The sequence below is a fragment of the Neolamprologus brichardi genome, chromosome 14 (genome assembly GCF_056152115.1).
Source record: "Neolamprologus brichardi isolate AB-2024 chromosome 14, ASM5615211v1, whole genome shotgun sequence".
In the NCBI taxonomy this organism is placed as follows: domain Eukaryota; kingdom Metazoa; phylum Chordata; class Actinopteri; order Cichliformes; family Cichlidae; genus Neolamprologus; species Neolamprologus brichardi.
The window spans coordinates 15,013,712-15,302,069 of NC_142117.1; the positions used below are offsets into that span (position 1 = coordinate 15,013,712).

The 288,358-nt window shown below is 40.9% G+C and overlaps 9 protein-coding genes, 1 long non-coding RNA gene and 1 other non-coding gene across 17 annotated transcripts; 5 read left to right on the forward strand and 6 right to left on the reverse strand.

Moving 5' to 3' along the window:
* Positions 1–1,710: 1,710 nt before the first annotated feature.
* On the reverse strand, positions 1,711–10,737 carry pdcd10a (programmed cell death 10a). 2 transcript variants are annotated; one of them, XM_035911655.2, is made up of 10 exons: positions 10,271–10,737; positions 9,971–10,183; positions 9,760–9,827; positions 7,955–8,148; positions 5,132–5,185; positions 4,818–4,935; positions 4,093–4,219; positions 3,250–3,328; positions 3,058–3,140; positions 1,711–2,626 (listed from the first exon to the last, which is right to left on the reverse strand). In XM_035911655.2, the coding sequence occupies exons 4-10, from the start codon at positions 8,042–8,044 to the stop codon at positions 2,479–2,481; spliced, it is 699 nt and encodes a 232-aa protein (XP_035767548.1). In that variant the 5' UTR covers positions 8,045–8,148; positions 9,760–9,827; positions 9,971–10,183; positions 10,271–10,737; the 3' UTR covers positions 1,711–2,478. The 2 variants fall into 2 exon arrangements, with proteins under 2 accessions (XP_035767548.1, XP_006799926.1); XM_006799863.3 differs by having other exon boundaries at positions 9,971–10,737.
* On the forward strand, positions 9,790–28,852 carry serpini1 (serpin peptidase inhibitor, clade I (neuroserpin), member 1). Of its 3 annotated transcripts, XM_035911653.2 has the most exons (11): positions 9,790–9,871; positions 10,000–10,156; positions 10,729–10,924; positions 21,753–22,041; positions 23,548–23,778; positions 24,157–24,351; positions 26,436–26,640; positions 26,792–26,889; positions 27,575–27,661; positions 27,752–27,841; positions 27,972–28,852. In XM_035911653.2, the coding sequence occupies exons 4-11, from the start codon at positions 21,774–21,776 to the stop codon at positions 28,046–28,048; spliced, it is 1,251 nt and encodes a 416-aa protein (XP_035767546.1). In that variant the 5' UTR covers positions 9,790–9,871; positions 10,000–10,156; positions 10,729–10,924; positions 21,753–21,773; the 3' UTR covers positions 28,049–28,852. The 3 variants fall into 3 exon arrangements, with proteins under 3 accessions (XP_035767546.1, XP_006799927.1, XP_035767547.1); XM_006799864.3 differs by having other exon boundaries at positions 9,842–10,166; XM_035911654.2 differs by lacking the exons at positions 9,790–9,871; positions 10,000–10,156 and adding an exon at positions 10,389–10,461.
* LOC118454843 (U6 spliceosomal RNA) lies at positions 22,671–22,776 on the forward strand. The gene has a single exon (XR_004843912.1). It is a non-coding gene; the product is annotated as a U6 spliceosomal RNA (small nuclear RNA).
* Positions 28,853–31,256: 2,404 nt separating the features above from the next.
* LOC102775749 (uncharacterized) lies at positions 31,257–37,667 on the forward strand. The gene is made up of 7 exons (XM_035911662.1): positions 31,257–31,267; positions 32,137–32,266; positions 35,075–35,168; positions 35,403–35,533; positions 35,709–35,851; positions 36,400–36,597; positions 37,488–37,667. The coding sequence occupies exons 1-7, from the start codon at positions 31,257–31,259 to the stop codon at positions 37,603–37,605; spliced, it is 825 nt and encodes a 274-aa protein (XP_035767555.1). The 3' UTR covers positions 37,606–37,667.
* Positions 37,668–41,244: 3,577 nt separating this feature from the next.
* On the reverse strand, positions 41,245–59,614 carry golim4a (golgi integral membrane protein 4a). The gene is made up of 16 exons (XM_006799862.3): positions 58,949–59,614; positions 50,881–50,955; positions 50,599–50,648; positions 50,400–50,453; positions 50,068–50,218; positions 48,726–48,808; positions 48,517–48,600; positions 46,898–47,035; positions 46,508–46,774; positions 45,930–46,216; positions 45,682–45,752; positions 45,472–45,551; positions 44,904–45,113; positions 44,367–44,435; positions 44,095–44,172; positions 41,245–42,370 (listed from the first exon to the last, which is right to left on the reverse strand). Exons 1-16 carry the CDS (start codon positions 59,133–59,135, stop codon positions 42,224–42,226), a joined length of 2,031 nt encoding a protein of 676 aa, XP_006799925.2. The 5' UTR covers positions 59,136–59,614; the 3' UTR covers positions 41,245–42,223.
* Positions 59,615–60,995: 1,381 nt separating this feature from the next.
* LOC102799899 (lysosomal amino acid transporter 1 homolog) lies at positions 60,996–69,167 on the reverse strand. 2 transcript variants are annotated; one of them, XM_035911599.2, is made up of 8 exons: positions 69,008–69,167; positions 68,313–68,685; positions 68,075–68,200; positions 67,832–67,919; positions 66,888–66,997; positions 66,692–66,793; positions 65,263–65,448; positions 60,996–62,807 (listed from the first exon to the last, which is right to left on the reverse strand). In XM_035911599.2, exons 2-8 carry the CDS (start codon positions 68,391–68,393, stop codon positions 62,691–62,693), a joined length of 810 nt encoding a protein of 269 aa, XP_035767492.1. In that variant the 5' UTR covers positions 68,394–68,685; positions 69,008–69,167; the 3' UTR covers positions 60,996–62,690. The 2 variants fall into 2 exon arrangements, with proteins under 2 accessions (XP_035767492.1, XP_006799924.1); XM_006799861.3 differs by having other exon boundaries at positions 68,075–68,204.
* A 1,362-nt stretch (positions 69,168–70,529) lies between these two features.
* Positions 70,530–171,190, forward strand: veph1 (ventricular zone expressed PH domain-containing 1). Of its 2 annotated transcripts, XM_087850876.1 has the most exons (15): positions 70,530–70,627; positions 82,578–83,125; positions 83,293–83,511; positions 86,620–86,794; positions 108,920–109,083; positions 111,846–112,055; positions 119,584–119,804; positions 122,305–122,517; positions 126,702–127,075; positions 132,597–132,736; positions 132,995–133,129; positions 143,050–143,167; positions 165,364–165,500; positions 168,137–168,190; positions 168,506–171,190. In XM_087850876.1, the coding sequence occupies exons 2-15, from the start codon at positions 82,988–82,990 to the stop codon at positions 168,686–168,688; spliced, it is 2,481 nt and encodes an 826-aa protein (XP_087707002.1). In that variant the 5' UTR covers positions 70,530–70,627; positions 82,578–82,987; the 3' UTR covers positions 168,689–171,190. The 2 variants fall into 2 exon arrangements, with proteins under 2 accessions (XP_087707002.1, XP_087707003.1); XM_087850877.1 differs by lacking the exon at positions 122,305–122,517.
* On the reverse strand, positions 91,390–100,684 carry ptx3a (pentraxin 3, long a). Its single transcript, XM_006799860.3, has 4 exons — positions 100,344–100,684; positions 96,955–97,114; positions 96,152–96,588; positions 91,390–92,697 (listed from the first exon to the last, which is right to left on the reverse strand). Exons 1-4 carry the CDS (start codon positions 100,477–100,479, stop codon positions 92,045–92,047), a joined length of 1,386 nt encoding a protein of 461 aa, XP_006799923.1. The 5' UTR covers positions 100,480–100,684; the 3' UTR covers positions 91,390–92,044.
* Positions 157,960–161,045, forward strand: LOC148098841 (uncharacterized). The gene is made up of 6 exons (XR_015719976.1): positions 157,960–158,036; positions 159,190–159,263; positions 159,471–159,589; positions 159,682–159,809; positions 159,896–159,990; positions 160,695–161,045. It is a non-coding gene; the product is annotated as an uncharacterized LOC148098841 (long non-coding RNA).
* Positions 171,191–175,714: 4,524 nt separating the features above from the next.
* On the reverse strand, positions 175,715–184,541 carry ccnl1a (cyclin L1a). Of its 2 annotated transcripts, none has more exons than XM_006799858.3 (10): positions 184,213–184,541; positions 183,909–183,983; positions 183,372–183,481; positions 181,377–181,497; positions 181,126–181,190; positions 178,800–178,899; positions 178,577–178,681; positions 176,947–177,197; positions 176,731–176,829; positions 175,715–176,600 (listed from the first exon to the last, which is right to left on the reverse strand). In XM_006799858.3, the coding sequence occupies exons 1-10, from the start codon at positions 184,450–184,452 to the stop codon at positions 176,126–176,128; spliced, it is 1,641 nt and encodes a 546-aa protein (XP_006799921.1). In that variant the 5' UTR covers positions 184,453–184,541; the 3' UTR covers positions 175,715–176,125. The 2 variants fall into 2 exon arrangements, with proteins under 2 accessions (XP_006799921.1, XP_006799922.1); XM_006799859.3 differs by lacking the exon at positions 184,213–184,541 and adding an exon at positions 182,774–182,949 and having other exon boundaries at positions 183,909–183,930.
* Positions 184,542–191,852: 7,311 nt separating this feature from the next.
* lekr1 (Leucine-, glutamate- and lysine-rich protein 1) lies at positions 191,853–278,258 on the reverse strand. The gene is made up of 12 exons (XM_006799856.2): positions 278,180–278,258; positions 275,417–275,499; positions 254,569–255,053; positions 240,004–240,081; positions 237,170–237,333; positions 228,821–228,902; positions 218,598–218,675; positions 215,594–215,797; positions 209,070–209,145; positions 204,933–205,097; positions 201,201–201,404; positions 191,853–193,102 (listed from the first exon to the last, which is right to left on the reverse strand). The coding sequence occupies exons 1-12, from the start codon at positions 278,181–278,183 to the stop codon at positions 192,659–192,661; spliced, it is 2,067 nt and encodes a 688-aa protein (XP_006799919.2). The 5' UTR covers positions 278,184–278,258; the 3' UTR covers positions 191,853–192,658.
* Between the last annotated feature and the right edge of the window lie 10,100 nt (positions 278,259–288,358).

Genomic DNA, 288,358 nt, shown 5'->3' on the forward strand with positions numbered 1-288,358 from the left:
TTTCTTCACATCTTGTTTGTGAGCGTGATAACTTCTAATCAACCACATCCTGACTTGTTTTGTGGCACGCCGCTGGCTTCAGTCTGCATGCGACTGCACAGACGCAACTCTATAAAGAAAAATGAACACAGAAAGCTTGATGTGCCGTCCAAATTGCTGCTGCTTGAAAGGTAAGAGGCATTTCTTATGAATGCATCCACCTCTGGGAAAGACTCCTTTTGCAATCTTTTAGCAAACACACTTATCAGGGTTGCCTCTCCTCTTCCTGGATGGTCACTTTTGCTCCAGTTAGTCCTCTCAAAACTGTCACTGTAGTACTTCTGAGTTTTTAAAAGAACATGCAGTTAACTTGTCCGTCAACAAAGCATCTCAGCTCCTAACTGTGTAATGGCAGACCTGGCCTCCCAGTATACACACACCTCAAGTCAAGCATGTTTTCTTTTCAATCACAAAGTTCAAACAGTGAAACCAAACACAACTTTACACTTAATAACAAATTCAAACTTACCATTCAATTTCACCTCTCATTCTGTCATGGGTGTCTGTAGTATGTTGTCCCAAAAGTCCAGCTCTGAGGTGTTGGAAACACCACTTTCAAATGTGTGACATTTCAAACAAATCCTCACCTTTTGGCTATTCCGTCTTAGCAATGGCTGCCTCTCGTCTACAGGAGACTCGGCCGATTTGTGGCTGAAGTTTGTGTCCAGAGGTTATTCTAAGCTGGCAACGTGTATGAAGCAATCAATGCCAACAGCCCTGACTGCAGGCACACACACCCACAGAGAGTTAACGAACTGCCCCCCAGTAGCCCAGACAGTGGCAGAGGCCACACACACACACAACAAATCTTTTATTATGCTTCACTCTTAAAGACTCGGGCTAAGTTTCCTGGCAACCGAGTAGTCAAAAAGAGTTGTGAGAGTTTGTGAGTCCAGGCCTATTGTCAGTATGCGTGCGCGTGTATCCTTTCTATTCTCAGATTCACACAAAGATTGCACGGTGACTGATAATAAAAGAAAAATACTGATGTGAACCTGAACAAAGATAAAATACACACAAAACAGCTTTACAGCATCATTCAAATGCCTGTGAGAAGGCATCCTGCAGGTCAATTGTTGCTATGCACACACAGACGCATATATATATATATATATATATATACACACACAGAGAGAACAAAGTATCTCAGGGATTTGTTAAACTCAAACAAATCGATAGCTCGTATGGTGGAAAGCATCAAACAGTAAATCCAACAAAGATGTAATCACTGCCCTTCCTTCCTGCTGCTTCAGTGACCATGGCCAATCTCCGTGTGTGACTTAATGGTCTTCAATAACTCGAATTAGCTGATTATGGCGGCCGTCAACAGTGACAGGATCGGAAAATTAGGTCTCAGCAATTTCAATAATAAAGCTTTAAAAATTAACACTATCACAATTGGATTACAGTGGTGCATGTAGGAGCCAGCAGAGAGCCCAAAATAGCCCTCCACAAATCCACCATGGAAAATCCACTATTATACAGGGAGAAGAATGAAGTTGCTGGAATGGGAAGTAGAAAGAAAAAAAAATTGGTATGGCTCTTAGTTCTGGGAGGAAAGAGGCGCAGTCGAAGAAAAGAGAACGCAAGGGCAACTGAGCGAAAATGAAGCACTCTCATACAACAATACAAATCTGAAGAGAGACCCACTTTTGGAAAAATCTTTCTCACATGTCAGAACTCTTTAATTTGCAGGAGGAAGAAGAAAAGTGGTTTAACTCGTCATGACTTCTTTAAGAGTTCTCAAGGAAGTTCAGGTCCCTTCATTTTATTTTCACTGGCCTTGAAAACGGCATGAAAACTACAGAGTAGGAGTTGAACAGAAGGTGACAAAGAGACAATACGTTCATAATCAGAGACATCTGTGTAAACATGTGAAGGTTAAGTCGTCACTCATTTGAAATGAATTGAAATCTGCAGCTTTGGAGTAGTAACGCTCTAGCTGGAAACATTAAAATACAAGACAGCGAGAGAAGTCCAGTTAAGTATACATGTATATACACATGGCACATATAGATAATACCTATGGGGAACAACAAAACATTTAAAGGTGGCATCTTGGTCTTTGGCAAATCAATCAAATTACAAATAACTACAAACCGTATTGGCTGGATATTAGTAATTGCCAAAATGATAACTTTTAAGGACTTATATGCAATTGCCAAACTTTTAAGGACAAGGGAAACACTGACATAATCTGAACAGAGTGGAAAATGCAGAGGGGAGCGTAGAAAATATTGACTTAAGAATCTGATAAAAGAACAACATTAAAGAGAGTAAAAAAAAATCCCCAGCAATTACTGTCAGCCTGACTTGCTTTGAAACTCGAAACTACCTGATCTCCCCTCAGAGCCACAGAATTATAAATTATACAGCCCCCCCAAAAAATAAAAAAATAAAACACCTTTACAAATTAAAAAGCCTTGTTTCGCCTGTTCTCTAATGAAAACGCTTCTCCTGTGTCTGCGCGCGTCTGTTCTTCGCATCTTCTCGGGCCGCCGCCGCTGGGCCGCCAGTCTTGAAGGCCCGCATTATCATGTTGATTTGGTGGGTGAGCTGGTTGGCGCTGACAAACACATTTACTGCTCTGGAAACAACCGGAACAGAAAGACAAGGACACACGTGTCACTCACACGGGGAGAAAAAAAACCCAGAAAAGCGTGGCAACAATATTAGGATTGATCCGGGGAACACTTTGATCTGGCTGGAATAGAGAATGTCAGGCTTCAGAGAACACAAGCCAGGATGGATCCACAGGAAGTGGGTCAAGGGAATTATTCAGCATTGGTGGATTTGATGGTAGCGGGCCTGTGATCAAACAACCACCATTTACATGGGTGACAGTGGGTGTGCGCGTGAGCGTCTATGCAAACAGGCAAGGCGTGCAGGCGTGGGTGGGTGTGTATGACTAGTGAATGCGTTGGTGGCTATGTGTGCGGACACGAATGAGAAAAGGTTGAAGATGTGATGGAGAAAAAAAGAAAAGGGGTAAAAAATACACTAGAAACAGTGTCTTACTTTCCATCTTTGAAGTAGGTTTTGAGAGTGTCACTGAAGCTCTTGGAGTATTTCACAAACTCTTTCTTCTGCTGTTCCACCACCTAACCAATAAATACAGACAGCCTTTCAGCTCCACTTATTTCACAGCAACTGTGTTTGTGCGCACAGGCACTTTTTTTTTTTCTTAAACTTACTAATGTATCCACTTACCCGTCTGTTCTGATGTTGGTATTTCCTTAAGACAGTATTAACAGTGTTTAGCAGCTCCTTGATGGCACTGGCAACATCTCTGCGGATGACACGCACAAGTGAGTGCATGTTAGAAAGAAAAAAAAAATATAGAGAAATCTTCAAATCTGTCTGTTTTTATCAGGCACTGATACCCTGAAACTACAGTCCTTTGATCCAGCTCGTTGTCTCCCCTTTCTTCCCCCTGTTCTCACAAACACGCTCTCACCTTCAACTCTCTTTCTCTGTCTCTCTCTCCCTCTCCCCTCGCATGCACTTGAAATCTGCCGTTTCATAACTTTAATTTCTTAGCATTCCCTTTGAATTGATTTTATTTCTAAGCCCTCCGCTGGGTAAGTAACTTAAGCACTGACTCACTAAGAGTATTGAATTCCATCAAAATAATGGCAAAGTGGGCCAAGAAGATGAAACATCTCTCACTTTCTCTCTATAGCGTGCGTGCAGCGCGGCGGACAGGGACGTTAATAGTTTCGCCATCACTGCTGTGCACACTGCTCAACCTTTGAAAGGAATCTTACGGCTTAGAAACAAAGACATGCTCCGGTTGGCCAGTTGGAATCAAAGAAATGAGAGCTATGTAATGCCAGGCAGCGTCTTAGTGCATATAATGAAATATTAATTGGAGAACAGTTACTAAAAGCCAACTCTTTCACTTTTAATCAACCATCGAGATGTTGTAAGTCAAAAGGGCTTGCTTTCTGCTACTTTAATCACTTAATCTGATCGAAATTTTGCACGTAGTAGTGAACCTGATTTACGTCACACTGCAAAACACGTGCACATTCACACACACAGCTGTCTTACTTGATGGTATGTAGCAAGCCCATTCGGTCATTGATCTCATCAGGCAGGGTGCTTAGGATGTGTTTCAGAGCTCGGGCCCTCTCGTTCAGCTCCTGGAACTCTGGCTCTTTCCTGTCAATCATCAACTCTGAAAAACACAGAGAGGAAGAGAACAAAAGACAGAGCTCAAACTCCTCGCAGCAATGGGCACGTCAGCACGCGGGCAGAACTCATGAAATTAATATTGGTGACGTGTTAAAAACCTATGTCTACAGTGCAAGTGTGAAAAATGAACATAGCATCAGGAGTATGTGTACATGTGTGTGCACTCTCTCACACACACACACACACACACACACACACACGTTAGGGACAGTAACGTGTTGAGTTTGTTAAGTGAAAAGCCGGATTAAGGTAGAACTTGGGATGTGCCATGCAGGAGGTACATTTAAAATTCATCCACTGTGTGTGTGTGTGAATTCATTACTACCATCAATCACTGTACACTCGGCACAAGGAATTCAATTACAGACAGAAACAAGGGAACAACTGAAAGCAGACAGAGGGGTTGATTTGTGTGGAAACAGCTCCCCCCAGTGGATATCTGTGCTGCAGCAGCACTGGGCCGTCACAGAAACCAAAGAAAAACCAAGTTGGTATTCCCACAGCTTTCATCTTTAAGTGCACATTCTGGTCTACAGCAGAGTACCAAAAAAAAAAAAACAAATAAAAGAAACCAAACCTACCCTGCATATCATCTCCAGCCATGCGAAGCAGAGCCTCGTTATAGTTAATTTTTAACTTCTTCTTTTCCAATATTTTGACAACAACGTCCTGGGTAAGGCCCGGGGTCTCCTTCTCTGCCTTGAGACACACAAACATGCAGCTGCTGAGGACTCACAGTCACCCTTGGTGTTTTGCGAAAATAAAACTATAATCAAAGTTATAAATCACTAAGCTGCTGTAAAGAGGATTTACAAAGTGAAGGGTACAGGCAGAGTCGATACAAGAAGGATGGCAGTTGAAATGCAAGCAAACAAACTTTAAGAGAAAACTTTACCTTTATAAAAGCTGTTCTCAAGGTCTGCGCTGCTGATAAATTGATCTTCTCCAACTGCAAGTTGTAATACACAAACACACAAGAATAAGCCAGAGGTAAAAACTAACACTCACACAGCTTAGCTCTTACCATGGCCTCTCGACCTGTGCTGAAATGTAATTCTGTAAAAAGTACATGAAAGCTAAGGATCCCACCATGTTAAAAGAGGACACAATGATGCTGAGATGTGAAAATCCGTGTGGACTGAATTGGATTCTATTGTTAACCTCGAAAGAATCGAAGTGCATTCAGTTCCTCTGAGCTGATATTTTGGCATCAGGCAGGTCTTTGCTTCTTCAGCTCCAGATCGCTGCTTGTTGGTTTGCGCACCGTGAAATCGATCGTTTTTCAATAAGATAATTTCATACTGTAAACAATAACACCTTGAAAGCACAGCAGAAAAACAATGAGAGCAATCAGGTGTGACAAAAGCTGAAATTAGCAAATTGCAGAAACCAATTTAAGCCAGGGGATAACTGCCGAATAGGTTTGTGTTAACCAGTAATTTGCTTTTTAAAAAAACAAAAAAAACAAAAAAACAAAATGGGTTTTAAATTTTTGTTATGTTTACATGTACATTTTTTAAATTCCTCTTTATTTACCACAAATTCCCCCCCTTAATACTCAGAAATCCACAAGCAAATGCTAAATAACAAAAGACATAAATGAAAGACATGATAATGGGCAAATAAAAAACAGCAGCGCACCAGTATATCAGTGAAACATGGCTATTAGCTGATATTGGGGCTTTTGACTGCTTTTTTTGCAGTTCAACGACTGAAAAATAATGTAAAGAGCTGAAAGATTTTTTTAATATGTTTCATTATTTTTTAGATGCAAACAAAAGCAACCTTTTTGGGCTTAAGGTCAAGGTCAAGTTTATTTATATCGCACATTTCAAACAGCCGATGCTGCACAAAGTGCTTAACCATATAAAAATGGCATTAAAAAGCAACAATGTAATACAATAAAAACAATATAAAACAAAAATAGGACAATAAAAGAATTAAAACAATAACTAAAACTATTTAAAATAAGACAAAAATGCTTGGGTCATAGTGTGTTAAAAGCCAGGGCATAGAAATGTGTCTTTAGTAATGATTTAAATTGCTCAAGTGTTTGTGCAGATCTAATATTTAGGGGGAGACTATTCCAAAGTCTGGGACCTGCCACAGAGAAGGCTCTATCACCACGAGATTTGAGATAAGTCCGTGGGATGGACAGCATTAATTTTGAGCTAGCTTAAAGGTGCAGGTAAATACAGGTGTTACTGATCTCATTAGTTAAGGCTCTTGCCTTAAACAAAACAGAACCTTCATTAAACTACCTTAAACGCTTACCAGCCACTTTATTAGATACTCTCATTAAACTGCTCGATAATGCAAGTGTCTAATCAGCCAATCACATAACAGCAACTCATTGCATTGAGACATGAAGACTTGGCCAAGATGACCTGCTGAAGTTCAAACTGAGCATCAGAATGAGGAAAGAAAGGTAATTTAAGAGACTTTGACTATAGCCTGACAATTGTTCCCAGATAAGCCGGTCTAAGTATTTCAGAAACTGCTGAACTGCTCCCACCCAAAAAAAGAAAGAAATAAGACATATCCAGTGAGTGGCAGTTTCTGGGCAAAAACTGCCTTGTTTGTGTCAGAGGACACTGACCAGATTGCTTTGAGCTAAAGGGAACTCAACAATAACTCATAACCACTTATTAAAAGGTATGCAGAAGAGCAAAACAACAAACCTTGAAGCAGATGTGCTACACAGCAGAAGACCACACTGGGTACTACTCCTGTCAGCTAAGAACAGGAAACTGAGGCTCCAGTTCACACAAAACTGGTCAACATCAGATTGGGGGAAAAATGTTGCCTGCTTTGATGAGTCTCAATTTTTGCCACCACATTTGGATGGTAGGGTCAGAACAACATGAAAGCATGGATCCACCCTCCCCTGTATCAACAGTTCAGGCTGGTGGATATTAGCACCCTTAGTACCAACTAACATTGTTTAAACACCACAGCCTACCTGAGTATTGTTGTTGCCCAGGTCCATCTCTTTTTAACCACAGTGTACCCATCTTCTGATGGCTACTTCCACCAGGATAGCACACCATGTTACTTGAACATGACCATAAGTTCTCTGTACTTGAATGGCCTCCACAAGAAATAGAAATTAATCAAATAGAACATCTTCGGGAGGTGCTGGAATGGGAGATTCCCCTTATGGATGTTTCCATGATCTTGTTGAATCTATGTCTTCAGAACTGCCTTAATTCTTTGTGTCAAAGTGTATCTGATGAATTATCTGGTGAGTGAATGTCAAGACAAAATGGCTGTTGGGAAACGGATAAATTCCCCATTTTAAAAACTGTTTTCAACTCCTTTTCTGGGTCTTTAATGATAACAAAAGAAAAAAAAGACTATGGAAAAGTGTAACCTGTAATGGTGCAGGTGTGATACACAGAGATGCTTCACATGGATTAAAAAAAAAAACTTCAGAGATACTGACAGTCACTCAGATTTACCATCAGATGAACAACATGAGTAGTAGCTAGTAGTAGCAGTCTGCTCACTTCTCATTACCGCTCGTTCTCCACCACTTGTTCTTGTTAACACTACCGTTTCCGTATTTCTATTCGGCTACACCATCAACTCTGCAACTTCACACAAAAGCCTTTCCACAGTTAAATACAACCCCTGCTTGAACTATTTACCAAAAGTCTCATTCCAATTTTCTTCTAAGGTCACAAACTCTCTCTTTTTTTTTTCTTTTATTCTTTACCTCCTTAAAGACAGGAAACATCACGGTGTAGAGAGCCATCGGAGCCAGCGAGGCAGCAGCTGCATCATTCTTCATGTCTCCCATGGTCATCCTTGACCAATCGATGGACCCCTGTGCGTGCACTCGTCCACTGATGCCGGTTTCACTGCATTCAATCAGTCATGAAGACTGACAGAATGGGAGCAGACAAGGATCTAAAGAAGAAAAGAGCACGATGGGAGAACAAGCAGGGAAAGATGGATGGTAGTTGACAAAAACAACTGTGTAAGGGATTAAAAGAAAAAAACTAGATAAATAAATAAAATGATCCATGTTTACAACCAGGCTAAATTTATCCTGTTTAAACATGTCTCTATTGTAGTGAGGAGGTAGAGAACTGGTTCCTGGAGCACTCTAATTCTATTAATTTTTGTGCAATTAAACAAGATCAAACCCCATGTTTACTTCTTCCAAGAAAGTCTTTCAGTCACAGATATGATCATTCTATAACAGCCATACCGCTTAAAAGACTGTGCTTTACAGCTCCACTGGGTGCAATGCCGACAAAACAGGCACGAGTCACACCTGTGCCAGAAAACCACGCTCTTCTGAAAATGACTGCTGCAATAAAGCAAGGCGGTGTGATAAATATACAACCTTGGTATTGGTTTTTAGCTTGTTTTTCCCCCCAGACCAGGTTAGTCATAAATAAAAACAAGAGGAAGATCCAGCACATCCTCTTTTGCAGGCCTGTATTCTGTCTCTTTTACTGTCGGGTACACAGGAACACACACCTTGCACATCCAGGACCAGTTTTTGCTCACCTACATTTTTAAGTACGTAACAGCTTCAATGGCTCTATGTGACAATCTTCATTCGTACAACAAATCCCTAATTAAAAAGGGCAGGTTCACTCCTTTTCATACGAGCTCACTATTCACGCAGGTGAATGAAACAAGAGCGAGACAAGTCGTCACCCTGTGACTTTCTGCCATAACTGAGAGTGCTCTTAGGTTTATCAGATGCTTGGTTCTGCCCTTTGGCACTCGCTCTTGCATAGAGAGTAAAACTGTAAACAGGTCAAGTGTGACATTATTATATCTGATAAGGATTTTAAAAGGAGGTTTAATCAGTGTTTACAACAGCCATGGTTACAGGAAGGATTGCACTGGTTTCTAGTTATAAGGGATATGTCATATACAATTATATGTGCCAAAAAAGGTAACACTGCAGACTCTGTTACTTCCCTGAACCATAAATTACTAAGGTGTGGCCAATCTTAGTGCAGGCCAAGACAGAGAGGTAATGGTAGCATTTGGCACATATATATCAAATGCAAACCAATCATTCAGTGTCTTCCAGGACAAAAGGTTATTACAGCCCCTTCTGAGTCATTTGCATAGACTAATGCAGCTCTTCCTGGAAATAAAAAGGGGGGAGAATAACAAAAAAGTGATCAGAGCAGCATGAATATCTGGGGCAGTTTAAAGCCACCGGGGTGGCTTTTTTTTTTTTTTAGAGTTCTCTGTGAAATGACCCTTGGATCAAAGAGAGGCATATTGCTCTGAAAAGGTTACGGTCATAACTCACTATTGACATTTATAAGTCAAAGTATTATAATTTTTTTTGTTTGTTTGTTTTGAACTCCCTTATTTTGCCCTTTTCTGAAAGGGTACCGACCTCGCTGTAGTAGTCACTATATTTGAGGTTGCCCTGCTTCTCAGCTCCATCACAGATCTTTTACCAGTTTATGTGGTGGTTAGCAGGCACGCCAAACTACATTAAAAACAAATCCAAAGAGCTCAAAGTTTCGGTACCAGCCTTACCTGATAAAAGACGGTTGCCAGTGATGAGAGAAGCGGCGGACCGTTGACCGGAAAACAGCAAATCACGTCTATAGGTAACGAAGTAACGTTAGAACAGCAGCTTCGAGAGCAGGTGATTCAATCTGTTCTGTTAGCACTCCAGTTGCCTCCTTATGAAGTGCGACTAAATAAAGCTGAATGGAGGCGGGGACGTGTTGTTGAGTTATCTTACCGTCTTGTTTTGGGTTGTGTCTCGTTCAGGAAGTTTTATTGTCTAATAAAAGTGCAGACGAGAGCCAGGTTGGGCGGTGTTGGGAGCTGCCCGTTGGCGTCGCTCCAGGCTGTTTGTAGTTCTTTCTATGGACGTCCTCAATGTTTCGTTATTGCCGGGGACACCGAAATAGACTTCAATTCCCAGGTATGTACAGGTAATGGCTTTTTAACCCTTAAGTCGAGTATGAGACGAATATTATCTGCGGTATGAGCGCACACATTTTAACCATGTTTAAGAAAGCACATAAGAAGAAAATACCTTGATATGTATGTGTATATACGTCTACAGTTAACATTTGTGTCTACGCGTCTACAATCAACATGATACGAATGATAAGGTAGCTAGCTATCAGAAGAACGAAATTAACGGTTTTCACGACGGTCAAGAGAATTCGCTGCCAAAAAGCTAAAATATCGTCAGTTGCGCAGAAATGCCAGGCTTAATTAAAGGTACGTTAATACTGACAGGATGCGGCTGTTAACAATTATTAGCATTGTACATTACTGTAGAACGTTGTTTGCTAGGGAAACTGTGCTAACCGCTAACCTCCAGGACCATAATTAAGCTGGAGGTTAGCTTTTACAAACAAAGAAGCAAAACAGAGAGAGAGATGTGATACATCTTTGCTATTTCATAAAATAAGCAAGAGGCTGTCGTGAGAATGGTCAAAAAATATGTTTGGAATGAGAGTAACTTAAAGCTTTACGGATTCACAGACATACAAGGAAGCTGGAGACAGTTACTATTTCACCTCACGCCTGAACTCTTTGGCCAACGCTCATTGGACCAATCGGCGTGGAGTGGGCGGGGTCTGCGGCAAACGAAGAAACAGTGAGCTGCGGAGGAGAGCAGCAAAGAGAGAGACCGCACTTATTCATCCTTCCATCCCAACCAACCGTACGCCCTTTATCGGTAAGAGCCGTTTCTGGCAATAATAAATATATATACATATCTATGGTTCAGGCACAACGCCGGCGCTGATTTATGTGAACCATATTGAGATAAGAAAACCGTAAGTGCTCAGCTTTTGCACGATAACAGAAGAATGTGATATTTCTGAGTTTTTCCACTGGAATTTCTGTTTATTAAGCTGTCAGGAATGAGTAGGTGTAATGGGGCATTTTATGGACTAGTGTAAAAGGATTATGATTGCTGTAATCAACATGTGTGGGCTTTTAATAGGGGGGGCGGGTGGAGACGCACATTGGAGCCAAACGTGTTTTTTCCCAAGCCCACACTGATTAAAGCCGTTACCCGTGTGTCCACTACCCAGGGCTATTTAATTTTCATCGGTGGTGCATGGTTAAATTGTTGTAGTTCTTGCATGTTTTTTGTTGTTGTTTGTTTTTTTGTTTTTGAACTGAAATCAGCTTCAGTCGATGTGTTGGGGTTCTTGTCCTTGAAATATAGGCAAAGGCGCATTGAGTGAATGTGTGTGAAATAACGAGGCAGATTGTAGTAGCTTGGTCCTGCCTTATCCCTACCCCACAGTAACACACATACACACCACTTGTTATTCCTTTAATGCAGATCTCTGTATATGTATGTGTGTGTACATAATGGCTTTGATCGCCATCGATAAGTCAAATTTATACCTACTGTCTGTTTTATTTATATGTTAAATAGCAGTGGACAAAAGAAAGACAGAAAAATCTGGTCAAACATTGCAGTAAAAGATGGAATTATTGCAGTATGATTAGATTGCACTAAAACATTTATGATTATTATTATTTTGGTTATTTTTCTCATGATATCACGTATTCTTGTGGCATTTATGTGAGTCTAGCAAAGCAAAAGTCCGCAATAAATATTTCAGCGTTCCTCTCTCTCATGTCTCATTCTCTCAATCCACCTCTCACATCTGCTTATCTCTGCCACTAAAACAGTGACTTTTCTAAATCCTCATTTAGGGAAACAGGAAAACAGAGTATCCTTTTAGGTCATAATCTCAATGTATTAATCCCATATGGATTTGAATCACTGGTTAATCCCCGCTGATAGCCTGCTGTTTGCCCCCCTGTGCCTGCCTACGGTTTCAGCGCTTGCATACATGTGTGTGTGCGTGTGTGTTCTCTCTTTTCCCACAGAGCACTGCATTAATTGCATTTCAATAATTAAATGTCTTTCAAATCGTCCTAGCGAAACAAAATGAGAGAGGAGGGAAAAGTAAGTGCCTGGGTTTGAACGGCACAGCACGGCGAGCTGTGATTGCTTGTGTGTGCGAATGCTAACAAGAACCTTACAAATCTATACGTGTGCAGGACTGCTGACGTGCATCTGTCAGCTACACGTGTGGCTGCGAGAATAAGGAGCAGTAAGGAAGATACTCTGTTTCCTCAAGCTGGGCTCAAGCTTGCTATGTGCTGCCGTGTGAACCATAAGAAGAAGTTTAACATCTGTGTTCTGCAGTACATGTCTTCGCCCCACAGTTACTGAGCACACTGTGCATGCAGTGCACTTGTGCGGCCTTTCTTCTGCCTTTTTTGTTCTGCGTAAAATAAACTCGCACACCGAAGCACGCTACCTGCATATACGCTTTCAAGCCGCAGGTTTGTCCCGAGTGTGCTCAGCGGCAGCAAATACACAGGATATTTAGCTTATATTTGGACAGATCTGAGGATGAGGGAGCAGAAATATTACAAGAGAAAGAGGTCAGGTGAGGGGAAGACGTCAAAACAACGGAAATAGCTCATCTTAGATTTAGGTAGCAAAGCTGCCAAAAGCTGGCATCCCAAATTAAATGCATCCATGTTGGAAAGCATTGAAAACAGAGGATATTAACACCTAAAGCTACCTAAAATATTGAGGTATGCTTTTAAAAATTTGAAAACGATTTAAAAATATTTATCTGCAAGTGTGAGGATTGCATACAATTAAAGGGTTTTTTAAAAATAATTTTATTTTGTTTCATTTAACAAGTGTAATACGTACCTGTGTTTATACACTTGTACCCTGGAACTGATCTGTTGATTGATTTGTGATGCCAAGTGTAGAGGAGAGAGGATGAGTGCAAGTAGAAGAGCTATCTGAGGAGGAAAATAAAATGGTGACAGTCATTTGATAACCCAATCTATATGCAAAACACATACTACTCACAAAGTAGACTGCTGCTTTTGCACCACTAGCTGTTCAGCAGGTAGTGTAGACACAGGACGCATGACCTCACCTGGGTTGAATGCAGCCGTCATGAATGCACCTGTGCATTTCCTGCTATCCTGTGTCTCCTCTGAAAAAACAAAAAACAAGATTTTTGCATTGGCCAGCTTCTTCTTCTTTTTTTTTTTTTTTTTTTACATCTGTAGTCAGAAGACTTTAACTCAAAATCAGTTTAATTTATTCCCTAAATGTTTACACCTGCAAGCTAACAGTTTCGAAACCTTCATTATCACTCTGCCTCTCGGCAGCCTCGTCACAGCTTTTTATTGAGGATCACCTGCCTTGTCTCTTTTTTCTTATCTTTGTTGCCACTCCAGATATATGGGCACTGCTAGGTCTGTAAGTATTTGGACAACGACACATTTTTTTGTAGTTTTGCCTTGTTTTGTAAATCAAGCCATCAATATGGGATTAAAGTGCAGACTTTCAAAGCAGTTTTTTTTTTAAGTTGCATTAAATGTGTTGAAATTCTGACTTTTTTTCCCAGAGATTACAAGATGATAATAAGACAAACTAACATAATTGTAAAAATCCCTTGCAGTCATCAAATGCTTCAGTTTCCCTTGAGATGCCAGGCCTGTACCGCCTTCAGTAACTAAAAGCTATGCACTGTTGTGCCTGACCTGACCATGGAAGAATATCCAGTTTCACTGCCTTAAAAAAAACCCTGGACTGCTTTTGCTTTGGATCATTATCAATTTATATTGTGGAGCGCTGTCCAATCAGTTTTGCAGCATTTAGCTGAATCTGAGCAGAGAGTATAGCGTCACCTCATCAATAAACAATAGCTGCCCAGCTCCACTGGAAGCCATATAGACCCATATCATAACATCGCGTTGTTTGACAGATAATATGCATTTCTTTCCTTCTCCATACCTTTCTCTTCTCATCATTCTGGTACAAGTTCATCTCGGTTTCATCTGTCCAAAGAATAATCTCCAGAGCTGTGTAGGCTCTTTCAGATATTTTCTGGAAAAGTCCAGTCTGGCCCTCTTGTTCTTCAGTTTAACCAGAGGTTTGCAGGTTGTTGTAAACTCTGTATTTACATTCTTGAAGAAGTCTCTTGATTGTAGACTTTGACAGTGACAGTCCGACCTCTTCAAGAATGTTCTTGACTTGGTTAGATGTTGTGAAGATGCTTAACCTAACCATAGAAATAAATCTGTCATCATAGTTGTCTTCTGTGGTCTTTCAGGCCTTTTAATGCTGCTGAGCTGCTCAGTGCATTCATTGTTTATAATATTTAATATTCCACTGAAAAGCTACCAAATGCTATCGAATCAACTCTAGATTTCTCATTTTCTTAATTTGTAATAAAATAATGAGGGAGCAGGCCTCACCTAACCATGAAACTGCTTGTCAGGAAATTGTCCAATTTACTTTGGACTCCCTGAAAACCGGCGACGGTGGATGAGAACGGCTGTAATCCATAAACAGCTAATACAGTATTTTTCACTAACATCCTGAATGTTTTCTTTAAAATGCACTGTAGCGATGCACAGTCCCAAAGCTGCACAAAAATCGTGTCGTTGTCCAAACACTTACGAACGTGACTGTATGTGTACGCTTCCCCCACTGGACTAGTTGATAGTGACCTTTCCTGTGCTGTAGACCATTTGAAAAAGCCCCCAGTCTTTTCACTTTTACCGCTGACCCCAAATAAAGGCCGATCCAATTACAACTCAAACCTTCTAAATGTGCTCCCACAGCACCAGAGTGGTGTGTGTGTGTGTGTGTGTGTGTGTGTGTCCTGATATGGACGAAGAAAAAGAGACACTGTTTAGTGTGCCAGGGCAGAGTGTGGGGAGCAGTCAACCATCTTGCCATGCCATGCAGGGGGCCGTGAGATATGACTGGCTCCGACTGCTAAGCTACCTCCATGCAGCTCCTCAGTACACCTTCTGCCACAAACATATTTGTCTTTCTGTTTTTATTTGTGTCTTCTCCTCTTTTGCTAATTTTCTACCAAAAAACGGTCCTTGTACCCCTCTGTGAGTGTGTGTGTGTCTGTCTGTGTATGTGCTTCTCCCTCTGGATGTCTCTGTTAGCAGGGATTAATAAAGAGTTGTTAACCTCTGTTTGCCCTCTGTGGAGTGTGCAGTGAGCATCTTGGGACTCCAGGCAGCTTCAATAGCACAGTGTGTCATTACTAACAAGGCACTGGATAAGCTAATGTTCTGACATTAGCCATGCACAGGCTACATTCAATCACATGGCAAACAAAAGTACCACGGGAATGGTTGTGAACTGCAGGGCCAGAATTAGAGTGGTGCTTAACCAAACTTAAGCATAAGTAGGTGCAATCAGCTTTGTTTAACAGTTACTAAATAACAGTGACTAATAAGGTGTTGCTACAGCACCGACTGCTGTGTCATCATTGTGGCTTGCACTCTCAATCATACATAACCCATCCTTCACTAATAATAATGCTATAAAAGCAGCAGACAGATTTGGGTAATCAGTCCTGAGCCTGTGGAAACAGAGTTTTCCTCTCCTCTGTATCCATGTGTAATACAGCACAAATCTTCTGTTCACTTCTTAGTTACAGAAAGAATAACAATCTGTAACACATTTCACGCTCGATTACAATTTCATGTGATTGAGAAAACTTAATTCATTAAAATGGCCCCTTTCCAAATTAAAAGCTATAAACAAGTTAATCCCAAAGTTGTTGGAGAGAAGATGATTTTTTTTTTTTCACTCCCTTTCAAAAGCTAAATGAAAGAATTGCACAGAATAGAACCGAGCTGCTATTTGGATTTTAGTGTTCCTGTTAATTTGAGCTAAATCCTAACTAATTTAAAATATTGTGCACGTTAGCTGGTATTTTTGTGATTTGGTTCGTGTCACTGTCTTTTACTTTACCCCATTTTAGCATCATGTTGCCACTAATGTATAAAATCAACCACCTGGTGATAAAAGAAGTCTGAGTCATATTAAATTGTAGCAGCTTTTTGTGTTATCATTCCTTTGAATATTAAATCCCATCATATAAAATTTTTGCGGTTTTGTTTCATCCATTGCACATTATTCTTTTGTGAGTGCTTTAACATTTTCTGCTGCATTCATTTTAAGTAAATCGAGGTGAGCATGTACTTTCGCAAGGAAGATGATTGTGGTTTGAAAGGTTGGGTCCCTGAAAGGGCTTCTTTAGATAACATCTTTGCAGCCATTTAGCTGCTTGGTTAGATGGGAGCAGGGGGCGTGAGCAGACCAGACAGTTTGATTGATGAATTGGATGAAATTTATTGTGCACTGTAATGGAAGTCTCTTCCCTCACCACAGGAGTTTAGTGCTCTTTGACTGCAATGGGCTCCACCAGCAGTGGGCTTTATTGCAGCCCTCCCTATGTAAATATTTCCTTGTCCTTGGGATTCTTCACATGAGCGGTTGAGCAACAGGTACTCATTAAGCTGGCAAAAGAGACGCTCACAGAGACACGAGCGGTTTAAGGTTGATAATGCCCGTTCTATGGAAGTGTAATTGTTTTTAATGCGGGCATGCATGCTTCTTTTGGCATCTGGCTTAATTCAAATCCATGTAAACTGCAGCTTCTATGGCACCTCTAGGGAAAAGTTTAAATTCATGAATGATAATCAGACGCCATTATCGCCATACTGCAAAGGCCTTTATAAGTTAAACATATTCATGGTGAAATGGTAAATGGCCTGTATTTGTATAGCGCTTTTACTAGTCCCTAAGGACCCCAAAGCACTTTACACAACCAGTCATCCACCCATTCACACACACATTCACACACTGGTGATGGCAAGCTACATTGTAACCACAGCTGCCCTGGGGCGCACTGACAGAGGCGAGGCTGCCGGATACTGGCGCCACCGGGCCCTCTGACCACCACCAGTAGGCAACGGGTGAAGTGTTTCGCCCAAGGACACAACGACCAAGACTGTCCAAGCCGGGGCTCGAACCGGCAACCTTCCGATTACAAGGCAAACTCCCAACTCTTGAGCCACAATGGCCTCCAAATCACACCAGATCGCCCCTGCCGGTTTAAACAGATCATCCGTTGTAGAAATTGAAGGTTTTTCTGGGCCGCAGATGATCATAGACATCATTCTCTGCAGTTTTTTTCCCCCCCCAGAGGAATAGGCCTTGATGAAACGGGTTGTTAGCATTTTCACAGAACTTGTCAAAGATTCAGCAGCTTGGAAGTGTACTTGGAGCCAAAGTAAAGTAGAGTGCTGAGATTTGAAGCGTGCTTAAGCAGGAGGCACAGTTGGAGGACTTTGCTGCAGCTCCTTGTTTCCAGGGAAAAGTGGAAAAAAACAAGTTTTCCTTGTTTTTGCAAAATAACCAGCTGCAGTCAGTGCGTGTGTGTGTGTGTGCGCGTGTGTGTGTGTGTTTATACCAAACAGTTTTACGTGACAGAACTGTAACTGGTGCGCAGAGTTCTTGCAAAGAGACGAGATTAGTGAAGACCGAAATTGCTGAACAGATTCATAAAATGTATATCTGCCTAAACAGAAAGAGAAAGAGAGGGTAGAGGGAAAAAAATCTGAGGACCTGTCTCCTGGCAAAATGAAAAATGTCCATCACTTGTAGTTGCCGTAGAAACCTTGTCTTGGAATTGCATGTGGAAACGTGTGTGTGGATTTGAACAGTGAATGAGGATGTTCACGTTTAATAAATTCCTCCGGTCTCCGAAGCGTGCCACCTCAAGGTGTTGGGTTTAAATGGCAGTAAGGATTAACCTACGTGCTGTGATTTTGGGTGACGTCATGCTTTAATTGTGGAAATGTCAACTGCCGATCTGTTTTGTCTGAGAATTCGGATTACACTGAAAGATTAAAGGCTGCCTTTAAAGGCCACCGAGTTTAATTGCACAGAATTCATTCAGTTATCAGGATTAAAGTCTTGCAACTTAAACCATAAAGGATTTTCTGACATATTAGGTTCTTTCACGAGAGGACATTATGTGTAGCTGGGTGTTGTCTTTCCTGGATTATCTGGGTGGCATGCTGGGAGACCCACTTGAGAAGATCAGCGCCGAAGTTGGTCTCATAGTCGTCAGTGGTTAAAATGGAAGAGTGTGGGATCCTCAGCCGAAAAAGGTCAGAATGGTGTCGATGTTACAAGTAAAAAGCCAGCCACCCATGGTGTTATTATCCACTCACACATGCACACTTGTATGCAGACACACACACAATGAGGTGCGCGCACAATTGCACTCTACGCCGCTTTCTCCGACTTTACTGCATGGCTGGATCTTTCCTTACAGAAAACAAGGCTGACTGTCTGAGGAAAGTTCAGCTCCCACAGCTCAGAAGGTCAGGAACATTATCTCCATTTACATCTGTGCCAGCCGCCCCCTCCTTTCCCTCGGCCCCTTACACTTTCTCTGGACTTCTCTGCTCTCTGTAGTGTCAGACTTACAGCATGATATGTGAGAACAGGTGTGCATGTAACGAATGGTGTAATTAACAAAATACATACATCAGCGTCGAGCCTTCAAGGAGCACATTTAATCTTTTTTTTTTTTTTTTTTTTTTTTTTTAAAGTCTATTTGAAGTTGATGTTCAAGGCCGTACCCACAGTTTATATACAGCTAGCTTAATGCATTTATTTCTTTTCACATTTTGGTGTTTTCACTCTGCATTTGTTGACCACAATGAATGAAAACATTAAAGGATAATGGTAGAGTCACTGTCACCAAATCCAATGAAAGCACACAAACCAACAGCCTGTCAGTGTGCATGTCGGCCTGGAGCACATTCGTTTTAACTGAAAACGTAAAACAAAAAGCAAAAAGTCACATTTTTCAAACCCGCTGGGCAAAGGTTGCTTAAATAGGAGTAAATTGTGAATCGGCTGGGAACTAATATGTGTTTCTTGCTCTAGGGTGACAGTGTGTGTGGCATTGAGACAAAATAAGTAAACAACAGTGTCCGTGTTGACTTTAGTGAAGCAGCATGTTACTGGATATGATTGTGTGGCTCGTTGATGGGTTTTTAATAGGTTTGGGAGCGTTGGGACACTATAATGAGCTGTATTAGGCTTTGGTTACACAGGCAATCAGCAGTGTCTTTTTAGGGTCAGCTAATGGTTAATTCATTGACTCTCAACTGGCAACTGTGAGATTTTAAATATGATCAAGACAATCAGTCATCATTGTATGCTAAAACTGCAAACACTTAACCAATTAATATTGTGTCTGAATGCCTAAATGCATTGAGTTGCTGCCATGTGATTGGCTGAACAGGTGTACCCAATAAAGTCTCCCCTGAGCGTATTACTTGGTTACATGGAGAGCAAAGTGTAAGTGACAAGGGATTCTGGAGGTGACTGCGTGTGAAGGAAAATTGGAAAGTCAAATAAATTTCCATTTGCTCAGACTGATGGATGCAAATCCACCAGGCTTCATGGTCCCTGCAATGCCAGAGTACAAGACAAGCTCTCGACTGTCACCTGAGAAGTGTCACCTGAGAAGGAAGTGACATGTGGTGGTGGGCAGGAATGAGAATGAGAGCAACAGTACGGTGTAAAATATAAGCAGGCATGTTCAACTGTACTGGTTTAATCTGGGGTGTTACTTGAAGGTTAAGGCTAGTGATTTTTGTTCATTTATTTCCATTATTTAAGTCTTTCAGTACTCTCTGATTTTCCTTTTCTGTGAAACTCACTCTCTTCTCTGCCTCTTTCTTCTTTTGATGGTTTAAATCTTTTAAAAGAACGCTTGTTTTATCTTTATTTTTCTAAACCAAAGAAAAGTTACTTTTTTTTCCTTTTTCCCCCTCTGTGAGCTGTTTTTACCTGAGCTTTACTGAGCTGTGAGTAAAAAAAAAAAAAAAAATAGTATTACAGGAACATGTTGATCCACTGTGATCAGGTAGCTGTTGGATCACAGTGGAGGACTGTGGGTACATGAAGCATGCAGCAGATACAGTAAAGTGCATATAACAGTGTAGCAGGGCTGGACCGGTTCATTTCAGGAAGGTAGATTGTTTGCCACATGCCAGCGCAGAGCAGAGGAAAGAACAGGACGCAGCAGAGTGGGGCACTAATTTTCTGGCTGCTGCCCATTGTTTATGCTGTTGACACTCAGGTACATTGTCACCACCAACACCTGCCATCTCACACGTGCAGCCAGCAGATTCCAGCCGGGCTGCTAATTGAACCCTTTATACAACCTATAATAGTAACAGCACAACAGAGAGACAAACAGCAAAACAAATGCTCTCTATCTCACGCGCCCTGCACTTGATAACTTCCTCCATGTTTATGGAAATGATCACTCGATTTTTTTTTCTGTTTGGCCAGCAAAAAACAATGTTGCTTGGCAACAAGAGCACCACAGTTTGTGTGTGTGCGTGTGCGTGTACTCCCCATCAATCTGGGGATGTAAAGAGAGAGGAAAAGAGTGGTGAGGACAGGATTAAATATGGATAAGAGCAAGAGGGGAAAAGAGGGCCAGAACTGTGTTGGCATGGCAAGATAAGGGGAAGGATGGAGGATGGGGGGGAAGGTAAAGGCCTTTTTCCAAGTCACTTACTCTCCACAAACGGAAAGAAAATCGCCCGTTCACATCAGAGACCTTCAAAACGCACAGAGCAAAGCATGTTTTAAAGGAAAGAAGCTGATTTTACTCAAGATGATAAGAATGGCCATGAAATATTTAGAGGTTCATTTAGCAAATGTGCTCTGAATAGCAGTACTCACTGTAGTCAGCTTCACACATGTACTGTATGTGTCATGGCCTCTTTCTTTCTTTTTCATACATTTTAACAGTATTTTTCCATTTCTCGGATGACTTCTGCTACCATGTAACGCTGAACATCATGATACTGTACTACTGTACATCTTAGGATAATGATACATTACCTTTGCAAGAGTCCTACTGCCTCTTATAGCACTTTTGGTTGATTTAATTTAAAAGCAGATATAAACTTCCTGTAGCACCTCAGCTCTGACTGTTACACTGAATGTTACAGTAACATAATAGTATAAAACATTTTTCTAGAGTAAGGAAGTGTTTTTGTAGATTACAGTGCATGCGATGTCTAGCTGACAGTACTTTACTGTAATTTAAGGAGGAGGGAATTTGGTACAGTGAGTATTTGTATACATGTTGTTGTTTTTTTTATTCCCCTGTAAAATTAAAATTGGCAGACTGGTTGATTGACAGATGTTTTCTAACTCTCTCTCATCCTATTCATTATCCTACATCCCTACTGTGTCTTTCATCTCTGTCTGTCTCTTCCAAAATCCTCTTGTCCTTCATCTCCCCCGCTCAATAATCTTTTCTGCTTTATCTCATTATCTCTCCTGCGTGTTGTTGTCTCTACCTTTGCCTCTCTGTCCCATCTAAACTCTACTTTTGACTCAATCTCTTATTCCTAATAATTTTCTCTCATCTATATGTCTGCGTCCTCCTTTTTTCCAACCTTCCATATACATTTGGCTCTCTCCATCTATATTTCAAACATATTGTTCAACTTAATTTCCTCTCTTCTTCTTTTTCCTTCTTCCTCGCTCCTCTTATCCCACCGTTCTCTCAATCTTCATAATAAATTTCTCATCTTTCTTTTTCTTTCAATCCACTGCATACCCGCCCTCTTTCACTCAGCTCTCTGTGGTCTGTGCTGCGATGTTGATCCTGGACGTTTTGTCCCCGCTCCTCCTCCTCTCCATCCTGTTGCCGGGCTACGGTTGCCGTGCGGCGGACATTCCAGAGGACACTACATCAGAGTTCTCGGTCAGACTGTACCAAAGGCTGCAGGCTGCAGGGGGTCAAGACAACATAATTTTCTCCCCGCTGAGCGTGGCCGTGGCCCTGGGCATGGTGGAGCTGGGAGCCAGGGGGGCTTCACTAGAGGAGATACGACAGGCTGTCGGATTCAGCCATCTGCTGCCAGGTGAAACGTGTTTATAAGCAGCAGTTCACACACGTCAAGGTCAGGAGTAAGTGAGTGGAGATGAGTCTTTGACACAACAAATGCAAATGTATTTCTTTACACAAGATGAGTAGGATTCAGGGGCTCTCCTTCTCTTATACACCTTTATACATAAACGATTGAAACAGTTATATATTGTATTGTATATCTATTGCTATGGTACAAAAATAATATATTATAGAATAGAATATTATTTATAAGCTGAGGTTGTTTTTTTACTCTATGTTACCACTCAAAGCTCTTACTACAAGCCTCAGTCAACCATTCATGCGTGCTTTGAACCTAACATTCATTTACACTCTGATGGATGGATCGGAGGCAACTCTGGGTTTAGTGTCTTCCCGTCCATCCATCCATTTTCTTCCGCTTATCCAATTCAGGGTCACGGGGAAGGCTGGAGCCTGTCCCACCTGTCATAGGGCGAGAGGCGGGGTACACCCTGGACAGGTCGCTAATCTATCGCGTTACTGGAGAAGGCATGGATCAAACCACTGACCTTCCAAATAGTAGACGACCCGCTCCACCGCCTGAGTCATAGCCTCCCCTGGGTGGGGGATGTGGAGAGGTTCACTGGAAAGATTGGATCAATAGTGTTACTTCGGTAGCACATATACTAAAATTGGAACGATACAGAGAAGATTAGCATGGCCCCTGCGCAAGGATGACACGCAAATTCGTGAAGCGTTCCTCATTTTTTTCCTCGTCGACATCGGCACAATGACTCACGCAGCAGATTCATGTAACGCTCGAGACCCAGGAAACACCTCAGCGTGTGTCATTTTTATTTTCTGACCCACCACTGACAGTGACTCACATGAGAGTATATTTAAACACATTGATGACGTGCGCATGTTCCCTGTGTCAAGTTCAAAAGTTTGGAGTAACATCAGGAGAGAGTAAGAGAGTAATGAATTCACACAACACAGCATCTACATCCCAGGAAAGATCAGCAAACAACTGAGTCAGCTGACTTTTGTATCTTTGTAAATGACAATGAAGAATCCATATGACCAACCAAAAAAAAAAAAGATTGGATCAATAATTTAAGGAGAAAATTTGTCAAAATAAGATAAAATAATTTGGGGGTTTTATTCGTTATAGTACATAATAGAATTAAAAGAGTCAGAGGACCTGGACACAAGAGATGAAGTGATATTGATAGGCTATGATCTGTAGACCTTCAGACATCGCATTTAAAATAAATAAGGTTTTGTAGTGTAACTCACAGGAACCGTTGTTGGTAAAAAAAGATTTTAAAAATGCCTCCATTTTCTCTGTGATGAAGCGTATTTAAGATGGACTGGTGCAAAGAGGAAAACTGCCCTCTGTGGGTCGGACAAATTTTGAAAATCTTGGAATTTTAGAATATGTATTTTTCAAATGATCTTGTATAACAGCACATGTGATGCTCAAAGCTTTTAAATAATGTCTAAAGTAAGAACGTGTGTCTGTCCTTTTGTTCTCCAGGTGTCGAGTTCTCCTTGCTCCAGAACCTGACCGCGGCCCTGTTGGATGATGACAGCCACTATGTGATCCGATTTGCCAACAGCCTGTTTTTGCAGGAAGGTGTCACCTTTAACCCAGAGTTTCTGCATTTGATGAAGAAGTACTTCCGAGCTGACGTGGAAACGGTTGACTTCAGCGAATCGTCTGCCGTGGCTGAGCAGGTTAACAAATGGGTGGAGAATCACACTGACAGTAAGTTACAGAGAGAGGGAAAAAGTGGGGATGCTGTTAAAGCGACTGAATGAATGCATACTGATAGATATACAGCTATCCTCTGTTAAAATCTGCCTGATGTTTAGGAGTCTGGAGTAATGGATTTAAACATAGAGCAATGGTAGTAGCCTCCATGCACGTTGCTAACCAAGAGCATGGTGTATGCGTGCACCTTCTTCTTCAGACAACAACAATCCAATTATGAGCTGCTGACATGGAGCATTGTCAAAGCAGTTGCAACACCTTGGTTTTTGTGTAATTGCATCCACATGCTAAAAACCACCTCAGTAGGGGGCTATCTTGGCGCTAATGGAAACCAAGGTGTTTTAAACAAACCGTACAAATCGCTCCCTCCAGGTAAAATCCGGGCTCTGCTCTCAGCCGATGACTTCAGCAGCGTGACCCGTCTGACCCTGGTGAACGCAGTTTATTTCAGAGGCTCCTGGAAAAACCAGTTCAGGCCGGAGAACACCAGGACCTTTTCCTTCAGCAGAGATGACGGCTCTGAAGTCCAGACACTCATGATGTACCAGCAGGGAGACTTCTACTATGGTAGGAAAGAACAGTGTGTGTGTGTTTGCAGTTTTAGATTTGTACTCGTGACATTTTCTCTGCAGGCCTTGATTTTCAGCTCGTATTTCCTGAGGTTATTTAAAATGTTAATCTTTGTTGTAAAATATTCATATGTCATGTCGAGTGTTATTCCCTGAAATAGGCTCCGGTTTTCAGCTCGGTTAAAATTCTGTTCACTCGCACAGACACCGCCGGTACGTCTTTTCATCTTAGTGGAGGTTTTGAAAGCTTTTCGTGTCAGAAATATCAGCACTTAATTGTCACAGTCTGTGCTAAGCTGTGTGCTACTATATTAGTTTTGAAGGTACAAATAAAGGGAGGCTTTTGCTTTGTTTTCTTTCTTTCTTGCCTTCAAGTGTGTTGATTTCTTTTCTTTTTTTTTGTTGTTCAGCATATGTCCTTTTTTCTTTTCTGTTAGCCTCTGGAGAATGTTTATCTGTGTCTAGTTCTAATACCATTAAAGTAACCCAAACTTTTCTATTCTTTTTCTTTCTTTCTTTTTTTTTTTTTTTTTTGCTTAAATGTAATGATCTGCAGAAATCTGATTAGACTTTTTGACTTCTGTTATTAAGTCTTTGTCATTACGTTGCAACATGCACACTGTTTTGCACAATGCAACATGTTTTTTTGTTTGTTTGTTTTATTTTGTTTTCTAAATTGCAGCAATGCAGTAGTAATTTTTTTGTAACCAAGTTGTGATGTTACAGTCTAATTATTATGTAACTAAATCGACGTAGGTGCCATTGGTTTATTTTCTGGATCTGTGCTGTCTTTAAGTTCCAGAGCTTAGATGTACTATACACGGTAAATTTCTGTGTTTTGCTGTGAGATGCAATACTGCACAGAACCCTGCAGTTTGTCTGCTGTGCTGTTACATGTGACTGACTCTCGTCTGTTTCTTCCGCATCTTTCTTAGTCTGCCGTACTGCCGAAAACAGTCGCATCACAGTCTTACGGCTCTGCTGCAAACGCTGGTGCATTTCAGTTATTTTGGTCCCGTCTGTGTACGACTGCAGCGAGGATGCTCGCGCACACCTACATTCACACATGCTCACATACGCAGGATCAAGGAAATTTGTGCATGTGTGAATGGGTGTGGATATGGCGTATTTGAGAGCTGCAAAACAAGGACAGGTCCTTAGGGAAAGGTTGCTTTCTGCAGCACAATCCACAGAGTGTGATTGTGCATTATGAAGCGAAATCATATTGGTTAAGTAAAATGTTTCGGGAGGCCACATTATCTGCTGCGTGGCTGCTTCCCTAACAGCAAGAATGCTCACTTAATGAGGGGTGAGGAGTCTTTTTGTTGTAATTTTCCCCTCTAAAGCAGTTTCAAAAGAAGACTTGTGTGCAAAGAATGGGATCAAATTCTTCATAGACTTTATCTTATACTCCAAAATCTAAGCAGCATGTTCAGATTGAACTCTTTACCCCTTAAAAGCCTACTAGGAATTACCCCTGAAGCCAGTTTCTGTCATATTTCAGGCTTATAAAACAAAATGACTGGGTGTGCATTAGAAGTTAGTGAGGGTGGTCTCTGCTATGCAGCTACACATCTTTATTGATATATACTGAGGTGTTTTTGTTTCATTATCGTTTTTTACCGCTATACTTTACAGGCTTACTTGGTTTAATTTCTACCTGCAGAAAGTCATGATCACATTTGTGCGGAGGGGGGGCATTTAACTGAAAGACATAGTCAAACACACTCACTTTCACTGCATAACTGAATTTTTCTTGGGCTTTCAACAGGGTGCTGTTAGTACTAGGCGACTACATACAGTATACAATGGATGTAATCCGTTTTCACACAAAGTGTAAGAAAAGCCTTTGAAGTTAAGCGTCAGTGGTTTTTAATTAAAGCATTGGGGGAAATGACCACACGCACTCTGTAATCAATACGGCCAATCAATGCGCCTCAGCGTGCTTCCATTTGTAAATGTTCTTCCTCAGTGAACTTCACAAACACATTACAGGGGGCCACCAGCACATACAATATGAGCGTGCAAGCTTTCGCATATATCCATCAATACCCACAGATTTATATGTTTCCTCCCTGTCAGGCGAATTCAGTGACGGCTCACAGGAGGCCGGCGGTGTGTACCAGGTGTTGGAAATGCCCTACGAGGGAGAGGACATGTCCATGATGATCGTTCTTCCTCGGCAGGAAGTACCTCTGGCCTCCCTGGAGCCCATCATTAAAGCGCCGCTGCTGGAGGAGTGGGCTAACAATGTCAAACGACAGAAGGTGGAAGTCTACCTACCGAGGTGAGACTTTTATAGATGTGCAAGTCCACTCACCACCTCTCACTTATGTGTCGCTAGCTTCATCTGTCACCTTTGCGCCTTTAGACCATTTACATTATAGTCCCCTTTTTGAATCCCAAACTCAACTCTAAGTCAAACCTCACCTGTTCAGGTTTAAGGTGGAGCAGAAGATCGATCTGAAGGACACTCTGCAGGAACTGGGAATAAAGAACATCTTTACCAACAATGCTGATCTCTCTGCCATGACAGGTGAGGCATAAAAATGAAGCGCATAAACTCCTAAAACGCTTCAGTATGTAACATTTAATACTTGTTCTTCTCTGGAGCAGTGAAATAGCCTTCAGTACTTTCCAAGGTAACCAAGGTAACTGGCACTGAGTGGGCAGGTCAGAGCTGTCACGTCATCTGTTAAAAATAGATGCACAGAGTGAGACAGGTAGATCCACAGAGGCAAAGAAATAGGGACATAAATATGTCAGGGTAAATAATGTGGACACATAAGTAATATTCAGCTAAATTGATAACTACTTATCATTTGAAACAACTTTATAATGTCAGTTTCCCTCAGGATTATCAATCTAGCTCAAGACCGCTTGTTCTTATCAGGTGGATTTGGTGATGTATAGTGAAACAGAGTAGGCAGTACTGAATTCGGGCACATCTTGCACTTGCTAACACTTCCTCAGCCAAATATCTACTCAGAGGACACGCTCTGTTCAGACAGGCTGGTAGATAACTGGGGACAGTGTTAAAAAGCAATCATTGGCTAAAGAATAGTTTCTGACCAATGCTTGTGACTTGATGTGACCCATATGTTTGGCTTGCAATCCTGATTCAGTCAGTAACAGGATATATTCTAGACCTCAGCATAGATATGCATACATCTTATAAAGAAAAGGCGATGTGCTGTGTTTTTTCTGTGTACATTGTCCAGATGTTGAGGATCTGTACATTGGGAAAGCGGTGCAGAAGGCCTACCTGGAGGTGACAGAGGAGGGGGCAGAGGGAGCTGTTGGTTCAGGTATATTTTTGTGTTTTACTCCACACATTACTAAATACATGGCATTTTGTAGTGTATAAATGTTGATGATTTTTTTTCCCCGTCTCTTAGGAATGATTGCCCTGACCAGGACTCTGGTCCTGTACCCACAGGTCATGGCTGATCACCCATTCTTCTTCATTATCAGAAACAGGAGAACAGGTGCGTGAATCTCTGTGTGTGAAAATACGAGTAATCAGTGGTTTGTGTGTCTATGCATCACCTTCAAAATACATATTTTAAGTAAGCTGGTACATATAAGGGATACGTTTTTGTTTTTGTCTTCCTCCAGGGTCCATCCTCTTCATGGGCAGAGTCATGACTCCTGAGATCATCGATCCCAACGACCATGACTTTGACTCCATGTAACTGTGACATGAGGTCACACAGTCTCAGCCAATCAGATCCTGACGTCATAAATGCTACCTATCTTGTGTCACCATCTTCAGCTGTGTTTTATACTCTTTATGAAAAAAACAATAGATCTATAAGCTGAATATTATATGATATATTATATATTGAAACATGACATTTGACACGTTACGTGGCTGTGTTTTGATACTGGGAGCTTTAAATTCCTGGATAGAGACGTGCAGAAAGAGGAAGCTGTAAATATTCTCTAGTAAAGTAGGGTTTGTATGTATGTGAGCTGGAAGTACACCTGGGATGTAATTAGTGCACAACCCTTTTAAGTTCAGCAGCTTAATACTCACTCACACTCATGCCCACAAAATGCACAAAACCCTTCCTCTTTGGAAATATTTACTTTAACTTACATCCCTGTACATTTGACATTGTGTTCTATATACATATATATGCTCAATATTTATTGCAGAATAAACATGTGCAAACACTTTGTCCTTATATGATAAATCTTAGTAATATATCTGTTCCAGACAGTATTGAGACATTTTTACACTGTAGGCACATGGCTACACTGCTAATGAACTAATATGCCTTATCACATCAGAGTGGTTGATTAAGACCCAGCTGGGCGTCTTAAAGCTTGCTAAAGCGGTTGCTTTAGAGAGTGACTGGAGCATGCAGGTGCGCTGAACAAGATCTGCTGCACTGCTTTGGATGTACATACAGGGAGAAACAGTAACACCAGCTGTATTGAGTATTTTATTCAATAAAAACATGAATGTGTTCCCATTAAAATGTACCACTTTCTTTGTGTGTAGAGGTTGTTTGTTGTCTTGGTTTTTTTTTTAAAGGTAGGTACCACTTTATAATACATCATGCAACTAAGGGTGTAATTTCCCTTTAATTAAATGGAATTTCAGTGCATTTTATTTTTAAAATGAAATGTAAATATATTAACATGCTTTTTTTAAAGGTTTAAATAATAATACTGTAAGTAAATTTAAGGAGTCATTTTAAGGACTGCATCAATAATTTTAAGTACTGTCTATTTTCTTGGTAATTTTGTGGAAAAACAAACAGTTTCCCCTTGTTACCTTGGAGTGGCTTAAACTTACATTTTTAAATTTTTACTTTTTTATATATTCTTATTTGATATTTATTAAATTGATGTGCATAATTGATTTCTCTATTATTGAATTGTCCATTTTTACTCAAGGTGTAATAAAATTACTTAGAGAATAATATGTGTCTCCTCTCCTGTAATAATAGTTAAGCCACTCCATGATACAGCCCACACCCCAAAATGTGCAATGTACATATGTATTTTAATTTCCACTAAATTACCAGGAAATTATGCAGTGCTTAAATCTACTTACAGTATAATTGCTTATTTGTTTCCAGCAAAAACATGATTTCTTAGCCCCTTATTCAAATGTCCCTGACTTTAAGTACTTGCATGTAAATATAACTACATTATATTAAAAATGTTGAAATCTGATTTAGGTACTGTGGAATTACGACTTTCATCGTGGGCCGTGTTATAAAGTGTTACCAAAAGTTAAACGCACTTTTAATTCAAGGACACGACAGCTTATGCGGACTGTAAACAACAGGCCTTTCCCTAATTCTAAAGCTGCATAACCACTAATGCGCCAAACCAGCTCCAGCTGTGTCTTTTAAGAAACGAGTGAGTGAATGATAAACACGCAATGCTTTAGTTATTGAAGCCTTTGGAGTTTAGCCAGACATTTTCCAGCAAAGGCATCTTGGAATTATTTCAAGCCTGCATAACCTACCTCCTGAACACACATGCACACAGATCATGTAGCTGGTGAAGGGAGTGAGACCTGTGCTCTGGTCATGCTGCTGGTCATGATCACTATCAGGTACTCAGGAAACTGTCGGTATTTTAATATATCTTAAATAGAATAAAAGAATCCTGATTAAAAAATATTTTCCTTTTGTTTATATGTAATGTGTTTATATGTAACATTTATGTGCATATCTTTTGTTACGTTTGCCACACAAAATGAAGTTGGCTTAAAAAAATACAACTAAAGTTATTAAGAAGGATCATCATATAATGAGTTATATACTGTCCATCGGAAGCACTAAATCAGCTAACAATAAGCCAAAACTCTATGCAAAGTTACAATGACTCATTTCCACACTGCTGAGCAGTTCCTAGTGTTTTCACTTAACTGTGAGAAGTGAGATTCACTATTAAATGTTAAACTCAATAAGCTAAACTATGGAGAAACAATTGTCCACGGGTTTAAGAAGGTGTTCTTAATCTAAACGTCTTAATTAAACGTCTTAAACGAGCTGCGATGATATCTGCTCCATATACCTTTACTGTGTGCTCCTCTCTTACCTCTTCTGCCCCATAGTGTACAGAAACTACAAGAAAATACAAAGACTTTTCTCTAGCTACTGTCTATATGGACAGTTGCTGGTTAAATACTTGCAGAGATGCAAAGTAATTTGTTTTTAAGAATTTCGTTTTATTGTTTGGTCTGGCTTTATAGATTTATTCCACTAATGTGTGCCAGCAGCAGGAGGGATAATAATCACGTTTGTGGCTACAATTGAACTCGCAAAATGTAATGCATGGTCAGCCTTCCAAAAGGTTTACAATACCGAGTGAACATTAACAATAATTTACACACATATGTAAACTGCCTTAGAGTTGACGCACTTTGTAAATAGTTATATGTCGAGGTATTTCTTGGGCAGGCATTTGCTTGAGAAAACGAGAGGAGGAGGCTGTGTGGCAAAAAAGACGAAAGAAAGAACTAGAGGTCACTAGGTCACATTTTCTGACAAAAACTTGCGTTTCAGCAGGCTCATTTGTGATTTTGTCACTTTTGAAAAGCCTTCGTTATACTAGCTGTCACAATCCATTTGAACTTTGAATAACAGCTTCACGAGCGCGTGGTGCGGCCCTCACGCGCACTCTGCTCTAATTTCTACCTGTCCTGAGTGATAAGCCTGAGCAGCGCCCTTGGCAGCTCCGGCTCTGGGCCCACACTGCTGTCAGTCTCTCTCTGCAGAGCCACAGCCGGCCAGCAGGACGGTCAACTCTCGCTGGGTGAATCCTAACAAACACGGCGGGCTCCATGGGTAACAGCCACGGGGCTGCAGGGCTACAGCGAGCCGTCCGCAATGTGCTAAAGAAGGCCGGGAAAATTCATCACAAGGCTCTTGGGACATGTCAGAAAGGTAAGGCGAATCAGCTGTGTCTGCATGACAGACACCAGCTTCACTCTGTGACGCCCGTCAGTGTAGCTTTTTCATCCAGTGCACCTTGTGTGATGTGAAATAATTTGCCCATTAATTAAGGTTTTCTACCTAAATAGAGAGAAACCTTCATTAATGCCATTGCTAACACTTGAAGGCTTTAGCCCTCAGTGACATAGCCAAATGGCTACAATGAAATGTGGAAGCTTGTTTCTACTGAAAAAATACAATATAATAACAGTAAAATTTAAAAAGTCGTCGAAATTTAGACTGAAGTCAGTAACTCGAAAATTTGAGATAATATCCTTAACAGTCGTCTTACCTCTGCCTGAAATTTCATTTAGTTCATCACAGTAATGGTCTCTATTACTACCCTCGGTTTATTTGCTCTCTATATTTTTTATTGAACCTCGAATATGTAAGAAAAGAAAACGAAGCCAATTTAGCTTAAAACGTAGGTATAACATTTAAAAATCGTTTAATTTATATATATTTAATTAAATATAAATAAATAAATATAGTATCATCTACGCAGTTCTTTTGTATGATAACTATTTAGCACACCGCCACAGGCCATGCAGTATCAATTATAGAGGGTCCAGCTACCCCCTGCCGACACAGATTATTATAACCTAATAGCACCTGCTCAGGTGTCCTCTGGAGCTATGGCAACGGGTCCTAATCTGCATTGTCGGGCCCAGTTCAGTGTAACCCTAACCACTCGGCCGGTGGTCAGGGTTTTAGCACACACCAGGGATTACATTACCAAAGAACAGCTCCACTTCAAACAGGGATGGAAGATGGGATAATTATTGTCTCTCTTTTTATTTTTTTTCTCCCCCTTTTCTCAGCTCTTCAGGTGTGAACACACTCACTGGCAGTTTCCCCAAATCCCACTCATCCCATGGCTCTGAATTCAGGGTTACAGGCACACCTCTGTCTGTGGACCAAAGTCCTGACTCTGGACTCGTATCTACACCCGTAAGTGACACGCACACACTGGATAAACCTGTGATTACCCTTCCCTCACAAATTCTCCTTTGCCTCCTCCTTCCTTCATCTTAAACAGCCTTCCATTTCATCCCGTCTCCCTCTCTCTTTTAGCCGTCTCTGAGCTGAATAATATTCTCAGTCTGTTCTCTGCACTCGCTGTTTTACCCTCGAGCCACTGGCCTCTCGCCTAGACTGCTGTGCAGAGTGTTTTCTCACTCACTCTCTTACTCTCGCTGATATGTGATTTAAGAAAGATGGGGGGAAAAATCACTCCTCACCTAATCCTTCTTATGTTCCATGCAGAGTTCTCCCACTTGGGCTGAAAAAAACCCGAAACCCCTCTGTATGTCATGTTTTAAACAACTTCAAAGTGTTTTGCTTAAAATCCTGCAGCAAAATAGCATCTCTAAATAATTATTTGCAAAAGAAAAAGGCCTTCTGGTTTGAGCTGCGTGCATGACTAATGCTCCTGTTTTAGTAGAGACAGGGATGCTTTTTTTTAAAATTATTAATGTATTTAGATGTTGTCAGATATTGTGATATAAAGACTGTATAAGGGAATGAATCATACGCACTTCCCATTTAGATTACGTCCATTATTGTCTCCCACACTGTTCAGAAACCTTTAAGAAAACATTTACACTGGAGAGTCTGGAAAAGGAGGAGCAACAGTTAGCTGGATTTGGGTCATTCCTGTGTCTAGATTACCAGGCGGAGGGAGTGGAGAGTTACACAGTAAGAGTGAACAGGATGAGTATAAAAGGGATGATAAGGTCAAGGCTGCTGCATCCCAAAAACAGTCAACATAGGATCATAACTTTTCATTTCATATGATAAATATTTGCATAAATATCCCAAGATGACTTTTAAATAGTCTTCATTTGAGGAAAAAATGCATAAATGGAAAATATTTTAATGTTTATCATTAGAAGATGAAAGTAGATTCACAGACTCACTAATGAAACTATGAGCAACAGCTGCTATTTGATTTTATACAGTTGATGTGATACACAGCCCTGTAGACGGGGGGTAGAGCTAAACTGGGGAAAGAATGCATGCACTGATACGTAAAGAGAGGAAAGAGAAGGATGATGTCAGCAAGACAATGTGTCATTACAGGATAATAAAACTGTAGCGGCTCTTGTCAACCTTCACAGGTAGCAGTATTGGTTAATAGTCTTATAAATGAGCCATTGATTTTAGCTTCATGCTCTCTGTATGCTCGGGGAATAAAGTTTATGTTGGACTAATGGGCAACCATGGTAGATTAAACTTAATTGTGTCTCCTGTTCTTCTAAACGATTCCCATGTATCGCTCTCTTTTTGCCCATTGACATGACAGTTATTTGACTGTCCTGATCTTGAAGCTGAAATTAATTTGACTATTAATGAGGGGAATGTGATTAAACTTGGGGGAAGAATATGGCTCATAACTGGTGTCATTTGCACAACACACCTCACTGAAAGGTGTCTGCAGATTTGTGACTGCATATGTGTCACAGATGATATCATAGCTTTGAAACTTGGCAGAATGGTGCATTCACGAATGGCACTTATTTACGTATTTAATCAAGGAAGGAAATCTACACTCACTGGCCACTTCATGCATTACACCAGGGGTGGGGGAACTCCAGGCCTCAAGGGCCGGTGTCCTGCAGGTTTTAGATGTGTCCTTGATCCAACACAGCTGATTCAAATGGCTAAATTACCTCCTCAACATGTCTTGAAGTTCTCCAGAGGCCTGGTAATGAACTAATCATTTGATTCAGGTGTGATGATCCAGGGTGAGATCTAAAACCTGCAGGACACCAGCCCTTGAGGCCTGGAGTTCCCCACACCTGCGTTACACCCTGCTCGTACTAGGTTGGACTTTTCCCTTCGTGGCGCAGATTCAACAAGGTGCTGGAAACACTCCTCGGAGAATTTGGTACATATTGACCAAATTCTCTGAGAGTTTCTGCAGATTTGTCAGCCGCGTACCCATGATGAGAATCTCCCATTCTATCATAACTCAGTGGTGCTCTATTGGAGTGAGATGTGGAGATTATGGAGGCCATGTGAGTACAGTGAGCAGCCATCAGAAGATTGGTTCACAATGGTTACAAAGGCATGGTCAACAACAAGGGTCAGGTAGGTTGTGATGTTTAAATGATGCTCAGTTTAAGGGGCCTAAAGTGTGCTAATAAAGTATTTCCTACATTACACCGCCAGCAACAGGAGCCTGAATTGTTGATACAATGCATGATGGTTTCATGCTTCTACATCATTCACACCAAATTGTGGTTCTATGATCTTGACGTTGAAGCAGAAATTAAGACCTGTCAGGCAACATTTTGACAATCTGCTGCTGTCCAGTTTTGGTGAACCCATGTCAACATCAGTATCTGTCTCAGTTTCCATATTTTGGCTTTAAAAAGTGGTTATTTGAGTTACTGTTGCCTTTCTATCCGCTCAAAGCAGCCTGGTTATTCTCTTCTTAATTCTGAAATCAGCAAGGCAAAGAAATGGTGCTCACTGGATATGTTTTTAATTATCAGTTTATTCTCTGTAAACTAGAGATGGTTGTGTTGAAAATCCCAGAGCAGCCCATTTGGTACCAACAACTATGCCACTTTTAAAGTCAAATAAATCACATTTCTTTGTAATTCTGATGCTCTGTTTGAACTTAGATGCAAACTTAGATATTTGCATTAACAAGCAGATGAACAGGTGTACCTAATGAAGTGGTCAGATAGTAACACATTTCTTGTGTATCTCGTCTGTCACCCTGTTCCCCTCTTCATCTTTTCTCATCAGCTTCCATCAAGTCGGTTCCAGTTTGCATTGTGGCATGGCCTGGAGCAGTGTGATGTCACAGGTGACCAGCTGACGTGCCCCAGGGTTAGAGAAGGTGTGTGGCTGATGTGAGAAAACCACCTCAGTAACCTAACCAGAGCAATAGAAAATAAATTGTAGTTTTCTAGCTCATGAAGCGTTTTAGAAAACCTCTAAAGAAGCTGTGTCGCTGCCATTTTTGTGCTGCTTTCATTACTTGCGAGTCTCTTAATTTAGCTTCTTCACCAGATGAATAATAATGTGAAGATTGTTAAAGACTTTTAAAAACATTTTTACATTGTAATCAAAGGGCCATCAGAAGATGAGTTACATCTAAAAGAGAGGGATGGCATCTGTTTGGAGAGAGGGAGGAGCAGGAGAAGAGAGGAAGAAGGACAGAGATGGGAGGAGAGGCTTCAAGAGAACTGGGAAAACTGTCTGGTAAGCTAGCACGCAGGATATGTGTGGGTGTGTGATGTTAAAGATGCCATATATAGCACAGAAGAGCAAAGTCACAGCTGCGGAAAGGAAAGAAGGGAAGGTGCAAACTGAGAAGAAGAGGAGGAGAGGGCAACAAAGATTGCTTCTGACACCTCTACCACCTGTCTCTTCTCAGGAGTTAAATTTGTCCTATCAGGACTTGGGTGATCCCTTCCAGCAAGAAAATTTCCTCCGGATCCTCCGCCGGTTGATCCGAGTGGAGAAACTTCAACTGATTGACAACTCCCTCACCAGCCTGAGTTCTGTACGTCTGCCAAGGTATGAAATGACACCCAAGCTGCAGCACAACGCCCTCATCTGGAACAGCTCCCTGGAGAAACTATGAATATTACATACTGTGAAATTCCAAATGGTGATATATATATATAGATAGATAGATAGATAGATAGAGTCCAAAACTGAAATTAATCTGACTGACATTACTACAGCATTCATTATAGCTTTATTAAATCCATTTAGCTGTTAAAAATGAAGAGAAATGTCCTGTCAAACAATATTATATTCTATAATTAATCATCATTGTTTTTATAACGTTGGCCACGTGGGTTTAGTGTTGAAGTCAGCTTCTGAAACTCACATTGCACTTTTTTAAATTATGTTATTTAAAGATAGTAGCTCAGTGCTTTTGAACAAATAAGTGAAGGTTATGTAATATTTCTTCTGTTCAGCCTGTGATGGGACTGTTTGCGTGCTAATTAGTGTTTTCTTACCTTCTTTCTTTTGTTTCTTTCTGAGTATGCTTGTCTGTGCTGTACTGTTTGGCACAAAACAAAAAGCTAAGCAGTATTTGTGTTTGGCATGGGCAGGTGCAGAGTGTTAAACCTGCACCGTAACCACCTGGTGTGTCTGCGTCAGCTGCCAAAGCTCCCCGCAGTGGAGCACCTTTGTCTGTCTGAGAACGCCATTGGTTCCCTGGGGGGACTGGGAGCTCTGGGGAACAGCCCACTCCGTTCCCTGAACCTGACCCGCAACCCAGTGACCTTCACTCAGGACTACCGTGCACGGTAAGCAGACTATACCAGAGGCTGAACTCAGTTCTACTTAGTATTAATTAAACCACTACTGGTTACAAATAGAATGTGAATATGTGAAATAGGCAGAGTAAAAACACCAACATTTATCACGTTTTGATCATTTTGTCCCATTTCAGCCCCCGCCTATCCAAACATCCACTCACTTCCACGAACAAATCACTCCCTGTTGTAGTCCCTTTAACTGAGTGCATTGCTGCCAGTTCCTCTATAATCGCAAACATTTATGTTGTCCCAGTGGCTGTGTTGGACATCACAGCTCTCGTATTAAGCCCAGCAGGAAAAAGCTCAGACTGAAGCTCCAGATTTCCCACAACTTCCTCAATTCATCTTGTTTACCTTAATACAGTAGAGTCTCTCAAAGTCTTTATGAACTCCCCATCAGAGAATGACTTTTTGGGGGTGGGGGGTCCAATTTTGTGGGAAATCACAATCTTGGTCTTGACTGGTCCATCCCTGGATAAAAGATTCAGATGTCTGTTCCCGCTCTTCATCTGTCACATTCTTGTATTTCTTTGCGCGTTGAGTTTCGTAATGAAGTTCAAAATGCGGTCCCTAACACTGTAATGCCAAGTTTATTGTTTAAAAAAACAAAACAAAAAAACTGCAGTTTCAAAATAAAAACAGTTGTATTGTGATTTTGCAAAAAAACATTAAGTTGGTCTCTAATGGGGAGTGTTTGGTGACTGAAGTGGGACAAACTGTGTGATGTGTACTTTTTTATGTGTACATCCTAATTTCCCATCGACCTGGAGACAACCAAAGGGCCGGATATTTCCTGTAGGCCATACAATGCCCAGGTCTGCTCTAGAGGATAATGTCTGTGTAATTTATACTCATTTTCTGTCTCTCTTCATTTTCAGTGTTTTCTCCTGTTTGCCAAATCTCGAGGTCCTGGATGGAATCCCCAAGCTGCCAGAAGACTTGCTGCCCCCCAGTTTACTGCTCCCAGAAACCAGCAGGACGTGTAATATTTTGTGACATTCCTCCGTGGTAGCCTGCACTTTGAAAATGTCAGCTTTCAGAGATCTCCTCTGAGGGAAAGTGGCCAGGTAACATTTAAATGAAGGACTTAATATTTACACAAACTGTCATTCTTACTGCCGTTAAGTCACGGGTTGAGGCATTAAGAATAATAATCATAAGGTAATGCTTTTAGTACCAAGTAACAACTACCAATATATTACTGATATTTTTAAAGTGGGATTTATATACAATTTACAGCTAGTTTGATAATAAATAGAAAATACCATCAAGACTTTCAAGTGTTTATTTTTTATATTAATTTGTACAGATATACAGATGGGGTGATTCTAACAAACTCTGGATTTGAAGGGAAGGAAAGCAAGCTAATCAGACTGCTACATGACTCATTGCTCGGCATCTCTCAGTGCTTTGCTGAGCCAACACATTTACACTCCTGTTTCTGCTGCAGCATGCAGCCGAGGATTTTATTTATTATTATTATTATTATTATTATTATTGTTATTATTATTATCATCCTACTGTCTTAACTATGGAAAAAAGCAATTCCGGGGAACTAAAATTTAATTTCTTTTTAAACTGTAGCTGCGACTTTAGATTACACATGTTTGCATGACATGTGTATTATATGAGAGGAGAAACAGGACATCCGCTTTAGAGGCTTATCAAACATTTAGAGTCCAGACTCCCTCGGATAATGGCTTCTTGTGTCCTCAGGCTGACTGGGTAATGACCCAACAAACACACACCCACGTACAACTTGCACACACAAAAAAGTAGATAAAAAGAAATCGGTGGCTTTAAAAGCACTCACACTGACAGGATTTAATACCGGCTAAAAGTATGTGTGCTCTTGACATTGTAAAGCGGTTTGGATAAAAGGGTGAAGTCAATGACACGTGCACTGTTCTAGATAAACGGTGCTGCAGGGGTTACAGCTTAGATATTGATTTATTCATACATCATGGGAGCCTGTTCTCTTGTAATAATGGATTCACTTTCATTCTGCACCTGCAACATAAACACATTTTGCCATGTGATACTACAGAACATGACTATGAATACCGCCGCACACGCATCCCGAGAAGCCACCTATGCACATAATGGGAAGCAGCTGCATTCTCTTTGCTCACAGTAATACAGAGAAACAGAAGCTGATATCTCTCTAACAAGCGTACAGCCAGGCACAAGCTACCAGTTACATGCTTCATTGGGGTTTGTTTAAGTGTGGAAGATTGTTTGTGCAATTGTGTGTTATGTGCGCTGAACTAAGTCTCCAGCTGATGAATGAGAGATCGTTACTGGTGTAAGGAGACAGTGTGATCTGCTCGATGCATCTGTATATGTACTGCAAGCTGGATACGGGTTAAGAGGAAAAGTTATGGTATTATCGATAATCTCTGCAGACAGTTTTCGATGCCAGGACTTCTTTTGCAGTAAAGCAGAAGATGGAATTGTTTTGTTGTTGTTTTTTTCTCTGAGGGTAGAAAAAGAACACATATTGCTTCGAGCTTTAGCTTTATGTAAGTTTTGAACTGGTGTTAAATGGAAGATTTGGTCATTTGTGGCAACTGTGTGGGCATTTGTCTCAAGATAGACTTTTTGGCTGTAGGCAATCAACATGTAAGAATTATTTATGCCTGGTGATTCACCCGTGAAATGACTGAATATAAGGGAATGGTGGAGGAGTTATCATCTCTGCCATTGGTTGTTATAAAAATATATGTGTGGACATCTTCCTGTGGCCTGTTATTAGCGCAATGATGAGACACCTGTTACCGTTGTACTCCTCCAGCATCCCGCAGTCCCTCTGTGGAGCGGATGGGGTGATAACAGGAAAAGGGAGGGAGAGCACAGCAAGAGGCAGAGGAACAAGTACTGTGATGGAGATGGGAACAGAGAGCGTAAATAGAGACTGAGGGGAGGAGGGTTGATCTGATTGAGACTGTGTGCTAGGGACAAATGTTGTTCATTAGAGATAATTGCCTTTCTCCGTCGACCCCCTCTCGTTTGATTTTCATTTCGTCCTGATTTGCCGGTTCATTTCCCATGTGAGTGAGCTCACATACACACGACCTTCTTACCTCTCAGCTCAGAGTGGTAGATAAGGAGCAGGGCTAGAACATTTGGGAACATTTGGGAACATTCGTGCCGTGTGATACAGATGTGAACCAGAGCCTGACTGGCACAGTTTGGACAGTGTTGCAGTTTATTTTGCTCTGTGCACCACCGTAATAGATTTTTATTTAAGATCGAGCAATCAAGATGTGAATGAAGTACAGACACTCAGCTTTAATTCAAGGCCTTTAAGAAAAGTATTGCATTACCTATTTAAGAATTACACCCATTTTATACACAACCCACAATTTCTAGGGATAATGGTTATACAGACTGTAGTGGGAGACCACACCACAACCAAAATGTTTGTGCCATTTGGGGTGGTTCAAATGTCAAGATACTGAACCCCGAGTTATATTGGAAAAAAAAAATGCTTGTATGTGTATGTGAATGGGGTCACTAACAAACTCATCGCCTTTGAAATGGTGGGGACCAGGTCTGTGACCACTCGCAGTCAGCTGCCATCTTCAGAGTGATTTTGGTGCAAGTCAGCTGACATAGTTGCTGCAGAACTGCGATTTAACTGCAAAATAGCATAGGCACTCGGTGACTGTGCTTTTATGTTGGAACACAACAATACAACCACTTGGCAACAAGTTGACTCAAACCCCCTGATGTGTAACAGACGACTTGCCCTCAGTCACGTAGTAATTCAGAGTAAACTCAACATGTTGGCAATCTGTGTGTTTATAAATTAGACAACAGTTATTTCTGGCTGAGTGACTGCATTCAGTCCAAGTCGGACTGATTGTTTAGAGAAAGGCTGCCTACCACCAGTTGACCCGTGCAATTTCCTTGCAAGTGAAAGTGGTCGCTACTACTTCCAATCGGTCTCCAACAGCAAAGTAATTAATGCAACCAGATTTTTTCCAACTTCCAAGAAGGTTGACATCTTTTTTTCACTCAAGTGTGACTAAGCTGTTAGATCAGGGGTGTCGAACTCCAGGCCTCGAGGGCCGGTGTCCTGCAGGTTTTAGACATCACCCTGGGTCAACACACCTGAATCAAATGATTAGTTCATTACAAGGGATTTGGAGAACTTCAAGACAGGAGGTAATTTAGCCATTTAAATCAGCTGTGTTGTATCAAGGACACATCTAAAACCTGCAGGACACCGGCCCTCGAGGCCTGGAGTTTGACAGCTGTGTTAGATAATTGATGAAAGGTGCAAATCCTAAGTGACCTACTGATGGGAAAACCGGGTAGGTGAGAGTAGCCAAAGCTAACCCAAAAGTTAACAAATGGATAAAATAATAATAATTTAGATCATTTATGTAGTTTCTATATTTTAATTTTGTTTAAAATAAAACAAATTTTTACCAGAATATTCAGAAAGACTCTTAAGATGAAGTCTTAGATGATTGTAACAAGCTGATTGACCCCCACACCTCCACCACCTTCCTCACACTCACTCAGAGTATTAAAATTGCTCAACCACCACTGACGACTTATTCTTAGCAACCTTAAAGCGTATTTTCAAAGAGGCGAATATACAGAATCAGACTACACAAATCACAATTATGTGAAATCTTCTTTATTCCACACAGGCAGCAATTCAGTACAATGAAACCCGCACTTTTCTGTATCAAATATAACTGGTGTACAAATGTACAAATATTCAGCATTTATTTTACTATACATTGCCCAGCAGACTAGAGAAGCTGCAGTAAATTAAGAGTAAATTCCCATCAGCAGTGGACATGAAATAGTTCTCCATTAAAGGCCATGCTGAATGAAGCTTAAGGATCACCAACTGGTGTGCTCTTCTCACTCCCACCTCATCAAAAATGATTTTCCAAATGTAAAATGACCTAAAAAGACTTAGGAGAACGGAAAGGCACATGTCACAGTGAGCAGCTTCACCAGAAGTGGCTTACCGATTGGCATCTGTAATAATATCCAGGATTTTTTTTATGCACCTATGTATCAGCTTTACAAAACTGGTAAGGATCACGATAACACAGACTTTTAAAAATCAAAATTTTGCACTTTTTATGATTGTCAGAGTTCGTCCTATTAAAAAATAAATAACAGAAAATGACATTTGAGTTCTACCGAGATTACAACTGTCTGCATGAAACACATATATATGTATGAAGGCCTGATCATGACATCAGAATAAACATGCATCCTTTACACACACACGCTCAAACAAAGCACTTTGATAAACAAAATACATTCTCTGCCTGCTCTTAAAAACAAGAACAACCAGGCAGTCAGGCAGACGAGAAAGTAGACGGAAAATTAAATGAATAAAAATTATATAAAAACTATACAGTATAGATCTCATTTACACCCACCAAATTTTGTCCATTTCCACAGTGTCAGCTGATCCTTTCAAATCTCAGAAGTGTTTGAAATATTGTCCCCCATCTTCTGAGCATAATATCCCAGTTTTATCTCAGCGGATGGCTGGTGCTATTCCTTTGGGATTCAAGGGAAAGAATGCCCTGATTGGTACTATAGGCAAGCTTTAAAAGAAAACAAAAAGGCACTTCTACATTTCTGCCCTTCGATCGTTTCCCTTGTCTGCATCCTCCTCCCCCTCCTCTTCTTCCTCCTCGTAATTCACTTCCTCGTTATTCTTGGCATCATTTCTGTGATCCCCGTCCATTCTTGGCCCTTCCTGGTTTTTACCTTTATCCTGGAAGCGAATTACAAGCACACAACCTGATTTAATGACCAGGAGTCGTGTAAACACCGTAAACACGATCATTTCAGACATTTACAGTTAGTGTTTGCCTCCTGTGCAGCGATGCATGAATGAAGCTTAGATCCACTGAGCTCCTGTTGCAGAGGAGGTAAGTGGCAGTATAAACTATAAGTCTATCAATGTGATTTTTTTAATGAAGTCTTTTTTTGAATATATTAAACATTAAAGATGATAAATGATAATCGCACTAATCGGTCTCCAAGGTCAGAAGTTAGTGTTAGTTACAGACCAGCTGACAGTGAGGAGTCAGATGTCTTTCTCAAGGATATTTCAGCTCTGTGGACGGCTGGTTTTCAAAAGGTTTCAATGTTTTGCAGACTTTATAAAGACTGAATAAATATCTCAAACCAATTCAAATACCACATAACAGGAGTATTAAGGCTTATAGACTTTGTCATATATTGACACTTCTGTGTGCAGGCGAACACACGACACTCCGACTGACTCGACATCCTATCTTTCTCATTTACCGTGAGTCACATGGGCCAGGGTTTACATTACAGAGACGGCACAGGGCTGCTCTGACACACTCGAGCTACACACCAGTGAATCCCTGCACAGGTGAATATATTTCTGGATGTGAACCCAGAACATTTCGCTGTGTGCACCTGGACCGTTTTCCTCTAGGAAAGGTTTCAGGGTGTGATGTTACTCGTGAGGTGGAACGGAACCTGATGTGATGATGCTGGGAATAAAAATGAATTCCACATTTGTGCAGCTTAAATGGGAAACGGGAGGCCTAGGAAGTAAAGCGGATTGTGAGGTTGGTGGTTTCAGCTGCAGGGAAGACTCTGCATGAGCAGAGAGTAAACTTCAAGTGATGCGAAGAAAAATCTTTAACTCCTTGACCAGTGGAAACACCTTAGAGTATTTTTTAGTTTTAAAATAACCATCCTGTAATAGTAAAGCTATTGAAATTGTTATTTAACAGACAGTGTGTCGTAATTCTTTGATCTAAGGACGATACTTTTCTGTCTTAACCAAGCAGCAGCTTTAACGGGAGTGCAGTTCTTCTAATGACCACTAGATCCTGATTTCAAAAAAAGTAAGCACTGACATCAACAAATCCCTGATTTTCTTTTTTAAAAAGGAGACTGTATTTTTAGATCCATCACATTAAGGTGTAGGTTTAATGTCCAGGCAATAGCTGAAATTAAAGATAATCTACATAGTCGCAGTACCAAAATGGCTAGCGAGTGACTTGCTTCCAGAAGGGACTTTGTTTGAAAGCAGGAAACCCATTACGTTTTTCTTATTTCTCTTATTTGTGCCTCCTTGTCTCCTTGGCCCTCCTGGAAATCATGCCTAGATGAGGAGGGCAGAGGAGAAAGGAGCTGTAATCCAGGAAACACAGGTCTTTTAACCTTTATGGCAAACAGCAGGGGATGACTCTTTAAACGTTTGTCCTTTTAAAATCACACGTTTCAGTTATTTAAAACGATTAAACCATGTGCATGCCTACATGTCACATGTAGTAACATTACTCCATGTTTATAAAAAAAAAAAAAGCAAGGTAGCTCATGTACTTGGCCTGTTACTTTGACTTCTTTCCCCTTGTGACTTTTCCTCACTGCCTCCAATATTTGATGGGAGAGGAATCAAGGAAATCTAGGAATTGAGAAAAGGAGGATTGACTGCTTTCCCACAGAACATACCTGGTCTCTGTTCTCTTCGTTATATTGATCCTCTCCCTCCTCATCTCTCTTCTGTCCACCAGCTATGTCCTCCTGGGCCTTCAGGACAAGAAAAGCCACATTTACGAATTGCAACAATAAAACTTTAGTCACGACACTGAGATGCAAATGTATTGCAGCATTATATTATACTAAACCATACATATTTATTTAGTTTTGATAGTCTTACATTCAAGTGTTTTGCACCACTCTACTATCAGTACGAAAGGCATGTGTGTGAGCATGCATGTTACCTCATCTTCCGCTTCCTCCTGGTACTGGTCATCCAGTGTGTCCTCTTGCTGGTCTGGATTTCCAGCTATCTGAATGCACACAAATCACAGAACAAGTTAAAACAGGATATAAAGTTTACTTTTCATCATAGATCCTGCAGTTTCTCTCTCTCACTTAATATATATTTATATTAAGGTGCACCTCGCCATGCAGTCTGGCTCTATAAACATTTTTGAAACAATGGGTCTCTCTGAAGAGCTCACTGAATGATTAAGATCAGCACAAAGCTCAGCACTTTATACTGTATAGTGCATCTCGAGTTCTCAAACTTCCATGGCTTGCTTCACTATGCCATTCTGAGCTCTGTATGTGTGTGTGTGTGCATGAATTTAGTCTGAAGCTGCCAACAAGCTCCTCCTCTTCCATTGTTGGCATTTTCAAAACCTCTAATCATCTTCCTGTTCAGCCCGTAATGTTGCTGTAATGTCACTACCTGCGTGTGCAGATGCTGAATAGAGATTGTGAGTATCTCACTACTGTCGCCTCCCCTGACTCACCACCAGTTCCTCCTCCACAGTCGGTTGTTTGGGGTCTTGATGCATTTGAATGTGCTGGGCCGGCACTGCAGGCTCCTCTTCCTCTTCAGCCGCATTTTCATCTGCTTCGGCAGCGCGGTGCGGCAGCCGGGCGTCCTCGGCCTCGTCAAACTCATCCTCTCCCTGGTTGTTGGGGTCGTCCTCAGGGTTCAAGTCACCGTCTATGTCGCCCTATAGCAAAATAACAACTTTAGAATAAGAGCTGTGGATATGATAAAATGAGTATGTTTTTGTTGGAAATAAAACTGTCAACCTGTCAGTTTCCTGTAATGTTTTATTAATTCTCTGGCTAGTATTCAGAAGATTTATCAGCTCAGTAGGTTGACAGACAAGTGCGGATAGAGAGGGAACAGATGAATATGGAAGTGGGCTGGGGTGATTAAAGAATCGATGTTCTGATGGATGGCTGAATGAGTGTAAGGCGTATGATAGACCGGTGTGAATGTTAAGCAAGCGAATGAGCTGGGAGGACAGAGAGAGCCCGAGGATGTTTTAACAGATGGAGCGAGCAAGACAGATAGACATCCACCTGCTGATGTGGCGGCACTCTGTGATCCGTCTCTCGATTCTCCTCCGCCTCCTGCTCGTGCAACATATGAACGTCTCTCTCTGTTAACACACACACGCAACACACAAACTAAATCCACTAACATCAACCGGCAGCTTCTGTGAGCTCTAATGATTGAAGGGAATATTTGTGAAGTGAGAAATACGGAAGATGTTTTCCTGCAAACCTCACCTTCATCAACCTCAGCGTGACCGTCGTCTTCTCGAATATCATTGTCCACATTCTCGTATTCAGTCCTCTTCCTAATAACCGAGGCGAGTACAGTGCAAGTAAGTACAGGCACGTGTTCTTCTGTAAAGCTATTTTATTAATTCATTTGGAAAAATGTAATAAGTAAATATGCCGCGGTTCAAAGTTTACTACTTGCTGCGACTGCTCTGTTTCTTTAAAACTGAGCTCACTCAGATCTTAAACCTGACCTCTCGTGTTCTTCTCTCAGGATCTGCTCCCGTCTGTCGGCCTCCCTGTGCTGCTGCCGCTCGCGTTCCTGCTCCACCTTCAGCCTCTGCTCCCTGTCCTTCAGCACCCTCTCTCTCTCGGCCTGGAGGGCCTCCTGCCGCCTCTGGATCTGCCTGCCCTCCTCTGCCCTCTGAGCCTGCAGCCGCTGCTGCTCCTGCTGCTGCTCGTAGGCTGACTTTAGATGCTGAACCTGGGGGGGCACCTTGTGCTGCAGCTGGTCCTCCGGATGCAGATTCACAGGAGGATCCTGAGAGAGTTATAAATACAAGAGAGGAAATATCATGTAGAGCATGAAAAAAGTGAATTAGAGCTCATCAAACGCACCGAATTGATGCCAAGTTTAGATATAAATATAAAGCTTTGGTACAATCTTTGTGGGGGGGTTTCTCCATGTTTCCTCAATAAAGCAAAGCTTAAAAAAACACTGCATAAGCAAAGTCACTCTGAACTAACTAATACCAGCAGGAAACAGACGTCCACTTCAAGATCTGTTTAAACCCTGTTTGGATAAGATCTTTTAGTCTAAACCACTGCTGACCATCTGTGGCTGGCGTTTCCGTCGGTCCAATGCGTTCTCATCCTCTTCTTCATGTTCTGGCTCCTGCTCTTCCTCCTGCTGCTCATCCTGTAGCTGGTCTGGGTCCTCCTCCAGCTTCTGAGGCTGTCCAGCTTGGGCCATCTCCTCCTCTGCCAGCTCCCTCCTCCTCTCTGCCTCTCCCTCTCTGTCCTCGTCTTTCTCAGACAGGGCGTGCTGGGTTACAGTGGAGTGGGACTGGACCTCAGAGTGGGCGTGCGCTCCATTGGCCTGGTGAGCCAACCGAATAGAGAGCCATGAGAGAAATCTTGAGATCTTTTGATATTTACAGTAAACTTTTTGTCTTTCTCAATAAAACAGTATTATTACTTATCCCAAAGAATCCCAGATTACCCTTGAATCAGTGTTCCAGTGAGCCTGCTGATCTTCATGTGCGTAGGACTTGGGTTCTGTGTTGGCTTGTGCATGTTGTGCCATGCTGGGCGCCTTTTGCAGGGTCTCCTTGAGCTGTTTGTATTCATTCACCTGTGCCTAAAGTGAACAAGAGAAGAGAAAGGCAAAGATTAAGAACACATTTTTACCATTTTACCATTACAAAATTAAGTAAACCTGTTTAACTACTCGCTAACAAAAATATCTAAACAGCCAATCACATGGAAGCAACTCAACAGTCTGAAAAAGAGAAAATATTCAGTGACAGTTCTCTTGGCAAACCACGAGGTGACTGGAAGGCAACAGTAACTCAAACAACTACTCATTACAACCAAGGTATGCAGAAGAGCATCTCTGAATGTGTTCTACAGCTGCAGAAGACCACGCCAGGTTTCACTCCTGTCAGCTAAAAATAGGAAACTGAGGCTACAGCTCACACATGCTCACCAAAACTTGACAATAGAAAACTGGAAAAACACCGTCTGGTCTCACAGGTCTTAATTAACGCTGCAACATCTACACATTTGGGATATAGTGGAACGGGATCTGCAGCAACTGCGTGATGCTGTCATGTCAATATGGACCAAAGTCTCTGAGGAGTGTTTCCAGCACCTTGTTGAATTAATGACACAAAGCATTAAGGTGGTGCAACCCTGTACTAGCAAAGTGTAATGATGTGGCTAGTGAGTGTGTATATATTTATGCAACACAGAAGCCTAAACCTCTACATCCATGATAAATCATTTAGAGCTGTGGCCTCCATCTATGCGCCGTCTTGATTCTTTTAAGAAGCAGCTGAAAACTCATTTATTCAGACTGGTTTTTAACCAGTTTTGGGCTTTATGATGCTATGTTTTTATTTTCTGTATTTTTTATGCTTGTCTTTATTGTAAAGCAGTTTTTGATCTATGAAAGGTGCTATATAAATAAAAATAAATTAAAAAAATATATAGCAAAAACAACCTCCTGTACAGCCATTAATTAGCTTCCATCTTTTATTTTTAAAAAGTGTAAAGAAATAAATGAAGCTTTCCCTGCGGCGATACAGACATTTTCTTTCAAACTGTCCGTTCAGTTTTGGCCCTCATACCGTTAAATCCTTTTATACGCGCATACTTTCAGAACAGGCCAGAGGGTTAAATTCTAAAAATTCTTGCTAAATTCCTCCCTCGTCCCTTTGTCTCGCTCCACTCCCTCCATTATAGCTTTCTGGCTGATTGGCTGCAGTGTGCTTTAGATGCACTGCGCTGACAGCCCTGACTAAATCAAACCCCCTGGAGTGAAGGAAAGAGCGTGTATGCATGTGTTTGTGTTTGTGTGTCCAAGCAAATGCACTGATGGAAAGCAGGCCAGGCTTTAAACCAAATTAGTAAATGCAGAGAGAAAGAGAGAGAGAGGTGGGGGAATTGAGAGAAATGAAAGTGAGTATCTATCAGCAGAGCTCAGTGTATTCAGTAAACTGTTCAGGCAGTTCAGAGGTCACTCTTAAGGAGAAAGACAACACACAACCCCCCCTGCCTACGGCATCAATCAGCTGCTGTACTCAGTGACTGCAGTAAACCAGGAGGCTGAACCCTTACCTGAGCTGCAGCCAGCGCACTCTTGTGGTCTTCCAGCGTCAGTGCGAGGTGATCGTGGGCTGCCTTCAGGTCCTGATGGTGGATCTGAACAAGCAAATCCGACAAAAGTGAGCCAAGGAGCCATTCACATTTATGACAATAAAGAAAAAATATATCTGTGCAGACAAACAGGATGAAGAAAAGTAAGAAATGTCCAGAGTCTTTCTCACCTGGGCATCCTGTAGCTGCATGTGAATGTCGTGATGGGCTTTCCTTAGTTGTTTATTTTCCTCTCTTAGGTTAACAACACTCACTGCCACCGCAACAAATCAGAAATAAAGAGAAGGAAAAAAAAACATGTCAAACAACTTTTCCTGCAATAACTTTCCAATTATTACAACCAGTCATATTAACTCTTACTTTTCTGTCCTTATACTCTATATTACCAACGTTTGAATATTTTATAAAAGTACAGCAAATTAAATCCATGTTTGTTTTCACACCATTCAACTGTAAACTGTAAAATATGACAAAACCATTTTGCAGTCCAGAAATGTGAAAATAAAAGCAATTTTACATGCAGTATGTTATTAAGTCAGGAGATGGAGACAGAGTAAAAGTGGAAAAAAATCACTTATACTCAAAATATGACACGCTGACGGCCCTGGATACTAGACAAAACTGCCGGAGAGTGCGAGTTTGGAATCATGCTGACGGATCAATGGTGGGACAAAGCTGTCCTCAGTCATAAACTACACCCAGGTTCTCATACAGTGTATGTACAAATGTATTAATGGACCAATGTGACAGATGTCATGGCAGATGTTTTATTCCTGCTGTAACCTGCACAGGTTTTAGACTGCTCCTTCAGGAACACGTGTAAGGTTCAGGGACCTGGATGAATGTGGGCTTTTTTATTGCTATTATTTGTGGTTCCACTTGTTCCCCTGAAGATCATTTCTCTGCAATACAAATTTTTCTCTTTTGCATCTCTGTTATAGTCGTATCCTAGGCCCCCCATCCTCATCTCTGTAGCTCAGAGATGTGATGTCATTTGTCGAGCTAGAAAAGATCAATTTTACAGTAAAAGGCAGCTATATAAATTAACGAGAATTAAAATCCAATGAAAAGTGAAGAAGGCTGAAAAACGGTCACATCCAGGAGAAATCACTCTTGTTCACCAGCACATTAAAGGGTTTGAGTTCAGGAGTACAGTGTGACTACATGGGTCACCATAAAAAGCATGACAATATGTGAACAGCAGGTCATTGCATTTGACCATATAACTGATGTTAGCACTATGGTGATAAGAAGGGCCAAACCATGCCCTGCTAATGTGGAAATCTAATTCATAAAAGTTCTTTCTTTATCATTCTGTGCAGTTATGATGTCATACAGACTCTGATGTTAATGACTTTGCTAAATACTGAAAAAAGTTTGTCCACCCCGCTGTGGCATTAGCTCATCAGTTCATCATCCGGATGAGCTAATAATAAAAGCTAACTTTCTTACACTCATATTCACATTGTTTCATTCAGTGTTTGTTTGCAGAAACCTGGCACAAGTCATTACCTTTGAGCTGGGAGACTTCTATCTCTTTGGCCTCCTGAAGTTTATCGTAGCGCTCCTTGTGTTCATCCAGCAGCCGGCTGTGATCCTTGCCCTGGACTTGGTGCTGCTCGTGCAGATCATAATACTGCCTCTTCAGGTCCTCGTGCTGATTCTGAAGGAAAGCTCTTGTTACAAACATAACATCAAAAACTACAAAAAAGGGACAAAGGCCAGGAAGAATTTGTCTGTTTGGATAAGAGGAAGAAAGGTTAAATATGAGGATGTCAGTGTTAAAAGGAAGAAGAAAACCAGAGGATAAGTGAGTGCATCTATGTGTGTTTTGGGCTTCTGACCTTTAACATCTGATGTTGGACTTGTAAGGAGTTGTATTTGCCGTTTGATTCTTGCTGTTAGAGGATTAAAAAAAGAGAGAGATAATTGTTTGCACACAAGCTCTGCACAGATATCTCACAAGCAGACAAAATAAAGAAGCCAATAAGTGATGCATTTACTAACAAATAAAATAGCAACACTGTAGTGTACAAAAGATACCTTCTCCTTGTTCAATGATTGCTGCGCTTCGAGCTTATAAACCAGATAATCTGAAAAAGACAAAAACAGCAGAAAAGAAGCTAATTGAAACCAAATTTACACTTGAGATTACAATTTAAATAGATGCACTATTTTGCAGAAACTTTTTCTTAAATTTAAACTCAATAATTATGTTGTCTTAAAAACTGACTCTACTGCAGTCTAATATTTACTTTAGCACAAACTCCTCAATACGGACAAATTCCTTAAGTCAAGACTGAGTGTGCATGCTACTTTTCTCACCTTCTTTGGCCTTTTTGTGCTCCAACCTCTCCTTCTGAAGACTCTTCTCCAACCTGGAGCGATGCTCATACACCACTACAGGACACACGGAGGGGATGAATTAAGGGAAGGATTAGTGAGTGCTTTGACATTTATCTGGACCAGCAAACCAAACACAAAGCTCCAATACAAACACTTGGACTGTAAAAACAACCTCAACATTAGTGAAGTGAAGATCCTTTTGGCAATTTTCTTAGCAAACTAGCTTGACGTAGATAGCTACAGTCTACATCAAGCAATATTCAAAGCATGGGGAAGTAGGTCAGTGCAGGAGCGAAGTATTCTGGGTAAAATTTGACTACATACACACCATCATTCTATTGCTGCTAAGTATACAGATATACTGAGCATACATTTGCAAAGAGGTTTACATACATTCATGCGCACGAATGTCTGATAATTTTGGTCTTTCAGTGATTTCTTTGAACTCTTCTTTTCCCAGCACATATCTTTAACTACTTATGGACAAATATATACACACATCCCCACTAATGTCACTTAGCAAGTAGAACCGTAACCAGATATACTTGGTAGCCATCAACAAGCTCCTGGATTAATTCTGGCTGGATATTTGACCACTCATTTTAGGGCTTTTAAGTGTAGTCGACAAATAACAATGAGGTTGGGGCTTTGGGAAGGCCATTGTAGAAGCTTCATCCCCTACAAAAACAGTTTTGATGCATGTTTGGGATGATTGTCCTGTTGGAACACAATATTCCCTCCAACTTTAAACTTCCTAGCTGTTGATCTGAGGTGAAGTTGAAGAATTTAGATGTTGTCAAACTTCCTCATTATCCCATCCACTTTCTGCAAAATACCATTACCACAGGCAGCAAAGCAGCCCCACAGCATAATGCTACCACCACCATGCTTGAAAGCTGATACAGCATTCCTAGGTCTTTGTCTTGTCTCATCATAAAACTTTTCTCAGCAGCTACTTCTTCTTTATTTCTTCCCATACTCTCAGTCTATGGCGATTTGGCAATTTCTAGTTCATGGCAGGCTTGAGCCTTGCTGGTTCCTGGGTTGTTTCTACAATACAATTTTAGATCTTCAGTGAGTTCTTTGGACGTTCCTATTGTTCTGAATATTGGTCAAACCAATAAGGTGTCAAACAAATCTGTTCTATGCTGCAGAGAAAAATTACCAGTAGTCAATTATGATCACTACTGAGGAGTCAGCGCTTGACCATGGCAAATATACTGTAGAACTGTCAGCACTTTGAGTATATGTATATATTTAAGACAGTATGTATAATTTTGACATTGTGTGGATTAGAAAAAATCCTAAATGAAGTCACACTTGTTTTTGTTTTTTGTTCAAGGAAATTATTAAAAGTCCCAAATTACCATGCTATTCATGTCCTTGATAAGTGTATGTCAACTCCTGACCTCAGCTGTATTTGTTAAAAGAATATGAAAAGAATAGTCCTGCTCTAGCAGATCATTACATGAAGAAACCTTTTAATACAAGCGCTCATGCTCACACACACACACACACACACAAACTACACCCTTTTTGGCTCCTACCTCAAAGCACACTGTGCGCTGTTGATCTTACGTGCTGCACAATAATATTTAATATTTACTGTTACATTCCCATAGATCATCGCGATGATGTTGTTTATTATATTGCTCTTTTTTCCCCCGCTTGTTTTCACTCTTTTTTTTTCTCAACAGGTGATCCAGGTGATTGATATATGTATTTTTTGTCTGCTTATTTTGTTAGTTTTTGGGTTTTTTGCCCTTTATCACCGTTCCTCTTCCCCGCTGTTTTTCTTTCCCTCTTTCTCTTTCTCCCCTTTTTTTTCCCCAGTCAAGTCTGTCCCATATTTAGCAGGTTAAAATAAAAGGCGAATCAAATAGACCAATACGGTAAGGCTGGGTTGGTCGATTTGGTAAAGTAACTCCGTTGGGCATCTTTCTTTGCCTTTAGACAATAATTCTGATGGCAAAAGAGCCAAACGGGACAGGCAAAAAAAAAAAACCATTTGTTCTGGTCTTCAGGCAGCATGTGATTTAACTGTTAAAACAAGAACTCTGAACATTAAATCTTCACTTATTCCTTTCCACTGGGGGCTGGGCAGTGAAACTGATGATGTGGCTATTCTTCCCTCTGAGTGCCACCTCAACAGATTCCAAGATAACTGTTCGCTACATCTATATTTAGTTTTAATATCATGAGGGCAGCAAAAGGAAAGGAGGATAGGGGTAAAAGAAGAAGGGACAGGAAATTAACAAGAGAGTGAAACGAAGCTCAAAAGAAACTGGAAAGCTGATCCTAACAGACCAGTGCTAGTGTAAATAAAGCTACCTAACTATCAAGAGGACAAAAAACCTGCTTCTATCATATGAAAAGCCAATGTAATGACAACAAAAGACAATTCAGCTCACCACTTTTTCACTCTCAATGTTGCTTTAAAGTGGTTAAATCCACTTTTTTCATTATGCGTTGTGAGAACATTTTTTATGGCACTGGTGTATAAAAAGAAAATACCTTTTATGATTCTGTACGGTGTGCTCATTTGATTCCATTTAGATAAACAGTTCGTGCTGCACCACTTGCTGTTTTTTTTTTCATGCAGAAGTTAAAGTTATCCCATCTGTTTCCCAACAGACTCTCTGGTCTTTCCTCATCGGATTTTAGAATACAATACGTTTAAGTTGTGACTCGCATGTTATAATGCTGCCGGGATCAGTTCTGAATAAGTAGCATATAACGCTTAATGGCAGTAAAGCAGAAGTGAACAAACTTTCCCGAAGTTTCTTTCATCAACGCCTGATCAGGTGGTTGTCTAAAACCTCACCAGATTGGATTTTATTTGGCTCCTCTGAGGCGTTGAACCTCCTCAGCAGTGCCAAAGATGAGGCTATGTTTTTCTTAGATGAGCTCAGCTAGGCTACACTCTCACTGTGGGCCAACTGGGCTGGGCTAGAGCGCCAAACAACTGGAGTCTAAAGCTTAATTTATAGCACTGTACTGATTCCCTGTAGAGCCCAGGCCATAATGGGTGATGTTGTGGTTTGCATTTATACTTGGTTTCCCATCACGAGAGAAACTAAATTGTTTGTGGTCAACTCAGAGCTAATAGATCTCAAACAACTGCTAACTGTACTGAAACACGGTACAGAGAAAAGATTTCAAAACAGACTCACTACACGTACTGTCAGGGGCATGAAAAGTGCCTTATATCTACTGGCAGAATATTATGTACTGTAATAGAAGAGTGATCGAGCAATGTGCAGATAAATTTACATTTAAAGAAGCAATGAGTATCATATAGGCCTGAACCTTAGCCACCTAAAAACAAATAGTGCTGTAGGTCCAGAATATAAACAAACAAAAAACTATTTCAGCTGTCAAAAGTCAAAGACCAAATGTCATAAAAGCATACAAGGAAAGCAAAGACAGCACAATGGAGAGTTTTCATTGCTTTTTAAAACTTGGATCCACCACAAGGAACTTCTTTGTATAATATGACTTCTGTCTTCTCTGCCACGGGGGGAAGCTAAAGAATAAGCAACAGCACGAATAAAAACCAGAGCAGGCCACATAACTGGCTGTTCCACATTTTTTAATATTCTAAGTGGTTGTAGCTCACAGTTACAACATGTAGAGGTGAGTCTGCAAAACTCTGCTTAGCATCTACAGACTTCACTGCTATCGTGGGCCCTTCACTTAGCATGTACATATATACATGCAACAGGCTTACAGCAAAGAGAGAGCAGCTACAGGAGGAGGGCCAATAACGCAAACATACAAAGAGCTGCTGGTGTGTGCTACAAGTGTGAAATGGCCACAGACTGTTGACTCTTTTGTTGTTAGCTGTCTCCATGCTACATTAGCTCTGCTGTTGGCAGTGTTGGTGGCACGTGGCGCAGTAAACGGAGAACAACTCAGAACTGAATTCACCGACCTCACAGTTCAGGCCACTGTCACGGATACAGCTTTTTGACTAACGATCAATCCGATATTTGATCCAAACATCAGATCGGGGCATCTCTTTGAGAGTGAACATCTCCCCTCAGACCAATGAAACACAGTGTGGTTTGAGCGCAGATAAGAACAAGGGAGCCTTCTATGGTGGTGACAATTATTGACCTACTGGTTTAGATGTGGCGAGGATAAGATCAGTTAGATTTGGCTCAGGGTGTTGAAAAGGAAATGTGGACCAGGAATTTTTTTTTCTGTGGGTTTTTGTTGGTTCACATTCCTACTTCCATTGTGTATACACACATACGCACCAGACATACAAACACAACAGACCAATTAGGTTTAGGAGTTAAGTTCAATACAGATGCATGTCCCAAGAATCCAAACAGTGTTGATTGAATATTTTATGTGTGCTGGAACTAACTGTCTGCTACTGAGTTTTGCACACTTCAAGACTAATGTCTTTGACAGGTAACCTATTTTACAAGTCACCCTTTGTTACAATCAGGTCAGGCCTTACAGGGGCAGGAACTCAGAAAGACTGTGAGACACATGACCTGATCCAGGAAGTGATATTAGGTCAAAGAAACATGGCATGTTTGCGTATTTACTCCCCACAAGATTTTTTTTTCATCACAAGATAACAAGTTTGTTTTTTGAGTCTACAGTTAACATTGAAAGGATGTAAAATATGTTGATAGCTACAGTTCACATTAATGTTCTTGAGCTACTTGTAAACAGAGTAAATAGTGTACACAGTATATACAGGCCCTCAATCAGCTGCAAATTTACAACATCAAAAGCCAAAGAGCTAAATATTGCATTAGCCTGCCTGAAGTCCAGACATGTCACCAATTGTCACTATCAAGGCCTCAAACTGTAGATGTTAAACAAGGATGTTGAAACATTTTGGTTTCAAAACTGCAGCTTCTCAGCTCCCAAAAGCTCACCGTGTGTCGTTAAAAGACGACGTGTTGCGACAAACACGCAATTTCTCGAAACGTGTCAGTGCCATCGAAGCTCGCACTCATCAAAATGAGCATCAAAACAAACATTAAATTTAAAATCTTAAATATTTCATGAGCTCCCATTTGCACTGCTCTAAATTAAATACAGGATGTAAGTGATTAGTAAATAACTGCTCTCTGTTTCTACTGACACTTTTACACGCCATCCCAACTTTTTTGGAAATAGGGCTGGGTGTTAAATCACAGTGACACATTTGTCAGCGTGCACGCATAACCACAAAGTGCCAGTTAAAGACTTAAAGTGCTTTAAATGACTGATGACTGCCAGCCTGTGGCTGCAGTGGATAACAGGGAATCAATGTGCCTGGCTCACAACCCTCACATTGCCCCCACCCCTCAAGCTATAACCAACCTCTAAATATAGGGCCAGAAAAACAGCAATCTGTAGTCAGCTGTGGCTGTCAAGTGGCTTTGTGATTGGCTGAACGATGCACTGTTTCACAATGATAGTTTTGGGTGTGGCGCACAAGCAGGAGAGAGCTGAGCTACAGGAAGTTGAAATCTACATAATGTATGCTGGTACACTGCAGGACCCTGTTATGGATGACCTCACTGGATGTGATGTAATCTGATGCCTGAATTTTTTTTTTTCTTTTAAGCTTTTGCATTCTCAACAATGAACTTTTAGCCTAGGCCTTGTAAATATACCTTGTTAAAAAACTTTTACTGGATTCCTCATACAGCGCCCCATACTGTCATGACACTACAGAAGAATTATCAAGGTCTATACCTCCAAACAGTCTCCTGTTGCACTCACAAATTGATTTGCCAGGCTTTATTGGCACAAATCCAGCAATTATTTGGAAACACCTTAGGCATAAAAAATAGCAGTAAAAGCTTCAATGTGTGGTCCTGAAAATCAGTAGATATGGACTATATCTGCTTTCCAGTAAATAGAGACACACAAATCCGTTCACATTAAAAGACCTTCATTGCATCTTAATCTACTAGCAGCAGAAGGGTTTTATTAAAAGGCCCAACTTCAGGAACTTCACTCGACTTTCACAACATTTTAACAATCTTGTTCGGCAGTACCCTGAGTGCTTCCTCCATATAAGCGTGCGTGAACATGCTGCTGTGCTGACAGGATGTGAGGTTTCGGGCCTTGCCATTATGCCATGAGTTTAAAATTAGCCGATGGGCAAAGAGCCCGGTCCTACATGGCTTTTCAGAACAAGGTTTGTTTGCGCCCACATCAGGAAGCAAAGAAGTGTGTCAGGCTTTCAGCTCAGACTCAGGACCTGACAATGTAATCCAGCCTTTAATCCAACAATAAACAAGTAAGCCATTTTTCCCTATTACCCACCGGTTTGCCATACCGTGAAGCTGCCCTAAATCTTTCACCGGTCAGTTCTATAAGTCTGCATGCATTTGAATATGGTCCAGGGGGTGTTTTGGCTTCAAGGTAAAGATAACTGCTTTGTGTTAAGTTTTGATGCTTTCGCTGACATAAGAAGATCCCTTTACCGGTAGTCATTCTTCAGTTCAGGTCTGTGGAAATACATCCACCCCCCTGTAATACTGGTATAACCAGAAAGAGAGTGGCGATATACTGTGACCCTCTAGATATAATAGGGATACTGTATCTGGTATCAAGATAGGGGAACTCCCAGTCCTCCATAAGTTTTTGGGCACTTTTGTTAATATGGGTGCTCTTTACTCAAATGCACCAGAAACATTTTGATGATGAAATGATCAGAAATGACAAGAAAATGTATGGATTTCTGTCAAGTAAGCTAACAAACTGTGCTGATGAGCGCATTGTCTTAAAGACCACGTTTATTTCATTTCATTTGTTTATTTATTTCACACTTGGTACAAAAAAAAAATCAAACAAACCAACCACACTTTCTATCAAAAACACTACAACCATGTGTGAAAAGGAGCAGGAAGAAGAAAATATTCTTATTAAACCCTGCCCCCATATATATATATTATAGCAGGAACTATAAATGTGCATCTCGTTACAGTGTTTAGAAGTTCTGGCAATCTGTGGGAAATTACTCCTTATTGTTCATGAACGTACAAGTTTAAGGCAAAATCTAATCTGATGTGATCCTCTGGAATAACTGGGGCACAATTGGGAATTTTCTCCAACGTAATGCTTTTTAGTTTCAGTGATTACCTGAAAGTCTTTACAGAGTCAAGGATGCCAGCATGGCAACAACATCCTGCATGTACCATGGTGGCTAAACATTAAAGAAAAAAAAACAAAAACAAAGACAAAATGAGCTCTAAGACTTCTAGGAATACAACTAAGATACAGTGACTGCAACCAGGCACTTGTGTTGTAATAGCCTCAGTTGACCACAGCTGCAGGAAGTGACAGGGCTAATTTCACTTTGACTGCACCTCTGGAAAAACAAATGAACTCTTGTTAAAAGGCAAATATGCTTTTAAAACATTTTTTAAAAGGCAAATATGCTCATCTCATGACAAGGTCAGGAGCCATCACCAGTTTATTGGCAGCTTGCAGCTTTACTGAAGTATATTTTCTCTAATCCAGCTAGGTCAGATGTGGCAGGAAAGTTAGGATGTTTCTGGGAAATCTGCCTCTTTTCAGTTTACAACTGTGGTTTCCATGGGGTCTCAGCTAATGAGTGCTGTTATTACTGATTAATATAGTGATTAGTTTGTCTATAGGATGCTTAAAAGATACTAAAAATGCTTTTATCATTAACTACATCTCAGATTGATCAAATTGCTCAGTTTTGCTATGTGCCAAAGATCCAAATATTTAATTGACTATTAACATTACCAGTAACGCACACAGTCTTTACAATAAAGCCAGGAATGTTGAAGACGGAACTTTTGTTTAATTTAAAACCTTAAAAACGTCTATACAAACATTTTGGAACCAAGTCTGGATTTTAAGGTGCTAAATGAACGCCGAACTTATGTTTGTTAAGTAAAGTCTCATATCAAGTCCTCCAATTTGTTTTAAAAGATGTAAGGGTGTTTCAGCATGCGCGACAATAATGACAATGCAGTTTTATCCACGGAGTCTGGCGTGACGCGTAACTCAGCTGTGGACAAACATTCGATCACCTCTCCGCCCCTGTGTTTACCTTGGAGCTGTGCCGACAGCGACTCTTGGTGTTGCTGATACTTCAGTGCCATCGCCTCCGTCCTCTTGAGCTGTTTGTGCATCTCGTACGACATCATGCCCCCGTACATCACCCCGCAGACCACGGTGACCAGAAGGAGACATTGGAAGATCCTCCGCTGCCTCCGGGAGCACACCCCGTTTCCCATGTTGGACCCGCACCCCTCCCCGCCTTCTATGCGCGAAAGCCCCGTCTCTGCCGCTGGAAAGTTCCGACTCAACTTTTTTCCCCCTCCCGGTGAGAACTGAGGAAACCTCCCCCTCCCCTCACACCCCGAGCATTTCCACGCAGAAAACACAAGCTACGTGCTAATACTCGCTTTCGGGCACATTATTATCTTTTTTAGCAGAGCTGCATCCAAATCTCGACCCTCTCCCCCCTCTGCAACTTCAAAGTAGCCGCTCAGATTTTCGCCTGACTTACAGCCAAACTCTGACTCTGCCTTCTTTTTAGCTCTAAAAGCAACGAAATAAATAAGACGGGCGAGTCCTGCGTGGGTCTCTCTCCCTCTCTTGCAGAGTTTCCGACGTGACTCGGGCAAGCTTACAGAGAAGTTAAAAGTTGGGTCCACGACGAGGCCTTCATAGCACCTTTAACTTCAGTTACGTGTCAGCCGAGCGGCTCCCTGCCATCCAACTGCAGCGCTATAGGAAGTCCCTCCTCCGAAATAATGGTAAAGTCCCCTTCTCCCGCCCCGTAACTGCTGCTTTTATTATATTGGTCGCCAGAGAACTCACTCAAAAAAGCAACGAGGACTGTGAAGGAGGAAAGATAGGACTCCCCCCCCCCCCCCAAAAAAAAAATGTAGCGTTTTATGAGGCTCAAAGTTAACTGTGAGTCTATAAAACCGAGAACATCACCAAATGCTGTTTCTTTCCTGGAGTTGCTCTGCCAGACCTTCACTCAGTTGCTGTTCGTTTCTGGGTCTCTCTGCCTTCCGTTTTGTATTTAATAATTGAGAAGCCTGCTCTGTTGGGTTGGGATCAGGTGATTGGCTTGGCCATTGAAAAATATCCAATTTCGCTGCCTTGAGAAACTCTTGGATGCTTTGCGTCAGTATTATTTGCACCGTGGAGTGCTGTATGCAGTGGCCCTGAGAGGCCCAACTTACAAAAACACCAACATATATGGGAATACTGCAAAAACACAGAACACAACGGAAGTTCAATAACATACAACGGAAGTGTTTCTGATATAACAGCTGAGGCAAGATGGAAGAGTAATGTGTTTTAATTGAGCCATACTGTACATGTTTGGTATTAGACGGTTACTGTTGGCTTGTCGCTTCCAGGGGTCTGTTATGACCTAATGCTGCATGTCCTTCTGTTTGTGTTATGTGTGCTTTTGCGGCATTTTTTCAGAAGTCGCGTATTGAGTTTGAGCGCTCATGGTTACTGTAGCTGTCTGATCGATTCTGTGGCATTTTGCATGAGTATAGCCCTGTACACTTCACAATTCAGCCTGCTACTTTACGTCACCCTTAGACACAAGTGCCCAGCTTCCAATGGCAGCTATACAAAGCTATGCCATAAAACTGCCTCCACTATGAGCCAGTTTTTTCCTCCATACGTGCCTCTTTCCATAATTCTGGTATAAATTTATGTTGTTTTTCTGTCCAAATATATATATATATTTTGTATTTTTCTCCCAGAACTGCTGCTTCAGGCTATTTTGGATGCTTGTTCAAATACTTCTGAGTCAGTAAAAATGGAGGACTGTGCATAAAATTGGCTGTAATTCATAAACTCAGTTAATGCAACATTTTGATAAAACCCCTTGAAGTAGAGCTGAAAGCCTGCATTTCAATCGCATCTTGAGTTTTGGATTTAAAATCCACTGTGGAGGTGCACAGTTTCATTCAGCATACAGACATGATTGAGAGGACATTGTAAACTTGTACATTTCTGTGACTCAAAGACAGAACCTTCCAACGTGAAATGTGAGACCAAATTCTTGATTTCTTTCAATCAAAACAGTACATAGTATATTTTATAAAGATACAATGGAGTTATTTAAACTTGGCACAATACACATTTATTAAAAGCAAACACAATGGAAGATTAAAAAAGGAAATAAAATAAACCCATCTCAACAACTTATATACATGTATAAGCAATAGGTCCTAATAATATATTCAATACAAAAACAATCAGAGAAACAGGAACATTTTGAAATTACAATAATTCACTAGAAGTACTGAATTATTAGTGAAGAAGTTATTATTGCATATTTGCAAATGAATTTTCTCGGGCTAGTACTGGGACTAATGACTAATGGTTTGTTTGTTTTTTAACACAAAAAGACGCCCACATTTGCCTGAGGTAGAGAAATCTGCAGAACTGAAGTTAAACAGATGATCAGGTTAAAAGTGACTGTGCCACATACATACTGTATGAGAAAACCATCTGTCAGAAGAAAGAATATAATTCACTAATAACTAATTTACTATGAATTAACTAATATTATTAACACTTATTATTATTTTTAGCATTAGTCTAAATCAATACTTACAAAAAATATAATCATAACATGAAACTACTCATCTATTAGTACACCATTTTTTTCCCTTTCTCTCCTCTGTTGTTATCTATTCAATTAGCATTAGTTCTGCAAACAACTGTAAAGAAGCTAATAAGGACACGCTACCAAATAATGCAAATAAATTTGGCTTGACAAGAGCATACTCTCTCCCACAAACCTGATGACAGTTTAGACACGTGGGCTAATTTTATAATGCTCCTATTTTTAGATAACGTCATTGAACGCGTCTTCTTTCTTTTTTAATAAACGTTATAAGATTTTAAAAAAGACGATGCCAGCACACGGAAACTTAAGAGAGGACATCTGCAGGGAGGTCATAATCGGGGACTTGGAAGAACAAACAGTTCAACTGCTGTTTTTAAGAAATACAGTTTCTTAAGTTATTTTCTACTTTAACAATCTGATTCACATTAGCTTAAAAACAGTGATGTGTTTATGCAATGCATTTATATTAAGACTATTAACAGTTTTAAAGGGTACACACTGTTTCTCCTGGAGGACAACAAAGAGGACGCAAAGCAAAGAAATCCACTAGTCCTTAAACATTAAAAATCCTTTTCACATTATATAACACTATCGGATTCACATTAAAACATCAGAGTTGGTTCTTTTTATCCCAGCGTTGTCTCGTATGGCTGTAAAGGGTTAGCTACAGGGCCACAAAGTGAGATAAGACCAATGTAATTCCACACTTCTGTGCTTACTAGGGGAGTATTTGGAAAATTTGCTTTCGTGGGCTTTTGGTGGTGATACCAACTATCTTAAAAAATATGTTAATACATCAGGTTCCGCAGATATTGGCAAAGGTTTCATTTTAGAAATGACTAATTGGTTTTAAGAGCCCTATTTTAAACATGGAAGCTCACTGATTGCTTTTAAATATAGTTTTTCCATCCATAAACAAAATCAAGAGGTCCAAGTGCAAAAATGACTCAAGTCATGCAGGCAAGCCAGACTAAAGAGAAACTATGGAAGAGCTTCTAAACTGGTAGTTAATCCCCAGTGTTAAGGAAACTGTTACCTCCTCTTTCCTTCTTTATTAACACACTAAACAGGAGATTGTCCTCTTGTGTGCAAAGAAAATGAGACTCATGTTCAGCAACCCCTGAGAGCTCCAAACAAAGACTGATAGTCCGATCGCTGCTGGTGTTTGATCTCTGTCCTACAACACTGTCAGCTCCTCTTCCTCGCTCAGAAGAGGTTCCACCTCTGGGATATGGCGTAGCGCACTGCTTTTGGCAGAAATGTTCTTCCTGTACATGATGAACTGAGCAGTTACCTGATTCGGTCAAGGGTTGTACGGACACTGTAAGTTCAGACATTTTACAACTGCAATATCAAAAAGGTTGGGACGCTGTGTAAAATTGAAATAAAATCAGAAAGCGATGATTTGCAAATCTAATAAACCTATATTTTATTCACAACACAACATGGAAAACATAGCAAATGTTGAAACTGAGAAAATTTACCATGTTAAGTAAATTTGAGGTCATTTCGAAGCAATGACTTAGCAGCTTTCTATTCCTAACCTTAACACATTTATAGATTCACGTCAGCCCACTGTCATGCCTCCACACCTGTAGGTTCATTCCAACCTGCTCTCACGCATCCGAACGCGTAACATAGTAACGATTTGTCACAGTCGTTGGTATGTTACACACTGGGATGAAAACCTGTTGAATAGCAACGTGATTGGGTATAAAAAGAACATCTAAGAGACTTGTGTTTCTCAGAAATGAAAATACTGGCAGCAGGCAGTGCTACCTCTCAGCCTCTAAGCAGATGCACCTACGGTATGAATGTTAAAATCCTACATCGCCTTGTTCTCAAGTTATCGCACTTACATGATTTTCCTACCCCTGACCTTGACCTTAAGGCTGAAGTCACTGAAAACCTACCAACCTACTAAAATCTGTCTATAAATTATGAGAGAATTTTAGAATAATGTTACTCAGTGTAAAATAGTGAAGACTTGGAATATCTTATCGTCTAAGTATCATCATCAAAAGATGAAAACAGCACTGCATTAAAAACATGATTCTGTGATGGAAATCACTGCATGGGCTCGGGAACACTTGCAGAAATCACTGTCTGACCACAGTTCACCATGATATTCATGAATAAAGATTGTAGCTCTGTCATGCAAAGAAGAAGACTTTATGAGCCAAGGCTCATTTAAAAGGGACTAAAGCAAAGTGGAAAACAGTTCTGTGGTCAGAAGATTTCAAATGTGTTTGGGAAAACATGGAGTAGAGGGACCAACTTCTTTTTCAGGGAAGTCCTAGCAGATTTCAGCAAATGCTAAACCACATGCTGCTGCCATCACAACAGCAGTTTCACAGTAGAAGAGCCCAGGTGCTGAAGTGGGACGGTAAACAGTGGTAAACATGGACATTAAAATCTAAATTGAGCTTATTTTTTTCTGTAAATAATAAACCATGTTAAACATCTGACATGTTCTACTGTCAAATTTGCAAATCACTGCATTTATTTTATTTACATTTCAGACAGCTGTTTTCTAATTGGGGTTGTACTAGGCATGCAACGATACCAATTTTTTCAAACCGATACGATACCGATACTTGGATCTGAGTACTTGCCGATACAGAGTACAAAAACCGATACTTCTACCACACACACACACACAAATGCAATGAATTGGAAGACAGGTTTTATTTTATTCTCTGCCAATAATAAATAATATCTTAATAAAAATGACCACAAAAAAATTTCAAGTGAAAAATAAGCACTTCTGTTAAATTATTGCAGAGTCTCCACATTGTAATTTAACAAAATATCACTGAACTATTGGCACTGTCTCGAGCTTTCGGAATAATAAATAAACACTTCTGTTTGGAATAAAATAAATACAAATTAGGTTTGAGAATAAAATAAACTTTTAAATTAATGCAGAGTGTCCATATTATAAACAAACGAACAAAATAACGAAATATTAAGTATTTATATAAACGTATTTGGCATTGACGAACGAACTCCTCATCTGCCCGTGGATCATCAGTCCACTGTGCCGTTAAACCAAGGACTGACATCGCACACACTGCTTGTCTTTACCTCTTTAGAAAGTTTTGGCACCATTATCTCCCTGATGTGTGGGCGGCTGGGAATTTCATATCGCAGCTAGAGTATGCTGAGAAGAATCCTATGTTTTCCACGACTGGCATTGGCTGGTCATCCAGAGCGATAAAATGAGTCAGAGCCTCTGTTATTTTAACTGCCTGTGGATTTTCTCTTGACATTTTTCATCGCTTTTCCAAAACCTGAGTTAAAGTTGGCTGTTCCGGTCCACACTGCTGACATTTTGTTTAGCCTAGCTACAGCAGCCTCGAGTTTCTCTCTCTTTTTTTTTTTTTATCTGGAGCTGCCAGTCTGACTCGTCTAACCCTGTGCCTGTTTAGCGCGGGATGTCCCCCTAGTGGCCAATCTAAAAAACTACAACAAAAATGACACGCCACCCTCTGATTAATGAAATAAGTTAGTATTGGTTCATGGTATCGGTTAACTTTTACGAGTATGAGTACACACACATTTTACAGTATCGGTATCGGTGCATCCCTAGGTTGTACACAAGTTGGGACAAAATCAGCATGCTGAATGCTTTAAATTTACTGCACATGCAAAAACATTACAAGCAATATTACCCTATTATGATTTATCGGGTCAGATTTTGCATTAAGTTTGTATAGTTGGGCTTATTATTATTATTTGAAGGATACAAAACAGTCGAGTATGAGGACTCCCAGGCTGCCGATGAGCCAGGCCAGATGTTTGACGATGAAATTCTGTTTGGAGCCCTTCAATGCCGGAAGGACAACTATGACGCTCAGCCCATACGTCCCATTACCCATCATGGCCAGGGCAAACAGCAGGTAGGAGGTGCCCTCTGTAGACTGTCGCTGGAACTAGAATAGTTAACAGATAATTAACAGACAAACAAGAAGCACCACAGCAGTCTTACACTGGGCTTATAGCGACTCTTATTGTTAGCAGGGATGGCCAGAAACATTTGTCTGACTGGTCTCCCACAGCTACAGCCGGATAAAAATGGCAACTTTCCCTGTAAAGATGTCTTATGTGAAGGTTTAAACTTTGCCTCAATGTCTGCTGGGATACCTCAACACAAAAGAAAAAAAAAGGAATTTAAACAACTAAACAACAAGTGTAATTTAGTGCTAATTTGGTGGAATTGGATTTTTCCTGGCCTCTTTATAGCACCACCTGTGACAACAACTCCTGGTTTCATGAAGCCCCCCCACACACAAAAACCCAGAGTCACTGTCAATGAAAAAAAAAGAGTTAAGTACATGTTGTTTCACTTACATTAATCTCAATTCAGTGGACCTGCACTCCAAACAAACAGAGAACCTCAACAAGATTAAAGGATAAGACTAGATTTATTGAGTTGCTTTATTGGTATCAACAAATCCCCAAAAGAGATAACAGCCAATGGCGAATTCATCCTACTAACAAACAGCAGGAAGCATGTGTGCTTCACATAAACAGGCTGGCTTTGTTCATCGCATCTATCACTGAAAGGATGAGGAAAGGCAGTATCCATCCGATATTAAGAAACCAAAGACACATTTCAACCTTGAAAGATAAAATGGAGTTTTACGCTCTGCTGTCGCTCAAGTGCTTGGCAGCAGAGTATGAATATCCTGCTGATTATTCCCCCACAATGTCAGGCAACAAGTGAGTGTATGTGAGAAAAACTCTGCAGGAAATCCTAAACAGCAACAGTTTTAATTGTTTTGTAGACTTGGAATGACATTTTGGACGTGCTCTAACATGTTTACATTTCCACAGGGGCAAAAGCGACCCAAATGATTTACAACATCATGGGAGTCCATGCTTTGTGCCCAGAAGTCTCTCTGGCACTGGCACGCTACTGAGACGATCCCCTCTGGTGATTAATCGCTGCAATCGAGCCAATGTGTTTCTTCAGCACAACAGTGCCATTGTCTTCAACGCCTGGCTTTCATTTTGACACACATGCAGTATTCACAAATATCCATACTTCACCATCTTCTCCATCCCCATTTATGACCAACTCATACATAGTAATTTGAGCTTTCCACAAACCTCCAATCCAAACACACAAACCATGTTTCTGAGAATTAAAAAAAAAAAAAAAAGGTTACTTACATTTTTATGGATTTGTGGAAAACGGGAGCAGAGGTAGAAAACAGATGCCAAATATCCACATACATAACCAGTGATTTCCACTGACTTGGAGCTGGCTGGACTCTGGGTAAGATAACAGTGAAATAAAGAGAAAAAAATTCATGCTGCACCTACGGAAGAGTGGGTAATCTCAAATGGAAAGGTGTTTGCGTCCTACCTGAGTGTTTAAATGTGAACCATTGTCTATAATGAGCTTGGGTAAAGCCAGGAGTGCTAATGTCCCAGCGCCACACCACATGAAGCACACCCACTTCAGCGCGGGATTTTCTAAACGACAAACACACACAAACTCAGTAACAGAAGTATCCTGCAACAGCAAAAACAGTACGTGTAGGTTCAGTCCTGCTTAGGCAACAACATAATTAAGATTACTACCAAATGAAGTTTGCAGAGCAGTGCAAATCAGATAAGGGCAGCACGACAGATGTTTACTCTGACTACACAAACATTATGTAGGAGTAGGTAACAGATGATAACTGGATATAAATAACGTGAATAATTATTGTATAATATTAAACCCTACTCTACAGCCCTGCAAGGTTTTAGCACAACTCATTCAAAACTTTTGGAGCTATAAATAAGACACACAGAAACATTACCAAAAACACAACCTCCTTGATGGAGGTAATTAGACATTGCCGGTACTGGGATTCACCCCATTTTGCCTTTAGCACTGCCTGAATTCTTACACATTCTTAGACACTATAGGATCACACAGTTGCTGAAGATTTGTCTGCTGCACGACCACAATGCGATTCTCCAGTTTCACCTATTGTCCAGTTTTATTGAGCCTATGTAAACTGTAGCCTCGGTTTCCTGTTCTTAGCTCTGTACTCAGTACTCGATGTGGTCTTCTGCTGCTGCAACAATCTCTTTTATCCATTCATCTGCTGCTCACTGGATATTTTCTGTTTTTTGGACCATTCTCTATAAACCCCTGAGATGGTTGTGATGGAAAATGCTACATAACAAGTGCACAAAAGTCTTGCGTTACCCATCACTTCTTTATGTTATAAGACTTTTGCACAGTGCTGTATTTAAACCAGGCATCATGCTTTGCCATCGGTTTAACCTAAGAGCAGAGACGATGTCAGGACTCACTTCTGCTGGAGCTGTTTTTGATCTTATAGTAGAGAAACTGGGAGATGAGAATCAGGTCAGTGAAGATGTAAAACACCACTGTGACAACCTGAGAGTGGGACAAATCAAGAGAGAAAATGTCAAATAAAATGAAAAAAAGAAAAGCAGTATCAGGATAATGACTATCACTTCAAAATCTTGATAGAGATTCACACTGCAGAGCCAGCAGACCTCAACCAGCCAGGCTAAGTTGTCTGTGTTCACCTGAATGGGCAGCTGGCTAGTGAGATAGCATCCAGCGAAGCTGGTCAGGTCTCCACTGAGGAGGAAGACGAGAAACCCAAAAGACATGGCCTCCTCCACTTTTCCATTCCGATAGGCCTCATAGACCTGCCTGGAAAGACCCAGCAAGTCAGATTAAAGACAAATATAAGACGTTAACATTTCTGACTGGCTGAGCTGGTTGCACGATAAGCCGACAATAATCAAAGTAATTACTCACGGTATCGTGGACAACAAAAAACAGAACATGGATATGAGTCCTATCACAACGCTGCAGTACTCCCAGATGTTGTCCACACATTCCTCAAGCAGGTAAAGGATCCATGGTGTCCCGTTGACACACAGCGGTCTGCCCTGAGATGGAGCAGTCCAGTTGTTGATGGCCACATCTGCACTCTTGCCTGGAAAACGCCCGCTGGCCATGAGGAGAGACGGATTTCCTCTACCTCCTCCTCCTTTTCCTCCAACTTCAACTTTCTAAGTAGCCTGGGTGTGTTTTTGTTTTGTCAGCAAAGCTAAAGCCTGGAGAAAGCAGATTTATGTGGCACCACTACCTGCCTGTACAAACAGACTTCTTATGTCATTTCTCGAGTCTGAAAGACAAAAAAATAAAACAGACAGTGAGCAAAACGAACAAAGAAAACTGTGGGAGGTACAGAGGAAAGAACATAAAGTGTTAGGTCCAGCCCAAATCAGCAATTACGTCTACATTTTAAAAAATAGGTCAGTAAGCGATAAGTTTGCTCATGGTGCACGCTCAGTCTGGCCTACCCACGCTCACAGTTGTCCAGAGAGCCACTTGTGGTGTTTATGTGTACGGAATCATGCTTCAGGCTAATTTAAATGGATTTGGAAGAGATGCTAACAAACAAACAAACATACAAAAGAACATAATTAAGTTCAGTGACCGCTCACCTGAGTAAAACGGACTCGTAAAAGACTCCAGGCTGTTTGCTAGTTTGTACAAACTTCACCAGCATCCTCACACGTTCAAGCCCTTTGAAAAAGATTACGGATAGCTTCTCCGTCCACCATCAGCGGTCTCCTGTGTGAAGCGGGCTAGGATAAGATGCAACATCCGGTGCGAATTCAAAGTAAAATCCTCTTTGAGGACAATTTAATACTGCTTGAGAAATTTACAATAAAATGCCACGCTATTTATTAATTTAAAAATAATATCTCTTTTTTTGTAAACTGGGATATCTAATTTGTACATATTTATGTAGAAAACATTTTTTCAAAGTTGTACCTAGGTACGTATTTACGAAAACAACATACGTTATAGCAAAAGTCATGTGTGTTTTTCTTTAAATGCCACAGTAGAATGTATTTTCGTGTATAATATACAAATACATATTTTTGACGTTAATAGTTCCCATTCATTTCTCATGTACTTCATTCACGTATCGCTCCATGAAGTAGACAAAATCATGTGCTTTTATTTTGAAGGCACCGCAAAATGAAGTCTCACGCCGGACGCGATGCCTGGGAAAATACCACCATCTACTGACCAGAGCAATGAATGAATGAAATGACGTCAATAAAGTGAAAAACTATACCGCCTTTGCTACAAGCCTTTTCTTCCTTATTACATTTTTATATTATCAAAAACGAATGTAAACACCAGCATATACAATACAACCATCATCACACAACTAATAATAACCCACCTGTAATAACACCAATAATATGCTGTAATATGTTTCAGTTGAAGTACAATTTGGCACTTAATTTCTAATCCGATATGGGCATTTCAGATTAGTTTTTATTGCTTGAAAGTGTTGAATTGTAGTTTAGTTTCTGTTTGTTTCGTTTCAGTCTCAATTTTAGTATTTACTTTTATTGCATGAATCAGAATCAGAATGAGAATCAGTACAGGTGTTACAAGATTTTATTTATTTATTTTTTTAGCCAAACTAACTGATGTGTCCTCTATATTTTTTATAGTTAGATTTCCAAGTTCACTAAATAATTTTATTAGTTTTATTTGTTTTTCAAAAGTCTAGTTTTTATCTTTATTTTAGTTAACTGAAAAGATTTGTTCACATTTAGTTTTAGTGTTTAGTTTTAGTTAACTATAATAACCTTGGCCATGCCTGACGCTTGAAAACCATATGATTTCTTTGTTTTGTTTTGTTTCGTTTTCGCATTATTTTATTTTATTTTTTTTTAAATGAACCATTGGATTAACTAATCGTGTCACAAAAAGCGAGTCCTGTTTAAAGATCGCTTTAACCACTGAAGCTGAGTTTGAAATAATCTCCATATTTTTCCGAGGGCTTCTGAACGCAGCGTCCTCACCTGTCCCTCCCTCCATACACCTGTTGCTCCGCGCAATCCGATCGCCGCAAGATGGCGCGCTTTCCCATGGTGACCGAGGAGGACGACAGTGAGGGTTGCTCTGAGAAAGGACCTGGATCTGCGCAGGGCTTTTTTATTTGTGTTGCTATGTGAGGCTTTGGAGCGCGGTTTGAAGATACTGAGCGAGGATCCACATTCAGCGTCCGCGTGCTGTCGACGTGCTGCGTGGAGCAGGTAAGCTGTCCGAGTCCGTGGGTGTTTGGAAACGAAGCGGGCTGCTGTGAGGGGGGTTTCTTGTTGCATGCTCTCTGTCATAAGAGACGGGAATATGTCACCCACATTCCTTGATGTCGGGAAAGTTGACTGCACGAGTTGAAAGCAGTGGATGCACCACACACTTTCTGGTCGCCCACTAAGCCGACTTTTTTCCTATCTTTACTGAGGATACCCCAGAATCCATGAAGCCACAGATAAAGATAGCCTACTACTAAACCCGGGGGAGCGCGCAAGTGGATATGAGAGGTGTTTTCCTGGGCTGTCGCGCGTAAACACTCAGTAATTCCGGGCTAAATGCGTGGGGGGAGGTAGTGTATCCTAGAAGGACGCGTGGCATCTCATCTTCTGAACATTTTGAACATTTTTTTGATGTCACAGAGTAGTCATCTGTGCCTCTCTGTTTCTCAGGGTTACATGCAAAGGAATGTGCTCCCGGAGCTTGAAAGGCAAGTTCAGTGGCATTACTCACATTTAGTCTGTGCATTTCTTCCCCTAATCCCCCGCTCAAATCCAGATCTATACTGTTGCTTCACTTGTATTTGTGTGTGAATACAGACGGTATGTGTTTGTGTGTGTGTGTGTATGTGTGTGGTGGGGGGGACTCTTCAAGGTCACAGACTTCAGACAGATGTTGATGTCCCAGGAAGGAAGGAGATTATCGTTCACTGTATGAACTTGAACTAACCTCTTAGTATTTTTGTGCATAATATTTCTAAAATAAAATAACGTGCATATAATAACAAAGAAATACATGTTTGTATTTGTGTGATTTAGCATTTATTTATGACATTTATTGCTTATTATTTAGAATTTAAGGTTCACTGTTTTATTTTAAGTTGATGATGGCAGACCTGAGTTTATTTGGAGTTATATTGCTCAACAGCTTTGCATTACCTTGGATATTTTTAGGAAACTAATTACAGAGTGCAGATTACGGGACAAAATTATTAGTCCTTGCTATGAAAAAGCTTTTTATTAGAAATTTTCCCAATTGTTTTTTACTAGAGCGAGTAATTTTAACATAGCATTTCTGAACATGATCAATTTATTTAGAAATAATCAATTGTTTCAATTTGTGCAAAATAACAAATATGTCATTAAAAAAAAATCTTACCCCACCTGAAAACCTGACCTTTTCATTGAGCTACAGCACAAACCACTGCTGTACAATGATGTGTTAGAATTCAGAGTTAGCATGCTATTTGCACAAAGTATAAAAACTTTAGCGAGGGTTTGAGCTGTCACTGAGAAAGCATCATGCCAAAAACACAACACATCAATTTAGACTTGCGAGAAAAAGTTGTTGATGCTCACAAAGCAGGAGATGGCTATACAACATCACAGTTTCCAAAAGTATCATCAAAAAATTCAAAGAGAGCCACATAGTATTCAACAAGCCTGTCAGAAATAGGAAGCCAAAGATTTCCAAGACTTTGGAAAGAAAACTTGTGAGAGATGTGTCTAAAGGCCACAGAACCACTGCCAGGGCATTAGTGAATGACTTTTTCAGGAATTGTAGTCTCAAAGAAGAAAATCACTAGAACAGACCAAGAAAAATTCCACTTCTGCCGAAGACGCACCGTACAGTTACACGGAAGTATGTCAAAGACGACCTGGAGAAAGATTATGCTTACTGGAGACACATCCTTTGGTCAGATGAGACGAAACCACAGCTGTTTGGAGAAAGAAGGGACAGCCCTACAATCCAGAGATCACCATCCCCACGGTGAAGCACGGCGATGGGAGGAAAATGCTGTGAAGAAGCTCCAGTGTATCTGAAACTGGGAATCTCATTAAGGTGGAAGGAATCATGAAGAAAGTAGGACTTGTGACAACCTCCAGCAGTCAGTAGCAAAACTGGATCTGAGTCATCCCCTTGTCTTCAGAAACAACAACGAGCCAAAACATACGTCGCTCCTGCTGACCAAAGTTAACATAGCTCACTGGCCTGCACAAAGCCCTCAAGATCCATGCCAGAAGACCATCAAATCTGGAGGAGCTGGAGAAATTTGCCAAAGAAGAATAAGCTGGGATTGCTGATTTTGTTTCTATGTGCAAAGTGAAATAATGTAAGTAAATAAAATAAGACTAGGTTGTTTGGAAAAGCTGATTTAAAAAAAATTCCTTGCTCCTCATCTGTAAATCATACTGTAGGTGATTATATATGACAGTAAAAGCCAACTTTCATTGCTCATTTCTGCTATTCATTCTGCTCACTCGGGAAACAGGAAGCCTGGATAACATGCAGGATGCAGGTTATGAGAACACTTCCAAGTTTAGATACACATTAAACAATCGCTTTCTAATAAGAATCACGTCCTGATGATGATGTGTCAGGCCCGTACGCTGAATCCGGAGCACGCTTCCGCTCAGCTCCGAGCACGAGACCGAGTTCGGGCTGTGGAAGGCAGCGGGGAGTAATGAATAATGAATGGTCTTGAAAGTGTGCATGAGTGTTAGTTGGCTGAGTGTGGCGGTAATGCACTATTTCAACCAGCACTGCTCCCCCTCTGCTGTGGAAATTCTCTCAGCAGTTATGAGTCTCGCAGCACAGCGGAGCCAAATCAGAGAAAAAAGAGAAGCCCGCAACCCAAACGTGCACTCTTTAGGGTGGATTCAGTGCTATTTGACACAGTTATGCCTGCAGAGAACATTTCGGGCTCACACACACACACACACACACACACACACGACTACAAACACACAAAATGGAAGGAGGAATGAGCTCAACTCAGATTAGTCTATAGAGGCTCTTTGTTCTCTTTGATGTGTTCATTTTTTTCAACCTGTCTAGAAATTAAATTATTTTCACTTTCAGAATGTAGCACAGTGAGTCCTAAAATAAGTTTCTAGGCTGAAAATGAGAGTTTAAGTGATTACTCAAAAGCAGAAAACAAACTTTTAATCACAGATTATGTGTTTTTGGCATACTGTAGCAACAGCATGATGAGTATTAATAATATCCATTTATTTAATTTTTAGAGGAGCCATTGTTTTTTATAATTGTCAGCACAATCAATAAGTAGTGTAGTGGCCCATTTCGTCGAAATGTTAGAATCAATAAAAGGTAGTTGTTACTATCAGTTGAGCTTTATTGTTTGAACTGTGTTATCTCAACTGCTCACTATGAGGCTACAGAGAAACGAGTTTGTGAGGTCACGAACATAAACAAGATACACAAACAACAATATCTGAAATGATTATACACTCAAAAAAAGGTCTTGTACTTTTTAGACATGACACAATGTTTATTTTTTTGAAGTAAAATGCAAAGGAAATGTATAAAAATCAAAGTTTTATTTGTTCAAATAATTAATCAGTAAGGAAAATATGCTCAGCATAAACTGAATGTACGGCAAAAAAGTACATTTAATTTGACCAGATTCCATCATATTGAATATTTACATTGCACTTATGTAACAAAATTAAATGGGAATTTACATGTAATCATTTTGGGTGTAAATATTTTTTTTCCAGTGCATTATTGATATCAGTGACACACAGGATTGTTAGGTACAGGTTGTTTGTAGTTGGTTGTGCCACTTTTACCTTCAGAGCTATCTTAATTGGCCTAAAGAAGGTGGTGGAAACATTGGTCTTAGCTTTTGGTTCATATTGACATGATGATGACAGAAATCAAGACTCATTAAACCAGGCAGCACTTTTTCAGTCTGTAGTCTCAGTTTCCTGTTCTTAGTTGACAGCAGTGGCACCGGGTGTGGTCTTCTGCTGTGTGTTCAGAGATGCTCTTCTGCACACCTTTGTTGTAACAAGTGGTTAATGGAATTACTGTCGCCTTCCTATCAGGCATTTTCATCCAGAAAACTCCTGCTCTCTGGGTGTTTCCTCTTTTTGAGACTATCTTAACGAGAAAGATGGTTGTGTGGGAAATTCCCATCAGATCAGCAGTTTCTGAAATACTCAGTGGCATGGTATGATGGTCATTTCTGCTGACATTATGATCAAGTGCTGATTAGATATATATTCCCTCCTCATTGCCACGGCCCCAGGACACAATCTACAATGACTCTGAAACCGTTGAGCTCACAGATCATCCTTCAGCCGCTGGGATTTCACTCACTCGTACGTGGCACATAGATTAGTAGTTGTAGTGTGATGTCTGCGTGGTTCACAGACATTGAAGGGCACGTGGAGAGTGTCACATTCATCCTCTGGTGACAAAATGTAGTTAATGTGGGTGTGGATTCAGACAATGGCATCCTCATAGATGTGTAAAGTATAACACCGCCTTTAAAGTAGATTGGAGCCAATGTGGGTAAATTGTGAAGGGCACATAAAGCAGAAATGATTTTATCTTTATCTGCTCTCCTTGCTTTAGTTGGTGTGACATCCATCAGTGTCACATTAAGTGTTCCTGTGGTCTGCTTTGTCTTATCACACCCATAGTGACCGCTCTCTTTCTGTTTTTCTTTATCTTTCCTTTCATCAGGGTTTCAGTGTAGCAGTTTTCTCCTGCTCATATCATACTGTAATTCCCAATCGTTGCTCCACAGCTGCGTAACTGCAGGACATAAATTATGGAGAACTTTCCCCTTTGTCCCACACAAGCACAAACGCACACACACACACACACACACACACAGATTCACATATAATACAATACCTCTACAGTAGGCTCCTCGGGGGTCTATCTTTCAAGTCTTAACTCAGTTCTCCGCGGCAGTGTGGACCTACTTCCACAGATGTCTTCGGGGAGCCTTCATCGTACTTATTCATTCAATCCAAGGCATCAGTTACATAACTGATTGGCCCAGTTATAGAATAGCTACTTAACTAACCAGACTTTAATCAAGTAATCAATATGGAAGGTGCAGTCTTTTACGGATACGGCAGAAGGATCTTTGAGGACAAAAAAAAGCCGTATTTTCACCATTTAAAGTATAAAAAGTAAAAATGTAAATAAAACCGAGAATATAAAATGACTCCTTTTAACTGCTGGAGACTTGAGATGTTCAGATTTGCTGAATAGATATTTGTTTGCTTTAATTGTATAAATTAAAGTCACCGTAGTCACTCGTTGGTTGAGCGGTAACTGGTCCAGCCAGACAGGAGTAGATTGCAGTAGATCACCAAAAGTGGCCACAGCCAGCACGGATTAAAGACTGCCCCCCCTCCAAACACCTCATGCAAAAGGTTGTATGAGTGTGGGCCACACACACATTCTTAGAACTAGATTTACATTTTCCACCACAACTTTTTGAGGGATAACATTTTTCTATGGCAGTTGTTCCACACTAACACAATTCACCCATTGACATAGTAGTTTTATTGTAAGCCAAAACAATAATAATTTTAGCAACCATGGCCAATTTTTTTAAATATAAATTTGTATCTATTTCTGTACATTTTGGTTATGCGAGTCCTCATTCTGTACCTTTGCACTGGAACTCATATCTGCATAAACAAATGATGACCGTGCACCTCCCGAGAAATGCATCTGTGTCGGGTCGACCCGGACCGCGACGACCTGAATGGCGTGGAAGGTTGTGGTGTAGGGTTCAAAGGAGTTTCCTGCTTGCTTCTTTATGTTGTAAATTAGGAGGTAGATTTTCCTTAGAAGTCTAAATCAAGCTTAAATTCAATCAATAAAATACATTTCATTTGAATACATTTCATAGAAAAATAGTCAGTCTACACCTCTGTGGCTGTGGGCTCTGGGTTTTGCTGTATAAATAAAAATGTGTTCATTCAATGTTCATTAGGAAAACTGTGGGAGGAAAAAAGCAAAAACACTTCATGGCATCTTAAACTTTTTTTGACTGAGTTGGCCAAATTCCTCAGGATACGCTCTGATCAACAACCACCGTAAGCAGCAAACATTGACTTGTGCTTTGCAAATGAAGTAAACATGAACACGTACAACTCAATGTCGTTATTGAGATAGTTAAACTTTGTTTGACGAACCAAATCTTTCTTTCTTCTTCAACACGCAGCTTCTGAATTCACGCTCAGCCTGATATGAATGCAGGGAATGCACAACGCAGGCTCTTTCTTCTATAGTCTCTTCTGTCTCCCCACAGCTCCTTTCTCAAGTTTTTGTGTGAGTGTGTGCGATGTCTTGCAGGCCGAGCAGGTGCACATTACACAGAAAGACAGGGCTGACTGAGCAGAGCGAGAGAGGAGGGAAAAGAGGGAGGGCTGGTCTGTCTTCATAGGCCATACAAAAGAGGCAGTGTTTTCTCTCCCCCTCGCAGTGTGCTGAATCAAGACAGTAGTGCCAGTGGTGGAGGCAAGGAAGAAGGAGAGGCCCATTGTCCTCACATAACCCCCTAACATTCGTATTGCCCTCCCCAAGCACGTACACTCTGTTACCCCTCACCCAGCGGCACCCAGCTTGCTTTCAACATGTGGGTACCTGCTAGAGCGCTATTTCTTTGAATTTCCCTGGAATCATTTATCTTATCAGAACGGGTTTGGGGAAGACTGACAACACACCAACAACAAGACACTTACAGACACAACTCACTGTGTGTTGTTAACTGTGGAACTACAATTTGTGTTCTTCATATGTGCAGATGCATCTATTCCTGCACTGTAAACTTTTAGGGTGACGGTTAAATGTGAGGTTAATAAATTTAAGGTAATGTAATGTCCTGTGAAAGAAATATGACTGCATGCATGTGTGTGTGTGTGTGTGTGTGTGTGTGTGTGTGTGTGTGTGTGTGTGCGTGCTCAAAGGCTGCATTCCTAAGCTTGTTGAGCCGTAGCTTGGTGATTAATAGTAACTAGCTGATTATTAAAGAACTGAAATTCCTGAGGCCCATTTTTTTCTCTGCTTGTACACACACACACTCACACTCACATGCACACTGCTACTCAGTTACTCAGGCGGGCTGTGACATAGTAAGAGTAGGAAAGGATACATTACATAACACAGCATTTCACTAGTAAGGAGAGACAGAAGCATACGTATGCTGTATGTAAAGGTTGTTGGGCACACAGGTGGAATAAAGCTGGGCTAATGGAAACATAATCCATCTCCAGCTTTCTCTCAGTCTGGGACTCAGTCTGGTGGCTCCTCCATTTCTCATTCTTTCCTCCCCTTGGTGTTCTTTGGTCGTTTCCATCTCTTTCCCATGCCTCTTTTCTTTTTCAGTCTTAGCTATGATTGGGGAAAGTAAGCTGACTCTATTTTAAAGTTGGACTTATCCACCATTCATTTGTAAAAACTTGAGTCTAAGATTTTGGCTACTGCCATGTTTGGTTTTCTGAAACCAGATTAGGGATACCAGAAATTTAGCAGTCGGTACCAACACCAGTAGTATTACATGATTCTTGACTCCCAGTTTGATACCTAAATGATCATCCCATATACTGACACATCCATGGGGTGGCAGATTATTTATTTAAAATGTTAACTTTACATTTTGTTGACCACAAAGTGCCGAGTAGGATGCCAACGTTACAGTGTCATTATGTTGGCACAGTTTTAGCTATTGCTAACATTTTAGCCCATGGAACAAAGTTGATTTCACACCGGTAGTGCCAGCTGTCTCAAACTAAATGGTAAAGTGCATTTCAGAATACCATAAGAAGGATAACATTGTGAATGTTGTTACTGTGAACAGAAACTTGAATTCTGGGTGCTGGTCTTATAGCCAACTTATTATATTTGTAGTATTTCTCTCTCTTAGTCTAAATAAAACACAATAACATAATTTTTATATAGTTTGTGAGTCAGTTATCATCCTTGCCTACTGTCGTGTTTCCACAATTATGATGCCAAATGGCACTGTAGAAATCATTTCTGGTAACATCCGTAAACCAGATGTAAAGATTGAAGATTTGACTGAGGAACCTGCATGCCCAAACCGTTGTGAGCGCTAGCTACGCATTAAAGTTTGTTTGATGAAACATCTTTCTCCACTTTGGACATTAGTTACAAAATAACTGCGATGTTGTATTAAATACAACATCAAGTTAGCAATGTAAACAAAAAAAACAGTTAAGAAATTGTTAACTGAGTTCATAATTTAAGTGATAAGTCATTTAATTTTCTCTCTAAAACTGTGTTTTGTTTTTTTTATTCGCAAACTGAATAATCATCCCCTACTGGCCATTAAAAGGAATGCAGGAATGCTGTTCAGATGCACAGCTTACATTCACCTATTATATACAGTTTGTGCTAGATACACATGATATTGCGGTATAATTCAGTTTCTACAGCTCTGAATGCTCATCATGTCTTTAAAACACAAAAAGGGGACATTTTAGTCCAAATGAAGCTACAATTTATTTATCAGGACTGGTGTATTACACCATAACCCACTGAGCAAAAACTTACCGAAAAGACCTCTAAGCAATGTTGACATTTGGTATGTCTTTGAACTGTAGGAGGAAACCTGAGTACTCACACAAGCCCAAGGAAAACATGCAAATCCACACAGAAAGCCTACAACCAACCAACCGGGGGGTTTATACTCAAAACCTTCTTTCTCAGATGCCCTAATTTGTAGCCACATGTATACAAATAGCACAAGCACATTTGTTAAATATTAGTCTTTCCAATACGCTGCAAAGAGGACTCTTCAGCTTTCACTTTTTGAACAAATTTATATGTGAAGTGGCATATTTTTAAAGGCTTTCACTAGCTGACCAGATTTAGCCCAGAAAATGTCATCCATTGATGTCTGGTGCTTGGTGGGATTAGTCTTGAATGGCTGTACACACTCCCAGGAAAGTGTGTATGTCATACAGTACATCCTTATCAAAAAGTTAAGAAATACACAGTGTACAGGAGTATATGCTCACAGTGTAAATAACAACACACTCATACTGTATTTTTGGGAACTCCTTGCACAGAAAGAGCTTGTGATTATTCACCTTCACAGCTGTGTGTTGGCCTGTCTTTGTGCGACAGATAAACCTCTTTGCTCTGTGTTTATGGCTGTTTTGTTGTTTCGGTCCCAAAGCCACAGCTCGGACCAGTAAGAATTCCCGATGTGGTATCCTGGCAATGGTTGGGTTTCCATGGCCGTCGCTGGCTTGGCAGGACAGATAACGGCCTCCCAAGTGGTCAGCTTTGTGCGTTCCTTTTGGTCTGGCTTGGGCTCGCTCCAGTGTGGCTTTCAGTGAAACGGTGCGAGGATGAGACGATGTCTGATTGTAGAGGGAAGCTGGTGCAGGAAGCAGAAAATGACACAGATACATATGTTTAGCTGCTCGTCCTCTCAAAGGAGGCAGAGTTCTGCTGTGAGCAAAGTCATCGTGATCACAGGCAGCAGACACGCCGGGTGGCTGCTTCAGAAAGAAGGCGTGCGCGAATACTTCAAACCGCCCAGAAAGCAGCGACGACGGCGAGAACAGCAGCGCGTTTACGTGTTTACGTTTCTGTATAGAAAATAAGGAGCGCTAAGCCAGTGATATGTCACACTTTTAGAAGCAGTCTCAGTGGGTGTGTGTATGTGTGCGTGTGCATATGTAATCCTTTGCCCTTCCGGCGTCACTCCGGTGTGAATGATTTAATGTTTAATTGAAGCTGACAAGAGTAACAGTAATGCAAGTAAATGGTTAACATGCTACTTTTCAGTTACCACAACTTTGAACTCCATTCATAACACCAGGACACTGTGTATTCTGTTCGACTCTTTACCTTTATTTACTTTACCAATCATTATAATACATTATTTGTGCTATAGTGTAGAGTATAACAGTTAGAGTTGCACCAGATATGCAACATATTATTATCATGTTCATGCCGCTAAAAAGAGGGCAGAGATACAGACTGCCAAAGCTCTCCTCTGCAGCACACGTCCTGACTTTACTCGTCCTTTTAAACTGGATTTTGCTGGGGGTCAGCGGTGCTGGTGCTGTGTTGCTGCAGGACGATAAGCATGCTGTAGATCACCCACTTTTTACACAAAAAAATGTTTTGTGTACACCGATCATAAACGTCTTGTTTTTTTACTCCAAATACTCCATCCAGATTTGTGAGGTGGTCGCTCCTTGTGCAGGATTGTCAAGAAAGACAGAGAGAATGTGATGGCAGACACGCTCTCTTGGTCTTTTGGAAGACGTTGGTGTTATGGCTATTATTACATTTCTTGCAGTTTAGTAAGTTGTTTCTTTTTTAAATTCTTTGTGTACCGGTGTGACGCCTCTAGCTTTGACGATCTTTGAGTGTACCTGCGGGTCAACATCTGGCCATTTTAAAAGCCCTGGTTCCATCCTCGACCGGTAAACCTCTGTGAAAATGCGTGTTTCTTGTTTAGAGACCTTTGCAGCTCTTTGCAAACGATTAACCCACATGTTGTTTATGTCAGTGAAGCAGAGGGCGTGAACTGCATTTATCTTTTGCACAGTTTTCCTTTGCCTTGCTTATTTTAGGGTGTTAGGCTTACCGCGTGCCTTTCATTCAGTTTTGTTTTCACTTATGTAAATACAATAGATAAAGATTAAAACTTTTATTTGCCATTTGTACATATGAGCTAGGTCTGAGTACATAGCGCTTAGAGTCAAATAAATACACACACACACACACATATATATATATATATATATATATATATATATATATATATATATATATATATATATATATATATATATATATATATATATGTGTATATATATATATATGTGTATATATATATATATATACATATATATATATATATATGTATATGTATATTGTGCATCCAAATGTGTATTAAACTAAATACATTGACTTTGTGTGTATTTTAGTTATTCCTTATTTCGGTTTTAGTCACACTGTGACGGGAAAAAAGTGGAAGTGTTTGTGTGTGTGATCAGCACTGTTCTTTCAGATAAAGCTGGTTCCATTTGTTGGTCTGGCCTTGGTTCACCCTGGAGTAATTTGCTCTCAGGTATTGGTATGCATTAATAAATAACAGGCTTTAACTGAGAACTTGTGGTTAGACTCTGATTTGGGCAGCGGGCCACGGACTCCCTTTTAACTTGCTATGCTCCCTGCTATCATTTTCTAAATATGTGCGATATGATTAAATGCTGTCTGGCTAAGATTTAGATATAAGATTATTTATTTACTATAACTTAGCGATGCCAACACACAGGTCTCTGGAGTGGAGCACATGCTTTTACCTTCAGTCCCACATTCACATGCTGCCCCAGCAACTTTTCTCCAAATGAGAGGCATGTTGTAGAGTAGAAGTGCACTATATAAGAACCAGTCCATTAACCAGAGACAGGCAGAGTGGTGAATCTCAGTCTGTATTTTCTACATCTCACACAGGTGAGCTTTCACACTCAGTTACATCTCTAGCACAGTGGCCATTATGAGGTTCAAAGCTCTGTCACAGCTGTATGGACATTTTTACTGCACCGTTGTGTTGTTATGGGACTTGGGGCCATAAATACACAAGCTAGTTAAAGCACTACCCCCACTGCCCCCAACTGAACCCTCTACACTGGGAATCCTGCGCTTTAACTGTAATAAAATGGTTAGGAACAGGATTCAACTGGTTGGACTATTAGGTCCTTTTAAAAGAAAACACAATTAACCTGCAGCTAACTAATGCACATCTTATTTGTTTAATCGGTACAACAAACAGAATGTGAAATTCATGCTGAACCTTTGTGTTTCCAGGATTTAGACTAAGCTAAAATAAGCAGTATTTTTAACAGATAAGAGTTGTATCAATCTTCATGTCTATGTCTTGCAATGAATGTTGTTTCTTATGCACCACTACTCCTTTAATTGAGATGTTTTGGAGAGCAAAAATCACATGCAAAATTAAATATCTGATGCTCGACAGTATCTCTGACTTGCTGCGAATTAATTTTCCCAGCTTTTCAAATGATCTCTTCCTGGAAGACGATTTTGTGTGCAAAATGACGATCCCAGCATTTCCTTCTCTTTAGTTAATTTAATCCTTCACTCTCTCTTTTTTTGTCCTCTCTCCTTCAGGACTCAGCTGCAGAAGGATTGCCCTGTCTCCATGGTAACAGGCCTCAGGCAGACCCAGAAAAATGTTGGGCCAAACCCGTCAAACTTACCTGATTCTGGACTGCGCCGGAGAGGATTTTAACAAATATTATAAAACTATCAAGTCCTAATATGATGCATTCGATATTTCTTTCTGTATAAAGTGCCTGAAAATCTTCATATATTTCAGCTTTATTACATTTTAGAAAGACTTGCTTTCTCCCATCCCTGGCAGAAGAGTCTTCTATTTAAATATCTTTCTAAAACCAGGAGGTGAAGGAAAAGTTGCTATGGTATTCAAGACATTATGTCAGCAACTTTCTCAGTTAAGTGATCTTAAACTGTGCGGAGGCCGTCCCAGGCTCGTCTGAAGGTCCTAAACCAGGACAAGGATGCACCAGTTGTTTAGCCAAGTGCTCGGCCAGAGGGATCTGTCCAGAGCAGGTGATCTGTTCTCTCTGGAGGACGCAGACATTGAAGACTGTCTGTCTCAAGCTCTGGACCAGATTAAGGCAATCTCCTGCTCACCGGTAAGTTGATGTGTTTAGATCAGTGCAACCAACACACACAGTTGGTATTTATTCAAAAATTACAAAGCAGGTGCCATTAATTATTTATGCCCTTATGCATAATTCATTGCTTTTGTCCTTACTTTATCATTGTATTCCTAATTTTGCATCCTGTTGCTGGCTGACAGGACTATTTGACCAATGACAATGACCAGGCAGTGGTGGAGATTTGCATAACACGCATCACCACGGCCATAAGGGAGACGGGCTCCATCGAGCGACACAGCACGGCTCTGGTGGGACTGTGGGAGTCCTGTCTGGAGCATAATCTCACCCCGCAAGGTGAAAACACAGAGGACACTCCGCATGCTAAGATAGCCTCTGACATCACCAGCTGTATCCTGCAGGTATACACACACGCGCACGCTCGCATGCACACATCATTGTTTGTTTTACCTGAAGCACATAAAGGACACACATACTGACAAACCTTTCAGGATATTATGTGTGGTTAGGGTATTTAGCTCCAAGATACTTTTAGTGCTCATGGGATGAAACTTAAAATTTACAGTACGGTGCAAAAGACCCAAGCCATCCCTCTTTTTTAAAGATTTCTTTCTGAGGGGCCAGACTTTGTTGTCAGTATGTGCAGAGGAGGTCAGGAGAGAGACACAACAGTGAGCGTCTACAACCATCAGCAAAACACCGTGGAGGCTCTGTCATGGTTTGCAGCTGCATTTCAGTCAGTGGTGTCAGAGATCTTGTCAAAATTGACGAACGCAGAAAAGTGCCGTCAGATTTTGATTCACCATTTAATACCATAAGGAAAACATCCTTAGAAGAGCTTTAAATCTCCTTTAAGAAATCTGGAGAACTTTTCCTGAAGACTACTTAAAAAAATGACAAGAAAGCTGCCTAAGAGAGTTCAGGCTGTGTTGAATAATAAGGTGGTCGCTGCAAATATTCACTCATCATTAAAATTGCTCAAACTCTGTTTTTGGCTTGTATACTGGATTTCCATATATATTTGTACGAGTTTTAATAATTCATTGCACATATTTTCCATTTTCCTAACAAAACGTAAAAAAATGAGGAGTGGGCTCAGACTTTTGCAAAGTACTCAAACATTCCCTTTCATCTCAGCCACACACCTATAGCTTGTACAGTTGCAACTTGCAACCACATTAAGTACTTTGAACCGCCTGCTTTTATGAGTGTCTACAGGATACTCAAACACAAATACACAGACTTGCAGAATGGAAAAAGGCCATTGGGAGCACTTGGCTATAAAATCTTTTACTGATGCATTAATATTCGCTACATTAGACTTCATCAATAGCTGTTGTATTAAGGGTTTGGTAATAGTTTTCTTCTCTAAGAAGTAAAACTGTCAAGCTCATCAGAAAACGGGCATAATCAAATTTGAGTAGAAAAATGCAAAAAAAACAGAAAAAAGCACTTCTTTCGTCTTCCTCTTTGTCATGTGACCTTTGACAGGTTATAGTTTTGGGGCTGGTTGCATGTTTTTTTTTTTAATGCACGTGAGCAATGCTATGCTAAAGCTCTTTAAAGCATTGGTGGTAAACACGAGGGTGTAAAGGCTTTGCGGGGAAAGCGAGTGAAGGAAGGCAACGTTGGTGCACGAGGGGAAAAAACCCTCACAAAACGGTACAAGCAGAAGAGTTAAAATAAAAATTAATAATACATGATCTCCAGAGGGGAAGTTTCCCTTTAAGAGCAAATATACTTTATGTAATCACTGCTGGGGGAGAGGCATGAAAATGTACATTTAAAACTCACCTATTTTCCCCATTTTCAGACCTCCAGTGCTGAAAGGTATAAAAGCAGAGCGACTCCCCTCCACCTTCTTTCTCTCCCTCCCACTTTTTTCTTGGGAAAGGGAATGTGGTTAATACCACCATAATGAGACTGACTCCTCAGGAAAGACACACACACACACACACACACACACACACACACACACACACACACACAAAAGTGAGGTTAAAAGTTCTGACAGCTCTGACGGCACCTTCTGGCTCTGATGTCCGAGCTCCTGCACTTATCTGGACAGCCATTCCTTTTCTCTTTTTCTTTATCTCTAAAAATCTGTTTCTCTTCATGTCATTTTCCCACATCTCTTTCCTTCCTCTCTTCCCCTCCATCCACCTTTATCTCTGACCCCTTCCGTTCTCTCTTTCCCTCCCTGTCATTTTGAATTATAGACACTTGTCTTATTTTCCCACAGAAACCCCCTCAGAGAAAAGGAGAGACGATTCACGTCATATGAGCTCTTTGACGTGCGTTGTCATTGAAGTGTAGTACAAGATGACAGGAAAGATTAATAAATCAATACATTAATTCATGTGTCAAAAGAAGAACACTGCTGGCACCTCATGCCTGCTGCCTGTAGCTGTCAAACATGACAGCCTTCACACTCAGTGTTCAGATCGTCCCTCTTTAGACAGACTAAAAACAGTTTGTACTCTAAAATGTCTCAGCTCCAGTGCCAACACTGCATTTCATGGTGATTCTTCTATATTTTGGTGCCTGATAATAAATGAATTTAAGGTGTTTACATAGTTTATATTAGTGGGTAAAATAGTTTTTGCAGTGCCTGCACTGCCACCATGTGGAAAACCAGAGGCATGACAGAGAGAGACTACACTCCCCAAATCATTGATTGAGCAGTTTTTGATGATAGACATAAAATATAAATCCTAAAAATAGATATATATAGTAAAGACTTAGAGGCCTTAGGTGTGTGAATAGAAACAAATGTGAAACAGATGTTTTAGATGTGGGTTCACAAGTGTTAAATAAATATATGTGAGCCGCAGTGAACATGAAGTTCGTATCAAACTGTCCTCTGGAGGGTGCTGGCGCATTTTGAATCCTGATCCCGCGGTCCGTGAGCGTTCAGAGCACAAACTTGTGCATATGTCTTTCAATACAATGCAGTCTCTCCCCCTGTTCTTCATTCTTATAGCCCGTTTTAATCTCTGTGGCACTTATCACATGGGTTGAGGAAAGTACTGCTGGCGCTCTTCGTTTCAAGTTACTAAATATATTTGATGCGTGGCTTGCTGTTAATGAGGATCTTTAGGCTGTACTGTCTGTTCTAATGAGCGTTAACACCATGCACATGTTGTTCAGAAAGATCAGAAACAGCAAAGGACAGGCATCTGATCTTGTTACTCTCCTTTATAGATAATGAGAAGTAAAGGTCAGGACTGTAAAATTAAGCCTGCTTTGCTGCCCTTTCCTTTTAAGAAGTGAGCTTAATTCAAGTCAGACTGATTTCTCTGTGAATGCGCTCGCTCTGTGTCCCCTTGTTCAGAGTTACAGTGATTACCAATCATGCTCACTTTACAAAAACAAAAGCATTTTATCTGTGGACTTGTGCTGCTTTGACCAGTCGCTGGCATGTCTCTTAAAATGTTAGAAAACCAATATTTACTATGAGAATGTCGTCTTTAACAGAGTGTCTCCTCTCCTATAACATGTCTCTGCAGAACTACAGTTGTCCTTCGGTCATGGTGCTGGCTGTCCCGGTGGCCGTGCGGTTCCTGCAGAGGGGCAACAGGGAGCTGAGCAGGAACATGTCCAGTTACCTCTCTCTGGCCGCTATAGCCAAGGCCGATCTGCTGGCTGAACACACAGAGGCCATAACAATCAGCGTGCTGGGAGGTAGGATACACGTACAAATGCTCGCACACAAGAAAGGAAACTGGTTACCTTAATTTTGTAGAGAAACTACAACGAGTACGTGTGTGGGTGGTTTGAGACTGTAAGAGCTATGGAGAAGAACTGAAATTTTAATGGATTTTCTAACAGGGGTATTACAGGACTTAATGTCTTTTAATGTAGTTGTTCTTGACTTGTAGGAACAACACGTTTGTACCACGAGGGATCCTTGTAGATCTGAAACAATAGGATCAGCTGTTTTTACTGGAGTGGAAAATGGAATTATTATTGTAATCTGCAGTTGTAGCTGACCAATGTGGTCATACGATGCACGTCACATACGTCATTGTTTCCCTCGTGGAGCTTTGATGTATAAGAATTAGTTTGGAGGAAGGAGAACTGCTACCTTTTTTTGTTTGCACAGTGTTTCTTGCCGTAGCCCCTGTGGATGCTACAGAAAGTCTTTGTAAATGCTTCTACTTTCTCTCTTTTTTGATCAAGACATCTAATGCAGGGTGGTTGTTTTTGCCTATTAACTGGTTTCATGTAATTCTTTTTAAATATCTCTCCTGAAGGCCCGATAATACCTACGTGCTCTGGAAGCAGAACTAATGTGAGGGAAGGGAGGACTGGGGAGGAGTATAAGGTGACATTGTCCTCAGGCACTGATCTCATTACTGTTTTCTTCAACTTCCCTACTTAACAGCTCAGGTCAGAGAGGGTAACTGAGCTGACCTCCAGTCGGTGGTTACAGAAGGCTATGCCCACTATGTTTTTTTGAAGCCCTTTTAACCCCTTTTTAACATACATGTTGCTCATTAGTGAGGTCCCTAAAGGTCCAGGGTCCATAGTCAGCCCTGCTTAATGGAGATCTGTTTACCCTGAGGCACACATGCTCTCTCTCACACACACACACACACACACATGATCATAGGATAATACAGGGAGGGCCTGAGTATATGTATTTGGATGTGCTGTTATGTTTTTTTTATGTGAATCAGTCAGTGCCTCTGGGAACATGTTGAACCTATAACCTCACGTGCAAACACACACACACACTAATCACCTCATACTGTACCACAGTGGGATGCCCACCACAGTGGTGCTCGATGCTCCCACTTTTCTGCCAGCAGCTCAGCACATGAAACAGATTATTTCCTCACTGTCTGGTTTTCCAGGTGAGTTTTTACCAGATTTAGGCTTTAATTATAGATGCAAGACAATTAGCACCCATAGTCCATAAATGTGTAACTGGTTTCTTAACAAAAAGAGAAAAAAGGGATGTCTTTTTATTTTCATTTGGATACATGAAATACGAGGGGGAAGAAAAGAGAAGCTGCCAAAAAGACTTAAGGTTGAAGTAACTCCTGCTAAATGTTGACTAAATAAACAACTTTTCCCTACAAAATGCTTTCATCACATCCAATCACCTAAAGCACAAAGGAATGGAATAAAAGCAACAACTTGCAAATACAGACATGCACTGTTACGCAGTTGAAAATAGTGAAAAATACAGGGATTCATGCTACAAACAATATGCTCAATGTGCTATTACACTTAACTGTGGTTTACTCACATTTGGATTTTTCTACATATCATCCCAGGATTCTGGCTGTTTGAGTCGTCGGCCCTCGCAGAGTATTACATCACAGTCAGACTTATGAATCTGATAAATTAGGGAAGGTAATAATAATACCTCAGTGTCACTGTAATGCTTTTTCACTTCAACATTTGCACTCTGTAGTCTCCGCATGTATCGAGTTCCTGATTGCCGGCCCCTCCAGAGATGCATGTATGTAACGGCTGTTTTAAAAATATAACGCTAACATTTCTTTCCACTAGATACACGACACCCTCAAAGTCATCACCTTTTACTACACTACTGGACATGAAAGTGCACACGAATACCTAGCCTTCTTTGTGGGCTCACAAAGAAGCAGAGAAAAGGGAAATAAAAGAGACAGAAAACACGAGAGTTTGAAAGTTCTGTACACTTAAGTAGTCCGGTGGCTGTAATCCAGCTCAACGGGGATCGACCGACTGATATTGAATCTGGAATGAGAAACCAGATGAAAGTGAGCAAGTCCTGCTCGAAGGCTTTTTTAAAAATTTGTAGCAAGTTCACATTTATCTTTCATTCTGCACTTTTTAATGTAACCATGGCAGTTTCCAAGTTTGAGCACCTTCTAAATGTGCTGTACTGTAACCATTTAAACCTCATGTTGACGTCTTTAACAAGCCACAAGCCTGCGAACCTTTGTTCTGAAACCTGGACGCCAACATGCGTGTGCAGTTGAGCATGGCTGTGCATGCATGTGCGTCTGTTGCCACATGCGATATTTTCTTCTTCTCCTTCGTCTTGTCCTTGGTGGTGCATGTTGAGTTTCTGTCTTATAGTGAGTTCCATGCTTAATAAGCATGTGTGTGTGATTCCTAGTTACAGGAAACCAACAGCAGGATACCGGGTGAAGGTTTTATAGCTACAGCAGTCTCACACGCACTCACTGTTTGGCCCCACAGGGGTTTAGAGCCAAGGGTTCTTTCAATCTCTGAGTAAAACCTTAAGTTAGCAGAGAGGCTTGGAATCTGTCGTCTATCTATCAAAGCTGCGTGTCCGTTTTGGCTCTACCTTGGACTGTAAGGTTAATACATGACAGGGCGAGAAAAGTGAGTGAAGACTCGGTGAAATGTATGTGAGTGAATGTGGAAGGTGATTCTGTAACAGGTCACAGTTACACAGAGGTTGTAGCTGCGGGAAGAAACTGTGGGTCCAAGCAGGATGTGCAGCAGTAAACTGTAAGCATATGTGAGCTGCAGAAAGTCTGCAGACAATTTCCCCACAGTCACAGACATCACTGAATCAATTTTAATCAGCAAGAGATTATATACAGTATAATTTGCAAAAGTGTGGTTGTGACATCGAGTGCTGTGCAAAAGTTTCGGGCCGCCCCTTATTTCTTTATGTTTTGCTTCCAAGGAGGCAATTTGTCTTGTTATATTTTTAAGTGGTCTTGAGCGATACTTCTCCGGGCTTCGTGAAGTCTTTTAAAATTGTAATTGTCTGTTTTTTCCTTGTACCTCACACTTTTCAGAGGAATATTTTTCAAGCCGCTTCACACTGACCTAAAAAGCATAAAAAGACACCTAACTCAAGGGATGAACCAGTGTGTGTACCTTACACTATAAAATGCCTTGATGCAACTTTTGTTGTGATTTTGCACCAGATAAATTTAAAAAAACGGCATTGAGTTTCATTCAAACAACATAGCAAAGAACCAAATTTAAACAGTATCCTCAATAAATTTGTTACAAAAACATTTAATTTGTTCCCATTTCTTTAGCTGAATATGTGAACAATGTCAACAGTGAGCAGACATAAAGAGATTCCCAAACAGCTGTTAACTTTGGCACATCTCAGCACGTTGTGCAGTGTGTGCATAAAAAGTTTGAGGAAGCTGAAGAAGTGGAACACTAAAGGGGAAGTGGCAGATCTAAGAAAAACTATCTATAGCAGATGAACAGTATCTGAAATCCATGTACTTACAAAAATAGAAATAAATCCAACAAAGTCCCGACACAGACCCTCAGAGATGGATCTGCCCTTCAGCTGATTGTCTACTGTTCGCTGAAGCCTCATCAGACATCATCTCAGTGGAAGGACGGCTGTCAAGAAGTAGTTCTTACGGAAGGGAAACAGGAAGGAAATGCTGAAATATGCCACATTACTCAAGAACTGGACTGAAAATCACTCAAAGGTTCTGTTGACGATGAATCCAGATTTAAAATTTCTGATTCAAATCATTGTCAGTATGTAAAGAGGAGTTCAGGAGAGAAATACAACAGTGAGTGTCTACAGCCATCTGTAAAACACGGTGGAGGGTTTGTCATACGTACGGAGTGGTGTTGGAAATCTTGTCAAAATTGAATATTTTAAATTTTGAAAAAAATACATAAACACTCCTCATTTAGGACAGCGGATACTTTTTTATTCATACCTCACTTATTTAATCTAGTCCTGTTATGAAAAATATATTTATGTACAAAATACATTCAGTTTTACATTTTCACAATAATAAAAACAATTTACAGTATAATACAAGACAAGTTAGTTCATAAAAGACTGTGTAAACATTATCCTTTTATCACACCTCACATGGCAAATTCAACAGTTTTACTCTTCTTACTTTATGCAGGATCAAAAGAAAACTTTACCTTCTACTTAAATGACAACTATGCACTGACAAAAAAAACAAACAAAAGCAAAACAGGAGTTACATAACTCGTATGAATGTAAACACTGAGTACAAATTTAGAAATATATTGTTTGGAAATTCTTTCAAAGCTTTCAAAGAAAAGTTTATGGCAATAAAAAAAATAGTAAGCTAGTTAAAAAAAAGCACATTTGTAGTTAACAGTCAGTCATGCTTAAAACAAGTACAGCAGTTTTCAGTCACAGGTAACAGTATGATCCCTGTGCTTTTGATTGTAATGGGGTTGGATTACATGGCTAATTGTACCCACAAAACTTAAAAGGTATAAAAGCAAATGTCTTTTCTGTTACATTAATAGTTAAAATGCTAAAAAAAAAAAAAAAAAGGAGAACATTTTGCTCTGTTTGGGTTTCTTTTTTTTTCTTTTTTTCTTTTTTTTTCTTTTGCATGTTTTGATGAACTGCACTCGCCATCTCAACAGAAAGATGAAAAATGCTTTGGTACTCTAAAAAACACATGTTGTGCAATACAAGATAATCACTTGTAATAGTCAGAGACCCCTCTTTTACTTGTGCTGCGTGGCTGTCTGGTGATTACTCTGTTTACTGGCTCAGAACCCGTTTACTTTCACAATAGACTCTTTGTCTTTCTTGCACTCTAATTGAGTCTTTGGTAAAAACTGCTTGCAGCACGTTCTCGGCGAAACTACACGTTTTCTAAGACGACTGTGCATCAGAGTGTTTTTTTTGTGTGTGATTACTGTCTCAGTCCAAAAGGCTTGGTGAAAAAAGTAAACTTAAGTCTCTCACAGCATTGATTTTGTCTTATTTGAACATGCCCAAAGTTCAAAACTGCAGTATTAGCAGTTACAGTAATAAAAAGTGAGATGAGGAGGAAAATTGTGGTCTCTGCTACAATGAAACAATGAAAACGCTTAATTATAGGAAGAAAGATGATAAAAGCAGCTGTAAGTCTTTTCACTTTGAGCATTTAACTCTTACAATGTTGTGGAAATGATGATTATAGTGAAGAGTATGCACTATTAGATGAACTGAGCGCCTCCGTGCGGCACCATCTCCGTTACACCCCACGCCACTATGTTCCCGCTCTGCTCACAGCCATGGCCTTCCCGCAAAGACAGCTGGGAGATCTTGTCCTCTGACAGCACTTGGTCCCACATGTTCACCCCCGTCATCTTCCCCGCAAATGCCAGCTTAGAGTCGAATCCCACCTCAAACCCTGCCACGCTGCTCCCGCTGCTTAAGGACGGAGGACAGCAGCCGTTCCTTTCCTGACCCAGCTGGAGGGAGCCGCCGTCGGGTAAGACGTGTCCTTCGGCCACTCCGGGAGTGGACGCTACCTTCACGCCATCCGCCCATAGGGAGGCCAGGCCCTGCTCTGAGGACCAAGCCCCACACAAGTGGGTCCACCGCCCTGGGTTCACCACTCCCCGTGCCTCCACCAGGTGAGCTTCTCCTCCGATGGTGAAGAGGGCAGCGTTCCGCTTGAGCAGCAGCTGGATCTCATATGGATTGCGGCGGTTTCCATAGGTGAACAGCACGGTTTTGTTGGAGATGCTGGTTGGTTTGAACCACATGCAGACAGTGAAGGAGGACAGGGAGACGGGGACATCTGGTATGATAGAGGTGTAGATTCGACTGGAACGCATTGGGAAGAGGAGGGCCATCTCACAACCTAGCCAACAGGAAGATAAGATGATCAGGGCTACTAAAAAAAAATGGGTCATGACCTGACAATTGCAAGTTATGCCATATATGGTACTCAAGCACTCATCCAGCAATAATAAATCCTCCTGTTTACACAGAAATAGTATAATTTTAAATTTTGTAAGAAAGGATGCCTGTAATTTTTGGTAAAATCTACAAATTACAATAAATTCTAGATATTTTACCCCCGGCTGCATGAAAATAGTGGTTCAGTTTAGAGAATTTAATATGATCATTACAAAGTTTTCTTTTTCATTTAACTGTGACGGCCCAAAATGATCTGATATCCTCGTGTTGGTGTTGTTCCCAGATCATCATGAAAATGTTGTTCCAGGTTCAACATTGCAAGTGATCAATCACATTATTGTGACGTTATTCTTTTGCGCACCAACCCATTCGTGCATTTATGAAATTCCAATGTTGCAGGGACAATATCAATTCTGCTTAGCGTTTATTAAAGGGTTAGGGTCAGGGTTAGGGTCCGTTGATCGGCGGACAAAGGCGGTTTCTCGCAGCTTAAGTACAGTTTTTTGTTTTACGCCGGTGTTTTCCCGAAGTCGCAAAAGTATGACATCACAACATTCTGATTGGTCACTTGCAATGTTGATCCTGGAACAACCTTTAGTATGATGATCTGGGAACAACACTAACACGAGGATATCAGATCGTGCCAAAATTGGACGTCAATTTGTTGTTACTCATGAAAAAAAGATTTTGTTGGGCATAACCTATGATGACAGTGAAAAGACAATGGTAGCTCAGCAAGCGGCATTACATTTTTATTGTTTGTCTGTCTTTTGGCAGGATTACATGCAGAATTTGAAGCCAAATTTGACTGAACTTGGCAGAGAAGCGAGGAAACCACTATAATTTGGTGCCGATCTGGATCGGTTTAAATTCCCAGAGGCCGTTGCGAGGGTGCGTTCCACAAAATTACCCAACAAATCAAATCAAATCAAATCAAATCAATTTATTTATATAGCACTTTTCACAGGATAAAAGCCACAAAGTGCTTCACAGCAGGTTGAAAACAGGTTGAAAGTGTTTGCAGGAGAACATGTTTGAAGGAGCAGAAACGGAGCAAAAGAGGGGAAAGAACATGAAATGAAGCACAACAAACAGATGACCCTCAGGGCTCTGTCCATGTGTGATTTGGTATGATGGGGAAAAAGGAGAATAATGGGCCTGAAATTTACCCTTGCAGAGTTCCACTTTACATCATAAGACCTGATCTCCTACACAGACTAACGGAGTCCTACAGAGATAAATATAAAATAAAAATAAATTGAAATCTAAAGCTAGATTAATTAAGTAAGTCAGATTACTATCTTGAGGTTACTGGGTCCCTGTGGTTTTACTGGGGCTGCCTCTACTGTTGTTGTACCACGGTATATGAAGTGTTCATGAAGTGAAGGCTGAAATAGGTGGCAGCGTGAGCGTGATTGAATGTGACACAGTCAGAGTTCAGTTACTGGTCAGGTGATGAGATCATGAATCACTGGCAGTTTTTTCCTGTCCCGCCACCTCACGCACAGACACACAGCTCTCTGGGTCATCTGGTTCGTGCTTTTTTTATGCTTTGTGTCATCGCCTTTTCCCCTCATTCCTCTCTGTTTTTACTCATTCAAACACACACTCTCTCAAAGTCACTCTCTCACTGTTTGACACTGTAATGTCAAACCAACTTTTGTTGGTTACTTTTTTGGCATGTGAAATAGAGAAAACCTGTGTGTGGCATATGTGTAGACCACCTTTGACTGAAGCCTTTTAGGCAATTTGGTCTGCGTTACATAATGGAGTGTAACTGCACATTGTCACCATTGCCAGCTTTGAATTATTGGAGTTGGTGTGAGGTGGGGGTGGGGGTGTAGCAGGGTGGTTAGATCCCGTCTAGCATCCGAGTGTTTTTTAGAAATAGCCATTTATAGTTATTTAGCTTATATGAAATCATAAAATTAACCGTTTATGATTTCCTGATTTTCATCGCTTTGAAACTAAGTCATCACTGTTTATGTGCAATAATGATTTAACTGGCTTACAGACTTAGCGTCTCTGTATCTCCTGTCCAACTTGTAGAAAATTAAGATTGGGTTTTCTAATTTGGTCCTGATAAATCCAGATAATTTTATTCGATTTTATTCTATTGTATATAGTATTTTATTTTATTGCATTCCAGTGTTTTCTAATTTCTGCTACATAACTTTGCACTTTTGCTGTAACAAAACAAATTTCCCACCTGTGGGACTAATAAAGGTCATCTTATCTTATCTTATAAGTCTCCTAGTTGGGGAATAAGTAACTAAATACACACTGTTTAAAAATACTCCCAACAATCAGCTGTGAGCAACAAAGAAAACATCCTGGTAAAGTTTTGTCTAACAATCTGGTAAGTCCCATTAACTAACCCTAACTCCTAATATACAAGTCAGTGTTTGCTCTGCCTGCTGCTTAAGCATATAAACTCCTAGTTGTGTTTATGGATCATTTCCTGTTGTTTGCATAATGTTTCCGGTATATCCTGTGTGCATAAAACAATCCTGTTTAAGCTCACAGTTATTCCATAAAGGAAGAGCTCACAGGTGTTTGATCAGGATGAGCTTGATACTCTGCAGCTCTGATTGTGTGCAAGAGAAAATGTGTTCTGAACTGTGCACATTTTGCACATTACACAACGTAACATCTCTCATTTTCCATTCTAAGTTTTGAGTTTTTAACTCAAGATTTTTCTCTCTCTCTCCTGTTCTCTCTGTTGTTCTTACCCCAGCCCTCAGCCACTCAGAATATAATAGGGAAAAAATCCATTCTGTGTTTGTGTGCGCTCATGATGGTTTCCATCTGGTTCTACTTTCCCAGGGTTCTTTTGGTGTGGTTTTTGCGGCAACTGGCTAATGATTACACCTCCCTCTGTTCACTGTTTAGGCCAGATTTATAATTTTGTGTACAAGTGCATGCATAAGATGAAGAGTATAATTTAGCCCTTTTGTGGCTTTCATTTGATATATTCTAGGAAATAAAGTTGTTGTACTGATATCAGTGATACTCTGCTGCAAGTTTCCTGAGGTAAATTTGCTGAGCCTAATCTTATATTTATTAGTCAGTGCTAATTTCAGGGAAGCCAGTTAACTCTGCTAACAATTTACAATAAGGGTTCATTACCCATGAGGAGTTTTGTCCGAAGCTTTTCTTTGTTATCATCTTTTCATGTTTTTACTTGAGTGTAATCGTACTTGTAAATTTCTACAAATACTTGTAAGTATCTCCCGGTGCAAACAGCTTTAGCTGAATCTCTTATTTCCAGAATGAATTAATACAGAAAAAAATTAAGCAGGGTGTTGTTTCAGAGCTATGAACACAAATGGAAATAACAGGAAATCACAGTTTAAGACAGATAGGGATGGTTGATATTAAGGTCAGTGTTATACCTGCAGGCAAGAATCTTTGCCTCGATGATCTCAGGGCTTCCTCCATCTCCACCTTCACTTCTTGCAGTGCAGCCAGCACCATTTCTAAAGTGGCCTCTGTTGTTGTGACTTCTTGCTCATGGTGCCCCTGCTCTCCACCCCTCAGAGGATGAAATCCTGCCTTGGTATTCATCCCTCCTGGGCTGCTAAAGCAGCTGGTCTCCAGCTTGGAAAGTCTGGATGCTTGTGTTTGTGCTGCAGAGAGAAGCTCATGTAGCATTGTCTCCAGCTGGTTGGAATTCCCAATGGAATTCCCTGCAGCAGCCGCGGGAGAATCCCGATGTCTGAGTTTGAGGAGCTCCAGAGTCTCTCTGAGACGGCTGTCCAGCTGCATTTCCATCCTTCTTCCTGCATTCTCCACCGCCGCCCCACAGGACCCACCATACTGAGCTACAAACCTGACAATATAGAACCAAGAATCAAAATGAGTGATTTGAACCCTTTCAGCTGAAGAGGTTTAAACATGTGCAGACCAGGAATTTGCTATAGTTGCTGAGAAATCTGCTAAATTAATTTGAACCTGATCAGTTCAGGGTTTTGTTCTGAAGCAGAGCTACATTAATGAGGCGATGGGCATTTCATCACTTTGCTTTTTTTAAGCAAAGTGATGAAAAGATTCAATCTGATTACATTTTTAGTCCTGTCTAGGTTGCTGCGACCTTGAATTGTCTTTGGCTTAATCACAAACAATCATTTCTCTTCTGCTCATCTTCAACCATGGTGACCTGATGCTGATTGCATGACTTCTCAGTCTTACAACCGACCTTAACATTTCACTGCGCAGTGACCCCATCTCCACCTTGATGATATCATCGGCATACTGAAGCAGCATGTTCTCCCTCATTTGACTGTTCTCCAACATGGAGAACATCTTGTCCCATTTGGTCAGTTCTGAAGAACTGCAGGGGGCTGAAGTTGGTGTGGCTGCAAAGAGGGAAGGTAAAAAGAAGAAAAAGAGAAACGTTTAAACATCCAACAGACGATAAACTCATTCAGGTTTCTACAGCTTCTAGAGCCTCCACAGAGATCCAGATGGACTTTTCCTGCAAAAAGAATCTAAGATTTACTCTTCAGGAACTCTACTGAAATCATATCAAGATTTATTAACTTTGTCATTGAACAGGTCCAGAGAAATTGCACGTCTTATTTTTAAATTGTGCATTTATACTTAATGTATATGTAAGGCCACTAAGACAGGGAAAAAAATTAAGAATACAGAATTCAGTTACTCCATTATCAGTTATGTATCAATATAGGAAAAGTGCTGAATATATGAAAAAAGATCACTAACGTATCAGACCTTTATTTAGAAAAAGTGTCTGTTTAGCTGAAAAAAATTGAGCTTTTACTTTCTGCAGTTATTTGCCAGATGGAGTTGCAGATGTAGCTTGAAAGTGTGCATGCAGGATATGTTTAAATTCATGTCCAATTTTCTTCCAGCTTTAACAGAAACTTTAAGGTCAACTTCAATCTTAAGAAGGAAATGGATTTAATTCTGCTTGAATAGCTGACTGCCACAAAAGCATTAGTGGGCATAGGTGGAGGAAGATGGTAAAAGCGCAGAAGAGGATGTTAAGTTGTTGGGAGAAAGAGGGTGAGAATGAAATCTGACAAATAGCTCACAAAGCAGGAGCTTTTCCTGTGAGCTTATTGGGTTTTCTGCTGTGAATGAGGAGAAAGCTGGGCGGTGTGGGGGGTTGAAAAGGAAGGTCAAGACCTGCTGACAACATTGGGAGAGATAGCATGAGTATTCCGAAACATATGGAAAAGGGGGATAAAACAATCCAGGAGTAAGAATATGTAGGTCACTGTATCAGACACGCTGTTCTGGTTAACTGTCGAGCCTTTTTGACCTCTGTTTATACCTGCAGACATATTCCAGAGGGGTAATATTACAGAGCTACACAGTTTGTTTTGGCTTCCTGTTCTCAGTGCTCAAAGTCAATTAGACATAAGGGTCATGCACTTTGGACCCTGGGGCTTCTCAATCTAAGGGAGCTGAGCTTGGTTTTTGAGTGATTTTAGTACAAGAGAGTGTAAGTGGGTGAAAATAATAACTTTTAGATGCATAGAGCCTAGTTTTTAAAGATGTCAGTGGTTACCTCGATGATCTACTCTAAATGTATATTTAAAATTGTTTAAAGGTACGATGTGCAAAATCTCACCACTAGATGCCAGTAGATTGCAGATTGCATTTAGCTGAATTCAGTTTTCTTACCCCTCCCGATTCAAGTGCAAAATCCTAGCTACGGTAGCCAGTGTAGGACAAACAACTCTAGCCGCTGTTCATCCATAGAGTGAAGGCTGTGCGTTTGCTGTTTACCTCAGCTGTCAATACGCTGGGTGTCCATGTCTATTTGCTCTGTTAAAGGCTGTTAAAGTTTGTGAAAGGATTTCAATATGCGTCAGTAAGTAATTAAAGCTCACTTCTGTTTGATAACAGTGAGGTGTGTTGTTAAGGATATCCTGAACTTTTCTGTTGGTAAGCACTGCTGTTTTTGCCAGTGCTAGCCACTGTTAGCTGCTATTAGTCTCTGATAGCTGCTGTTAGCTTGCGTTAGTGAAAGTTTCTTTGAAGTGATTCAAACATTGTTGGACACTGGATACTTAGCGAATAAACTCTCATACGATGTGAGAATGTAATCGAGATGATTATCAATGGAAAATATGATTTATTTCTTTTCAGAACACTCAAGCTTCAAATTAGCTAGCATAATATTAGCTTAAAACTAGCCTCTTTTTTTAGAAGGCTCATTGTCAGCTCTGTGGGTCACATGTCTAATCTGCTGACAATAAGTAACTTGACAATATTGAAAATAAATAAGAATTTTTATGTATGTTTTCATTTGTTAAAGCTCTAACTTGAGCTTGTGTGAACTTGAGTAAATTGAGTAAGTTTTTAAAATGAAATAATCTTCAAATTACTGCACATTTAAGCAGTATTCAACAGGAAATGAGCACTGAAAAGCTTCTATATTGAGTGACAGTACTCAGTAGTAGGCTCCTTTTACAACTAGTCAGTGTCTGTGTGTTTGAACAAAGCATAACTCAACAAATTGGTCCACTCGTCTGCTACATGTTATTTTTCTAGCCTGTCATTCATTTTGAAATTTACCGTGTCATGACCCCTGTCATGTGGCCTCATTAATTCAAATTCCTCTCAGAGATTCAGAGATTTGAGCAGGTCAGAAGCAGTGATCTGTGTCTCCTTCCAGCTTTTTGACCTCTCACAGACCTGCACACAAACTCACGTGATTTTCTCCTTCTTGCACCCTCTCTGGGGGGCCGAAACAACCCCCCCCCACCTCTACTGCTGTAAACTGTGTTTGTTTGTTTTACTATTCTCAGACATTTGTTTCGCCCAGTATAATATTTACCTCTTTAATCATATCCCAGACTATTTTCTGCCTGTTAACCGCTAGTGCCGCAATTACTCCTCCTGCCAGGTTTTAAACAGCTAACAAATGCAAAATTCGAGCTGCGGAGGGCCAGTTGGACACTTAAAAAACACAAACACTCACCCGCACTTTCTCCCTTTCATTCATCGCTCTTTTCATCCCACACATACAGGTCTAAACGAGCGTGCGCGCACACACGCTTGAATGCCATCCAAGACAGCTGAGAGAGGAATTTCCTAATGATATACCAAAGTGTTTCTGCTGTTGGTGACTGCTGATTGTGGCTGTAAACTCTTACAGAAACTCTGTCTCTGCCAGCTGCCTGTACACTATACAAACCACATACATGTTAATCTCTAATCTCTGCTCTGCTCTTCTTTTCTTTTCCTTCTTTATTTATTTAAAGACACCAACTTGTGGAGGATTTTCAGTTTTTTCTCAAGCTGTGAAAGATTTGCTTTTTTAACCTCTTCTTCATCATAACTTCTTTCACCCTCCTCCTCGATTATCTCATCGATCTGATTCTACAGTTTCTTCCTATTTTTTTTGTTGCTGATGCACAATACATCAAAAGACAAAAGTGTTGTGGAAACTAGTGTCCCAGTCTTACTTTCCACACAATCCATACATGAATCTAAAAAAAGAAACTCAATTTCATGCTTTTGACAATTAATGCGGTCGATACATCCGAGAGTCTTGATTTGATAAAGGTGCAGGCCGAGCACTCACACATGCACACACATTTCCACACTTACGTGCTGGCGTCTCTTCCTCTGCGATTTCATTGTAGTAGGAGGGACCGTAGTTGAGCTCGATAGCATCCTCGTAGTCAGAAGGCAGACACGAACACATCGACAGCAGGCTCGCTGCCCGAAGGAGCCTCAGAAACATGCTGCTGCTGCTTCCTCCTGAATGTGTGTGAGAGAGAAAATGTCTGTTTTCCTGTGAAAGTCAATAAATGTGTGTGCTGTTTTTCTATCTGCTTTTTCCTCTAAGTGTGTGTGTGTTGTATGGGCCAATTAGAGTCAGATAAGCTGCGTGTGTCTGCTTTCTCTGCCTGTCCTGCTGCTTTCTGTTTGTCTCACGTTCTTCATGAGCTGCATGGTCCTTTGCTCTTTTTTAAGCCCCACAGTCCCATACTGTATGTTGCCCCTCCTCCCTCCCTGACTCTCCACCTCTTCTCTCGTTCTGTCTTGTAAATGCTGAGCAATCCTTTGGCAGGAAGCCCACTGGTATGGCGATAGAGAGAAAGGTGCTGCTCGGGCTCACATGTACTCATTTCTATTTTTATGAGAAGGAGAACTTAGGGACATAAACTCTGACCTGCTGACCTTAACCCGTATTTAATCGTGGACGAGTCTCACAGTTGATCAGGCAGGTTTTAAACGACTGAAACTTTTCAGTTGAATGTGAGTGTTTTATTTGGTGAGTGTCTAATCGGCATTAAAAAAAAGCCAATTCAGTCTACTCCTTCATACTAACCTAAGTCTAAACCCAAGCTTTTAACTGTTTTGAATCTAATTGCTATTGTAAGTTTAAATTTAAAGCCCTGTGGCCCTTAATCAGGGTCATAATGCAGAAATAAACAATCAAACACATGGGGAAAATCCACCGAGCGAGTGAAGAAACGTCTGAAAGTTTCTCTAAATCTCCATACTTGTGAAAACATTTGGCTTTCGTAAGTATAAAAGGGAGTCTGAAAGCACTGCAGTGAGACGATGAGTAATCCGTCGTTGGAGGTTGTGTGTGTGTCATAATCAGATATAACGGGAGCTTCTGTGACTAAGGGAGAGGGAAGGAGAGGGGTTGAGGAGGAAGCAGGGAACACAGAGCTTTCTGATATTTGCCCCATGCAGGGATGCTGTGAGTGGGTGTGAGTGGGTGAAGTTTAAATGGAACCCAGACAGGAGAAGTTTCTAAATGGGTTTATTGTTCTCCAGCTTCTATCCATTTATTTATTTATTTGTGAGCCTCGCTGCTTCTGTGCGCCTGTACTTGTGTTTATATACTGTCTGTGCATCCGTGTGATAGAAGAAGATACTCATGCTGGTGCGTGCGTGCGTGTGTGTTTGTGCTTGCTTGTGTATTTTAAGAGGATGGAAACAATGACTTCCTCACGGGATTTTAGGATAATCTCACTCTCATCCTGGTCCCCTCCCTCCGACTTTCTGTCTGCCCATTCCTCTCTTCCATTGTGTTAGTTTGCTTTCCCTAAATTGCCCACTGAAACGCACACTTGGCCACTTGTTATCAGGGTGGAACAGCCTCTTCGTGCACTGAAACGCAGAGAGAGGTGCGTGGGAAAGGATTAGTGAAAGCTGGCTCTCTTCATTAGTTCTGCATTAGTACTCGATGGCTGAAACTGTTGAGTCCATTATCATGTTTTTTAAGCTTTTTCTAGAACACTTTGGACGTCGTCTTTCCCACATACTTGTCCATGATTTGCTAATTCACGCCACAGAAGGTGATCATGCAGTCCACTCAAGTTCCACTCTTCTTTTTCATTTATGCTGAAGTGTGCTCAGCTCGAGTACAGTGTGATATCACTGTTTGTTGTACCTGTGAAACACTGTTTCCCAACATTGTGTTCAATTGCTTTTTTAAATAAAGACGGTGTGAACACACTTAAAGGGTGTCTGTGTATTTGCTATAATTTTAAGTGAAAACTTGGAGTATAGAGCATGAGAGGACAGCGTGGGTCGCTTCTAACTCAAAACATGGAAAAGAGCAGAGAAAAGCTGGTTAAAGTGTGGATTCTTATTGAAATCTGCAACTTACTCCAGCACTTCCAGGGTGGACACTGAGGCATTCCCAAGCCAGCTGAGAGATAGGAATCACCCCAGCATGTCTTGGGTCTGCCCCGGGGAATGCCTGAAACGCCTCACCTAGGAGGCGCCCAGAAGTCATCTACTCTGAGCCCTTTGCTAATGACTCAGCTTCTTTATGCTCTCTCTACAGGAGAGCCCAGCCACCCTACAGAGGAAACTCATTTCAGCTGCTGGTATCCTTGATCTCATTCTTTCGGTCACTAACCACAGCTCGTGTGGAGAGGAACATAGGAAGCATGGCCTGAGGCTCGGAGGTGCTGATTCTCCTTCCTGCTGCTTCACACTCAGTTACCAAGTCATCCAGTGCTAGCTAGAGGTCATTTCATGATGAAGCTTAGAACCACATCATCCACAAAAAGACAGAGCGGTTATCCCAAGAGTGACTGAACAGGAAGTCTTGCATCCTCATAGGACACTCGGTGATGTGGTCACATAGCACATCCAGACTGGTCAGGCAAACTCCCACACGCCCTCAAGAGGATAAAGAGCTGGTCCTCTCTTCCACCAGGACAAAGACCGCAAAAGTGATCAGTATCACATCTCCTGAGGACGCCCTTTTAACATGCCTGCTGTAGTTTGACACTAAATGACTCCAACTTAAACAAATGCATCATTAAACTAAGTAAAATTTAGAACAAATTAATGTTTCAGAATGCTTCTATACTCAGAAAAGAAGCATTCATATAGGCTCTATTGTGTTTCGGGGGTGTTTGTATTGTAAATGTTTCCATGTTTTGCCTCACAGCTGCCACGTCAGCTGGGAATTCAGCCAGCTGGAAACACATCTTACAGGCTTGTCTTACAGTCGAGCAAAGAAATGACTTCACGGTGTGCTCGTGCATGAGTTGTATCCTTGCAGTGACAAATGACTTACTTATAGTTTATGTATGACTTAGTTACACAGCTTTTACACCAAGGGAATATTTAATATCAGCCACACAGATGTGTTCAACGTGTTTCCCGCTGCACTTCATTAAGCGCTGACTCAGCAGAAAGAAACATTGCAGTTTGGGTCTTAACAGCCTGAAAGCTTCACCGAGGAGATCCTCGATACCACAGAAAGAGTTCAAAGCGAGAATCGATCTATCAGCTGTGCTAGTATCTATCAGCATTTATGATTTAGATATAAAAACAATTGTATCCACTGAACATTTTTATTCATTGTGCACACGTGATGAAAATCCTTCGCAGTCTTTTCTTTACTTTCGGGTAACTGAATCCCTTCCAGACATCTGTGCAGTCATGTGTCATATGAGCTTGAATATTTTAAACTGTGTTTTTTTCCTTCCCTGCTGGGGGGTAATGGGGGTGGGTGGTATTGGCTCATCCAACAAAAACATACGCATTCTCAAATGTATGGGCTTTCTGGGAGAAGTTCATCTGATTTCTCTTGCATTTTGATTTGACAGATTCTCACCTCCCATCACCCACCTCAGAGTGTTCGATTAGCATGAAATATGACAGGCTGGACATGCGTACATGGAATGTGCTTTGGAAGCTGCAGAAAACACGTTAAAGTCGTAAAGCTCTCCAAAAACATCCCTCTGGATATCGTTTGCGTTGGTCTCTGCAGTTTTCTCCCGTGCAGTAACCTCCCTGTTGTAAAAGTTCTGGGGGTTTTCTTCTTCTTCCTTTTTTTCTTTGTCAGATTATGTGCATTGTTTAATGTGTGGAGAATGTACTCATCCACAATACTTAAGATAAATCAGCAGGTCAGCTGACACTGAAAACCTCCTTCTAGCTTTTTAAATGTAACACAGAACTTCTGGCGCATCTTCAGTTCATTTAAACCCACATTTTCATGTGAATGCTTCTTGATCTTCTTGAGGTTTTGGTCTTGAAGTGTCAGGGAATTGTTTTTTTAGTCAAATTGTTTTCTTCAGCATAATTCACATCTGAGTTTGCGTGTTTGTAAACTTATAACATTTTCATGATGATTTTGCTCATTTTCACATAGAGAAAAATCCAAAAGAACCAAAAAACATCTCTGCAAAAACACGTGAGAATGTTTACTTTCCTCACCGGCTAGATGTATCCGGGGCCAGAAAGTAAACAGTGGAGGAACGTTTCTACTAAGAAATCCATAGTTGTGAGAAAACCCATTCTCTTATAAGCCTCTGCTACAACTACCCAAGCTGTTTCAGTTTGCATGGTCTGCCGTGTCCCCGAAAATAAGACCAGACTGAGACCGTTTCCTCTAAAGGGTTTCTGTGCTGTTGTTTTGCTCTATATCCAAGTTTCTTTACACCTCTCCAGACCACCGCTTAATTTTCAGTTTTCATTTAGATATTTTTCTGTATATGAACCTGTGCACCGGACATCCCTCTCTCTTGAAGCAGTGAGCATGACACATTATTAACCTTATTGATGCCAATTTAGAAACTTTGTAACTAAATTTAGCACTTTTTCATACCCCTGTTAAATGCTTTTTCCTCTAAAAATGCACCTAGCAGTTTATTGTGGTGTCACAGACAGTAAGCAGTTGCTCTTATGAACGTGAGTTTGATGGAGCCCTGTCCATCCATTTGGACTTTCCAACCAATGTCTTAGGTACCCAGTACTGATGGCTGTCTTACTTCTTGATGGCACAGATTCACCAAGGTGCTGGAAACATTCCTTTTTGGACTTTATTGATATGACAGCATCACACAGTTGCTGCAGATTCATTGGCTGCACATCCATGATGAAAATCCCCGTTCCCCGATCCAAACGTGCTCTATTGAATTTTCTGTTGCCCTGATCACTGTGGAGGCCATTTGAGTACAGTGAACTCATTGTCATGTTCAAGAAACCAGTCTGAGATGTTCTGAGCTTTGTGACATGGTGTGTTATCCTACTGGAATCAGCCATCAGAAGATGTGGTCAGAAAAGGATAGACATGGTAAGCAACAATACAACAAGACCCTTTGGTGGTGTTTAAGCGCTGCAAAGGGTTGTCGTGATGTTTACGCCAGCTTTACCATCTTAGTGTCAAAGCAGAAACGGACACTCATCAAACCAGGCAACGTTTTTCAAGTCTGTCACATGTAGCTGTAATGCTCAGTGTTGTGTCCTCTCTGACTGCAGAGAAACCAGAGACATCCAGACTACAACTGAAGCTTTAAAAAAAAAGACAGGTATTTGGAGTGCCCTTGTTTTAGTAGTACTTAAAAACTGCCTGTATTATATTTTAGTTAAGCCCAAGAAAGAATATGCATAAAAACAATAGCTGCTTTATTATTGTTTTTTACTTTCTTTTTAATCAAAGTTGAATGTCTCTGTAAATTTGGACACAAAAATCTTTGAGGGACAGGTTTTGTAATTCTGATGTGACATTTAGAAAACATGACACTTCACAGTGAAAATGTCAGAGAAAACTGTTACCTTTGTTTGCTAAAGACAAAAAACAAAGGTCAGTGCATGAGCGCTTGTCACAGTGTCAGGTCAGCTGTTGTTTGGAATGAAGGTATGAAGGTCAGATATTGTATGCAAACATGCAAGCACTCAAACACACACACACACACACACACACACACACACACACACACACACACACACACACACACACACATAAATCGAAGTTAAAGTGGAAGTTGACCTGCTAAGCATACTAGAAAATCTATTAAGATTTTTTTAAGAGAGATATTTATAGTTTAGTTATCAATGTCTTAGTCAAAAAAGCTAAAACATGTGACTTCGAATCAAATCTACTTGAGGACATAACACACTTTATATAACTTGTCTCATTCACACTATCACCTTTTTCTACACCTAAGTGCTTTCTAGCTAACATTCATACTCCGATGTGAAGTGTGACTTGGGGTTCAGCTTCTTGCCCGAGGATTCTTTGGCATGGAGACTGGAGCAGCCAGCGATTAAACCACCAACCTTCCAGTTATTGAATGACCTGCTCTACCTCCTGAGCTACAGCCACCCTATAGAAGCAAACAGCCAACATATACAAGAAACCCCTGCAACATGCTTAAGCAGGGCTTCAGAGACTACAGGGAAACATTAGCTTCTGATGCTAAGCGTGTACTCGCATTCACCGGAGAAAAATACTTATTTATTGGAAACAATTACTGACAAAGCTCATTTTTCTTCTGATGTCGTTCAAACAGATCTGTTGTCAGGAGTCAAACGTTTGCTTGTCCAAATATTTCATAAAAATCCAACAATTTACAGTAACACTCATTTTATTTTTCAAATGACTTTTTATAAATGCAAGTGTGTCTGACAGTATATGGGGCTCAAATACGTAAGCTGTGTAAATTCTCTGTTTCTGGGCAGACTCTTGTCTCCTCCGGCCTTTTAACATTCCTGTAAAAGACCCGTAAAAGCTGCAGCCTCAGCTTTATGGTTATTACCAGCTCTCTCTCTCTTTCTGTGCACTAACTGTGTCAGTCTCTTTTTATGGTGATTTGTGTTTAAAGTACAGGGCCTGTGCGTGATAGTCTACATTAGTGTACATTAGTGGACATTGTAGGCAACATTTAAAGCAAGAGAAGTGAGCATAAATAGAGCCAATGACCGTCTTATAAATATTATCTTCCATTTGCACAGAACAGTCAGACCTCTCTGTTGGTCTGTTCCAACGTCAAACCTGCTGAACATTTTTGAGTGGACAGCCTGTGGTTACAGTGATTTATAGGTTAATACTGGTTTTAGTGTAATGTGTAATTTTCCTGTGGCTCTGCCTCGGCTGTTCTAAGCCCCTCCCATCATTCACAAACACCTCTGCCAGGTAAGAGGAATCAGCTTAAGCCACTGCTCCTTAACATCTTACCTCCAACCGCAAATCTCACCTGATTTGATCTGATACCACCTGTGATTGGCCAAAGCCTCCTGATGGGGCCCAGAGGAGATGCAGGAGTCTTGATTTGCTTACCTGAGCTTTAATGAACTTAAGTTGCTGGTAGATTAATTTTGTCGTGTTTGGGCAGTGCCACTGTTTGTTCGGTGTGTGTGCTAAGGCTAGCTAAGCTCAGGAGTGTTAAAGTACTTCTTAAAGCCCTCCTCCAGTAGTTATTCCTCCAATCTGACCATTTCATTTGGTCCATCTGCTCTGCAAATACTATAAATCAGCATAAAAGCAGTTTATACAATTTATATAGTTTGCAACAGTTAAACACAACGTGACCAGGCTTTTGGCTTTATGTAATGCTCAAGAACCGTAGTACAGAACCCTGAGATGTCCCATAATGTTTACCATTTGTAAACAAGAGTCTTTGTTCACTGATGTGAATCATTTAAAGATGTTTTATATGTTAGTCAAAGGCTGTTGGGTAATACTGTGGGTTTTCTTGGGCTCTTTGCTGATCAGCAAATGCCTTTTTGCCAGTCATGCGTCAGTACTGGCTGTCTCAGCATCACTGCATGAGTACTGACAACGAATGAAAGTTTCATTCCCAAACAGAGATGTTGTCTCATGACTGGTAATCTGATGTGTGTCTTCTGAGGATAGCATTAGAGCTACGCCAAAGGCAACTTAAAAACAAAGGTTTTAAACAATATGCTTTTTCTTTTTTTTGATCAATCTCAACATCTTTGCTTCTCCAAACACAGAAATAAGCACATAAAACAGGCTCGGACACAACATGTCAGACCTAAATCTCTGCAGACAGGATGACAAAATGCAAAAATGACCTTTTTCACCTCCTGTAATAAATGTGCCAATGCGACACTGACCAGACCGAGCTAACAGCCTCCTCTAACTCTGTAATGACCTTGTTTGGGTCATCCTGCTGCAAACAGCAAGGAGCGAGAAACAGACAAAAGAAACTTTGTCACAGTGTTATTTTCCTAAGTAAACAAAAGAATGCTTTTTGCTTCTCTCTCACCTTCTTTCTCTTCCTGAAAAGTTTTCTTAACATTTTGATTAATAGGAAAAGCAAAGGAGCAGCTGACCCCTTAATGCAGGGGTGTCAAACCCAAATACACAGTGGGCCAAAATTCAAAACTGGAACAAAGTCGCGGGCTAACGCTAATATTTATTGAAATATATTTATTCCTCCAGATATAAGAATGAATCTTTTCTTATGGACTCAAACACGTTTTGCTGAAAAACTGAATATGGAACAAGCAAAGCTTAATACTAAACAATATATATATATTAGCTGTATAATACCAATAGGCCAGCTGTAATAGTAATTTGGTATGGGCCCGCGGGCAGGAGTTTGACACCTATGCCTTAAGGCTTAGCTGCTCAATATATGTGTGTAATTTGATGGTGTTTAACTGGTCTGAACATTTTGGGTACTGGTACCCAACCACAGAAGATCCTTCCATCCATTTTCTTCCACCTATCCTTTTCAGGTTTGTGGGATTAGTGAAGATAAAACACAAATTCAGCACGCTTTAAATGCATGGAAATGTTAAAAAAAGAGTTCAGGTGCTCAGTGCAGTTTTTTTAAAGTGACCTTTTGTTTCACACAATGACCACTTTGTGTGGAATCTGTTTGTAAAAGGCTTTGAAGTTGTCTCTGGGGCTCAATAAAACATCTGTGTTTCTCTTTCCCCACCAGGTAACCACATGCTGTTGAGAGTTCTGCCCTCAGTCTACCCCAAACAACCAGACACCATTCACCACCACCTAGGCAACCTCAGCGCCATGATGCCACAGCTGGAATCCACCGAGCAACAACACCTGATCAGGCTTATTCAAATGGTTGCTGAGCAACATCCACTTGTGAGTTTTTGTGCTGACAAATTAACAATTTACTGTGTTTGAAACCAACTATTCAAACTATCCACTTTCATTTGGATTATTTGGATTATTTTTTCTGTTAAGTTATGGCTGCTCATACCACTATTACTTCACCGGCAATTTATATTAAAATTTCAGTCATTGTGTCACCGCTTTGCAGCCAACACGGTGAAAATTACAATAATAATATATATAAAATGTTGTGACAGACTTCTAAAATGTTTCTATTTTCTTGTTTTTACGACAGGTGGCATTATAAATTTGTTCAGCCCTCTACATCATTTAAATGCCTCCCACCACATAGTTCAGACCATGTAGAAACCTCAGTTGTGTGCTTGGTGAGGCTTATTTAAGTGCCTGTGTTTTGGGTTTCTTGAAGCTTTGCCGGTCACTACCTTCAGTGACCTTGATCTGACTGTTTCAGGAATCCATAGTCAAGTGACACCTAAACATAGTATATACATGCTATATCTAGTATTAATTAGAGATGGCACGATAACACTTTTTTATGTCCGATACCGATATCATAAATTTGGATATCTGTCGATACCGATATAAATCCGATATAGTGTGTTTTTTAATCAATAAAACTGTTTTTTAATATCTTGCTGCATTTTGTATAAGTTCATACTCAAGTTTAAATAAACAACAACACTAAAGCTATTCTGTTATACCTGTATGCAAAAAATACACTGCACCCAAAATATTTCATAGTTCAGCAATACTGATCAATCTAATAAACTTAAACCTACTCAATCCTTCCTATTCTGGTATTTTAAAGAGTACTTAGCAGAAATATTAAGCAACCTAACTAATAGGGTTGCAAACTCCCAGCAAAAAAAAAAAGGGAACCACCCCCCACCCCCCCCACCTTATGATGCTTAATCAACGTAATCAACTTTAATTTGATGCAGTGTGGAAAAAAAATGCACAGAATTAAATTATTTTTCAAGAATAATTAAATAGATTCAACATCTTTGCAGACTTGCAGACTGCACAGATGGTATCTTCCCAAAGGAAAAAGTACTATAGCTTACTAGGGTATATTAGACTTAACAGTTACTATATACAGTAATGGACTTCTATATATTTTACATCAGATTAAAACTTTGGTTTAAGATTCAGATAATTATTTATTAAAAGCTAGACATTTTAAATGAGAATAAGAAAGAAAAGTATGTCTTTGTGCCCCCTTTTCCCTGTTCATGCCCTATCGGCCCCCCTGGCTAAACTTTGCTAGATCCGCCCCTGCACAGTTACCAGCTGTCAGCTACGTAGAAAAGGATCCTGGTGTAGAAAGTAATATTAAATAAATTCTAACAACAGCTTATCAAGGTTAAACATGCTGCTGTTATTCAGCTGCTGGTTTCCTCTTTCTGGTGCAAAGTGGGCCAAAAACAAAGATGAGAGATGGACTCGCGACAGAAAAGCCGATCAGCTGATCATTAAGCAGTTTCACGATTGAAGTAGCAGCAGGAGAGAGAGAGAAGAGGCAGTCGCTCCATATATCGGTTGTTAAGCTTAACGCAGGAATGCTTTACAAACATTCAGAGACGAATTTACACACTTGCTTTACTTCTCTCTGGGATCACTTCCTCAGAGATTAAATGCTGGCACAGCCGCTCTATCACGTGACCACACTGCTCCGATGTGCTACAGTTATGAGCCGAGTTGCAGCGTGTTGCAAGTTTTGTGAGGTGCTTTTTTGATATTTAATGGATCGGATTACATTTTTTATTTTTCTCCGATATCCGATCCAGTAATTTAGGTCAGTATCGGACCAATACCGATACGTAATATCGGATCGGTCCATCTCTAGTATTAATAAAAACTAAAATGAGGTAAATGCATTGCAGTCAGAACTGATGGCCCATGTGAAAGTAATCCAGTATCCAGAAACAAAAACACTCGTGAAGAAGTTTCGAAATCCAGCATGTCTGTGATTATGTCGTTTCTGTCTGTGACTCAAATGTATTCAAATGAATGCATGTGGAAAATGCATTGGAGAAAAAAAAGAGAAAACACTGGGAGAATTGGGACTTTGCATGTGGTGTGCAGGAATTCCCTTAGTCCTGGATATTTTGGACCAGAGCTGCTGATGTTCAACGTGAAGGCGGGGGTGGGCGGGGAAGTACCACATACCAAGCAGAGCACATGGTGGTAAAACGCAGCCTCAGTTGAGAAACAAAAGCAGCCATCTGGAGTTATTCTAATGTGAACCCCCCACATAGGCACACAGGAAAATATTGTAGCTGTGTTCGTCACAGCAGTTACCAAATGTTTGGCATCTTGAGATTCACTTTACGCAAGTGATGCGGCATTAAAATGGCACTCATGTGGAACTTTTGAACTGCATAACCTATTTTTTCATTTGTCAGACAGAATCGTTAACGGACATATATGGCTTGATAATCTTTCACAACAACTAAAAGAGCTGGCAATGGTGGATATTGTTAGACCATTCTAGTCTAGTGCAGTCTACTGTGACCCTTACAGATTATGAGCAGGAGCTTTTTATTCACTCATTTTTTCCAGACATCCCTACAGCCAAGCTTTTGTTTATTATTAGTCACGAGTATCTTCATCTCACTCCGAGGTCACTCCTCTCACCTATGGCCTTCACTGGAAAGATCAGGGCTCCTTTTGGTAGTTGTTATTTGTCATGAATATTGCTGTTTTTATTTTTATTTTATTCCCCCCTCTCTAATTCTCTGCTTCTTTCTTTTTTTCCCTCATCCATGCAGATGTTGAGCCCTCAGGTTCCAACGTTGGTCGGTTACCTAGGGAACCAGTCTCTCACCGAGGCTCTTTTAGGAGCACTTGTCGATGTGTCTCAAGCAAGTCCTTCCTCGCTGGTCAGCTTTCTGCCACCGCTCAGGATCTTGGGACAGCAGTGCCCTGCTTTCCTGGCTCATGTGGCCAAAACCCACGGTGCTGTGGGCATTATCAGTGAGGTAAAAAAAAAAAAACCCACACACACACTCAAAAAAGAGCCTTACCTCATTTCAAATTTTGGTGATCTCACCTTCAAGTTCAACTTCTGGTACACCTCTGGGCCGCTCCAGTTGCAGCTATTTTTAGATTGCTTCCCAGAGATGATCTTTTGACCACTGGAGGTCAAAGTAGATGATTTGTGCATGATCTGCAGCTCTCTGGAAGCTCAGGAGTATGCTCCCTTTTTTTCATAAGCAGCAGCACACTGAAAATGTGGCAGCTTTTTGGCCACTCTAGCATAACACACTAAACCTGCCCTCCACACCAGAGTTACCATTTTTTGACTATCTTCTACAAAATGAAATTCAAGTTGAAGAGGCTTAACTGTAAAGGCTTTTACACACCGGATATGATTAGGCCATCACTTTGCATCATTGTGTAAACACTTTAACTGCATGACATAAATTCATATTTACTGTTCATTCAAGCATATTACCTCAATTAACCCAACTGAGGATATAAAGAGGAGCAAGTCTGAAGGAAATAATAGAAACAAGTAGAGGTCATTGAAACACACACTTACTGTAAACAGGCAGGAGTGATTATTTTAATGGGTAGGAAATGATGGGCACTCATATGACTTGTTCTCTCATGCTCTGCCAATTATAAAACACACACAGACCGGATAGGCCGGGCAGATCCGGAGGTTTGGACCGCTGTCTGACACCTGCATACATCAGTGTTCGGTGGAACTGTCTTTCCCAACACGTGCCGAAACCTCTTAGGGCTTAGAAAGGTCAGAGTCTGTTATTCTGGCAGGTGAAGATCTAATTTGAAGTAACAATGAAGGAGCAATGTTCTAAGCCTTACCTTATTATTGCAAACATAACACAATTTTAGGGAACATTAACCTCAGAAAACAGTTGGTCCTTTGTGTGCTGAAAAGGGAAAATCGGCTATACTGGAAAATGTATTTTGAAATCTTAGCTCAGTATGCGTGAAATTTTGTTTTTAAAATTGCCTACCTCACCATATCCTACTGTTCACCAAAATTATCAGCAGATTTGGTGACAAAAGACAGACCTTGCAAAGTCTAACGCCCACCATGAACAAGTCTGAGTTATTGTATCAATGTGAATCAAGCTGTCAATTTGGTTAAAAGGAGGACGACCACCTCAGTTTTTCAGTTCAAAGGTAGCTGTCCCTGACTCCCAGAGGCATATAAACCATGAGGGACCAGTAAAATTCAGAGCCTTAACTCAGGGCTAGCCTCATCAACCGAAGGGGCCGACCACAAGGGAGTTTAAGTACCTTGGCAACCTCAGCAACAGCAATGAGCAAGTCATCTCCTTTTCCCAAGACCCCTTTTCGTCTGATGAGGCATGTCAGAGGGGATCGGCAGATCCTCTGAGTATTTCTTCTATTGTCTCACTATATCCTTAATAAGCTACACCCCCCTCCTGACTTGCTAGTTCACCATAAGCCTTGCATCCTCTGGGACAAACGTGCACCACACCAGGTTGGGAATACAAGTATACCCACCCTAACTGGATGCCTCGCATCACGAGTGAACCCAGGTGAGGCTGACTAACAAGCTTGTTCTCCTTCCCCACCACAGAGGTGATATTTCATGTCTATAGAGCCTGTTCTCTGCCTCTGACTGCCACCAAATCCACATAGTACCTCCCTGTGAACTAGCCGCTCCTGCTCCCGGTAGCCTCACTGGAGGGCTGGGCCCATGTGGCTCATTTAACCCATAACCTGGTCACAAAGCGCTTTGCAGTGAGCCCCTCCCACAGGCCCACCTCCAAGGTGAAGCCCGAGCGACCCTGTCCTGGAGTAAACAACGCTTCACTTTCTCTGGCCCCTCAACCAAAGCCAGTTTGCCTTGAAAGACCCTACCAGGGGAAAATTGTCCCTGACAACACAGATCTCAGGAGCACTCAAAAATCCAAACCCCTCCGCCACCATGAGTTGGCAATTAATGGACTGGCTGACTCAATGAATCACATGACACCAAGAGCGTGACACCCCTCTGTTTAAAACCAAAAACAGACACACGTTATTTGTGTCTGTATTGACTTTTGCACAGATTTAAAAGCATTCATGGCTTTGAATACTGCTAATACAGCATGACAGCTCCTGTTACATCCAATAAGTTCACTTTTTGTAGAGATTAAGAATATCAAAATTTGTTTTGAAAGAGATACAATTTGTTCCATGTGCATCCTTTAACCTATGGGTCACACATATGGCTGCCATCAGATGTTACTCAACAAATAGCCTTTTAAAAGAGCAAAATGCAATGATATATAGACTGATGGACAACAATAAAAGATTGTCTTGACGATAAAGTCTGTCTTTGATAAAGCAATATTAAGCCCCAATTTCACTGTTTTATTTGTCCAATGACTATTTAATGGGTTTAAATGAATGAGTTCAGTTCTTAAACCTGCTGCTGTACACAAGTTCAATACTAATAAACAAAAGTTCATAAAATGAATTAATACAGAAGAAGAAAAAAAAAGATTCTTGCTAATGATCAGCACGCTCTCACAGAGCCCCTAATATGGCTTTATAAGTTGTGTTGTCTTATGTTGTGTTCTTTCAGGTTTTAAAATGATGACAGAAAATACTATTATTATTATTATTATTATTATCATGTCATCGTCATCTAAAAGCGTTCAGTGTAGACCTTGTAGGTTTACAGCTCTATTGCTAGTCTTGTTCTAACCCTGTTAAGTATTTATGCAGCACTGTGTAATCATACATGTGATAAAGACCCACGTTATAGTCAGTCTGTGATGTCTGTGTGTGTGTTTGGGGGGTTTAGACTGACAGCAAGACAGGTGAGAACTCCCACTTTCTTTTTCTCTTTTCCTCTGGGTGCATTTTGGGCAGTTTAACAACAATTTAGGGGAAATTAGCAAAAAAACCCAAAAAACATTATGACTGTCTCTACATGAAGTGTTCCTCCTCCACCCATACTCATATACAAACACACACACAGAAACAGAAACGGACGTACACAGAAATCTCAAAGCTGGAACCCATAATAGGCTTTCTATTACTCCAGGGCAAAGTTTCCCTCTGAAAGTTCCCTTCCTCCTCAATCTTCTTGTCAAAAAACCTGCCAGCGCAGTTTTAACACACTCACAAATACTCATACGCGTTCAGATACACAGATTGTTGGACCTCGGTGTCCTGCCTTTCTTCACATTGGAACCATTTGGAAAATAACCAGTGTTTTCTGGGAAATGCCCCTGCTGAGGCCTCTTGATGATGGCAGTGGAGAGACCCTCCTGTGGGTTCGTGTTTGTGCCCTGCAAGCACGCACACGCACATACACACAACCTTTCACACTGGGATGCATTTGTTCTTGATTGCACAAGTCTTTCTCTGGCTTCCCTCAGCCACCTGAAGGGAGTTAGTCTATATTGTGTTTCTGGACTTATTGCGTGTTGGATCAGAATATGTCACTGGTGAAAGAAACCCTTGCACACTGTGGACTGCTTTTTATTCAAGCAGCCCTGCAGGAAAATCTGAAAAAAGAAACTGATGGAATTGCAAACAGTCTTGCTATACATTGCTATACAGAAATAAAACTAATCAAACTAGTCCCACTCAGTGTGTTATGGAAACACTGTTGAAACAGCCAGATGACTGCTTTGTGACTACTGCCATTAGTTTTCTCAAATGTGTCTTACTGTTGACTAATTAACTGTTGGAGTGGGAGAGGCAGATTTATTTTTCTTAAACTTTTCTCTCTAACCTACTGCTGAGCTCATACTTTTCACTCTACAGGCATCATTTAATCTTTTTCTGAATCGTCTCTTTTTCAAAGCAAGCTGACTTACACTCTTTAATCTGTAGGCATCAGAGGCAGAGAAGTGTCATCTACTCCATTATAATTTCATCAAAGATTACTGGAGTAAAACAGCAACTACCTATTCTTCTATCTCGCTCCCACAAGTGCATTTTTTAACACTAGGAACACAAAAAGCTGTGCGTCAGCTTCATGCGGCACTCACAGTTTTTAAACCACTCTGATAAGAGTCATTTTCCTTCAGTTACAAGGAACGTCATCATCATGCTAACTTTAACTGCTGCTTAGCTGGATGCAGGTGTGACCAATTGAGGAGCAACAACAATTAATTTGGACCATCATGGGCCACCATCCACTTGTGTTTAAAGTTTTGGAGGGGGTTTCCTGCAAGAAAATCTTTGTTGTTGTAATCTGTTTGCATAAAACATGGTAGCAGAAAGCATCAGGCCAAATCTGGCATTAGCAACAATCCCACTGCAGTTTCTCCAGAAACTGCTTGTGTGCATTTGATTGATGAGGACTTCATTCAACTCTCAAGTTGTTCTGCATTTAGTGCTAATCCTATGCATTTAAAATACCCAGTTTGTTATTATTTGGAAAGAAATTTAGACAGTATAGTTGCGACTGCTGTATAGGATCACAAGATGGGGCTTGGTGATGAACAAAGGCTGTTTTCACACCTTTCGTGTTTAGTCCGTTTAAACTGAACTCTGGTACTTTTTTACCCTTCGATTCACGAGACCTTTTGGAAGAGATGGCCTTGTTTATTGTGTGAACGTGATCTGAACCAACAACCAGCTACTGTACATGCTGCAAATTTGAGCTAAACACCTTCCCTTAGCCAAGTATGCTTTGTTTTCTGGGGTGCAGCAGCGTACCATAGTGCATACCAAACGGTCAGTACAGGTTAGCGACTAGCCGTAACAGTAATGTAAATTCTCCATGTTATGCAGAACAGAACAACCTTCTTCCTGTATTTACATTTGGCCTATAAGCTATAAGCTATTGTAGTGACGTATTTTGGTTCACTTTGAGATTTTCTGTGGGGAAAAAACCCAAACCATTGAGAAAAAGCTACAAATTTACAAACTCATCGACTGATTCAAACTAGAGTAAATGAACTATAATGTGCGTAGTATTAGCAACATCCTGTCTCAAAGCAATGCTGAGAAACCAGCGTGTGCAGTTCTCACTTCTCCCTGTGCCTGGTTCTACTAGAGATATCTTGGTGTTAACATGGAGTTCTTTCTTCCCACTATCACCAAGTGCTTGCTTGTAGGGCTTCATCTGATGGCTAGAGAATTTCTCTCTGAGACAGCTGATGTTATAGATTGGTGCTATATATATATATATATATATATATATATATATATATATAAAAATTCAATTCAACAGAACAATAAAATATATATATATTTGTTTGATTAACTTAGCTTTAAACTTGTAAACTTAGCTTTACATCAGGGAGGCCACAAAGTCAAACTCACCCAGCAGCTGATCACAGTCCCTGCTCATATCAGATGGTGACTGTGGAGCCCGCTGGCAAATCTCGGATAATGTGCATCATTGCAGTTTCTTTAGCCTGCAACAGTTGTAGCTGCTTCTCCAAGCCACTTTGCAATCCACTCACACCCTACCCCGCTCCACCTTTGCATGCTGCGTCTGACTCTGTGAATTAACAAACTTCTTCTAAATAAATTGATCTCCACACTAACTTAAACTCTTTGAGATGATTATGATTAAGATTATCAGTTGATTTTAGGCAGTGTTACACAAATTCTATATACCTGAAAGATAAATATAATCGTATTCATTTGCTGTTGTTTTTATTTAATAACTGAAGAGACTGTAGAGTGACTGTGTGCCAGACTGCAGCTCCAATTGAAGCTAATGCAAAGAAGCAAGGGAAGAAAGGAAAAGAAAATAACTGGGTGGTAAGCGGCGAGAGGATTTGGCTTGTCACTGTACTGATGCAATGTTTTCTTTCTTTGCTTTTTCTCTTTTGGTTTGAATCCCTCAGTATTTAATGTTTTGTACACACCAGCGCAGGTGCTATTGCCAGAGGAGCTTGGCTCAAATTATTGTCAGTGACTGAAACAGAATGGGCCACAGTTTGTTTCCCAGGGAGGCATTTGGAAATTTATTTGTTCAGACACGAGGCTGAAAAACCATAAATCTCTAGATCTGTGTCAGTCTTCTGCAGATTGGCAGTTTGGAAGAAGATCTGCTCCCCCCTGCCATCATTTTCTGGAAAACATGGAAGCTCATAATTAAAAACAGCTAGTAGTTCTTTTTTAAGACCTTCCTGTTATTGTCCTTTTTGGCAGAGCTTTACAAAAGGGTTTAGCTTTTAAAGCCGTAATGTGTTCAGGATACGAAATCAAGGCCAAGTGTTGTCTCCAAATAATTAAACGTAATTTGACGATTGAAGAGATCTTCATATGTCCAGCAGATTTTTAAATTTTATGCTATTATTCTCAGTTCCAAAATGAAAATGATGCGAGCCTCTGCGTATGCTGCAATATTTGGAAGAATTTTAGTAAGTCCTTAAAAAGTAAAATCATCTAGACAGTAAAAGCCTGAACTTTAGTTCAGAAGTAGCCAAAGCCTGAGCTCCAGCCACGCTCCGGAGTCCTTTTTGTGCAGAGCCGTGGAAACTCCTAAATACCTGCTTGGCATGTTGCTAGGTTTAATTTTTTTTTAAAAGTCAAGTTCTTCCTTTTGTGGTAGTTTTGGGATCCACATAATAGAAACGAAGTATCCTACAGAGAGTGCTTTTGCGGCATGCCTGAACGATGCTGTAACTGCGTTGTTCTCTCCTCGTTACAAGGTGTTCTAGAGGGCTGGAAACAGAGGTTGGCTCTGCCCGCCATCAATCAATCACTTCTTAGAGAATTCTGAGAATTCGAGAAGGAAGGAGAGTGTTTTCAGTTTTTAGTTCTGCAATGTGAGTTTTATAAGACGCAAGTGTTTAAAAAAAGGTTTTTGACCACAGATGGGGATTTTTTGGCTTTAGTTCTGCCCTAAAACGCCACAAGAGAGCTCTCACTCACCTTTGATCATCTTCTGTCACGCCGATTTCTGAGCTCTGTTTAAAATGCGGCTGCTCCTGTTAAATAAAGCTGATTACATTAAAGTATACGTTACACAATTTTGTATACAGAAATATATATACAAGAGAGGCATGGGGCGTCTATTGAGGGGCTATTGCACAGGTCATATTCCTGGTTAAGTATTACTCTCTCAACAGTCACAAGACTGTATATGTGCTGGATTTCATTTGTACAGAAACATGCTGGGAATGATGAAATGTGGTTATTATGGCAGTTTAGTTGGAAAGCTATTACATTTGGGAAAAGAACAAGTTTGTATTTTAAAAGGTTTGCTGGGAGCCAGCCTGCATGTGTTTGTATTTATTATTGTTTGCTATGATTTAGTAACAAAAGAAGTTACACCAAACCCTCCCAAACAGACGGGAAGAAGAAAACTCATGTGTGTTGAATTACCATAGCTAAAATTCACGCTTTCTTCACCAAAACACATGTAACTCAACAATATTCCCAAACTGCTGCAAAACACAACACTGGCCCCATTTTAAATGAGAAATAAACCATTAAGCAGTAAAAAATCTTCCTGAAAGTCCACGGTTATTTTTCTGTTTAATTTTATACCAAGACCAGTGTCGGCCAGGGCTGATATTATGTGTGATCTCCTTTCTCCAGACTCACGCTCACAGCTCGCTGGTCTACCTGGTGTCCCTTCTGGGCAGCATGGAGCACAGCTTTCACCACACCCTTCTGCTGGAGATCAGAGCGCTGACCGACCGTTACCCATCTTTACTGGGCGGCTGCGGTAAAGACATCTACAGGATGAGCAACTCTTTCACTGCAATAGCCAGGCTTCTGGGAAGACGACTGGAGGAGAAATCAACGTCACACTGCAGGTTAGGAAACACCTGTTAACATGGGCTGCATGAAATCTCTTAGAGGTGGTCACCTAAAATCTTAAATAGTGTCTCTACAGCCTCTCTGGATTGCAGCAGCTAGTATGGAGAGTAGCTAGAGACAACTAGAGATTGATATTCAAGTGTTGCTGATTATATTCTTGTTATGTTTTGCATTCACTCAGGAGTCACTTTAATACAATTCGAGTTTGTGCAGACTAAGCAACTACAATGCTCTGTTTCTTCCTTTTATTTAACCCTTTAAGACCTACCATAGAACCAAGTCTGCCAGAGCTTATATTATATTTTTACATGTTGTAGTGCCATTTTTGGGAGCATTTCAAGTTGCTATACATCAATACAACCATTATAGCCCAAATTGTACTAATATGTATGCATTAAGTGCATAGCAATTACATAAATTGCAATAAACTACAGAAATTTTAAAATCGTTTTTGTTTTTTTAACATATATTTCTAGTTAGAGAAATTTAAGAGGCTTATCCCTTAAAACTGTAAATACAAAAAAGTTGCACAAAATAGTTTCCCACCACAGGAAATTTATTTTGAGTGTCTTCATAGTTTGGTTTTTTTTTTGAAATACACCAATTTTTTATACACTGCAGGAAAAACGAAAATAAATATTATAATGCAAATTTACAAAAAAAACAGCATATGCATCAAAATAAACTATTTCCAGCAGTGCAATATGAGTCCTAAGCATCCCAGAAACGACACAGAAAGTCATAAAGTCAAACATGACTTTTAAAAACACCAGTATAGGCTCATAAGGCCCTGATGGTAAAAAACTACATTTCCGCGATAGTTCGCGCTGATGGACGTAGGAAGTGTTACAAACAGCTGATCGGATCGGCAAAGCGTGTTTCTGGAATATTATGTTTTTGTAAAGCGCTTTTTATGCAGTTTTTGCAAAGCTTTATGTGGAAGGAAACTGTGACTTAGGACAAGCTGATGGCATAAGATGTAAGTACAACTCCTCCGGTTTCGTATGCAAAAAAAATTATTGCGCTAGCTTATGTGGTTGCAGTGCTACCGGGATTTAAAAATAGTTGCGCAAAACTGAGCGTGCCCGCTCCGACCGGCTTTAACGGGTTAAAAAGGGATTTGTGCACTCACTGGCCAGTTTATTAGGTTCACCTGGTCAACTGCCTGTTAATATAAAAAAAAATCTAATCAGCCACCCACATGGCAGCAGCTCAGTGCATTTTGGCATGTGGATATGGTCAATACGGCCTGCTGAAGTTCAAACCGAGCATCAGAATGAGGAAGAATTTATATGACCTTGAATGTGGCATCGAATTTTGGTGCCAGATGGTTTGGTCTGAGGATTTCAGAAACTGCTGATCTGATGGGACTTTCCCACACAATCATATCCAGGGTTTACAAAGAACGGTCTGAAAATACATATTCTGCTATTTTGTTGATAGCAGAGGACCCCCAAGGTGGTCGAGAATGACTGAGCTAAGATCCTGTGGGACTTCCAGATACAGGCGGACAAACTAGTGATGGTCAAGTAGAGAAAGGCGACCGTAGTGATGGATGTAGCTATACCAAGTGATAACAACGTTAGGAAGAAGGACCATGAGAAGCTCAAGAAATACCAAGAGCTGCGAGAACAACTCGAGAAGATGTGGAGGGTAAAGGCAGAAGTGGTCTCGGGACAGTGACCCCCAAACTGGGCGAGTGGCTCCAGCAGATCACAGGAACAACATCTGACATCTCTGTCCAGAAGAGCGCAGTTCTAGGAACAGCTAAGATACTGCACAGAGCCCTCAAGCTCCCAGGCCTTTGATAGAGCACCCGAGCTTGAAGGATGAAGGCCGCCCCACAGGGCGAGTGGGGGATTTTTTTTGTGTCAGAGACTGAGTCATAAAGAGAATACACATACTGACTCGACACATTGAGCTGTGTTACTTTGATCAGGACACTAAAATCAAATCTGGGTCTGTTACAGCGCACTGTCATTTAAGGTCATTAAAATATTTTTCTTTTTGGTTTTGCCTTCAAAACAATCTGCGTGCACAAGAAGTGAACACGCCATACCGTGCATACGCTGGCCAAGAGTCATCTGGCTGCGCTGTGGAAATGACACACACACAGCTCTCTTCTAAATAAGAACATTGTGTGCAGAGTTTGGGGCTTCGAAAAGACTTTGCTTGGGGTCTTTTGGAAGAGAGATAGAAGGGAAAAAGGATTGGAGGGAGGCAAAGGCAGTTTATTAGTGAAAGAGCAGGGGGGAGTGGAAAGGAAGCCCTCTTTCAAACAAGTAGAAGTTTTGAAGGATATTTGAATAAAAACACAAGTAAGGAACGAAAAACAGAAAAGAGCGAAAGAGGGTTTGACACAGTTTGAACCAATCAATGTGAGAAAGCACCAAATTAAGCCAAAGTTTGCCAGAGGGGGAGAAACTTGTGACACTGTCAGCTTCAGGTCACACGTATAGCAACTATAATGCGAACTCTGGCTCTGTGTGCATTCAGGGTGGATGAGGCATTCCAATCAGATGGAGGAGGAGGAGGAGGAGCACCAGAGCAGCAGCTGCAGGTGAAGATCCAGGCCTTTGAGGAGAAACTGGGAGACACAGTGGAAGACGAGGAGGAGGAGGCAGCAGGGGAGGACTCTCCTGCCCCGCAGCGACGCTACAGCCTAAGCCAAACAGTCAGGGAGGAGAGGCGTGAGATGAGATTCAACAGGTCAGTTAGTAAGAACATGCTTCTGCTCAGTGTCCTCTGAAATCTGACTGGATAGAAAAAACATATTTTTATGAAGAATCTGGTGGATTTGAAGAGATGCCAAGAAGACATTTCTATATGTGTGTTTGTTGAAGAATGTAAACACTGCCACACTTGGAAAATTTTGTTTATTTTATGAAATCGAAATGACACAAATTTACATATAAAACAGTGACCAGGTTACATCACTGCCTCAAAAGTTAAAGACTGTGTTGGAGGTGGGTCGCAAAGTGGCTTGCAGCAGCAACTGCATCTGTAGCAGGCTAAAGCAATTACAGGGCTTCCTTTATGAGATATACCAATGAGATGGTATCAGCTGAGCCAGCAGACACTGAGGGCTGGCATAGAAAGAAATTAAATATTAGCCATGTTTTCGCAAAAACATGCATATGTCTTTAATTGTTCTGTATATTGTCCTCTAAAATTTAGAAGTTTTATGTTTTGGGGGGTTTATGTTGCTGTTGTTTATGTTGTTAGTGGGATAAAACTGTCCTCTACCAGAGGCCTGGGAGCTTGAGGGTCCTGCGCAGTATCTTAGCTGTTCCCAGGACTGCGCTCTTCTGGACAGAGATCTCCGATGTTATTCCCGGGATCTGCTGGAGCCACTCACCTAGCTTGGGAGTCACCGCACCTAGTGCTCCGATTACCACGGGGACCACCGTTACCTTCACCCTCCACATCCTCTCGAGCTCTTCTCTGAGCCCTTGGTATTTCTGCAGCTTCTCGTGTTCCTTCTTCCTGATATTGCTGTCATTCGGAACCGCTACATCAATCACTACGGCCGTCTTCTTCTGTTTGTGTACCACCACTATGTCCAGTTGGTTAGCCACCACCATTTTGTCCGTCTGTATCTGGAAGTCCCACAGGATCTTAGCTCGGTCATTCTCCACCACCCTTGGGGGCATCTCCCATTTTGACCTCGGGACTTCCAGCTTATACTCGGCACAGATGTTCCTGTACACTATGCCGGCCACTTGGTTATGGCGTTCCATGTATGCCTTGCCTGCTAGCATCTTGCACCCTGCTGTTATGTGCTGGATTGTCTCTGGGGCATCTTTACACAGCTTGCACCTGGGGTCTTGCCTGGTGTGATAGACCCCAGCCTCTATGGATCTTGTACTCAGAGCTTGTTCTTGTGCTGCCATGATTAGTGCCTCTGTGCTATCTTTCAGTCCAGCTTTGTCCAGCCACTGGTAGGATTTCTGGATATCAGCCACCTCCTCTATCTGCCGGTGGTACATACTGTGCAGGGGCCTGTCCTTCCATGATGGTTCCTCATCTCCCTCCTCTTTCTTGGGTTTCTGCTGCCTGAGGTATTCACTGAGCACACTGTCAGTTGGGGCCATCTGGTAAGGAGCTTTCTTGTCTTTATGTCAGTGGCTTCTATCTCCTCCTTTGGCCAGCCTATTACCCCAGCAGGGTACCTGATCACGGGCAGGGCGTACGTGTTCATGGCCCGGATCTTGTTCTTACCGTTCAACTGACTCCTCAGGACTTGCCTGACCCTCTGCAGGTACTTGGTGGTTGCAGCTTTCCTAGCGGCCTCTTCATGGTTCCCATTCGCCTGCGGGATCCCCAGGTACTTGTAACTGTACTCTATGTCTGCAATGTTGCCTTCTGGTAGTTCAATCCCCTCAGTTCTGACTACCTTCCCTCTCTTTGTTACCATCCGACTACACTTCTCCAGCCCGAACGACATTCCAATGTCATTGCTGTATAGCCTGGTAGTGTGGATCAGTGAATCGATGTCTCGTTCACTCTTGGCATACAGCTTGATGTCATCCATGTACAGGAGGTGGCTGACAACTGCTCCGTTCCGTAGTCGGTATCCGTAGCCAGTCTTGTTAATGATCTCACTGAGGGGGTTCAGGCCTATGCAGAAGAGCAGTGGGGACAGAGCATCTCCTTGGTAGATCCCGCACTTGATGGTGACTTGTGCTATGGGCTTGGAGTTGGCCTCTAGTGTTGTACGCCACATCCCCATTGAGTTCCTGATGAAGGCTCTTAGGGTCCCATTGATCTTGTACAATTTTAGGCATTCCAGTATCCAGCTGTGGGGCATTGAGTCATAGGCCTTCTTGTAATCAATCCAGGCAGTGCACAGGTTTGTCAGTCTGGTCTTGCAGTCTCGGCTGACTGTTCTGTCTACCAGTAGCTGGTGTTTTGCGCCTCTGGTATTCTTGCCAATTCCTTTCTGTGTCCCGCTCATGTATTGACCCATGTGCCTGTTCATCTTAGCCGATATGATGCCTGACAGGAGCTTCCAAGTAGTACTGAGGCAGGTTATTGGTCGGTAGTTGGAGGGGACTGGTCCCTTCTTGGGGTCCTTGGGGATCAGGACCGTCCGACCTTCGGTTAGCCATTCCGGGTGTCCCTCGTTAGCTGGTTCATTTGTGCTGCCAGACGCTCGTGGAGTGCAGTCAGCTTCTTTAGCCAGTAGGCGTGAACCATGTCGGGCCCTGGTGCTGTCCAACTCTTCATACTGGAGACCCTTTCTTGGATTTCTGCCACTGTGATGGTTACTGGACCCTGTTCAGGGAGGTCGCTATGGTCTGCCCTCAGATCCACTAGCCACTGAGCATTGCGTCCTTCTCCCATATGCTCTTCCAGTATTGCTCCGTCTCCAGCCTTGGTGGTGCTGTTCTCTTATTATTGTTCCCTTGCCACTGAGAGTACACCTTTGCTGGTTCTGTGGAGAACAGCTGGTTTATTCTCCTGCCTTCTATCTCTCTGGTGTACCTCCTCAAGCTGCTGGCCAAGGCTGTGAGTCTTTGCTTGGCAGTTTCCAAGGCCTCAGGTATGGACAGCTTGCTGTATTTCTTATGCACCTTCTTTGTCGCACCTTTCTGCAACTCCGTTAGTTGGCTAACCTCCCTCCGTGCTACTTTGATCTTGCCCTCTAGCCTCCTTCTCCATGGAGGGTACTGCCCCTTGTGGCTGTTCAACTTGTAGCCAAGTTGCTGCCGTATTGTAGATCAGCTTGTTAGTGTCGGTAATCGTGGTTGTAGGTATTGTCCGTAATGCTGCATTAACATCCTCTAGCAGACCTTCTGAGGGTACTTCACGTAATCTTGGTAACCGGCTGCGGGGGATCCAGGTGTCAAGCTTGGCCATGATCCTATATTTCAGGTCAGTTCCTCTCGCACTCAACGATCCTTCTCCTGTCTCACTTGGGGCTATGTACCCAATATCGGGTGGGGGTGATGATATCTCCCCCCTGACCTGGCGTCCTGACTCCTCCTTGCCGTAGCATTTACGGAGTCCTGACTCCTCCTTGCCATAGCATTTATGTTGTACCTCGTCAATCTCTAGCTGTGAAAGCAGTCCCTTCTTTCGAATGTTGGAACACTGAGCTACTAGTTGTTTCGCCGTCATTGTGGATGTTGGGTATCGAAGAATCCATAGGTCCCTCATCCTATTCATGTAGCCCCTTCCGCCGGGGTTACTTGCGTAGTAGCATTCCAACAACGCCCTGTTTTTGTCTCTTGCCCACCGATGCCTTCTTGTTCCAGTAGCCCACTTCTCGTCAGGGTGCCCTGGTTCCTCAACACCTGACGCGGACCTTGTTGATCCGGGCGACGTCCGAGCCGGCATGCCTTCATATTTATCTGTCTCGCTCATGTCTGCGGTAGGCTCGCTTAGCATAGGGGGTCTAGCCTTAGGACCCTTACTGGATACAGACGCCCCAGGCAGGAATCGAACTTGCGATCCTCTGCTCCAAAGGCGTGTAGACTACGCAGCTGGATATACATGTAACAATTGATTGTTTGTATCTTCCTTTAAATGCCAATTTTTATTTGCAATGCTCCTTTCAAAACACTGCAAATTGTCATGTTTATGAACAAGTAGATTGGGTGAAATATATATATATATATATATATATATATATATATATATATATATATATATATATATATATATATATATATATGGCACAAAAGATCCCTTTCATTATCATCTGATGTAAAATGCTCTCTTGGTGAGATGTCCCACTACTCTGGAAGTTGTAATTTCTTTGTGGCTTAAGGATATGACATCATTTCTCAAAGTAGAAAAAAGTAGAACAGTCAACAAATATTGATGAAGAGGTACCAGAAACATTTTTATCGCTTTAACTGTTAATTTCTTCATGCTCTCTCTCCTAGGTCAAAGAGCCTGGCTCTCCACGCCGTGCGTTCTCGGTCCATCAACTCAGACGAAGGGGAGGACGGTGAAGGGGTGGAGCTCAGCACAGATAGCGCCTTTTCCAACACTTTGCCTAATCAGCATTCCGAAAACCATGAAGTCTCACCTGCTGAGAGGAAATTGACAGATGGCTCTCTGGTCGGCGTCACTCCGCTAGACAGAGCGGCTAAAGAGGTGGAGAAAAATCAAAACAGAGAGAAGGATGGACAGAAAGGAGAGCGGGCAGAGCCTGACAGACTTTTCATCCATTTAAGAGACAATATGGAGATGATCAGAGAGTTCTGTAAAGTAATGGTGCAGCAGATCCCCATCCCAGAGCAGTGTGTGATAGAAGGTAATGCATGCTGGTAGAAGCTGGTCTTCAGTATTAATCCACAAGTATTTAAGCAGAAGTTGATCAATAAACACAGGTTCCATAGAGACTGTCAAAGGCAGGGTTTATTTAACCTGCTGAACCTGAATGAGATTACAATCAGACTTGGTGATTAATGGGTATTAATGGGATGTGGTATGAATATACCTCATCTTCTCCTGTCTTTCATTCCCACTGTGTGTCTCTAACACACTGACACAGATGCAACGCTCAGCTGAGGGTTGATTTTTGCATCCAAAGCTCCAAATTGAGAGGGATTTGTTTCTCCAGGAACACTAATTTGATTTTAGTTGTGCGCTCACTGATTACTGATTTTAATTCTATCCAGACTGTAATTTACCCACACCCTCACCCCTACCACGCCCCTGAATGCTGTTTTCTTTGGTCTTCCCAAAATTTCTATGCTGTCTGAACAAATACTGTAGACTGATTATTTGTGTGCTAAAGGCTTTCCAGTCACTGAGAATCAACAGCCCGTGAGGTGATGAGGTTCATGTGATTTTCCTGTGGAATTTTCGACTGCCTCGTATAATTTAGCAGTGGCTAAAACTCCAGATGATATCAATCTAGTTAGTGAGGTGCCTAATGTCTAATCGTGCCTAATATCTCCTATTAATCATTTATAAATGGGACTTGTTAGGGGTTATTTGACATTAAGAGTGAGAGGGGAAACAGCACACACACACACACACACTACACAGTGAAAAAATTGCGAGTGTTTCAGCTGAGCTGCTGATCTGGGCTTGCGGTATTTGGACCCCACAAAGGAATAACAGAAACAAGGAAAACTTTTGGATGTCATCCAATCTTTGCAGTTCAGGTTCAAAATCACATCAACGTAATAGGATCAAAATATCATTATTTTTAATGGGAACTGAAAATGGTTGTTAGCATTAAATCGGGCCTTGAAGAAAGGCTGATGATTCAATTATAAAAACAAACCAGCAGTGTGTATCTGTGTGTATCTGTGTGTGTGTGTATCTGTGTGTGTGTGTGTGTGTGTGTGTGTGTGTGTGTGTGTGTGTGTGTGTGTCACTACTTTCAGATTTCCTTGCATTAAGGTTGCAGTAACAGTTGTTCAGCTAAAGATTTTGGATCTAATACAGACTTGTCTGCGCACCCATGTCCAAATCGGAGCAGCGTGACAGTGTGACAGTTCAGATAGGAAGCTGCCGTAATTGGAAAAAAAAGAAACATGCACATCTCCAAGCACCTACATCAAGACGGAGGGCATGCGCTGAAGAAACACAGCCAGAAAGCAATCAGTAATCAATTTGTCTTGTAATCAGTTTACAAAAGGGTTTATTCCAGCCCTCTCGGGCTTGCTTATTCTGATTGGGATGTTTATTTGAGGCATTTTTATTCTGTTTGGGGTGTACAGGTAGCCAATGGCAATCTGGCAGCTAAGGCACAGTGAACTAGGGTTATAAATACAGAGGGAGTTGATTAGGGCAATATGTTTAAGTGAGCAGAGAGGCACTGAGGGTCAGGTGACTGGCGGTGGGAAACGGGACAGGCCGGAGCGGCTGAGTGTGAAATGACAGAAGAGGCAGTGTGTGGAAAAACAGGCAACCAGAAAGAATCACACAGGCAAAATCTGCAAAGCTAAGTAGAAACAGATGAATGCATATGTAGGATGTTTGCAAGAAGCACACGTATGCATGGGAGCAGTTTTGGTGAGCGTGAATGACGAGCAGTTTTGTGCTTGGAGTTCAGGCAGAATCGAAACACCAGTTCAACCAGTTCAAATAAGCAAGAAACAAGAAACCGCTTAAACTAATCTAATCCATTTTCTGAAACTTTCCAATCCATTTTCACAATTCCACACTCCTTCTTCTCATATTTAGGGATTTGGCGCTTTATTTTCATTCAGTTCAGATCGTTTCTGCTTATTTTCAGTTTTCCAATTCGATTCGGTTCACTTGGATTAAGCCTTCACTGCCATCTTTTAGCGGCTCTTGTCATCACCTTTTGCATATCCAAACGTTTTTTAACTCGACCCAGCCCCTCCTACGATGATAAATCCTAATGTGACGTAAGTAATAAAAACGCATCATGTGGACTTGTTTTACAAAATGAGCACATTTAGAAAGAAACACATTTAGCTGGACAACGAGAGCTCCCAGAGCCTACACAGCACATTCAACAATACATGTTATCATATGCATATTACTGCAGTTTAAGTAAACAATTAGACATGATGTTCCAGTGTGTACTCCTTTCTCTGAGCCATCCACAAACACAAGCTTGTAGTGAGGCATTATTCTTTTCACCATATTCATGATGAAAAACACACAGAAAACCAGACGCGTACACGATACAGCACAGGAGGTGATGATATTTTGATTGACACGTGAGGATGTTATTGCTCCGCCTTTGGCCTTAATGTCATTTTATCTGAGAGGCAGCCAAGAGTCAAACGGCACCCACACATTACACGCACATGAAAACAGGAAACAAGACAGAAAATAACAAACTCCTCCTTTGGCCTCTGGTTAATTGATTGATTAAATCTGAAGGTGAATGTAAATATAACCAGCAGTTGTGTACTTTGAGTTTGATGGCTTAGTATTTGGTCCTGCTGGCAATGAGAATCCACCAAAGGCTCGCAGCCTATGATGTCACGGGTGGTCTCAGCTGGATGATGTCATCATGCTCCTGGCTGACCTTCCCATGAGCTGCTGACCCTTCATCTCACAGGATGAGGATTACACAGAAGAGTGCGCTTGAGCGCTCAGTCCAAACATATATACACGCCTGCACGTGCACATGGACACAGTAAAAACACGTTGCGTCCACATGCTTTTTTGTCGATGCCGCACTCACAGGGTGCCTCTTTGCTGCTCGGAGTTTCATCGTGAGCTGCTCTTGGTTTGTAGATGATGCCTTTTGGGTGGGATTCTGTTGTTATCGTCAGTCTTACTCGTTCTCTTTCTTTTGTTTGAAAGCTGGGTACATTAGTATAATGCAGGACTTTCTAAACTGGAGCTCATATACGGCGCTGTGCAAAAGTATTATTATTTTTTACTAATTTTTAATCAGTCCTTTAGGCTTTGTGTCTAAAAAACAAGTGTTTCTGGCTTGTGTATCACACCAGATTTTGTACCTGATCAGACAAGCAACCAATTTTAAATTGAATCGTTAGGCTCTTTGTCACTGAAGTTATGAAAAAGCACAAAATATTATCTTTGCACCAACAATATGATTCAAAAAGAGCTATTAGCCAAAAACTTGGCAGATCTGAGCGCAGTATAAAGTGTGTCCTTAAAATAATTTGGGGAAACTGAATAAGTGGAGTACAAAGAACAAGTGGCACAAGAGGATGAACAGTATCTGAAAGAAAATCTGGCCTTTCAGTTGATCTATCTACAGTTTGCTAAAGCCTCATCAAAAATGTAAGACGTGTCTCAGTGGAAGCAAGAAGCTCGCTCTGCAGGCCTACTTGTTGTTCCTAGAGTATTTAAAAGTAGAATGGGAGGGAGAGCCTTCAGTTTTCAGGCCCCTCTTCTGTGGAACCAGCTTCCAGTTTGGATTCGGGAGACAGACACTATCTCTACTTTTAAGATTAGGCTTAAAACTTTCCTTTTTGCTAAAGCATATAGTTAGGGCTGGACCAGGTGACCCTGAATCCTCCCTTAGTTATGCTGCAATAGATGTAGGCTGCCGGGGGATTCCCATGATGCATTGAGTTTTTCCTTTCCAGTCACCTTTCTCACTCACTATGTATTAATAGACTTCTCTGCATTGAATCATATCTGTTATTAACCTCTGTCTCTCTTCCACAGCATGTCTTTTATCCTGTCTTCCTTCTCTCACCCCAACCGGTCGCAGCAGATGGCCGCCCCTCCCTGAGCCTGGTTCTGCCGGAGGTTTCTTCCTGTTAAAAGGGAGTTTTTCCTTCCCACTGTCGCCAAAGTGCTTGCTCATAGGGGGTCATATGATTGTTGGGCTTTTCTCTGTATCTATGAAGCGCCTTGAGGCGACATTTGTTGTGATTTGGCGCTATATAAATAAAATTGAATTGAATTGAATTGAATTGAATTGAATTGAAACGGGGGGGAAAGGCTGAGGTATGCCAACTCACACAAGAACTGGACTGAAAATCAGTGACAACAGGTCTGATAGAATGATGAATCCAGATGGGAAATTTCTGGTTTGTCACTGTGCAGAGAAAAGGTCAGGAGAGAGATACAACAGTGAGTGTCTACAGTCATCTGTAAAACGTGATGGAGGCTCTGTCATGCAGTGGTGTTGGGGATCTTGTCAAAACTGGTGGAATTATGAATGTAAATCAGATTTTGAGCCACCATGCAATATCATCTGGAATGTATCTTATTGCCAGTGAAGTGAAAGCATACCTAGATAGAGCAAACACACAATGTCATGGATTGGCCTCCCCAGAGTCTGGACCCCAACACTATTGAAGCAGTTTGGGACCATCTTGACAGAGAACAGAAAAGCTAGCATCCAAGGAAGAGCTTTGAATATCTTAAACTATTCCTAAAAAGAAATGATAAGAAAGCTAATGTAAGAGAGTTCAGGCTGTGTTGAAGAATAAAGCTGTCCATAGCAAATATTGACTTTTAAACTCATTGGAATTGTACAAACTCCATTTCCATCTTCCATCCAGCCATCTTCTTCCACTAATCTGAAGCTGGACGAGTGATATAATCTCTCCAGCATGTCCTGGGTTTGCTCGGGGGCCTCCTCCCGGTGGGACATGCCCGGAACACCTCACCCAGGAGGCATCCTTTTCAGATGCCCGAACCACTTCAACTGGCTCCTTTCAATGTGGAGTAGCAGCGGAACTTCTCACCCTATCTCTAAGGTAGAAGCTAGCCACCCTTCAGAGTTAGCTCTTCACCACGAGGGACCGGTACAGCATCTGCATCACTGCAGCCGCAGCACCTGCAGGAGGTGCCGTAGGGGTCACCAGCATTGTGTGCTGGGTGGCAGCCAGGAGTGGAGGCCCTGGCAGACCGATCCCAATACCAAGACTGTCAATTTTCCATCTTCCTAGCAAAAATAAAGAAATGAGTGGTGACTCTGGACTTTTGCACAGTACTTTAGTTTAGTTAGTGTTGTCAGTAATCACACAGAGAAGCCAAGTAAGAGATCTCGCAGTACATATCAGTAGTAGTGTCACAAGTGTTGGTGCAGACACCAATACTAGTTTGTTTGTTTTTTTTAATTCTGGGCAAGGGCCCAGTTAAAATAAATAAAGTCAGTTACTTTTTCAATTTGACATGTTTTACTGCAACATTTCACAAGCTTGTCATAAAACTAAAATAACTGCCAAAAACCTCTCATTTGGATCCGTTTTGTCACGGAGCACATTATTACTGGTATCGTCAGTTTGTTGAGCAAAGTTGGCCGGAGGCAGCGAAGAAAATACACAAGACCACGTGCAAATGCAGAGAATCGTTTTGAATGATTTGGTAAATATTAATATTTTATCATTTTTGCTCTTTTCGTGATGCAGATTCCAGTCGAGGTTGTGCGGCCAAGCTTTCGTTCTCCTGTCTTTTGAAGGGTCACTACTGTCTGTACGCCAAATCCTGCTTCAACCTGACCAGCCGACAGCCGCATCTATGGATTCACATCATGTTGTTACATTTACAGGTGCACCCAAATGTCCCGCTGTAAAAGCACACAAATGTGTTAGTAAGTGTAAGACGTGCATCTGATGTCATTGGTCTTTGGTTGCCTGAAGGTCTGAAATATGTTGTTTCTTAAACATTTTGTATTGGAGAATAATTGAAAACCTTCACTGACTAGAATAGTTTTACGCTCTTGTGCAGTCTTTTGTGTCTTTATCTGAACCATATCTCAGTTTTTAAATTAGTTTTTGTTCTCCTGCTCTTGTATTTTGTCTCTTAGAGTAAGTCCAGCGTACCTCTCAGCACCAGGGACGAGTGTTTCCAAAAACTGGGTTCTCTTTGGGAAAAGACGCAGCTTAAAGGAGCTCACAGCTTTTCTATGGCCATGACACAGCAGACTACCCCACACAAGAAGGTACTGGACCACCGCAGTGTGAGTGTGTGTGTGCAATCATGCAGCTTCCTCATAAAAGCTATCTGTTTCCACCAGAGAAGATGAAGTCATCGCTTGTGTAAAAGAAAGAAATAAAGATAGGGAAGCGTCAGCACCCACTTTGTTTAGATATGGAAGGCACTGAATGGACGTTTTTGTATACAGGACCTCCGTTCGCCCTGTCTTCTCATCTTTATCATGTCTGTTTGTGTGTTTGCAGATTTGAAACACTGAGAAAAAGCAATTGAACGAGAGGGGTGGGTGTGCGGGAATGGTGTGGGGGGTGAATATGTGCGTCTGGGTTGGTGACAACGTGGAAATGGGTGGTGTTCTTCGTGCTGTCGCTTCTTATGTGTGACAAGCTAAGTGCTCATTAGGAAATAATTAGGCTCACAAAGAAAATACAGCTGTTATTTGTCTTTCTCTAAACGTGTGTTGTGGTTGCAACCAGCTGTGGTTCCCATATGGAGCCCTTACAGAAAAAACACGAGTACACTTACAGTGCTGAGAAAAAGTGTTTGGCTTCTTCTTGTGTTCTTAGTTTGTTTGCATATTTTGCACACTTACATGTCAAATTTTAACATTAGACAAAGATAAGCTGAGTAAAAAGAAAGTGCAGGTTTTAAATGATGATTTTATTTATTTAATCAAACCTGGCTGCCCTCTAAACATTAATAACTTGGTGTGCCACTCGCAGCAGCAAAAGCTGCACTCAAGTGTTTGTGATAACTGGCAATGCATCTTTTGCATCACTGTGGAGGAATTTTAACCCGCTCTTCTTTGCAGAATTGTTTTAATTCAGCCACACTGGAGGGTTTTCCAACATAAACAGCCTGTTTAAGGTCGTGCCAAAGCCTCTCAATCTGATTTAAGTCCGGACTTTGAGTAGGCCACTCCAAAACCTTCATTTTGTTTGTTTTAACCATTCAGAGGTGGACATGCTGGTGTGTTTTGGATCATTGTCCTGGTGCATAACCCCTGTGTGATTGAGCTTCAGGTCATGAACTGACGGTCGGTCATTCTCCTTCTGGATTTTCTGGTAGAGAGCAGAATTCATGGTTCCATCAGTTACAGGAAGTCAGCGCCAGATCATCACACTGCCAGCACCACATTTGACGGAAATGCTGTGTTAGTTTTATGGTAGCTGTAATGGGACTCAAACCTTCTACTAAGTTCAGTTTCTGTCTTATGAGTCCACAGAATCCTTTTCCAAAAGTCTTGGGAATCATCACATGTGAGACGAACTTTTGTTTTCTCTTTTGTCAACAGGTTTTTCTCCTTGAACTCTCCCTTTTTTGCCCAGTTGCTTTCTTGTTGTTCAATCATGGAAACTTAATTGGGAGTGTGTGTGGACACATTTATGTCGACACATGTTAAAACAGCTGCGCTTAGCACTTATACACTCATACCTGCGTCACATACATACCCATAGGGTAAACAACCTCACTCTCTCACTGTCTGATTTGATTATCCACGAGCGAATTACTTTTCCTGATGATCTCAATTGTCCCAAATTAGATCACATTAAACTCTTGTTTGTTTTAGCTGGAGGCCTATAAAAACACAGACCCTGAAGCTACACATGCAGTGATCTTTTACATTTATGGGCCATATAGCGATGCTGATAACACTGTGCTTCAGCTGACACGCTCGTTGTTGTGTTTGGTCAGAGAAATCGCTTGTACGTGCCAACAACAACAATGACTTTACAACTTACGATGATCATTCACTTTCAGTATTTCATGTTAGTAAAACTGTAAGCTCTCATCCCCACTCAATTACTGCTGTTTTATCAGGTTCCTGTCAGACTCTTTTAAAAGCGTATTTTCTTGTGTGCCACATTTATTACTGTCACTGAGTCCTAGTTCCTTGCTTCAGTTTCTGGTTTTGTTCATGATCATTCTGCTTGATGTTTATTTTGTATAACCTGTAGTCTTCCCCGCTTGTGCTCCTGTGTATCACCTTAGTACAGCGGCCCCCAACCCCCGGGCCGGTCCATGAGTCGTTTGGTACTGGGCCGCGAGAGTTGAGGCTCGGGTGCGAAATTTATCGTTTTCAGGATTTTTACGTTAACTCGGTTTCCCTGGGTCTTTTCCCGTGTTGTAGTTGTGTGTCTTATTTTGAAAGAAATATTTATGGGTTACCATAACAACCAGAGAGCATTAAGGGGCAGAGAGGAGGATGTTACTCTCAATGTTGTTGGCGCATTTCAGGAGGACGCTGCTAATAAAGTTACACAATTACACAGTGAATTTGCGTTTATCATTATATTTACAAAATACCACATTTTTTGTCTTGGTCGTGTCATTTTATTTTGTTGTATTTATCCGAACACCTTAAAGGCCGGTCCATGAAAATATTGTCTGACATTAAACGGGTCCATGGCGCAAAAAAGGTTGGGGACCGCTGTCTTAGTATGTTCAGTTTTTTCCTGTTTTACTTTTGTAGTGTTTTGTACCTTCTGCTGGTCACGGTATCCCTGATCTGTTCCCTGTTCCACTGTACCTTCATTACCTTTTGTATTTATTGTTCCCTCATGTGTTCCCTAGTGCTACCCACTGTAGTTTGCTTTTCCTCATGGCGCCTGGACTGTGTTTTTCTTTGATTGTTCCAGCATTAAACCTTCGCCGTAGGTTAATTTCCGCTAACGTCCACCATACTCCACACAGCGTATCCTGACATGGACCCTGAATCTTTGTGCTTTGCTCTTTGTTTCGACACACTGAGTCTTTCCTTTTCATTCGCTTTTTGAAAAAGCAATAGAAAAAATTAGATGGTTAAGTTTTTAGAAAAGGTCATGGATCACAGCATTCACCCTCTGAAAACCAGCTTACCCAGTGACTGTGACTCCTGGGCTTCAGAACGATTTACATGTGGCAATGACAATTATAATCACCACTGCCTAAAGTTGGTGCATTACTGCGTATCTTGGTAGTAGTTAGTTGAGGCTCAGGAGGCAGATCAGATTGCCTGCCAATTAGAAGGTTGGTGTCTCAGTCCTCAACTCCTCCAGTCTGCATGTTGAAGCCTTCTTGGCGAGGATACTAAACACCAAGAACAGCTACAACACCGTGGATGTTGATTAAACAGCCGTATTTGTTGGCCTGGGAATTTAGAAAAGGGTCTGCAAAGTTTCAGCACAACATTCCAACAATGCATAAGTGCAAATGTCTGTGAAAGAAATTATACTGTGTAAATGGACTGTTAATTGTTACGGTTAAGATCACTGCCTTCACATTAAAATGTACTTAGTGCAAAGCATTGACGGGGAGTGGTAAATACTGCACCGGTAGACTTAAACAAGTTTGCTCACCACTACTAAATTACCTTAGCAGAATGTAAAAACATGCTGATGCTGACAGCTTCGATTTTGGTGATCCGTAAACACAAAACAAGCAAAATTAGTATTGAGGTGAAAGAAAAAAACAAAGGTGTAATTTAAGAGGAGTAAGGAGGAGAAAGAGAGCCACTACTCTTTTCTCCATCCACATTCATCACACTGCCTCTTTGCTTTCTTTCCGCCTCAATGAGATCTACAGCTTCTCTCCTGTCACTGTCAGCCAAACAGCATCGCACATGATTTGACAGCAAGGAGAAGAGCCGCGGGACAAGGAAAGCTGTTATATGTGTGAGACAGAAAAGGTTACCAGTTACATCCGTACTGACAGGAAGATTTAAAGGGAGACCGTAGGGCTTTACAAGGCTTCGGTGATTTAAGAGGGGCTTGTGTTTAGCTTCTGACATTTTGGGTTAGTAGTTTTATGACACAGAGAAAAGCTGGTGGAAGCAAAGATGGGGGGATGGAGGGAGGTAAGGGCAAGAGGGGGGAAAAAAACCTTAAACAAGTTAATAACACTTGTTTTACAAGTTACAAATACATAAAGTTGGAAAATAGTAAAAGGTTAAAAGAATAAAGATGTAAAAGGATAAAAGTGAAGGAAATGAGAAGCAGAAAGGGTGGGGAGGAGCAAAGGTGGTCAGATGGGATGCAGATGAAGAGAAAAGGAAACTGAGAGGAACTGAAGGGGCGGTTAGCAAGGAGTAAACTTTGCTGAGGAGAAAACTTAAGGAGTGGGGATTATCTTACATAGTGAGAAGAAGACATGGCACAAGATACGAAAGGAGACAGAGCAAAGTCTGTGGAAGGAGGTGCTTGAAAAGTATTGTTTCACTCAGTTTGCCCAGCGCGTGAGAGTTTGTTGATACAACTGTGGTGAAGATAACGTTTGACGGAGGGAGAGGAGGGAGGAAGGCGGGGTACTCGAAGATAAAGATGGGGCTGAGGCTGTGATTAGATAAAGATGCTCGGGGACGAAACAAGGGTAGAGGAGACAGCTGACCTCTGCGTGTGCCCGTGTGAAAGGAGTTTTATAGTCAGGACCCCGGCCTGCCAGACAGAGCCGCAGATGAAAGTCCGCAGGGACAGAAATAAAGCACGTCCCTGTTTATTGCTTCAGCCTCTCCTCCACTCCCCCTTCCCAACACTCCCCCTTCTTATCCACTCACCTTTCTCCAGACGTACACTCCCCCTCCCTCCTCCTCCTTCCTGCTTCAGTCTCATTCAGTTTTCTCCACGGAAATTTCAACTATATTCCTACAACCTCATCAACCACATTTTTCCTTCCATTTCTGGAGTTAATAACAGTTTGGCTTCTTAAAAAATCTTTTATCATTCCCCAGTTTATTAGAATATCTGGATTTATGTTAAAAAAATGAATAAGATAAGATTTTAAATGGCAAAAACAATCTCAAAGACACGTTTTGCAGATTTGGTACATTGAGCATTGTTGCAGTTGCCGTCAGCCATGTGCACTGGCAATCTCGCATCTTGATGAAAATATAATTGTAAACTTAAACAAAATGATGAAAGGAGAGAGAGGAATGATAGAGAGAGGTGCACAAAGGGGGTTTATTGAAATCTCTGCGAGGACAGACAGATTACATTCAGACTCACATAATCCAGCCTTTGTTTCTTCATCTCTTTATTGAATCCACCTTTCGGGGCTTGATGAATCAAACATGGCCATGTTTGTCCACATCAAGCTGTTGCCCGGCTGCAAATTCATCTCTCCAACCTCAGCAGCATCAAAGCTCACATTTGAAAACACATACTGGATGTTTGTTCCGTGCATTACGGCCTTTCAGTTGCGATAATTTGATTAGACACACATACGCTGGAGTTTAAGGCATTCTTGTAATGGGCTCTGGAAGCAAATACATCTGATCTTACTCATTTTTCTTTGTTGGTCATTCATTTCTTCTTGTATTTTGCAGCAGATGTCGGGTTTGCATTCACTGTTAGACACTGTTGCTCAACCTCTGACTCACAGCCGGTCCTTTTATCTTCTCTCTGCTTCTGTCTCCACTCGCTGCTTTTCAGAGGTTTGCTGTGTCATCGGTAAACGATGTTAAAGCTATTTCAGTAATTGGCTCCTTGAATGTCCGTAGAAAAGCTGTTTCTGCTTTTTCTTTTTCACTTGTAAAGCCAACAAAGACGAGATTCAGGTGAGTCTAAACTACGACACGATTCACGAGTCGTTCTGGTTTCTCATCCATCCACAGAACAACACCGTCAGATCAGGTCAGGTTCATAATTTGCTGGACAAAGGCGGTTTGTGTATTTTTGTCTTTGTACATCACCAATTTGTGATTGAAGTGCAGACTTCCAACTTCAATTCAAGGAATTGGGGGTTTTTTTGCATTTAAAGTTCAGGATATTTGATATGATTCAAAGTGTTTAATATATTTTAACTATAATTTTAAATATGAGGCCCAAAGAGAGATGTCAGTGCAAGTGAGGCAGGCCATCGTTAGGCCAAAAACAACAAAATAAACCTGTCAGTGTGAGAGAGAGAAAACAAAAAAATTCGGACTGACTAAATCTAAAAACAATAAATTCACTGAGCAGCTCAGCAACACCAAAAAATGCCTCAAGTACCACAAAACACGGCCGAAGTGGCTGACAGGATTATTCCCATGGAAACACAGCTTCACAACATCAAACCAAGTGAAGAACACTCTCGGGGAGGTAAGAGTGTCAAGGTCTATAATTAAGAGATGCCTTCATGAATGTGAAAACAGTGGATTTACAACAAGCTGCAAACCACTGATTACACTCAAGAACAAGAAGGACAAATTAGACAGAAAACATTAAAAAAAAAAGCCCGCACAGATCTGAAAGACATAGAAAAGACAAACAAAACCAAGACAAATGGTGAATGATGGGAAGAGAAAACAGGCATGTATGGCTGCCAGTAGAAGCAGGTCACTAGTGTTTATTGATGATGTGACTGCTGATAGAGCAAGATTTGATTTGTAATTGTAATGCATGAACATATATTTTTAATATATAATCAAATGCTACCACAGCCTGATAAGAACTCCTTTTAAAACGGGTGGAGTGGTTCTTTAACTATATTAGCATTTAATAATAATGGATTGGATTTATATAGCGCTTTTCAAGGCACCCAAAGCACTTTACAATGCCACTATTCATTCACTCTCGCATTCACACACTCGTGGAGGCAAGCTACAGTTGTAGCCACAGCTGCCCTGGGGCAGACTGACAGAAGCGAGGCTGCCATATCGCACCATGGGCCCCTCTGGCCATCACCAGTAGGTGGTAGGGTAAACAGAGAGGACAGAGAGCCCGGGGATCGAACCGGCGACCTTCCGGTTACAGATGTGCTTCCCAACCCCCCTGAGCCATGGTCGCCCCATTGGTAGATAACCCCACCTTTGACGCTATTTAAAGACGGCTGTAAAAAGTCGTGACACCCACTGTGGGTTTACATTGGAGCCAGTTTGAAGCCCAGAGGTGCAGCTTACTGACATTTCCTGGAAATACTGCCCGGAGCTGCAGATGGCCAACATTAGATACTTTAGCTAAATCCTGCTAACATATTATAATCAGTTAAAACAATAAACGCTCTCCTATATTTCCAGATAGCAACATATTAGCAACGTATTAGCGTAATTATGAAACACAGTGGAACTACGTGTGGGGGAAAAATGTGCACTGTATTTTCTAACATATTTGGTACCTCTGCAGTGTAGTGGAGTACAAGTATAAAACAGTATATTGCGAAAACAGTCGGGTAACGTATTTGTCATACCATTCGACTCTCATCTCCTCGTCTTCTCTTTTATCCTTTCACTAACTTTCTTGTCTTTCGCTCCTGCTTTTCTTTTGCAAATCTTTTTCTGCATTTGTTCATTTTGAAGCTTACTTCTCCTGAAGACCACTCGGTCCACTGCACGTTATGAGTATATTAATGTTGGCGTAAACCCACAGATGTTCGGTCTCTCCCAAACCACATATGGTCTGGGTTTATCTGTATCTGCAGGCAAATCCCCTTCATTTTTAGTCATTTAAATAGTAATAACATAAAGAATCAGATGTGACATCTTTCCTTTTTAACATCAAGGGGGATAAATTAAAACACACTAGTAGCTCAGCACAGTGTAGCTACGTTCAGCTTTTTCTTATAGTCATTTAAATCCATCTGCATTTGTTCGCCTGCTTGCTGAAGTCAGAGGTTTTACTGATGATCAGTGTACAAGAGCTGTTTTTAGAGAAATCCTGAAGCCGTGTGTATGCGGTAGGTTTGTTTCTGTGTTTGAACTGTGCAATCATGATAAAAGAGATCTGGGAAACCACATAACAGCACTGTAGAAACATGGTTTTAGTTAAAGATAATGTAAATTTATGGTAAATGTACAGTATATGTAAAAAAACAAAACAAAACTGATGGTAGTGATCGATCATTTTCATGTTTTTCTCCAAGGAAGAAAAAACGAAATATGTCAAGTGTCACTGAAATGTGTTTGTGTGAATTCAAAGTGAAGTATAACTCTTACCATGTGCAGGAGGTCTGGTGGGATTTCTGGTGGGGGTCTAGTCTTCCATTGTTTGCTCTTCTGACACAGATGCAAAGTTGATATTTTCAGGATTTTTGTTAAGTAGCTACTTCTTAGAGTTAAGAATCCCTTATGCATGTGTGATTTTGTATTTGCTGATGCCCTGAGCTGTTTAACAACCACAGGAATGTTAGTATAATCTAAATAAAACATAGATATATATAAAAATCCCCCGCTCGCCCCTGCGGGTGGTTCATCCTTCAAGCTCGGGTGCTTTCCCAGAGGCCCGGGAGCTTGAGGGTCCTGCGCAGTGTCTTAGCTGTTCCTAGGACTGCGCTCTTCTAGACAGAGATCTCAAATGTTGTTCCTGGGAGTGGGAACCACTCTTCCCAGCCTGGGGGTGACTGCACCGAGTGCTCCGGTTACCACTGGGACCACTGTTGCCTTCACCTTCCACATCTTCTCGAGTTCTTCTCTGAGCCCCTGGTATTTCTCGAGCTTCTCATGTTCCTTCTTTCTGATGTTGCTGTCATTTGGTAATTCTATAAACTCTTTGAAAGGTCTTTTAGTGCATTTTGTGCAAGGGTCTGTGTGTTGCATGTAAACCACAAAGTGACGAGTATAATAAAAACAGCAATCCGCAGCTACGCCAGCAGCTCAGGAAAAGCTCCGGAAAAGTGCAGCAATCAGTGCAAGAATTCTTCCATGAACTTGATCATGATGATTGTTTTAACCCACTTAAACACATCTTTAAATGAAATGTTTTTTATTCTTTTTTATTAAAAAGAATATATTTAGCATTTATGACAGATAGTTAGATAAGTAGATACTTTATTGCACATTTTAGTTTACACTGTTATGTATGATTTAATCTCTTTGTTTTTTGAGTTACCTCAGTTACAGCTGCTCCGGTCCCTTGATTGATGAGCCAAGAGGTGAAAAGGGGGCAGAGCAAGCCTATGGAGAACTGCAAATTGGCTTATTCCATAACTCTGGATCATGGGGGGGGAAATGGAGTTCGTTATGTTAGTTTCAGTTAGGTTTTGTGTGTTTTTGTGGGCTGATCAGCCCTATTTAAGTTTCCCCTTTGTCTCATTTAGGGAGGTCAGTTTGTTTGAGTTACCAGTATTGTTTGTCGTTAACCTTGAGTAGAGTTCTGTTACTTTGACCTCTTTTATGGGCCCAAGATTTTGATTTTTTGTATAATTTAACCACCTTTGTTTTTGGGTTAAATAAAAAAACTTTTTTTCGGGACTTTAACCTGTGCCTGACTTTCTTTCACTCGCTCAATCACAAGGGGTTTTATAATACGAGAGAGTATAAACATGTATATATACAACAGTGAGAAAAACAAAGAAGTGAAAATTGATTAATTAAATGCATGAATAAATACTATGTAGACTATAAATCTAAGAATGATGTCGTAACTTTCACCTTCCTGTTTTGGCTAAGTCATCTTATGGTCCTCGGCTGGTCCTCATCCTTTGCCTGCTTTCTTCTTTTTCTTTTTCACCTGAGTTCATTTAGCCCGAGCCTAATTTTTGTATGTGTTTTTTTCCTTTTTCATGCAGATTCCAAAGCTTCCAATGATCCATCTTGGACACCACTCAGTTTTTTCTAATGTTAAATTCTTCTGCTTTAGCACAGATGCCTGATCTCTCCGTGATAGCTGTCCCGCTGATGTACTCATTCCTTATCTTATCCATCCTGGTCACTCCCAGTATGAACATCTGCACCTACAGCTCTGACTCCTGTCTTTTTGGTATTGCCACCACCTCAAACAATGCATCATAGCATGCCATCTTGTAAATCTACCCTTTCTCACTTGCTGCTATCTCTATATTACAAATCATCCCTCACGCTCCTTTCCACCCACTCCACCCTGCCCACATCCTGTTCTTAATCTCTCTTGTGCACTGTCTGCTGCTTTGGATGGAGGCAGTCACTATTGATCACAGCAGATATAAAGTTTAAATAGGACAGTTTAGTATTTGAGATGCTCAGTTGTTCCATGTATTTGTTTCCTTTCCGTTTGCCTTCAGGACCTGGACAACCTTCAGATCCAGCTAGAAGAGGTGCGCTTCTTCGACTTGTTTGGATACAGTGAGGAGGAAGGAGGCTGGCTCTGCTTCATGTGTAACAACCCTGAGAAAGCTACAGGTACACACACGCACACATATATGCACGCTAAGACGGGCACTGAGAATAGAAGGAATGAAGAAATGAGCTCTTATTATCTGAAAATTGAAGCCCTCCACCTTTATAAACACTTCACTGTACATTTCCGCTCTTGCATATCGTCAAACATCGAAATTACACACTTTGCCTCACACACTTTGTCCTCCTGCGGTTTCCCCTGAATGGCTCCCATCCTTTTCTGTCTTCAGAGGAATGAACAACAACTAAAGTGGGATTTTAAAAGATTGCTTTCTCATTTCATGTCATCTCACCAGCTCTCTTGGGCACAGTTTTCTCTCTCTGGGGAGCTCCATGGGAGGTTTTCCCTCAGAATGCCTTCGAGGCACATGACCTTTCCCCGGAAAAGTGAAGGAAAGTGGAGCAGGGAGCAGCTCTTACAAAACAGCTGCCACCCTGATTTAAACATTTTTAAAGTCACTATAAGCAGTCAGTCACTTCCACCATGACTCAGATGTGATTGCTTTACTTTGGACTGGTGACCTTTCAGTGAGTGCTTTGTGCTGATGAAGTAAGACTTGGAATAAAGATCAAATCTTAAATCACCTTTGGTTTGAAAATTGCAGAGCTTAAAAATGTATAAACCATTCATAGTTTGCTACATTTCTGCATCAATACTACCAGATAGTCCCAAAATCAAATAAAGAGAAGCCAGTTTAAAGCTAAACTCATTCTACGATCAGGATTTAATGAAAGAGATTCGGGACCATTGCTAACCTCTCCTGGAGTGCTCAAGCAGAGATCCCTCCAGGAGCGAGGCATGTAATCTAGTCACGTAATAATAGTCGTGTAATAAAGTTTAACTGTAAGATGCTCCATGTGTGCGCAAGTGAGTGAGAGTAACATCGGTGGTATGTAGCCTCATCCGTCTGTGAGAGCGTGGCGATAGATGTAGCTGCAGCGCACAGAATGTGCTTAAGTGAACTGTATTCACTTCATCTTAATGGAATGAAGTCCAAGTTGGCCCAGATATGAAAGCAAGTGACGAGCTATGAACCAGGCTAAACGGGAAGGAGCCATGAATCAGAAAGAGCATGAAACGTGTTTAAAGCTAAACATTTTGTAGATGTTTAAATATCATTTATTAAAAATACTGAGGAACTTTTACAGTAAAAGTCCTAGTGAGAGATCACTAGGACTTTTACTGTTGTATTGTAGCGTTAAATAAATAATTAGAGAATCAGCAGAAAGCCATATTCAAGTTTTGTGAGGTTTTCTTTTGCTTTATCTAATGAGAAAATTCTTATAAAAGGCAGGTAGAACTAAAGATGCTGCCTCTGTCTGTGTGTATGGCAAAATCTCAAATAGATGGACTACAGGTCTAGATTGGCTAACCCTAATGTTCAGGCCAGCTGTGGATACTTGGAATAACCCACAGATCACAGTCCACTTGGATTTGGCTCTTTATAATAATCAGAAATCAGATGAGATTAATGAGAAGTCTGTTTAAACAAATGATCTTCATACATTTAAGTGGTATTGACATTTATATGGCTCATTTCAAGACTCCTTGATATAAACAATACAGAAGCCAATTGAACTCCATTCTTTGAGCTCCGCTGCTAACCGGTGCATTCACTGACCTGGCTGAACGACTGCAAGGAATGGATGGTTACCTTTTTAGACTCGTGCCAGTTTCTCTTCATTACAGGAGGATTTAGAAGGGGAACGGTGATACCCTGTGTCCCCGTGGGGCTCTGTGTGTGTCTGTGTGTGCCTACAGTACTGTGCAAAGGTCCAGAGCCACTCCCAACGTCTTTGTATTTTGCCAGAGTTTGTTCTCATTTTTCAAGTGCTCTTGAGCAGCTGATCTCCATGTGTTTCAAACTTTTTCTTAGGACATTGGCTGCTTTTTCACTTTTATTCCGTCCAGTCGTTGTAGCATTTGCAGAGAAAGTTTTTTTTTAACCACTTAACACTGCCCTATGAATCATCATAAAAAAACTCACAGGATAAAGCAGTGTTGTCTACACATAACAGATAACTTAGCAACAACCCATTTTCAAATTGTATCTTTAGGCACTTTATTACTAGCGGCCTGTCACAAGAACATATAACACATGTCCTCATTTATTAAGTTGAATCTACAAAAAATGCCAACGATAACAAATGACCAAGCGCAAACACTTTGCTGCTGTACTGAAGAAGAGTTTTTCTGACAACTTTTTACTTTTACTTCCTACATTTTTAAACAAATATCTGGACTTTCTAAGTAAAGACAGTCTGTACTTTGCCAACTGTGCACAATTTAGCAGACATAAAATAGTGTTTTATGTCTGTAAAAATAGTATTTTCAGGGTGTTCAGGGTGTCCTTACAAAAACTAAGGAAACCAGAGAAGTGGAAGACAGAACAAGAGGTAGAAGGCCTAAAAAATTATCTATAGCAGATAGTAGCAGAAGTATCTTAAGTGTCCATAAGATATTAAGATACTGTTAAATGTCTTTATGTCCTTAAGAAATAGGGGGGAAAAATCCAACAAAGACCACCAGAATTGGTCTCAGTGGCAGGGTGGCTGTGAGGGAAAAATGCTGAAGTACAGCATATTAGACAAGAACTGGACTGAAAATCAGTAGCAGCAAGTCTGATGAATCCAGATTTTAAATTCTTGGTTCAAATCCTCATCGATATCTTATCAAAACTGATAGAATTATGAATGCAGAAAAGTACCATCAGATTTTGATCCACCATATGATACCAGCTGGAAAACATCTGATATCTAACAGCTTCATTTTCTAGCACAACAGTGATCCCAAATGCACTGCCAATGCAGTAAAAGCATATCTTTATATGATTGTAGGGTCTTTATGTTCCAATATAAAGGACCTTGAGGTGACTGTTGGCACTGAATTGAATTGAGTTGAAAACACACAATGGCACTTATCAGTCATGGATCGGCCTCCCAGAGCCTGGACCTCAGCATTACTGTAGCATGCACATTATTCTCATGTCGACAGAAACATAAATGCAGCCAACATCCAGAGAAGAGCTTTGAATGTCCTTCAAGGAGCCTGGAGAAATATTCCCGAAGACTGCTTAAAGAAATATTCAGACTGTGTTGAAGAGTAAAGGTGGTCATACATACTTTCAGTCCTGTTTGAATTGTATGGACTCTGTTTTTTGTCTTTCAGTCTGTATTTTGATGAATGTTTCCACATGATTCAATAAATCGCTGCACCTGTTTCACATTTCCCTGACAAAATATAAAGAAGTGAGGGGTGTCTCAAGACTTTTGGGCTACACCATACTGTGTATATATACATGTTTCTTCTATGCATGGCTGTCTTGATCTGACTTGGACAGATGTTATAGTTTCTGTTTTCTAACAGTCCTTTTAGAAAGAGGATATTACGTTGAATACAAGTACATTTTTTAAATAAAATGACTGACACCAAGCCCTGCGGCAGATTGGCGACCTGTCCAGGGGGAACCCTGCCTCTCGCCCAGCTGGGATAGGCTCCAGCACCCCTGAGATCCTGAAAAGGATAAGCGGAAGAGGATGGATGGATGGACGGGTGGATGATAGACACCACCTTTACAGATTTTTTGCACCTTGCATTTATTTCAGATAATTTAGCCTTTTGTCAAAGCAGTATCACATCTACCTGATGAGTACAAATCTGCCCAAATGACTCTTTTGTATTTAAACAGTTCAGTTAACCCAGCACATTATTATGGCACCTGGCTCTGATTAAAACACACAACAGATAAAAATCAGAAACTGTACAATACATCTGTACCAAAGTCAGGCTCAGACAGTCAGGTATCTGAACACCTGAAATCAGTAAGCCTGATACAAGATATCTTACTGTTACAACAAACATGGATACACAAGTAAACCTTAACTAATGACAGTTTTTTGAGGAAGCCATCAAACAGACCCCCAGTCATCTTAAAAATCCTATAATTGAAACTGAAACCAAACTCTGTGACAACATGTAAAATGCCAAAACTGAGAAATCTGGGGTTTTAAATATGATACAATACAATACAACATTATTTGTATAACACATTTAAAAAAACAGCGGTACACCAAAGTGCTTTACAATAACAACAAAATTAAGACATGATTAAATAAAAGACTATTAACAAAGTACCACATACGTCATCAGGTTGAGGGCACTAATTATACAGGAATAAAAGGGAATATAAGAACAAAGTTACTAAGAACAGATATAGCTAAAAGATCAAGTAAATAGATAAAAAAAAATTGAGCCACATATAAAATAGGGACACTAACTAGATGGAAAAGCTATGTTAAATAACTGAGTTTTTAAACGGGATTGTAAAGATAGTGTGTTGCGCGGATAATGAAGGGAAGGTTGTTCCACAGGTTAGGTGCAACCAGGGAAAAAGCACGGTCAGCCCTAGATTTAAGTCTAGATCTAGGCTGAGCCAGGAGTAATTGGGCTGAAAACCTGAGGGCTCGCCCGGGGACATATAGACTAAGGAGATCGACAAGATAACGAGGGGCTAAATTATTCATAATTTTAAAGGTGAGCAACAATATTTTAAATTCGATATGATATTTTATGGGTAACCAATGCAAATCAGGAAGAATGGGGGTGCTAGAGGCATGCTTTCAAGTGCCAGACAGGAAGCGAGCCGCAGCATTTTGGACAAGCTGGAGTCTATGAAGGAGAGCGGAGTGAAGACCAAAGTAGAGAGAATTACAGTAATCCAATCTAGAAGTCACAAAAGCATGAATGAGCTTTTCAAGATCTTTATGAGGGACATAGTGCTTAGTCTTAGCAATAAGGCGCAGTTGGTAAAATCTAGATTTGATTACTGAGGACACTTGTTTGTTAAATTTAAAACAACCGAGTCAGAGAGAGAAGTGGCCAAGGAACCAAGGGTATCAGCTAATAGGCCCCAGGGGATATGGTTGCCAAACACCACAATTTCCATTTTCTTTTCATTCAGGATAAGGGAGTTGCCCAAAAGCCATTCTCTGACTTCTCTCATGCACTCGAGGAAGCAGTGCAACGACGGAGCAATGTCGTCATGATCTAACTGAAAATATATTTTTATATCGTCGGCATAGATGTGACGAGAAATGTTATATTTTTCAAAGATTAAGCCTAGGGGGAGCATGTATAATGAGAATAGCATTAAAAACAAAACAAAACTAGATCCTCATTTTGAGTTTGATGCCAGCAACACATTTAAATAAACTTTAGACAGGAGTGTGCCCTGGGTTTGGAAGTGAGTTCTGCTAGTCTTGCTTTGGTGTAGGACATCAGCTCAACAGTTTAGGACATTCTTTGCCTTATATTTCTTTTTCAGTTTAATACCACAAATCTTTTAATCCAGAGCACTGTTGTTGGAATATGTAAATATAGAATTTTTAGTAATGAAGTAATTAAGAAATTATTGTATTCTGTTGTTTATATTTAATGCAGTGTTACCATTTTTTTTTTCAATATGGGTTGTAATATGTAGTTACTGAAATAGTTTTTTTGAAAAGCAAAAGTGTTGCCTAATTCAGGTCATTTTAGCAGAAAATGACCTGAATTGCTTCATTCAGTATGCAACAAATGCAAGATTTATTGCACTTCTGTACTGGAAATGATTGCATTTATGCAGCCAGACTGGATTTACAGGAAATGTGTTTTGCGGCTTTAGTCATGGTAGTACAGTTCATGGCACGTGAACATGTTTTCACCTAAAGGAACGTGGTCATAAAACAAGACTGCAATAACGTATTCAAGGCCAAGAAGTAAACTCTGAACCATCCGCTGGGAACTTGGTTGTCCAACTGAAAGCTGTTCAGTTTTTTAGCTGAAGTTACAGTAAATGACAGAAATACACTCAGCTCATCTCCCTGAAACAACTGGAATATTTTACTTTTAGATGGCTTTTGTTTTTTCACATGTCCGTTCACATATTTACATGTATGCATGCTGTTCATATAGCAAGCGGCACCCAGCCAAGATTTGACTTTATAATGCTTTTTATGGTTGTGCTACAATGATTAAAAAAATAAATAAATTTAAAAAACTTGCTGACTTGGCGAGAGCAGACACGCACACACGCACACACACACACAAAACTTGTTTCATTTTTTAAAGCTAGAAAGGAAAAGAGCTTTTCACTTCAACTTATTATGGAGTGCAGCCAGTGTTTGGTACAACTCCATAATACTTTATGATATACTGTTGAGTTCAACTACTGGAATGTCTTTGAAGTGTGCGTTAATGACCAGTTCAGTGTGTGTGTGTGTGTTTGTATGTGTGGACATGCCTGAATACAGCACATACCAAGTGTGTCCTCTTATCCTGCGCTCCCTGGGCTGTTCAGTATTTTCACTTGGACAACATGCTGTTGCACTCACTTAACTGGCAAGCAGCAGAAGAGAAAGGGGAATAAAAATATATGGTGATTACATCAGTTTTCTCTCCACGTGTGGATTTGAGCACATTTGGTAATCTCGGGAAGACTAATTGACTTCTTTCAAAAATATGGAAAGCCCCATCTAAGTGTCCTCCTCCCACATTCAATCAGTGAAGACAGAAATTTTCATCTCATTTTCTGGAAAAGAGAGACGTTCATCACACGGTGAAATTTTGAGTGTCATTGCTATAAATGGAGTTTTGAGGCTTAGTGAAAGTTTGTCAAATCAAGGCAGCATTTCTCAAGGGTGCAACTGGAGGTTCTGGTGACATCATAGGGCAAGATTAGGGAAGCATGTTAGCTAATACATATGTGGCTGTCATGGCCTTTGTACATGTTGTGGCATCATTTATGCAGCTCTACTGCAACACTTTCCAGCTTATATTTCTTCTCTTATTTAAAACTTTACTACATAAGGATATATTTTTGGAATTTAATCTCGCTCTTTTTTAAATGTGGTCCCTAAGGTTTCCAGTAAAGGTTGAGTCAGTCACCGAGGTTTTTTCTGGAAGCAGTTTTGAAACCATCAATCGGATTTGGCAACAGAATCAATGACAATGGCACATCAGAACAAAATGAAGTACAATCTATGTGTAACGGGACACTTGGCATTAGGTTTGGTGAAGCCTTATTTGGAAACGGTGCTAGTGGTGCATGTATATACTACATTATGTTATATGCAGTCCTGTGAATAACTAAGTACACACTTACTGCTTCCACAGGAATTAAAATGGTAAAATTCGACCATACAGTGATCAGAAAAATTGCAAAAACCCAAAGAGCTACATCTCAGACTCTACAGGCCTCAGTTCACTGTTAAATATTAAAGTTCATGACAGTATCATTAGGAGGCTGGGAGACTTCTGGACCAGAGTTCTTTAGACAGATAAGATCAAAGTGGAGATGTTTGACAGTTACACACAGCAACATGTTTGGAAAAACCAAACACATCATGTCAGCACAAAAACCTCACAATAACTGTCATACACTGTGGTGGAGAGGTGATGATGTTCTGTAGCCACAGAACCCGGGCACCTTGCAGTCATTGAATCGACCACAAACTCATCTGTGTACCAAAGTATTCTAAACTCAAATGTGAGGCCATCTGTCTGACAGATAAAGCTTTGATGCGTCATGCAATGGTGCAGTGATTCCAAGGACGTCAGCAAATCTACAACAGAATGACTGAGAAAGAAAAGAATCAAGTCAATGTGCAGACGTCAACCCGACTGGGACAATCCGGTCGTTAAGTGATGACGTGACGAATCCTACTTCCGGGCCTAAAGTAGTCTGCGTTTAATATGGCTTTTGTATTGTTAACATGTTTAATGTTATGTATTTTCTTCTATTTAATCTCAAAAATCTCCTAAAACAGTCAGTGAACACTGTTGACCTCCCTCGGCTTTTATTACCGCTAATCATTTATTTAAGCTCAGTTTTTAAAACCTTAGGATGTAACTACAGCCCAGCCCATGCAGCAGTATATGAATGACTAACCTCGTATTGTGGATGGATTATCTCAGTTGTTCTCCTGGCTGAAGTTTGGTCCTTTTACAGCATCCTGCCATGCGATTACATTTGTTCCTGACCACCGAGAACACTCACGTTAACTTTTATCAAGTGGAAAAAAAATTAGCTTGTTTATATTATGCTAACATAGCTGTGTCGCTAGCGGTCACGTAGCACATCATTATATACCAGCAAGCCAAACTTCAGTAACCCTACAAACGTCACTGCTGTTTAGTTTTCTGTCTTCATTTATGTTGGAAGTGATAACAGAGCTGTACAATTTAATTAGTTTCCAAAACCCCACAGTCAGGACATGCTATATTGTATTTAGATAGAAGCTAGCGAGCTAACTTCCTGCTAACTTGGTGTTCGCTCGCTCTGTGGTATAGTATCGCTTCCTGTTCCTGCTCAAACACAGTGGTGTTTCTGAGTAGCTTATTTGCTTAGCTTAATTTGCTTAGTTAACAACTTTTAAATACATTCTTTTTTCACAGTATAATCTTCACGTGCTTCATCCGAAGCACACTTTCTGTGTACTCACTACCTAATTTATAGCCAAAGTATTCACTCACTGTCTCTGTACTGTTTCGCTAGCTTAGCTCGTAGCCGACCCGTTAGCACCATGGCTACTTCACCTGTCCCTTCTGCACTTTCTTGCTCATTGTGTCAGATGTTTAGTTACTCCTCGGCCTCCTTTAGCAGTAATGATATCTGTAACAAATGTAGCATATTTGCAGCTCTGGAGGCCAGGATTACTGAACTGGAGACTCGGCTTTGCACCCTGCTATCACCCTTAGCTAGCCAGGCCCCTGTAGCTGGTGCAGCCGAAGATAGCGTAGGCCCCGCTAGCTGTTCCCCGGCAGGTCCCAAGCAGCTGGGGAAAGACGGCTGGGTAACGGTGAGGAGGAAGCGTAGTCCTAAACAGAAGCCCCAGGTACACCACCAACCCGTTCATGTGTCTAACCATTTTTCCCCACTCGGTGACACACCCGCTGGGGGTCAAACTCTGGTAATTGGTGATTCTGTTCTCAGACATGTGAAGCTAGAGACACCGGCAACCATAGTCAATTGTCTTCCAGGGGCCAGAGCAGGCGACATTGAAGGAAATTTAAAACTGCTGGCTAAGGGTAAACGTAAATTCAATAAAATCATAATTCACGTCGGCAGTAATGACACCCGGTTACGCCAATCGGAGGTCACTAAAATCAATATTGAATCGGTGTGCAACTTTGCCAAAACAATGTCGGACTCTGTAGTTTTCTCTGGTCCCCTCCCCAATCAGACCAGGAGTGACATGTTTAGCCACATGTTCTCCTTAAATTGCTGGCTGTCTGAGTGGTGTCCCAGAAACGATGTGGGCTTCATAGATAATTGGCAAACCTTCTGGAGGAAACCTGGTCTTGTTAGGAGAGATGGCATCCATCCCACTTTGGATGGAGCAGCTCTCATTTCTAGAAATATCGACAAATTTATTAAACCCCTCATAACATGACTATCCAGAGTTGGGACCAGGAAGCAGAGTTGCAGTCTTACACGCCTCTCTGCAGCTTCTCTCCTCCTGCTACCCCTCCAAAAACCCATCTCCATAGAGACTGTCTCTGCTTCCAAAAAGACAAAAAACAAACTAAAAACCAGCAACAAACAACTTAAACATTTACAAAGAAAGAACAATACAGTATCCACATCTGAACCAAAGAGTAAAACAGTGAAATGTGGATTATTAAATATTAGGTCTCTCTCCTCCAAGTCTCTGTTAGTACATGACTTAATAATTGATCAACAAATTGATTTACTCTGCCTTACAGAAACCTGGTTGCAGCAGGATGATTATGTTAGTTTAAATGAATCAACACCCCCGAGTCATTCTAACTACCAGAAATCTCGAAGCACAGGTCGAGGGGGCGGTGTGGCAGCAATTTTTCACACCAGTCTATTAATTAATGAAAGACCAAGACAGACTGTTAATTCATTTGAAAGCCTGATGCTTAGCATTGTCCACCCCAGCTGTGAAACTCAGAAACCAGTCTTACTTGTTATCATCTATCGTCCACCTGGGCCTTACACAGAGTTTCTGTCTGATTTCTCAGACTTTATATCTAATTTAGTTCTGAGCTCAGATAAAATAATTATTGTGGGTGATTTTAACATCCATGTTGATGCTAAAAATGACAGCCTCAACATTGCATTTAATCTGTTGTTAGACTCAATTGGTTTCTCTCAAAATGTAACAGAACCCACCCACCACTTTAATCACACTCTAGATCTTGTTTTAACATATGGCATAGAAACTGAACATTTAACAGTGTTTCCTGAAAACCCTCTCCTGTCTGATCATTTCTTGATAACATTTACATTTACAATAATTGATTACGCAGCAGTGGAGAGTGGACTTTATCAAAGTAGATGTCTTTCTGAAAGCGCTGTAACTAAGTTTAAGAATATAATCCAGCCACTGTTATCATCGTCAATGCCCTGTACCAACACAGAGCAGAGCAGCTATCTGAACGCTACCCCAACAGAGGTCGATTATCTTGTTAATAATTTCACCTCCTCACTACGTACGACTCTGGATACTGTAGCTCCAGTGAAAACTAAGGTCTCTAATCAGAAGTACCTGACCCCGTGGTATAATTCTCAAACACGTACCCTAAAGCAGATGACTCGTAATCTGGAGAGGAAATGGCGTGTCACAAATTTAGAGGATCATCATTTAGCCTGGAGAAATAGTTTGTTGCTTTATAAGAAAGCCCTCCGCAAAGCCAGAACAGCTTACTACTCATCACTGATTGAAGAAAATAAGAACAACCCCAGGTTTCTCTTCAGCACTGTAGCCAGGCTGACAAAAAGTCAGAGCTCTTTTGAGCCAACCATCCCTTTAACGTTAACTAGTGATGACTTCATGAACTTCTTCACAAATAAAATTTTTATCATTAGAGAAAAAATTACCAATAATCATCCCACAGATGTAATATTATCTACAGCTACTCTTAGTACCATTGATGTTAAGTTAGACTCTTTTTCTCCAACTAATCTTTCTGAGTTAACTTCAATAATTACTTCCTCCAAACCATCAACGTGTCTTTTAGACCCCATTCCTACAAAACTGCTCAAAGAAGTCCTGCCATTGATTAATTCTTCGATCTTATATATGATCAACCTATCTCTAATAATCGGCTATGTACCACAGGCCTTCAAGGTGGCTGCAGTTAAACCTTTACTCAAAAAGCCATCTCTAGACCCAGCAGTCTTAGCTAATTATAGGCCAATCTCCAACCTTCCTTTCATATCAAAAATCCTTGAAAGAGTAGTTGTCAAACAGTTAACAGATCATCTGCAGAGGAATGGTTTATTTGAAGAGTTTCAGTCAGGTTTCAGAGTTCATCACAGCACAGAAACAGCTTTAGTGAAGGTTACAAATGATCTTCTTATGGCCTCTGACAGTGGACTCATCTCTGTGCTTGTCCTTCTTGACCTTAGTGCAGCATTCGATACTGTTGACCATAATATCCTATTAGAGCGATTAGAACATGCTGTAGGTATTACAGGTATTGCACTGCAGTGGTTTGTATCATATCTATCTAATAGACTCCAATTTGTGCATGTAAATGGAGAGTCCTCTTCACACACTGAGGTTAATTATGGAGTTCCACAGGGTTCAGTGCTAGGACCAATTCTGTTTACATTATACATGCTTCCCCTAGGCAGCATCATTAGAAGACATAGCATACATTTTCACTGCTATGCAGATGACACCCAGCTCTATCTGTCCATGAAGCCAGATAACACACACCAATTAGTTAAACTGCAGGAATGTCTTAAAGACATAAAGACTTGGATGGCCACTAACTTTCTGCTTCTTAACTCAGATAAAACTGAGGTCATTGTACTCGGCGCTGAAAAGCTTAGAAATATGGTATCTAACCAGATTCTTACTTTGGATGGCATTACCTTGGCCTCCAGTAACACTGTGAGGAACCTTGGAGTCATTTTTGACCAGGATATGTCCTTCAACGCACATATTAAACAAATATGTAAGACTGTGTTCTTCCATTTGCGCAACATCTCTAAAATTAGAAATATCCTGTCTCAGAGTGACGCTGAAAATCTAGTTCATGCATTTATTACTTCCAGGCTGGACTACTGCAATTCATTATTATCAGGATGTCCAAAAAACTCACTGAAAAGCCTTCAGTTAATCCAAAATGCTGCAGCAAGAGTACTGACAGGGACTAGAAAGAGAGAGCATATTTCTCCTGTTTTGGCTTCCCTTCATTGGCTTCCTGTTAAATCCAGAATTGAATTCAAAATCCTGCTCCTCACATACAAGGTCTTAAATAATCAGGCCCCATCTTATCTTAATGACCTTGTAGTACCATATCACCCTATTAGAGCACTTCGCTCCCGCTCTGCAGGCCTACTTGTTGTTCCTAGAGTATTTAAAAGTAGAATGGGAGGGAGAGCCTTCAGTTTTCAGGCCCCTCTTCTGTGGAACCAGCTTCCAGTTTGGATTCGGGAGACAGACACTATCTCTACTTTTAAGATTAGGCTTAAAACTTTCCTTTTTGCTAAAGCATATAGTTAGGGCTGGACCAGGTGACCCTGAATCCTCCCTTAGTTAGGCTGCAATAGATGTAGGCTGCCGGGGGATTCCCATGATGCATTGAGTTTTTCCTTTCCAGTCACCTTTCTCACTCACTATGTGTTAACAGACTTCTCTGTATTGAATCGTATCTGTTATTAATCTCTGTCTCTTTTCCACAGCAATTCTTTTATCCTGTCTTCCTTCTCTCACCCCAACCGGTCGCAGCAGATGGCCGCCCCTCCCTGAGCCTGGTTCTGCCGGAGGTTTCTTCCTGTTAAAAGGGAGTTTTTCCTTCCCACTGTCGCCAAAGTGCTTGCTCATAGGGGGTCATATGATTGTTGGGCTTTTCTCTGTATCTATGAAGCGCCTTGAGGCGACATTTGTTGTGATTTGGCGCTATATAAATAAAATTGAATTGAATTGAATTGAATTGAATTGAACTTCTAACTCCGTTAAATGTCATAAATTCCGTTTTCATGGATGCCTGGATGTTAAACTCAATTGTTACACCTGGTAGAGCAGAACGCTGATCATTTTATTAAAGATGAAAGACTTTAGACAGTTTTTCAACTCTCAGTAATGCCATAGTGATCGTTTGATATATGGACCTGCAGCGGCGTTTAGGCCCACACTGCAAATTTCTTGTAGCTTAACAAGATTTATTGTCTTAAATTTAGCCAGATTATCTTGTCCATCTTGTTTTGAACATTACAAACTAGTTTCCAGTCTCATGTGTTAGATGATTAGACTTGTTTTAAGTATATATTCCTTTTTTTTCTTATTTAGTCTGTAAATCTAAAAATGAACCATTTCACCTTTATTTCAAGCAAAAATAGCTTTTAGATAGAGTGTAAAACAAAAAATTATCTTAAAATAAGAAACATTCACCTTTTTCCTTGAAATAAGAAAGTCAATCATTGGAAGGTATATTTAGACCTGAGACGTGTCACAGATGTATTTGTTACCATGTAAAATAAGCCACTTTACTCTAACGGCATAATGTATAGCATCTTCAATCACCAAAAACTCCATATTAGCAACCTCTGATACAGGACCTAGTCCTTTCTCATTTACAAATATTGGATGCTCAGTTCCTGCTTCACTTTGACAACACTCCAGCAGCTGACTGTGGTTTACAAGAGACTTGCACACATTCTTAAAGTTTAATTTGGCTGACCATTGTTTTTTTTAAAAAACTGCGTTTAGACTCTATTTCATACACGTATGACAAATTACAGGTCCCAGGGCAATAATCTGAGAGGGAAGATGCAGCATGTAATCTTCTATCATTTTTTTAGTTTGGACACAGTTTGTGAAGACACAACTGGGGCAAAAAGTATTTTAACAATTTCAATTAAATCCAAAATAAATTTGATAAAAGAATGGCAAAATCTTGATCAATATAAGCATTTGTCCAGGGGATTGTTTTAATCTGTTGTCACTTGAAGCTAAAGTAGCATTAAATTTTTTTTTATGAATTATAGAACATTTTTTGAGACATTTTATTAAATTCGATGAATTTATATTCCAAAATCTCTTTTTCCCAAAGTCTGTTTTTGTTTCATAATGGGGTTTTTCATAATGGTGTATTTATTTGAGGTCATTTAACAACTGAATTTCTTATTCAGGCAATCAGGGTGGGACCTGAACGCTCATTGGCTGCTGCTTAAACAGGTGCTTAAAATTAAAGTGTCTCAAAATGTTTCTATTATTACAAAAAAGAATCGTAGTGAAATAAATATTTAATAAAATATTATAAAAATACACAATGTAAAATAAAAATTAAATGACACGTTTTAACACTTTGGTGTTCCATAGTCTAGTTCATATTAAAAAGTTAAATAATGTATTAGCACTAGATTAGGTTCCTGTATTCCTCGGTACAACCATCCCACATATCACACAAAAGTCTGGACTACTGCTATGAATTGTATTAATATGGCTCAAAAGAGACTTTACTGTTAAGGCAACAAAAACAAAACAAATCCCACACCTCCAACACGCCATCTTGTTTGGGGAAAAGACCTGAAAGAAGTTCTTGGCGGGCAGAGTAGTAGAGGTCAATACCAAGTTTGAAGGGGTGGTTTATACCAAGTCTGCATTTAACTTGTGTAGTAATGTAATTGTAAAGACGACTACAACAGTCATAGTAATTGATGGGTTATTTGTTAAAATTAGTTTTTCGAATGCAGGTTCATTATGCATGTTATGTTCACGTTTTACAAGCTTTACACAGACGAAAATGTGTAACACTACCTCCCCCCTGGCTGCCCTCAAGTGGCTCTGTCCATTATCTCACTGTTTGAATCGGAGGACACGAGGGAGCAGGTTCGGACTGGATTCTGTTGAGGTAATTAACTTTTGCTTACAAACATTTCGGGTTCTTTTAGCTTTGACTAACTGTAGTAACATCAGTCGTGGTCAAATATTAAGTTTTACCGAGTCAGTATTATCAGTTCACTACCAATGGGTAGTTAGCCAAAACTGCCAGCCAGCTAGCTAGCTTAGTTCATTCAGTATGCTGAATTGTTAGCATGCAGTGATAGTTTAAAATTATTAATGGTGCTAGTTAGGTAAATTTAGCTTCGTGTTCAATATACTTAACATAGCTATATGACAAAAGAACTACAGTTGATATCCGCCTTTGCAAAAGTCCGTTTTGTGTTTCCCACCCACGGAAAATAAAAAGCTGCGGTGTTTTTTTTTTCCTTCTTAAGCCGCGTGCTCTCTGTCTGCACTGTGCTTGGTGTGTTTGTGTGTGCAACTTGGGAGGACCGATACTGGTTTGAGACAAATCTCGCAATCGGGCTCATAACTTTACCATGCTGTTTTTTGTTATGGAAAAAGACAGGGGTGTTGGACAGATCTATATTTAACTTAAATGAGGATTTACTTAAGTCATCAAGAGTTAACTGTTTTATGACCAAAATTACATTTAACCAACATGAGTTTATTCAAATTTTATTATTTTACTATTTTTTGCAAGTCCAGTTTGGGTAATGAAATTAAAGATAACACAAGGGAATAAAAATAATGCACATTTATGAAAGACATCTTTACCTATAGATTTACTTTAAGCCTCATTTCTGACAGATTATGATTAATCATATAAACTTGTAAGTTGGAGAAGATGTGAACTTGCTTCCAATTATTTATGTTGTAAACTATTAATATCAATCAGGTCACTTTAACCTTGCTGAACCGAGGTAACATTTTTTCTTATGGATGAAGTGGCCTAATCTGAGCTGTGGTCATTTGTTGAATGATTTGACAAGCAGTTGGGCACTATTAGTTTTAGTTTGAAAACTAGTTTGGAATAGCCTTGTCATAAATTTTAAGTGAGCAATTTTATAAGACTTAACCATTGAATTAACACAGGCTCTACTTGGTCTGTCTTTTGCACCTTATCCATGTGTCTGATTGCATAGACTTTGGATCCATGGCAGGTGGTGTCTTGACTCAGTTTTTCTTTTTGACCCAAACATATGTTTTTCTTTCCTCAGGGAAAAGTTCTGACAAAAGCTACACCAGTAAATCATGGAGGGTTTGGATGATTGCAGCCTTTCGGTTCTAAATGGTAGGCCAAGCATATGCATATTTATGCAAATTAATGTCTAAATGAATTTTGTGTTGCACACACTGACAGTGATCGTACATAGAATCAGTTTTATGTTGTCAGATCAATAAAATATTTAAATTACATTTAATTGTATTTGACAAAATGACAATTTGGAATTGTTGTACAACTTTTACATTTCTGAAAGTTACTGACTTTTATTTACAGCTGCAGACATAGATGAGGTCTTGCTCCACACCCTCAGTAGGGACGATTTAAGGGACCTGCTTCCAGGGCCTGAAAATTTTATGAGGAGGAAACAGTTGTGGGCTCAAGTTCACAAAGAGGCAAGTTTTGCCGCTTTTGATTTAAAAACACTTAGCACGACACATTTTGTTTAGGACTCCTGTAATATAACTATTTTCGTTTTCTTATTTAGGATGAGACTAAAGAAAAGGCGTCTCATGGACATCTCACCATGTGACCAGGGAGAAGATTATGATGCAGATTCAAGTGGTGGATCAAACATGCTTTTGCCACCAAGGAGCAGTTCTGGTGACAACAGTTGTAAGTGAAAGATTACAATTATGGCAATAATATTGAATATTGAACTGAAATTTGATTTAGTTCTTTCTTTCCTGTTCTGTTCATAGCCCTGTTCAGGACACTACCAACTTTCTTCCCATCACAAGTTGCACCACCCAAGAAGATGGGACATGCCAGTGAAGCACTGATTGATGTCCTTCAGGTCTGTGTTTCTTCATATTTGTTATCAAATAATGCCCATAAAGCCTTCACTTTAACAGTTTATTTGGCATATGGCCTTTTTATCCATGCCAAGTCCTCCAACAATGTAGTTTATATTTGGAAAAGGTGTGCAGAAATCTGAAATGGCACAAACACTGAGATAAAAAAATTTCAATAAAAATAATAAAGAAAAACATAAAGAAATTAAAAACAAAATGGACATAATTACATATTTAACTATCACAGGTGCAGTATCTTTGTCATTTCCTAAAGTGTGTAAAGACATAATCCTAACGGTGATGAGGCAGAATTTATTACATTTTTCAATGGCATGAATAAATAAATAAATAAATATATATATATATATATATATATATATATATATATATATATATATATATATATATATTTATATATATATATATATATTTATTTATATATTTATTTATATTATTTATTATTTTTATTTTTTTCTATACAGTATTTGTCAATCTAAAGAAAAATAACATTAATATGGTCTGTAGCGCATCTGATCTATGGTTGTCATCATTCATGTATCACCCGAAGGGTGCACCCCAAAGGGATCAATAAAGTTAAGTCTAAGTCTAATACATACTTGTGGTTAAGTATTTGAACTACCCTGATAGCTTTGGAGTTTCTCCGTACATTGTACAATTTTTGTCTTTGTTTTTCTTTTGCCAACAGAAGATCCAGCGTCAGCCCCGTTCTGCTCTTTGAAGGGTCCCGTTGTCTTATTGCAGTTGGAACCACTCTCATCACCACATTTGACCACAGATGACCTTGGAGAAGGTTTGCTGTATCTTATGGCATACTACTACACCCTGCATCTCACCTATCCTAAATGTGTGGCAACGCTTCTGTCTGTCATTTAGACTGAAGTGTTAAAGGACAAAATCCATGAGCAAGACACCACAGGCTCATACAAAAAAGTCATGGCAGGCTGTAGGAATGTTTATTGAAACGTAGAGCTGTTTGAGCAAGATGTAACTTAGGTCTGTGTTGGAAGGTTTTGCCTGATAGCTTTGAAGTTGCAATTTACACTTGAATTCTTTTTTTTATTCTTATTAATGTAATACAAAGTACTTTTTTCTTTAAACACATCTGTTCTGCAAATTGTGTTTAAAATTGCAAATGTTCTTTTTTATTACATTTTATATGTTGAGTAGCTAACTGGTTTAGCACTTCTAAAAGGAACACAAAATAACAATGTTACACTTACAATGAGTCTTTAAATTTTTGTGTACTATGATTCACTGAAATATTTGTTACTGTTTGGAGAGTTTGTTTCCAATAAAGGTCATGTACACAGTATACTTTGCCTGCTTTAATTTGGCTTTATCTTTCTTATTTTGAGAATTCTTATCAAGTGTAATTATCTTACTGCACTGGCAGATTATTTCACTGAATTTAAGAAGATTTAGACTACAATCTATTATTTTTTAACTTATTTTAAGATCTTTAAAATGATTTAATGTACTAGTTTTTAGATTATTTGCCTTGATTTGTTCCTTAGAATAAGTGTTTTATGCCTATTTTCAGATTTAATTTCTTCAACATTTTGCTTAGAACAAGTGGTTAAATCTTATTTTAGGTTTCAATTGCCATGATTGGTTGCTTGGAATAAGTGTGTAAGGCTTATTTTAAGATTTAACTATCTAATTGTTCCCTAGAATAAGTGGTTAAAGCTTATTTTAAGTTTCAATGTTCTGATTTGTTGCCTGGAATAAGTGTAAAATACTTATTTTTAGCTTTATTTAAATCTGGATATTGTTCTTATTTCAAGAAATCTTAATAAGAAAAAAACACTTACCCCACTGGCAGATAATTTCACTTGTTTTAAGCAAAACTTCACCAAAAATAAGTGTATTTATCTAGTATTAAGGAGGTGGGTTTTTGCAGTGCAGACACGGCTAGTGACGTCAGACTTAACGACCGGATAATAGCTGAATCGAACTTCTGCAGTGAGTCTGTGCATTAACCTATCTATAACTGCCACCAAGGTGCCATCACTGCTAGCATTCATGCTTGCATTTTACATGTTAATGATCACGACTGACATGACCATGACCGATAGAAACAAATAAAAATGTTGGGCTCAGCTTTGTTGATGACTTTTAAACAATAAATAAATAAAAAAATCCACTTCTTTGTGCATCTTTTCCAGGAATTTTCTTACATCCCTTAGACGTAAGAAAATCATGGGACATGGCCTGGAGACATGACCTTAGAAATAGTCCTCATTTTGTCTAAATGATTCAAAAAATGTGGCGAAAATGTAGCTGGAAATGCAAGGGAGGAATCGATGGTACTGAAAAGAGCAATTGCAATGTCCACATGACATGTAGATACCTTTGTAGGCAGGTGCACGTCAGATTATGGTGCAGGTCACATTGTAGGGGATTTGGGGTATAATCTAGATTTAACACCAAAATATAAAGCTCCAGTAAGAGAGCTGCGCATAAACCAATGCACCCAGACTTCAATAAACTGAAGCGACGCTGTAAAGAGAAGCTGGCCAAAATTGCTCCACAACAATGCGAGAGACCGATAAGCTCTTACAGAAAACGATTACTCAAGTCATCGTTGCTAAAAGTGGTTCTACAAGCTACCGAATCACAGGATATTTTTCACTTGACCGCACTGAGTCCTGTGAAATCTTTATTTTTCTCTGTGTGCGACGTAGCGTTTGTCTCTGGACTCTGTAACCACCTCTGTGTTTACAGTTTGTGTAATGCCTGGGTGGTTCACGAGAATAGAACGTGCTGAAAGTTTTGACTCTACTGGCACCATTGTTGTTGTTTTCTTTTCTCTCTTTTTTTTTTTTAACTCACCCTTGCTCGAATTTCCAGGAACCACTAGTGATGTCATTTTCCACGGAAATTATATTTAAACCATAAGAAGACATTTGTGGTTGGTGATACAGCTTTAAATTATTATACAATAAGTTAGTAATAATATATAATAATTTAAAGCCTTCTAATAGGGTCACTTACATGGAGACTGAATTGCTAACACCACAGTGAGTAATTTGAGATTTTGCGTTTGTGTTCAGGATACGTGTCCCTACTCTACTCACACCTAATATTGAGTTGATCGTGTGGTCGTGAAGCCAAGAACAGCAAACCATCAAAGTATCAAGCAGTTACACGTTATAAAAGCTAACTCCAGAGCTTGTAGAGGGTTTCTTTTAATATATATGTCTAGGCCTGAGGGAGAAATTAGGGTTGTTTGTAGGAGATGTTTCTGGAAATCATTTGGGTTGGAGACATGACTCATTTCCCATTTTTGAAATCCTGTCACTCCCATAACATTGCAGTGATTGATCAAGAGCCATATGCAGAGGGGGTCTTGTCAGGTTTGGCACTAAAATGATCTGACCACACATGGAAAGCAAGCTAAACAACAGCTCCATGCAAAACCTTCTTGTTTCTGCACATTACTGTGGACTTTTTGTGTTTGCTTATGATTTAGTGCGTGTGTGTGTGTTTTATTAGCTGTGTCTTTGCTCGTTTGACATCAGCGTGTCTCCGATGAAAGACTGAAAGCCACTGCGCACGCCTGGGGCGGACAACAAAGGTTACCATTCCAGGTGTCTACATCCAAGCGAAGCGATGAGACACGAGGATTTATGCATCAAAGTACTTTTTAAAAATCAAAATGTTTGTTAGATGAAGCACTCAGCCTAGTTGCCCACAGTGGCAGGACTGCAGTAATCGGTGTTCCACAGCCCTGCGTAACAATGTGTTTCTATATTGTTGTGCTGTCATAAATCATTTTCATTATTTTGTTTAAAAATTGTCAAAACATACTATTAAATACCAGTAAAAAGTTATCACGCCTGAAATAATGTGTTTAAAGTGCTGTCTTTGGTTTCTCTGTTGTCCATAAAAAGAAAGGAAATAATGTGGAAACAGAAAAGAAGCCCCTCTTTCTGCCCTGCCCTCTTCTGATTTGGGGTTGCCATGACCTTTCGTGGTGTGTTTGGTTTGGTTTCAAACCCCTTTAGGAGTCATCTGCTCAGCATGGAGGCCACACTCCAAACACTGATCAGATTGCCTAATCTGTTTTTAACCACGATATAGCGGATACAAAGGGCCGCTCTGTTCGCTCCTCTTTCTCTCTAAACTGGCGCCAAACCTGAACATGCCAAAACATGCCCACGGAGCGCAGCGCTTAGAGTACACAGGAACTGTTTGCACACATGCGCTGCAGGCGCGAACACTTAGAGACATCATGCAGTGCATTATGACACTGATGTCTGATTTAGTCGGGTTGGGATTGAAACGGTCTTTAACCTGCCAGGTCATTTTCTCACAGCAACACAATATCTGTTATGTGTCGGTTCCAATTTAACTTCCTGGAAACCTGCACGATGCAGGGAACGGTTGTGATTGGTATTTGAAGGCACTTGATTCGGGAGCACTTCCTGTTGCACTATTATAATACTCATTTAATAGTGGGAAGCTGAACTCGTGATTAAAATGCATGGTGGGGGCGCTATCATGGTTTGCGGCTGCATTTCAGCCAGTGGTATTTGGGGTCGTGTCGAAACTCTTGAAATTAAGAATGCTGAAAAGCACCATCAGATTCTGATCCACCATCTAGAAAATATTTGATTGGTAACAGCTTCATTTTTCAGCATGATAATGATCCTAAACATACTCACAATGTGATAAAAACATACCTTAATAGAAAAACACAATCAGTCATAAACAGGCCTCCCCAGAGCCCAGACCTCAACATTGTTGAAGCAGCGTGGGACCATCTTAACAAAAAGCAGCCAGCATCTAAAGAAAAGCTTTGAATGTCCTTCAAGAAGTCTAAAGAACTATTCGTGAAGACTGCTTAAAGATATTACAAGAAACCACACCTAAGAGAGTTCAGACTTGACTTTTAAGCTTGTCAGAATTGTACGCTGTGTTTATGCCTTATATAATGCAATTCCATGTATGTTTGCACACCCAGATCCTTTTGCACAGTACTTGAGAGTTATAGAAGATGGAGACAGAAACAGAAAGAAAGAGATCAGTTGAATTTTAGCTTGAATGTGTGGACTCCATCAGCTGTAGCAGCTGGCTGGTAACCCATACCGACCTCTGCATGACTTATTAGACGGACAAGCTTTCTCTAACATCTCTTACCTGCTGACAGCATAGGTCACGAACTTGGTGCTTTTTTTTTTTTTTACCTGATTGAAGCATTGATTCTGCTTTACCAGCTTGTGAGGACATCAGAGTGACCGACCTGTTAGGTTTATTGCAAAGTATAATAAGTATAATATCTTGTTAATTAATTAATTAATTATTTTCATTCTTTCCTTTACGTTTGTCGTGTGTTTGTGTGCTATCTATAGTCGTAAACCAGGAGGGACAGCCTTTGATCGAGGGGAAGCTGAAAGAGAAGCAGGTTCGCTGGAAGTTCATTAAGCGCTGGAAAACCCGCTACTTCACCTTGGCGGGAAATCAGCTCCTTTTCCGGAGAGGCAAATCGGTAGGTAGACACTGAAAATGAACCCTAACACATAAACATACACCTACGCATGGTCCCGTCCTCTCGCTTATAAAGCTCTCAGTGATCTTACTATGTCTCGTGTGATTTAAATCATGATGAATTTGTACGAAACAGTGGAAATGGCACCTCAGCAGGAGCATCTGATGAATCCAGCTATAACAAATCTTGGCCCTGCTAAGGACTCTTGGGGGAGGGGCGGGACTCGCAAAGCCAAAGTGTGATGCTACAAAAACATGACTTACTTGCAGAAATGGTTATGCACAAGTAGCTCAAGGAGAAAGAGCCTTGAACGTGGAATACTGACTCTCATCTGAGTAAATATGATCTCTCCCTCCTTGCTTTATCAAACACAGTTTATGGCAGTCATCTGCACGGGAGAAACTGTTACAGGGATCGAGTGTCATCTGGACTTTAGCCAGTGTCATGTCTAAAATAGCAGCTCTCCAAATTAGAGGACGGCATAGAGGAGTTTATGGAAACAGGGGAATATTCATCTCTCTCCCGCTTCTTTTTGTTTTTTTCCTAACTTTAAACAAAAGTCTTTGTGCTCGGATCCAGATGGTAATGGAGTCTGCTGTTTTGCAGCCACCGCAGATTGCGAAGGTTTTGTGTCTTTGTTCTCAGAGCCCTGTCTGTCTCTGCCAGCAGGTTCTGGAGGTGGTTGGCATGTTGTGAAAGACGTTTTTTCCTGACGAGGACCAAAAAATATTTCCTTCGTACTGAACGATCAGGCAGCTTTGACTGTCAGACATGCATCGTACTCTGGTGCACAAGTAAAAGGAACGAGAATTTTTACATATAGGTTATGTGTGAGTCTGTGGCTCCACAGTGTAGTGGTTGACACATGAAAAAACCCTATTTTGAAACTGGGGTAAAGGCATAAATTGCATCAGGAAATCTGTGGCAACGAAAAGGAAGTAGCCGGAAGGAAGAAACTGGTTATAGTGGATTTGAAGTCACATCCTAAAATGCATTCATGGCCCAACAGCTGGGATGTGTGGAGGTTAAGCACATAGGTTCATGTATCTCACACCTCATCCAGTTTACCTTTTGCCGTCTTTTCTGCAGCCAAAATTCATCAGTCGTGTTTTATATGAAGTCCACATCCACCTTTTAGAACAGAACCTCCAGTTCCTCGTGTGTCACCTGGTACTCTGATCATCCACTGATCCCGAGACTCTCTGTAAGCCAGACTGATCATGTGAAAGCTGACGTTGTTGCACAAATTAACATGTCTATACCTCCCAAAACAGCTGCGAGATGAAAATGTAGGTAAAAATTAGGTACAGCCTCAGTTTTGCAACAACGACATTTCTGCTGATACAGAGAAAAAAATAGTGAAGTAAGTTTCATTCATGCTTACAGCTCACAGGCAGCAGCATTTCCTAATCTGGAAAAACACGTCACGTGGCTGTCTTCATAACTTAACACTACACCTATGTACTAGATATTTATAGCATGAAGATACATGGCTTCTTGAAATAGAGTAAACCTAATGCAATGTTTAAAATCTGCTGATTCTGAGGTCAGATGTGAACTTTTTTCCAGATTTAGTTGATTTTAAATTCCTCCATATGGCTCAGATCAATCAAATGTCTGTTTGAATCCCCAGCAGAGAACACCGCCTGTGAACATGTCGACCCCAATAGCTTTTCAGCTCTCTCACACACACACACTAAAGAAAGGATGTGGTAACTTGCCATGAGTCTGCACCCATATTTGGTTAAGTGGTTGTAACCGCTTAACCAAATATGGGGGTAAGAAGACTTGGCTGTGTTGCAATATGCACACAAACACACACTTACCAGCTCATACAATTCAAATGGCCATTACGGTAGGTGGGTAAAATACAGAAAGGAGGGGACTGAGGAGTGGGAGGACTGTAGAAATTCCAGTGAACTGTAATTATTCTGAGGTAGTGGGTCCTGGAAGCAACACTAGGAAAAACTGTTGTTCCAGAAAATTAAGAGGCTACCTCTGTGTGGTTTTCTTCACACATTTCCTAGCACCCTGATATGAATAGCTCCTAGCAAAAATCACCCAAGAAGAAAACTTTTGCGCTGGACGAAGACCGGGTCGCTTCAGATGTGAACTTTCAGACAATAGTCAAGCTTTTTATTTATATGCTGCTTTCTACTTATTTGCATTGCAGAGAAAATACTCCATCTTTTCTTATCTAATCTAACGTCTAATGTCAGTTTAGTGTCCTTTTGTGGTTTACCGTGCACGAGAAGAGAGAGGAAACTGCCATTTAAGTACACGGTGTGTCATAGAGAATCAGCCGACTTCAAAGGGCAATATTTGTGTTTAAGTAATGGACATTGAACATTTGACAATACTTGGCAGAATATAAATCACGCTGCACAGCTGTCAGGAGCAGAATGCTTTCTGTTGCACGGTCGCCATATTGACTGAGACTTGATGGGAGGGGGAGGAGAGCCGGCCACTTCTACCTACCGGCAACCTTGCGAATCTCCTCTTACTAGCAGGATGTGTTTGATCGTTACAGATGAATTAAAGCACTTTGAAATCAGTTTCTGATTCTTTGCGATACACCCTGTATTTTATTTATCTCCAAGTAAAGTATTTAAAGTCACTGTGTGTCCTCCCCACAGAAGGATGAGCTGGATGACATCCCGATTGAGCTGAGCAAGGTGCAAAGCGTCAAGGTGACTGTCATCATCCCTCAGAACCCTTCCATCACTTACCCATATCCTCACCACTGATCACCATCAGCGCTACTTACACCTCTGTCAGTTTGCAGCTATTATATCATCTGACCTAAAGGTCTAAACTCTTCCCAGGATTCAGAGCTAAGCAGATCAGCTTGACAAGGATAAATAAGCTACTATAAATATGATAGAAGAAACCAACATGAAGCCAAAACACATTTTTTTAAAAAGACAGCAGCTCTCCTCCCCACGAGCTAGATGATGAAGTCGTCTTGTCTATTAATCTTCCCCACCCACTTGTTCTGTTTGCAGGTGGTAGCCAAGAAGCGTCGGGACCGGGGTCTGCCGCGCGCCTTCGAGATCTTCACCGACAGTAAAACGTACGTGCTGAAGGCTCAGGATGAGAAACACGCTGAAGAGTGGCTGCAGTGCATCAACGTGGCTGTGGCTCAGGCCAAAGAGAGGGAGAACAGAGAGACCACCACCTACCTGTGAGAGCAGCACCGACCGAGACGGCGGCGGGGACGCGAACGCGCAGCCAAACGTACGCTGACTTCCACATGTAGAATATTTGTTTCTTGTAAGCATTTACAAGACGGGGGGATAAAAAAGACCCCAGCAGGTGACTCTGAGAAGAAAAACTAAGCGCACTGCTAGTAACTTGTCAATAGCACCACCAGCTCTGTCTTCAGTCGTAGTAATGATGGAGCGCAAATAAGAAAAAGGATTTTTAGACATTAAACCAGCAATAAAAGACTAATGAAGGATGGTTACGTATTAAAAACACGACTCCCTGTATTTACCATTACGTTAAACCAACCTGCCCCTGTGCCATGCTTCTCGACGCGTAGGCCGCCATCAGCGATAGCAAATGTTTGTTTTACGTGTTCAGATGTCACCTGACTTTCCCGCTTTGCTCCTACAAGCAAACGAAGCAGGCATCAGTGGGAAGTTGGGATTTCTCCGTTTAATAACGCATTTAGAGTCCAGAGTAGTATTCAACAATAAAGACTTCATCAAAGCAAAGACCTCATAAGGAGTTGTAGCAATAATGAGACTGAACAGTTCCTCTGGAAAGCAGGAAGGATGAAAAACGAGCCTAATGGACAGCAGATGGGGAGCACATTGGATACTGGAATTTTGTGTGTGTGTGTGTGTGTGTTCGTGTGTGTGTGAAAGAGAGAGTGAGTGATCTTAAAGGAATAGTTCAGCACTTTGGGATATATGCAGTCACCTTCCTGCCAAGAACTGGAAGAGATGATTCAGGCTGCTTTCATGTAGCTGTGTGAGTCAAGTAAAATGAAGCTAAAACTTAGTGTAAAGACTGGAATTTGAGTTTGACTAGTCTGGCTATGACTAACTCCTGGTAAGGGGGTGGCAACCAGGGACAGCATATTTCCTCAAATGTCAAACAGGGCCAATAATAGGATATGTTTAACTCATTTTGTGTCATGTATCCTGCTGTATTCTGTTTTTTTCATCACTAACCGGGTTTTTTTCTAGCTTAAACGGGCCTCTAGGGGGACTGGTTGAGTCTTTTGTTTAAGAGTCTTTTGTTCCTTTACTAAACAGAAGTCTGTTAGTTTTGTTAAACAAGAATGTATTTTTTTTTAAAGAAAACCATGCCAGAAACAGTCCTCCTCACAAACCCGACTTAAATCTGTGACGCTGTTTTTCTTTTCTGCCCTTGTACCAAAGTGGCTTATGAGGCAAGTCCCTTAAGACCCCACGCAGGGGTCACTTTCTGTTCTTTTGCAATCACGGTAACCGAACGGAAGGCGCTATCTCAGCCTTTTTCAAACGAGAGAGGTCTGCAGCAATCCACTCCAGTGTTTTACCAGGAGCAGCGTCAGCACAGCTGTTGCCTAATAGTGGAGTTTGGATCACAGGTTTCTAAGAAATCACTGAAGCAAATGAGTGGTTTCCTTGTGGATTTAGAAAGGTTGCCAGTTCAGTCACACTGATTTTTGATGACTCTGCGAGAGAGAGAGAGAGAGAGAGAGTGGAGGTGAGCTGGCTTACTTTAGAACAGGCCTGTTCCTCGGGTTTGGGTTTAAAAACTTGTGTGATTTTATTATTTTATTTTGGGGGGAAATGTGTCATTAGATTTTTATTTTTCTTCCTGAAAATTGAGACGGATGGATGAAGAAAGAGTGAAGATGTGAGTGTTTAAATTGGCTCTAACTGATAGTCTGCACCACCTTTCTATAATCCAATTGAACTTTGACAGACAGGTATTCACACTCTCTACCCACAGGTGAATGCTGCCTTAGCACTTTTTGAAGTTATATGTAACATTAAAGCTGCTAAAGGTGGTCTTAATTTGAACTCGTTTGACAGACGAGCTCTCTCTCGTCGGTCTTTCGGCTAAAACCCTGTCAGCTGTGTAAATGAAGCCATAACACAGCCTTTCCCACCAGGTCAGGTTACCCCTGTTTGTACTTTTAGCTGTCCCTGTTACCCCCACCACCACCACACGCACAGCAGAGCTGACCTGCATCTGCTTACAAATCATATTATTTACATCATGTCTCTCCCTCACATTTTTATTCCTTCCTTCCTTATGACCTACTTACACACATGACTTTGGGCCATAAAGCCAGTGGGGTATTCCCCCATGACTGCACTTAAGTTTTTATAAAAATGAATATTTATATTCATTGGGGTACGGCAGCATCTCAAGAAACTGTGGACAGAAAGGAATTGGATATTCTTGGTCCTACTGATTCTGATTGCTGACAATCAGGATGGATACAGCCTACCATCTTGTTTCTGACCACTATCTTCACATTTAATCACTAATAATTATTAAACTCTGGCTTTCACATTGATAGTTTGCCTTTTTGTCCCATCTCCCACCAATCACCCCCAACCAGTAGCTGCAGATGCCTGCTCTTCTTTGAGCCTGGTCCTGTTGGGGTGTTCTTCCTGTTAAAAGGGAGTTTTTCCTTCCCATCGTCACCAAGAGCTTGCTCAACAGGGTTGTCTGATTGTTGGGGTTTTTATTGTAGGGTTGCTTTATTACCTTACAGTATAAAGTGTCTTGAGGCGGCTGTTGTGATTTGGTGCTATATAAAAGTTTTTCCTGACTACATTTGAGACAAAGTGTTATGCTATTAGATATCATTATTATATTCAGCACCTCTGCTGACCTGCTGTATTGTAAAGGTTTCATAAAGCTCTTGCTCTTTTTAGTTGAACAGTGTTGATTTGTGTTTAAAGAGAATGTGTTATAACATGTATGCCAGAGTTGTGTTAAAGTAGCGATATCAGCTATCAGTGCTGCCATGGTGGCTTAGTTTCCAAATCTCTATTCTATCTATCTATCTATCTATTAGGGGTGCAACAATACTGGTATCGATATTGAACCGTTCGATACAGTGCTTTCGGTTCGGTACACATATGTATAAACAATACAACATTTTTTATTTATTTTATCAACTTTTCTTCTGACGATGCTGTCTGTGTTGAGCGCTCAGTGGATCTGCGTTCGACTACTCCGCCTAGGCTGCACTGTCGAGTGCAGATCCACTGAGCGCAGTGCAAGCTAGCAAGACAGAAGCTAAGCTCGTTGCAACATGGCAACTGCTGTCACTGCCTCAACGCTACCCGAAATTGAACCTCCCCCACCCTCATTCAGATCTGGCGTTTGGAACTATCTTGGTTTTCATGTGAAGCATGACCCTGAAGGTAAGCGGGTCATGGACAAAAGTAAAACAGTATGTAGGATGTGCCACGCAATGCTCAATTGGTGGGAACTAGTGCGTTAGCGCAGTTAGCTTGTTAACCTGTTGACGCTGTCCAGCCCCACGCAAGGGGCGATCCATAGTAGCTTGTTAAGGAGATTTGCCGCGTTATGGCGTTAATGTCATTTTAACGAGATTAACGCTGACAGCACTAGTGGGAACACAACGAATATGACTGCACATTTACACTGACATCATCCTAGTGCAAAGACAAGTGGAAGCAGACAAAAACAACAAGCACGCATGCTACAAACTTTACCCGAGTCATTTAGACAGCCATTAGCACATGATTCTCCTTATGGGGACCTGATATGTTTAATATGCTGCTGAGAGTTTACCCCAGAAGAAGCACATAGTATAGCTTTTATTTTGGAAAGAGCCATTTCTCTGTAATAAACTCTCTTTTCCAAAGATGAGTGATTTCTCGATCAGATAGATTTATTTTTTTTATTTTGTTGTTTCAGCAACATTAAATTTAAAAATTGTACTTTTGAGTTAAAATATATATTTATAATTTTAATAAATGATAAATTAAAAAGGCATGAACATTTTTTTGTATCGAAAAAATATCGAACCTGTCACCAAAGTATCGAACGGAACCGTGAATTTTGTGTATCGTTGTGCCGCTAATATCTATCTATCTATCTATCTATCTATCCATCTAGCACAGTGAGATTATGTGTACACAGTTAGAAGCAGGATGGAAACTGCTGTAGATTTTAACAATCACACAAACTGTGAAGATGATTCTAAGTATTCCAGTGAATGTATAAAAACATTAGCATTAATATCAGCCTCGTGTGGCGAATCATAGATGTTTGCTGTTGTTTTTTTCTTGCTTTTAACCTTTAGCATGTTGTTTGATTGCATTTGATTGTTTTTATATAATGTCAGTATTTATTTTTACAGGCATTTAACACTTTTATCGTGTCTGGAAAGAGGACTGAAACTACAAATGCCAGATTTTACTTTGTCTCCTCCTCTTCTTCCTCTTCTCTTGTTTTATATTACTCTGAATTAACACTGCAAACAAATGAAAGCTGTATTCTATTTGAAAATTCAACATTTATTGTTGTGATTGTCATATTTTGCCTGCTGCACCTTCTGCATGCCTGCCTATCAGACAGAGCGCTGTAATAAATCTTTACAATAACTGAACGCCGTGATTGTCGCTGAATTTTTGTTTGGTTGGTTTTTTTGCTCTTCAGTTAGGAAAGAAGTTAAAGGTTTCTTTTACAGAAACACCGTCCAAACTCCTGGATGTCATTACATTATAACTGTAAATTACATTTGGGCTCTCACTTTAGAGATGCTGTAAGTTTAATCAGTACGTGCAGAAAGAAACACGTGGGGAGAAAATAGGATAATTACCAAAGTTATTCCATAATCTTCATTCCTCGAGACACATTTCTCATGCAGGAACAAAACTGGACCACCTCAATCGCGAGCTTTGGAGATGACTCGGTGTGAAGCGTTAGGGAGCACTTGGCAGCGAGACTGTAGGATCTGACACAGCACAGTGCATGTCAGAGCTGGTAGCAGTTACATGCAATAATCAAATTCAGATCAAGCTCAGTTTAACTGCAACAAATCATTTCTGACAGCTGGACGTTTTGAGTGAGTCGGGCTCTGCTTGTGATGCACTCTTTCAGTTGTTTATTCGTACTATAACCACATAAGTAACCACAGTGACTACTGATCTGAAGCCTCTTTGCTTGGAGTACAGCGTGTTACAGGACTATCTGTGAATCACAGAGAATATCATGTCAGTCCTGTAAGTGACCTCCAACACCTTATCTCGCTTCATAGCGATTTTTCTGCGGGGCTGGTGGAAAAATACTGCCTTTCTCACCATCCGTCTCCATGGAGCACCACTAACGTCCATCATCAGGAATTCTGACATACTCAGCAGTCTCCATCAGCTATTGCTTCAACGAATACCTGCACGTTTTACAAATCACCATAATGTGATTGATAACGCATGCACGGAGCTCCTGTCCTAGCAGGAAAAAATGTATTTAAAACCATTAATGGTGACTGAATACCACCTGCTGACTCGCTACAATGACCCATCATTAATCCTGCTTAAAAACAGACCCTAAATAGTTAGTTTTACTCGCACTTTCTTTACAAGAGCAGCAGATTTACTGCTTACTTCCTCTGGAAGTCCCATTGAAGTAAAGTCAAAGTATCTCAAAACCTAAATGTGATTATCAATATGCTCGATGCTGTGCGGTTTACACAATCAATCTTTTGTTTTCTGAGGGGGTCTGTGGTTCCTCACGCATGTAATCACCTACTGTGTGACTGTAACGTGATGAAGTGCTTAATCACACAGAGGGGAAGATGGACCAGCGATCTGAGTGATGACACAGAGGCAGACAATGGCAAAACCGATGTGGGCAGCTGCTGAGAGCGGTTTCAGACAGAAAAGCCAAAGCACTGCTACTCAGTAGGTGTTCTACTATTGTTCTTAACTTAAATGTGGATTTCAACAGGATATGAAATTGTCCACTCACTTTTTTTGCATGCATCAGGTTTGTTGTTTAAACTTTGCTCGATCATGGAAACTATGACAAATATACATAGCAAAATCTTCTGGGATCCTTTTTTGTTTGAGTTTGAAGTATCAGTTGTGGCTACAATTAAACTCGTTTGGCCTTCTTGCATTAAATCTCTTAATCAGTGTTTTAGGATATTTAAGTGAGGACACATGGAAAGCTGTATAACACTGAAACTTAAGGCCTACAGCACCCCCTGGCTGCCATAAATGTCACTTTTCCTCCCAGTTTCTTCTTTTGTAACCTTCATGTGTACCGTGCCTCCAACTCAAAATAGCAGGATTAAACCGTTTGCATCGGATGTATTCCCAACTGTTTGAGTTCATGCATTTCAGATCATAGCTTCAGTTTAGCCCTCCGATCAGCTGGGACTTCACTGTCTCCACTTAAGGCAACAATACAAATCAAACAACTGCTCCTGCCACTACAACCAATGTTTCTTTGTTTTGTTTTTACACCAGGCACAAATTCAATAAAGGAGTGTACAGCTCAGTGGCATAGCTCATTTATTACTGAATAAAAATTGGACATGAACACGTGCAGACTAAAAACCAGTGTAACAAAACGGACAACCCTAAAATCTTTTTGCAGCAAGTCTGCACTCCCTGCTGGGAGGTCAAAAAAAAGAAAAGAAAAAGTCAAATAGACAGTACTCTTTTGAAACTGTACAAAATACAGCATCAGCAACATATCTGTTCAATAAAAAAAAGAAAACAAAGACTGTGCAAACATTTTGATCTTTCCTGAATGTTTATTTTACATTTATTCTTCAGTACGTCCACTGAGCCATTTGCTTTTATAAATCAAAGCATTCACATTTTGTCAGTGGTCATCAATCCGTCTTTACACTGTAAATAATTTCCCCCCCAAATGTCCATAACATTATATGTAAAACTAAAAAAGAAAAGGGAGGAATGGAGAAAAAAAAACAACAAGAGGGGGCTGGGCTGGGTAGGCTAGATGGTTTGTCAGGATATATGGTTGGGTCTGGAGCTGATGTCACACTACAACCTTGCCTTTGCCAGTCTGGACAAATGTTTAAAGGTAATTGTAGAGCACCTCATGGTGGTGGTCACAGCTGCAGTTTGCATGTAGATGCAAAACCATCAACCACCCAAGATAAATGTCAGCTACAGATCTGCTGCTCTGTAGGAGACTCAAAGCCATCAAAGACATTTGTACATGAGACACGTGCTGAGTTATCTGGCTCCACTGTTTCCACTGATAATGCTGGCAGATGTTTTGTGACTTCAACAAAATTAGAAAAATTAAAATCAACTTGTATACGCTGATGGTCTGACGCCAGGTGTGTATGAGAAACCCAGCAAATTCAGAGGAAGGACACCAGCTGGTATACAAAATGGCAAATCCAATTAAACGTGTTTTCAGTCACGGCAGCTTCGACAAGGTTTTTGAAAATTTTTGGTCTTTAATAAAGCAAGGTACAAAAATCTCTTCTGTTACGTGGATGTTTGGTTAACTTCTGTTTTACCTTCTGCACAAATATTTAATTTAAGCATCAATCTGCCAGTCAATGTTCAGAGGGCGCATCTAATTTGATTTGCATATACTCAAAGTACTCATGTGACCATCAGCCCCAGAGCCAGAGTGGGTCGGTTTGGGTCTCAGCGACGGTGGCGGCTGTGTCCCGAGTGCCCACTACTGCTGTGGTGTTTGCTCTTGTGGCTACGCTCCCTCTCTCTGTCCCTGTCGTAGGATCGGGACCGCTCCCTGTCCCTCCGGTCTCGATGGCCACTTCCTCGGTCATGTTTGTGTTTCTTTGACGACAGGTCGAAGGAGCTGCGGTCTCTGTCTCTCTCGCGTTCCCTCTCTCTGTCACGGTCCCTTTCTACTTTGACTGGACTGCGGGACCGCGACCGAGAGCGCGAGCGCTTCCTTTTATGACCGGAGCCTCCACCTCCGCTGTTGCTGTGACGACCGCTGGGCTTGGAGTCGCTATTACTGTGGTGACTGGACTTGGATTTAAGGTGGGGGAGGAGTGGTGAGGGCGGATGCCGCTGTGGTGATGGGCTACGGCTGTGAGAGCGAGAATGTGAACGAGAACTGTAGGTCCCTGAGTGGCTGCGTCTGCTGTTGTAACTGCGAAAACAACAGGTGGGAAAAATCGACATGAGAAACAGCCAGACTATGAAAATCAGATCTTTTTAAACACAAGGAAGGTAAGAGCTACACATTCACACACGTTAAAACACAAAACTGTAGAGCTTACTGTCTGCGAAAGGAGCGTGATCTTGACCGCGAACGCGTTCTCGAACGAGAACGACTTCCACTCCTACTGTTCCTCCCAATCTTTACCTCCTTCCTTAACCTGCAGACAAACATTTTGAACTTGAACTTAAAAACAGACTATCAGGCAAGTAACAGATCACAACTATTACCTTGTTACAAATGACGGCAAAATATTGACTTAAAATGCATTTCGTACCCATTATGTGGACTCTTGTTGACCTGGGTACGGTTGTCCGGTTCCTTTTTAACTGGTTTGACAGTCTGGGGGTTCGGGGACTTCTCTTCCACCTTGACCACAGGGGAGGACGGTTTGGAAGCAGGTGAGAAGCCACCCAGCGTGGACAGTGCAGGAGTACCATCAGGATTCAGACCCTTAGCCTTTATCCTAGCCTCTGCCAAGAACACTTTCCTTCGCTCCACCTCTTTCTCCAGCTGCTCATAGTTAGGCTAAGGGAAGAAAAAAAAAAAAGTTTACGCCAAGTCTGCCAAGAGCTCTTACTTTCATTCAGGCACCTTCCCCTGAGCCATACAGTGCAGGAGTGTATGCTAGTTTATTTTAACCTTGGATCGATGTAATCTGTCACAATATGTTGACAAGATTGCAGAAAAATGACATCAGCCTTAGAACTAACTCTACTACTCGTGGTTTTTTCAATTTTCTAAGGCCTACCTAAAGTGAAAACATTTTTTAACTGCATGTAATTTTTTTTTTTTAATCAGAAAATAATTTGAGAATCTCAAGCTCAGTTTTGAACAAATGGAAAATAAACTGACAAATAAAGTTTTGCCTCCCAGCAATCATCCCTCTCCCATCCACAGCTGCTGGATCAGCCAGCTGAGCTGTACAATTTGGGTTTTTATCTGAATTTTTAGACTCTACACTGTCTGAACACAGAAAAGCTCTCAGTTACAGTGAAGCCTCTGCTTGCTTCATGTCCCAGCTCAAGTCTAATGGGTAAGTTGTCTGCTTTAGTCTCCATTCACATCAAAATGCTTGGCTGATTTCTGCTATAATCACATTTTAAATGCCCAGAAGGAATGTGCGCAGCCTAATATAACTGATATAAATATTGATGGTTTATCAATAATTATGTTACTACATTACAGTGCTATGTGAGTCATTCAGGTAACTGATGTTGTCCTGCTTCTGGACTACCAGCATTTAATGAAGAATCAGGAGCATGTCGAGCAAGGTCCTTTAATGTTAAGCACTAGGCTGTGTGTATCTGAGTACTTAAAGGGACAGTTCAGCGACTGCCTGATAAAAACAGAAAACTTTAAATACAGCAGCACTTTTTAATTTTTACTTATAGCTCGTGTAAGGCCTGACTCAGACTCTTGCAGGGAATCTTTCTAGAGCCTATGATGTAATCTACATTACGCGGCTGATGGATCCCTCTATTTTTCCACTTGTTTGTACATTCCCTCACATGAATCCTGATAGTTTCAGAAATCTCCCTCCAGAAATGTGTTCACATTTGAGAGTCCTGATCTCGATGATTAATATTCCTTATACTGGAATCACGATTGTTATTCTCTCACTAATAAATTTAAAAACTAGGGGGGGAAAGTAGCCGTAAAAAGCACTGAGGAATTGGAACAGGCCAATCACAATAGTTGATCCATTGACCCAACATGACCCAACCAAGACTTGACCCAGTGCTTTTTAAAATCGACTAAAGACGGCCCATGCTTCAGTGTGTTCTAGACATGTTTTATCATTCAAGACTTGAGCGCAATCTATTTAGCAATAGTCACAAAACACACTCATTGTGGATGGATTATAGTTAATGCAAAGCATAGGAAAGCACTGCACTCATATTTACCTTCTTCCTGGTGTAAAGTTTCAGGGTGGTGATGCAGATATCTTTGATCTCTTCTTCCGTGGCTCCAAACAGCAGGAACCAATGGGGTCTGGTTGGCAGCGGTATCTGAAAAAGAAAGGCAGCTATTTATCTAAATTGCTTTTATTAGACAAAGACATTTTGATGTGCCAATGTGGGACTATCAACAGGAAAAAAGTTTCAGATTTGCACTATTTCCTCTCACCTGCAGTGCTCGGGCAGCAAGGTATATGCAAGCGCAGGCAATCGTCTCAGCTTGAAACCTCACAAACACATCTGTCCTCAGGCTATCGTTCATGTAGTTCCTATGGAGACAAAAGAACGAACAAAAACATAGCATCTTCTCCACACAAAACCTTAAATCCATCTTTCAATATTACACCCATTGACTATAACCCAGTACTGCAGGTTAATAATATGCAACATTTCTCTACAGTACAAGCTCCTAACCAGGGATTTAACTTTTTAAATTTTCTTTGAACAAGCACTGTTAACTGGACCCCTGGACTGTTGGATTTGACACGGTGCTCAAGTGAGATATAAACTCAGGTTTAACTTTGTCCATTTCTCTCTGGGGCATCCATGAGAGCGCACCACATCACAAATAAAGCATGAAGACACAGATGGTGATAAAAAAAATTATCTACTGATAACCTGCCAACTCCACCTCATCTAATTGTACCCAGAGGGTAACAAGGTTACGCTCTAATGAGGATTAAGACAAGGGCACATGCCATACAAGGTGGGGAGCATGCAGGCTCGCAGATGTAGAATATTTATCTAAGATGCAGCTGCCACAAATCTGAGGGGAACTGGGTAGCACAGCATGTCATGTAGCATGCAACTGGTGGTTCTTGGAGTCAGTGGTATGCTGATATGCTCAAAGTAAAAACTGATTTTAACATTTATTCAAGGTTCAGCCACAGAACATTTACCACTTTAGGTAAAAACTGTATAATTCAAACTGAAATGACCACAAAGTCCACTTGAGTGAAACTTCCTTCTAGTAAGACTCATTAGAGGTCTTCTCTAGAAGACATCAGGTGATGATTAGCTAAAAAAAGATTATGTGTCAGAGGGTTGTCTAGGACAATGAATAAATGAGATTAGACACTGGGAGAGTATTAGGAATGGCAGGATGGCCAGGTTGTGAATCAGGCAAGTTACTGGGTAGTGTCACATCTATGTCCTTAAGAAATAGATGTGACAAAGACAAAAACAGAAGTGTGATAACAGAAACATGGCGGTGAGACTCCTTAAAGTACCCAAACACTAAAAAAGAAAGCTCACACAAGAAACCCACCATTAGGGGAAAGAAAAAAAAAAAACCTACATCTAACACAGTCAAACTTCCTCTGCATTGCAGTGGCACTGGGATTACCTTGTCAATACCAATTTCCAACCATACATAAAATTTTGGACGGCTCCAGTTAAAGTTTGCTGCAAATGCTGAAAACCTGCCATTCAGATAAAGTGTCTTCAGTCCAAACTGCCTAGAACAAAACTAGCATGCCAACTCTGCTATAGATAACACATGGATGTTGGATTCTGAGTGCTGCGTGGGTGAGACAGGTCCATGGAGGCAAAACCTGAGAACTCGATCAGCCTGTAAGACAGACACATGTCTGGACACCACGTCAGTTGGGGACAAGACACAATACCTACTGTAAATTAAAAAAAATTAAAAAAAAAAGGCAGGTAAACTAGTTAAAAAAAAAGTCTGTTCTGGCTAAGTTTACTTCACTGATAAATGCAAGTAAACGAAAAAAGTTAGAATATACATCTATCTGTAGCTACTTGGCAAAAATAGTTATTACAGATGAAAACCTTTATAGCAAGACCAAAAAATACAAATCCTTTTGGACACCCAAGAGAAAACAAGACGATGCTGGCTGTTGGGTAAAGTCCCGCCCGCCCCCTTCAGTGAATCTCGGCATTGGGACTGGCTGTCTGGAGAGGGGCAGCCAGCCAATGGGGGGAGCTTCCTGAGGTCATGTGGTTGGAGGAGGCAGAGTTCAGAGGTTCTTTATGTGACTTACCAGCATGGACTACCCTTTAATCAAAGAGTAGAGAGAAAGGACAAAGTTAAACCAAGGCCCCTGGGCACCGCAAATTTTTTTTTTTTAAAGACTTTACAGTAAGCCATGTAAGGGCTGATAAGAGAGTGAGACAAGTAGTAAATTTGTAATAACACAAATTGCTCCATCAGGGAAAAGAAGAAAAAAAAAAGTGGAAGGGTTCAAATGGAGTGAGGAAATGTCGTCGTCAGACCTGGGCAAAATGGCTGTTGAATGTTTTTCAAATGCGTGCCTGTAAATTGGTAGGCACTTGAATATTACTTATCTGACAAGTGGTCCACATATGGGTCAGTCCCAAGTTCCTGGCAGACAAATCAAGTGCTCTTCAGAAATTCAACCATTTGAAACTCGTTCAACTTCATCTTTAGCCCAGGTCTGGAAGAACTTCTTGCAGACATGACACAGGTTGCTGCTGTGGGGGGGTTGTCTGTGAAAAACTATTAATTAACTTACCAGGCTGTCTGCACCAATGTCTGGTTCTTCTCGCATTCCAGGACTTGAAGATACAGGACAACGATCTGTAATCATACACTGAAGTTAAAAAAAATACCCTGCTCAATAGCCCCAGGAGCGTCTCCAAGATCAAACCTGTTCTGTTAAGTAAGAATAATATTTTAACCCTGTCTCCTGTACAGCTGCATTAGCTGCTTATTACATTTAAAATGTTATTACCAAGAAAAAAAAAAGAAAGAAAAGAAACTCACCTTGTGAGGGTGCTTGACATGCACACAAAATCCAAGCTCCTTCAAGACCCGCCTTTCCGCTTTGATGACTTGATTTTTGGTATTTATGTAGTTCTGATCAAGTATCAATGGACTTGGAGTCCTAGTTTGCAAAGGAATCAAAATAAAATATTGTTTCCCTCTTGCATTTAAAAGAAAAAAACAAAACAAAATTTAAAAAAGAAAAAAGACAGTGCCCTTCTGAATTCCTGCGCCCCTTCGTTTTTCCCATTTCAACCAACTCAAAGCAACAGTTAACTGTTTGCATGCCTGACAGTTTGCTGGGGTTTGTGGACTCCTGTGGTTCCAGTGAAAGCTTGTGAGATTCAAAGACAGCCCTCAACCCAAAAAACACACCCTGTGCCACAGCCTTAACAGAAATATCAACTTTGTGCTAACATTACGATTTCACGACAGACGTTTTGAACCTCAAGCTTAACGCCAATTTAAAATAAAAATGGAAAGCCGCCATTACTGTACTCCATCACAACTCATTCTCATCTATATTCTTATACTGTGTGTCAGTATACTGCAAATTAATTGACCAAAACCACTGTCTGGATGCAGGCAATCCAGACTTGGAAGGAAAACATTCAGAGCAGGGATTTTTTTGGGTCAAGTTACCCTTTACATACTGTACTGACCCCCAAAACATTCCACTGATGAAGACAAACTCGTGGGGAAAAAAAATCCACAAAAAACAAAAAAACCCACGAACGAACAAAGCTGATACACCAACGTCTGCTCAAGTTGCCTGTCATCGTGCCCACAAGATGAATTAAAATCTGGAATGGAATTAAACCACAATGATTTGTGAGAGTCATTCATTATATAGCATGACCCCTAACAAACCAGTAAACTTCAATTTAAAGAGTCTGCCATTCTAATGTCTCAAATATATTCTAATGTGAATGTTACACTACAAACCACATGCATGGAAAAAAGCGAAAACAAAAATAACCTCTGAGGACTAAAGACAATACAACAAGCACAAATCCCAACCTAACATTACACCTCTTTTATATACACCTCACAGCTACACTTAAATGCAAAATCAAATTAACAGCATATAATGGCAAACTGTTGAAGCTAAAGAACATGCACTGACCCTCACTCAACAAAAACCGACAGACTCACAGTAACCAACTAATCATTCTAATTCTAACATACGAGATGATACTTCTTTAAAAGCCATGGTTGCAGCTGGTGGTGGATGGGGTGTTGCTCTTTAAGCACAATTAAAATGCATGGTGAGGAGCAGTCAGAGAAGAAAACTACATTACCCAAGGGTCCGCAGAATGACGGACAGATACCCAAAGCTTAAGACTGAACCACAGGAGTCCTCAAGGCGCCCCGGGGGCCAAGGACCTTCGGCCAACCTGTCATCCCCGATCCCAGTGCCCCGCGGTGGCTCAGACCACGGGAGTCTCCCGCAGGAGGGGGTGGGGTGGGCCTGGGGGAGGAGGGAGACCCCCCTCGCATCATGGTTCATGCCGACAGCTTCATCTTACGTACCATTCCACATCACCCAGGCTTTGGTAAATGTAGCTGGTCGCTGTTAGTTGGTTGCAAGGGAAAAAAGAAGTCAAGTTAATGCCAAAATCTGTAATATTGACATCAACAGATTTGTATGAAGACACAGGTACAGCTGCTTTGTCTGTGACTGTGTCTTACAAATAATAGACTTGAATTTTTGAAGCCAGTTGTTTGAGGCATTAATTTCAGTGCAATGTCAAACTGATGTTAAATGTAGACAATTACACTGCAAAACTACCAGTGAAGCGGAAACTGAAAAGTTTTAAAATGGTTTAGAGTACATGGATAAACAAAAGGGCACTTTCACAGCAAAAACACAGATCGGCATCAAACATTACATAATACAAAAATAAGAAAACAAAAACATTACAATGCAACATTTTTTACATGTTAAATAATTATTTTCAAGAGGAGAACATTGGATTCATTTGGAGTGCTTACTTTTTTCCTCTGAGCTGCTTCAGGTGATGGAAAACATTAATGACATCTCGTATTCGCCGTGGTGCTTCTTCTATCTTGGAGGCCAAGTTGATGCAAGCCATGGCAACAATCTGGAAAATAAAATGATAAGCAAACAGGAATGTTTACTACAGGAAACTGAGCTCAAGTGATCAGAACACAAACACGAGACAAAAAAAGAGGCAACAATATAAACCCTATCCTGTTTTGTTTTGGGGGGGGTGATGTGTACTCTTTACATACCTATCAATCCACTCTACAAACGTAATGACGTACTGAAACCAATGCTGACACTACAATAGTGGAAGTGTTTTAATGCAGTGCTATTGTGTACTTCGAGTCTGTGCTCAGTTTCACACTCATAGGAGATCTCACTTCATCGTTGAGTTGTTTAACTGGTGGAGTTAGACTCGACAATATGGCTGCCACTAACGTAGGTACAACGTTATGCAATGCTATGCTAACAATACCGGCCGACCAGCGGCCCGGCAACACTCCGGAAACTCTTAACACACTTACCTCGAAACTGTGCTTGACGAAGGACTTGGAGTAGAAAAAACGATGGAAAAGTACTTGAGCTGTTGCCATTGCGACCTGTCGAACGGGGGCGAAAAAAAGAGCATAATAATTGTACATCGTCTTGTGTAAACTGGCCTAACCTTGCACAATGGATCGCCGCCATTTTAATTCCACCACGCCAACGTCAAGAGCTAACATTTAGCACACTGCTGACAACTAGGCCGCAGAAACTACAAGCCACATCAACTTTCGCCTATTATTATCAAACACCCAACACTAATGTACTGCAGTCAAGAGCGCTTACCTGTGGCAACCGGAGGAGAATACCCGCTGACTGAATCAGCTCACAGCCAAGAATACGAAGGTCGGCCTCTGTGTTCAGGTCGAGGCCGTCGAACATCGACGGCGTCGTTGAGAGCCTTTCCTCCGGTACAAGCGAGTTGTCGATTGTAAGGTACACTTCTGAGTAAAATTTGTCGCCAATGAGAATCCCATCATTGTTAGTGGAGGCATTGGAAGATACAGAGAGAGGACCTGCGGCCATCTTCACCTGAAAAACAACGGTTAGCAGCTACAGCGAACACAGCCTCCACACGGTAACAGCGGAGCAGGGTGACTGGCGAAGTGCGTGACGTCAACATGCTGTTCAGATGGAAACGCTGTGTACATCCGCGGTGGTAAATAGTCTCGCAACGCTGACTCGTTAAATTTTACAAGTACGTAACTTGAATGTATTTAAACATTCTAAATATAAGTTACAAATATTTTAATAATAAGCAAAACATTTCACCTGGTATATAATGTTTCATTGCTTTCCGTTTTAAGCTACAGTCAACTCTTTGCTTCGATTTCACCTTTAAAATCCTGTGTCAAAATACTTCAGATAAGCACCATAAACAATTTAATCCCGAAAACAAAATGTACTTGACGCATGAATCAAATCAGTTTTATTACTGGCACTACATTAACATTCACTGTAGCACTACTAGTGACAGTTTTCTATGTATTACTCATTAAACGTCATTGCCGGTAATGCCTGCTAAATTTCCGACGTCACCCAAAGGCAGCAGAAGAGAACACATCGCCACTGGTCGCCACCAACGGTTTCTGTGATGTGATTTACGGGAAAGTCCGGACTTGTCACTATTACCGCTAGAACATATCCATCCGCCAATTTAAAATAAAGGAAGAAAATATTAGCGAAATGTATTTTTAAAAGACCAGTTTAAATATTTCGTTCAATAAATAAGTAACTGTTTGTATGGACTAGTCACAGACTACGGGTGTTGTTATATTTCATCTTCAAAAAACTAAAAAGAATATGTAGAATGAATTGTGATAACTGTTAAACTTAATTTTAAGACATGCCTGGAGAGCAGTTTTGACTTCGCGATTCTGTATGCAGGTTTTATATCCATTAAAGTAAGATACAATTTCAAAATAAATCCTCAAAAAATTGACCAGAAGTGTTACCAAGATTGCTGTGAAGTGGCACTTACTTCCAGAAGGACTTTGATCATGTCAAAGGCAACAACACAGTATTTAATGCAGGGAACACTTTGTTCAGTGAGAGCTCAGCTCACAGGATTTTATTGCCGGAAGCCTTGTAGTTACCAAAAACAGTCAGCAGAGGAAAGTAGAGACCCACCAGTTGCTACAAGATAAGCTCTGTGGCTCCTCGGGTCATTCAGTTTGTTCTGTGAGGACTTGCATGCTCATCTTGCTCATCTTGTCCCCTTTCTCCTTCAACAAACCCACAGGCACTACAGTTAACTGATGACCAGAGTAAATGTCATAAAATGTTTCATCTTTACTCACAACCTGTTTACCTGTGGTTCTCTGCCAGTATATAACACAGAGAGTTTCAATGTAGCTTTTTTTAAATTTTTTATTCCTGTAGGAGTTTTATTGATCTTTCATTCCAAATGAGCAAAACATTGTGTTCACTTGCTTGAAGTGTGTAGTAGCTGTTTTTAGTTTGTACTGTTAGTTTTTGAGGTTGTAATCATCGTGGTGCCGTCTTGTCCAGGCTGCCAGACTGTTTAATGTGAGCATTTGATGGAAATAAAACTACTACTTGTCTAATCTACCAAACGTTAGTCAAATTAGTCAAATATAAATGGAGTAAATATAAAGTGCAGTTCTTAATCGATGATTTGTTTTAGTAAGCTGGGGGGGAAAGCCGTTAAAACCTACCTTGCCCTCTGTGAAAAGCTCCCTGCCCCCCCTTGTTAAATCATCATGGATTAACTGTAATTAAACAAGTTTTTTTTTTTTTTTTTTAGAAAACTGAGTTAAATTTCCTGAGCCACACCCAGGCCTGATAACTGCCAGACCTGTTGAATCAAGAAATCACTTAACCTGTCTGACAATGTGAAGCAGGCTAAAAGAGAAATGCATCGTGCCATGATCTAAACAAGTTCAAGAACAGCTGAAACACAAAATCATTGACATCTATCAGTATGAAAAGGGTTACATAGCTATTTCTAAGCCTTATCCAAAAATGGAGAAAGACTGGAACAGTGGCGGACCTTCCCAGGAGTGGCCACCCTACCAAAATTATTCCAAAAGGGCATCGACTCATCCAGGAGGCCACAAAAGAACCCAGAGCAATATCTAAAGACCCGTAGGCCTCACTTGTTACAGTTAAATGGTAAATGGCCTGCATTTGTATAGCACTTTACTTAGTCCCTAAGGACCCCAAAGTGCTTACACTACATTCAGTCATTCACCCATTCACGCACACATTCACACACTGGTGATGGCAAGCTACATTGTAGCCACAGCTGCCCTGGGGCGCACTGGTTAAAGTCAGAGTTCATGAATGACAATAAAAAAGATCCATCCATCCATCAGTTTTCTTCTGCTTATTCAGGCCAGGTGGTGGGAGCAACAGCCTAAGCAGAGAAGCCCAGACCTTCCTCTCCCTACCCACCTCAGGGTTATCCAGGGGAACACCAAGGCATTCCCAGGCCAGCCAAGAGATATAATCTCTTCAGTTGTGCTGGGTCTGCTCCGGGGCATTCTTCTGATGGGACATGCTGGGAACACCTCACCCAGAAGGCTCCCAGGAGGTACCCCTGTCAGATGCCCGAACCACCTGAACTGGCTCCTTTTGATGTTAAGGAATATTGGCTAGGGATGGGAATTGATAAGAACTTAGCCATTTGGATTCTATGATACATTTTACTTATTGATTCAATTCCTTATCAGTTCTCTTAGCGATTCTTATTGGGTTCTCACTAGCTCCGCTCCGAGAGTTACCACCATTACTAAGCACCACATTACATTTATGCAAATTAATTGTATGTTGTGATCAGTGTTGAGTCATTACTCAAAAAGGTGATGTATTACACACCTTAGACATAACACTTTTATTAGAAGTAATGCAGTACATTACTTAATTGCTCCAAGGAGAAAATCATTCATTATACCACTCATTACAATACTTTCATCTTACTCTCTAAAATGACCTGAAACACACTGTATCAAAACTATTACTTAACAATCAAACACCTGAGGCTACAATCCCAAACACCAACACAAATCCCTATCCTAATGAGGACACATCTTTCTCTTAGCATTTGGGTATGAACACAAAGCCAACAACACAAAACAAAGATGAAATTCAGCACAAATACACTTCAAAGTGATGGCAACAGTTATTCTACTGTAGAAACACGACCAGGTAGAAATGAAGGCTGCAACCGGACTGCTCATCCGCTTGTTACCGATGAAGTTCAGCAGCAGCTGGCCTCACCACAGCTCACAAATGACAAGGAGCCAGGCTTGGGGAGGGTGCCTGAGGTCACGGGGGCCGTGCTGGTTATAGCCCAAAGAAGGGACATGGACTCACATTCCTGTAGGCCCACTACCCGCAGGGGGCACCATAGGGGTCAGGTGCAATGTGTGCCAGGCGGTGACCAAGGGTGAAGATCCCGATACCCAGCTAACGAGAATAAGAAAGACACTGGGCAAAAACAACACCCATAGAAAAAATCTTTGTCAAAAAACATCTAGATGATCCCCAAGACTTTTGGGAAAATATTCTGTGGACTGACGAGACAAAAGCTAAACTTTTTGGATGGTTTGAGTCCTGTTACATCTGACGTAGAACTAACACAGCATTTCATGACATACATGACAGACAGGCAAACATGGTGGTGGTAGTGTGATGTCTGAAGCTGCTTTGTTGCTTGCCATAATTAATGGAACCATGGATACTGCAAAGAAGAGTGGGCCAAAATTGCTCCACAGCCTCATAAAAGACTCATTGTCCATTATCACAAACGCCTGACGGCAGTTCTTGCTGCCAAGGGTGGCGCAACCAGTCAGTAGGTTTAGGGCGTAATTACATTTTCACAAAGGGCACCTATACCAGGTAACAGGTTACATGTTCAACTCAGAGGAAAATGCAAACGTTAGCTGAACTGACAAGGAAATTATCGCCCAGGGTTAAAGTTTGATCCATCCACGGTATCACAACCTGTCTGCGGGTCTGTGAAGCATCCACGGGACAGTCATAAATATTTACCCATGTCGCACACCACATGAAGTGACAGACTGAGGTCGCTCACCCTCCCACCCCCAACACCTACAACTAGCACCTCCGGCCCCCAGCGCTTACGCAGTTGCCACCACGACAAGAATACAAGCATTCTTTCTCTGGTTGCCTTGGTGACACTAATTATGTGGTGTGGGAGGGCTCACGGGGCATCCGAATTCCGAAACGACCATATCGACGTAGGACAAAGGCGTTCAGGGACGCCCAGTGACGAACAAGGGCTTAGTTATACACACACGCCACTCCCTGGAGCGTGTGTGTGTTTACGAGGAACTTGCACAGATTCCCCAGAGACACGTGTGCATGCCTGCCCTGCTATGATAATTACCTTGAGGAGATCACACTCCCAGTGTGTGTGTGTGTGAGACATAAGTGAGTGTATGTACAAATGTTTGTGTGTATGGACAAATCTGAGAGTTTAAGAGCGTCGTTTGTGCCAACTTTCTGCTGTGGGCCTGCATCGAGATCTAGGAGTTTCAAGGAGTCATATCAGTGATGTGACAAGAAGGACTTCAGTTGTATCTACTCAGACCATCTTTTTTTCACACACACATGCCCCGTGGGTCGTTTTCAAACACACACACCAGGAAGGACACCAGGTCAAGGGCTACAAAGCAAGGGCAAGAGCAAAGAAATAGTCCCCAGTATGAGAACAGAGGGGACTAGAAGAGAGAGAGCTGACTGGATCAAAAATAAAGTGAAGAAAGAATTGCTTTTGAGCATCAGGGTCACAAGGGTTGAATACCAAAAGAAGGCCGAAGCGATTAAAAGAGTATTGACATGGAGGCAGATTTATGTGCGTGTGTGTGTATGTCAGAGGTACAGGGAGAGCGAGAGAGATGGGTGTTTGTGTTGAGGGTGAAAGAAAGAGAGAAACTGTGTGCAGTCACAGCAGACAGCGTGAGTGTGGCAGGTACAGACGAGGGGTGGGGAGAGCATTTTAACATCTCTAAAAAAAGGGGTTAGCTCCTCATATAGTCAGCAGATATGCCGGTCATGAAGGTAAGATGCATAACAGAGATAAAACAAAGGTCAAAAAAAGTCAGAATTTGAGCAGCACATGTTTGGAACAGATGCCTTTCATGGTGGACATTTTGTCTCTGCAAAGCAGGAAAACCACAGTGCAAGTAATAACGATAATGATGACTCTATTTTATTCAACGCCACAGGAAATCACTATTACAGAGGCAGCGTGTACTGTGTACTACCAGCCTTTATTTGACGTTATTAAATCCAACGTTATTTTTTCTGTTTTGGCAAATGAAAATGTACACCGTGAAATGGGCTCACGGGGTTTGGTAACCAAACCTCCATACACTTGAGAAAATGACCCTTAATTTATTGTAAATCACCTAGTAGTTTTCTGTCATATACTAAACAGATTTCTAATCATATTGTTTGTCGTGATTAGCTAGCCTCAAGCGGCAGTGAATACGGCCCAAAAACCAGCGACTCCAAAAACATCTCAGGCTACACCCACAGGTGCACAGGTGTTTTTTCAAACTGACATTTCACATCCACATGAGCACTATTTTTAAATCTCTGTCTGCATCAAAATGCAAAAAAAACAAAAAAACAATCTGATGTGCTGTCAAGAGCAGCAGGTAGTTATGTAGCTTTAATTAGAAATGATGGCCACTCAGAAGCCTAATATATCATATATACTGACACAAGAATAGGTTTGGTCTACATAGAAAACCCCCTTTATTTCTATCAGAGCCCCTGAGTAAGTCAGAGTTGTGTCAGGTCATGTAGCCCTCAAATAGTTCCTGGATATTTAAATGTGTGCTGATAACATACAAAGTTGTTTTTTAACTTCTTAACTTTAAAAATGCATTTTAAACTTCTGTGCTGCTACATCTCTGTAGCATGGCTAGCATATGTTGCTAACTCTCATAGCTATTGTAAGACTCTGCCCTTCCTGTAAAAAAAAAAGGTCCATTGAAGTGAATGGAGATGGCGCAAGTCTTCCATTCAATGGCTCTGATTTCTTTTAATCATTCACACATTTAAAGGATATTAATGCTTAAAGTTTGCATTATTAGGGGCACGGCCACACTGAGACAGCTAACAGTGTAACAATTAGCTATCTGCTAGATGTCACATGAGCAAATTCACGTCACTGAACTTGTACTCCTGATGGTGTTTGTGGTGTTTTTAATGCAATAATTTGGCAAATAATGGGCTGCTGGGTAACTGTCCTCACTCTGGTTATAGCGAGTGAACACCAGCATATTGTTCCTATGTTAGTTAGCAGCTGCTAATCAAGCTTGCAAGTGTTAGCTGGAAACTTGAATTTCCTCTTTTTCTAATTAAAACGTTCCTGTGAGATTAATAATAAAATGTTTGATTTTGCAGATATTTTGTTTTACACTTTTTACACATCATTTACACATAGTCCATGATAATTTGTTGATTAAAAGATTAATTAAATGCTGAATTATCCAGGTTCACCTTAGCAGTTGAGAGCCCACGTGCATGAGAACCGCTCACAATATTAGAGAGTAAAATTCTACAATTCCATAACAACTGAACAAACTCCATGTGATGAAGGTCATGTGATAAGGCAAGAAGATTTGCGATAAGTGAGTACACAGAGCTTAATCTGGTATTGTTTTGTTAACAACAATTCCAGATCAAGGTCAAGATTCCACTGTGAAGCCTATTTTCTCACTCACACAAGCAGTTATGTATATAAAAAAAAAACTAATATAGAACAAAAGAAGAAGAAGAAGAAGAAATGTAGCTCAAATTTGAAGACGAAAGCCAAGTCTTCCTCTTACACCTGAATGGACAGTACACTATGGACACAATTATACAAGTAAGAACTTTCTGTGACTTAAGGTGAGTGATGGTAGAGTTAGGATATAAATAATCACTCTCTGAAAACTCACACACGGCAAAGTCACATGCAGTGTATAAAACACACACAAGGCCACACACTGAAACACAGGAAGCCAACACTGTGCTTGTTACAAAGCACAAAAAAATGCACTTAAATCACACTAAGAACCAGTATCTTGTTGTTTTTATTAGAAGGAAGTCAATAGAATCACCAAAGCTTACAGCAAGTGGAAGCCTCTGAAGTAAGTGACAACCTAATTGAAAAATGCAATTAACCAGCAGCAAATTTATTACTACAATAATGACAGTCAACTTGAGGTAAACTTTCCCCGGTTACGTGTTGTGGTAAATGTCTTATTAACCCTTTGAAGAACATATGTGCAGGTTTTACTGGCACATAGTCTTTGTTTGTGCTGCATTTGAGAACATCCTCTCCATGCCGACAAAGGTTTTTAGCAGATAAACCATATGTGTGTGTTCTGGCAAACAGGAAATGTTGGCAGGATGTAATAATTCTCTCCCCCCCCCCCCCCCCCCCTTTTTTTTTTAAGTGAATGAAGTGCACGTGTGCATTGTCTTGCAGATGGATTGGAAAGAGGGACACGGGGTGAGCGAAGGCTTGTGTGCATGTGTGCCAGTAAGCAGGGAAAATAGTTCCATGCCCCACACACACACACACACACACACACACACACACACACACACACACACACACACACACACACACACACACACACACACACACCTCTCCCATCATGCCAATTTATCCCAAATGTAGGGGAAGAGGAAAAGAGAGGAGGAGGAAGGGATGGAAAGACCTTCCACAGAGTGAATGATGTCAATAACACACAAAGCCTCAGGGGAGAAGGCTGGGTAATTGTTGTTGTGTGCGTGTGTGTGTGTGTGTGTGTTTGTGTGTCTGGGGATGCTTACCATACAGTTTCTTTTGTGTTCGCCTGCCTTTTGTTTGTGTCCACGGGTGGCAAGGGACATGCTGTCATGCTCCTTAAAGTTGTGTGTGTGTGTGTTTGAGTGTGCGTTGTTTGTGAAATCCTGTGCGTGCCAGTGAGTCTGCGTGAGTCAGGTTGTGAGAAAACAAGTGCATATCTGTTGCTGAGTATGTGTACTGAGAGTTTACTAGTGTGCAAACAAGGACTCAGGCGCAGTGCCTTATCTGAATGTGTGTGTGCGCGCAACTTTTAAAGTAGGCAGTTAGATAATTAGTTTAAAAGAAAAATAAGATACTATTAAAATTAATGTAAAAAACATAATTAAACTACTATTGATATCTGCTTTTTTCAGTAACTGATTAACACACATACAGGGCTGTTTGGCTTGTTTTTCAGAGCGTCTCCTTCCTCCCCATCACTAAATTGACCTTACGTTTGACTACACTCACTGTGCAGCTTGTTTTCAGTTTGGGCAGTGTCACCTCTTTCTGTTTTTCTCCAACTAGCACTCTCCCACTGCTCCAGGACTCCAAATTCCCCCCTCCCGCTTGTTCTCTCCCTCTGCCTTTGTCTGTGCAGGCGGGCGAAGGCCGGAGTCTGCTTGGGGAGGCCAAAGAGCGAGTGAGCGGTGCCCGGGCTTGACTGTGTTCGTGTACATTTTTGTTCCCTGTTGGTGTGTGTCTCTCCAAGTGGTCTGGAAGTGAAAGCTTTAAGGTGTCCTGATGAGATGCCTGGGATCGCAGCCCGAGGAGCTCCTGGCGAGCCTGAGACAACGCAGCAGTTAGCTCTTCCCTCTCTTGACACTCCCGCCTTACTGTGTCCTCGAGTAACGTTACCTGGATATGAACACAAAATGAATCATTCAGAGGATCTCATCAACAGCTTTTGTTTTATTTTCAAATAAAGAAGGAACAATTTGCCTCTGTTTCAGTTTCTCATGCACACATATTAATATTAACCTATTTTTTATGAGCTAATCAGCTTTGAACCAAGCTTAGCTCAAGTTCAAAGCAGTAGTTCAAAGCTGACTCAGTCATGCAGCGATTTAACAAATAAAATACACTCTGTACTTCATTTGTTAAATCTCTGCATGACTGGCAAAAATGGCTAAATATTTACAGTTTAAAGGAGGGGTTGTGACTGTTTGAGACCATAAATATGGAAATATGGATAAAGTGATTAACCAGGGCCCTGTGCAAGTTTTATTTTTCTGTAAAACATGCTTACTGCATTCGCCTCCTCACCAAATATCCCAAGCTGCATTAGGCATCCGGCTTCTACCTGACTAATGTGCAAACTCTGGAAGGAGTGTTTATTGTGTCAACCCCACGTGCACGTTTGCTTTTTTGAGCTATGGTGTGTGTAAATGAGACAAATCAGTGCAAAAATCACCTTTTCACTACACAGGATGCACAACGCACCAGGGCCCCAGGAACAGGAAGTAAAGGGCTGGGTTTATCTCACAGGCAAACATTTAAAAATTAAATAGGCATTCTTTTAAAGCCCTTCATAGCTTTGTCCTAATTTTACACGCATTTCCCACCAATATGGCACATGGCAATAAAGACTGCTTATTGGCTCATTTAATTACAAGCATGTGCCATTTCAATGGTTTGCATCATTATGGCCATCTGCTGTTTGATAACACACACGTGTTGCTTGCAGCCCAAAAATGGTGAAGTGACAAACCTAATCACCAAAATTTAACAGATACTAAAAGGCGGATCTTTGTAAGCAGTCTGTGTGGACTCAAAGCAATTAACACCATACAAATCTTACGGCAATCACTCCCACATGCTTTTAGCACAACAGCGGGGTGATGTATAGACTGCACAGCTTCCATAATGGATTTTTTACACTCTAATTATGAATTTTAAGGCTAAAAAAAAGGCTACTTGACTTGCATGAAGAAAATAACACTTTAAAGGTTGAGTGAGGCATCCTTCTTTTTCAGATTTTGCTCTACTGGCCATCTGGTCTGTTTATTTCTCCTTGCAATGTGTTTATATTGTGTTGTTTAGCATGTTAGCATGCGCCACATTCACTTTCACTCTTAGATGCAGTGTTTTGTTTGCCCATTCTACCTTCTCCCCAGGCCTGTGTGTAAGCAGGAATACCACTGTCGCAGACTGGCTGCAAAACAGTGCTCTTATTCCAATATTTACAAAACCAGGGCAGTGCACAGACAGCTAGCTGACTGTGTGGTATTTGGTAGATGTGCAGTTGCTTAACAGCATTCATACAAGGAATAATAAAAACAGAGACACACTAATATCCACATAAAGTCTGATAAATTAAGCAATCGGGTGGTATTGATTATAAATTTACATTTGTTTGAAAAAAATTGTTAAATCTTTTACTTGTTTTTGTTACGTTTATCAGTGTCATGAGGTTCATCAGTTTGCTAACAGCACTAAAAACTGAAACAAATGTGAAGAACCGAAATGGGTCAATCTACTACATCTCGGAGCTAGGCTAAGCAAAAATGCGCTGCTCCTGTGTTTGTGTCTGGACTCTTAAATGCTAACGCTTTCACAGGCGTGTCAGATAAAACCGATGATTTAGGCACCCTGAAGATGAATGAATTTAATCCAGAATAAAATGAAATATGTTGCTTTCAGATTTGTCTGAGTAAGCATTGGATGTAAATTTTAAGCCTTTAATATTCTCACTAGCCACACTATACATCAAACACTCACAAAGCCATCATTTTTAAAAACATGCCAAAAATGCTTTAATGTGAGTTTTGCGTGTGTTTTTAAAGAGTGCGTGTGTGTATGTGTGTGTGTGTGTGTGCGTGTGTGCGTGTGTGAAACATAAACGCACTTCTTGACTTGAGAATGTGACTGTGAGATTGTCTCTGCGTGTAAATACTGCCCTGGCCCCAGGGTGTACATCCACATCTGCTTCTCAGACAGGCCCATCATGGAGGACATACAGTAAATGTGTTTATACCGGCTTTTCACATTCATATTTTATATATAATTATCTGTCTACAATTGTCAGCATATGTACACGTGTTAACAGATGCCCGTGACACACTTTTCCAGCTTTGTGTGCTGTGTCGCACCTCACGCTATTATTGTGAGTGTGTGTGTGTGTGAAACTGTTTGCACACGTTGGGCCACTTTATAAGTGTGTGTATGTGAGTCTCCATCCTGCATGTTTATATGCAGCCATGTGTTAGATCATGTAAACGTGCGTGTGATGTCATGCATGCCAGTCTAGCTGCAATCATTAGGGGCTCCTAGTGAGAGCAGGATTACAGGGCTATTAGAAAGAAGTCACACGCAAACTTACAGAGCCCCTGCTTTTAATCTTACACATTAAACCACATTCCACTAGCAACACACACACACTCAAATGCACATAAAATACAGTTTAAGACCCTCATCAGCATATACACACTGTATTTAGTGATGCAGATCTACTGTGGCGTGCATGTTTGCACACGCAACGTTGCATGTGGTGTGTGTTCTCTCTGTTGTGTGACTTCGGTGGTTAGTGGGGGGGTTAAAGGTTAGCCATTTGATCCCCCAGACACAGTGTGACCTTTCCCTCTTGTCCCGGTCAGCTGCAACAAAGCCACAGACAGACAGGAGGGGGAGGGAGACAAGGAGAGTCCGGGCAGGGACTGAGAGTGACTGAGACAGAGACAGACAACATAAAGGAATAGAGACAGAGTTCAGGGGACGGGCAAGAAAGAAAAAAACAAAGCAAAGCAGCGAGAGGGGAGAGATTCAAGCCGAATAGGAGAACATTATGCAGTTATTGCTGGCTTGATCTCCATAGTGCTCCAGCCACAGAGTGACACGCTAAAGAGGCCACAGCATCTGCAATGCTATTGTTTGAATATCACTTTTTTACAGTTACTAAAGGCTCCACATTATACCCCTTTTAAACCAGTTAATGCAAGTACCACATGTCCCCAGAGTGTGTATGTTTCAGCTTAAAATAACACACAGCTCATTATTTCTTCCACGCCTGCACAGTTTTGAGCTCGGTTTCAGCATCTGCAACTTTAAATCAAACTGGAGCTGCAGCTACACCCACCTCTTTCAGGAAGAGATCTGTTCAGAGCAACAGAAACAGAAATAGAATAAATAAAAGCATGTGATGCAATGTAACGCTTAATAAAAATAAAAATGTAACTTCTAACAAGCTTTTAGACTTTGTGGTTCAGGTAATTATGGACACCACACTAAAATAATTTTGCCTTTTGGATTTTTTCTTCTTCTCCTTCTTCTTCAGGACAGTATGTCCTTAGAAATGAAAAATTGAATCATGGCTGTACTAATGAATTATGAGCATGTATTCTCCCTCTTAACCTGCCAAACTCCCCTCCAGAATACACCGGAGAACCACAAGAACCAAAGTTAGTCCCTCTTTGTCTGATTTTTCTGCTGTTGGTGCATATGTTTATGACTTTTTTTGCTGAACCTCAATAAACTGCTTTAATCAGAAAGCTGAATCGACAATGGACAGGCTTAGTTCATCACATTCTGGACCTGACGTGACTGCTGGTGAGAGGTCATTTGAAGGAAGTTGCCAAGACGTTGCAACAGTATCTGACCAATGAAATGGCATAATGACATAACAAGTTCATAGTCAAAATCCAGTGACCATTTTTCATAGAGGAAAGGGCAGCGAAAGCTCACATTTGAATAGGAAAGATGATCTAGAAGCGTTATACTGATTGATCTTCTCTAACTACAGTCACAGCACAGTCAAATATGGTGAAAAAGAACAGAAAGGCGGGGTGGTGATGGGGGGAGAAGCCGCTGTGCTGAAGGTCCATGAATGACATTAAAAGAGTATGTCAGCTGTGAAATTGGCATCAGGACACCTTGAACTGGCTTAACCTATTTGGACGGGCGCTCCGAACGGGAGGCCGCTGATGAGATGGTGGGCGGACAGAAAGGGGGAGGGTCGTTAGAGGGCTGACAGATTGTAGCGATACAAAGCTCAGCTGCATGAATGAGACAGTCATGCAGAGGAAACCAAGGTGATTAAGCAGTGATGAGAAGAAGATGACTTGACTTTAACGACCTTAAAGATTAGGGATGGATGGGTGTCCTCTGATGAGTCTTCTGTGAGTTTTGCTTTTACTTTGAAGTTCAAACTGAACATTTCTTTTAACAGAAACAACTTAAAAAATACACATAAAGATTTTTAACAGCCTGTGATGCTTTTATGTGGCTGTGTACAGTAAACAATTCAAATAAAAATGCAACATAAATGATCCTAAAGCACTTTTTCTTCATAATTTAATATTTCACTGTTGCTTAAACTATTGCAGCTCATATAGTGGGATGTCTTCACAATGTGTTTCAACTGAAGATTAAACGTTTAAAGCTGGACTTACCTCGGACAGAGACTTTTTAAAATAATTTTAGTTTTGTACATTACAATGAATTTTAAATGAAACAACTCAGATGTAGCTTTAATTCAGTGTGTTGAGCAAAAAGATTGAATAAAACTTTGAGAAACTAAAGCATTTTTTTAACGCAATACCTTCATTTCAGAGGAAGTAAAGTAACTGGACAAATTATATAACTGAAAATAAAGTGTTTATTTCTAATACTTGGTTGAAAACCTTTTGCTGGCAATGACAGCCTGAAGTCTTGAACTCATGGACATCACCACATGTTGGGTTTCCTCCTTTTTAATGCTCTGCCAGGCCTTCACTGCAGCGGTTTTCAGTTGCTGTTTGTTTGTGGGCCTTTCTGTCCAAAGTTTTAACAAGTGAAATGCATGCTCAGTTGGGTTAAGATCAGGTGACTGACTTGGCCATACAAGAATACAACCTCTTTGCTTTAATAAACTCCTGGGTTGCTTTGGCTGTATATTTTGTGTCATTGTCCATCTGTATTATGAAACACTGTCCAATCTGACTGCATTTAGCTGGATTTGAGCAGACAGTATGTCTCTGAACACCTCAGAATTTATTCTTCTGTCCTGTGTCACATCATCAATAAACACTAGTGTCCCACTGCTACTGGCATACATGCACGCCCAAGCCATCACACTGCCTCTGCGGTTTTACAGATGATGTGGTATGCTTTGGATCACGAGCTGTTCCACGCATTCTCCATACTGTTTTCTTACCTCACTCTGGTAGAGGTTGAAAGTTCAAAGACCGATCTAGCCTTTTAATTCTTGAGGCTTATGAGTGGCTTGCAGATTACAGTGAACCCTCTGAATTTATGTTCATTCAGTCTCCTCTTTATGGTAGACTTGGATATTGATACGCCTACCTCCTGGAGAGTGTTGTTCACCTGGCTGGCTGTTGTAAAGGGGTTTCTCATCACCATATAAATGATTCTGCAATCATCCATCACTGTTGTCTTCTGTGGATGTCCAGGTTTTTTTTTGCATTGCTGAGTTCACCAGTGCTTTCTTTCTTTCTTTCTTTCTTTCTTTCTTTCTTTCTTTCTTTCTTTCTTTCTTTCTTTCTTTCTTTCTTTCTTTCTTTCTTTCTTTCTTTCTCAGGATGTACCAAACTGTAGATTTTGCCACTCCTATTATTGTAGCAATTTCTCAAATCATTTTTTTTTCTGTTTTTGCAGCTTAAGGATAGCTTTTAGCTCCTTTGACTGCACGTTGTCTGTTCAAAGCAAAATGTTCCTGATGAAAGGACGACACCTCAAATCAACCCCAGGTCTTTTATCTGCTCAATTGATAGTGATACAATGAAGGAATTGCCCACAGCTGTCCATGAAATAGCCTTTGAATCAATTACCTTTTGGTCCCTTTAAAAAGCGACACATGTTAAGGAGCTGAAACTCCTAAACCCTTGATCTAATTTAAATATGGATACAGTCAAAGGAAAGCTGAGAGTCTACAAATTATGCCCTTGTCCAATATATAACTATAATTGGAACAGATTTCAGTAAACTATGTTTAGTTAGGTCCAAATATATAAGGACCTAAATGTAAATACTAACTGTGGCTCTAATTACTTCTAGTAATGTGAAAGGACAGAAAATTCCCCCATTTCTGGTTCTTTTTTTGGTTGTTCCACTTTAATTTGGAGAATTGTATTCGTCTGTGGGTTTACTTCTGCCCTTTGCTCGATATTTCTGCTTTTTACATGCTGCCTGTGTTCAATTAGCCACTAAGTCTCTTCAGTATATACACAAACCACTGTTCACTTTACAGTTGCCAGAACTTGTACTTTACACAGCGTAGCTTTCCAGGCATTTCCCAGATTGTATTCCCTTTTTTGTTTTCTTTGTTTTTTAACTTTCAAAGGCTTCCCTGTGTTCCTGCTTGGCTTCTTCATTCTACTTTTACACCGTTTCTTTGGACTCTCTTTTGCCTCCCCCTTTGTCTCTGTGTGTATGACCTTTGTCTGAAATAAAACTTTAGGGTTTTGGATTTTATCTCTGGCCGGCTCGCCACAAATGATTTAAAAGTTCTTACATACCTGGTACACATTTTAATTACAGGCTTCTGAAACTAAATTTCCAAAAAGCATATTGCCAAAGCAATATTAAAGAAAAGCACTCCGAGAGCACAAACTTTAACCAAGGCAGCTAAATCTCTGGACAGCATTTACTCTTAAGGGAACTGTGATGTATTATGGATTCATTTAGTTTTCTTTGTTCTTTCCAAACTTAATCTAAAAAGTTTGTTGTGCATTAAAAATCAGATAAGGGCAGCATGATAAATGTTTACTTTGATTACACATTCGTTATGTAGGAGTAGGTAATGGATAATAAACATGGATTTGTAAATAACTAGACATGAATAACATGAGCTTGTTATATATTATTACACTGCAGTATATTTCGAGTTTAAAATTGAGGTCAGAGGTCAGCTATAATGTGATATTTAGAATACCCATGTAACAGTATCATTTCCTAAATGTTGCCAATACAAAAGAAGGCAGCAGGTTTTTAAAAGTATGAAAAGCTGACCTTATTTGACCTTGAAGAAGAGGTCAGAGGTCAAGAAACATAATTTTAAAAATCTCTATATGGCTTTATTATCACTTTGACCATCAGATCGATCTATGAACCTTAGAGGTCAGATATCAAATATTTTAAATCTGTATACATTACTATCTATGACAATATAGACCACACTGTAAGAATCAATGTTATTGTCAATTTTGGTCAGTAAATCATGAAGTTGACCTTTAAGACCTTGGTGGATTCACGCCAAATTTTGGTGGACTATTAACAGGACCCCACCCCCACAAAGTTTCATCAGAATTTACTCAAAACTCTCAGCTATGGTGTTTACAGACAGAAAGAATAACACACAGATACAAAAGCTACCAAAAACATATAAAAAATAAAGTCACACACACACACACACACACACACACACACACACACACACACACACACACACACAGAATGTTTGGCAAAGTCAAGCTCATCACTACAGGAAGCTCTCCTTCCTGTCCCGTCTTTGTTCTTGTTCATAAAGTTTGCTCCCGCGCTATCGTTCATTCATTCCCTCAAACATGTGCACACACAGTGGCCTTCTTTTATTCATTCCTCCATTTGAACTTTTTATATGCACGCCCCATCCTGCTTCCTCTTTGCGCCGCTTCCATCTCTTTATGTGCTGCTTCGCAATTTAATTCGACTCCATTTTGAAACGTACTGGCACAGAAATCCAACACTGCGCGCTCTGCTGCCAAAGCAAATATGAACTCTGTCTGTCTCTCGCTTCTCTCGCTCTCTCTTCATCTTAAACTTTCTCACTCACTGCCTCTGGCTGTGATCAAGCTAATGTAAATATGCGCTTAATTAATGCGATCCGGCCCTGTGTGAATAGGGATTGCACACGAACAAGTGAAGCTAAGGCAAATGTCTTTGTTCGCAAATGCACACTTTCTGTTTTAAATTCACCTGAAGAACAAAAAAACTGAGAAACCTTCCACGGTTCCACCCATGGTTAGACAAACCATGCACACACCTCTTCCTGTAGTTCAGCATTCTTCTCAGTCATCAGCTTTATCGCTGCTTTAGCCTGGACCAGATTCGCCATCGCCTGTCGGTGTATCTCCTCCTCTTTTCTCCTCCTCTCCTCACATTGGGTTCTCCTCTTGTCCTCCCTGCTCCTCCACTCTTGCTGCAGTACCTCTTGCAGTTCCCGCAGTTTCATTTCACTCTTCTCCAACTGCAAAAGAAGACATGTTTTAATCCATGAATTAAACCAGTTACTTATAGTAAACAAAAGACTGTTTAAGCAGGACAGGACAATTTTGAGATGTGGATCTGTTTAAATGATGCTCTCTGGCATTTTGTGGATTTCAAACGGACTCATTAAAATGTCTTTCAGGGATTACGGGGAAATCGAGGTGACATAAAAATGCAAAAGCTTCAAGCGTTCCTGCTTCATATACTGGGGACAACATGTTTTCTTTGACCTCGTCTAGACTTTGTTCCAGAAGTGGGCAGGAAGGGAATTAGCAGTGACAGACACAGTAGGAGCTGAAGGGCTTGAGGGGGGAATTTAGCATTTTACTACACTGGGCATATTCACTGCTTGTCAAATTTGTGATCTTGACACTGGTTTGTGTTTTGCTTTCCCCTTTATTGTTGTCTCCTACCATCAGCAGTTTAAATGTGGGCGGATATATATTTTTGGGTGTGGGAAGCCTGCTAACCCTCACGTCATCATCTACTGTTATCACATATCCAACATCTGGATTTAAAATCTGACACAGAAAATCAACAGAATCTTTCCTTTCCAACATTAACAGTCAGATATCAAGCTTTATATGGAAAAATTGTTTTTTTTTAAAATTAATTAAGAGGTGGATTTACACTTCCTCAGTGTGCCCTAGATATTCTGTAATACAGTTTAACATTGTACACTGTCTTCTTGGTCTAAAAACAACTTATCAACAATTCAGACAGACCTGGTTCCTACTTGTGATTGACTCACAGGGGCTGCAGCACACACTGTTGGATGTGTTTGTGCCTATGTCTGATGCTACATAGAGGTTGGAATTGCATTTTTGATACTTTTTCTAAAATATGTGGACAAGCAGTACACCCATCTCCATAAATTTCACTGTTCGGCGTGGTACAGATGGTATTAATAGAGGGCCACCAGGAAGGGAAAAAAAGAGAGACGTAACACAACAGGTGAGTGTTCTGCAGTCAATCACCTATAACAACCATCACAAAAGTAAATCAACGTCAGAATGAAGAAAACTCGTGTTTTCAAAGACTAACTGAGACTTGCATGAAAATGACATGCAAGCTGTGGCATGAACTGAAGCGAGCTATTCAATGAAGACGTCCTACAAGCTATTAAGGAACTGATACAGTCCCAATACAGAAATGGTTTAATGCGCTTTATTTTTACTCCTTATTGTTATGCAAGCCTCATAAACAGCTAGAGGAACTTCTACAAGTTCCCAAATTTAGTGGTTAATTTGCTTCTTTTCAGCCCACACTAGAAAAAAGTTACCACTATTTTGAAACATTAGTTTAGTCACATTGTTACTATAACTTGACTAGATTAAGAATTAATTACTAATTAATGCACAAATGTCTGCAAATATTTTCTTGACATTTTTGCAGTCAATTAAGGCCATGTCAAAAAGAAAGTACACCATCTTTCTAAGGTTTTACATAAGCTATCAGGTCCTTAAAATTAGGTAAATTTAAATACAAAATCTCAGACAACAACACAACAAGACATGATCTATTACACCACATCAGTATTTATTTACAAAAATAAGACAAAATTCAGAAGCACTGTGTGAAAAACGAAGTATACCCTTAATTCTTTTCATATGATTTACAGCCTGAGTCACACAGGCCTAGAGACCTTGGTAACCAAAAACCATATTCTCAGTTTGTTTGTAAGTGTTTACCAGCAGTTGCTGTGAAATCAATTGCAAAAGCCTCATCCTCAAAGGCCTAGAGATCAGTCAGTGACAAGCTGATGAGTGGTTGTTGGACGTTCCTGGCAGTCACTAGGTAAAATTGGTTGCAAATACCACTGCACTGAAAACATTCTTGCAATTACCAGCAGCTTACTGCACTCGCCCAAAGTTTGCGCAGGAGAGTGTCTGTTAATACTCGTCAACTACTGACCAAGCAGTCATTCACTTTCAATGTAAAAGTTGTGCCTTAAATCTGCAAACAACAAATTTCAAAAGGCACACCTTTTACTTTAAAGGCAAAGTTTCTCAGTTTCTGGTTTGTGTCACACTTCTTCAAGTTTAACTCTTGCTAGGGTAAGTAGTTGGCGTGTGTTTGCAGACAAGTCAGCAGATAATCTGCTAGTGACCAAAGCAGCTGCAAGGATGTTTTTACCACGTCAAAGTCAGCAACTTCCAACAACCACTTGCTGACTGGTTAGGGAATACACATTATTTCTCAGTGAATGGAGAGCCCCAGGGCTCACCAACCGGTTTGTAGGCTTGACTGACTGGGACCTAAGAGGGAAAGTAACAGCCAGGTGCCAATAATCAAATGCACTTGAACAAATGAACAACGATGGCCTGTTTGGAAGTATTGCCAGGAGAAAGCCTCTTCTCTCTAAAAAGAGCATGGCACCACTGCTTACTTTTACAAAGTTCATCCAAACAAATCTCGAGACTTGAATGTCAACAATGTCCTTTGGACATATGAGACCAAAGTGGAGATGTTTGGGCATAATGCACAGCACCTTGTTTGGAGAAAAACAAACACAGAGCGAACATATCAGCACAAACACCTCATATCAACTATCAAGAAGAGTAGTGGAGACGTGACGACCACAGGAACTGGTCCCCTGTCTTAGTCAATCACAAACTCCTCTGTATACCAAAGTATTCTAGAGTCAAATGTGAGGCCGTCTGTCTGAGCTAAAGTTTGGCTGAAGCTGGGTCATAAACAGGACAAAGATCCCATGGACAGCAGCAACTCTACAACAGGATGACTGAAAAAGAAAATAATCAAGGTGTTGCAATGGCCCAGTCAAAGTCCAGGCCTCAGCCTGACTGAAATGCTGGTGAGGGACCTTAAGAGAGCTGTGCATAAACAAATGCCAGCAAACCTCAAAGAACTGAAAAGAAGACTGGACCAAAATTCCTCCACAATGACGTGAGAGACTGATGAAGTCATACAGATTACTTCAAGTTATTATTGCTAAAATTTGTTCTACAAGCTACCAAGTCCTGTGAAAACTTGAATTTGATGCATAGTGAGTACTAAATTCCCTACTTTGAAAAGAGTTATTACTCACAAAGAACTCAGGAAGAAATTTACCCATAAACTGAAAGTTTTACAAAAAGCTGGTGCAAGCAGATCCTGGTCTTACATTTCTAGAGGCCACAAAGTCGCAGAGAGAAAACAAACAAAGACAGACACACAGGGAAGTAAAATGGTAAAAGAGAAAGGAAAAAGTTGACAGATGGCAAATTACAAAAGAGAACACAAGAACGATGGATGTACTCGGCGAAGCACATGCTCTGTCCTCTTATCTGCAATTTCAGAATAATCTGTCTGCTTGCCATCTGTTCAGATTTCTTTCTCATAATACAGTGAATGAAAGATGAGATATAAAGGGGGGCAAAATTGAAAAGGACAACCACAAAAGCTTGATATTGTGAACAAAGGCTTTAAGAACTGCATGCATTTTGCTTCTATTTATGTAATGGAATTTGATGTGTACAACACTCGTGTTCACCTAACACATATGCACCTTCTGCTGAAGCTGGGACCTGTCTCGCTGACACTGTAGAAGCATGAACTGGCTCTTCTCCCTGTCCACTGTCAGCTCTAGGTCCATCTCCCGGCGAAGCTTCTCCATCTGCTCCCTCAGGTGCAATGAACTCTGGGATCTTTGCTCTTCTAGGGCAGCAGTCAGCTACAGAATTAAAGCCACACAAAAAAAATACATTTACACAAGACCAGCCTACATATGTTTATTCTTGCATACTATAATGACAACAGCACTGCACTTGCACAACAGCAAAGCTAATTAAAACAGAAAGAGACTTTGTCATTGAGACAAAGAACATCCTCAGGCCGATCTCTGATTCAGACCAAGTGTGGCGTTCTTCATCATATAAACAGGAAGGAGGAACGTCACACAAGGCTTTGTCAGCTTTGTCAGTGCAAAAAAAAAAGAAAGAAAAAGCTCGAGACACAGAAAATAATAAAAGTGGTGTTATCAAACAGCTGGGTAAAAAATATTTATACAACATCAAGATGTCTTGCCAGCAAACCCCACACAAAGTTGTGTTTAATTCCTCTGTGGTTTCCCTTGATTCTTATTTGCCTCTTTACTACTAAATTTCTAATATCTTATAAAACACTTTGACAAACACTGTATTGTTCCATGCTGTGTTGCAGCTCAGTGGTGATGCAAGCTCAAAACAGAAACAATGTCCTAACTCCTTTCACACTATGTGAGAGGAACGCTTTGTTAGAGTGTGTTACAATGATAGCAGTGTGACTGGCCTTGTCACAATGCTGTTGCAGTCCACAAAAGAACTGTTGGGACATAAAACACCAGCTTTCAGAGCGGGGGCCAAAGTTGCATGCGACATATTTTTAGCCCGGCTTGGCCAAGGCCACCTTGTTTTCTTTCCACCAGCAAAGAGATCAGACAAAGTGTGCACCAGCGCCAGGGACTGGGACCATTGTGATTTTGTATGTGTTTATCTGGTGCATGTGTCTGTGTGCATTTTTGCCTTCAAGTGCAAGAAAAATAGTGGCTGTGGGTGTCAGAGAGAAAACAAAAGGGCAGATTGGCGTGTGAAAATGTGTGTATTTGACCTTGTGCGTGCATGCATATTATGGTTTTGGTTTGTTGAACTGTATGAGAGACTAAGATTGCGTGTGTTGGATGAAATGAGAAAACACCACTTCCTCTTTGCTGGCTGAATGTACGTGTGAAGAGCATGGATGGTTTGTATGTGTATATCCTTTTGTGAGCGAGTGTATGTGTGTGTGTATGTATACAGCTGTCGTGTGTATTTAAAAAGCGCACCAGAGTGCCCGCTTCCTTTTCATGGGTATAAATTCATGTGAAATCAGGAAGCCCAGAATGAACAATAACCCATATGGATGTGTGTGTTTGTGTGTGTTTGTAAGTATTTTAGTCCAAATAAAGTATGTGTCAATGTCTTCACATCTATGTGTATTTGTGGTGTGTGTGTTCCAGTGTTATATTTGTGCCCGGTACTTGTTCAGGATTAGGAGTACAATGCCTAAAGCAATTCTGTAATTATTTTAAATGATTAATTTTAAATTGACAGCCTAGATACAGCTGGTGGTTTGTACACCACAATAGATTAAAGTTAAATAATCTATATATGATTGAAGTGGAGGCTTTAATTCTAGGGGTTTGGGAATTTGCATTAAGACTGTATTAATTTATTAATTTTTATTATTATTATTTTATCATTTTTATACACAGCGCCCCATGTTCAAGGGTTCAAAATTAATTAGACAAAGTAATATAGTTTTAAATATAGGGATTGTTTTTAATACTTGGAAGGTTAATCTTTGGCCAGTCAATGACTGTGTCCTGATGTCCTGATGTCAGGACTGTACTGCAGCCACGCCGAGTAACGTAAAAGCCACGCTTGATGGGTTAAGATCAGAAACCATTTCCTTATGTTGAGAAACTCGTGGGTTGTTTTCGCAGTATGCTTTGAGTCATCATATTACTTGTACTGTGAAGCACTGTCTGTCAGTTTTGCAGCATTTGGCTGAATCTGAGTGGAGAGTATGGCCCTGTATACTTCAGAAATTATCCTATTAGCACTCGCATTATCAATAAACACTAGTGACCCAGTTCCACTGGCAGGGGCACATAACATGTCTCCATCATGTTTGACAGATGATACGATGTTTTTCTCCTTCTCCATTCTTTGCTGTTTGACCTCATCTTGGTTTCATCGGTACAAAGAAGAGCTGTGCAGCCTCTTTCAGATGTTTTCTAGTAAAGTCTAATCTGGCCCTCTTGCTCTTAAGTCTAACCAGTGGTTTGCACCTTGCTGTAAACTCGCTGTATTTTCATTCACAGGGTGTCTCTTGATTGCAGACGGTGGCAATGACACTACTACCTCTTTTAGGTGTGTTCTTGATTTGGTTTGCAGCTGTTTTTCTTAATAACGGAAATATTCATCATCATGCACTTTAGTCATCTTCTGTGGTCTTTCTGACCTTCTTGATGTTGCTGAGCTGCTCAGTACATTAATTCATTTTAAGAATGAACCAGATTGTTGATTTAGTCCCTTCTAAAGCTTTTTCTCTCTCTGACAGGGTTAGCTGAAAAGCTATTAAAAAAATGTAACACTTTGAGTCAAGTATAGATATTATACCTGCTTTATTTTTCATAAAATAACCAGGGAACAGGCCTCACCTTGCCTTGAAACTGCTTGCCAGTCAATTGCCAATTGTCTATCTTGAGAGGTTTTCTGAATAAACACCTTTTCAACATGCTCTGTAATGACTGAACAAGGCTCTCCAAAGGCAACCTGCAACTTTACAAGCTTTTTGGTTTCACCGCAGGCCTTTGCTGTAAGATCGGTTAATCAATACATAACAACAACGCTGATTTCTTCCTGCCGAGCCTACGTGAAAACTATTTTTGTCTAGTAATTTTCTGCTGTTAGTCAGCCTAGTGAAAACAGATTGTCCGTGCACTCTCCGTACAGCTCCTTAACAGATGTGCCTCTGACAGACAGACAGATGGCTCTAACGAGAGAAATGGCTGACGGGAGGGCGGAGTCTTTATGGACTGAACAGAGAGAACACTTCAGCAGCATTATAAATCGCTTTTAATATAACTTTAGAGTAAGGCAACCTGTTTAGTCAGCTCTGTTATACTGTTTCTCTCTGATTGCTGCAAGCAGATTTCTTCAAGACTAAGATTTCTGTGATGCGATTTCTGGGGTTAAATGTGTTTTAAGGGTGTAGAAGACCTGAGGTAGTGATGTGTATACGTCAAGTCAAACATGCTTCTTTGAATTCTTCTCCACAAATATTTTGCTTGTTATGGCTCTTGAGCAAAGTTGCAGTGCTATTAACTGTGCATCCATATTTTCTCATATAAACATTAATCAGCATAAGCAAAAAAGAAAGAAACGAGACAGAAAGCAGCTTAATTTCCTTCTTTTTTCTGGTGAAATGCCCTCTTTGTTGTGACACACAGCAAAACCTCAGTGACTTTTGCCGCCAGACAGGCAGACAGTGCACTGTTTGACTAATAAAAGGCAGATTGGTTTTGTGTGCGTGTTTGTGTGTTCAATTTATCTGGTGTTAAACAGACTGGTGGTCCTGGTGTCTTGTAATGTTGTCCACATTGTGTGAGTCAGGATTCTCCCTATTAGACTCCTCTGAACTGTGACAACAGCTTGGACGCTCTCCTAAACGTCTGTTTACTTCAGCACTCGGGAACTGAATGTCTGATGTCGGTAAACTGATGCACTCATTTCATCATACAAAATTAAAACAATGCATTGAACAAATTACACCGCTAGTCATCCGCTGCTGACAATGCGTCTAGAATGGTGTTTATTTTACAGGACTGGTATTAATCTTTCTTCCACATAATTCAGCTGCACCGTGTTCATGTAAATGCTTGACCACGTCAAAATGATCTTAAGATGCCAGGCTGCTCAGGGCGCTGTGCAGTGCAAGCATTTGAAAGGAGACAAATGGGGCATTTTTTGGAAAATAAATGGTGGAATAAATAAAAGTCTGCTTAAAAAACCCCCCAAAAAACTGGATACACAAACTGGTTTAGTGCATACCTGCTGAACATATTCTTTATTGGTGTTTATCAGTATTTAAAGGATTATTGTTCATACTGATAAAGACTTACCTTTGTGGCCAGTTGCTGAGTGAAGTCTTCCTTCATCATATTAAGGGCTCTGCCATGAGATTCTAGCATAACATCCCTGCAAACACGCACAGTTCACTCATTAAAAATATCCTGCCTTGCAATAAAAACAATCTACTGCACATGTGATACAATTTTTCTCCCTTTTATGTAAATAGGGCACATTAAACAAGCATCCACTGTGGGGGAGACAACATATCATCAGTTCAACTGCAACATCTGAAGCCCTAGGACAAGATAACTCCCTTCCTTACTCGATACAGCAGAAATAGCAGCCATCTGTTTGTAAAACCAGACTGTAGTGACAAAAATTTGACCAACTGTCTGAGACCAAATAATGCACTCACAGTCCCTGGCTGCTTTTGACTTTAACAAAGACTCCCCCTGCCCACTGCGTAAATGAAAAAACAAAATACACACATAAACCATCAACAGCCCACATACCACAGACATGCTAAAGACATAAAAGCTCAAAAATTGTCTGTGTGAAGTCTAAGAAAGAAAGACAGTGTGGGAGATAAAGCGGAGAGAGCTAGAAAGGGTAAACCTCATTGATTTGTTGATCTTGTGTCCAAATATTATATGTCACTTCAGCAGCTGGTCTGCCTGATAAGATGTGAAGGAGCATAAATTCAAGGCCACAGTGAAACAAGCTGAGCTTTTTTTCCCTTCTTTTTTTTTCTTGCAAATGTTTATACAGAGTAATTTGTAGAAAAGGCTCACTGAGGGAACCCGGAGCAACATTAAGGCTTAGAAACTAATACCAAACAAAGAGCAGTGATCTTGTAGACACATATGAATATTGAATTGTCATTAAGTGGCTGTGTGCAGGAAGGTGAGGACCCAAATGCAAAACTCACAGGAGCAGGACGTGAACTCAAAAACACAGCTTTATTGCTGGGAAAAAGGGCAAAACGGTACAAATTTAACAGGGAAAATACATAACTAATCACACAGGGAGGCACACAAGGAGACGCGACAAGGGACTGAGGGAGATGCGGACATAAATACACAGAAAGATAACGAGGGACGTGGGAGCACACAAGGAACGCAGCTGACACGAATAATCATAACTAGACGGGGCAGGACCAAACACAACACGACCTACACTGACGGGAGACTATCAAAGTAAAACAGGAAGTACACTGAGACACAGGCTGGAGGGGGAGAGAGAGAACACGGAGGAGCAGGAGGGAGAGCACAGACATGACGGGCTGGGGAAATATGGAATAAAACACGAGGGGAAACGAGGCACAAGAACTCACAGATACACGGAGGGAGACACGAGGGGAAATCTAATAAACCATGCTGACCAGAATAACCTAGGAACCATAGGATACAAGAGAACTCAAAAATAACACAGAACGATCAAAAATGCGCGAAAATTCGAAACACATCAAAAAACATAAATCATATCAATAACATCAAGCATGCTGTCGCACATTCACACACACTCAAAGTGGCATGAGAACTCATGCATGCGTAACAGAGATTAACAAAGTGTCTCATGCATGTAAGAAAGAAAAGTCTTGTACGATGGCTGTGTGTAGAAGCACGCACACAGACGACTCTGTACATAAGAGCAACAGCTATATTCCATCTCTTCCTGCTCGGGCCAGACACAATATTATTCACTCCACTGGGTCTGGCTAATCGCATCAGCCTACTCACCACACACACACACACACACACACACACACAATGAAGCATAAAAATAGATGCAGACTCTCGGGTGTGTGTGTGTAGGAGATTTCATTCTGCTGTGATGGGCCATCGGAGTGTAATCGCCAAACAGCACAACTGAATTCTGTATATCAATAAATCATGTTCAGTTCCTTCTAATGATTTCTCCTTATTGAACGGAACTGTGTAAAGTCACAAATGTTAAGAATAAGATATATGATATTTGTAATCCACATACAACACCCACTGAAGCACTTTAATTCCTAAGAAGAACCCAGAGCTCAACAGCCTCTTGGTTTGGGTCAATAATTACATAAATGTAATCATATAAATCTTCGATCAGTAGAAAGCCTTTGTTGTCGAAACATGGTGAGAGCTAATTACAGTCAGGTCCATTATTTGCTGGACAAAAACAGAGTTTTGCTGTTTTGCCTCTGTACACCACCACAGTGGATATTAAACCAAAAAATAAGGAGTGTGGCTGAAGTGCGGTTTACAAAAATGCTGAGTGTTTAGGAATTACAGTCATCTTTTATACACAGTGCCCCACTGTCAAAGGGTCAAAGGTAACTGGACATCTGACACAGTTTCATGGCCTTGATATTTCACGACGAATGATGCAGATAAAATATCTTTAGATAATTCAAAGTGTTGAATTAGTATTTTAGAGCATTTTACCGAGACCCAAAGAGATGTCAGTGCAAGTGAGGGAGGCTATCAGTAGGCTGAAAAAACAAAATAAACCTGTCAGACAGAAACTTTAGGAAAAAACAACAATTGGGTTCATTTTTTAAAAAGAATGAATTCTCTCAGCAGCTCAGCATCACCAAAAGGCCTAAAAGACCAGAAGACTAAAGTGGATGATGACAAAATTATTTCCATGAGTAAGAAAAACAACTTCACAACTTCTAGCAAAGTCAAACGGTGCACGAGGAGGCAGGAATGTCACTGTCAGAGTTTACAGGAAAGAGAAATTTACAAGGTGCAAACCACTGATTACACTCAATAACAAAAAGGTCAGATTAGACTTTACCAAACATCTAAAAGAGCCTGAATCGGGTCACCAGTGTTTATTGATTATATGAGTGCTGATAGAAAGAGCAGAAGGAAGTGTGACGTGTACAGGGCTGTACTCTCTGCTCAGGTTCAGCCAAATGCTGCAAAACTGACTGGGCAGGACTTCACGGTATGAATGAATAATGACTCAAATCATGCTGCAAAAGCAACCCAAGAGTTTCTCAAGGCAAAGACATGCCAATGGCCAAGTCAGTCACCTGATCTCCCCTCAGTAGAGCAGCTTTTCAGTTATTAAATACATAACTGAATTAAGAGAGCAGCTGAAGGTTGTTGCTGTAAAAGTCTTAATTCGAGGTAGGAAACACAGCGTTCTGTGATGAAAATTGGTCCTAGACTTCAATTATCTTTAAGCCTCCGCATGAAAAATGAAAGGACTGCTAAAGGTCAGCATTCAGTTACATCATAATTGAACAGAGAGAAAAACTGTGTGTTTGTCCAATAAATTAGGAAACCAAGTGCAGATTAAGTTATATTTCTAGCAAATGATCCATCAGTTGGTCGTTTCAGCGTCGCTGCAGCGCTCTGGGCAGCAGTGACAAGGCAGTCATATTTCAAACAGCTTAAATACCGTTAATCTAATCAAAGCATATTCCTGGTGTCAGTTTAAATGTTCGTTGACTGATAACTGACTGAGAAGCAAGGATTGGTGTCATTTGTCCATGCTGCTTACATGCAACTGCTTAGAGAAGTACATTTCATTGCATACTCAGTATATTGAGAAAATGACTTTTTTTGCCTGTTCTGAGTATGTGTGTTTTCTAAAGCACAGAGCCTGCAGATGTTTTTCAGTTCAGCTGGTGAAGACGAAGAACCCTCCAAGTTAGGATCTGACAGTTTCATGAAGCTGAAGACTTAATATGTGAGAAACTTGCTGATGCATACAATATTTGTGTATGTCTTTATGTGAGTGTTTTCAGCAGTGTGTGCATGTGTTTCACTGTCAGATATAATTCCCCTCTGATTATCAAATAAGTAGACCCCCGCAGCTATGAAGTGTATCAGACCTTTTAAATTTGCAGTGAGTGCGTGTGTGTGTGTGTTGGCATGTGTGACCCCCTGGGAAGCGTGAGCGTGCAAGTTCAGCCCTCAGAAGGAGGTCTCGGGGGATTACAGGGAGGAATGATGGGAAAATCCGGGAACACTCTCTCGTTCACTCACACGCCAGGCTGCTTTTAAGGACAGGCAAATGTGCTTTTGTGCAGAGTGTGTGTGTGTGTGTGCATGTGTGTGTGTGAGCGGCTGTGTGCAGCGGGTGCTGCCTCATCAAAAGGCACACTCTATTTGCCTACTTCTGCTGATAAAATCTGTGTGCACACACACAGACAAAGAAATTAAACTGTCCGCACATCACAAAGGCAATTTCCACTTTTTTTCCCCTTTTTTTTTGCGTGTTTGTGAATAAACAAAGCGGATCAACAGCTAACACAAATCTCTGCTGACATAATACATCCTCAGGGACACCACTCTCCACCTGGAAAGATGATGAAGATTTCAAAGGCGAGAATCTTCCCACACTAACACACACTTTCAAAGCTTTTGAGCTTTCAAAGCACAAATGGGCTGCCTTGTAAAGAAAAAATTGACATAAATTTACAGCAATAGCAATTTATGAACTGTTAATAAAAAAAAATGAGGGAGAGCCATAATAAAAGTCAAGAACCAGACAAGGATGATATAATACTTTCCACCCAAGAAAACAGTTTGAAGATCAAGAGCACACCAAGAGGCGAGCTTAAAAAAAACCGACAGCGAGAGAGAAGGGTAAACACAGATGAAGGCGATATCTTAGATGTGTGGTTGAAATAAATCTCCTCTATTCTTTTATTAGCCTATATAAGAAAAGCCAGAGGCGTTAAAACCGCTTCTCTGTGGGGCTAGAAAGAGTTCGGTCTCGAGTTCATATTTGTCACGAAAACTCTGCAGCTTGAAACCACTGGAAACAAGCCCTCACCCATTTATGGATGAGGAAGCACACGGATACTCCTGACCTCTCTTGACTTTTAAATCTTTCACTCTGAACCCGCTTTCTGCCACTTTTTCTTTCCTCCTTCTCCCTCCACTTTTCCTCTCCGCTCCGTCTCTCTGTTTTAAACTTTGTGTCAGTTAGACTGAATCAAGGGCACGCTGTCAAGTTTCGTGTGTGTGTGAGTGTATGAGTGAGTGTGTAGATTGTGTGCGGCCCCTGTGACCCATGCTGTGTGCATGCGAAAGCCAGACAGTGTGTGAAGTAACCACCGAAACCACAGTCACAGTCTCCATCCCTCCTCCCTGAAACACTCCTAGCCTCCTACCTCCCTCTCTCTTTCACTCTCCTTTCCTACTTTCTATCCTCACTTTCTCCATAATTTGTTCTCCTTTTTCCTGCCTCCTTCTGCTCTCTTCACCGTCCCTCTGTACTGACCCTCTTGTCCATCCCTGCAATTTCACCACCCCCTCAATCTTACTCTGGCCTGGGGAAAATTTTGCCTGCCAGCTGTTAAGATTGCCCTTTCACTGTCACTTCACAACTGCTTTTCATCGGCAGCTATTTAAAGAGCTGCCGTTCTGAGTTAACGTAGAGATGATGGGGTGAATTATCCTTGCTGCTGCAACTGAGTAGTAGCAGTAATTTGGCTGTCTTTATTACACAGCTGCCACTTTTACTTTCAATCTTGTTTTTTAGTCCTTTTTCACATATGCTCACTAAATGGCTTTGCATATACCATAAAGCATAAATAAAGTACCTATAGTTCCTCTACTGTACTACTACATGTAGTGTAGGCTGCTCTGAGTGGTCAGTAAGAATAGAAAAGTGATATATATTAAAGATGATTTGAATCCTTACAAGCAGACCAAGGATTATTACATAGTAAACTAGTAAACTAGCAAGCAGAGCCTGTGGCTCAGGTGGTAAAGCAGGCTATCTACCAATCAGATGGTCAATCTCTCCTTGGGCCAGAGTGAACCTCAAGTTGCTTTCGAGGCATCCATGTGAATGTTAGATAAAGTAAATGAGTTGGATAGATGGATACACGTGTGTTTGGGTGAATGATACTTGCTGAGGACGCTGAGCACAGAACTACGACGAGTGTTTCTGCTCAAATCAGGCAATAAAAGTGCTGGAAGGGGATAATGTGCAGCACATACTGTAGAGAGGAATGTGTGCCTGTGGGTGGGTGTCAACAGGGAATAAAGCTGGACTCAGGTAGCACTCTAAGTGGAAGCACAGAAGGAGTGGTGATAAGACAGATGCTGCAGATGTGTAGCAAAAGTTTGTAATGTGAAAAGGGTGAGAAAGACCAGAGAACTCCTTTCATGGGTCGCTGGAGGTCGGTGGAGGTGGTTAAGTTGTCTGCAGCAAGAAAAAAATAAAGGGCTTTTGTTTCACGACATTTCACCAGCAGCCACAGAGAGGGTGATATCATTTTCACCTTGTGAATCTGTGTCTGGGTGAGTCATGAAAGTTTATAGGTGTGAAGATGAAAAATGCTACAGTATACCACCCGAGCTATGAGGCCCCATGTCTCCTTCCCACGGCACGCCCCTGTCCCACAATTGTCTTAATTTTTTGTGTATCTGTAACTCCTAAAATTGGTTGCTTTTTCTCCACACTTTGTCTCTGTTACAAACTCTGATAAGATTGAATTACTGCTGTTTGTTTCACTGGCAGCACTTTTATAGATCAAAGTTAGCACCTATGCTGCAAAATGATGAACTACAGAATAGAACAGAATACAATAGAATAGAACAGAAGTCACAGTCATCACCTTTCTTTCTTCAGCTCTCTTGTTTCCTGCTCTGTATTCTCCAGAGCTCTCCTTAGTTGTGTCACTTCCTCTGCAGCTGCAAAGTACTTCTGGTTCATCTGCTCCTCTCTCTGACTGCAAGACAACAGCTGCTTCTGCATGGCATCACATCTCAGTTGGCATGACAACCACCTCTCATGTTTCTCCTCCAGCTCCACTTGTAACCTATGAAAAAGACACATAAGATGAGCGTGCACACATGGCAAGGTTTGCTTTTCAACTCTGTACTGACAGGTCAACCGGTCTGTGTAAGCACCAAGGACAGTCTGTTAGATAAGAGAGAAGCCGTTCATTCTCCAACCTTATCAGACTTCCAAAAGTCAGGAATCCAGCAGGTGAGAAAAAACTGGGACTTTTAAAGTTCATTGGGCCTCATTTACTAACAGCGTGTATACACAAATCTATAATTTATCAATATTTTTGGCTATGAATTTGTTCGTACTTTAGGAACAAATCTATAAGTTACCTGACCGTGCGTACGAACAAATACCAGCAGCTGGAATTTAAACACAAGTCTAAGCCTACTACTGCTACTAATAACAACAATAATCAATCTGATTATTATTATTGCCTTTTGGACATTATACACAGCTGTCTAAAACACTGTGTTCATGACTACAAAAGCAGGCATGTAAAGAAAATAAATACTACAGCTGAGGGAAAGCATAGCCACGCTATGGAGGAAGCTCATTTGTGCCACTTGTATCCACGATCCCAGTCTTTTGGCTTGTGATCATGGGTGAAGGTGGGGACGTAGATCGACGAGCTTCATGTTTACACTCAGCTCTGTTTTAAACTCAATAGACTGGTGCAACGCCCACATAACTGCAAACGTACATATTCCATTACCTCTTATCATATCTTAAATGTTATTATCTTCCATTAAAAAGGACTTCAATCATTGCCAGATGTCATCACTCAGAGTCTAATTTCTTGGCACTGTGCTATGGGTGCTGGAGAGTCAGGGTTTTTTTTTTCAGGAGTTTCTATTTGGGGCTGACAGATCACATCTTCCTTGTCCTTTGTGCAGGGTAAGAACATTTCCATGCACCAATTAGAAAATGATGTTACCTCCTTTATTAGTTTTAATCTTTTAACTTTATGCACATTGTATCAAGCAAAAATGCAATTATATGCAACATTCTCTGACTGGAGGAAATTTGTTTACCATTTAAACCTATTTTCTGCATTCTCCAGCATATAAAATAAAATACTTTTTTGTGTTTACACTCGGTCTTTCAAATAGATGCAAGTAAAACACAGCAAAAAAATAAATAAAATCAAAGATTCAACAGCACTAAGTCCTGTCGCTGTTAAATCTATCTTCACCTGTTTAGCAGGAGCGGTCATGTCAGTGGGGAGATCCAAGTGTCTCTCTGTGAATTTCACATTCTCGTAGCAGCGTGCTCGGTGCTCGCTCAGATTTGAAGTTAAATCTTTCGCTGTATAAAGAAGTTTTCTTCCCGCAGACAGTTAAAAAGCAGACACTAATGTTTTTGTCACCTTTCACAGAATCAAACTCAAAGTAATGTCAGTACTTTCAAGCTTTAAGCACTGCATGGCCGTTCTCTCCCCCACACTCCAGATTATCCATTGTTGTTCTACATACGTCTGTTGCTGCCACGGGCGTCGCACGCTCGTACGTCATTGTCATGAGACACTCTCACAAACAAAATCATGGTTTAGCAACGCAGTAACGCATCGTGCTTATGGGAGAGTAACAGTAATCCAATTACTTTTTTGCAATAGTAATCCATTGCTTTACTGGTTACTTGAAAAAAGTAATCAGATTACCGTATGCATCTCTGGTCCAGAGTACCAAATTTACTTGACTGTTCATTCATGAAAAAACACAGGAGAAAAATAATGAACGGGCAGGTGCACTATCTACGTTGGTCATAGATCTCGATGCTTTATTAGGAGGCAGACAAGCAGGATCAAGTGTTTTTGAGAAAACAGAGAATGAGATGGGCTGACAAAGAGAAACAGAGCTCTAAAGTGGTGTCAAGCACGGAAAGATATGGATTCTCTTGTCTGTTCTCGCTTTTATCTGCTTTAAAGGAATATATTAAAGGAAATTGCAGGGACATTCAAATAAACCTATTTCAAACCACCTGAAGCAAGCGTAACTGGACAGATTCACAGATTGAAGTTCAATTTCGAAATCAGTACCTGCAGCGTTAGAAAGCAGGCACTCATTGGTTTCCCTGCAGAAGCCAAAGTGTTTTGACCAGATAAACATTGTCTTTTGGTACCTATGGTCTCCATTTTTGGGGCAGTTTAGTAAATTGCTGTCTCCTGTTACATTTTCAGGTATGGGGGTATGTTTCTTCAATCTCTCATCCTTCTAAAATAGCTTCCACCTCCCCCAGCGGAGCGCCGCTTTATGTTGAGCCGTATAGGAGCCAGAGGGTTAGATCAGAGGCTTCAGTGTGGGAGGGGAAATAAATCGACGGTGTAATTGAACGCATCAGGCTGCCAGCATCTTAGAACGGGAATACCAGCAAATACCATGTGAAAAAATACACACCCTACATTTATCGCCTGCATGGAAAGATGAGAGGCCTTGTGGGTATACACATGTGGGTTGTGTGAGTGTGACACACATGTGTGTTAGTGTGACGGACTACTGTTTTACCTCGGCATAGCTACAGTACAGTATGTCTACGGATGCGTGTGTGTGTGTGAAACGTGATTCCACGGCAGCTAAGAAGTGCTTCCATCTGTCATGCCAGCCTCACACGAGCTTTGGCTGTGTCGCCGGCACTTTATGGAGCCTAAGATCTCCACAAATGATCCAAGAGCCAACAGTTATACAGCCACCTCTCTTTGGGAGGAAGGAGATGGAGCACAGGAAGAGAATAATTGGAGAAGAATGAGTGGGATGAGAGTTGTGGTTGTGGGAAAGTTGGAGTGACAGAGAATTTATCGGCGATTTATTGGAGAAACAGAAAGAGGAGCAAACCTGAGGAGCTTTACTCTGTGTTCCTTTTCAGAGTCTTCTAGCTGGGACAGCTGCTCCTCACTCCGTCTCTTCTGCTCTCTGGAGACAAAAAGCACATGGCACAGGTGATCATTTCCACCATTTGTTGAGTAAATACATTTATGACCTATTTATGAGCATAGATCTAATATAGCAAGCATTAACTCCCATACCCACAGTTCACATTCAGCCAGAAGGAAATCCATATTCCCTGGGTATGTTTTTTACAATCTCGAGTGTCACTTTAGAGTACTTGAGCAAGATGCCAAATCAATACAGCTGCTATTCTGTGCACTCCTTGACGTGAATCTCCATGTGGAAGAAGCCAAGCTTAACAATGAATCTTCCCTCTGGGATCAGCAAAAGTTCAAGCATACTGTAACTCTTCGAGCACAAAAAAGTGCTGCTGTCTGTCAGTTTGCAACTAAATTGAGTTGCTTTGTTGTGATTCTATTGTAAAAAAAAAATTAGATGGTGTTTTTTAGATCACCTCTTGTTCTATGGGCAGCTGCTGCCTCTTCTCGAGAAAGTAAATCGGCTTTAATTCTAATAGTGCGTGCCATGACAGTGTGTGATACTCCTACCTTCTGTGCATACACATACACAGACACACACATACTTTACCCTAACCCCCCTAACCCTGCCGGCTTCTCAGTCTAATCCCCTCTCTGGCGGCATGATCAGTTAATGTGTTTGGGTGTATGTGTGCGTGCCAGTATGTTTTCGGCCGTCTAGCCGTGTGACCTTGCAAACACACGCAACGAGGATATGGACTGAGAAGGCCTGCACGTCTGAGCTCAGAGGGAGACGGCCTGTTTTCACTTCCAGTGAGACAGATTTTGTTTTTTTTCCCCTGACAAACACTTTGGAATTATTTGTACATTTCAACAAAAGTGGATTCCCAGCCGGAGCAGCTCCTCACTCTATAAGTTCTGTAATCTGCATTTCATGAGTGATTTGATTGCTTTTTAGTAACAGTACAAGCTCTAAAAGCAACATGAAATATGTCTAAATGCTTCGTACAAACACCTGAATCAGAATGCGCAGGCCTAAACCAACTGTAATTTCAGCAAAGTTTTAAAAGTGTGGCTTTAGCCTGACCTTTCTGATTATTTGTCAAGCCAATGCTTGGGGACTAACAGCTCTGACCCTGCAAAAATGGCAGCTTTCCCCCTGAGATGTACGTCTAAAACTATATTAAAAAAAAAAAAGAAAAGGCAACACAGTAACGGCAGCTAATGCCAGACAACCACATTAAATCCATGCCGGAGAGATGAGTTCAGGGTGACACGTAAGGTGTGAATGTGATAGCAGCCAGTGAAAGTATGCGAATGTTAGTCACAGACAGAAGCACAAATACAGGCACATAATGAGAGTAACACTCGCAGCTGTCTGGCTCCAGTAATCAGCCTCCCGCTCTTTGTACCTTCTATCACACACACATCTCCATCCCATTCGCTCTCTCTCTTGCTCTTTTTTTTCTTAACCTTCTTTTCCTCCCGGGCATCTACCGATGATTTGGAACAGACCTCCTGCATTCTTTCTATTCAGCTACAGCATAATACAATTCATACTTTACAAACCACTATGCCTTGTCCCTCTCTCTCTCCCTCCCTTTGTGTTTTCAAGGTCAGAGATGACATGATATCTTCATGATATCTATATCACAATATCTTACTCTCAACTGCTGTTTCCGTTCTTTCTATTCTTTATCTCCCGGTCTCCTGTTCCTGACTCTTTTTCCTCTGAGGTGAAAAGGGCCTTTAAGGGAGAGAAGGATGACTGAGAGAGCGAGAGAGAGAGAGTAAGACAAAGTAAAACGGTGGTCGGTGGTGTTTTCTTTGTGACTTTGCAAGTGCAGTCAAGTGCACAGTGCTCCGTGAGAGCGCTGGAGGACTTTGGGCACATTTGTGGCTACAGGCATGTGGTGCACACAGTGTGCACATGGAAACAAAGTCAGACTCTAGAAGAATCTATTATTACATATTATCAGTAGATGTGTCAGAAGCAGGTTACAATCACAACATGAGGATTCCAGGAAAGTTCCTCCAGGGGAGGAGAGATGGGTTCAGAATAAAAACAATAAAATCCCTTAATTGTCTTTCCCACTGAGTGGACCGAGTTATGTCACTATCGGTAAACCCTGCACGAACTTAAAACAAGGTGAAAAAGCTTCCTGGTTGTGCAAGATTTAATCAAGGTAACCACAGCAGATGTGGCAATCACAGCCTGACGGCACGTAGCATTCAGATCAGAGCCGTCACTTGTTTGCAGGCTTCAGCTGGATGACTGATGGTAAAAGGAATCACATTAATCTTCGCCCGTCTTTCGTGGCCACATTTCTTTCCCCTGTGTAATTAGATGTGTCACACAGTTCAGGAATGCCTCGTAAAAGTGAAGCAGACCAGGAAAATATTCGAGTGACCAAAACTGCGCACGGTTTGCTGCCGATCGGGCCTGAAGCAGGACAGGTGGCAGTCAGTGGAGGATGTGGTGAATCGCAACACCAAAACTGAAATGCTGACTCAGAGTGGTGTTGTTCTTGGCAACCGGTCACAGGAAAGCAGACACTTGCAACGTTAGGGAAATGCATTTATTTTTGTGGTGCGTGCTTACAAAAGAGTGAGATTTCTTTTGAATTTGAAAAGGGAAGAGTACAGAAAAAAAAAGTCTTCTTTCTCAAAGGGCTGTGGCTGATTTTTATCTAGCATGTGATAAACAGCAGAGTGTGGTGAGGGTGGAAAAAAAAAGACAGAAAAAAATCTGTTTCTGTGTCACGGACAAAAAGAACTCGTGGGAAACGGGGCATCCTGAGAGCAGTCGCTATACTACTGCCAATAACCACACAGACATATGACATAATGCACACACACTGGCTTTAATGCACACACATGCAGGCACACACATACACAGGGCAGCCAGCGTGCATCATCCTTATGAAAACAAGCTGTTTCACATCAATCACATCAATCCTTTGCTCTTTCTCTCTTGACCTTCACTCATTTCACCAACCACTCTTTCATCTTTCCTCTCGTGCTCCATGCGTCCTATCCCATCTTTCATCTAACCCTCTCTTCCAACTAATCCATCCTTTTAACCGGGCCTGCGTCTGCGTTGGATGAGCCATGTGTTCGTCCTCTGATGAAAGGACGAGCTCGGTGTCTCCTGCCAATCAGAAAGCAGCAGGACTCTTCCCAACACCTCTTCCAAACGACTCATCCAGAGATATAGGCGGAGGTTTGTGAACCTCTCTGTGATGCACTGACAAATGCTGACAGATGATACATAGCCAGTAGCGTGAGTCGTAAATCAGATTAATAAAAGTTAATCCACATAAGGAGCAGAGTTTGCATGCACAGTGTATTATAAATTAGCGTTATTTTTGGATGAAAGGAAGGTTATAAAAGTATCCTAAAAGTCTGTAAGTCACTTTGTTTGCAAATGAGAGAACAAGCTGCCCTTGGCTGGTCAGAATGCACAGCAGGATCAAATAAAATTCCACAGCTGTGGACTGTCCTCAGATATGTGTGTTTCCAAAGCAACCAGATAGTGCCACAGAAGCAAAACAGGTGTGGATGTCTGATTGAGGTGTGCATCAAAGGTTGGGGAGTTGTCATGGCGATGGCTTTTACACAAAGATTTTTTTTTTATGCTCTTAAATATCAAGAGTGAATCAAGGGTCCAACATGCTCTGGAGACGTGAAGATACAAGTTGAGACTAAAAGGATTCAGGATGCACAGAGACGCCCATAAACTCCCACAAAACAGCGACTGTGGCCGTTTTAGTCAGCATCAAGCGGACAGTGAAAGGAGGGTCGACTCAGACGTCCCATCTGGACCTCAGTCTTGACCTCGGCTGACTGTCTGCCACACACGAAACAGAGTAATCACTCCCTTGTGCTCATTGTTTTTTCTAACCAGCGACATTCGTTCAAGTAGAGCACAAATCTGTGGCACACCCATGCAGTGTTTAACAACTTGTTTAGAACATGCAAACCACACAGCAGTTAAAATCAGCTGTTATATTTATGCATCGGGATTTAAATTCATAAAACTGAAAAATATTCTCTATTGCACTTTCTTATAGTACTTACTTAATAACAAAATTGGCAGCTTTAGTAATAATAACATTATTTATGAATGAATATAACTTGTTTGGATTTTTTTTTAACACTTTGGCACTTTTTTAAGCAAAGCAAGATGAATTTTTATCAAGACTAACACAATTATTCCTGAATTAACTGACATAACGTTTACTCAATATTACACTTAAGGCACTTTGTACTTTTATTCAAGAAGTACTTCATTTGATTTCCAGGTAAAAAAGATTAAAGCAGGAAATATGATACCAAGATACAAAAATAAATATACCCAGTTTTGATAAATATTCAAGCAAATTTACAAAACATGTTCAGACAGTTGGCGCGCCAAACTGGCCTACAGCTACCATTGTAATTGACAACAGTGAGGAACTGCTCAGATACCTACATGTCAGCCCCTGTTTCTCTGTCATCATCTCCATACACACCCTTTATCATGCAATAAAGTCTTAGGCTTGAACATATTTGCCTGATCCTCCTCACCTAACTCATCATGCAACATGGCCTTAAGGCTGATTCTCCCTGTAGCATTGTATCTCCATATGTCAGGTCGCGTCAGACTGCAAACCTCGCCTCCGTCATCTCTGTCTCTGCATTCATCCCTGTGTTAGATGGATGTGCACGTTGCACATGCGTGGCCACAAAGTCAAATTAAGGTTGGGTACATGCAAGCATGCAGAGGCGTGAGCAGTTTTTATGGCAAGAAAGAGGGCAGCGGGTCAGATGGAATTAGCTTAAAAATAAAACACAAAAGTACAGAATGAGAACAATCTGTTTCATGCAAAAGCAGTCGAAGAGAAGAGGACACGGACATGGAAAGAAACACAGGAAAACTATTATTTGTGCACCGCAGTAAACTGTTTGCTTTCTTCAGTTTCACTGAAGAAATATAATATTCTTTGCAATTGATTGCAAACAGACTAGTAACTGGAGACCAGTATCTAAGCAGGTTTTTAATTCTAAATACGCACCAGTAACATCAGTGAATGTTAACCTTGAATTATATTCACACTGCTGTGTACAGTGCTGTGCAAAAGTCTTGAACCGCAATAAGCAATAGTTCTCCAGGCTTTCTGAAGGTGATCCTTCCTCTTTGTGTGTTTGGGGTTTTCTTATGCACATGATACGTGTTTCACAGACCCACATGATACAGAATAATTATGAATTAATTCCACAATCTCAATCATTCTGCATATATTACATTCAGTACCATCAGTAATGTTTCTAAACCTGATTAGCATTGAATAAATCCTGAAGCACAGTGAATTTATTTGCACAATTTATTGTAAAGTTTGCTCCTGTTGGAGGAAGAGTCCTTCTTCTGGAAAACCTGAAGTGCTTCTTCTTTTTCAGGCACTTTTCCTGTAGACATTTGTTCTGTGCTATGAGATTTGTCATTTCAATAATAAGTTCTTTGTGTTGTAACTCAAATTTTCTCCAGCCCTTTAATTTTTCGTGATTTTTTTCATGCTTTTCTTGGAGTTCTCACTGTTTCTCTTGCAGCTCTTTATATTTTTCTTCTTGAACTTTCTTTTCCTCATGCATGTTGTGGTTTGTTTGTTGTACCTTGTCTTGGATGCCCAGCAACTGATGTCTCCTCTGCAGTTCTTGAAGTGTAGACTGGATAGTTTATGTTTTTTCTCTTGTCGTCACTTCTTCTCTTGCATTTCAGTGTTTATGTACTGTGCTTTGTTATATAGTCCTTTCAAATTGGTATTTTTGCTCATCATTGCTTGGATTTTACTCTAAATTTCTGTGCATCTTTTCCCCTGTTCTTGTTTCTTATCCTCAATTTTATTGTTTTTGTCCTTTGCTTTGTAAATAATGGTAATTCTGTATTTTTCTTCATGAAGTCTTGGAGAACATGTTGCATTTCTCTTTGTGTTTCTTCCAATTGTACCTTGTCTTTCAGCAGTTGTGCATTTCTTCAAAACGCTTCATTAAACATCACTTGAAGCCCTTCCTTTTGTTTCTTCATGTTCTGAAGCTTGCACTGTATCTCTTTGTGTTTTTCTTGAAGCTTGAACTGCAGGTCTTTGTAATTAGTTTTCTGCTCTTTTTTCTCTTTTAGCAGTTTTGTATTTCTCTGGAGCGCTATACTAAACATCATTCGCAGGCCCTCATTTTTTCTCCATATCTTGGAGCTTGCACTGCGTCTCTTGGTTTATTGTCTCCATGTTTTGGACTTTGCACTGCATTTCTCTGTGATTCTCCTCCACTTGAGTTTTCTCCTCTTGCATTGTTTATTTAACCTTTTCTCAGGTGTTGTTTTTCTTTGATACAACGCTGAAATGCTCTCCTGAGGGCTTCAAAATCATCACACTGAGGAACACTGGGGTGATCTCTTTGTCGTGGGTGGTGTTTTTTCTGACATTTTGGTACCTTGATACAATGCCTCTGCAACGGCGCTAATCTAACCAATTGTTTAAGACAGAAGACCTTCCAGAATCAAGTTTCCAATTCTGAAAGCCTCTTATCAAGCCTCATCAAGCTACTTAAAACTTGGTTACTTCTTCACTCGTTTACAGTCTAGTCCTCACTAAACGCTCCATTAAAAAAAATCAGAATTTCATGGTTCGAGCTTTAAAGAGCTAGCGAAATGTAAAGAAATGAGCACACACATGAATTCCACTCCACCACCCACCTGATAAGCTTGTGTAACTGAAGACAGCAGCACAAACCTGCCCCAAAAACACAGAACGGATTTTTGTCACAATGGGAAAAAGAAGAAACATTAGTGAATAATTTTTCGAGGGTTAAAAAAGGTAATCGATGGGAACATTTGACGTGCAGTGAGCAGTTAAAGTGTGCATGTGAAAACACTATTCGTGCTTGATGAAATGTCGCTGCCAAGTCACAGCTTATCAAACAGCTGTAAAAAGACATTTTACCACAGCAATAAATGTCAGACTGATGTTCCTGAACACATCCTCGTGGGACTCATGAGGGTTTGAGAAATTATTAATTTTAACCGAACATCCTGCTCCATTTTTTTGCGTATCTTTATCTTTAAGGCTAAAGGCAGGAAGCAAAATGCTCTGCGAAGTTTTACAAAGGGAAGCAAATGTTTCTTTTTGTTGTCCAATTTACACAGCTGCATGTGTGTATATCTATTTATCTATCTATTTATACGCCTGTGGCTTATGACAGAACTTGCCAAACATGGCAATAAAACACCTGCAAAGAAGAAGTGCCATTTCACTGAATGCGAAACTGAATGGTTATCTCAGATCTGGAATCACGAACAGAACAAACACGAATAAACAGCGACAGAATGACTGAGGCTGTCAACTCAGTGGCAGAAGTGGAAAGCCTGTCGACAGCAAGATGGCCAGCAACTGTTCCTAACTCATGAGCTGGAAAACATTAGCCAAGGTGAAATTCGGTGGACTGGTCACTTTAGTAAACAGACTGAATTTTAATAAAACATTTAATTAAAGCAGACATATTGCACTCGTTTTTAGTTCCATATCCTGGGACTTTGGAGAGTTGCTTTGCAAGATTTATAGTTCAAAATAATCCTTATTTCTCCCACACTGGTCCCAGCCCCTCAGTCTAGCCCCTGCCTGAAACAAGCTCCTCTACTGTTAATCTATAATTTTACTTTCAATGTAACAGAGAGAGAGACAATATTAACCAAAGATCCAGAAAAACGCATTATATAAATGTTATAAATTTCCATATTATTGTGAGAAAAAAGTATTGTTCTCCAAGCAAAACATGACTTCATCCTTGGTGGAGAAACCCTTGTTGACGAGCACAGCAATAAGATGTTTCTTGTACTTGGTTGCCAGGTTTGCACACATCTTTTAGCCCACTCCTCACAGAAACTCTCTAAAACCTTTAGGTTTCTTGGCTGACAACTGAAATCTTCAACTCCCTCCACAGATCTTCTACAGGACTGAGGTCTGGAGACTGGCTAGGCCACTCCATGACCTTAAGTGCTTCTTCTTTAGCCACTTCTTTGTTGCCTTGTTGGGATGTCTCTGGTTACTGTCACGCTGAAAGAAAGCCCCTTCCATGACCCATTTCGAGTGCTCTCACGGAGGTTCTTATACAAGATTTTATTGAACATGATTCCAGAAGCACAGGTGAATCTGCAAAAGGAAAATATGCTGCTGCAGGTCTGTACCGCTCTCCACCACACACGGGCAGCTTTATGGAAATCGCAGACAGATATCATTCATAACACTGACAACACTGCAACAGAATTAACGGAGCGGGAAAATGTTTTGCCTGATATAACTGGAAAAGATGCCAAACAAAAAAACTCGGGCAAACCTTTTTTTACCTTATTTCATAATCTAGACTTAAATGCTCGTAAACACAGACACCTTTCGTTAGGAACATAAATTGAACCAACGCACAATATAACAACCACAGCTATTCACAATCCTCTAGATCCCACATAGCAAGCAGGTCTGGCCCAGATCTGGTATCAAGCCAGCACTGCTGACTGACTTCTGGCATGGTAAGTGGTAGGGCTGGGCCATATCATACTGTTCACGGTAATACCAGTATAATGTTGGGCAACGATAGAAAAATGAAATATCGCGATAGAATATGGGTAAAACGCACATGCGCAGTGCCTTTGTTTTCATACGCACACAGTGGAAAAAGCATGGCAGCGAAAGCAGATCGTTGAATGAAACGGATAAACCAGAATTGGTTTGTAAAAATGCTGCAACTTCAGTGGTGTACTCAGATACACAACAAAGCACTATTTTTGGTAGAGCATGCTAGCGGGCCGTCGTTATTACCGTGTTATTTGGAAAATACTGCACATTTAAAATCAATCCTTTGATTTTTCTGAAAATCAACAGTGCCCCTTATAATCCAATGGGCCTTATGTATGAATTCTGGTTGTGTTTACTGACCTTGAAATGATTTTATGTCGTACACGGCGCTCGAAAATCTGTCTAAGCTACGAACCCGGACTGCTTGATGGATTGTCTGAGCATTACGGCTATATTAGGCAGGCGCCTCGCGGAGTGATACGTACTGTGTTTCAACATAATATTACCATATTGTGTATAACCTCTTTATTTCTCAAAAATATTTGAGCACCACAAAAGATTTCCACCCTGACAAAATGAATTTGCCGTCATGTTACAAACACTATTCTATCATCCCGAGCTGCTCTTTTTTACAATGCGAGCGCGATAAATTGCTTTACTTTGTCTGTAAAATGACGAACATGATATATCTCACCTAAATTAACAATCTTACTCACACCTCTGAAGCGCAATAAACCCAAGAGTTGTCAAAACCTGAAGACTGGCAGGAACTGCATAGTTTCTCTGGGTTTGGCACAGTTGGACCCAGTTCCTCATGTTCTTAAAGAAAACAACTTTTGAAAGCCTAAAGCAGCATATGAGCCAACTATCATCCTGAGTCATAAAATCACAACTTGTTCTCATCTGCTCATCAAAAAGCTCCTCCAACAGCACCACATAATAACATTACGTACAGCTTTAGCTATTTGTCTGATTAAAAAGTTGCATTTTTTTATTTATTAAAAAAAGACTAGCTAAAAACTACAGTCACAATTAATAAAGTGCTTCCCTAAAGGAAAGAGGAGGAATTGAGGTAGGTGTATGTGCAAACAGACAGAAATATGTGATGGCAATAAAAAAAAATTTAATGTACAATATGACATATTTTAAAGTGTCAGAATGTAACAACTACAGCATTATGTCAATGACGTCTATGTATTGTGTTACTAAAATAAAACACCAACACCCAGGATCTGGATGGACTACAAAAACAAAAAAACAGTCACTCCTGAGAAAGCTATTTTCTACATATCGTGTATTTATCCTCTGAGCAGACCTTTGTTTTAGTCTTTACAGTAAAATCCTCTGGTGTTGCAACCTGACAAGCCTGGTATGCAGACAGTGAGCATTTCCTGGTCTGGGTGGAGTCAGTGAGGCTGCACTTGGATGAGGGAAGTTATGTGTAGAGTAAAAGCCTTGCAGTGACCTGCTCTTTACCCGGCATATTTCAAATACCACGGATCACCTGCGTCCACATCGGTGCACGTGTTTGCGTGCGTGTTTGTGTGTGTGTGTTTTGTTTGTTTTACCACATACTGCAGACACTTACATCAGCTGCTGGCTTAGGCACTCTTTCTCTTCTCTCATGTTCTGAAGCGCCACGCTGGAATTCTTCAACTCCTCACTCAGTGCTGTTTACACAGACAGACACACAAACGCTTACTTCATCCGATGAAGATGCGGTAAAAGCTTACAAAAGTCATCTTGCATAAAGACAATGAGAGAGGATATGAGAGCGACGGAGTGGGCTGTGTTTTCTATCAGATGGTTCATTGTACTTGAGCAAAGGAGGACGGCTCACATCAAATAAAACACTGTGCAAATGTGACATTTGTAATAATGAGGAAAAAACACAAGTGGAGGAAGAACACAAAATAAAGCTCATAGTGTATCATAAACAAGAGCTGATGTCAGAAATACACGAGGGTTGGTTAAAATAAAAAGTCATAGACACGAGCTGAACACGAGGAAGAGAGGGAGAGCCGAAAGATGGGAATGTGTTGACAGGAAAGCTGGGACTCGGGAGGTAAAACAGTGAGACGGTAGAGTAGCCTGTGTTGTTGTGTGTCTGACGCAAAGTAGCTGCTGTATTGCTGCTGCTTCTTTCCTTCACTGCCACCTTGGTGGTTTGATACAGCATGTAGACAAAACCAAATCACTAGATTAAAAAAATAAAACAAGAATAAAATAGCAGAGAAACGTGAATCTTGAAAGGATCTTTAAACAAAGGCTTAATCTAGATGCGTGCTGCACAGGTATGGGGGGCAATCATTATTCTGCCGGTTTCCAGGCCACTGAATACATGTATTAAAAACGGACATGGAGGAAATGGCTGACTGAGATATTTAGACTTTATGTCAGGCCAACAGCTTGCAACACTGCAGCGCTGGACTTCTTTCTCCATGCAAGAGTGGCTCTCATGCAAGAGAAAAGCACTTATGCTTCGAGTCTGAATAGTGAATAACATGCCACTGTGTTCACTGGAAAAACCATGTGCATGTAGCTGTCATAAGTGTAAATATTTGCATACCAGCCCTCGTCTTCAGCTAAATATGTATAAAATGACAAAGGCTTGCAATCATAAATTGCATAATCAGCAAGCACGGGCATGTACAGCTGCCAGTGGAAGTGGGCCACCAGTGTTTATCGATGATGGTTCTGCTGATAGAAGCAGCAGGATGAACTGTAAAGTGTATAGAGCAATACTCTCAGCTCATATTCAGAGAAATGCTACAAAACTGATCAGACTCAGTTTCACAGTGCAAATAGATAATGATCCAAAGCGTGCCGCAAAAGCAACCCGAGAATTTCTCGACGCAAAGACGGGATATTCTTCATTGGCCAAGTCAGTCATTTTATCTCCCGATAGCGCATGTTTTTGAATTACCGGAGACAAAACTGAACGCAGAGAGACACCCAAACAAGCAGTAACTGGAGGCGGCTGAAGTAAAGGCCTGGCAGAGCATCTCAAGGGAGGAAACACAGCATTTTGTGATCATGAGTTCAAGACTTTAAGGAGTAATTGACTGTAAAAGACTTCTATAAAACTGTCAAAAATGATCTTTATATTTAAAGTAACGTTAGGTTGTCTAAACTAATACAAACTGCTTGTCAGTCAATTGTCCATTTATTCAAAACTACAAAAGAAGTATTATTGTACAAAAACTTTTGGACTTAACTGTAGATTTTTAATGCTTTGTTCACCAAGTTAAACCCTGAGGGCTATTAGCATGAACTACTGTTAGTTTCTGTGGCTCTGCAATAATCAATCCCGGTGGAAATAAAAGCATAAACTGAAATTTTATGGTTGTCTAGAAACATGAATTGTAATATTTGTCAGATAACTATGATAAAAAAGCTTATATTGTTACTTCTTTTGTGGTGTGTGGCTTTTTATTGTTAACAACGAGAGTCACCTTTAAAGCAAACCTAATTTAATATTAGGAAATTTAGTATTACATTACATAAGTACTACATATTCAAAAATTTAAAAATAAAAAAGCAGCTCCTGCAGGTTGTAATACCTGCTGCAGTATGAAGAAATGTGTAGAAACATAATTGAATTCAAGTTATTTATGATGTTTTGAAATCATGCCGGAGAAGTGGAGCTTTATAGCATTTTTGTTGCGTTGCCACATAACGCGTTGTTACGGCAGGGCATCGTGGCTGCAGGCCTGGAGAGCTCTCAAACCGATCCAGCAATGTCAGCCTGACATTCTCCTGCTCCCGTCTTTGTTTTCTTTGCTTTCTCCCTCTCTTGTTTTCTCTCTTTTCACTCTTCCCTTCACTGTCTCTCTTCTCTCAGTCTTTTTTTTTCATCCAGCTTCCTCTCTTTCTGTGTCTCAGTTTTCTCCCTCTCACCCTTCTCTCTTTGTTTCTTATCTTGGCTCTAACTTCCATTCCCCCTTTCTTTCGCTCGCTCTTTCAGCAGGAAAAGGGGAGTGTAGGAGGTCCTTCTCCAACTGGCAATACACTGATAATTGCTTTCTGGTCACTGTGACATGACAAGGTCTGCCAGGGTAAAGCGGCACAGCTACATGCTCAGAAGGACGCGCGCGCGCACACACACAGCAAAGGCAAGAAGTGTGTGCGTGAAAAGCAGCGAACACACAGAAACACGAGCCCCGACAAAAGGCTCGCACAGAAAGACTCGCAAATAAACACTGCAGCAGCAGTCGTGTCCAAACAGCAATAGCTGTATAAATACTTGATGGAGCAGAAAGGTTTTGCGATGACAGCGAACCAGCTGGTCTGACTTTCTCTGCAGCTCTTCTATTGTGTCCTCGCTGCTAACAAAAAGACACACACAGTGTAACAAGGTGGCTGTAAAAATTACAGCAACTTACTAGCAGCTGGCCACAGACATTTTAGAATAGCCTCGCTGTATTGTCACTGGGGTAGTGCTTTGTGCTGTGCTGCAGTCACAGAACATTTTATTTACTCTATAATACACCACAGAGCAGTACATGACTGCTTTTGAGCACCAATACTTTAATAAACGACTTCTTCCCTTTGACATATTGACCAGTTATGTGGGGCTGGATCGATTGTTTGGTTGATATGTTCCCATTTGACCACATCCTTCCAGATTGGACGATCATTGATGTTTTGTTTAGGGAGAAAAGCATTTGTTTTGTTATTTTTGGCAAAGGGAGGACGAGACAACATGTGAGAACTCCTCAGTCCTCAGCAACTTTGGACTCGCCCAACCTAACGCAAACTGCCAGCTCCAGTGTATTTAGTGTTTATGTGTTCTCGACATTTGCTTGGCTGCAAACAACAATGTCAAAGAAGTCGTTAATGTGGCTCCATTCTGTTAAGTAAGATGGCCAAGTAGTCAACTGGAAACTTTGCGGCGGTTTGCATATAACAGCTCAACAACCAACAAGGAAGAGCATCCAAGAGCAGTGAACTAACTTGTCTTTGTTAGGCTGTGTTTAGGGCTTGAGGCTTGAGTGTCAACATGATGGAATTGGCATATGTCTATATGTTTGGTTTAATTATAGGTTTAGATGACATTTGCATCCAGCTACAGCTTCTGTGAGCAGCAGCCGCTCCACCCTTAGACCAAGCTGGAACTGAAGCCTCTTCTGATTTAAATGGAAAAATGATATCATGATTTTGTTTTTCCCCCTGGGACATGAGGCCTGTTAACATTAAGCTCAACTGTTCAGATCAACAGCTGATATATTTCTAATTTCAGAAAATTGCATCAATATTGGCAGGTGGGCACGGGTCACTTCGGAGTCTGCTGCTAACATTTAAGTATAAAGTGATGAGGTCAAATCATTCAGTGAGCGTATACTGGCTTTTTATACCTAATTATTATTCATTTGCTGTAATGTGGCTTGGAGGTAGAGTGCGCACCACACACTGCGGTAGCTTTAATGTTGAGGTAACGCCTCCCTGTGAAAAACACATTGGTTGAAGTGTTGGGACATTTCAGCTGACCAAGATTTTCTTTGAGTGAGTACAGCTCTGCAAATAATTCAAACCCAATACCAGGGGAGATCAGAAAGTCAATCCAGAAAATATAAGAACTCTTATGACCACAAACACAACGCTATGAACTCAAAGCACTCTAAAAACACCAAGAATAAGATTTACTCCATGGAGGGAAAAATATGTTACAGGACAAAAAACAAAGCTACAGTTTGACTAATCTAACTGCAGAATAAACTGTGGTAAATCACTGAGAGAGTGCAGGGGCTAAACTAAAACGTTGATGTTTTATTTATGATGTTTTATGGCAATATGATGATTTCAGTTTGCTTTGTGGGTCATAGAGCATCGTATGCACGTTACCCACATCTCTCCATGCCACATGACATATTGCTTGATTATGGTTTTTTGAAATTAGTCTCCCAAGGCCGAGTATATTGTTGTGAACTTTGAAAACAATCCATAAAAAATGTGGGCAATATAGTAAGTTTTAACTGATTTAGACATTTGTTGTGATCATGACCTGGAAGCGATTTTCACCACAATTAAATCAGCAATTTGACAAATGATATCTTAAAATGCTCGACTGCTAACAAACAGGCAGACAAGCAACCAAATGAAACCGATTGCATGCCTGCTCCCTTCAGAGGGAGATGGGGGGGGTTCACACTAAGGATGTGTCAAACTACAGATTATCTTTGGCAAAGCATCAACATCTTTTACATGTGATTTACATAAACAGCAGTTTACAACTGCTTTTGCAAACACGCAGCAACTGCCGCAGCCTGAGGCTAAAGCTGTGGATGGACTGAAACAAGCAACGCCACTAATAACTCTAGCCGACTCCCATAACGTAGCTAGGTTACAGTAACCTACATTACAGGAGTCAAGGCAACATTAAGATCTTGCAAAATTGGAGCTACCTTTACAGTTACACACTCACACACTGGAATTTTTACACACTGGAGTCTACATTACTATAACATCACATTCTCAAGCATACCACATGCATTTTTGTGTGTCTGCCTAGTTTATTATGCATAATAAAAGCATACCACCTTCTGAACCACAGCAGCTTCAGGGGAAAAAATCTGATGTAAGTGCTGCACAGCAGACCCCTGAAGGAGTTTACTGTTCCTACCTCGAAATTATTTTTACCTAACTAGAACACCAAGGAGCGCACTACACGTTCTCAGAGTAAGTAAGTGCTATGAAGCGAAAATTGCTCAGTAATAACGGCTTATTACTGCATTGCAGTTGTCTTTTAGAAACCAGCTTTACCTGAATACCTCCCTACAGGAATTCATAAACTTTAAGCTGATTATACCCCAATACAATTCTTATCCATGTTTACATTAAAATGCTTTGGAGCGACTGAGAAATGGAAACAGACAGATGTGGAGGCAGTATTTGCTAAGCTGTGGGAACATATATTTGATGTTTTTATATTCCTCATATCAGTATCAACTTACACATGTAGAAAGTTGGCTCCCAGGGAAATAGATACTATAGAGTGTTGGGATGGCCCACGGTATTGGCAGATATATGTGGTTCACGGATCGGTCACACACACCCGCACACATGCTCACAAGCACGCACGCACATTTGTATGGCTTTAGTCACGCTTAGTCACATGACACTCGAGTCTGTTTCCACCAAAATCCCACACATTCAAACCTCTGGGTCCATCGCCTCTAACTTTCAAGTCATACAAGTCAACTGCTGACATTTGCACAAAAGTAAAGTTGGATTAATCGCGTCTTCATCTTCCTCCAATCTCACTGTGTGTCTCTATCTCGCTTTCTCTGTAAAATTCCACACCCCTCAAGGCTTCTCCTCCCTCCTCTCTTCCACCTAACCATAAACCACATTTATCTATTCACATTGGGCAACCTCCTTATGTTTCCCTCTGCTCCTTCTTCCCCACCTCACCTGCTCCGCTCGTCTGCTGTTCAGCGCTAACCACAGAATGCTGACAGACAAGTAGCACAGTTTAAAAGCCGACAAACGCCCATATCAGTTTGCAGTCGCATTCAGGTGACTGGCAAAGGGTTTGTGGTTCAGTTTTGAAATTACAGTAATTGTATCACAGTAGGGCTAAAAACTTGTCACTGATTAACCAGCTGGTGTTGGAACGAGCCAGAACTAGCTGAATAATTATGGGATTTTTGCTTGTCAATCAAACGTTGCAGATAAAGATGAAGATAAAGATAAAGATTATGCACATTATCAGCTTGACTATAATGCGCAGCATGGTAACCTATTTTGAGCTTTTGTAACAAGACACAAAAGACACAATACTAGTGTTAAATTTAAACTACACAAAACCAAAACATACAGCAACTGGTGAACTTTAGTCACTAAACTGAACCGACACTCATATGTATAACTATTAGGATTAGATTATGTAAGGTAAGCGAGCGCTCATGGTGACTACAAGCTGTAGCTTTAGGCCCCATTCACACAGGCCTTAAGACCAGTCAGCAATGTAAGAAAAAATGTGTACCCCCCCCCCCCCCCCCCCCCCCCCCCCCCATACCAGTTGCTGATTTGTTGCTGGCTGTCTGTGAAATCGATTGCTGAAGTCGCAGTCATACAGGTCTAGAGACCAGGTGGGCATCCCCTGACAACCACTGGCTGCTTGGAGAAATAGTGTTGCCAATTACTGGTACAGCAACTACTTTCAATTCAGTTTTATTTATGTAGCGCCAAATCACCACAACAGTTGCCTCAAGCCACTTTATTTGATAAGTTAAGAGAAAACACCAACAATCAGATGACCCCTTATGAGAAAGCACTTGGGAAGAAAAACCTCCCTTTTTACAGCAAGAACCATCCGGCAGTACAAGACTCAGGGAGGGGAAGCCATCTGCTATCATTGGTTGGGGGTGAGGGAAGGGAGTAGTTGCTGGAATTGCTGGCAGTCACTATGTGAGTGGTATACAGCAGTGGTCCCCAACCTTTTTTGCGCCACGGACCGGTTTATGCCCAACAATATTTTCACGGACCGGCCTTTAAGGTGTCGCGGATAAATACAACAAAATAAAACTAGTACCGGGGGTTGGGGACCGCTGGTATACAGAGCTTCCTGCTTTACTAGCAGGCTGCTCGTACTTTTTGTAGAAGAACACACTTCTCGGCAAGCAGTAGTGAAACTAGGAAAAGTGGCCCTGAAGTGAATGAATGTTTGCCTTTAAAGTAAAAGGCAACCAACACGTTTCAAAAGGAGCAACTTTACTTTGAAGGCAAATGTAGTAGTTTCACTACTGCTTGGTGGCTAATTTTCAAGTTCGCGTCTTCCATCCAAACTTCCATCCAAACTACTGCGGACTATGCAGTAATATGCTTTCGACCAAAACAAACACAAGGAAGTTTTTGGTGCAGCACCTTCTTTGCAGCTGATTTCACATGACGACATTCAACAACTTCCAGCAACCAGCTAGTAAATACGCATGTCTTTGCCCAGCAAACAAAGTTTCCCTGGGAGGGGCCGGCCCGTCTGTAAGCCTGTGTACAAAGTATAAAATTGCAGCATTGGTATATTCAGAAACCCAAAAATTGTTTTTAAAGTTGAGAAAAACAAATAGAGAATGCCTCGTCGACATTAGGTTTCTATATTTGTTTTACAGAAGATTTGCTTTCATTGAACATATGTACTGTGTATACGAGCCCACATGGGGGTGTTTGTGTCTCAGTGCGTGCATTCTTCAGTGTGTAGTTTATTATATCCGTTGGTTCGTGCAGCAGCTGTTTTCACGAACACGTCACTGAGCAAACACACTCACACGACATCAATACAGACAGTAGACCACTTTCTTTGACTTCCTGCATCAAACCCCTTCTCTCTTTTTTCTCTTCGCTATAAACACACACATACACGCTTACACTTCGCAGCTGTTTGGAACGTGCAGCACAGAGAAAACGACCCACCCATGAGGTGAGCCGGAGGTTAACTCTCCTTCAGGCATTTACTGTCAGTGCAGAACACACACAAAACGCACAAACACATGCCTGCCTGCAGTCTTGCTTCACTTGCTTACATCTATTTAAATTTTATCGCAGGAGGTTCATCGGTTTACAGACTTTAGGCACATGAACCCATAAAGACGTGCACACACATTTCTTCCTGTCTAACCTCTCTTTAAAGATTGTTAGAGTTTGTGTATTAACTATAAACACACAGACACGCACACATATTGCGATCCATTCATTGTGAGAGCTGCTCTCAGAACTAAAAGAGTCGACGGCACAGTTAAACTAATATTTATTCCTGTTGAGAGATTATTTGCTCAACTCTTTCTGCCTCTTTCATGTCCACTTTAGCACTCTACAAAAACACATGCTCTGCTTTACTGTGCTGTAAATGACTCTCATACATATAAACCTTTGTTTCTCTTACACTCTTTTGAACTAGTGTGTGTGTGTGTTGTGTGTGTGCATGCACAGTCTGTATTACCTGAGTACACCTGTGTGTTGTGCTGCATTATCTGAGACCTGAAGGCCTGCCAGGCCCTTGTCAGTTGGCTGAGGAAACCCCGTACATCTGTGAGCGCGCTGCCAGAGGAGCAGAGCAAAGACAGAGTTGCTCGCAGGGCCTGATGCTGCCGCACACAAGCACCTCTGAAACACACAAACACACACAAACTGACAGCTTGAAATAGTTTAGATTTTACAATTTCCAGAAAAGCCTTTGATTTTTAAAAAATAAATTTACAATACTTCATTGCTTTGACACATTTGGTTATAATATCTGAACCTCTAAATAGAGCGCCCTGTATAAAGATACGGGCGCTGTGTGCGAATCATACATTAACTTTTAATGGTGCCGCCTGGAAAGATCATTGTTTTGTATTGCAAACTAAGAGTGGAAATTCTTTCTCCCTGTCCTTTACAAATACTAAGGCTGTTACTCCACTGGAGTTTATCAATGTGATAAAGAGAGAAGCAAAGTGTGGCGTTGTTCTGGTGTGAAACAAATAACACACTGTGAAAACCAGATGTAATATTTTTGAAAGAAAACTGTAAAAGAAAATATCAATTACACATTATGTAAACATTAATTTTAATTGAAAATAGTATAAAACAGCAAAACAAGTGTTGAAACTAAGAAATTCTAGTTTCATTTTTAAAGTGTTTAAAACAGCTATTCTGATGCCTTTGGGGTGACATTGGGGTGATGTCTTAGAGGTAAAGTTAAAGTGATGTTAGTCCATTATTAGCAACTTTGTCTGTTCCAGTTCAGTAAGAGATCTTAGCTAAATCTTCTTCTCTCATTCATCTGATATTCCTAACAATACTGTATGCTATCGGTTACTAGAAACCTTCTACACTTGCTCCAGGGAGATACAATTTAGGCTGACTGGTAGGGATTTTTTAAAAAAAGATACTAATCAATACTAAAAATTGCTATTATACAAGACACTCAGTTGCAGCAGTATCAATAACAATAGTACCATTTTCACCCCCTCTAGTTGGCACACTGCTAACGACACTTAACAACACTTTACAAGGAACTTTGGGAGGTCAGTAAAGCTCACACCAAATGTTAACCTGGCCGGTGCTGCTCCCACTAGGAGCTAGGCAGCACATGTGGGCATTGTTAATTTGATAGGATAAAACAATAATTTGTGTGAAAAAAGAGCTACGTTTATCTTAAAGTGTCATGTGAAATGGAGCGTGTGACAGGCAGAAAGTGGACCCAGAGTGCAGGACTCAGCAGATAAACTGAGAATTGCAGCTTTTTTGCTGGTAAAATATCATGAAAACAAAAGCAAAAGTATAACAGGGCTGGCAGTCTGTCTGGAAACTAGAAAGACAGAAGCTACACCCATAACAAGTGAGGACACGACAAAGAGTAGAAGGAGATGCAGACAATATATACAGAAAGGAGGAAATCAAGGCAGAGTGCAAATAGATTTCTCCTAAATTTTGACTCATGGACTGAACATTGCTTAAATTCTTTGGTCTTGCTTTGTCACTACAGATGTAGGCAATGTAGGGCAGGTAATAAATTAGTAGGAAAATAATGGAGAAATGTAAAAGTTTCAAAAATCAGAAGCTAAATAAATGACAGCAGGCGACTGAGGATAAAAACCACAAAAAAACAAAAAAACAAAGTGTCTTTTGGTGTTCTGCCTTCTTCCTCACCAAAATCTCTCTCACTCTTAAAGAAATATGTTCAGACGAAAAGCACTTTGAGAAACATGAAAGATCACTAGCCCTCACTCACATCTGCATACGGATACAAACACACACACGCGCACACAAACTCAGGCAGACACACAGACCAATGTAAAGCATGGAAAACTAGAGCAATGGAATAGAACATTCTGTTATTCCGAGCCCACTTTTGTGGGTGAGAGGACGCCGAACAGTTTCCTATTTTCCTGCATACTCATAGATGTGGAAGCACACAATCCAGACACAGGAACACACATGGAGGCGCACACAGGTAGACATACACAGTAACAAGCTAACATTATGAGCATGGCTGGGTTTTACGAGCAATATGATGGGACTGTTTTTGAGAGCTCTGCAGGGCTGAGTGGTTGTTTTTGCTTATTTGGGGTTTGTGGTTTAAGGTGATAAAAAAATGAACAGAGTCTCTGACGAAACGAGACAAGACGGGACGAGAGGGCAGACCTTGAGCTGGTCTGCAGTGCCTCAGAGTGTGCATGTGTGCGTGCAGGGTGAGGGGAGTACGGGCACTGCTTGTCACGAGAGCCAGTTTTATAATGTCAGATGATATAAATCACAAAGCTGACAGGACCGAATGGAGGAACAGATATGGGCCAGATCTGTCATTGGTGATCAGTCCTAAAACAGTGGAAAAATTGAGACTCAGAGAAAGAGACTGCACATGTTCGTTCCCCATACTGGTTTACTCATTTAGCAGCTTTCGGTGTTTCTCATATCCTTTCTCCCACTCTCTACCTCTTCACCTCTTTCATCTGCTTCTGTCCTGTCATTAGCTGCTCATGTCTTTTCCATCCTCTTTTTCTATTTCCTGGAATTAACCACTGGGTCAACTGAATTAACCTTCTCTCTTCTGTTTTCCCACTCTCTATTTTATTGTCCTCCTGCTATCATCTCACACACTTGTTTCCCATCTGCCCTGGACTTCCCTGTCATGTATTTTGTCCAGAACTAAACAGCCAAGCTGGGTGGCGCACACCAACAGGATGAAAATGAAACTTTCAAGCTGTTTTTGGCTTCTTTACAAAATCCTTAACACATAACCGTATTCCCCCATCCGCATGCCATTTTACTTTTTCCTGGTCATAAATTTACCTGTGAATTTCAACTTGCTGCTTCTCTTTCCCAAGTATCTGCTCTGCCTCCTCTTTCTTGGCAGCTGTTATTGCCAGTCTGTAGAGGAAGAAGAAAAAGTACAGAATTACAGAAAATCTGTCATTTTAATGAGACTTCCCTTAAAATGTTCCCCATTCAAGTAGTGATCGATGGCAACAATTATTGTGACTATGTGCAATGAACTTATTGGTGTATTATTGCTGTCTTCAAAAAGACTGCACCAAGATCGCAATAAAATTACAATAAAATGCCAGTCTGCTATCAGTTTGTAACTGCACGGGGTCAAGTTTGCAATTATATGTAACTTGCTGATGATTCATGGTTAACTGAGATAAATAAAAAAAATTGCAATTCTGTTGGTGTTAACATACACAGAAATTCACATGTGAACTGAAACTCAGACTATCTTCTTACACTCAGAGCCTCGTAGACAAAAATTCCTTCACAATAGTAACAAAGTTGCTGCAGGATAATGATTTAACTGCAAAATGTCATAGGCGATTGGCAACCTTCATTTTATATAAAAATATACCCAAAACACAACCAGTTGTCATCTAGTTGAATCAAGTACCTTATTAAAAAGAGGAACTGCACATGAATTGTGCTCAGTGGTACACACTGGCTCAAACTGAGTGCAATCCGATGTGTTAGAAATCTGCCTCTGTAGGTACAGTATTGTGTGTCACGATAGTAAGCAGACTGATTGCCTCCCACCAGACAACCTGTGCAATAGCCTTGCGATCAAAAGTGGTTGTCCAGAGGTTGAGGGTGTTGCAACCTCAATCTGCAACTACTTGCAATCGGTCTCCAACAGCAATAAGTCGCAGGTACTCACAAGCAGGTTCCTGTCCTACTTTTACTCAAACTGTGACAGAGCCATTAACAGTGAAGTGAAAGTAGGCCATATCATATACAGAAATATGACCGAGGGACAGTTGGATTAGATGAAATATTATCCCATGAGGAACTTCTAGCCACAGCTCCAGGTGTGTTTTTGGTGTGATCATGATGATTCATCTAATTACCTCCCAAGAATTCTTTAAAAATGACTGACTACAAGTGCGTTTCATGCATAAACTTCCAGCAGCTTTGGTTTACCTCTTGGTCAGTGTCCTGTGTCTCTGTAGGTGGAGCTGGCCTGTACTAGGATGTGAGTTTGTGGTTGTCTGTCTCTCTATTTTAGCCGTGGCAACGCTCCCAGTGTGGCCTGTGAGAATGGATGGATGAACGACAGTAACAGCGTCAAACAAAGGCAGCATCCATCTCCTTTTAAAGTGAGAAAAGCCACTTTATTAATGGCTTACAGACAGATATTAGCCAAGGTTAAAAGCATTTGCTGCAGGGCACCGCTTATACCTTCACTTATAATGCATACCTATACACATGCATAGATATCTATCAAAGTGTAAGATAAAATGTGTAAACGTAACATTTGCAAGAACTTGCCAAAGTATGTGCATATGTGGATACCCGTTCTTTAGCTGAAGCAGGTACTCAGTGAACGCACTGTGCTGAGTGGAATGAATAGTTTTACACGTCTAACAACGGCTGCACAACAAAAAAAAATCTGCTCCATTATCAGTAATGCTTCCACAGCTTGGTTAAAAAAAAGACACGAGGAAGCTAAAGGTTATGATATGTTCTCGACTACTCCTGAACACGTCTCTCATCGTACATTTCCCAGACAGAAGCAATCAAATCTGACATGTTTCTGTAATCAACCCCAATCAGAGACCCATAATGAGTGAGACTGTGTGACCTGGACAGTTAGGAAGCAGGAACAAAACATCCCGTTCTTTCCTAAAACACCGCAAATAACCACTGAGAGCAGGAAGAATAAACATAATAAGCACTCAGAGTTATGCATGGCAGACTAGACAAAACCAGACAGACAATAATCATGAAGCTTAATCAAGAAGTGCAATTTGAGTGACATGTTATGAACTCGGCAGGGGATTTTTCTACTCTAGAAACAAAGGTGAAGTAAGCTGTTTAGAGACCCTGCGCAAAGAAAATCTCTGGGAAGAGATGAATTTATACATCAACATTATCTTTGTTTACGGGACATTTACCGCTATTAGAAGTAAAAATAAGCAACTACATACTGCCCAGTATGTGTTTTACAGTAATATAATGACCTTTACTTGCTTTATTGTTTATTACCAAGCTATGGGTGTGGTAATGGGAAAGAGTGAGTGCTATTGATAATATACAGGCACGCAGGGTCAAACTTTGAGCAGTGCATCATGAAAGGCAAACCCCACCCAATTTATTTGGACAACCTTTGAATTATACACTTATAGTGAGTAATGCATAATACAGTAATAATAGGCCCTAATCCTCTTCCATGCTTTTGTGCTCTGGTGGGAAAATTTTCTTTATGAGGGGAACTAGATGAGAAAGAAACGTCAATACTCATGGTTCTCTAAGTGGTGAAATGGAGTAACACATAGAAGACGAAAAAAGAAAAATGATAATGATCTCTCCTTATTAAAATGTCTATATGTTATGAGGTATGCTGTATGTGGACTGTCTGATATCTGTGGTGGAGACTGATCTGAAATATATCAAACTTTGCAAGTAATTTACATGACCCGTGAATTGTTAGCCCTACATGTGCTTGTGCCTATGTGCTGTACATATTGTACAGATTGGCCCAGGATAACACCCCTGTGACAGCAAACACACGAGAATGTTTGTTTATTGTGTTTAGCTCAACAAAATCAGAGCCCAATTCCTTGTATACACACTTACTTGGCCAATAAAGCCGATTCTGATTCTGATCAAAAGGGCAATCAGTTGTCACCTAACTAAAAGCTCATGTTTTGCTCGCACAATTAAACCAGCTCTGGTTCTCTTGTGTAACATATCTATTTAAAATTTTTCAAATAAAAGCTAACTGTTCTCTCGATGTGTGAGAATAGATGAAGCTATGCATGGTTCTTCCAGTGTGTGTGTGTGTGTGTGCATGTGTGTGTGTGTTTGAAGAAGAAGAAGCAGTGTTTAATTCTGAGACAGTGTTTACAAGTAAATAAGTATGCGTGTGACTGTGGCTTAGCCAGCGTGTTGCGTGTGTATGTGAGATTGTGTGAGTTAGCCGTTTCCTTGAGCATTTTAGCCCGTCTGTTTGTATGTGTGCCACTTTCTGACCAAGTCTGTGATCCTTTCTATATAAAATGTGTGTATTTATGCCTGCGTGCCTTTGCTCTTGGAGTGATGGCAGCCCAGACTCCCACTGTTCACCCATCTGTCTCCAGTAGTCCCAAAGCGAGATCAGAATGAACGGTGCCTCAAGAAGTGTGTGTGTGTCCCAATTTTGCCTGTGTGTACAAATTTGTGAGTACTTTGCATGCGTGAGCTCCAGCTCCTGTTCCCAAGGCAGTAGCTGTCAGTGGAATAACTAGGTAGTACCAGTGAGTGCGTGGCGGATTAGAGTACCCCAAACCGGCAGACTAAATCAAGCGCATCATCGAGACGTGTCACGCACACTCACAGGACACGCCAAACACAGTCAGTCAGCCACACACATCAACAATGCTGATCTCAGCCGCGGCGTTACCGTGTCCAACCAAATCAAATGTTTTCCGTTTTGGGGCGTGTATGTGTCAGACAGTTTACAAGTTTGCGCTCCTCTGTGTTTTTGGAGGTTTGTTTGAAGGGCAGCATCACAAAGCTAAACTTATAATCCAGCAGGCTTATTTTCAGCGGCTGACTGTACAAAATGTTCACAGTCACTTTGTCTTTTCAACCCTGATTTCAGTGAAACGTGTAATTGCGATATCTATGACCTTTAGGCCAGACTCTATCATTTTTCACTGCCTCTTTTGTTTGACGGGTGAATTGTGTGATTATTACATTTGCTGTTTTATCTGCTGTCCTTTTTCTACAAGCTCGACCTTTGTTTTCAAGCTAATCATCACTGATGTCTTCACAACGGAATAAAAAAAGACAAAATAATCTGGTGTGATCCCCTGTTTAACCACAAGAGTTAATCAGATTAGAGCCATAATTTTCAAATGAATTTTCCAGAACTTAGGGCTGCAGGCCCTTTGACAGCGGCCGAGGTGAAATGAGTGCATGTCAGCGTGGATTTGGCCTCATATTTACTTTATTTGCGTAAGTGGTATTTTCTGTCATCACTGAAAGTGACATAAAAGCTTTCCCATATCAAAGTGTCATCTGTTCACCCACTGTGTGCGTTTGCGTGTCTGTGTGTGTGTGACTGTGTGTTTTTGTGAGTTGAAAGACTGTTTTGATCAACAGCATGGCAGGACATTCAAAGCACAAAGCCATTTTACTTTGAGCAAAAAAGGAGTGTAACACACACAAAGTCACACACACAATTCATTTTCAGCTTTTCCATGTTTTCAAAGCTAAAAAACACAACAGTGTCCTGTCAGCAGCCAGGTAAATGCTTCAGTAATAACTAACAGCTCTTTAATAAGGTCTGTCAATCAGCTTCTGTCAATACTTTATCAGCTAACCATAATCCCTTACTGGAAAAGGCTGTGTGTATGTATGTGTGTGAACACCTGTCCGTATATATTTTGCTTTCCGTTTATCTGGTAACCATGTCAGGGACGCCATAACAGTGATTGCTATCATCAAAACACTCTCATATGCACTCACACATTGAGTCACACACACAGTCTCTCACACACGCACAAACACACAAGTAGAAATCACAAATCAAGTACATCATTTTGAAGCTAATAGAATTAACTCATAGGAAATGAAAATGCATTTGTTTTTCCAGTTTGTATATTTCAGTTCTCAAAAACAGCATCCCTTTGTTTCACTTGTGTGTGTGTTGCTATGCTACTGCTTCAACAAGGATTTGTTGATTACCAGATAAACTTGTCATTGTGTGTCTGTGCGAAGGAGGCTGCGCCGCTGACACAAGGAACCGCACAGTAATATAGTTGTTTTTTGTTTATCGTGTTGTCATGAGCCCCACAATAAATTGAAGCCCACGTTAGAGCCGCACAAAGGTCCTCTAAAGTTGAGAGCTCTAATGTGTAACTAATATGTACACAGCACAGACAAAGCGGAGACACAGAGAGACTGTTTGATGTGGTAATGTGAACCTCAGCTTGGATCGCTGCTAATACCTCACATGCTGGCTGCGAGCGCTTCTCGACTCTGTACATTACGGCTCGGCATATTACCTAACACATATGTGTGGGCAAACGGTGGATTTGTGTATTGTTTCTGTGGTTGCCACTGGAAACAAGGAATTGAAATAAAACCACATGAGTGAGCACATAACTAATTTCCCACAAAATACTTCCTTGTTACAAATGGATCTCTTTTTTATTTGCCATCCATCATTTGTCTCCCCTTCACTCCCATTCTGCCACCTGCAAGTCGTCTTATCATTATTGTAATCCAGCCCCAGGAGTGTGTGTGTGTGTATATATATATATATATATATATATATATATATATATATATATATATATATATGTGTGTGTGTGTGTGTGTGTGTGTGTGTGTGTGTGTGTGTGTGTGTGTGTGAGTGAGTGTGAGAGAGAGAGTGTATGTGTCAGATAGAATGTGTGTGTGTGTGTGTGTGTGTGTGTGCATGTGCGTGCACGTCTCCCACATGTTTATGATTCATTCTTCATAACTGCCAAGTCTAATTTGTGTTACTGAGTGGAAGTGTAATTATTCTCTCAATTGCAGGTACATACAAGTATATGCAGGCTTGTCCGCATACACGCAGGCTCAGGTGAAGGCAAATACACTGTACACGCAGTTGGGCACTGACGTATACACAGACTCACATCAAAACACTGCATTTGAATCAAGAATGAGACAAGTCAGCCAAGAAGAAGCAAGCAGAGCATAAAAAACCCCAGACAGTCCTTTTCAATGCTCGCACACAAGCAATATCAACCTGTCTTCAGTAAGGTAACCTTTGTCCGTCCATACCTATTCATCAGTGACTCATACAAAGGGAACCCCTTTGTATGAGCCATCCTCAAATCTATTTTTGCCTCAAATACAGCGATGAACTTTTCAGTTCCCTTATGTTCTCTTAACTCTTTCAGATCAGCAAAGTGACACAAACTAGTGTACCACCTGACTGGGCCCAACCTCTGTACAAACAGACTTGAAAAAGCTAGATTTTTTTAGGCAAACAATCACAGAGTGTAAATGTTTCTTTTGTAGAACTGCAGTTGCTTTGCGCAGAAGTCAGGCACCAGATGGTGACTTTTATCTAAACTTCAACAAGAATTAACTCTGTTACATAAACAGGTTTGCATCTGCTTTAAAAATCATATGTAACAACTATAAGTCTTGATGCATGCTCAGTCATCCAGGTAAGGAAATGCCTAAAAGATTCTGTTCATCTCGACGTAGCGTTTTCCGTGGGAAAACGTTTTGCCACTCATCCAAGTGACTTCGTCATTCTCAGCTGACTGCAGGTTTCCCCAATCTTATAAACAGTACATTGCATAATGACTGAAACTAGCACCACTGAAGGAACAATGGGCGGGGAGGTCAGTTTCTTGATCATTAATATGCAAATTGTCATGACCACTGATCGACAACCACTGATCAAAGCCCATTGATCAAAGACTACTGATCATTAATCAGGGGCCATGAGTGCCATTCACAGAGAATTGGGGGATGGCTGCAATCACAGCATTGTAAGATGGTGTAAAATGTACCCTTAGCCCCCCTCCTCGATTCAGAGATGGTCATTGTCTTTTCACATACATAGCCTCCTTGACTGCCCGCTCAGCATTCCTGCCTATCAAGGACGTGTACTGGACTGTAAGACTGCCCTTAAAGGTTCAATTTTGAACATTAATAAAGTTGCAATCAGCTGTATGTAATCTGAATTAGAGAAAGTACACACTCTTTCAATTCTAAGGCTCTACATATCAGGACATAGTGAAAAATCAACTGGTTGTTAATAGTTCTTAAAAAGAAACGCTTCCACAAGAATTAATAGCAAAGCGATGTTAATCAAATGTAACTTGATTAACTGATCATCAGCATTTGTGAGCACCTCTATGAAAGCAGACGTGTTGCCTAACAATCTGGGAAGTGTTACAAGGCCATTTCCAAACATATGGAAGTATAAATCGTTCTACAGTGAGAGATTATCCACAAGTGGAAAACACTCTAGACAGGTACCAGGAATTGAGGTCCCAGCAAACTCATCTCAAAGTCAGACCGTGCAATGCTCAGAGAAACTGCAACAACCAAAGAGGTACATCTCAGACTCTACAATGCTCAGCTATCACGCTAAATGTTAAAGTTCTTGAAGGTACAACTGGAAAAAGACCAGTAAAGCTTTTGTGGAAGGGTTTCCAGCAACCCAGCAGAGCATCGCATTAACAAAATTTCAATGAAGAAAAGCTGTCCGAAACAAAACACTCACCACAACAATGTAAGACACTGATTGAGTCACACAGAAAAGAATTACATCGTTATTGCTGCTAAAGGTAACTGACTGACTCCATTGACTCTGCATTTTGGGGCCGATTAATTAAAACTAAAAAATCTCACTTGTTGTTGATCATCTGAGATTGTAGTTCCAGATTGTCTTTTCATTATCATGTCCTGATAAAACCTTACAACTGAAATAAGGTGCTTAAGGTGAGCTTTAACACACTAAATGTGGGGCAAAGAGTATGCTTGTGTGGCAAGCACAACTAAACTAAATAAAGACTAACACAAACGATGCACGGTAGCAGTTTCCCCAACTCAGTCACTAAGTAAGCACATCGCGCGTAACGGAAGCTGAAGTTTGTTTTTAGGGCTTTATGCAGTCTTGTTCCAGTCATGTATTCCTTTTTTTTAACTGCTTTTTTAACTGCTAAAATACTTTTGACTGTAATTAGCTTTGGGTTTTGGTGGTGATGCATCTGTAGATCTCTTTGAGCTGCTTTTTATTGTGAGACCGAAATGTGTTTATTTTTTTAAACTAGAGCCAATAAAAATGTGGAACATTGCCTCAGCATGTGGTCCCAAGGACAAGAGGTAAAAATGCTGCAGTCTTCGTCTGAATGATAGAAGTAGATTGTAGGAACATGAAAAGTAGAAGTCCACAGACGATGTGAGACATCGTTGGGCGAAAGCTGGATATGACGCGCTTTTCTGGTTTCTAATATGACCTAAAAACGGCACTTATCTCTTTCCCTTTCTGTCTTTTTAATCTTCTCATCAACACCAAAACATCTCCAACTTGTTTGCGCTTGAACTCGAGTAGCAGGTGACATTTTAAAACCAGGTTTAATTGCACTGCGCACATGACGGTTTTTCTCACCTTTCTTTTTTCTGTCACACGCTTGTTACACAGACAACATTCAAACACACGTGTCGTTAAAAAACACTCGAGGTCAGACAGGTGACACTTTCGGTTAGGTTTAGCTTGTGTAAGGGGGTGGGGTTTATTTTTTGGTTATTTTTGTAACGTTACCAGTCAGGTTCTCCCACTGAATGTGCACTCACACACACACACACACACACACACACACACACACACACACACACACACACACACACAGAAATCTCCTATCCTGTCAGATCAACACAAGATCAGACAGCTGACAGATTATCAAAAGAAGCAAAGAAAAACCTGTGTGAGAGTTTGGTTTCAGTTTGTGTGTATGTGGGAGTAGGAAGGCCAGTTCAGGGAGGTCTGATCGTGTCTATGTTCTGGCTCAAGAAGAAAAACAGTATTAAAACAGAGGCAGTACCCTCCTGGCATGAAACATTCATTCATATCTGTATAAAAAGAAAGAGACTCCCTTGCTGTGGGCCCATGCTGGCCTCTCACTGTGTCATTACCTCTGTCTGAACTTTGACGTCCTGACCTGCCCTTGGCCCTTAGACTCCGACTGTGTGTGCTTTTGTTTGTGTGTGTTGTGTACATGTGTTTTTGGCTACATGAAGAGACGGCGTATGAGAGAGAGAGATAATCAGCTTTACACCAGATTGGGGATTGGCTCACCAGTCTATCACACAAATAACAACATACGGACACCCTAAAACCCAGCTCGCCATATGAGCACAACGGCTTTGGTGTATACACACACACACACACACACACACACACACACACACACACACACACACAAACTGTAAATTACAGTAAAATATCCGTCATTAACCAACCCATATTGGAAGCTTAAACCAGACTTTGGCATTCCTACTGTATATTGTAATTTCTTGGTATTTCCTTATATTATTCTAATATACTAATTATTGTTTTTGCCAGATAGTATTTACAATGTTCCCAGTGGGTACTTAATAGGTAGTGAGCAGTAAATCAAGCATTCACATTCACCTAAGGCCAATTTAAAATGACCAGTTAACCTAACAAGCATGTATTTGAACTGTGGGCGGAAGCCAGAGTACCAGGGAGAACATGTACTTCACTCATGTACTACACTCTGTTTACACTATACAGTACTACAGTATATACAGTATATACAGTCACTATCCATTATTTGATCTGAACATTTAAAATGAAATCGTTCAGTATAATAAATTCCCAGTGTGCTTTGGTCCCAATCAGTTCAGCCTACACTCACTGGGCATTTTGTTATGTACACCGTGCTAGTACTGAGTTTAACCCTCTTTTGCCTCCAGAACTGCCTCAGTTCTTTGTGGCACAAATTTAGCAAGGTCCTAGAAATCAGCCATTTTGGTCCATATCGACATGATAGCATCACAGAGCTGCTACAGATTTGTCAGCTGCACATCCATGATGACAATCTCCCATTCCTTCACATCCCAAAGGTGCTCTACTGGTCAGCACTGGTACGAGTACCGTATTTTTCGAACCATAAGGCGCAGCGGATTATAAGGTGCACTGTCAATGAACGGGTCTGTTTTCATACATAAGGCACACTGGATTATAAGGCGCATTAAGCGAAACAAACAGTCAGATAAGATAAAATTTACTCAACTCATTCTTCTTGCTTCCTCCACTTCCGTACCATTGATTCATTAATGTTGAATTCTCTCGCAGCTGCTCTATTCCCATGTTGTTGCAGTATATTAATGACTAACCTCGTATTGTGGATGGATTATCTCAGTTGTTCTCCTGACTGAAGTTTGGTCCGTTTACAGCATCCTCCCATGCATTTGCATTTGTCCATTTAACCATCGGGAACCCTCGCGAGTGGAAAAAGGTTAGCATTCATCCTCCAGCTTCACTGTGTTTATGTTATACTAACATAGGTGGGTCGCTTTATTTAACAGCTAGTGCAACTTCAGTAACCCTACAAACGTCACTGCTGTTTAGTTTTCTGCCTTCATTTATGTTGGAAGTGATAGCAGAGCTATACATTTTAATTTGTTTCAGAAATCTCTAGGTCAGAACATGCTATATCATGTTTAGGTGGAAACTAGCGAGCTAACTTCCTGCTAACTTCTAACTCTGTGAAATTTAATAAATTTTGTTTTCATGGATGCCTGGATGTTAAACTTAATTGTTACACCTGGTAAAGCAGCAGCGCTGATCATTTTGTTAAAGATGAAATTATTTAGACAGTTTTTAACTCTCAGTGATGTCGCAGTGACTTTTGGACCTGAAGCGGATGGAGTTTTGGACCCAGATTACTCCGCGAGGCTCCTGACTAGTGCGCCTTATAGTCCAAAAAATACGGTATTGATTCTCAGATTTCATGAACCGTGTACTCCACCCAGAGCTACAGGATAAAAAGTTATTAGTGGTTTTCTGTGTGTACACTTTAGTTCATTCACAGTGTTAAATTTGACAGGTTGATTGATGTCCACAGTCAACTATTTAGGTAGCTAAGTAGACAAACAAATATGGAATCCACAAAAATAAATGTAAAACTTTCAAAGCTCATGTGTTTTATATGCAATGCCAGTTTGGCATAGCAATGGAAGGAAAGTAGGTTTGGCATTTCTAAAAAGTGCAAAACAACTCTATGCACTCCAAAAGTATAGGAATGGAAAGCTTCGTAAGCAACACTCAGTTTTTACCAGACCCACTGCCAAGGGTCAGGCTGACATGATGACATTTTATTGCATCAGTCACATTTTTCCAAACGGACAAAAAGTCTTTCAAGGATGTTAAAGCTGTTTAAAAGAATGTAGAATAAACATGCTCTTCTGTTACTTTGACAACAAAAGGGAAATCGTGGTTCCAAAGACATACAACTATCTTGAGAAAGTGTTACAAACCAACAAGGGAAAGGCAAAGGATGCTGAGGAGAAATCCACCGAGTGGTTTTTCTCTTCAGTTTAAGCTAATCTCCATCAGTGATGCCAGGTTGCACTAGTGGGTTCAATGCTTTGTATAAGCAAAGTGAATCTTTTCCAGACTTCCCTAATTATCATTGTATAATTCACGAGTAAACACTTTAGGGTAAACATTTTAAATATGACAGAGATGATGGATGTTGTAGCAAAGATTATGTATTCCATTCAGGCCAGGAGCCATCCAGAGAAGGTTATTTTGCAGCACACAGGCATTAGGCGGCTAAGCAGAGTTAAATTTCTGGCAAGATTCACCAAATTACTGCCTGAAATCCTAAATCTTCTGAAGCTTTCCAAACGTAGAATATTCAGCAGTAGCTTTTGGATTTAGTGTTCCTGACAGATCTCAATGACTTGCTCAAGGAGTTTAATTTAGAGCTGCAAGGCAATGATAAATATGTCATCACAGTGATTGGTTTAGTCAACAAGATTAAAAGCAAGCTACATCTGATGTCAAGAAGGCTGGAACGGTGTGATCTCAGAAACTTTCTTCACATGCAGGCAGAGCTCTGACATCATTTAGTCAGAATCTGATAAGTGCTTTACTGACTTTTCATCCAACACTGTGACCAGCTAGGTGTGTTTGTTTGTCATTTGGTGAAACTGTAGGTTGCATTGCTTCCAAAGTAATATCACTTTTCCATTTTGTTATCTCTGCTGCTGACACAGATATTCTTACGCTGCTAAATGACAATAACATCAAATCTAGGGCAACACCTTTTTGAATGGAGAGTTCAGGAACAAAACCATCCCCCTTCAGAAAATAAACTTGACACCACTTTGTGGTTCAGTCACACTAGAGCAAAAACAGCATGATAACCTCCTTGTTACTAGGATAAACTTTTGGTTGCCAGGTAATGGTACTCTTTTTTTTTTTCTATTCTGCAAATGATCACATGTAGCTGTGTCCAATTGGTCCTGCAATCGAAACTTTTCAAGGTGATTGTTGACAGACAGCTGAGACACTGCAATCAGTCGGAGTCAGCCCTAAATTGCCATCCTGCAGCAACTATTTGTGGAGGAGTTTCTGTTTCAGGTCTATGAGATTCTGGCTGAACAATGAATGTATATAGTCAATTTTAAACTTCTGTTTAATGTTACAGACTTTCCATCTACAAATCTGATCCAATCTACAAAACTTCACCATCTTGACACATTAACTTTAAATACGGCAACTAACTGAAAGTGGTCGCAAATCTTGCCCCCACCTTTGATGCAAGCATTTCAAATGCAGCAAGTTTGCAAATTCATTGCGCACAGTCACAATGACTTTCATCAGGCTGCTGTCTCACTATTTCCTCTGGTGTGACTGTAGTAATATAGATCATCCTATTTATGCTGTGTGTGACCTCGTGACCAAGCCACCTCATGGCTTGCCCAAGGCTTCCAGTCAGCTCCTACTGACTAGGAGATAAACAGGTTTCCACTTTTCTTATTTAAAGAACTATCTTGTGTGTTGTGTACACATGAAAAACGTAGTTTGGGCTGACAGATACTGGAAGACTTTAAAAGTAGATCTTGGCTCGAAAGAGGCTCTTGCAGAACAACCACACATTTCCACTTTCTGCATCTGATCATGCAGAAGGTGGGTGGAGCAACGCTACAGCATTATTACCAAGAACTACATGAAGTCATCAAAACTCATGCTCAAGTAATAGGTACAAGATGTCTCATCCAAACAGGCCAACAAAGAGAAAATGTCAATCAAGGGAAAACTCCTGGGAGGGCCTTTATTTGAATGGCTTCCAGCTGAGCTAATGGTAGAATTTTTTTATTGTCAGCGTGTGTTTTAATGAACGACGCTTTAACTCTGTTGATCCACAACATCCTCTCAAATTTAATGGTGTAAACCGGTAATTTGTGGTTTGCAAGGTGTACGTGCAGGTGTGTGTGTGTCAGTCACTTACAGGGCGAGTTGCTTTAGAACCGTGTCATTTTTGTTTTGTTTTGTTTTTTAGCAGCACAGACTTCTAATAGTTTGGGCTGTTCGTAGCTTTCTCATGAGTCACAACATTAAAAGCATTTCCTACATATTTCCCATAAACGCAGCAACGTAAGCAAGCCTTTGATGGTTGTTTGTTCGCGGACGCCTGCTATTTGATTACCAAAAATGTGAAGGCTGATGTAAGTAAGCCAGCAGGAGTCTTAACCACCTGTTTGTTTGTTTGTGTGTGAGTGAGTGTGTGCACCATATTACGGATAAGTGCAAACACACACAAAAAACGACTTTCCCTAACTCCATGATGTCAACTTTTCCTGAACTTGAGCATACTAAGTGGGAAAAAAAATTAAATGGCAACAGCAAATTTACCATCGTCTTCATGATTCTGCAGCACACACACACACACACATACGCACTAGGGATTAATATTAGCTAAAACTAATATACAGTATGTCTTTATAATAATTGGAAACTATGATCCCTCTGCTATACATTTATGAGCAGCATAAGCAACTCCACTACTGGTGTGCACTTACATTTCCCAGAATAGCTGTCAACAGCCCTCTGGAAACATGCCGGAGCCTGTTGCATGCAGCTGATACAGTACATGTGTAGGCGGGTAGAGGCACAGCAATAAATGATGGGCCGAGAAAGCTGGTTTTAATGGAGAAAGCTGTCTATCAACTTCCTTCCGTGTGAGTGTTCAGTGCCAACGCATGACAGTGAGTACTGAATATCATCTTTCCTCTTTAAATCTGAGGGTCTTGGACAGCCACCTGTAAGCATTTTGCACTGGTAGAGCATGCTTTAGAGCAAACTGCTTTTCTTCTAATACAGAAAAAAGGAGAAATTTCATCAGTGCTCACAGGGTAATTAGATAAAAGCTGTCAGTCAAGCAGCAACACTGCAAAGCTCCAAAACCTGCAGGGATATCTTTTGTCCAACAAACACCTCCACACATCCTGATCCAGAAATAGCCTCTGCCCTCCCTTGCATCATTGCTGGTCCAAAGTGAAAGGCGGTATGTTTTTACTTAACACAAGTTTTTTTTAAAAAAAAGCTCACTTTCCTTTTGGCTCATTATCCTCACATTGTAACAGCGCCCAAAACAGGCACTGGGCTATGATGACAGTGTGGAAGATGACTGCAGAAGTTATAATTACAGAGCAAAATATATTTCAAGATGTACATATTCATGTGGGCCTGCGGGGTAGCTGATGTGCCTGAGAGTCGAGTTTTTGTGTTTTTGTGTGAATAACATGACTCACGGGATAATTGCCCACACAAAACCTGGCAACGGCGATCATTTCACACCAGTGATGGGAAGTACAGACACCTCCAAACCTCACCTCTCTTCCAGCTGTTGGAGTTCTTTTCTCAGCTCGTCTGAATTTTTATTGGCCTTTTGAAGTGCGTCACGCAGAACTTTCTCTCTCTCGTCGCTCCTCCTCTCCAGCTCTCCTCTAACTCGACTCTCTTTTTCTTTATATATTTTCCGACGCTCCTCTTCCACCTCTTTCCTTGTACTCTCAGATTTTGCTTCAAACTCATCTCTCAGAGCTCTCACTGCATTTTGGTTCCTCTCTTCTAGCTCTTCTCGTGTGTTTCTCTCTCTGACTTCTGCTTGTCTCTGCATCTCCAGCCGAAGTGCCCTCTCCCAGTCCAACCGGCCCAGCTCCAGTGCGTCACGCTGGGCCTTCTCTTTTTGGGCAGTCTCTCTGAGGTCCTGGAGCTCAGCTTCTAACTGAGCCAGCTGGGTGCGGAGCTGATGAAACTCGTGGAAGATGAGGTAGCTTACGCCGCAGTAGCAGCACACCGTCTCAGTGCGCTCCATCTGAGGGCAAAAACAAACAAGGTGTTAAAAATACTAAATGAAGTGCAACTATTTAGAAAAACATTTTCACACCCGCACCTCTCTATAGCTGAGTCTTCATTTGAAACCAGTTGTTATCTATTTAGAGTATTAACACTAACTTTGATTGTGCTTTGAATCTAATTGATAGCAGCACGAAAGCATGGCCAAACCACTTTGGTGGCATGTCTAAAAGAAAAGAAGAAAATTCACAATTTTTATTTTAAAGCAAAGGAAGTAACAACAGTTGGTACAACTAGCTGCATCACTGATCACTTTCACAGAAAATGGATGGCTGTCCTTCTCTTAAGTGAAGGTGAACTGGCTACAAGTGGTTTTTACTTCACACTACACTTTTTAAAGTAATGGACATGGAAGATGGCGTAAATTTCAAAATATATGGTTGAATATAAAATTTACATACAAAACTTTTGATCATAAGTACTTAATGTCCATACCGAGAGTCAAACTAATCCTATAGTTCTGGGGGCGTGCCTACTGTCACTTCAAACTACCACTGAAACTCATGAATCTCCTCTTTCTACCCATGTCAATCGCTAACAACTGCGAGATTAAACCACTTTGAAACCAGATGATTCTTTTTGATACACCCTGTATATAGCATATAATATGCAAATAAATTGACAATCTATCATTTTTTGTCCGATATCAAACTAAGGATGAGTTTAGAATATGATTTTAATGGGTTAAATCATGTATGGGGAGAATAAAGATAGCTAACCATTCAAAGAGTCTAACACATTCAGACTGAACTGCAGGTCCTGTTACTGATCAAAATCTTCTTTAACCACTGTATCAAAAATGTATTTTTACTCTATCTGTCAGCAGTTCAAAGTTGTGGATGAACAGATACTCTGATCCCTCCTTCAGATATTGTCTTCACTGATGTCTGTCCTCTCTCCTAAATAATTCCTGCTTTCTCTGTACATGTCAATGTACTCTCTCCAAGCTTTTTCAGGCTTATGAGGGATAAGATTGTATCCCTTGAGCTTTCATCTTTATGATGACATGTTACAGCGAGGCAACAGATATTTGGATGGCATGCTGTCAGCTCCCATGTCAGAAAGCTCCAAATAAATTGCTACATGATGTAAACAAGATGAAATAAACTTGCAGACAAAGATGTCATGCTTGAGAGTACAGCAGCTTACAAAACAGATTATTTTGGTCAAGTCTCAAAGGTCAAGTAATTGCTTTTACCCATTTGACGATCTATTAGTTCAAGAGCACTTTCACTATCTAGAAGTAATGACCATGAAATTTGGTGTTCACATTTATTTGTGATATTTTAGTGGTTTTGTGATTGCAATGACACATTTAGACATCTATCGTTCACAGGGATTACTGTGGAGATTCTTGCTTCACAAGTGAACTAACCCATTTGTTTTAAGAACCCAGTGACCTTTCCCCAATTTTAACACAAGACCCACAATCCATGGTAGTACATGGCAGTGATTATTTTATTTCAGACTCATTTTATTCAACTCCTCCTTTCCAGAGCATGACAGAAGAAAGGAGAAAAAAAGTAAAGTAATAAACATTTAAGGGGTGAAACAGGACATTTGAAACAATATATTTTCACTGGTTGTGTGTATTTTGAAAAATTATGTTAAAGTATGACTGCAGGGCAAGCAAACCTTTATTATTATTTATTTTTAATAATATTATTTATTACAGCTCCTTGCAAAATAGATGGTGGTTTTTGATATTATATATATATACATATATATATATATATATATATATATATATATATATATATATAAAAATCATCATTTACACTATTTCCATAATAAATACACACTAATTTACTTTGAGAATAACTTTTGAGCATGTGATAAAGAGAGCTTTCACTGAGCTCTATAAGGTTATATAAGTACAACCTTACTTCTTGCACAGGAACAAAGAGGGTACATAGAAGCAAGTGTGAGGACCTCTGTAGAAGCAGAGGTTTTGGTAATTTGTTGCTCTGGTGTATTCGGGTGTTTGTTAACATAATCCTGCAATCTTCTTAGTAGTGAACACCACAGCGAATTCTCCCCAAGATCAGACCCTGGAATGCTCATAGAAATTGCAAAAACAAAGAGCTACACTGCAGACTCTACAGACCTCAGTTAGCAAGTTAAATGTTAAAGTTCACAAAGGTGTTCATAAAATATGGCCTCACACCAACTGTTAAGAGGTGGAGGGATGATGATTTGGGCTTGTTTTGCAGCCAAAGGACCTCAAAACCTTGCAGTCATTGATGCAACCACGAACTCCTCTGTAGACCAAAGTATTTTAGAGTCAAATATGATGCCATCTGTCCAAGAGCTAAAGACTGGCCTGAAGCTGGGTGATGCATCAAGACAAATATCCCAAGCACAGCAAAAAATCTACAGCAAAATGACTGAAAAAGAAAAGAATCAAGGTGTTGCAATGGTCCAAAGTCCAGGCATCAACCTGATTAAAATACCTTCATAGGACCTTAAGAGAGCTGTGCATCAACAAATATGCAGAAACCTCATTGAACTAAAGCTGCATTTTAAAGAAGACTGTCCTTCAAAAAGATGTGAGAGGCTGATAAAAAGTTTTTGCCAATAAAGAAGCTTCTACAAGCTTAAAAGTGTGCTTAGTTTTTAGCAGGACTGTACAGAGTCCTGCCAAAAACTGTCTTCTTCACATGACTATAGACAGCTTTCAAATAGTGTCTAGAAATTCCATTACTTGTCCTTTGAGATGATCTACAAACACGTCTAAAGACATGCAAAGATACTAAACATGAAAAGACAGTCAATAGGACAGAGATCAAAAGAATGGAAGCCATTGCTTCAAAGTCCTGAAAGACACTGAGAAGGGTTTAATTAAATGATCTCCAGTCCTGTTATCTCGTGCTTCCTCTGTGCCTTGTGTTTCTTTCTTCTTTACAGTTAAGACAGAAGTCAAAGGGAATACGAGGGTAATCGGCATGATTGAAAGAAAACACACCATCGTGGCAAAGTGCTTGTCACATGACAAATGATTGACATGTGACAGGTTAATCAAGATAGGCCCTGTTTCTCTGTCTCTGCAGCCACCACAATCAACTTTCTCTTTCTGTGCCCACCTATCAGAGTGCTCCGGCTCTGTATTAGCACCTTGTCAATCCATATCAGGTAAAGGTGCAGATTGCATCTGCCTCATGTCATCAAGACAGCGGGAGTCGGTCTTTCAGCAGCCACGACACACAGACAGACAATTAGAAGATCACTTTGTATGCGCTCATTATGCTCAGCGATTAATAACACAGCAATCCTGAAGGCTGAGGGCACAGCTCTACTGTTGCTACTGAAGCTGATCCAGAAACTTAAATCAGCTGACATATAGTTGCTATAATGTTTGTAATATTCACCATCTAACAGTATTACGTTGCAATACACACACTTGTTAATTCCCACTCCTAAATATTTTAAGCAAAGTATGTTCACGTCTTAGCTTCACACGATCCCCCGTGCTTTTGGATGCTTGAAATTACTAAGGAGAGCCCTTAATGGGCTCACTAAATGTTATCTTAAAGTTCCTATTGTTGAATGTTTGGCCTGATCAAGGTCTACAAACAGGCTGACGGGGGGAAAAAGAAACAAAGAAGGCAGAAATGAAAGAGAGAAGGGGGGGGGGGGGGGGGGAGTGTATTGTGTGGGTGGATGGAGAAAAAAAGCTCCACAAGATGACAACCTATTACATTATATTGCCACAGAATGCACTCTGGAGAATCAGGCCTATTATCTATTTGTGAGTGTATTTGTTAGAGCGAGAGAGACAGGGAGATCCAGGGAGAGTTAGAGCGTGCAACTGTGAGCAATATTTGGGACTGAGACTCAGGGGGGTTTAGTGTTTACTGTGCAGATGTCCTTGTGGTTCCTGCAGGCATAGATACAGCAAAGACTACTAAGTGTGTGTGTGTGAGAGAGAGAGTACGGTTTATATTTTGTTGGAAAATGCTTATGCATGTAAATTTGTGTGCGTTTGAGCGTGCATGTGGGAGGGTGGGTGTGGTGAGAGAGTTCTTTATGCCAGCCATGATGACGTAGCCATGAAGACAGACAACAAGGGGGCAATACACACTGTTTAAGTGACCTGAGGGCTGAATTGTGCCTCCTCCATGGTTTCAGACACACACACACACGTACACAAACACACACACAGATGCTTTCTCACACTGCTCAAACAGTCTAAAACACATTCTGCACGCACGGAGGCAGATGAAAGGCGGAGGCAGACATTGACAAAACAAACGGACACGTTAAAACCGACGCTGATACAAGCGCAAACATGTACATGGTATACACAAAGGATGCAGAGATAGGCCGGCACATACAAAGGCAAATTTAGTCATATAAGCATTTACAGGCCAACAGGAAACTTACACAATCACTCGCCATTAACAACCACACACACACACGCACACATTTATACACACCCTGAGGGCAGAATGCCTGCACCACCAGTGGGTTGTGTGCTCCCGTGACTGAGTTCAGGCCCGCGGGGAGACCCCTTGCCCTGGGCACTGACACGTTCACTTAGTGCTCAAATGGCAAAAAAAAAAACCTAACCTCTCCACACGCTCGCACATGACTACTACGCCGGGCATGGGCATGGACGCCTGGAGAAACACCTGACAGGAGGAGAAAAAGAAAGAAAGGCGACACATTAAAACTGCGGAGTGACAGAAAAAGAAAGGGAAAAGTGAGGGAGTGAGGGGGAAGGGGAGAAAGGTCGTGTTGCCCTTTGAATGTTTCATGCCAGCAGCCGATGCTTCTCTTCTACACACCAGACCTCTTTGTCCTCCAGTGCACACAACACAGCTCCCTCTCTCTCTCGCTCTTATCTCCCTTTCATTCTGTCCCTTGATTGACTCCATTAGCATGCTGGACTGTTGCCAAAGTGGTTTAAAACATTAGATTTCAGGCCACATAAGGCTCTTAAACTTCTACCACATTGGTTTAATTACTCAGGCAATGAACCCTGTGTTTTATATGTATGTTTAATACATATCTGCTCCGAGAGAGATTGTTAGTCAGCCTACATAACGTTCAAAATTATGCAAACCATGCATTACTGCCTCAGGGTGCATTGGCAGTGCTGTAGCTATGTAAGTGTTTGTGTGTCTGTCTCAGTCCTCAGTCAGTAACTACTGACTGATCACTTATACTTTAACTGAATGTACGGGTTGTCTCCACAACTATTAGGTATGAAGACTGTAGCCTGTGTTATGTGACTTGCAACATGTTTACAGTCCCTGTTATCACCAGAATTCCTCTATATTCCATCAATTAAACATAGTGCTATTACTTCTCCCCTGATGTGAAACACTTAGTTGGGCTAGGGTTCCAGTGGAAACAACAGGGTGGGGGTCATTCTGTGTGTGTGGTTGGTGTCTTTCCAGGACAAGAAGCATAATTAATATACGTGATGACTTTTTGACTGTCTGCATGCGTGCGTTTCTGTGCAATTGTCATTGTAATCATGCAAACAGCAGAAACATAAATTCAATTCAATTCAGTTTTATTTATATGGCACCAAATCACAAAAATAGTGGCCTAGTGGTGTTTTATATTGTAAGGTAAAAATCTAACATTAGCACAATCATGTGACACCGATGAGCAAGCACTTGGCGACAGTGGGAAAGAAAAACTCCCGTCTTCTCCTTTCTTCTATCTTGTTAATAATTTTATTTTTTCACTGCATATATTGTTAATAAAAAGATCAAATATTTCACAACTCCTTTCTCCTTTTACAGCCACTCCGGCATTCCTTTTCCTGACATTTTATTCCAGTTTTCCTTCCACTTTGTCCTTGCCTCTTTCTTCCTCCTCCCAAACAACTGTCCTTTCCCTCCCTCTCTTCCTGCTCATCTCCCTAGGCCAACTCTGCTTCCTAAGCTACAGCTGCCGTGACCCATCTGGCTCGTCAAAACACCAGAAGTGGGTCACTGCCACGAACACGGACCCTTCATGTTGCGCACGTACACACATGCAGACATCAGATACGCACACATGGACACAGCATACCCCCTCATGTTCATTCACACACCCAAGCATGCTTTCCGTGACCAAAACTGGCCCAACAGGCATGCACTTACTTACACACAAAAAAAGCCCCATGCACTGAGCACACATACACAGCAGTATGTACCTCCGTCTGCTGTCACACATAATAGCGCTGTGAAATACTGCAAATTTTGATATTGATGCGACAGTCAAGATTTATGAGATGAATGATCGTCAGTATTAAATTTTGAACACGTTTTAACGATCACTAGATTACTCAGATTTTTTACGTTCCACAATAATTAACACAAAAAACATACATTTTTCATGTATTTTGAGATTTAGTTTTTAGGAAACCTAGAATGTAATCTGTCTCTTAAGCAGCAGACAACAGACTCTTTAAAAGGCTTAGACGAGCCTGTTTTGGTTTTCTTAAACCTTAAATATAACTTTGGCTGTCGTACTGCAATTTCATAGTACTTAGACAGACACTAATACCATTCCATATCATCTTAGCCAAAATCTGACCCAAAAAAAAAAAAAAAAGAAAATCGTGTTTTTTCCTATATTTATATTTGTCAAGTAAGGCCAACACTTTTGGTGCAGCGTGCAGGTTGCTCACAGTGCACAGAAACAGAGATTTGTAGCAGGCCACTGCAAATAATCACAGACAGACAGACTAAACAGTTTATTTTCCACTAATCCTCGGTACTTGAAAGCCACGTACCCTGTTTTGTAATTTTGGAAGGTAATATATAACCCACATGCACATACATAAAGGGGCAGAAATAGTAAAAGAGATGTCATGCTAGAAATGTCACTTTGGGGTACAAGGCACTTAAGCATTTTTTGGAGGGTGGGCTGGGGGGGTGCCCAGGGGATTAGAGGCATTAGGATTAGATTTAATCAAGTGATATGATGAAGGGCGGTGGATTTAGAGGAAAAAAACAAAGGCAAGTGTACCTGTATCCTTCAAAACGCTTTCGCTTTCCAATTCTCTCTCTCGCTCTTTCAATCTAACAAATGCTTTCTCTCTGCTATCTGCTAATCTGGCACTTCATCGTGCTTCTGCCTCTGTCCGTCTGTGAAATCACAGACATGGCAGATCACGCAAGCATTTAAAGAAGGGATTAAGTAGTTAAGGGACTTACCCGTGGGTTTTTTTTTGTGGGTTTTTTATTCCTAATTTTTTTAAATGATTTTCTTTTTTGGGCGGTGACATTATGAGGGTGCTTGTGGAGTGTGTGTACTTTAAAGAAAACACTGCCCTGCTGTGCTCTTCTTTTTTCGCATGAAAATATGAGAATGTTTGGGGGGATTTCAGAGCTATGTCACTTTTTTCGTGCGTGTGAGCACGTTTTTTGTTTTTTTCGTTTTTCTGTGTTTCGGATTATTCTTTTTTTCCTTTTTATTTTTTTGTTTGTCCGTCGCTGGTGTGCATGGTGTTCCTGATTGTGTGCGAGTGGGATCAAGGCGGCACTTCGTGACTGCAGCTTTGTTGATTTTCGCGACGATAAAGACCCCCTGTGGCGCTCAGTGTAGCGAGAGCCAACACTGAGATTCCACTCATCTGGACCCCGTGGCGCACCGTACACATCACATGAGGAGTGCGTGTGTGTTTTTAAGTGAGTGTGTGAGTGTAGATGTGGACATGTGCATGAATATTTCCTACTTCTTCGACCATCGCACTCATGTGCATGCCTCGGTGAATGAATATCTTCTTCTATTTCAGCTTACGTGGGTGTGCATGTGTGTGTGTGTGTTTGTATGTGTGTGGAAAAGCAAGAAGGGAGGGGTGGTAGCAGTCACAAGGCACAAAGGGGGGTTGGGAGCTGTGAATAGCAGAGAGGAGAAAAGAGAGTGACCAGAAGGACCGGGGGGGGGGGGGGTGCGGATCTGCAGAGTGGATGAATGAAAGCACAGCAAGGGACAAATTAAAATAAATCAAAGACCTGGTGACCTCAAAGGCCATAGCACATGATTCCCATCATTTTCATACTTTCAAAAGCAATCAGTAACGCCCTCGTGTCCCGTGTACGAGGACACTGTAAACCTGGATGAGACCATTCCCATCAGGATAAAAATTTTCCATCACAGGATAACTGTGATCACTTCAGCAAAATGTGCACCACAGCAAATCAGAAATGCTGAATCCCCTCACTAAATAGGGTCAAAGATTAGGGGTCAGTATCTGGATTGTGTGTGCCTATATGGAAGATTAACATTGAGGAATCCACAGTCACTCACCCCTACACACACAGATGTGTGTACATAGGCAAGAGAGGTTGAAATGATCAGCAACGGTCACAAATGCATCAGGGAAAAGTCAGTAGAGGAGACAAAGGAAGGAAGGAGAGGTTTGAAATGTGTGTTGGAGGGGTACTTCTCAGGTTGTAAAAATAAATACAGAGGAAAGATAATATAGTGGGGCTCACAGGGGGATGCTGTCTAGGATTGCATGTCTTCTCCTTCCTGACCCTCCTTTTCCTGTCCGCCTAGCTGACTATCTCACGTGTTCCATTGGGTGGAGGCAGGGAAAGGGCAGCGGCAGGGAAAGAATCACCTATGGCTCCCCTCGACCGGCGCTCGGCCACGCATCACGTCACATACAAACACTGGGTGAGGCACAGCACGGCATGGCATGGCACGGCACACAACAAAACCCATAGCTCAAGGAGCAGACAGCGGGCAGAGGTCTAGCTGTGTTCATTTTGCTCTGCTTGTGTGCCTGTTTGAAGACTTTGGCTGTGTGGGAGTTAATCACTCTGCTTTTTTTAAAGTGACTCAGTGCTTAGCTTTGAGTGTAGCTAGGTGGCTTTCCATCCATCTTCTAGCACTTCTAGAAAAGTTAAGCCTCCTCCACCTTGGCCGTGTGTTCAAGGTGTTCCCGAAACAGCTGAATGATTCAATCCTGGGGCCTCATTCTGGTAGGACACACCCAAAACATCTCATCTAAGCCCAGAAGGCATCCTGATTAGATGCCAGAATCACCTCAGTTGGCTCTTTTCAAGGTGCAGGAACACAGAACAGCGTCCACATCACTGTCAATGAAGCACCAATCCGTCCGGCACTCTCCCGTCACTTGTGAACAGTTAAACTCCTCCACCTGGGGGCAACCACTCATTCCAGACCTGGAGTGGTAACTCCACTTTTTTCCTGCTTTTTTCCTGAAGCATGGCCTCACACTTGGTACTAATTCTCACTGTCGCTGTTTCACACCAGTCCAAGATGGAGGTCATCACCCGATGAAGTGGTTTAACGACTGTCAAACTAATTACAATATTATGAGCTTACTAACATGTAACATGTGCAGGTTGAAGACCAAAAAATAATGATAAGAAGAAGGTCTATAACTCACGGTTTTTATCAGCTTTTATATTTGAGTTTCATTTATCGTTCCATAACGGATATTCTTGCACATCAAACGGTCATAAATATTACATTGTAGCACATACAGACCTGTTGCCTTTACAACAAGTTGAGCCTTTCAAGAGCTGATTGTGAGACAGGAAATCTCCTGAGAGTGATAATAACTCTCCAAAAACTGTCCTAGGCCCTGCGCTTTATAACTATTGTATGATTTAACCTTTTGATTGCTTACACTATAGACTACAATGCACTGTAATTATATGACACCAGTACAATCAAGCCAAGGGGATCTGATGATTTGGTTTGTCTTCTGAGAGCTTTGAAACCCAGACACAGTCCAGACACAGGAGGTGGAGACAGGACAGCCGGGCAAGCCAGAGAGCAAAACGAGCCAGAGAGAGAAGAGGCATTGTAGTCTGTTACGTTAATCAGAGTTAGCAGACAACACATGTGCTTCCGTTAGCCCCACTAGGCCACACATCACAACACACGGCTCGGCACGACATGGCAGGGTGCAGTCAGCGGAGAAGGGCTAAAGGAGGTAACGCCGACTGAGCTGTGTGTGTCTGCCCTTCCTGTGTATCTGTGTCTGTTTTCAATTTTTTTTTGTTGACGTGCAGCTTGTCGGTGAACCCGTGTCGTCTTAATCTTATCCTAATTTTGTGTCCTTCATTTGCAGTTTAAACTGGGTTGAATGACTGTCTGTCTGACCCGATGGCAATCAGCGGAGCGCAGCAAATGCAGCCTCATTTCACCTTCTCCAGCCAGTGAAAACGAGTGTTTTGTCTGCAGCGTTTAGCACTTCGCTGAATCCGAAAAAGAAAATCTATGCGCGTGAATGAGTGAGACAGAGAGGTTCTGAGCTTGGCTGGATCACCATCGCCTTCTGAGAAAAGCAGAATGTCGAAGTTAATGAATGTTCACGAGAAAATCCCTCAGTTAATGGGATCTGCCATAATTATTTAGTTGAAAGCACCCAGAAAACACACTATTAATTAACTGTAAGCGGCGAAAACAGTCGGCAAATATAGAGAAAATAATTTTTTATACAAGCAAACTTCTCTGTTGAAAAATGGGTGCAAAAGAAGTCTTTGATCCTGTCACCTCTATGCTCAGATGCAACTTGACATCGTGACTTGACCTCCAAGGAAGTTGGGGTGTTTTACCAAACAGGAATAAAGACGCAAGCAAATACAAACATATACAACAATTAATAATGTACAATAATGTGTGTGCATCCTTCACAACCAACTCCTTCCTAATAGCAGCAGTGACCTCGTAATGAACTGCAGGTTATCATGCAATATTGTCACTTTTTATTACCCGGTACCCTGACAACACCCGTGACAATATTGCACAATAATCCCCCTGCTGTTACTTAGTCATTACAGCAGATAAGCATTGAACTGATGAAACATTTCCCTCTCCCCCCTCTGTCTTTCTGTCTTAATCTTTCTGTCTTCTCCTAGATTTACAAAAACAGACTGAAAAGGGGGCATGAGAGGTGAGGGTGGAACAGGAACAAAAAAACAGCCAGAAGGAGAAAGAAGGAGGAATTTTGTTATTGGTGGGGGGTTAATAATGATTATAGCGAACAGACAACACATGTGCCATTAGCCAACGACCTCCTGAAATATTATTGAGGGAGGAGTGTTTTGGGGTTGAAACTACCATTTATTCGGGGGGAGGATACGTGAAAAAGAAAAGACAGACAGAGAACAACACAAGAAAGGAGAGATGTGTAGCATGGTGTAATTTACTCAGACATGGGGACTGTGTCTCCTCTCCTCCTTTTTGTCTGGAATACTTTGCCATGCTCACATTAAATATGGATGGCTGAGTGGAAGCAGAACAAGAGCAGCTGAAAGCCCTCAGCAGGACAGTCAAAGGATAGGACAAGGCAGAGGCTTTATGACTTTGATCTGAACCTGGGCATCTATAACAATAAACCCAGAGAAAGATGTTGGATGAAAGCACTTGGATGTTAAAAATTTTCATTACTCAGGCCATAAAAAACAATTAAATGTAGCAAATTTGCACTTTTAGAATTAAGAAGATAACAACTTGTATTTTTCATTGCCTAAAATCTAAGCATCACGGCCCAGTCTTAACAGTTTTTCCTGTAATAGCACTTGCAGACCAAGATTAAGACATTAATAATATATACACAAGCTTTATTTCAGTGTGTGGGCCAAAAAAAAACAAAGAAGAAAAAAATGCACTCATGCAAAAGTGGAGTAGGTAGAGACCATGGAGAAACTTCTTTTCAGGTTTGCTAATACTCAGTCTTCCAATATATATATACAATAAAGATAAAGCTGCCACGTAATAACGGTGATCTTATTTTCTCTCCTATCAACGCAGAGGGCGTGTGGTCACAACATGGACTCTGATTACAGTTAATGACATCAGCAGCTCTGTATCTGCAGACTAGTAATCCTACATGGGAAACAGGGGCTTCATCAATTACACAATGTGAATGCAGGAAAACATTTAAACAAAAAAAATAAAGAGTGAAAAAGTGATTGAGAAAAACACTTTGTCCCAAATGATTAAAATATGTAAAAAACACCATCATTTTTACATTTACTTGTACATTAATGTGTAAAAAACCCACTGTTACTGTCTTATTTAAGAATAGTCATATGAAAAACAAAGTTATTCACATGACTCTATCCAGTCATGTGAATAACTAAGTAAACCCTCACTGATTACATAGGAATTAAGAGAGTAAGCAGAACCCGGCTGCTGCTAATCAAACGCACTTGATTGATCACTTTGCTAGCCTTAAGCATTCTTGCGTGTGTTAACACAATGCTAACAAGAAAAGGCAGGGAACCTAGAGAGGCAATTGCTGTTCCCCATAAATCTGGGAAGGGTTACAAGTCCATCTCCAAACAATCTGAAGCCCGACATTCTAAGTGGAAAACAGTCAACAGACTTTTCAATCTTCCCAGCAGCCGACGATGACCCAGCAAATTCACCCTCAAGTTTAAACCGTGCAATGCCCAGAGAAACTGTGAAAAAAAAAAAAAAAAAAAGCTACATCTCAGACTCTACAGATGTTAAATGTGAAAGTTCGTGAAGGTAGAATTAGAAAAAAACTGAACAAGTATGGTTCATTTGCACTTCTCACACCAGACTCCTGGAACAATGTCCTTTGGACAGACAAGACAAAAGTGGAGATATTTGGCTTTAATGCACAGCAGTATGTTTGGAAATAATCCATGTCAGCACAAACACCTCATAACAACTATCAAGCCTGGTGGGGGAAGGTTGGTGATTTGGGGTTGCGTTGCAGCCACAGGACCCTCCCATCTTTGCAATAGGATATATATGCATATATCACGATATGGCACATAAATTTGTATGTGATATAAAAATGTCATTTGGTGATATCATTGCTATGACGACCCACGTTTATGTTGCATGCAACAGCCCTGGGCATATCTGGGAGCAGGAGCCACATTTCAGCTTCCCATTATTTAGCACCTAAAGAGGAGCTACTTCAGCAACCAGCAACGAGGAAAACCAGGCTACAGAGAAGGAGATACTAGCAGCCAGTGATGTGCAAACCAAGTAAACTAATGACTCCACTAGCATTCACTAACTGTGCTCCATACGACAGGGACAGTAGATGGAAATTACTGATGGGGTCACATGGTGGAAAAGTAGAACGTTAAGCTGCTGGTTAAAAAGCTTGAGCCAAAAGACAACATCCCAGGTATTACTTTTTGGTATTACTATGTGATAAGAGTTATAGGGTTAAGTTACTTTGGTTATCATTTTAAAAAAAAAGTTTAAAGCAGTTATTTTATAATTACACTTTCCAGGAGAAAAACTGCCTAAGTTACTTTTGTGTTTACATTTGATCTTTGCTCTGTACCCGGATATAATGATGTGTCACTAGCTTTGCACTTTTTAAGCACTAATGTTTTGTTTAGGATCTCCTGTTTTGTTGAGAAAGCGTGTGTTGTGCTTTGAAAGGAATCAACATACATGCAGATATGTGGGTCTCTTTCTATATGAGTGAAAGAGTTTTGAACTTTGCATCTTTCTGATGTCACTCTCTGCACTGACTTCCTCTGATGAAAAGACCATCTTTCGCTCATCTCACTTGCTCACATAAAGTGAACGACTCGACCTGTTTTTGCTTCACAGACCACAACATTTCTGAAGTTAACACCAATTAATGTCCCTTGCTTCTCTAATTTTTTTTTTTTTTTGCTTCCTCTCTGTATCTCTTTCTCACGATGCTTCCCTCTCTTCAGAAGATGAACGTCTTGTCCTGTTACACTGTGTGTGTTTGAGGTCATCTCAGAGAAGTAAATAGGTGGTGTAAGCAGCTAATGGAGAACAAGAGGTGCTCTGCTGTTGCATAAAAAGACTGTGGTGTACTCTGCCAGATGCTGCGCTGAAAACAGCTCATCCTTCTAGGCCAAATGTGTCTGAAAACTATGCCAAGAAACAAGGAGCACTTTTCTAAGTTAAAGTGTCACTTTGGCATCTTGGAGAATAAAGAAAAGTCCTGACAAGCAAGGAGAGAGTGAAAAGACTTTGTTGTGAGTTTTGGGGGCAGTACAGGACAAAGAATTATGCTGTGTCACTGTGTTAGCAAAGGAGAAGATCCTGAAGCAAAAGGGCCCAATAAGTGGCTCAAATTAGCTTACAAATAGCTACCAACTATAGCTGCATATGTCACCATCCACCTCTCAATCAGAGTTCCCCCTTATAACTTTAAGTCTTAATACAATTTAAAAAAGCAACTTATTTAAAAAAAAAAAACATCATTGGTCAAGAAGAAGTTAGTTAATGAAGCTAGTTAATGGCACACTAAACTAAAAAACAAGATAAACTAAGAAAATTGATGATTAGTGATTGAACTGAATTTTTTAAAATTCATAACTGATTTTAATTAGTGGCTGTAAGCAGCTGGTCCCCCACAAGTTCATCGTACAACACTCTTAGCCTCTGGGTGCTGATTTTCAATTGATAGGTGATTGCCATGTGGGAGGCAACCTGTCTCTAAACAGCAACAATGTGTCTCAGACTGATTGCAATCACTCTCAGACAGATTTGTGAAGGTTTGCAAATAATTGCTTTAAATTTATAAACACAGACCGATTGCCAACATGTTGTAATCGATCTGAGTCAGTCTGCGATGAAGAACAGAACTCATCTACGACACATTTCTTTGCAACAGGGACTCAAGTCAACTGGCTACCAAATAGTTGGATTCTAGTTATAGTTCTATATAATAGTAAGGTTGCTGAGCACCTATTTCATTATAGAGTTAAACTGCCATCCTGCAGCAATGATGTCACTATTTGCGGGGGACTTTCTGAATTTCTATTTCAAATCAGGTTCCAGCTGGACTCTGAATGTAAATAATTCGATGAGGGTTAATCATTTGGAAGAAATGGACATGTCTTATTGAGATAGAGAAATCAATTAATGTATTAGGCGAGTAGACTCCAAGCGGTGATAGGATTTAGGACAGGACTTCCCGGGGTCTAAACGCTGGTGGCAGGGAAGATGTGAAGGACAGACTAGCAGCCGAACACCCAGGAAAGCAGGGAGATGCATGATTATATGCATTTATATAGCATATAATCATTGTTTTCCTCTATCATAGCTTATAGTGTCAGCCTCAAGCACTCATTTAAAGAACTGCACAGTAAGGCATGGTAGTTTGCTTATTTGTTTTTTACTTTTTTGGTTGTTTTTTTAATTTGCAAAAAATATAATTTTGGTCAGAAATGTATATATTTTTATCTTATGACAGACTAAAAGAATGATACCATTGCATTTTAGAGCTTTACCATCTGAGTCCTCAAATTGAATAATGTCTTCACTGGTACCTGTAGAAACATGCCAACAGCAGTCTGATCATCAGCTTAGACAGTTAGGTGTGAATTGATTTTCAATTCTATGACCAGCAATGGAAAAAGGGGGGCAGTGTTATCTGCTCCATGAATAATGATTACTGATGTGTCCTTGAGAAAGACAAAGAACGAGACTGAAGGGAAGTGTGACTGCGTTCACATGACACAGGGTGAAACTGCAAAGCAGCATGCGTTCTCAGCATGTTTGAGTGAAAGTACAAATACCAAATTTTAGTTTCTCTTGAAAAAAACTGACAACCGCAGAGACATAAATCGGTCAACAAAGGTTCTGCTTTGTTTAAAGGATCGTTGGTACTGTTGCCTTGGTATTCAATGAAGCTCACTAAAATAATCAATACAGAGGAAAGCACAAAGCTAAAAGAATGAACAGCTTAAATAAAAAATAATAAAATAAGAGAGCCTACATGTGCATGAAAACTGTGTTGATAGTTGGTGATGTTGCACTATGTCCTGTCCTGAAATGTGAGCTTTAATGACTGTGAACCTGTGGCTGCATTTCATCACCTGCATCCCTCACAATAAACATACTGTTGGCATGAAAGTTAAGTGAAAGTATTTGTTTCAGTGCCTGAGTGCGTGGGTGAGAGGCATGACGTAGGTGTGTGTGTGTGAGTGTGTGTGTGTGTGTGTGTGTGTGTGTGTGTGTGTGAGAGAGTGTGTGTGTGTGTAAAACAGCAGCCCACCATTAAAGCTCACAGGCAGCCCTCTCCCAGCACACCAGGATTAACAGCACTTAAATGTTCCTGTTAGTACACCACCTCCTCTTTGCCTCCCACGCCAACCAGCACACATGGTGCTACCCACAGCTTTGCTCATGCAACACACACGACCTCTGTGGTTTTTGTGCTCTTCGCTCGACCCTGGCTGCCTAAGACTCCAATAAACGGTACTGAAGTGCACCCATTGGGGGGTGTGCGGGGTGGGGGGCTAAGCCCAGAATGTCCTCTATTTCACAGATCTATTGGAATCTGAGTACATGACAGAGGCAGGAACACAGGAAAGGAGGAAGACAGACCCTGACTAAATCAAAGGGGCAAAAATGAGTCTCCTTCTCCAGTCATGCATTAGATTATGTTAATGCCCCTTTCTTTCAGGCCTTTGCTCCATGTCTGGTTATCACATGCCCCCTGTGACAAATCATACACAGAAGGACAGAAATGGATGGTAGGTACCTGCCACAGAAATCAATAACAGAATGGATTCCCATTTGACTCTCAGCAAGCAGAGAGACAGACGGGGGATGTGAATGAATGAAGGTGTTTATGGGAGACTGCTGGGGGAGACTATGGGACCTTTTTATGAACTCGGGGATGGAATGGCCACCATTACATTAAACCAGGGAGTGTATTGTTCTAAGCCATAGCATATTACAGTAATTACTAGACAGCAGCAGACAGAGGAAGTGCAACAGCAAAGAAGAAGCAAAGCAACAGCAGAGAGAAGCGCGCACACGCACAGGGACTTTTTACTACTTTGCGCTTGCTACACTGGATCAGCCTACATAAATGGGTCATAAATGACAAATGTAACATACTGAAAGATAATCCAGATTTATTGCAACAAGAGTGTGAGATAATAAGAAAAACAAACAGGGATGAAGCATATCATATGGCACCTTTTCAGTTTCAGTGTGTGTGTTTAAAGTTTCATATTATCAACAACATTAACAAAAATAGTCCACATCCCCAAATCTGAAACTGCACTGTTAAGTTTAATGTGGAAGTATTACCTAAAAAAACTGAGTGTCTCAGTTATTTTAGAGAGAAAGAGCAGAGGCGCAACATCCCACGTACCCCACCATCACCTAACTAAACCGTTCGCATGATGAGTCACATCAGAATCTGTTTGATGAAGTGATAATTAATGCATTCAATGGATAGGAATGCAAATGGGAAAAAGAAAAACCTTGTATGCCAGGAATACAGTTTTAATCAAAATCATGATAGTGTCTTAAAATTATACGCCCAACCCTAGGCAGCGAAAGCAAGGGTATAGTACACACGCAGACAGACAAAGACAAGGATGTATTGTCAAGCTCCGTAGACTTTTGAGATCTACAGATACAGAAAGACAGTTTCAAAGGTCCCCATTATTATTAACCACCTGCTGGCTGTAAGGATACTAACTTTATACCTTTCTTGGCTGCTACTTCAAAGCACATTGTGCGCTGTCTGTCCTGCGTGCTGCACAACAACATTCAATATTTAGTATTTACTGCTGTTTACACTTAGCTAGATTAATGCGATGGTGTTGTGTTTAGTATGTTGCTTTGGTTTTTTTTTTGCTTGTTTTCTATTCTTTTTCTCTCAACAGGTGATCCCGGAGATATTTCCCCCCCCCCCCTTTCTCACTGTCCCTCTCCCCTTCTGTTTTTCTTTTCCTTCCTCTTTCTTTCTCCCTTTCCTATCCCTCACTCATGTCTGTCCCGTCTGTAACAACTGAAAATAAAATAAAATAAATAATAAAAACAAAGGTCGATCAAATGGACCAATACGGCAATGCCATGATGATCCATTTGGCAAAATAAATCCATTGGGTATCCTTGTTGGTCTTCAGACAACAATTCTGACGGCTAAAGAACCAAATGGGACAGGCAAAAAAAAAAAAAAAAGGATACTAACGATACTATTGTCACTGGAAAATTTGGCTTCATACAAGACTTGCCTCATGGTGTTCAAGGTTCAAGGTTCTTTATTCGTCACATGCATAGTTATACAAGTATAACACACAGTGAAATGTTTGGTTTTGGGCCCGGATGACTTGGGGATAGAAGCTCCTCTTGAGTCTCTCTGTCCTTGCCCGGATGATGCGGAACCTTCTACCGGATTGCAGAAGTTGGAACAGTTTGTTGCCAGGATGGGACGGGTCATTCAGTATCTGCGCTGCTCTAGTCCGGCATCTCCTGGTGTAGGTGTCCTGAAGCGTGGGGAGAGCAATCCTGCAGCAGCGTTTAGCTGTATGGATCACTCTCTGAAGGGCTTTTTGGTCCTTAAAACAGCTGTTCTGTGTGAGGATGCTCTCCACAGTGCCTGTATAGATAATCCTGAAGATCTCTGGAGAGACCCTGAACTTCCTCAGTTGTCGTAGGTGGTACAGGCGCTGCCTAGCCTTTTTGGTCTGGACCTGAATGTGGGAAGACCATGTCAGGTCTGAGGAGATGTGGACACCGAGATAGCTGAAGGACTGCACCCTCTCCACTGGAGCTCCATTGATGATAATGGGCTTGTAGTCTATGTGCTGACTCCTTCTGAAATCCACCACCAGCTCCTTGGTCTTGCCAACGTTCAGCTGGAGATGGTTGTCCTGGCATCATGATGTCAGATTCTTCACTTCATCCACTTAGGCCGCCTCATCGTTGTTGGAGATGGTGCCCAACACCACTGTGTCGTCAGCAAACTTCACAATGGTGTTGGAGCCGTGGGTGGCCACACATTCTGAAGTGTAGAGGGAGTTACTTGGCGAGAGGACACATCCCTGTGGTGCTCCTGTGTTGATGGTGATGCTGTTAGAGACGCATCTACCCACCCTCACCACCTAAGTTCTGCCAGTGAGGAAGTCCAACACCCATGCACACAGACGGCTGTTGAGTCCCAGATCCCTCAGCTTTGTGAATAGTCTGCTGGGCACTATTGTAGTGTGAAGATGACTATGAGAAAGGTGGTGGATCAGACCAAAACTGCACAGGAGGAGTTTGTTAATGATCTAAAGGCAGCTGGGAGCTGGGTCATCAAGGACACCGTTGGTAACACACTACGCTGTAATGGACTGAAATCATGCAGTCCCCACAAGGTCCCCTACTAAATAAGGCACAAGTACAGGCCTGTCTTAAGTTTGCCAGTGAACATCTAAATGATGAGGTTATAGGATCAGAAAAGGCTTGGGAGAAAGAAGAGAAATCCTGAGTGTGACCAAAAGAACACCATCCCATCTGGACCAATGGATGGGGCCGTGTACATAAAATCTTGGTTGAAATCCTCCTTCCCTCAACCAAAACAATGAAGACATGTCGTGGATGTGTCTTCCGGTATAACAATGATCCGAGGCAACAAAGGAGTGGCTAAAGAAGAAGCACATTAAGGTCATGGAGTGGCCTAACAGTCTCCAGACCTCAATCCTATAGAAAATCTGTGGAAGGAGCTGAAGTTTCGAGTTGCCAAGCAGTAGCCAAGAAACCTAAAATCCCTCCTGAGACATGTGCAAACCTGGTGACCAACAACAATTAAAATCTTACCACCGTGCTTGCCAACAAGAGTTTCTCCACCAAGTACTAAGGTTTTTTTTTACTTGGGTATCAAATACACTTTTCTCTAAATGACATGCTAATCACTTTATAACTTTTATGTTTGGGTTTTTTTTTCCAAATCTTTGTTTGATATTCTGTGTCTCTCCATGAAAATGAAACTGCCATAGAACTTAGAAACTCTTGATTTCTTTGGAAGAGATTTCTTTCATTTCTTTCCCCTTCAGAATTCACAAATTCAGCAGCGGGTCAAATAATTATTTCCCCCACTGTAATGTGATTCGTGGTTAAAAAGGAAAAACAAGCAAGATTCCCTGATCATTAATATTCATACCATATGGCATATCATATGGGAAAATGCAACCGCCACCTCACATTGACAAGGAGACAAAGCAACACACTGCCGTTGCCGTGTTACTGAGAGCGAGCTTTACGTTAAAACAGATGGAAGATTACAAGAGGAAGCATTGTTCCATTTCTTATTCAAATTATATGGATTAGTGCAGCATATGGAGAGGGTGCAGCGACGAAGCACACCTCACATTGCAACAAATGTAATTTCAACACATTTACATTTCTGAGTTGTAAAAAGAAGCACATTTGTTAACAACATATGTGGTTTCAAGATGGTGTTTCATTAACATGGTGCTTTAAAAGGTACAGTACGGTCCAAACTAAACATATGTATAGAATGAAAATGACTTAATTTTGCTTTGTTAAGACTAGAATCTGTGTGTTCAGATATAATTCTAACCAAAATAATCAGGAAGGGCCTCCAGGAACTTTCAAAGTAGTGCTAACCTTTTGAATCTCTTCAGGCAAAGGGTAGATCAGAGGACTGTGAAGGTCCGCGCTTATGTCTTTCTCCTCCACCTCCTTGTCTCCTAGAAACAAGCTGAATTAGCTTAGTTAGTCTTTCACTTTCAAGAGAATAAAGTAATCAAACCATTTATATAACATCGGATAGATGGCATTTTGAAATTGCTTCTTTTGAACAGCAGCCCAAAATAATCAATGCAAGCTGCGATTCAACAGAGAACAGAAGCAAATTGGTACATAAGAATACATTTCTGGATGACTAATAGATTTAAAAATTGTTTGTGAGCAATTTTGTTGGTCAAGTAAAGCTTTTAATGGAAAGATAGTTTTTTGGAGTTTTTTTATGGAGCTATTGCAGGCATAGTGAAAAGAAAGTACACCTTTCACTTCTGTGGTTTTATGTATTGGGGCATAAAAATCAGGTCTTAAAATTAGGTGAGTACAACCTCAGATGAACAAGACAATTAACTGAAGCAATGTTATAAAGAAAAGTGGACCAAAATTTCTGCACAAAGCTGTGAGAAAGTGAGAAAATCATACAGAAAAAAATTATTTTAAGGTATTGCTGCTAAAAGTGATTCTAAAAGTCACTGAATCATGGGGTGTAGTTAGTTTTTCACACACTGCTTCTGCATTTTGACTGCTGTTTTCAGCATAAAAGTGGGTGGTACTTTTAAACTGATGAATAGCACTTTGCCTCTAAGGTTAATGTAAGGGCAAATCCCTTAGCGTGATGTCCACCATATTAAACCCATTTGTGGTACACTCTATTCAGTAGATTAATCAGTTCAGATTACAGCATTAAGCTAAGAGACCGTAGCAGCTTTTTGCTGCTGGAGGTATTTTGACTTCACAGCCAAACACTTGCCTGTCCTCGACTGCAAACTGTTTCAATTTTCAAGCCTGGGGACTTTAATAACTTTCTGTGCTGTGTGTCATGGTTTATTAAGGATGAAGGTGATATATAGGTGTAATGCAAGAGAACAATTATTTGTCTGCCTTGTGCTCTCAGTTTGTGTAATTGCTACAGTCCCAGATAAGGTCTTTTCCCTATTGTGTAATAGACGCCACTGAGATAAAGTCAGTCATGCGGGAATGGATGCAGAAGGTCGCATGAGGAGAACAGCAACACAAGCGTAACCAGGCCTCTGTCTATGTGCGAGTGCACGCTTTTAGGGCATTTATCTATTGGCTTGCCATTAGTGAGGGGAACGGAACACACCAATCCAACACTTGACCGCAAATTAGATACCTCTGGCTCACTCAGACCCAGAGGTCGCTCCCATCAGATGACCTGCTATGTGCCACACATTAAATGCAATTTGCGGGTCATTGGCAGATATTGAATGAGAAGACGTATGGGAAAACGTACAGCACAGACACAAAGGATTTGGCCAGCAGCACAATGCAAACAGACAGACAAACATCAACAACTGCAAGTAATCCATGAAGTCATGCAAAGACAGACAGTTTGGCCCCAATGCACCTGCTGAAACCTTCAAGCATTCGCATGTAAACAAGCACGAGTACTCCCTCTGTGTCTTTCACACTCTCACGGCAATGCAGACACATAAACCCAATCCAATCAAAGACCAGGCTTCATGCTCACGCACGCTAATATCCTGATTGCCCCCCTACTAGCTTTAGGCTTTGCATTTAAAACACAGCAGAGATCCTCAATCACTGGCTCACACAACACAGATAAATTAGTGACACCCTGTGACAGCATTAAGCCAGCCTACCCTTTTTCGTGGACACAGATATAAAAGGCCGATTTTGCATGACAACCGTTCCCCTGTGACATTTTGCCTGCTTTAGCCCTGATTGGACTATTAATCAATCTAATGTGAGAGAGGCAAGCTGTTCATAAACTCATCTATTCAGCACGGGTGTAAGCCTTGAATCGTGAGAGGAAACATACACAACAACACAAAAAGTCAACAGGGCTCACAGGGGGCTTAAATAACACAAAGACAAGCATCGAGGGCCATTAAAAAAAAGGATTTTACTGCGAAAGAAAATGTGTCTTCAGCCATCATCATCATGAAGGACGCACGGTGAGATTATATAACTGTGTTTTAATAATCCACCAAGACTACTGTCTGCTTAAGAACTATAGCAGCATGAAGTCTGTAATAGTTGTACAATATATGACAAATATATGCCCGTGCTGTCTGGTAAACTGCATGTGTACATGATTGAAAAACACCCAAATCTGCAGAGGTGTAAGAAGGTTTTGAATGAGATTTCAGAGGTTCTCATAGACCTAAAACTTATTCTGCAGCTTTCCCACGACCCCCCCCCCCCCCCCCCCCCCCAAACACAACACCATGTTGTATTCTTGCAGCAGCTGGCGCGAAGAAACGTCTATAATATATTGAATCTGAATAAAATATTAAAAACTGGACAGCACTGAGCATGCATTACTAATGAAGGCAGACACATATCTAAACGCTGGATCAGCTTAGCGATGTGTTTAGCCGCTGTGTACAGAATGCAGCCAGCTACTTTTTAATTTGAGTATGTCACAAAGTGTAATTTAAAAAAAAACAACATAAGGACATGAGTCAAAGAGAATAATTAACTAAGGCTAATATAAAGAAGAAAAAAATAAACTCTTAACACTAGAAACAAATCAGTGCGCTTCTTCTTCGGTCTAGTTAACTGGGGTTAAACGAATGTACAGGCTTGTTACTTTTTTATGTGTCGACTATGTAAATAAGTAAAGAACAAACTGCTACCTACCCATTATCTGGCCTGAAAAATTGGTAAAACTAACAACAAGGCATTAACAAGTTTAACTTGCGCGAGCCACCCGCTGGCTGTTGCTATGGCTACGACGTAACTACACGTAGAACGTCCAAAGATCTCGACGTTAGCCAGCGCGAGCACCGGATACCCGATCGTCTACCAAAATAAAAGCAGCCACCTTGGAGACCTTTGTTTCATTTGACACGCACTACCACGTTTGAAGCGGTTACTTATTTGTGAAACCGTTTGCTTTGTTGCTATAGCAGCTTTGTTTTAACCTCTTGAGCAACACTTAAGACAACTGCTTCGTCCATGTTTTGGGCAGCTGGAGTGTGCTGAAGGCACATGGGGTACTTTTAGTTAGTTTTAACCATAACCATACTTATTATGTATACATGGGTATATTTTCAAATAAAATAATATCAACATAATACATAAGTTTATTACTAAAGCAAGTATGACTACAATAAAAAAATACACAAATATTAAATGCATAAGCAGACCAGCTGTGTCATGTTTCACATGGGCAAGTTTGGCAAAAAAGACAGAAAGAAAAGAAGCAAAACTACTGATACTGTGTGTGATTCAATTACAAACTTTAACCTAGTTACCAAACGAAGCTGCCTTCACTCATTAGCACCACACAGGAAGGCGACACTGGCGTTGATCCCCTCATGTAGGCCTAATCTGAGACCATAGATGTAATGGGTCACTTTTAAAGGACATATTTGAGTTATTGTGTGTAAAACAGCGACACGCACAGTGCCGTGAAGTCACATTATCCGAGTTTTTCCTGCTCGCATGCACAGGCCACACACTCCATGCGCTGTTTGGGATGTGTGCATGTAGTTCATTGCCTCAGAACTAATGCGAAATAGCGGCCAGACATTCCCGCAGGGGGTCGGCTTTTACAGGACACATTGTTTCATAGTAGTAAATGGTTAACAAATGTCATTGGACCTACATTTGCGCCTTATCCTGGGACATCATTGCTGTCATCTTTGTATTTTTTCCCCGTGACTGATGGAAAATTGCGAATGTCGCCTTTCCTAATAGAGATTGAGAGCGTGAGGCAGGGTGAGATCCCTGGTCTGATTTTATTTGGGATGCGTGCCGCACTATTTATGGACCCATCAATGAATCGTGCAGACTCAGTCGCTCTGATGCAAATTGCATTCGCCCACTCAAGTCTAGCCTACCTCCCTTCCGTGCCTGTTTATCTGCCTCGGCAGCAGAAAGAAAGTGGGCGGGGGGGCGAGTGGTGATCGTGACAAAAGCGGGAAAGGATGTACTCAAGCAGAGACAATAAACCTCTCACCCTACCGTAACAAAAATGGGGAGACAGAAGACGCCCCTCCTCTTTGCCTCTGCTACTGACCAAATCCCCAAATACCCCCCATGGCAAGGGCATGAAAATAAGCACAAGAGCACAAAGTGACCACAGCTGAGTCCTTTGTCACGTCACGAGTTATTGCTTCATGTGTATTTAAACTCTGCCATAACTGTCCATCTACATGAGCTGATCTGCTAATTGAACCCAGCCAAAGTTAACTGGCCAGAGCTGTAATTTATAATATATTAACAATAAGACTAATAATCATTCCCTGTCATAACTGCCTGGCTTACCCTTGAACCGCATTTGAGGCGGTCTCTGCGGCAAATTAACCTAATTCGGTAAGGTGCTTCCAGTGTTTTTAGGGGCTCTGAGCCTGCAGGGACCGGGAGCTTGGCGTCTATTGAGTCTGTTTCCGGCACGCTATGCTGTGTGGGCAAGTGTATAACGAAGCATGCTGAGTGTCTGCTCGCGTGCGTACGTGTGTGTGTGTGTGCAGTGAGGGAGGAAGGAGAGGGGAGGGGGAGGGGCGACAGGAGAAAGTGCGTGTGTGTGCGTCTATCTGTGCGTGCAAGTAAAGAAGGGAGGAGGGGTGAATATGACCCACTCTTCTTTTTTTGGCACGAAATGACTAATATTGTCACGCCTGACATATTTAGGCTAGGCAGCGACAAATAAATAAATAAATTAAATTAAATGTCGAGGCCAAATGCGCAGGTGGAACTCACCAAAAGACCTTGCCAAATGGCCAAATGTGCCACAGACATAACCACGGGCTTTTATTTTCATGTTTTGGGATATAACTTTTGTGAAATAAGCCAAACATTCCCATCCCACACACTTTTTTCAGTGGATACGTGAGCAGCTTTGCTTGTTTTTTTGTTTTGTTTTTTTGTTCCTTTTGTTCCTCACGCATTGTCAGCTCCGTGTAAACGTAAGACATGTCCACCTGTTATCTTGCGTCATTGTGGCTGGCTCTCCTGCCCAGTTTTGTCAACCATCCACTCACTTGTTTCCTCTTTGAGTAAGAGAAGAAACCCCCATGTGTGATTCACGAAAGATCTTCAGAATACTTATTTGTTAACCCCCCCCCAAACGCACACAGCAGCAAGACCCGTTGTTTAAAATATTCAAGTGCTCCTGCGCAAATCAGGCTTCAGATCCCCACATAGGAGACCCGGAAAGAAAATCGCAATTATAGCCCAGTTTTGATTTAAATAATCTTCCTTTAGCAAGCCCACTCTGAGTGGGCGAACATCATACTAAAACATTACCAAAAAGTAATAGAGAAAACAAATCATCTTCTTTGTTAGATGGGTATAGTCTTGTCTTAGCTGTGGCGTTACTGTAAGCTAAGGCAGTTGATGCTTTGACTTCCATTGTCAGTCAGAGGCTCACATTTGGTTGACTTGTTGTTTATAACTCAGCTGATATTACATTGTACACCAGTTCCATATTTGGTGATGATTTCCCTTAAAATCCCTAAACCTTGACAGATGCTGGCCCAGATATAGGCCTAGAGCCTCTCTCTCTCTCTCTATCTCTCACGCACGCACGCACACACACACACACACACACACACACACACACACACACACACACACACACACACAGTCTTTAAAACTCAGAGAGGTATGGAAATTTTGCATCATATGTTGAATCAAAGCATGCTCCTTATACTGTTCTGTTGTACAAATCCTTATACCCTATATTTATATATAGTTATAGTCTAACCTCATGTATATACTGTATATATAGTAATTAGTAATCCATCTCTTATTTATTCCATAATTGACTCCAACATCTTTGCACCCGGCACCATTTGCAATGATATGAGACATAACGAGTCACCTCCATCTAAATTTAAATGCAGGTATCGCTCTATGTGTCTGCCCATATGGCAAACTGTTCAGGTTTCATGGCTCCCATGTTCCGCTTTGGTACAAGGATATGAACTTTATTATAAAACTGTCCTTTTTCACTTATTCAAACATTTAAATGACAACACTGTGAACACCTTTTGTGAAAGATTGACCAAAGGTGAGTGTCCGTTTACCCATATTTATATTATAGTCACAAGTCACCTCCAGTGAGTTTTTGGCCACTTAGAACAATAAACACTTTTGCTTTCAGATATGGTTCATCACTGGCACACATGCATGAGCATATCTTTGACAAAAAGGGCTGAACCTTTTACCCAACTCGACCTGCACCGGTCACGAGGCAGTTTCCTGAAAGTCACAGGAGTCTAATAAAGATGCTTGCAGTACCTCGTCCTACCATTTGAAGCCACCAGTGAGAGAAGCAGCTTGGGATATCTTTTAAGGACTACCTCAGCCATTGTTTGCTGTAGACATATCTGTCCAGCTATATATCTACCAGTTTCACTGTGTGTGATTCTGATTTGCCTCTGTGTCTGTCTGTCTTTGGCCCTTCCCGCGTGTTTCTCGCTCTTTCTCAGCCTAATGGGTTCTCTACTGGTCCCTTTCTGCTTGAATTTCTGGTAGCTTGCCTGTCTTTCTCTCTGTATTTTTGCTTATCTATGGATCTATTAAGTGACCGTCTCACTGTATGTGTGTGTGTGTGTCTGCGTGTGTGCTGAATGAATTTGCATGCGAGCCAGTAGGGTGACCCTGCTCTCTCACGCCAAGGCTTCTGTGGAACAAATAGGACTGGTCGGATGTCGTGACAGCACTCACATCAGTTTAAATAAGAGCGCCTGTGCTGCAGCCGTGCATGTGTGCGTCTCTGTGTGTGAGTGTGTGTGTGCGTTGAAGCAAACAGCCAGGCACGCATTTAGCCAGAAAAGGCTTTGCTGGGCTTTGTATGTGAGTAGGAGTGAGTGCTTCTGTATATGTGTGTGTGAGTGTGTCCAGGGTGGTGCACAGTATCTTGTGAGGTTTGAGGTTTCGTGAGGAGGAAGACAGATATTAACAGTTTAATGAGCTCAGTGGGGTTTGCACAGAGTGACACACGGGCACGGAGTTCCTTTCGGCAGGAACAGGTTCGTCCTGTAAGGCCAGCCTGCCTTCTGAATAAATGAACGCCGTCGTGGGGTTAAATAGAGTTCACTTTGACATACATCACTGCAATTATAATGACTACTGACCACAATTGTCATTTAAAACACTTAGTCGTGATGCCTGAGATTTAAAATAGACGTGTTATTTTAGAGGGTGCAGGCGGGGGCAGCTAAACACTGGATCTTAATTAAGTTAATTATTTTTGGATTGTTTGCTTAAACAAAAGGTTCGTTTTTACGCCTGTTTCATTTGCTTCCTGCTCCCATTCGGTCATTCAGATTGATATTTCCTTTCATTTTCTTGTGTATTTTCAACAGCTACTGCATATTTTATAACCATTAGCTACAGTCTTTAAAAACGCATGTTAAATTGATTTTCTTAATAAGCTTGAAAAGACAAAAGGAAATAAAGTTTCTTTTTATAAAAAATTGTCATGTCTGTAGGAGATTATTTTCTGGAGTAGACGTTTCTAGTGAGTGACAATAAACAGAGTGCAGTGCAGCGCCCACGCCGATGCAAACACCATCTATTCTAGTGCACTTAAAAAATAGCCAACCTAAAGTTCATATTTAAGGTGATTACCATATCTACCTATGACTGCTTACAAGTCTGCAGTGGACATTTTTAAATCTACCACAAGAACGAACCACGGTGCTGACAGTTTTCTTTTGAGGTTGTCGTGTGTGTGTGTGTGTGTGTGTCACATAACTGTTGTTTACCGTGCATTGCAGCTGTGGGAAAAGCTCCATATAAATGTGCACTAACGTGCTTTGTGATTACAGTTTTTGCCCGTGTGGTACTGTTACTACTTTAGATTTACAGTGCTGTGAAAAATGCTTATTTTGAAGCTTAACCAAAAATAAGTGTTTCATGTGCTGTCAAGTCATTTTTGGGCCAAGGGAGTGGCATAAGGCTATGTTTCATGAAGACAGTGAGGACAGGCAGTACTCAGATAAGCCACAGAAATGGATGGAAGGATGTATGGATGGAGTGTGCTTTGGCAATGTAAGATTTTATCCCTCCCCTGACCCCCAACTGGTCAGCAGATGGCTGCTCCTCCCTCCCTGAGCCTAATTCTGGTGGAGGTTTTTCCTGTTAAAAGGGAGTTTTTCCTTCCCACTGTTGCCAAATGCGTACTGCAAAAGAAGAAGAAAAAAAGATCTCAAGGTTAAATCGACCAGCCATACCTTTAAACTAAACCGCTACGAGCCTGTTCAAGTGGTGTGGATTCTGGATGCCCGCTGAGCTCTTGCATCGCTGCAGACCCTGACGTGTGACGACAGATAAAACACGAGGAAGATATGCGTCACAGTTGTAGAACTGGGAGAAGTGTGTGATGAGTGCGGCAGGTGGCTCTCGCTTTGGAAAACCCTTTTGCTGCAAGTCACGAAGACGTTTTTTGTTTGCGCTGTAGCTGTAAAGGGAGTCCTTGGAGCTCTTTCTCAGCAGCATGGGTAACACCGTGTAACACACATGCACAGCCAGCAACCCTGAGGCGGCTACGATTATGGTCTCCTGAGAAAACAGAGAGACAAAGAGAGAGCAAGTAGGGGAGATGAGGAGTGTATGCATGTATATGTGGCTGTGAGTGAGCTGGCGGCGAGGCACAATTAACGCAGATTAGTGAAGACACACTGAGAAGCCGAGTCCGAGCCCTCGGAGCCCAGAGACAATGACCTCTGGGAGAGAGAGGCACTCACACTACACACTCACACATTACACTACACTACAAATGTGTAGCTATCCTGCTTGTGTTAAATACCATGTATTTTTTTACTACTTAACATTTTTAAATGGCTTCTAAATTCCAGTCGGAACAATACATTTTTTCAGTCTGTTGTCACTTGTGTCAGCTCACAAACCCCTGGGGAATACAAAAGTTCAAGTATCAGTGAAGCAACGAAAAGATGTTAGGCCACTGTGATGACTATTTAGATTAACGGAACCTGTCATCCACAGACCTAACGTACATTTTAACAGATGGAGTACTGTTTTGACTTAAATGAATATGAAGTAAATCTAGTTTGACAGTGAGCCTGCAATAAAAATCAAACTTCACAGATTGAGTTATGTCACAGTTTTAAAATCATAACAGATTGAAAAGCAGAGATCCATTCTTAAGTCATGGGTATGCAAAAGCTAGACTAAAATTCACATCAAATTGTGAATCCCAGCATCTGGTGTTACTTAAATCAAATATGCAACATGTACAGGCAGAAAAAAAAGGGTCCCAAGATGGAGCCCTGAGGGGCACCAGGATGTTCTTTTTCTAGTCAGCAAAGAACAAAGAAAACAACAAGGTCTGTTCTACAAAATTACACCTGAATGTTCTATAATATGAACCATTCATTTTGGTTTCTGTCTACTTTATATGTCTATAAATAAATGCACAACATGAAAAGGAAAGGAAGTTGTAAAAAACAAAACAAACACAAAACATAAATTGACCAATTTTACAACAGGTGAAGCATGTAAAACTACAGATATATTAAAAACACCACCATGTATCCAGATCGATCACCATGGTTAGTTAACTAGCAATATCTTCTCATAAGGGATTGCCACATAATCAACAAGTTTAAGTTTCTTCAGAATGTTTTTACAAATTCATTAAAGAAGAAAATCACAATTATATAACTTTTTAGAACCTTTGCTGCATTACTTGAAATTTAACTCATTTGCCTCTCTTTTCTTTTGGACATTTTTGAGTGGAGTTTAGCTGCAGTAAAAATCAATTAGATCGGGGCTGAAGGGTCACCACCAAACAAACAACACTTTTCCTGATCAACCACCCAAAAGCAACAACTAGCCCGTTTAGTAAGAGATGACTAAGATGGATGGATGGATTGTTACTCTGACAGAAACTTCAAGGACACCAAACACAGCAGCACTCTACTGGATTTTATGCCAGAGAAGAGTCAGCTTCCCCTTGGAGAAAAGCCAGATTATGCAAAAAAGGACAAAAGAACTTCTATAATTTGAGATTCATTTTGTCATAGCTGATGGTGCCTTATACATAGACACAATGTATCCTTTGGTATTGGTGCTGCAATTGTGACAGCATTAAAAAAAGTGTTTTTCTTGATTTGCTTATGTTTTCTCAACTCGCAGTGGAAAGCAATGAAAGTGGGTAAAGGCTCCGGCACTGGAGGACAGAAAAGAAAACTCATTTCCTCAATTTTACTCAAAAAACATTAATAGAGCACACTTTTGCTTCCTGCACAATGTCTTTTTAACTTTCACCTCATTACTTTGTGTGCATCTGTGTGTGTATCTAGGCAGCACTCCAGTCTGTCATCTCAATCTGATCTCTATCATCCACGGCTGTCTGCCCGGGGTTATCTAACCAGGAGGACCACCCCTGCTGAAAGGAAGAGGCGTGCAGCAGAGGAGCACTTCTCATCCTCCACACGTTTTACATCCTTCTGCCCACATCCTCCTACCTCTTATTTCTCCTTCATCACTCGATTACACCTGACCCATTCTCTTGAAGTCTTCAGCCACTGATGAGAAGCCTGATAATATTCTCACATGCCACAGTTAAAGCCAGGGGAAGTTAGTTTAGTGTAAGATAACGACTCAAAACAAGGAGAAGCTTGCTGATTAACACGTTATCGTCTTTATTTAATCTGCTGAAGTATAAAACATTTTGTTTTACCAGTGGACTGAGCAGGCTATTTCCCCACTCTGCCTCCAATATGCTATAGCACCAATTCCTCTCATAGCTACTGAAAGTCTTTTACTTTTTCCACACATTGTTATGTTTTTATTGAATGAATTCAGTTTGTCTGATCAGCATGCTAATGGTAGATATAAGACCTCAAATAGAGGCATGTGTCGCAAATCAGTGACACACACCAGTTACACACTCTTATCTCTTCCACAGTCTGTCTTTTGTCCCGTCTCCCTCCCCTCACCCACAGCCGGTCGCGGCAGATGTCTGCCCCTCCCTGAGCCTGGTTTTCCTGCACGTTTATTTCTGTGTATAAATCGTCTTTTTCCTTCCCACTGTCGCCAAGTGCTTGCTGATAGTTGAAGTTTGCTCATTACCTTAACAAATAAAGTGAGTTAAAGTGACCATTGCTGTGATTTGGTGTTATTTAAATAAAATTTAATTTGATTGAATAGAATTATCCAGATATCCACTTCTGACTGAGATGGCGATGACCAAATGAAAATGGTCCAACACAAACCTGTGGGTGACACTGCAATCGATGCCCACATTCACAGTCCTTTGTACAGTCTTAAGACAGAAGTCGTTTTAATACCATCCCTCTCTCACTAGCTAAATTTGTATCAGTGTTGTAATGTCTATTCTCCAGATACATAAATAAAACAAAGTCTTTAAACCTCACAGCTAATGGAAAAGTGCTTGTTGCAAGTGGCCCACCCATTATGTCAGTGTTGACGGTTCCTTCCTCACTTCCGTGCTGTAAGATAAGAAGTTGGTCTGGCCCCGTGGAGGGGTGTGTGTGTCCTAATCAAGATCCTGCTGTACAGAAACACAAGCAGAGGACAAATTAGACTTGGCATGGACCGGAGGAGAGTTTATTAGGACTGGGATCTTGGAAGGCATTCAGGGATTTGCCCCCTGCTTACGTAAAAAAAAAAAAAAAAAGGAGAAAAAAACATCCATTTTAATTTTGCTTCTCATATTGTTTTGTTACTGACTTTGGTGGGGCTACCAACATGCAGGCATAGAATTTCCGTTCTCGGCACAGCGCTGGAAAGTGTAAGAAGCTGTTCCGGGCTGAGTTTAAGCACATCCCTCTGTTTCTGTATGTTTGCACAGCTATACCTCGCCAATCCATTCTTTGTATCTAACGTTGGGCAAATTAATCTTTAATTCATGCCAGGCTGCGATCCAGGATCAGATTATAATCCTTTGATCATGAATTCTACCAGTGAAAGCTGAACTTGACAGTGTCAGTCTGATCTTTTGCATGGCTAAGCAAGGTGTTTGCATTTAAGGCATTCCACATCCTTTCCCCCTTTGGTAATGCTTTCTGCGTTTCGTTTTTAATTAACACATACTGCTAGACACACATAAGAAGGAGCTGACACGGCACACATTGATATGAGCATTTGCTTCCACACACAAAGCCCCCTAAGCCAGCCAATGAATGCTTTCTCTGTACCAGAAAGTGCACATTAACACATCTTTAAAACCTGACATTTACATCACCCCCCCTTTACTCCCCCTCTCAAAAGTGTTTAGCTGCGGTGCTTTTGGCTCCATTTGAATCCCCAGCTACTAATTAGGCATTTGTTTTGATTTTTTTTTTTTCTCTTAATTTTTCCTGGTCGTTACTTTACCCACATTTGCATGTGAAGCATGGACACGCCCAGCCATTAAAACTATCTCTGGGCTCTTGGGGAGAATGACACATGAATGACACATGAGAAAGCGAGACAGAAAGAAGAAACTAGAGAGATGGCAGATTATCAAAGCCACATTCGTGAGTGGTTAAGAGGAGGAGCATCCTAATGATAAATGTCTTGTTGTCTTAATGGGAAGCAGGAGAAGCATTTATGGAATAACACATACTAGTGCATGAACAAACAGGGAGCATACAGTTGGGACTGTAAAATGTAATTAAAAACAGAATAAAATGATTTCCAAATCATCTGAAGCCTATATATAATTCACATTAATTTACATTATGTCATGTTGGGACATGGTCATTTTTACCTCTGTACTGCATCATCACCTAAAGCATTAGGGAACTGAGAAAATGTACTGTTGTGGTGTCGAAAGCAAAATCTGTTGCAATTCTGATAAGTCTGACACCATTAGCCATTTCTGGGTCCAAACGC

Bases quoted from the DNA above. Each gene is read 5' to 3' on its own strand.
- pdcd10a (XM_035911655.2), bottom strand. From the start codon at position 8,044: ATGACCATGGGAGACATGAAGAATGATGCAGCTGCTGCCTCGCTGGCT. The intron at 5,186-7,954 runs GTAAAGAATAAA...TACAACTTGCAG, and splicing joins TGTTTCCTGTCTTTAAGGAG to TTGGAGAAGATCAATTTATC. The intron at 2,627-3,057 runs GTAAGACACTGT...GGTTGTTTCCAG, and splicing joins ACCTACTTCAAAGATGGAAA to AGCAGTAAATGTGTTTGTCA.
- serpini1 (XM_035911653.2), top strand. From the start codon at position 21,774: ATGTTGATCCTGGACGTTTTGTCCCCGCTCCTCCTCCTCTCCATCCTG. The intron at 26,641-26,791 runs GTGAGACTTTTA...TCACCTGTTCAG, and splicing joins GTGGAAGTCTACCTACCGAG to GTTTAAGGTGGAGCAGAAGA. The intron at 26,890-27,574 runs GTGAGGCATAAA...TACATTGTCCAG, and splicing joins TGATCTCTCTGCCATGACAG to ATGTTGAGGATCTGTACATT.
- LOC102775749 (XM_035911662.1), top strand. The intron at 35,534-35,708 runs GTAAGCTAGCAC...GTCTCTTCTCAG, and splicing joins AGAACTGGGAAAACTGTCTG to GAGTTAAATTTGTCCTATCA. The intron at 36,598-37,487 runs GTAAGCAGACTA...CTTCATTTTCAG, and splicing joins ACTCAGGACTACCGTGCACG to TGTTTTCTCCTGTTTGCCAA.
- golim4a (XM_006799862.3), bottom strand. From the start codon at position 59,135: ATGGGAAACGGGGTGTGCTCCCGGAGGCAGCGGAGGATCTTCCAATGT. The intron at 50,219-50,399 runs GTCAGAAGCCCA...GCTTTCCTTCAG, and splicing joins TCCAACATCAGATGTTAAAG to AATCAGCACGAGGACCTGAA. The intron at 46,775-46,897 runs GTAATCTGGGAT...TTGGCTCACCAG, and splicing joins ACTGGAACACTGATTCAAGG to GCCAATGGAGCGCACGCCCA.
- LOC102799899 (XM_006799861.3), bottom strand. From the start codon at position 68,515: ATGGCCAGCGGGCGTTTTCCAGGCAAGAGTGCAGATGTGGCCATCAAC. The intron at 65,449-66,691 runs GTAAGTAACCTT...TAACTATTCTAG, and splicing joins TTCCACAAATCCATAAAAAT to TTCCAGCGACAGTCTACAGA. The intron at 62,808-65,262 runs GTATCCTTCAAA...TGACCGAATCAG, and splicing joins TCCTCATACTCGACTGTTTT to GTAACTGCTCAGTTCATCAT.
- veph1 (XM_087850876.1), top strand. From the start codon at position 82,988: ATGCACCAGTTGTTTAGCCAAGTGCTCGGCCAGAGGGATCTGTCCAGA. The intron at 83,512-86,619 runs GTATACACACAC...ATGTCTCTGCAG, and splicing joins TCACCAGCTGTATCCTGCAG to AACTACAGTTGTCCTTCGGT. The intron at 86,795-108,919 runs GTAGGATACACG...TTTCCCCACCAG, and splicing joins AACAATCAGCGTGCTGGGAG to GTAACCACATGCTGTTGAGA.
- ptx3a (XM_006799860.3), bottom strand. From the start codon at position 100,479: ATGTTTCTGAGGCTCCTTCGGGCAGCGAGCCTGCTGTCGATGTGTTCG. The intron at 96,589-96,954 runs GTCGGTTGTAAG...CTATATTGTCAG, and splicing joins CTGCGCAGTGAAATGTTAAG to GTTTGTAGCTCAGTATGGTG. The intron at 92,698-96,151 runs GTATAACACTGA...CCTGTTGGCTAG, and splicing joins GCAAAGATTCTTGCCTGCAG to GTTGTGAGATGGCCCTCCTC.
- ccnl1a (XM_006799858.3), bottom strand. From the start codon at position 184,452: ATGGCCGCAGGTCCTCTCTCTGTATCTTCCAATGCCTCCACTAACAAT. The intron at 178,900-181,125 runs GTAAGTTAATTA...TTGTCTCCATAG, and splicing joins ACATTGGTGCAGACAGCCTG to GAACTACATGAACGATAGCC. The intron at 176,601-176,730 runs GTAAGCTCTACA...TTGTTTTCGCAG, and splicing joins TCACGCTCCTTTCGCAGACA to TTACAACAGCAGACGCAGCC.
- lekr1 (XM_006799856.2), bottom strand. The intron at 237,334-240,003 runs GTAAATTTATGA...TGTGTGTTTCAG, and splicing joins CAGCAAGTTGAAATTCACAG to AGGTGCTTGTGTGCGGCAGC. The intron at 193,103-201,200 runs GTGTGTGCATGG...GTTCATATCCAG, and splicing joins ATGCTGAACTACAGGAAGAG to GTAACGTTACTCGAGGACAC.